Source organism: Neopsephotus bourkii, unplaced genomic scaffold (assembly GCF_033783945.1).
Source record: "Neopsephotus bourkii isolate Nb327-2 ecotype Australia unplaced genomic scaffold, CSIRO-AGI_Nbou_v1 NB_1572, whole genome shotgun sequence".
Classification (NCBI taxonomy): Eukaryota; Metazoa; Chordata; class Aves; order Psittaciformes; family Psittacidae; genus Neopsephotus; species Neopsephotus bourkii.
In genome coordinates this window covers 6,713,892-6,983,388 of record NW_026902048.1, presented here as the reverse complement: position 1 = coordinate 6,983,388, position 269,497 = coordinate 6,713,892, and the positions used below count along the sequence as shown (strand labels likewise).

General features: G+C 48.0%; 1 protein-coding gene across 5 annotated transcripts; it reads left to right on the top strand.

Annotated features, from left to right (window-relative positions):
* Window positions 1-55,100: 55,100 nt before the first annotated feature.
* On the top strand, window positions 55,101-260,823 carry NTRK3 (neurotrophic receptor tyrosine kinase 3). 5 transcript variants are annotated; one of them, XM_061371323.1, is made up of 19 exons: window positions 55,101-55,417; window positions 56,062-56,324; window positions 89,125-89,199; window positions 90,649-90,720; window positions 108,503-108,571; window positions 115,860-116,017; window positions 118,228-118,370; window positions 118,970-119,111; window positions 121,471-121,767; window positions 125,007-125,030; window positions 125,769-125,839; window positions 127,605-127,707; window positions 166,642-166,830; window positions 219,955-220,085; window positions 224,132-224,304; window positions 229,772-230,015; window positions 240,824-240,898; window positions 257,674-257,832; window positions 260,487-260,823. In XM_061371323.1, exons 1-19 carry the CDS (start codon window positions 55,376-55,378, stop codon window positions 260,670-260,672), a joined length of 2,616 nt encoding a protein of 871 aa, XP_061227307.1. In that variant the 5' UTR covers window positions 55,101-55,375; the 3' UTR covers window positions 260,673-260,823. The 5 variants fall into 5 exon arrangements, with proteins under 5 accessions (XP_061227307.1, XP_061227311.1, XP_061227308.1 ...); XM_061371327.1 differs by lacking the exon at window positions 55,101-55,417 and adding an exon at window positions 55,452-55,659; XM_061371324.1 differs by lacking the exon at window positions 55,101-55,417 and adding an exon at window positions 55,750-55,942.
* The last annotated feature ends 8,674 nt before the right edge of the window (window positions 260,824-269,497 follow it).

Genomic DNA, 269,497 nt, shown 5'->3' with positions numbered 1-269,497 from the left:
CTCCCCCCTGCCCCACCATGTGTAGGGTACCCAGCTGATTCCAGGCAGGAAGAAAGGAATTCAGTACGCATCTACTGATAGGGTCTTAATAGAGCTGCACTTATTATTTGGAAAAGGAAGAATCAGGATTACAGGCTTATGAGGGATTAGCAAGCATGAATGCATATTTCTGCATATACTGCTCCTTTTGTAAACCCATTGTGCCATTAGGCTGATACGGAGTTATACCATTACTAGCATGACATCAGTGTATCAGATAGTCTTGATTATAAACCCCAGCAGCTGTACTAAAGAAAACAGTGCTTTCCCACTAGCCTGCTGATCCTCTTCTGTTTGTAGCTTGCTTGGCTGAGAAACCACCTTGATTTTCAGACAGCATCAGTACCACCAGGAGGACAGACACCTTGTGAGCATTAGCCCACCTCCTGGGGTCTGTCAGAGTGACCAAACTGAGGCTTTAAATGCTTCAACTGCCTTCTCCTGTGGGGTTTTAAGCAGCAGAAGGAAAGCAGATGCATGAGGATGCTCAGGTGTGTGTGCACTCAGTTATAATGGTGGAGAGAGATCTTTGCTCAGAGGAGCTTGGGTCGCTCATGGATATATATATATATGAAGGCCTTTCAGTGTGTCTGAAACTTTGCGTTTCTGGGTTTAGCTAGAGTACAAAAAGATCCTCATAATGATGGTGTATCTGTTGGCTTCAAGTACTGCATGTCCTCAAGGGCAGCTGTGAGGTCTCTACTCTTGTAGCTGTGTGAGCTACCTGGAAGTGTTGAATCTATACAAATGTAGGCAGCTTAAAGAGCCTGCTTGTATTTCATAGTCTGCAAGTCTTGACCCCATGTGGCTCTCTCCATGGCCAACATGGGTAACCTCAGCAATCCAAAGCCCATGGCTGTAGGCTAAGTGGGAAACTGGGATGGAGGAGCAAGGAACTGAGTGCTTGTGAACCATCAGAGCCTCTGGGTGTGAGGGCAAGTTCTGATTTTTACTAAATATTTTTCACTTTAATTTAAAGCACTGTTTGTTTTGTTGGGTTTTGTCTCTTTTCTAGGGACATGCAATAAGAGAGCCCATGTGTTTCTAACTAAATGGCAGCCTGTGCTTCGTAAACAACCCAGGTCTAGTTTGGATGGGATCCCTTCATTGATGTTTCTGGAAATCAAATAACAATCAAGCTAAAGCCAACTTGTTCCTGGAGCTGCCCAGAGCTCTTTACTGCCAGAGTCAAGGGAAACAAGAGCCCTTGGAGCATGTGGATCTGCAGGCAGCCTGTGTGACAGTCCCTGTGCCGACTCCTTTCCCTGCTCTCTGTCAGTTGACTGTCACTCTATAGGACAGCATTCCAGGAATGATCCCGGTTCCACCTTTAGCACTGCTGCTCTTCTGCCTCTTCATTTTCCTTTGGGGTGGTACCATCAAGGGTATGTGGCTTTCCCTGCCTCTGTGGTACACAAATGCATTCACCAGGCACATCCCACCTCCACACAGGGATGTAGAGCATTCCTTCTATGGGAGGTAGAATGGGCTAACTGTTGCTGGATCTTCTGCTCTCTTGGGCAGTATCTGTTTTGCCCCCTCTTCTTGCAGCAGGTTCCTTCCCCTCCCATTCTCTGATCTCCTCCAACACCACTTGCATTGCTGACACTGGATGCTTTGGACTTGAACTGGACCAGTTCTCTGTTCTGGGCTGGTGCTTTTAATGCTTAATCCCTTTTGAGCATGAGATTGGAATATTTGAAAATGGTGCCTACTTTTTTTCCCCCTCTCCATCAAAGTGGGTTTTTTCTTTTTCTAGCTGATTTTTTTTTTTTTATCCATGTTTAAGATTTCTGGGCCATAATTTCTTTTTGTGCTGTAAGTGTTCTGACAAACCTGACCCTCTGTTGCAGAGCTGTTCTGCACCAATGAACCAGGCAGGTCAAGCAATCTTCCTCTCTGCTTCCTTCCTCAGAAGTAAAAAATGACCCTACAACCACAAACCTGGTGCGTAAAACCTGATGCACGCAAGAGACCCTACAATAACAAACCCAACGTGCACATATCCCACTGTCAATGAGCACTGACATGGTTTCAAATGTACTGATGCTCCTGCGAATGTGTCCTTTCCGAGGGCATCAGCGTCAGCAGTCCTTGAGCTGTGAAACCAGGAGGATGACTCATGAACCACACAGGTGCAAGCAGTGTCAGTGCCTCGATGGTCCATCAGGTTTCTGACCTGCGTCAGCAAAACTGGGGGTGAAGAAGGAAATGGGAATGACAACCCCACCTGGGTGGAGGGGGAGAGGGCTGTGATATGGAAAATAAAGCTCCCTCTAAGTCTGTGCCTCCACAGTTTACCAGATGTAGAGGGGAGACTCAGCTCCATGCACCTTCAGGTGTGGACTGTTACTGTCATTTATAGGTATTAGAGATGCTGGCTCTTGATGTGCTCTCCAATGCTCTCCAACTTTCTCCTCTGCCGATAGCCTGAGAGCATCTTCCCTGCCTCTCCCTGCAGAGGCTTTTGGGATTCTTGTGGGTTGGCATCTCCGTCCTCCTGAGTTTGCCGTGAATGTTGCTTCTGTTGTTGCAAGAAACCCCCCTTAGGTCAAAGCCAGAAGTGCATAACAGTCCTGAAGCAGAGAAAGCCATTCTCACCATAGGGTGCTGCCCATGTGTGCTGTGACAGCTCTGTGAGCTACCCATAGCTGCAGGGACAGGAGATACTGAGATGCCAAGAGACAACCTCAGCTACCAGCTCTACCGGTGCCCTGCAGGCACCTCTGCTTCCAGTCCAGTCCAGCCCAGCCCACCCTCCTTGGCAAGCGAAGCAGTCAGCATCAGCAGCCTCAGCACCCACCTTGGTACCTGCATCCTTCAAGCCTCCTCCATCCTTTCCTCCATCACCCCCCAAAGCAGTGGGAAGCAGCCTGAAAGCTGGTGGGCTGTATCCCCTCTAAATGCTCAGAGATCAACAGTGCTGCCCCAAGAACAAATCCAGTACCACAAGCAAGACCTCTCCCAGCAGGCAAGCGAGTAATGAACTGGAGCTGGGCTGTAATGATCTTTATAAGGATGGTTTTTAAGGCTGGCTATTGGAAGCCCCAGCTAGATGATAAAAAGGGTTTCATTGTTCCTAGGGCAAGAATACAAGAGAGCACTCTGCATCTGTTTACCATACAGAAGGGTCAGAAATGGCTCTTCTCCCCCCTGGGTCCCTGCAGCTCCTCTGGCAGAATTAAAAGACACACGTGGAGGGTGAAGAAGAGAGGGAACAGAAGAGAAGAGCCCTTCGTTTCATCCCACCTGCTCTGTGATGGTGACTTGCCCTGAAGAGTCTCAGGAAAATCCTGTGTAAATGGAACATAAATGTTTTATGAATTCAGCCCTGGTGGAGTAAATTAAAGGGTCATTAATGGCCTCATTAAAGAGCTTTGCACTTTGTTCTGAATTATGAAAGCTATCATGCAATGTTAAACTAAATGGAGTTTTCGGCGAGGTTTTAAAACTCTCTAACTAGTTCCCTTTCCCCCTTCTGTCTCCCTTATTTTCTCCCCTTATTTTTTCCTCTGGTCTCTGAGAAATTGGCTTTCGAGGGAGCCGCCTGTAGTGCTGCAGACTGGGTTTCAGTTATAAATCTTCTGCTCCACTAATTGCCCAGAGTTTGTCTCGAGAGCTGCCTGAGGTTAATGCTGAGGAAGAAAGAGCCCTTTTGTCTTATCCTGAAATGGTGTCTCCATCCCCCCATCCCTGATGGGACATCAAGCAGGGAATTACCTATAGCAACACCCAAACAGGACAAGGAGAGCTGCGCTATGGGAAGAAGGGTGAGTTTGTTGTGTGTTTGCCTTGGCTTGCTTGGGCAAAGCCTTTGGCTCCTCTGGCATCTCCTGGTGTGGACCTCAGCAGCATTCCCTGGCTCTGGGCCCAGCACTGACCCTTTCCTTGCTGTGAAATCAGTCAATGCTCAATGGGATCAAGGAAGCTTATCTGGGAAGCCCAGCTACCATGGGCTTGGTAAAGCCATGCATTAAACTGATCAGAGCTATGTGATGTGATCCAGAATCCTCAACAGGGCTGCACTGTGGTGCCTGATGAGGAAGAGGGATGGAGAAGGAGGTGATGAGCTGCTGGTGCAGTTTGCATTCAGCTTTTCCCACCAGACCTTTGTGTTCTAACAGGCTGAAACAGCCTGTGCCAAAAGCTAGATCAGGTCCCTGTCTGTCCCCTCCACCCTGCCCATCTCTGAAGAGCTCATCCTTAACAAGGACGAGCAGAAACCAGGGTTCTAAGGACGTTCATGGGAGCTGTTAACCACTACTGAGCATCCTGGCTGCCATCGGCTGTCCTTGTCCCCTGCCCCAGTCTTGGGGATAAGGAGTGCTGAAGCCTCTTCTGCAGCGTGACTCCACATAAAGACCCATTTAATGCCTTTTAAATGTTGCTATGGATAAACACTCATTTCCAGCTTGTTTTGGATCAGGCAGGAACTTGCTGACAGAGCTTTGCTGACCAAAGTGACTGGGTGTTGAGGGACTAGGTCCTGCTTTGACAGCCAGGACAGGGATGCAGAAGATCTGGGTATACAGGCTCAGTGCACTTGGACATAAAGACTTTGAAACCCATAATCAGGAGCAGGATCTTCATACATTAAGTGTATGGGAATAAAAGCTGCCCTGTGGTCACCTCCCTGCCTTATCCCAGTGCTGGGAGGATACTGGGAGGTGCACATCTACAGAAAAGGGGAATTGCTGTATCTGGGGCCAGCAGCGTCTTCCTGCCCTGTTAAAGTGGGCAAAAATTGTTCATCACAACAAAAACCACTGATTTACCCCATTTTTCTGATAGGACACAATCATTTTACCACCAAGAGAAGCTCCTTAGGCCTGACTAGAAATCCTTATTGAGGCTGGAGGCAGGTCTCCCTATGGGACATGGCCACTCATGGTGGGGCACCTTCCCCTCGCCAGCCTACCTCTAAGGCTTATTGCTTTGGCTTATTGACTTAGCTTGCCCTCTGCAAGTTCTTCACAGCTCTACAACAAATTAAACCCCTTATTAACAAATTAAGCCATTTCTCCAACCAGGCAGCCAAAGGAGAAGAGGTTGTTGTTATTTCTATTTTTAAACACCCATGAGAGGCAGACGTGCTTGGACAGAGCCTGAGGCACCAGTGGTGGACAGGGCCAGCCAAGAGCCCCACTGCAGCCTGGCAGCTTTAGCAACAAAACCCCCAAGGGGCTGGAACGTGCTGCTTTTAGCTGTTGAGTTTTCCACATCTGGGACTGATTTTGGGCATGAAGATGCCAGCCTCCGGGTGATGCAGGCAGCGATGGGGCTGTGTGGGTTACCCGAGGGAGGGATGCTGAGCACAGTGTGCAGCTCCAGTGGGGAGGACACAGCAGCCCATGGGATCCCACCACCTCCAACAGCGAGTGCAAACAGAGCAGTGGGGTTTACCCCCCTACGTGTGCATCTCAAGGCTGCTGTCCCACATATCCCCTTTAGGCTGTGACTGGAGCCAGATTTCCCCAGTGCACAGCTCCCCTGAGCCAGCATCATTCTCATTGTCTGCAGGGACAACTCCCACAGTTTTTTTTGGGGGGACACCAAAAGTCACCCCATAGGAGCCATCAATGGGGCTGGTCCAGCCCTGGGGCACCCCACAGTGACTCTACTGGCCATCAGCCTCCCTATAGGAACCACAACCAAGGGTTCTCTGCTGCACAGGGCTCCAGCAGTGGATGCAGGCTGTTGAGGCTTGCCGGATGCTCTTTAGGAGCATCCCAGCCGGCTCCTGGCAGCCTGTGCTGCAGCACTTCACTGCCGAGAGACTCTGTCTGCCTCACGGCTCCTTCCCTGTGAGGTGGGAAGGGAACACTGCGGCTGCTCCTGCTGCGCATCGTGCGGGAAGGGATGGGGATCCTGCAAGAGCTCTGCTCAGAAATGCTGCCGCTGCTGCTTGCTGGCAGGCTCTGGCCTCCTTCCCTGCACCGAGGCATCAGGCACTGGGATGGGGAGGTGCCCAAGGGCTGGGGCCAGATGGTTTCTGCAGGTGAAACCACTGATGTGAGGGCTTTATGGGTCTGGAGAGACCACAGCTGCTTCATATCCAGCTTGATGTGGCTTGTTAAGTGGGGTGTTTGGCCCGGTGGGTGGGAAACTGGGCATGTCCTGGGTATAAAAGGGTCTGGGGTGGGCGGTTTGGGCTGTGTTTGCTCTGTTTCTCTCCTCTTGGTTGAGCTGTGTAGCCTTTTTCTCTTAGGGCTCTGCTTTTTCTTCTGTTTTCCCTCTTTTCCGAAGTGACTCCTTGCAGGATGTGCCCCAGGGCTGACCTGCTCTCTGCCTGCTGTGGAGGCCTCCTTGCTGGAGGCTGCTCTTGGTGCCTTCAGCAAACCCCATCTCTCCCAGGTAGCTCCTTGCAAACTTCCCTATTTGCTGTTGAGGGGCTCTCCCAGCACCTCTAACCTCAGCAGGGGGGCAGGCCAGGGGCTTGGTGCTGAGGCAAGGGATGGAGGCTGCTGCGCAGGGTGATTTAGGAAAGCTGGTGCATAGCAGTGGTGGTGATATGCACTGTGTTCTTGCTGATATGGTTAGTGGAGTCACTGCTATACTGGGGCATTGAGCTGGGAGGGGTGAAGTCCCATGGCAGTGGCCAAACCCTGATGTAGGCAGTGGTTTGCAAACAGAGGATGCAGAGGGGAGGTAAACCTGCAGGGCCAGGTAGGAGGATGATGCTAAGGGGTCTATTTAATGCCTTTGCCTTCCTGCTGGTTTCTGTGGATATGGCCTTTCTGTGGCACCAGATCCCTCCTCTGCATCCCATTGCCTCCATCCCATGGGGTGGCCAGGGCTTGGTGCTGTGCTGCTTGGGATGGGTCGGTGCTGCAGTGTGAGTGCCTGCAGAGTGTGCTGTGGTTTCAGGGATGCTGCGAGGACCTGCAGCCCCTGTCAAGTGCTGGGGACAGGAGGATTTAATGGGTTTTCCATGAGAATTCCCCATATGATGCCATGGAGGAGGGATGCTGGGGAGCCACAGCTGGGCTCTGCTGCCTGCACAGTGCCTGGGGGTTTGGGGGCTCTGCCCCTACTTGGTGGCTATGAGGGAAACTCGGGGTGCTAAACCCTGGATGAAGTGGTAATGCTGGGATGGGAAGCATAGAAATGTCAGGCCTGGTAGGCAGATCCATGTGTTAATGCTGCCATAGTCCCTGTGGGCTGGTGACAGTGCAGCACAGCCCTGCTGTGAATAGGGAAGGATGCAGAGAACACCATGTACCTCTCCTGCTCTGCTCAAAGGGAAGGGCAAAGGGAGTTTGACAGCTCCTTAGGCAGGGAGATGGCTGCAGGAACAGCTGAGGAGCCCCATAAATGCTTTGCACTGATTCCACCACAGTGAGTGATGGGGACTGAGGGAGGGGGAAGGCCATGGGAGCAGATTTAGCAAATGATTTCACCACTGGTTAAGTTTCCTTTGCTCTAAACCAGTGCAGAATTTGGGGGAAGAAGCACGAGGCTGACATGGAGCAAATCCCACACCCAGCTGTGGCTGGGCCCTGCGGGGAAGGAGCTTGCAAAGTCATTGGTGGTGCAAAGTGTGCCAGGAAAACATGGGACAGGGCACGGCAAATCCCACCTCATACACACGCCTGAAAGAGAAATCCCTTTCCCCCCATCTAATCCATTACCACATGCGTATTCCTATAACAAATAACTGAGTCAGCAGGAGAAAACCAAATTCAATTTATATCTCAATCCAAGCAAATATGAAAAGGCTGCCAAATCTGACAATAAAACTGCAATGATCTCAATGTTTCCCTCCTATATATTAAGAGAAAAGGGATCAGAGAAGCTTTTGGCCATGTAGCTGTAGGTGGGGATGCAGGGGGATTACGCTTTGGAGCTGTGTCCTTAGGCGGTGAGCACAGATTTGCTCCAAGTAGTACCAGCCAGATGTGCTGGTACAGATGTGACTTTGGAGCTATAGGCCGTGGGCACAGGGGTTGTTCTCTGAAGTCTGTCAGGTTTCAATGAGAGCAGAGCTGTGCAGCACAGAGCCCTGTGTTGGGGATGCTCTTTCCCAGCCGGGGTGGCGGGCAGCACATTGCTGTGTGCCTTGGGGGGCCCATTTCTGCATCGCCCAATGTGTGATAAATGGGTGCAGCCAGCTCAAAAGTTGTTCTTGCCTCCTGCAGAGACAATTCATTGTCTGTCCCCACGCCAGCACTGCTTAAAGCGGCTGGGATTCCTTTGGAGTGAGGCAAGCCTTTATTCCCATCCGAGCTGTCCCATGGATGTTCGAAGCCCTGTCTGCCCTGCCAGTGGCGTGTTCAGCTCAGCTAACCCAGCTTGGCTGTTCTAGCTCCCTGCTGTGCCCAGCCTGGCTGTAGGCATGTGATGGTACCCAAGGGATGTCCATAAAGCCATGGTGTCAGGGCTCATTGCTAAGCCAAGGTGACATCCCCAAATGGAGCTGTGCACCCCTGCCCACTGGGGCCCCATCACGCTCAGGTGATGCCAGGCTTCCGGCAGCTTCAGTGGGAATGGATGGGTAAGAGAGATTAAACCAAGAGTCAAAATAGACAGTTCGATGAACTGTTTTCCTAGAAGAAGGCATTTAGCAAGCTCAGCTGAGCTATAAATATCCCATAATGTTCCTCTAATATGTGAGGGGAGCTGGGGAATGGGAAGGGGGGGTTTCTGCATGTAAACAAATGCAGAACAAATAGTGGCACGAGGAACAAAAGGTACTAATGAATTCAAGCCAAACACCCCCAATTTGGCTCAAGGATGCGGTGTTTCTTGGGGAACATGTAACCACATCCAGGCAATTCCTTAGTCCCTCTGGAACCTCAACTTGGGGCTTTTTGTTCCCAGATGTTGGGGGTTTGAGGTTTGCCATTGATCTTCCTTTTTTTGAAAGGCTTAAAAGCCCCAAGTTAAGCAATGTGAGAACAAAATGGGATGTTTCATGTTGGGCTGGAATGAGGGTTTTTGGTTTTCAGCTTGAAAAGTTCCCACTTTATGGAGCAGTGTACGTGAATAAGGGCTGGATTCAGCCTGTGGAGGACAGGCAGAGGATGGGTGATGGGGAGTCCATGTGGGGACACAAATGCCTGGGGAAAGCTCTTTGTTAGGCCTGTACTTTGCTCAGGAGAAGCCTGTGCGTTCCCCGCACTGATTTGCTTTTTACCCACTCAAACCACAGAAGAGGAGAAGGGAGGGGAAGGAAACGCTGTTCCTGGGCGATGCTGGGAACAGTTTGCTCTCATTAAAATCTGCTTTCACCTGCTACTAATTTTCCTCTTGTTACAAAGGCCGGGAATGGTTTGTTTGCTTGTTTGCCTGCATGAAGAGGGGGGAAAAGAGCTGTTAGATGCTGTTGACTGCGAGGAGATGACAGCGCGGCTGGCGGGGGCACGCGGGGTGATGAGCCAGCAGAGGGGACGGGGAGAGAACAGCAGAGATGAAATCCTTCCTGTGCTATCACAGCAGCATCAGAGGAGATGGCGAGGTGGGAGCTGCTTTGGTGGTGCAGGCAGCAATGGGGGCAGTGGGGCATCCATCCCCGGCAGTGTTCAAGACCAGGTTGGGCAGAGCCTGTCCATGGCCAGGAGTTGGAACTTGGATGATTTTATGGTCCTTTCAAACCCAAACCATTCTGTGGTTCTATGTAGGAGCTGATGGGGGGCTGAGCCTTTGGGGTTGTGGTTTCCATGGGGAATGATGAGCCACCGAGGGATCCCGAATAGGATCTGCTTGGTCTTGCGGTCCTTCTTCACTGCTGGCTCTCCCACACAGGCATCAGTGGCTCAGGGCTGGGAACATCCCTTTGTGCCGGGGGGGGAATGTTTGTGATCCCGGAGGAGCAGCACGGTGCCAGAACACTGCTCCCATCCCTGCAGCTGGGAAAGGGTCCCACCGGCTGTGCAACCTGGGTAAGAGGGGCTTCTCATGAGGTGTTGGTGCTATTGCTTTGGGGAGCTGTGATGGGGAAATGGGGAACATCGGATGAGTGGGGAAGTGACCTCAAATGCTGGGGCTGAGGGGTGGGAATGCACGATGACAAGTCTCCATCTTCCCTACAGACTTGTGCATCCCACTGTCTCTCTGGCTGGCTGTGCCTCCCCTGGCAAGGCCATGGAGCACGGCACACGAGAGCTGTCTCTTGTTATTGTGACAAGTAATTAGGGTGATGCAAGATGCTAAGAAACTACTTTATTAGGCAAAGGCAGCCTATAAACCCCCTGGAACAAACCTAGGCTTTTAAAACAACTCTGAACTGTGCGTGAATGCTGATGCTCTCGCCCTGCTCATGCAGACCAAAGGAAGAACTGGGACCCAGAGCCACTCATCCCTTCTTTGCCTTTGCATCTTACCAGCTGGTGAGAAACAGGAAACTCAAATCACAGCAGCCACCAGGGATAGGTTCAGCCTCTGTTCCCCCCAATACCCCTTTGTTTGACATCATCCCATCCTTAGACGCTTCCCAGAACTTCCCCTTGGGGCAGATGGAGCATCCCTATGGCATGGCAATGGCCAGCAAAGCACCCGCTTGTTCCTGTGCTAGCTGTGGCCAGCAGCAGTCTGGGGATGGGATGAGTGTTAATAAATCAGCAGTGCTGGTGCTGCTTTAGTGTTCCTCTAATTGGAGCTGTAAAGTTTAATTCAGCCACTTAGGGTTCTGCTGGGAGCTGGGGCTTCCATTTGCAGGTTCCCCTCTTCCTGCTAAAGGGCACCATGCTGGCTAATAGGTGTTAAATTGGAGCATCACTTTTTAATAAGCCTCTTAATGGCATCATGTGGATCCTCGGCAGCTTTGGGATGATGCCTGCATTAGGATGCCCATGCATGGGAAAGGTGGTGCTGGGAAATGGAGGGCAGGGATGAGGAAAGCATGAGGGGGTCCTGGGTCCAGTTGTGCTGCAGAGATCCAGGTCATTGAAGCAAATCAAGAAGGTGGCTTGGTTGGAAAGCTGGGACACAGGGACAGGCCAGGACATGGCACTGCCCGCAGCCAGTGGTACATCACAGTGTGGTGTGACTGGTTCTACAGGGGTGTTTTGGGGTGACTTGGACGAAGTGACAGCCCTCCCATGAGTGATTTGCCCCTTTGGTCAATGGCACAGCCACCAGCTGTGTTTCTCTCATCAGAACCATCTCCTTTGTGTTAATGCGGTGGTGCTGAGGTGTCACCTCCAGGGCGATGCTCTCATCATCCCTTGCCCTGCAGAGATCACGATTGCTGTGACAGCCCCAAAACAGCAATGTCCCTGCAGCATTTCTCATCCACTGAGAGGGTTTAATAACCACCAAAACCCCCAAGCTCCTCCTTCCCCATGCCCAAGTCAAAGGGGTTTCTCTCCTCCCACCTCTCTGTGTGGTCAACCACTTTAAGTGATGACATGGATGCAGCCATGAACTGTCCTGCAAAATACAAGCAGTGAAGCGATCCAGGCTGCTTCCACTTGAGTAATGCTCAGAGAAAGGACTGAGCTCCCAAGAAACAAGCACACTATTTTTATCTAATCCCTTTGCTTTAATAACTGAGAGTTGGAGGGCTTTCATTATTCATAATTCAGATGAGGGTGTGTTGAAAAGTCCCTGGTGGCTTTTGTATTCTGCCTCCAGCTTTGCTCGTGCCTGGGTCTCCTCCTGCCAGGTAGGACCATAAGGAAGCTGTTTGCTGAGCCCATGAGCACATCCTAACAGCTCCACGCTGCCCAAGAGCTCATCTATGACCTCGCACTTGATCTCTGCGTACAGTGAGGCTTAGCTAAGAAACACCCATCAACAGAAAGCACTTTGTCAGACTCCGCTCCCCGCAGCATCATCCACCTGTGGCAGGATGGGATGGGCTCGCTGTGCTCCGGGAAGGGAGATGGGGTGGGATTTATCCCCTCCAGAGCAGGCAAGTTTGAGGCCAAAGCAGTGGAAAGGAGTGAATGTGATTTTTGTCAGCTCCATCCGTGCCGGCAAATGCAGATCATGAATTACACACCCGCCAGATGACAGGCTGACATTTTAGCTCCAAACATTCTCCTATAATTAGAGAATCTAATGCAATACAGGGAATGGCTCCATTTTACACACACATTATCGTAATGCCTTTAAATAAGATAATTGATTATGCCTCTGCATAAGAAAGTAAAATATTCGGTGTAATTAAAACCGACATTCAGATTTTGGCATGCTGACAGGTGAGGCCATGTGTCATTTTATAAACCCTTAAAGTGATATTCCCACCCACATCCAAGTTCCTGAAGTTTGGGAGGAAGAAAAGAAGAAACCCTTCTTGCAGAGTTGCTTTTATATCCTGCGTTCAGATGTGTTTTGAGGAGGGATTTATCTTTTTTTCTGCACTCATTTATCTTCATCTCAGCCTCATATCTTCAGCTGACAAAAAGAACGCGCAGCCATAGTGGTGTGAGCAGGGATATGGGTAGATCCCATCTGATAAGCAGGATTTGACCAGCTTTCTGCTTGCAGCAGGGCCCTGCGAGGTGTTCGTACACAGCACTGCTGAATTGGCAGGCAGCATCTTCCAGCCAGCATCCACCCTGACGCCGAAGCTGCTGCCGGGTGTTTATGGGCTCTCCTGGAATGGAGATGCTCACGTCGAAGCTGGGAAAATGCTTTGTGATGCAGCAGCTGCCAAAAGCCGTCCGGATGAGGTGCTTCCGGATGAAGGCTGACTTGGAAATACATCCTCAGTGTGATGGATGGATGCTGTGGGGCAGCTGAGCATGGGAAATACCAAGGGGACAGGTCCTGGTGAGCCTGGTGGTGTGAGGATCTGCACTGGAGGACTCTAGGGACATAGGGATATGGGGTTGGAACTGATGGTCTTAAGGTCCTTTCCAACCCTACCTATTCTATGACTTGCAGATGCTCTGTCCTTGCCACTTGGGCTGAATAACTTCTTTATATGTGTTTTTATGCTGAAGACTGAGGAGTACTTGTTGCTTCTCCTGCCCATTCTTATGGTTCAAGGTGCCTGTGAGTACTGTGTTTCTGATCCAAACAGTAGGTGCCAAGAGATGCTCAGGACCCAACATGAAACCTCCTGCTGGGGCTCCATCCTGTGCTTATGCACAAGGTTTATGCAACAAATCACTGCCACTGCTAGGTAATGAAACCTGCCTCCGATGGTTGCAGGGTCGGTGATGGGGTTTGATGTCTGGAGGCTTTTGAGGGGATTAGGTCTTGAGAAATCCTCTAGGTCAATACCGATGCTGACCTGCTGCATTGATATTTGCTGACTGTTGTGCCTTGAAACTTTGCAAACAGAGGCTTGAACACCTTCAGCATCCCTAAACATGTCTTTTATGTCCCACAGCACATCTCTTGTGAGGTGTGAGCAGGACCCAGGGGAAGGACATCCATCTCTGTGTTCTGGATCCATCCCCTTCCAAGACAAAGCTCTACCCAGTGCAGAGCTAATGAAAACCCTCAGTTTATTAGGTGGCTCCCAGTATCCATGCTGGAGGCCTTATCCTGCTACCCTCCTTGCTGCTCCAGCGCATTGTGTTCCTTAGCGTGGCTTGGATGGTGCCAGCAGGGCAAGGGCAGGGGGGCAAGCAGCCTCGCTGGAACAACCCCCATGGGATGCAAGGGTGGGAGGAGAGGCTTCCCTGGCCTGATCCTGCCTCCCCATCTGGCCCTATTCGGAGATGGGATCTCCCTGAGGGATGGAGAAAACCAGGAGAAAACCCTGTGAGCAAGGAGGAGCCCATGGGCAGCGCTGTCTGCTCTGCTCACATTACCCGGCTGCTCCAGCTTTCTCCACTGCTCTTTAGCCCATTACCCAGGCTCGCAGGGCTGCGGTTGGCAGCGCAGGCGCCGGAGCCCTCGGGGACACAGGCAGCCGGCAGCTTGCCCCTTCCTCTGCTCTTAAGTGGGCTTGTAAAACACAAACCACATGCCTGGGAAGCACAGGCATGGTTAACGGCCTTGTTTAAGTGCGCTGCGTGGCCTCCCATGGGATACCCAAGGAGGTGCATCCGCGGTGGCAAGAGGCGATGAGGACCAAGGGTCCCACTCCTGGCTGTCCCAGTGGGTAGCAGGCATGTGGTGGGGTGGTCAAAGGTGGGCAGATGTGCCCTGAGCCCCTAATAGCAGTTCATAGCTGTAATGATGTGATGTAGTGGCCTGAGGGGACAGCAGGCTCTGTAGGTGGGGTTTTACTATACCTGGTGGACAGGATGCTGGGACTTATCCTGCAGTCAAAGCCTGAGATCACAGCAGCATCCCAGCCATGAGTACTGTGTGTGTCCTCTTACAAGGCAAAGGCAGCCCTTCCTGGAGTTCTGCAGCCTTTAGGAGCGATATCCAAGGCATCCATGAGTGCACATGTGCCCAGATAAATTGCAGGTGAGCACCCAAGGCTGACCAGGGCACAGCAGGCAAGAAGACCTCAATGCAATGCATTTTCCATGATAGGGTTGAGAATTAGCATGGACCTGGTTCCTTGGGGGTGCTATCCTGCATCCCCCAGGAGCCACCAAGCGGTGCCCTGTGCACTGGGGGCTAAATGGGGGCTGGTGGGATTGCTGGGAGAGGGAAGGGTCTCTTCAGTGTCTGACCCAGAGCAGCTCCTCTTCTTGAGGTTCTGACACCCCATGGGTGGTGAAGCAGCCCATGAAAGGGACACTGGGCAGTGCGGGGCCACTCTGTTGTCTCCCAGTTCCTGCACGATGGCTCGGTGCATCATGAGCTGTGTCGTGTCAAGTCCTGGAGCTGCATCACCAGTGTGAGGATGGTAGCCTGGGCGGCTGCTGAGAAAGAATGGTTGTGACAATAGTTAAGTGTTGCCCAGGGGAAACTGAGGCAGGGGTTTGGGGTCTCAGCCATTCTGCTTGGCCTCCTGCTCTGTTTCTCATGTAAGAGAAACCAGTGTTCCCAGTGCTGCTTCAAGTCCATTCCCTTGCTCTCTCTGGGTGATCAGGACCCTCTGAGCAATGTCCCACCAGCAAGCAATACACGGATGTCCCTTCACATCCCCAGCTCTCGCTGCCCTCCCGGTCCCCAGGCTGTCCCCCTCGCACCATCACACGCAGGCTCCCGCAGCCCGTCTCACACTCTCACCAGCTCCCCCTCCGTGTGCTCGCTCTCACCCTCACACACCCACGTGTGCTGGATGATGCACGACGAGAGGAGCCTGTGCCATCAGCATTAGTCACCGGAGCCCGTAGGAGGAAGGTTGTGAGCAGAGGAGGAGGAGCGGAGCCACAATGTGGAGTAAGACCACAGCCACCGGCTCAGGCACCGTGTTCCTGCTGACTGTCCCTGTGGTTGGAGCCGGGGGGGGCTGTGCTGGGGTCAGGCAGCCTCCTGAGCAGGGCGTTGGGGGGCACCAATGTCAACATGAATCCTATGGAGGAGAAAAACTACCCTGGAAGTATTGCAAATTCCCAGAAGGAAGGGGTGGGCTGATGTGGGGAAATGTGGCTGGGGATGGGTCGAGAGAGGGGCAGAGCCATGGGAGCATTTCCCTGGGATGGAGCCAAAACATTTATGAGCATCCCCTTTTGGGGAGGAGGAGCTGGGTGTGAAGGAATGTGAGGGCATGAGGATAGAGGAGATGGACTGGAGAAGGGAAAGAAAAGCATCCCTGGAGGCTTGTCTTAGTGATGTGGGTGATAAACCAGGGCAGGGGCAGAGAAAGGCAGCTGTGGGGGTGCTGAGATCATTTTGCAGCGCTCCAAGGGGAGCAGAACAAGGTTGAGCAAAGAGACATTCCCTTTCAAGCAGTTTGCAAGGGGGCGCGATGAGAAGACAGCCTGGCTGGCTGTGCCGAAGAGGGGTCCCAACATCATCAGCCTTGGCCACAAAGTGTGGAGCAGCCACCCAGCTGGGAAAGGAGACCTGCAGCTTCCAAGTCCTGTGGAGTAGCAAATCAGAGGACAGAGCAACCACAGTCGCTTACTTGCACTATCTCCTTCCCTAGGATTAACCTCAGCCCTGCTGGTAAGTGGAAGCAGGCTGCCTTTGAACTGCAGAGCAGGCAGCTGCCCTCTTCTGAGGGCAAACCAGCAGGCACGTTGCTCTGGGCATGGGGTGCTGGTGACCTCTGCAATGATGCTGCAGACAAGAGGTGAGAGGAGTCGGAGGTGGCAGTGGCAATAGCATGGTTGTCCTTGGCTGGGCAGGTACAGGCACTCTGGGCTCTGTGGTCCCTCTCTGGTGATGAGGAGGTGACTGTGAATGGGTGCTGCAAGCTGCCCTGGGCTCCTGGCACCTTCCACAGACCCTCCACATGCCTCTATCCAAAGGCCTCCTTGGGCTTGGGTGTTTGACCCAGCCTCTCTTTTGCATCCTGTTTGCCTCTCCTCCCTGCTGTCATACACATACTCCAGCCACTGTCCCCCACCTCTGGCCCCACAGATGTGCTGCTGTGAAATGCCATCCTCCACATCTCCTCCAGCCCCAGGGGGGCTTGAAGAAGGTTGGTACTGCTCAAGTGGGACCTTCTGCTAGCAAGTGAGCTATGGGTGTACAGTGCAGGGATGCACTCTGCCCAGGGCTGGTCCTGGGACCTTCTGAGCATCCCTCCCCTGTGAGCTGCTGCTTTACAGCTGCCCATGGGCCTAGAGTTCCTCTGGAAGCTTATCTCCATATGTGTGTGTCTGCATCTGAGGCACTTCCCTCCTTGGCCAGTATTCACTGGAATGCTGCTTATGTCCCACTGCATGCCTGGATGTATTTTACCTTGTACATGTGCTGCATTCAGACTCCCCCTCTGTTTTGAGGTGTGCTTCTCTTTCATCCTATACATCACCAGGGTGTTGGGATTGCTTTCCCCACAGTGGGGTGGATCATGATGGGATTAAGAAGATCATGTAGAGCTGGGAAAAGCAACTGTGTTTTGAGCATTAACTCTTGCACCAAGGAGATCTCTCCCTTCCTGTGCATCTCTGCCTTGCCAGCAGAAGATGAGCACAGGGAGCACCAGCTGGTGATTTACCTGTGGACCCTGGGACACCAGTGCATCGATAGACAACTAATGAATCACAACATCACTTATGCATCAACTTCTTTGAGATGCAAAGCTCTCCCTTGATATTTCAGTGTTTTCCACCTAGTCCAAAGCACGACCCAAGAGGCAGAGAAAGGACAAGAGGGAAGCTAAGCAAGGTAACGTTTCCACCTTGTGTCTGTTACAACGATTGCACCAGCCTTAATTACAGTGGGACTTTCTGCCCTTTAAAGCAGTTGGGCACATGTCGTGTTCTCAGCTTCCCTGCCTCCGGCAGGCTCTGGCTCTGAAACGGCTTCTTCATGCATTCAGAACAGTTTGTAATTAACAATCACATTGTTTTCCTTTGAATATCGACAGAGATACAGAAAACAGAGAGATTGGGAGCTCGATGCTGATACAACTGAGTATTATTTTTCTTCTGTGAAATTAGTTTTATCACTGTTTTTGCACTGATGAAAGCTTCGGGGCAGTGAAGAGACTTTGCTCACCGCTTGGTCATGAAGCTTGGGAACCTGAAAAATGCTCTCCCATATCTATGGGGAAGAAGGAAATGTTGGCCCTGCTGCCCTGTTATCTTTGGCCCAGGTTTTGACCCCAATGGGTGTTCATGCAGAAAACATCCCTGAAACCACTGCTGCATTCATAAAATAGCCCTCCGAGGGAAACCAGCAGAAAAGACTAAATAAAACCAGGAGGATCTCATCTCTGCCACGGGCTCCTGAGCTACCCAGTGATTCAGACCAGAGGGGGCTTAATTTGAAGCCTGGGCTCTGTAAACAAGAACCAGATTACAAACTTCTTCAGTTCTGGTGCAAAGCTTGGATGGGAGTATTGTTCTCTCCATCTGTTCTTCTCATTGACAATCTGCCTTCGAAAGCCATGGCTGCATAAATCTGGAGGAAGCGTAAATGCAGGAGCACCTGAACGTTGTTCAACAGATGGGGACACACATTTTCAGGCAGAGATTTCCCTTACATTGCGCTATCTATTTTAGAGGGTGTTTTTAAGGACTATCCCTTCAATGCCATGGCTGCCTGGGAATAGGACGGCATCCTGGTCTGAGGTGTGTGGCTAGCCAAGTTGATTTTCAGCAGCGAACTTTACTGCATGAATGCTTTTTGGCATCTCTGGTTTGCTTTCTCCCCTTTCAGTGCTAGTTCCCCTCCAACCAAACCCTCACTTCTCATCCAAGCCTTTCAGGAGGACCATTAGCTGTGGGCACTCCATGTCTCCCTGAAAACAAAGTGGCTCAAGGAGTTCATCCATGCACCTCACTTGAAACTCATTCCATCATAAACAAACAGAAGCATGCAGGAATAAACACAAAGTGGGGGCTTGAACCCTCTGTATCCTTCTCCTCCTTCCCCGACAGGCAGCTGCCTTCCTATTGACAAGAGCGCACTCTTGTTCTTCCACCTTTCATCCTGCGGGATCTTTACTGCATTTAGCACAGTGGCTTTCAGCTTCATCAACTTAAGGGCCACCACAAATTCTCCAGCAGTAGCACAGCCGTGGACTGTTGAATGGCAGGAAGGAAACTGCTTTTCTTGACAACCTTTTCATGACTCCATGCAAGTAGTGGCTGGACCCCAAGGCCTCAAGGACTGCAGATTGAAAGCCAACGACATATCAAGCTGCATATGCAGATCACTTCATGTAGTGTCTATAGGTGGGAATAGGTTAGCCATCAAATTTAATACAGGGATACAGGAGGGATTAAGATGCTACCGAAGCTGCAATGGGAGTGTGGCTATTCCTGATGGAGATGGGGAGTTTTCCCTGCCACAGTGTCCCTGCCTTGTGGTGAGCAGAGCGCTGGCTGTGGAGCCACAGAGATGTGCCTGAGGAGACGAGCCCGGCTCCTTCTCCTCCACTCCAGCACAGAGGCACAGCAGATGCCAGACCGCTGACCCCAGACGCTCAGAGTTCGCCAGTCTGGTCTCCAAATTCAAACAAAGATATTAAATGTTGTTTTCTCTTCCAGTTGCCTTCTGGCTCTGGAACCAGTGGGTTGCACTCAAATGGCACTCACAGCTTTTATTTATTTTGCACCCAGCCACAAGAACAGAACTTTTCCTTTTTTTTTTCCCTCTTTTTTCTTTCTTTTTTTTTCTTTCAGTCCTGCTGAATCATTTCTCTCCAAGAACTGAGGCTTTAAGGGAAATATTGCATGTTAGGAGCAGAGATAGTGACAGGGGGAGGCCAGGATGGGCTGAGCTCGCTGCCTGCCTGTCATCCCCATTTACACAGCATCCCACAGCATTGTCTATCACAAGTCACAGGGCACAGTCCCAGAGTTCTGCCCTTTGACCAAGGTTGCCTTCACCCCTGAACACAATCTTCATGTTATCCTTCAGAGGTGCAGAGGATGGACCCCAGATATCTCCATGTTCCTGTCGCTTACCTTTCCCCCTTCTTCTCCATTCTTCAGTCATCATATTCTTTCTGGGAGAAAGTGGCTGCTGGAAAACTGAGAGAGAAGACAAACACTGCTGTGGAATTATTTAACGAGCCAGAATGAATTGCATTTGAAATCATTTAAATGGGATCTGGGAGTATTTAACTGCAGCACAGGAACTTAACAAGAGTGGGAAAGGATTTTGTGCTAATTGCTGGCAATGATATACCTAAGGAGAGAGAACATGTAGCAATTAGTAAGCAAGGCTGTAATTTCAGCCTAAGGTCCCTGCCTGCCCTAGAATATGGCATGGATTATATGCTGGGAAGGAGTCCGGGGCTCTGATCCATAGGTGACCAGAGAAAGGAGCAGATGAGATTATCATCAAGAAGTCGTTAACCAAGTCTTTCAAACAGCGGGACGCAGGAGGTGGGTCTGGTTGGACCCAACTGTCCCTTTGCAACACAGAATCATAGAATCAATGCATCAGCCCATGTCTGGCTCCTGACTGCCCATTCCTTCACCTGGTATGAGTCAGATTGGTAAAACCCAAATGAAACATAAGGCTCCATCCCAGCCTGCACACTGGGTTGTTTTACTCCATCCTTGCCCAGCCAGACGTGGCAGGGACTGGTCCTGCAGCCAGCCTCTGCTCTATACCTTTGTGGTGGAATACAGCTCCTGGGCTGGAGGGCCTGGGGACCAGTTTGAACATTTCTTGCTGACAACTCAGCAGCTTCAGGGCACCCTCAATGCTGCTGGATTTGGGGAACCAGCAGGATAAAACCAAGGCAGGATATAGCCTGTTCATAGCCTGCATGAGGACAGAGCCTGGGGTAAAGACCTTTGGGATGGGGCCATACAGTGACAATGGGACGCTTCTGCAGGTGCAGTGACAAGCAGACAGGAGTCTGCACCCATCAGCCAGCTTGCAGAGATGGCTCTGAGCTTGAGAACAGGGATCTCCCTTCCTACAGCAGTGCCCACATAGGCCAGACCCTGTGCTCCCACTCTGCTGAGCCTGCAAAGCTGGGTACAAACGATGCTCAGCACCATGTCTCAAGCCCAAACAGAGATGATCACTGATGGCTCTAGATGGGAAAATCCCTGCTAGCAGGAGCCCTGGGAGGGGAAAGCAGAAAGCCACCAGCTCCGGCTGTGCCGCTGATGCTGGGCAGCTGCAGGCAGCCTCTGCTCATTGTTCCCTGGTCCTGCCGCTCCCCATCTCCATTCTCTCCCTGTGATGCCTCTGCCTTTGTTTTTTTGTCTTTCAGTCAGTCTTCATCTCACTAATTCCCATTCAATGGTTAGTCCCTGATCTTTCTAATTGAGATCAGAGCTTCTTATAATGGGGAGAGGGGAAGGAGACTATTTTTAATTTGCTACATTCCCATTAATAACAAGTTCTAATTACAAAACCTCCGTCTTCCATCCTCCCAAGTTCAGAGGAAAACTCTCTGTGACTTCTGTTGGAATCTTCTCCTGATAAATTGGTACCACAGCCTCCTAGAACAGCTGGTCCTCTTTAGCAGGCATAGTAATTAATGGGAATAATAAATGCATTCAAAGCAGGTTCGTAACCCTCCTTTCTGTGCACTCAGACATCTCTTTGCATTGCAAGAGACACACATCAACATTTCTAGTTGCACAACAGATCCAAAAGAGCTGCCTACTTCTAACAAGCCTTTGTTTCACTAGCATTCTCCACCCCGTAATACACTTTGTGATACAAAGGGGGACGGGTAGGTTCCCCCTTGTCTGGGGTTAAGGCGGATGCACAGAGCAGGAAACATGCCCTGGAGCATCTCTGTGGCTGTTGAGGACTCAATCCTGGGTTTCATATCACAGCTCCCTTGCTTTGGTGGGGAAGAAAGCCATGTTCTGCCCTTTCCCCTTCTCTCCAGCTCCTGTTCTTCTCTGCTGTGTCCATCTTTCTGCCTAGCATGTATTAGGGTACACAGGTATTATTGCTGCCTTGCAACATCCACTCAGTGAAACTGAGAGACAGAGGAAGGTGCAATAATGCAAAGCAAGGCTCAGGTCACACCATGAGCTGGGAGTGAGGTCCACCTGTCCTGATTCTCCTTTCTGGGCACACAGGACCAGCACATGAGGACAAACCTGCCCAAACAATGAGATAGCAGGGGCTATATCCAGCCTGGGTCAACAGATACGGCGAAGCAGAAGAGTAAGGTCCCACAGGCTGCACACCCTCTCCTCCCATTGCACAGGTCTCCATTTACAGCTGGTTTAGGCTTCCTTAGATGTGCAGATGAGCTCTGCTGGGGATGAACGACCCATTCTTGTCCTGATCCCTTGCTTTTGTTCACCACCGCTGACTTAATGGGCTCGTCTCAGGAGTGGCCAAACCGGGAGCCATCAGTGCAGATACCCCCGAGCTGAGCAATCTGTCCCGAGCAGTGATTTCAATTAAAGGGTCATTAGCGTGAAATCTCATCCAGCCCAGCTCCCATTTGCCAGCGGGGGGTCCTTCTCCTCCCCATCCCAAGCCCTGCTCTGCGGTTAGAGCACGCTGCTCCTACCGGAGCCCTCCAGTTCTGCTGAAACGCAGCAGCTGCTGCTAATAAACAAACATATTGATCATAGAGATATGGGCTGTCAGGGACTTAATTCACGAATGAAATGTGCTTAAGAGAGCCTGGTAGGCAACGGCTCTGCTTAAAGAGCTCGCAGCCAAGATGGTGCGTGGAGGTCGTAACCAAAGAAACCCGGTGGCTGCTCAGTGCTTGGATCTCAAAGGCTGGGACTGGTGTAAGGATCTGGGGATGATATTTACCTGTGGGGAAGAAAACAAAGCGAATTTCGCCTTTATTAACATAGGCCATTGCTGCTAACAGGGATGAAGCGCAATGAAGGGCTCTGTGCTTCCCTTCTACCATGGCATTTATCAAGGGGATCCCAGTTCTGCTCCATCATGCAGGGACCATTTGGGCAACCCAGTAATTCAGTGCTAATTTAACTAGAATACTACCAAATACCCCAGAACCCAGTCCCCCAATTCTTTCAGGTGTCTGAGGCTTGCAGAGAAGCTGAAGCAGCACCAATGCCTGCTGGCTGGAGTGTGTGGTCACCATTGCAGGGGTCAGGGATGAGCTGGTGTAGCATCGCTCAGAAACTACACCAGCACCACAGATGGGAGAGCATCACAGCTCCAAGTCTGCATCATTTCTATTCTTCTGACAGCAAGCAGGATTTCCTGGTTTTGGATCAAATTCTCCCTCCTGGACAGAGAGTAAAACTCTCCCTGCATGTAAGAGCAAGGCTGCTTATATTGCTGTGATACTAATGCCTGCTATTGTTTCTAAATTGTTGTCATTGTGTGGAGTCATGCCTAAACAAGGTACAATCAGCTCACAAATAGATCCTGCACACTCAGGGACTGTAATTACAACAGAGGTATGTTTGAATATAGCTTTTATAGGTGCAATAAATTACACCGTGATATGCAAGGATATAGGCTGATCTGTAACAGGTTTCCATACTTTTAGTATTGGCCACGCTGAAAGCAGTTGTTAAAATAGGTCTTGGTATTTATGGTCCTGGGAAGTGAAGGCCTTGCTGAGAGTTTGATGAATAAACTTTCAAGGACAGGAATAGTTGTCAGTCTGAAATATTTATTAGTCTGAAACCTCCCTGTGATTCATACCACACTTTTGATACCTCCATTTCTGCTCCCCATCTTCTGGGTTTGAAGATGAGGTTCCCAGGGCAGAAGGAGGGTCTCTGGGTCTCTGCTGTGGGGCTGCAGTGGGGCTGCAGTGGGCAGGGCTTCGTCTCTGCCTCCTCTCCCCCTGCCTTGTCTCATCTAGCAAGGCTGGGATGATCCCAGGGAGATCAGCTCCCTGCAGCTTGGGGAGGTTGAGCAGCCTGAGGAGGGCAGAGAAGGGAGAGTTGCCTGCTTGCAGTGCTTCCAGGGTGGAAAAACACCCCAGGCTTTCTGCTTTTGTGTGAAACACCTCTGTTTTGCACAGAGGAAGATGCTTTGTAGATCCTTCATCTAAAATCACTGATGTTTGCCGAGGAAAAGAAAGCTGGTGCACGTGTTTTGGGGCACTCAGCAGCTGTAGCAGCCCCTTGGCAGGAGGCTGCAGGGGCCATGAGGGCAGCATTTGACCTCAGTGCACTGCCTGGCAGGCAGCGAGCCCTGCCTAAGTGATGTTATCTCTTCTCCCCATGTCAGCAGTGACTGCTGTTTGAACCTCCGCGGTACCCTGCACTAGCCAGCCGGCTGCTTCTGCTGCCCTCTGCCCCAGGGGCCACGTTTTAGGGCTTGCCAAAGAGATTCCTGCCCTGCACACAGCAGGAGATGGAGGCCCATGTCTGGATGGCTTGCATGCCTCCCCCAGTGTGTGTCCGGATGCTGCTCCTGTAATACCTTCGCTGTGGGCCTCTTGCATCCCTCTGGACAAGGAGAGGCTAAAGGAACTCAAGGGCAGACAGGTAAGATGCGTTCTCCATCATTCTGAATCTCATTTCATCCTGATCAACAGCACAACCCCCTTCCCTGCCCTATCTCCAGTCCCTCCCTCAGTTCCTGTCATCAGCAGCATCTGACCAGCCCTTTCCAGTGAGGAAGGCAGCGTGGACACTTGGCTCCTCATTGCTATGGGAGAGGAGGGGCTGTATGGTTTTATGCCAGCACAGATGAACTTTCCTCTTTCGCAAACACAAACCCAAACCCAGTGGAATGTGTTTAATTTCTGGCCCATCTTCCCATGCTGCTTTTATGAGTCTATTGTGTTTTGTGACTGAAGTGTGGTTTGAAGACCACGAGTAGTGCATGAGGCCCCTGCAGAACCACGTCCCACTGTAGCCTTGTTAGCAGGTCCAAGCATGAGGGCAAGAGGGTGGGCTGAGCAGGAGAAATGCTGCGTTTCTTAGGGATCCCCTGCTTGAGAAAAGGCTGAGGGCATCATTTCAGAGCCTGCTGTCACCAGCTGGGAGTTTCTAGACTCCTCAGGTCTCATAGACACCCAGAGCCCCCAAGTTAATAAAAGCCTAGACGTTATCTCCTGAGAGGGGGTGAAAACTCCCAATGATTCACCTGCACCAAATGCAAGCAAAGCACATTTTCTTGAGGGTTCTTGAAGCTACCACAGAAAGGTCAGGTCTCTTAGTGAGACAAAAAGCTCTCTTCTCCCTTCTAGCTGTTCCATCAATACTCGTTTTTCCTCTCCATTTACTTTAACCCTCTGGTTCAGAAAAAACATACATAAAGAGGAGAAAAAAATGCTGCTTACCATGAGAGCAGCTAAGCATCTTCTACTGCCAGAGCTCAGGCCAACGATCCCAGTACACCCTGGGGGCAAGAGCAGAGACCAGGAGTCCCCAGTGATGACCAAGGCTGTGCAAAGCTGTGTGTGATGTTGAGATGCAGGGGGAACGCTTACTCTTCTCCAGCCATAAGCAAGGCACTGTTTGCTCTCCATGTGCTCCCTTCAGCCTGGCTGGCTCCAAGGTCCTTTCCAATACCAAGGACAGGAAGAAGGGCAGATGCTGTGCACAGGGAGAAGGGAAGGTGGGAACAATGGGGAGCCTATGTGCATCTTGCCATCTATAGTTGTATGACAGCCATTGCTTTAGGCCTTGTGGATAGGCAGCAGGTAGGAACAGATATCCAGTTTCACCCTTGCAAAGACTTCCCTGAAAACAGTGACCACTGTTGTAGCCTCTACCACCTCCTTGGATACAGCTTTTGAGGGGATGCTTGTAGCCTTACTGGGAGGAAAGCAAATAGCTCTCCAGTCCTTTGGACATCTGCCATCGGGGTTGGATGGCTGCTTCTTCCAGCTACCAACCCAAAGGGTCTGGGCACAGGCAATCAGTGCTTTTCAAGCCAGGGAAGGGGTCCTCACCATCTGGCATTGGAGCAGAGGACTGGACTCCTTTTTCTTGTTCACCTAGTTAATGGCTCTTCACTGAGTTAATCACGTAATACCATTTGGGGGTAGTATTCATTTACTCACCGCTGGGCCCTTTGGTGGTGATTGCTCCAGCTGCAGCCCAAATCTCCACTTGCCCCTCCTGTCCCTCCCATCTCCTCCTTGTTCTCCCTCTCTTGATCATTATGGCCTTTATCCAACAAAGCACTTAACCAGGTGTTCCACCAAACAAGTAACCTGGCCCTCTCCATGCGGCCAATCTGAAACCCCAATGCAGGAGGCATGTGGCCACCTTTGCCTTCTGGACCCCCGGAGCTTTTGTGGCGTGGAGGAGATCTCAAGTTGTGTGTAGAGGAGGTGGGAAACCCCTGGGATGTCCCTCCTGACCCGCGGGCTGTGATCTGCAGCTCTGACATCTGCCGGTGTGCAAGAAGGAAAATGAACCACCAAGGATTTCCAGCGTGGGCTTGGGGAGCAGGAGCAACAGGCAGAGAAAGGCTGAGCTTTCCAGAGCTATGCATTGGAGGTGAGGTGGTGTGATGGGTGCTGCCCAGCTGGACTGCCCGCAGAAGGAGTCCAGACCTAACAGCATCTTCTCTGCTTTTTTAGCTATTGTATGTGCTTTTTGTAGGTCCCTTTGTTATTCTGCAAGGACTTCCTCACCCAGAATGCACAGCTCCTGCATAACATCCAACTCAGGCCAAGTGTCCAAGCCCATCCTATCTGGAAAGGTAGGATCTTATTTTTGCTGCCACAGGAATAAGCATTGTCTCCATCTGGCTGAGTAGCCTACCAAAGAGGTAAAAATCTTTCCTCTGTGACCACGACCACACTGTCTGCCTTTCACCCCAAAAGAATGGGCTCCAAGGTTAGCTTCTCGCGTTGGTGCGATGTCCCTGCGGCTCAGCACTGTAACAAGCCACGGATAAGACAGTGGGGCTTACATTTCAGGACTTAAATATTCAATTAATCAATGGAATATTCCATTAGTGTAATAATCACTTGGCATCGCCTGATCTATAGGTACATCTCAGCTGGGCCTCGCAAATTGATTTCTGATGAAGTTCTAATTGACTGCGCAGGCAGAAGAGGACCTGCCTGAGCATGTTGAAGCCGGGCCGGTGAAGGCTCTGGCAGCACCACCTGCCCCCAGGGAAGGGGAAGGAGCAGGGGGAGGTGTGATTTATGCCCCATTTATCACGACAGCCTCTACCCTATCCTGTTTTATTGGTCCCAAGCGAGGCATGAGAGCTTACAGCTTTAATGCGGAAATCTGCAGGCAGCCGGAGACCCCCGTAAGCTGCTGACAGCTGCTTGTCGCTTAGGCAGTAGGTGCCAAGGGTACCCTAAACCCTGACCCTCCTGCATCCTGGGATGTGGCCGTGGTGCAAGTCGCATGGGGAGGGCTCTGGTTTCCTATGGCATGTGTGGATTCACTGGTTGGGCTCTGTCACCCCTATCTGTAGAGCCAGACCAGCAAAGCCATGGGTGTTTCTTCTCTGCTGGTGTAGCTCAGAGCATGTGGGGATGGATGCATGTGGAGGGAGGCAATAGGTGACCTCCATGTGTCCTTGCTTGGCCATCCTTCAGCCCTGTATCCTGAGTGTTGTCCCAGCTGGTGGGCCCTGAAGAAGGGTGGAACTGTGCAAAAGGGTTGGGCTTTGATATGCAAGGGGCATCTAAGGCTGCCATGCCAAAGGCCTCCAAAGGCTCTAACATGGCCCTGCCATAAGGATTTAAGGCAAACCTTGCCCATGTTAGGAGCCTGGCTGCAAACTTACCTTGCTGGAGTGGTTGTAGTGGGAGAGTTGGTGCTCTTGGCAAGCCCTAGGAGAAGTGTGTGATGTGTATGACACAGAGATCCCAATCTCCTGTTGGGATGGGTTTGCCTGGCTGGTGGCATATGTTGCACCAGGGGATGGTTTGTCACCCTGAGGCTGACCCTAGCTGCTGCAGTCATGCCCAGAGATGTGCAGAGACTGCACATAAGACACAAGCTGCTATGATGGTGAGGGCCAAGGGCTTGGGGTGTAACACCAGCCCTTCCCCTTCTAACAGCCCCTCATGTGTTGCCCAGACCCTTGCTTGGGATCTGCTGGCTCCTCTGCACTCTCCTGAAGGGGCTGCTAAAAGAGATTGTTTAGGGGTGTCCTGCTCTGAGCATCAGTGGTGGGACGGGGACATGTTGCTGGTCCCCAAAAAGAGGGCTGGTGCTACTTCCCTTCTGCTTGCGTAGGGATTGGGGCGGCTGAGCTGGGCAGGGGGAAGGTGAAGAATAGTGATTCCAGGGAAACGGAAAGCAACAACATCAGTGGAACCAATCAAAGCGTGTGTGGATGGCTGCTGAATTTTAAGGGAAATAGCTGCATTTTTTAAACAGCCAGAAGTGACTAACTTCCTCTTCATCCTCTACCTGCATTAACTTAAGAGACAGCCAGGTGCTTAAAGGTTACTTTGCAGGCAATGACTGTTCTGTAAGGGACTGCTCATCTCTAACAGAGATAGGTTTTCTTTTATTGAACATCAGGCAGAATGGCTGAAACCTGATAAAAAATACACAGTGATAGCTTTTTCCCCCCTTTTCCAATGAGGAATAATAACAGGCAAAATAAAAAGTCAATTGTCTTGCAGTATGCACTGCTTTAAGCAATGGCTTCGTGCATCAGGGAATGCAGCTTAGGTAAATGCCCAATTAAAAAGATTTTGTAGCAAGACCTTTGCATCACCACGTCCGAATCTCTCTCCCCATTACCACCATTTCCATCACAGTTATTTCTTGCCTATTTATGGTATATGAAGGAGATTTAAGCGGGTGAGATCCCCTGTGTAGCGTTTAGGTGGCAAAATTCTCCCTGGGACCAATAGGGCTGGGTGGACAATGGCAGAGTGATTTGGAGGGGTGGCCTTCCTGCAGACCCTGGGAGTCACCTAAGGTTGTGTTTCCTTCCTCACAACAAGGAAAGGTGCTCTGGGGTTTATGCAGCTCTTCCCAGGAGAGGTTGTAATAGCAGCCTCTTCTACATAGGGAAGGTGATTTTCCATCGCAGCAAACCTAGGGTGATGGGCAGGGAATCAAAGCCTTTCTGTGGCTGTAGCTGCTGTGTTCTTCAGTGCAGCCTTGACTGATGAGGTTTGACTGATTTCTAGCTTGTTTGGTTTTGCTCTTGTTTAAATGAGTGTTTTTAATTACTCAGTGAGCAGAGCCAGGAATCCAACCCGTGCTGGAAACGCAGCCAAACGGAGCGAAGCTGTAAATGGGCAAGAACTCAAGAGAAGTGAAGCCCATGTCTCCAACATGAAGGGGTCTTTGCAACAGCTCCCCCCCACATCATTTCCACCTGAAATCTTCTCAGGAGACCCCTTCCTCACTCAGCTTGGGCACATGGCAGAGACATCCCCTCCCAGGAATGCTTTCTTGGGAGACACTGAGGCTTTCCATCCATATAGAAACTCCCTTGGGACTGTCTGTGGGTTCCCTTCCCCTCTGCATGATCCTAAACAGAGGACTTTATCTGGTGGTTGTTCAGCCTGTGCATGGGCTCATTGGACTCACAAGGTCTGTTAAGGCTGTCTCTTCAGGGATGTACTTTGGTTTCCCTCACAATTACACTTGTACACACATGGAGCAAACCACAGGTATGGCTTGGTTTGGGCTAAAACACAGCCCTTGAGAAGTGATCATCCTCAGGTAACCCTGGCCTCTTCCTGATACCCACAGTGGGTGAGAAATGAGGTTGCAATGCACACTAAGAGATGTCCTCTCAGCCCCTGCAGGACAGGATTCAGCCATAGCCATGCATGATGCTTATATCTACAGTAGAATGAGAAGACCCTGCTCTTCAGAGCTGTCAGCCCTGTTTTTATCAGCAACATGAAATTCAATTAAAATCTGCAGTCTTTTTTCCCCAGTGTGCCATTTGTTTGTCCCTCTCCTCTTTTTGCAAGCTGCACAGCATATGGGGCAACCACGCTGCATGTGCTGAGAAAGCATGTCCAGTCCTCCGTGTGCCACAGATTTCCACACAAATATGGTGACTATTAAGGAGAAGATATTAAGTCTCATTATTAATACACTGGAATGTGATGGGTGGGATTTAATTTGATGCCAGAGCCTTGCATGTAATCCCATCACGGTGGGGTGAAAGGGGAAAGGGAAAAAGAGGGGAAGAAAGAAAAGCTGCTTCAGATAAACCTCTAAACATCTGATTCAGAGGGAAATAAGCAATGGAAACAACTGGTTTGTGTAAACGCTGTAGATCATTTAATCCTTTCCCAGGACAGGTTTGTCCCTTTCCTGTTGTCACTTGCTGGCTAAGTTGTGCTGAACTGCTTTCATTCCTCCAGTACCAGAAGTGCTCTGCCCCGAGTCCTGTCCTCACCCTGGCTCCTGCCTCGTTGGGATGCTCTCCCTGCGAGGTCCCAACTCACCTTTGCCCATGGCTGAGGACCAGATCTGGAGATAACGCTTCCAATCAGCCTGATTTTGGCTTTCCTTCCCCTGCGGCTCCCCCAGTCCCTCCAGCAGGCCCAGTTTGCTCCCCAGCCTGGCTGCAGGGCAAGAGCAGGGATGAACTCAGACTGCCCACCTGCAGTGTTCCTCTGCATCCACACAGGGCATCTCTTTCCCTTCCTCCATCCTTCCTTCCTTCCCAGGGGCAGCATTTCAACCTTTCTAAGAAAAACACTCTTCCAATCCATGTTCTTCACTGTTTTCTGTGCAATTTAATACAGTTTCTCTCCTAAATGAAGCTACAGGCAGTTTATTAGCCTAGCTAATTAACCCATAATCAGCATTTCATTCTCCTCTAATCACAGGCTGCTCCCACCCTCAGTTCACAGAGTGCAACCACGCTATAGCACATGTATTTATAAAGAGGGAAAAAAAAAACAAGTGTGCAACATACCATGATCTTTATTTGCAGGGATAATGTCAGTTCATTCAGGCATGTGGTGTGATCTACCCAGGGCTGGGGTCTGGAGGGCTTAAGTGACTCCAAGCAGTGACAGTGAGCTCTGGAGCCTGTCACCTTCTAGGCATGGGTCTGGTGGCAGCTTGGGTCACTGATGGCTGGCTGTCGCTGCTGGTCAACAGTGATTTAGGAAGCAGGGGTGTTGGAGGAGAAGCAGACCCAGTAGGTCTTGTAATCTACATCTCTGCCCAAGCAGAATTATGCCCTAGGGCGTCATTTTTCCCCTAATGTTTCCAGTTGAGTTTTCCTGTCCTTTCCATGAATCCACACCAGACCTGCTGAAAACAAACTCTTGCAGAGAAATCACTGTGCTTCTCCATGTATTAATTTCCCCTGTACTTCTACACCAGGTACCACCTTCCCCAGCGCCCGCCTCTTGCCCTTTCCACATCTTTGTGGGTGGAAGCTCCGTTCCCTGCTCCAGCCAAGCAAAATGGATTCAGCTTTCTTAATGTTTCCTTGTAAATCAGACCTCTGATTATTGCCGCTGCCCTCTGAACTCCCTCCAATCCGTCACTCTATTCCCATTGCTGCGGTACGCCGACCATGGAGAGACAATGTTTGAAAATATCCTCATCCCGGGTGGCGATCTAATGAGACAGCATATAAAAATATCGTTACGTGGCGAGCTGAAGGCATTGTGCAGCTCTGTAATCATTTCCAAGATGGTAAAATCATTCTGCAAGGACAGCCTGTCTCCACTCTGATAAAATCAGGGCCAGGAAGGCAGCCCAGCTGGGAGGAACAAATTGCAGAGGGTTTTTTTCTTCCCTTCTTTTTCCTCCCCCCCCCAAGGATTTCTTTTTAAATAAGGGAGTTTTCATAAAGGGGGACAGATGCTGAGATCAGGTACAAAGTGCTGGTGGAAAGTGGTTTGTCCCCTGCTCTCCAAAGCCCTGTGGCTCGCTGTCCCGATGCGCCATGTCCTATTGTCCCCAGTCATTCCAGGCTGGCAGCGCTCCCTCTGAGCCTTTTCAGACCCACAGCTGAAGCCACCCTCTGCCTCGTCTCCCAGAGCAGCTGGTCTTGGTCCTTCCCACGTCTCTTTTGCTTTGCTGTGAAGCTGCTCTTGTGTTTCAAGTCTGCTCTTGTGTTTCTAGTCTGCTTTCCCTTATCTGTGAGACCTGCTGTGTGTGGAGGGAGAGGAAGCAAATGAATCAGGCCAAGAAGATGGCAAAAGGGCCAGGTGAGAAGGTTACGTTTGTGCTAAAGATGGGTCTGTGTTGATGTTCACCAGTTTGCCCATCTCTGGGGCACCTGGCTGTTAAAGGCTCCCCAAAACAACCCCCAGTATCCTTCCACCTTCCAACCCTATGAGCACCATGGGCTTTCCTTCTCTTTTGCCCCGGTATCTCCCTTCCCTTTTTCATTGCTATCTCGCATGCTGGGGAAAGGTGAATTTAATTGCAGGCTAATGAAATGCATAATGCATTTCTTGAGAACCCGCAATCTGAGTTAAGAGAGGGTACTTCTGTTTACAGAGCCACTTGTTGGGACTGCTTTTTCCTCTCTGTCTTTTCCTTTGTCTGGTAAACATGTATTGCGTAAGTCCTCAGCGTGTTCATGGGATGCTCAGAACATTGTCCTCAATTACCATTGTTCGGGTTAATTTATGCTGGGTTAGACCTCACCCTTTGGAAAAGGTCCAGAGTCCTGGTGGTGTAAATCCTCCTGATTTATGTATCCCCTCTAAAAAACCACCAAAATAATTAAATGTAGGGAGTCCCAAAGAGAGGAGAATTCAGGCCAATGAGCACCTATCGCTTGCTCCTGGCAGGGAAGGCTGGGATGATTTGGGGTTGGTGAGCACAGACCTTTCATCTGTTTGTAGAAAGAAGGAAAATTAAATCTTATAGCCTGTTTGTGAGAGGAAATTGCCCAGAATAGCTCTGACAGAATAAGCTATTCCACAATAGCTCCCCATGCGGACACTCGAGCCACTTTGTTCCAGGCTAATTAGTGTGCTTCCAAGCGGAGTAATTATTCTGGAAGGGAAATCTCTCTTCTCCCACAAAGAATGTCTACATGGAGCTAGCTATTTGGGAATGGCACAAGCGGGCCATCTGAAGCCATTGCTGCTCCACTGACCACTGTCCCCTTGGTGATGCATCCTGGGCTTGGAGAAGTCCCACCATTTGTGGGTGGGATGCTCTGGGGGGCTGTTTGGAGGAAGGATGGGGAACAGGATAGCAGCATGGATGTATCTGGCTGGCTACCCAGGTGACGTGGGCTGGGGTGAACTCCTCCATTACATGCTTACGGTCCCCAGAAGAGGTGGTGATTCAGAAACTAGAGAAGATTGCACCAATCCTGTTATTTCGTATCCTTTTCTCATTGCCCTGCTTTATGACCATGCTATTAGACATCTGCTCAAAGGGCTTGTTCCCTTCTTTCAGAACGTATCACTTTTTTTTCTTTCTTAAAAGCACTTTTTTTTTTCCTCACCCACTTTGCCACTGACTCACTGGGGAGCCCAGATTTAGTCTAAACGTTTCTCAGGAGACGGCTTCATATCTCACGTGGCTCATTCCCCCTAATTCACAGCGAAGTTGTTTTATGAAAGATGATGACTTCTTTGAGGAGGGAGCTATAGACAAAGGGGTGACTAGTTCGATGCCAAAGCATTGGATTGCCTTTATGTTCCTGGACATGGCTCTGCCCTTGCACCAGGCTCATTGGAGGTTGACTCAGCTTATGCCAGGAAGCCAGGGATCAAGTCTCCCAGTAGCAACCAGTGCAAGGACCTGCATACCCTCCACCATGTCTCATGAGACCTCATAGCAGCCTTCCAGTATCTGAAGGGGGCCTATAAGGATGCTGGGGAGGGACTCTTCGTTAGGGACTGTAGTGATAGGACAAGGGGTAATGGGTTAAAACTTAAACAGGGGAAGTTTAGATTGGATATAAGGAAGAAGTTCTTTACTGTTAGGGTGGTGAGGCACTGGAATGGGTTGCCCAGGGAAGTTGTGAATGCTCCATCCCTGGCAGTGTTCAAGGCCAGGTTGGATGAGGCCTTGGGTGCCATGATTTAGTGTGAGGTCTCCCTGCCCATGGAAGGGGGCTTGGAACTGGATGATCTTAAGGTCCTTTCCAACCCTAACTATGATTCTATGATTCTATGAAGCAAACATGTACTTGCACTTCCCTCATTGCTCTTTGTGTTGGTCCTGGCAAAATATGGGTGTTGAGGAGTTAGGATAAATACCAGGAGATCCTACAGTCCATCTCCATCCAATCCATGATCCTGAAGATGTTTTATAATCCTTTTATATTCAGGGCTTGATAGCACAGCCCGGCCCAAAGCAACCTCTCAGCTGCAGTGTTCTCTTAGAGCTGTCAAGAGTCTCAGCCAAATCTCTTGTTCTTTTCACAGTGTTTTGGAGAAAGGAGGCAAAGTTCTGCACTGCTTTTCTGGCATTTATAGCTCTTTCCTGCTTGGTTACTCTTCCCTCAAGGCTTAGCCCTGAGCGTGCCGTGATTTAGTATTTGGAGGGGCAGGAAGAGGGGATAGGAGGGCTGGATGACCCAGGCTGGATCCCTGCCTCCTGGAAGCAGTTCAAAACAACTGTGTCAGTCAGACAGATTCTCCACGGCCATAAACCCTGGCATGGTCTATAATTACACACGATCTGCCCACTCTGGAAAATTGATACTTACATGGTCTGCTGGGCCCTGTGTCCCTGTCAAAATGCAGATCAGCTGCTCTCTGCAGGACACGGCACCGAAAGAGCATGGATGTCATTAATGATGGCTTCTGTCTCCTTAAACTCAGACTCCACGGGTCCTGGAGTGACCCTGGGGGCATGTGGTGGGAAATAAAGTGGGTTCCTTGAGTGTGTGGCTGGGGTGTGCCCCTGTTTGAAAGCCTTTGGGGTGGACTCACAAGCCACTGAGGAGCTCAGACATGCACAGGGGGCTGTAAGCATCTGTGGTGCTGAGTCCTGCAGTTCTGCAGGGTGGAGAAGGCATTGTAAGGATGATGGAGACAATGTGGATAGACAATGGGAATCACCAGCCCTTGAGATACAAGAAATTATTGCTGCAGAGAGCTACTTGCATCCTTACCAAACCTGCTGTTTCCTCTCACCTAGCATGGCTCCTGCAGGCCATAGACCCCCATCCTGCAGTCCCTTCCCCATCTTGTCCCTGCCTCTCTTCAGGCAGAAAAGGAGATAAAACTGGGGAAAGCACTGAAGGTTTTGTGCCTGAATGAATTAAAAGAGGAGGCTGATAAGGATTAGGGGCTGATTCAGTTCATCAACAGCAGAGGTTCATGACCCACAAGTTCCCTTCCAGGGCCGTGTGTCTACAGGAGCTGGGCAGTCAGGGAGCATACAGAAGGAAGCATGTCCCATGGAAAGCAAGGGTAGGGAGCGTGTCCCATGGAAAGCAGCCCAGCTTTGGCAGGACACAGCAAGGGATGCTGGGGAGCACCTCTTGTTCCCATCTGTCACGCTGGCCTCATAGAGGCAGAAGAGGCTGTTAGGGGCAGGGGCTGGCAGCAATGGAGGAGCCTCAGTTTCCCTCCAGTGAAGGGGAGAGGAAAAGCAATTACCGTCACTGAAGAGCAGGCTGACACCTCGTCAGTGCCTGCAGTGGCTGATTATCTCCTTCTTCTGAGAGATTCCCTATCTGAAAATGCACCAGGAACTACGAGATTTTGTCTCTACAGAGGTGTTCTTTCCCCTTCCAGCAACACGTTTGCATGGGGACCTCTCTGCAGGAGACTGGGGGACCCCTTCATGGTGCTCCAACCTCTCCATCATCAGCGTGGTGCTTTCTGTAGGCACCAAACCCAGCCAGACCCTGAAAGCTGTCCCCAGAGGGAACAGTGTGGTCAGGGCAAGGCAGTGGTGACAGCTAAGGGGCAGAAATGCGGGTTAGAGGGGCTTGGCAGCTTTGCAGCTCCTTCAGTGCACCCTCTTATGGTTACATTAGGGTTTATGAGCTCCGTCTGTGTGCCCCACTCCTCTGCGGCAGGATTGGGTCACCCCATAACTGCATCTCCATCTCCCATCAGAGCCTTGCTGAAACACCAGCTTCTCAGGAAGCCCACATCTAGCAATTAATCTCCCAGACATCTTCCATGTCTCCGTACCTTCCTCCTGAGCTGACCCCTCGCTCCAGCTAAGATTTTGCTGCTCCTGAATTACATTTCATCTGTCGGATCTGGAGAGATGGGATGTGTGGAAGTTTTGCAGATCCACTTGATTTCTGCTGCTTTATCCCAGCTTCAAAGGATACAAATGCTAATATTGACAGGTTCAACAGAGACCCATCTAGCAGGTAAATAGCTAAACAGCCTCTTTAATGGGGGGTGCAGGGAAGGTGTTTGAAGAGCAAGTCAGCATTTTTTACCACTTTCTACTATTTGGTCAATAGTGTAGAATCCAATTAATCCTGAAACACAGGCATATGGGATTGTTACCCTCCCTCAGCCCTTCCCAGCAGCAGATCCCATGCCATGCAGGGAAGGTGGCTTTCTCCTTGGTGTTGAAAAGCCAAAAATCCCCTGTGTTTATTGAGTTTGGCACTTTCCATGGAGCCCCAGCAAAGTGATAACATCCCAGGTCACCCAATGTCCCCAGCACCTGGATATGGACCTGCCTGCAGCCCCCCACCCTGCTCCCTGGTACCCGAGATCCCAATTCAGCCCTTCCTTAATAGCATTTGCAAAGATCTCTGCTGTTGGAGCAGGATGCTGGCCACTGTCTTCACTGTGTTCCAAGCCTGTGGATGCGCTCCCCTCATCCCGAATCGATCTCCGTGTTGGAACTGATGCTGTTTGATCTGCTCATTGTGATGCAGTGGAGGGGAGCGAGTCCAGGGAACAGGCCTCCTTGGAATTAAGCCGCCTCTAATGCAATTACAAAAGGCTGTTACCCCTCGTATCAACATGAAGGAATGCTGTCTAGGGGTGGTGGTGGGGAACGAGACATGAAAGTCCCTCTTTACTCTGTGCTAAATGAAAACGAGGGGTGCTCCGGTACTGGGAGTAATTAGGCTTCCCCAGCTCCCTCACAGGGGCTTAGAAGAGTTGTTTTATGTTTGTAAAGTGCTTTTAGAAAGGGAAACATCCTGGAAATGCTGCAGGTTCCAGCACCATTGCTCCCAGTGCTGCTGTCACTCGGGTGAGAGGATCACAGCTATGGAACATCTTCTACCAGAGGATTTCACAGCATGTCACCTCTGTTAACATGTGCCTGAGGTGCAGACATTATTATAATGCTATTTTAGCAAATGAAGAAACAGGGATACAGAACACAGGAGCCTCTGAATACCTCTAACAGAGCTGGGATTAGGAGGGGAAAGTCCAATCCTGCATGCTGTTGTGATCTCCAGCTAGAGGCCATCTGGACTTGAAGACATTGGTGTTTAGGAAGCACATATTGGCTGACAATGTTGCTGTAGAGGCACAATCAAGGGTTTTCAAAACCCTCCATTTGCGGGAGCAGGGTAGTTAAAATATTGTCTGGACCATTCCCTTTTCAGGCTGAAGGATCCAGGAGATATCCAAGTGCTCAGCTCTGGCTGTGTGTCTCTATTCCAAACCAGGCCAAGCCTCAAGTTCATCCACTTCCACCTGCAGCATCCCCCTAATTCATAGGAGGCACTGGAGATATGCTGTTTCACCCTGACTGTGTCCCTGATCTGGACCAGAGGACCCTGGAGGGGCAGCGTTGTTAAAGCCACCATCTCTACTCCATGGAGCTACTTGGTGCGAGGAGGGGTGGCTGCATGGATGCCAAGCTGAAGGTTACACAGCAGACTCTTATGAAAACCTTCCCATTTTGTCTTCACAGCAGAAACGTCAAGCAAGCTTTGCAGAAAAGGAAGCTGTACCAGAGCAAGCTTGGCTTGGTTCCCACCATCAGTTTGGTTCCCTCTGTCAACAATCAACCAGGACAGAAGGGCTTGCAAGCATCATTTGTGCACCCCAACACAGCAGCCATGAGTCTTTCCCCCCTAAACTGTTATCAGTGCGTCACATTAATTCCTTAATCCTTACAAAACCCTGCTGCGTCCTTGGCATGGTCAGAGGCAGAGGCAGCCACTGCCTCATGAGTGGGAATACGTGTGATGCCCAGGGAGGTCTCCAAGGAGGATGAGCATTGGAAGGCCCCTGCCTGAGATGGGCCAGGGAGGGCAGGGACAGCAGAGGCACAGGATGTTCTTGGAGCGCAGACAGTAACAGCCTTGTCCGTGCTTCTCCTTTCTTCCCCCTGACAGCTTGACAACCTAACAGGAAAAATGAAGTCAGTGAAGGGAGAAATGCTATCAGGAGCCCCGTGCTAAGAGGGCAGACAGGCCAGATTGGAGGAAAATGAGAAGCTGTCTGGATTAATGCAATCATTTATCACATAATCTTCCTCAGCAGTTGGGTAGGGAGCCTGGCAGTGCCTGGCACCCAAAGGAAACTCTCTTGGCCCCCAGCACCCTGTTCCAGTTGGTGAGGGCTGTTTCTCCTGGCTTCCCCAGGGCTTGAGGTTTCCTTTTCACCATCATGCTTGTCGTACCTGCCTCGTCTTGCTCTTGCTGTTGTCTCCTGCATGCTTCCATCCTCCCCAGAGCCAGACTGGATCTTACATGGCTTTGCTGTGGACTCTTTGTCAGAAAAGATGGCACATTATCAGTTCATTGCTTGTGCTAAGACATTTCATCACCGGGTCATTTTGGCTGTGTTAGCCACTCGCCTGGAACCTGGATTTACTGCTTCCACATCCCTGGCCATAAAAGGAGTCATTGTAGAAACAGCACTGCAGAAAGGGGTCGGTATGAAAGTGCTACCAAAAGGAAGCAGCGAGGGAATTTCACTCCCTGCTCATGTTGCATCTTAGGGCTTGCTCTGTGTTTGGACCATATGTGACCCGCACCCCAGGGGAATGGCCGGACATCAAAGGGGGACTTGTGGTGAGGATGATCTCATTTGTCCCTCTGCTCGACCCTTCCTGCGAGGCAGGGGGGTGGGAGCTTAGTGACCACCCAACAGCTCTTCCCCAGCCAGGGCTGTGATCATGTGGGGTAGGAACCCCACCGGCTGCATCTGCACTGGCTCCATCAGGATCTGCTCTTCCTCCTCTTAAGCTCTTCCTTCTCTGTAAATTGGAGGAAGACCTATGCTTCTCTTTAGCTCCATGAGCCCCTTGTGCTTCTCGCATGGCACTCAGCACCATTCATGGAAGCATCTCACACTGGGGATGGGTTACCAATGAAGTTCACATGCAGAGTTCCAGTGCCAGGCTGTGGAACCTGGATGCCCACCGAGCCACTGTTCCTGCACCTTCCCTCTGCGTGGGCTTTAGCATTAACGTCATCTTCTGGATCTCCAGGGAAGTGGTGATGTGCCAAACCATGTAGCTAATACTTACAGGCCTGTCACAGATGGGCACTTAGCTGTGTCATTACTAGAGCTGGCCACAGGATGAGAAAGCGACTTTGTCACTGCTCTCAGGCTTTGTTGTTTGTTTCTTTCCCAAGGAAAATCAAACCTTCAAGCACTGGAGATGAGGGCTGGTGTGCAGGACACTGGCTCTAGGATGGGAAGCACAGATTCACATCCTCTGTCTACTTGAATTATTTTCCCTCCTGGACACTTCAGTGTCCCACATCCCTAATGCTCCATCTGCAGACCCATTCCCTGGTGTCCTCTCACCTTTCCTGGCTGTGGAAACCAGGAAACGTTTTGGCTGGGACAAAGCTTTCAGCAGTGTTTCAGCCAGGTCCAGCAGTTATTCCTCCTTCAGACAGGCTCATGGAAGGGCCCCTCTGTGTGTCCAGCTCCATCACCATGCCCTCAACATCCCATTTCAGAGCAGCTTCAGCTTATACATTTGATGGGGAGCTGCTGTTCTCTGAAACAGCTCTGTGTCCTTTCATCCCCTCAGCACAGCCCAAGTCCAGCTGGAATAGGTGCCACAGCCCTCCTGTGCACGATGAGATCCATCTCAGACAGATCATAGCCACCTCCAGCCCTTGCACTTCCCATCCACAGAGTCATTTGTCACTCAAACAGCTCCAGACCTTCCTTCCCTCTGTTCCTCAGGAGGAGGATCGGCAGTTTCAGGAGAAACATGGATATGAGTGGCACCAGTGGAACATCCCAGGGCTTCCCAGTATTAGTTCAGGTCTGAGGCAAGGGGGAGGTCTTGCCAACAAACACCCCTTGCTGAGGACCCACCAGGCACATAACAACATCCACTTGTTTCCTGGCTTAGTAATGGAGAAGCAAATTTCTTGGACCGCTGCTTCCTCCAGGAATATGGAATGTTAATTATTATTAATGACTCCCCGTGACTTTTATTATTAGCCATTCTAATTAATTGGATTATTACTATTTCCTCTCTTGGAGATGCCTTGGGGCAGCATGTAGAAGTAGCAGACATGGCTTTCAATACAGAAAAGGGACAAGAGTGAACTCATGTGTTGTTATTTGGATACTACATAGGTGAGCAGAGATCTGGGAGACTTGTCTTAAAGGGGATTAAGTGTGAGATTGGCAATGCCAGCACCAAGCCCTCCATAGGCTGGATGCTTCAATTCAGTGCAACTTTTCTGCTGTTTTCCAGCTACAAACATATAAGGCTAAAACTAGTCCTTAGTCCCAAGACTCCTTAGCTCCCTGTATCTGAATCAATGGTGAGTCCTTCTAAGTAGCTGACCAAACAGCTCCCCCAAGGCTAAACCCAAGAGAAAACTGGCGGCAAATAGTCTCTGTACATGGCATGAGCGTGCCTTTGTCCCCAAATCTTTGTCCCATCGCTCAATCAGCCATTCCATGGAGCTTCCCAGTCTACCTACCACTCAAACTGGTTCCTCCTTGCCCTGAGCTTGGTGAAACCTGTCATTAAATGCATGTCACAGCACTGATTCACCAAAGATAGCCCTGAAGAAAGAAGAAGAGGAGAGGCGTGCGTGCAGGCACGTGCTCGCCTGTGTGTGTGTGTGTGTGTGTCCACAAACCCATTTGCTGTTTAGGTGTCAGAAATAAATTTTACCACTGGAGTCTGCAGCATCTGATTAGTGAATTATTCAGTTTGGAGATTGCCTTCGCCGTGACCTCATTAGTAACCCCGAGGTGAGCGGGACGCATTAGACTAACCACCAGGCTGTCACTGAGGAGCAGAACTGGGGCATTAAAATGGATTAAAGTGCTTTACCAAGAATTGCGGCACAACTCATAGAGGAAGAAAAAAATAAAAGACAAAAGGGAAAAGAGGGATAGAAGGGGGGAGAGAAGAAAGAAAGAGCAATAAAATAAACAAATAAGCCATCCTGTTAAGCTGGCAGCCTGAGCATAAACAGGCAAGCAGGCAGAGAGGGGCAGGGGCCCCAGTGTGCTGGCAAAGCATGAGCCTTCATTCTGAAGCCAGGGCAGGTCTGCGGTTGGGAAGAGGCATCTGCAGGGTGTTCACTGTCTGCTCTGCCAAGGAAGCTCAGTATCTGCTCAGTTAACCCACCCTTAGGATGCCAGCCAAATCCCCCCTGGCAGCCCAGGACAGCCTCCTCTTTTTGACACCCATTGGGTTGACACCCAGCCTTGGACCTCCTCTTCGATGCTGGGCTGAAGGAAGGTCCTCACATGGATCTGAGCTCTTAGTGGCGGGGCTCATGGGGGTTCCATGCTGCTGGCTGCAAGCAGGAGTCTGGTGAGGGTATGTATACATCTCCCAAACCTTTCCATGTGTGGGACCTACTCAGCTGACATGGGGAGGAAGATGTGACCATTCAAGGACCTTGGTGAACCCCTCAAAGGGGACATGACAGAGAGAGGAACAAGTGAGGTACCCCATTTTGTCTCTTTCTGACGAGCCTACAGAAGGGAAAGGGGGATGGGTTTGTACCATGCTCCCTCAGGGTCAGCTATTCTTTCCTGGGGGGAGGCATCGGCTGTTGTGAGCAGCTTTCATCTGGGGATGGGCCTGGTGACTGATGTGGTCACATTTGTTTGCTCAGCAGCAGTTGCAAATAATGGATGCTAAAAGGCTTTGTGGTTCATTGATGGCCATGCTTATAACCACACACTCTTCACCCAGTTCTGGGGAAGAAATGCAGCGCTTTCCATCTAACTTCTCAGGTCCTAAGCCCTGCCTTCAACATGATGTGGCCTTGGTCCTTTATCTGTGCGCACAAGAGACCCTGTTGGTGTGAGATGCTCCAAAGTGGTAGCTGGACCCTGTGACAAGATTGTCCAAAGGTCTTCCTTCTTCTCACCACTGTGGCTGCCATAAGCCTGGACATGCACCTGTGGCACAGGACCCAGCCCTGTACGGAGTCCCTTTGTGGTAGTGCCTGTTGAGTACATTTGCCTCTCCCACTTCTCTCGTGACAGTACTGGGAGCAGTTTATTGTCAACTCACATCAGGGCCAGTCTTCAAGAGGACACTATGGGATTCCTCTATGTCATCTGGTCCTCAGAGGCATGGTGAGCTCCCAGGTTTCTTCAGTGGAGCCTAATAATTGCTTTCTATGTAGCTTCATCTGTTCAGCTTGGGCCCATCTGTAACTGGGGAGACCCCTGTTTAATCCTTTCCCCATGCTTCCTATTATTAGTCCTCCATCTGTCCCAAACCGTCCATCCCAGGCCACCCATGCACCCGGGCTGATCTCTGGGCCAGTGTAGAATTGGGACCTTGTTTTCTATCTCTTCTTCACAGGGTGTTGGACATCTGGGACTATCCAGAGCAGGGCTGTGTTAGCTGACCCCTCACCCTGCCCATTTTAATCCGTCAGGCATGCCCTGGCCTCTTATGGGAGGGAACAAGGGGAGCAAGGCATAGGCAGGGTAGGACACAACTACCTGAGGTTTATTAGGTTTTATTGTCCTTATTTTATTATACCTTATATGAATGCTTAAAGAATCTGAATTGAATCGATTTCAAACACCTGGGGCAAACGAGTCACTCAATATGAGACAAGCTGAGACAGGAGCAAACCAGGCTGTTGGTTCCCAGGTCTTTCCTGCATCCTCCCACCAGGCAAGTACGGGAAACTCGTTCATTTATTGCTGCTTAATAATATATACTTATGCACTGTGTATCCCAAGCTATTTGCATTGTCAAGTCATGTGCATTGATGTGGAAGCTTTGCTTTCCCTTGTGTTGCTGCCAGTGTCATCTTCAAGCATTTGCCTAACAATGACTTGATGAAGCAAAGGGAGAAAGCAAAAATGGATGGAGGAACCCAACCAGGGCTCCCTGTCACCATCCTGGGAATTGCTGGGTTATGTTAACTGAGCATCTAGCAGGGAAATGCCTTCCCCCTCCAGTTAAAGTAGCCAGATTGGATTTGTTTTAAAGGCCAGCCAAATTCCACTCCACTGATTTCTAGGGCAGTTGCCCTAGTGGCATTCTCATCTCCCATTGCCTCAGCTTATCCCCCTACAAAACTTAATCGACTTAAAACAGAAGAAAGTGCCATACCAAATAAACAGGACACTCCTTGCACTTCATCTCCTTTTCTTCCAGCCAGCTTGGCTGCCATGGACACACAGGGATACGCAGGACCTTTCCCAAGACTGTCACCATTGTCGCAACACCCATCTGTCAGGTTTGTGCCTCTTGACATCTGAATTTGGAGGCTGGGCTTGCAGGGTGAGTTTGAAGAACAGACTTGCTCCCTTCCCTTATGCATGAGTTAGCTTCTTCTATCTTGTGTTTCCTGTGGGAGCTGTTTGCAACCCACGTTTTCAGTGATGAGCAGAGATGCATGTTGTATCTCCTCTTAAGGCTTCTCCCAGCCCTCAATGCTTGCTTAATTACCTGGATAAACCCTTCCAGCTCTCTGGGCAGGGACACCTCTAGTGAATCTCCTCGGCACTAAATTATCCATAAGTAACTTTGCTCATCAGCACAGATGGATTATCCTCTGGGCTAAAGCTGGGCCTTCTTCACCCACTATTAGAGATAAGCACATTGCAAAGGACCAGCCTGAAAACCACTGCAGGACAAGAGCCTGACCCCACATTACCTACACCCCAAGCCAGCGGGCATCAGCACGCTTCCCACAGCTGATGTCCCCTTAGCCTGTGATCTGCACTGCTGGCCCCGGAGCATCCTCTTAGGGTGGCATCAATCCCTGCGTGTTTTGGAGAGCAAGGCTGGAGTTTTCTCTTGGCCATTTGTTAAACAGCTGGAGTGCTCCCTGTATCCAAGGAAACCTGCCTTAACCTGCTGCTTACAGGGAGGCTTCAGCAAGTTTCTCTCAGCTTTTCTTGGTGCTCCCGGGAAGTCCATAAGGGGAGATGTGCCTGCCTTGCTCTTGCACTCCCAGTCTCCCACACTCCCCCAGCTTTGGGAATGGAGCCTGCACAGACCAGAATGGGAAAAGCCCTGATCTCCTCAGTTTTGTTGCACTTGGTTGCAGTTTCACACAGAGGCAGAGCCCAGAGGCTGGTTTTCTGCTTCTATTACTTTTTCCTTTCTTCTTCTTCCCTACTCCCAGCATTTCCAGTAGGTGAAGTGCAGTGTAACCGCCCACCATGGAGATGCTCTATGCTGCATCTTTCACTAGGGTCATGTGTGGGAGCTGAGCACTGCCAGGAGAGATGTGGATGAGGCCCTGGGAGGAGGTGGAAAGGATCAAAATCCAGGAATTCTGGAGAAGCTGGGAGAAACCTGTGGATTACGCAGTGCCTGTGGCTGCAGCTGGGACCTTCCACCTCTCCCCCAAAGCGGGAAAGACTGCAAGCATCAGGGACAGCAGAAAGCAGGCAATGCTCTCAGGTTTCTCTAGGCACTTTCTCTTCCACTGACTCACATTTAGTCTCTGGATGTGCCTGTCAGCAGCTCCTTGCCTTGCCAAGCCGCTGCTGCAGCCCTGACCCTTCCCAGATGCTGTATGTCTTCAGAGGGAGAGCAGCTCTCTATTCTGCCCTGCAGCACCTGAATATATCCCATCCCATCCCACCCCAACCCATCCCATGTGATGCTGCCATCATTCTCCATCCTGCATTCGTCCCCCCTGCTTTGTGCCTGCTGTCCCATCTCAAAGCAGCACTGATCCCAGCTCTCCTCCCGAAAGCTCACAGTCCAGAATCTTCCCTTTTCCTTCCCCAGTTCTTCTGCTGCTTGGGAGCTGGGTGCAAGGCAGGAGGGTAGGAAAAAGCCATAACCCTGTGGGGTGGATTTGAGCACCCTGAGCTCATGCTAGGGATGCAGGGGTGGGAGAAGGGAACAAATCCAGTGAAGCAATTTGGGCAGAGAAGGGCTGGGGGCCAGGGCAAGGTTTGCCCAGGCCCAGGAGCAGCATGCCAAGGTGAGCAAGGAGAAAAGAGCCTCTATCCCCTCCCTGTCCCCATCCAGCTTGGCCACTGCATCCCCATCCCACTTCTGGGCTCATCCCTGCTGCTGGGTAGCATCTGGCATGGCCATGCTGCTCAGTTTGGCTCTGGCGCTGTTTCTTTCTCTGCCAGCGCATCCCCCAGCATCTCCAGGAGGTTAAACAGTGCTCTGGGAGCCAGAGGCTGCTCCTCTCCCTCCAGCAAACCCATCACGCATGGCGCTGTAATGGCTGGGCTCTACTAAAAGCTTCTGCCTGCCCAAGCTGGAGCAGGGCTGGGCGCTTTCCCAGGGCTGGGTTAATGCTGCGGCAGCTGCAGAGGGCAGCTATAAGTGGGGTTAGCCCTCCCCGAGCTCCCTGTGCTGCCGGGGAGCTTAAACTCCTGCCTTGGCCTTGCAGGAGCTGGTTTTCAACTCAAGGCGAGAGTGACATCGCTTCCCGCTCTCAGGTTAAGCATTTCTGTTGCTTTCCCTAAGGTGGCAGTGCGAATCCCATCACTGCAGCATCCTCCGGCAACCCAGTGTTTAAACTCTGCGTCTTCTAAGGTGTCCCTCTCTTCCCAAAGCACCCAGCACTGTGTTTTGTGGCTCCCTCCCCATCCATGCTGTCCAGCCTGGCCACAGTCAGCACTGGGGAACCCAGAGCACCGCAACACCAGCCACCACCAGTGGCAATAGTGGTACCCAAACAAGCCCCGGCAGGATGATGCGCTAGGGGTTGGCAGTGAGAAGCAGCTTGCAGGCAGAGCTGGGAGGGCTGACAAGCGACCAGGGTCTGGTCAATAAGAGAAGAGACGATGGGGAGGTGGAGAAGGCTGGGGGGAAAAAAAGGAAAAATCTCTATTTTCCACCAATAGAGAGAAATAAAAATGTTATTGCTTTGTGTTGGTGTGGGGAAGCTTTAAAGGGTGATAAGAGGGTGTCAGAAAGCCTTGGAGGCAAGGAAAGCACACTTTACATGCCAGCCTAGTGTTTTCACTCCTGGTTTACAGGATCTCTCCCCAGCTTTGCCTGTGTAATGCAGTTTGGCCCGTGGCTATGCAAGGGACTGGTGTCCTGCAAGGGCAGGCCCCTGCACCCAGGGAGCCCCACTGCCACCATGTACCCCTAATGCTTTCGGGTGCCTGTAAAAAGACCCAAACTCTTCTAGAAGAGCTGGGGTGGGTTGCTGACCATGGGTCCTCCAGACTTCCAGGGCACACTGACCAAAGGAGGTTAAAAATGATCCGGTTGGCAAAAATACCTTGTAATTTCCTCTCTCTCTGATCACAAAGTACCCCCTTAGGAATGCCAGACAGCCCTGGGCAGGAGGCACAGATTTGGATTTACTTCTGTTGTTCAGACCAAACAGCTGCTAAGGGCGTCAGTTATACAGACGTGATGATGTTGTCACTTTATGTATCATTTTTATTTCATTGCTCTCCAACGTTTGTAATACCCCGGAGCTCAGAAGCTTAAATAACAGCTCTCCCCATATTGATTTTATCCTTTGCCATTTGGCGCTCATTCTTTCCTTTCCCTTCAAGTTCCTATTTTCCAGGATTTTACCCGAGCAGCATCCCTCTCCGTGCTTGGACATGGATGTGGCCAGTGGGAGATGGCAGGGGAACAGACAGCACCAGGACAGCAGTTCTCTTGTGGTCCTCCAGAGATGGGGCTGGTGCACACACGATATTGCAGTGCCTCTTGGACCCCTCCTTACCAAAGAGAAATGAAATTAGCACTGAGCCTATGGCCCAGTTGCCATAACTCCAAAGGAGTCTGTGTTTAGGATCAGGGTGACCCTCTCTGGCAAGCAGGGGGATGGAGCGAGCGACCAGATGGTGCCGAGGGAATTGTTTCATAACAAAATGTGTCTCTTTCTCGCTAGTGCCTGTGAAGCGACCACGCAGTCTTCACATGGATCCCCTGCAGGAGGTGTGCTGCTGCTCAGCCCAGGGCTCCCTTGTCTGAGCCACAGGACTTGGACGTTGGACTGTACAATCCCTTTTGCTCTGCCTCAGCACTGTACCTGCAGCTCCTGCAGCCCAGCTACTCCAGTTGGTATGTGATGGTGTGTTTCATGTGCTCTCCCTGCAGGATCCTAGTCTACATCTGTGTCCAGAGACCCTGGAGATGCCAGACCCTCAGAATAGCCTGCTCCACCCTCTCCAACAGATCTTACAGAATCACAGAATGGTTAAGGTTGGAAAGGACCTTCAGATCATTCAGTTCCAACCGCCTGCCATGGGCAGGGACACCTTCACTAGACCATGTCACGCAAGGCTCTGTCCAACCTGGCCTTGAACACTGCCAGGGATGGAGCATTTATCACTTCTTTGGGCAATCCATTCCAGTGCCTCACCACCCTCACAGGAAAGAGCTTCTTCCTTATCTCACACACCAAAATGACACCAACACTTTGTGTTGTAGGTGGGGAGTCAAACAGCACCTCTGGGCGGCCTCCAGGAGGACACAGGGAGAAGTGCCCCAAGAGGAATGAACGGGGATGTGATGCTGGAGGCACTGAAATGGTGTGGGCTTGTGTCAGAAGAAGGAGCTCCCCTCCAGCCAGTGTTAATAGGCAGTAGGAGGGAATATTTATCTCAGCTTCATTAGATGGTTCTGGCATCTAACGAGGGAGCAAGGGGAGCCCTGTAGCATGATGAAGCAACTGCTGCTGAATCTGCGTGCTCAGCGCAGCAGTGTCTGTGCACGCAGACAGGTCAGACTGGCACAGCGTGGTCTGGAGGCTCAGCTTATCTGTCTTGGTTGTACAAGTTCCATTTGGATAATCTGTACATAAGCAGCCGATGATGATGGCTGATGGACCCACCTCTGTCTTAGTGAGAAACTGAAGTCTGTGCCCAGACGCTCCTCATTGCAGCACAAGGAAGAGCCTGGTGTCATTTTAGCTGTCCTTGGTCATTTCAGCTGTAGGGGCCATCTCCACACTTCAGCTGTGTGCAGTGTTCTGTGCATTTGCAAAAATAAAGCGGTCCTTTAATATTTAATCACCTATTAGTCACTTTTATTTATTTTACTCAGCTGAACTGCATCACAAGTGTTTCAGTGATCGCTCTTCACACTGGAAGCTCTTTGCTGGAGGAAAACTCCCCAGTGTTTGAGATTCTGGACCAACTCGGGCTCCCCTGGAAGCACTGCAGAGGTCTGTCTCCATCCCTCCCCAGGCTACCCCAGGAGGAGCAGGGCTGGCAGGGCTCTGGTTAGTGCTGCTGCACCGTCAGCGCTTGCTGTGTTTGGCTATCACAAAACCCCAGCCTTGCCTGGCAGGGGGAGCGGGTGCGGAGCCAGAAGAGGGGGGAACGGGAAGATGGGCCCTGGGGACCCCGTCCCGCTGAGAAGGTGGGTTGTGTTTCACATTAGCTGATGCTCCTGTGTGGTTTCCAGCACTAGCCCAAATGCAGAGGCTTGTGGCAAGCCAGCTCGGATATGCAGTAGGCATAAATCACATCATCCAGATCTTTCTCTGTAAGGATGAGGAAAGCTTCTTATCAGACTGGTGTGGGGAGATGGGGGGGGGGATTGCTCAGTGCTGAGAAATGCTAAGCAATGTGCTAAAAATGTGGGGAACTGACCTCATTTAGTAAAACAAAGATTTTTCTGCATTGCAAGATGGATCTTGTGCTTTGGCTTCTCTCTCTCGGTGTTAGAGCAGGGATGATACGAGTGCCAGTGTGGAGGACAAGATGGCACTGCTGCCCAGACATCTTCAGGGCTTGCTGGTGTCCTCCTCTGCCTTCCAACCCTGTCAGTGTGTCCCAGAGCTTGACTTGCTGGTGCCTGTCACAAGCCAAAATGACCGGAGAGATCACTTCCCACTGTAGGATGCTCTGTTGGATCTGGAATTGGCTGGGCAAAAGTTTGGCAAGTTATTTGGCATCTTGAGCTTACACAGGTGAGCATGAGATAGGTAAGGCTGCTTTTGGGAAGGCAACGGACATGGCTGAAGAAGGAGCCAGGCAGGAGTAGGAAAGCAAAACTGCTGCATGTTCAAGGAGACTTTGTGCCCATCACACCGCAGGCATGCTCATGCACGTCACCTCCAGCCCCTGCCTGCATCCCTCTTTTCCTTAGCCCCCAAGAGCCTGCTTCCCACATACATCCCTAATCCTGCAATTTGCTTGCCCATTAAATCACACCCTCCTCCTCCAGATCCTCCATTTTCATCCCTAACCTGCACCTCATCCTCCTGCAGCCCCTCATCCCTTTGCAGCCCCCTCCTTGCTCACCCCACACGCTTTCCCTGGAAGGGCTAAAATAAGCTCTACCTGGAGTGTGTTCAAAGGCTAATGTAACATCCTGCCTTCATTATTGATTTGTTTATTGCAGACACTTTGGCAGGACATTCGCCACAGCTCACACACCAGGCTCCTGCCTTCCCTTCGCCTTGCAGCTCACAGGGGCTGAGGACAGTGTTACAGGGGTGACCTGAGTACCATATGCCCAGATTTAGGACAGCATCCCTCCATCACCACCAGCACACCCAGGGTCTCTCTGATTAACGCCTGTTAAGCCCAGCCCTGTGGGAATGGTGAAAGGGCAAAACCAGAGCACCCCATCCAAGCCTTCTCCTTCCCCAGGAGCAGAGCTCATGGAAGCTGTTTCCCATAGCAAGACCCCCTCCTGTAAGGTGGTATTGACTTCCAGTGTGTGTCTAGGAAGTCTGGCACAAGGGATCAAAACACAATTATGCCATTGAGCCCCAGCTGCTGTCATTCCCGGGTGGGAGCGATTGGATGCTGTGCATTAGTGGGATTGTTAACGGCTCTGCAAAGCCCTTGTTGAGAAACAAGCGTGGCAGCACCCAGAGAGAAGGGCTCAGAGGCACAGTCCTGCTACTGGGGCTGCTGTCACTTGTCACCCTGTGCTCCGGGAGCTCTGGCTTTAGGTGATGCTGGAGAAGCATCAAAGCAAGAAAACACAGCTGCCACCAGAAGCATTCTGCTTTTCTCCAGAGTGGGCTGAGGTGCCTGGGACACAGCATTTTGGGGTCCTGTTTGCTCAGCCCAAGGCTCTGGCTAAGCCAGGCTTTGTGGGTCATGGTCCCTTTGGGTCACTTCTCCCTGCATGGTGGGTTGAGGGTGGGACCAGCTGGCTCGTACCCATCGTGGAATGGGGACATGTCTCGAGTAATTTGGGATTTCGTGATTCCCTTGGTGGAGCAGGAAACTATTTCAAGCAGCTGTTGACTCCACTCATCCTTGGGATTTATTTGGGAGAGCAGTACCCTGCAAAATGGTTTTGGTCAATCAACAAATAATTGGTTGTATCAGTTCTTCCATGCTTAACCCTGATGCAGCACCTATCCCCAAAGTCAATAGAGCCCCCCAGGAATGAAGATCTGTGAAAGATCTGGAGGCATAACAAGCCAGGGAGCTTTCTCTAAAGTGATTCCATATCCTCACAAGAGTTGATGGGGTTTGCAGAGCGAGTGTGTAGAGAAGAGCTGAGGGTGAGGAGGAATTGATTCTCCAGTGAGTTGTGATTCAACCTGGGGGCTTGGTAGGGGCCCAAGATGAGCGTTGTTACCTCTCTGATGAGGTGTGTGTCATGGCCACTCTTCCCTTCACACTGTTTCCTTCCTTCCCAGCATCCCAGCAGCAACTTGAGTTTCTGTGAAGCACAGGGCAGTGCGGAGGAATGCTGCTGTGGGTGCCTGCCCAGAAGGCAGGGACATGGGGATGGTGCGCCGCAATGCAAGAGAACAGGGTTTGGCATGGATGTAGCTCTTCCTTTTGTTCTTAAAAGCATAGAATCATAGGATCATGCTTGACAATAAGCTAGAGGGTTGGAGGTTTTAATTTTTTTATTCATTTTGATTAGTTTTTAAACCTAAAGCAATATTTCTTACACTGAGGTCCTGCGTTACGGGATATTCCAGGCGCTCTCTCACCCCCTGCAGACCCACATGCTCCACTTGCACATTCAAAAACTGAATTAGGAACGTGGGGTTTTTGAAAACACGGGGTTGGTTTGGGGGAAATCACAGGGGAAAACATGAAGGAGACCTCTGCTCCTTTGTCCTGGCAAGGGCTGTGTCTGTGACTGCACAGCCTGACCGCTCACATCATACATTTTCTGACTGGTGCCCGCGCTGAGTGTCTCTGTTGAACACCCCAGGAGATGTGCAGATGGCAGGGCATCAGAGGAACAATGCCGGGACTATAATTCCCCTTATCTGCCTGCAGCATGGCCATCTCGGGTGCCTCCTGGGACCCCTTTGCAGCCCCCTCCCCAGTTCCTTACCCAGCACTGCCCTCAGGCTTTGCAGCCTCAGTCCTCATACAGCTTCCCCACCCCACTATGAGAGCTGATTCTCTCTGCTCTCCGTAAGGATGGACCAGCTCTGCGCAGAGCATCACTGGCAGATCAAAGCCCTGCCTTGATGGTGGCTATAATCTGCTCCCCCTCCTATTCACTGGGCTTTCCAAGACCTTCATTTCAGCCTCTTTGTTTTTCTGACCACTGCAGACCCCCTCCCTGGGCCATCTCTTGAGCATTACAGCCATGACCAGACCTTTTTCCTGGTTAGACACACTAATTCAGGAGCTGCTGAGGTGGGAGATCAGTTCAGGTCCTAGTGATGAATGCAAGCACAGCAATATCTGCTACCTTTATGACAGGGCTGTTCCTAGACCTCACTTCAATGTTTTCTCCTGAGTCTTTTGTTGCTGTTTATCTGAGCTAAGGGCTCCTGGTTAGGTGCTTTTCCCCTTAATGGCCTCAGAGAGTTTACAGACAGGACATCTGCTGGAATGGCTTCAATCCTGACCTTGTTCCCACATTCCCATAGCATGGGCAAGGACAAGCCAAGGTTGGAGTTTCTTTTCACCAGCTGCTCTCTATTCACCTCCCCAGCTGAGACCTTCACCTTTCATCACACAGCTGTTGCTGCCCAAACATGATTGCACCGCATCTCCTGCCTCTTCCCATGCAGATTCCCTGGGGCCAGGCTGTCCCATGTGCAGGATGTGACATTCTGCATCTGAGAAGTGATAAGGACATCAAATCAAAATCTGCTTCCAAGCTCTTCCCAGGGCAGTGGGAATGAGGAGCTTTGCTTGGGGGAGCAACACTTTTGATGCTCATGTGCCTGCGTGGCACAAACAAGAGGTAAATGGCTCTTGGCCCTCCTGTTTTCCTCCTGCAGCCCACACCAGTGATGCCATAGGGGATGCTGTGCCCCAAACCAGCCCTGATGCCCTCAGTGAGAGTTGGCAGCAGCTCCTGGGTATTTACCCTGCAAACTGGACCCTCTCCAAAACTGCACTTCTTGGGGTGTCTCTGCCAAGGGGCACAAGAACCTGCAGCCAAATTGCCAATGCAGGGGATGAAACCCTTCTCCCTGCCTTTCCCATCAGAGCTCACATCCTTTGTGTGATGCCAAGCAGCGGCTCTGCCGGCCCTGGGGCTGGCTGCCTTTCAGAGGTGTGCAAAGTGGTCCTGCTATAGGCAGATCCTTCTGGAGGAGAGGGGGGCTAGAGAAATGTCAGCTCATCACTTTCAGTGCTCGGCGAGTGCTGTTCTGGTAACAGGGAGCGGGCGGTGCGAGCCTCAGTGCGGGCCTGCAGATCGATACAGAGATCAGAGGCAGGAGCGGACGTCGGAGCTTATGATGACTGAGCAGATATTGGACCACGGATCTCTTCCTGGTCATGCCCCAAAGGGCTGTTTTACTGGGCCTGGGGGGGAAAGTGATGTACTAGGGAGCCTTTCCTTGGGAAGTGGGGTGACAGGAATAAAGACTGTCCCCAGGGGATGGCCAGTGCTAGAGTGTGATGCTAAAGGCAGCTGTGTAGGTGGGAAGAGCAGAAATGCAAACAAAGCAGCTGCCTTCACCTCTGTCCATGGCCAGGAGTGCCCATGGCACTTTGCAGCCCTGCTCCTTCTTCTGGGCTGGGGTTTTGGTAGCAACTTGTGTCTCCATGCAAAGTGGAGATGGGGACCTCTAAGCCGAAGAGCTGGTGTTCAGTCTCAGCCAAGTGCATCCCATGGAATTTCTGGAGGGTCTGGAAGGCCAGAGGGAACCCAGCCCCAAGCCCCAGTGGGGCAGAGTTCTCACAGGAGGCACTGATTTCATCCTTCATGAAGATGCTTCTTGAAAGAGCAATTTGCCAGCATCCCTCAGAGCAATAACAGCAAGGCCTCTGCTTGAGATACTATCTCTGCGCTCTGACAGCCCCATCACTCACACCCTGTTCCTGCCTCCCTCTTCCACAGGGACAAGAGTGAGGGATGGAGGCAGGGATGGCGTATTCCTGCCACCAACAGGTCCCAAATACTCCAGTCCCCTTTTGGGTTTGGGTGTGGAAGAGGTAGCACTGCCCTCACTGAGCATCATCTTCTGTCTGTTCATGGACCAGTGAGGATTCAAGCAGGGGAAGCAGGACCTGGGGCACCCATCTCTGGTGCTGGGTGAAGGCTGGTGGCCCCTCTGCTCTCTGTGGCAGGGACTTTGCTGTCGCTGCAGTCTCTTCTGCCACTGAGCTCTCTATCCCCCCTGACAGCCTGCAATGGGGAGCGTTAACAGCCCCCTGGTTTCTCCCTTTCTCTGCCTACCTTCCGCCTGCCCTCCGGGCACCCAGCTGGATGCTCCCGCTCCTCCCATTCCCCTGCTTTGCCCGGCCACGTTTCCTCTGCAAGCAGTGGCTTTATCTATTAGCAGCAGAGGAAGTTGTGGCTTGGCACTAAACCTCCTCATCAGCTGCTGAAGCGGGGCTGCCTGGCACCGGGTGGCAGAGTGGGGTGTGCGTGTCATGGGGATGAGTGGGCTCTTGCATCCCCTCACCCAGGACGGTCCATATGAGACCTCCCCAGCTTGCTGTGGGTTAAACCTCGTCTTTGCAAGGAGAATTCAAACCCCAAAGCCTCTCTGGGTGAGTTTGTTCTTCGTTAGTTGTGCTCTGCTCCATGCCAGGGAAGGACCCCACATCCTGGGGGATGGAGGGACACAGGGTAGGCTGCCACTGGGTTGGCACCAAGCAATGCCACCCTAGCACCAACAGGTTCTAGCACTGATCTGCCGACAGGAGAGCCCTGCTGTACTGTGGGACTGAAGTGGGTCATTGCAGTGGATGTGTGCCCCCAAACGTGTCCCCATGCTGTGGCCCTGGGGTGATATACCAGGGTAGGCTGATGGCCTCACACTGATATCACAGGTGGAGGCTGTGACCTTGCACCAGCTCCAGTATAAAGGAAGCCCTGGTCTTGCCCCAGGTGCTGGTTCTGTGGGTAGTGTGACATCCCTGTCCCCTGCACTACAGAAGGATGAACCCACATGCTGGCTGAGCTTTTTGGGGTGCCCAGCGTTCAGCAGAGACATATGATGTAATGTCTTCATCAGTGTCTTCTCCAGTCTGGTTGCAGTGCTTAGCCACAAGAATGGCATCTGATGTGTGTGGGGAAACTGAGGCACGGCATAAAAAATACACCTGGGAGTTTTCCTTTGGTGCCTTCCCAGCCACAGTCTCCATACAGGTGCCTGATAATGGGAGCTGCTTCTCATGGGATTCGGGACCCATCAACTCCTCTGTGCTCCACTTCAGTGACCTCTTTGGATCCAGGTGTTTTCCTTCAGTCATTTACAAGCAGGTGGTGCTCAGCAAGAAACCAATCCTCCCACCTTGGTATATAACCTTTAATTGAATACACTGACTTCCTTTGGGGATTCCTGGCAGGAGAAACTGTGATGAAGCTACCTGACACCCTGCAAGCTCCTGTGGGAGCAGGACTGATGCCCAGGTATGCAGAGTCTTTTGCGCATTGTGGGCTGGCAGCAGCAGGGGAGGTGTTCCCCAAGCATAAGCCCTTGTTGGGATGGGCCCCCATGAAGTGGGATGGGCACGTAAAGTGTGGTTGCAAATCCTCCCTGTGGCTGCTTTTAAATTTTCCCTCCTTTTATCCCCCCCAAATCCCATTGCCCCTCCTAGATTAGGATGACTTGAGGTGCATTCCAAAGCCTGGAGGTGCTGCTTCACTCTCTGCCTCTCCTCCCTGTGCAAAGCCCAGTGTGCTTGGTAGAAACAGACCCTTGAAATACTTGAAGTCCTACACCTGTAATTCCTCCCTTCACCCATGCTCTGCCTGCAGCACCATCCCTTTATCGCTGTGGCTCTGTGCGGAGGAGCAGAGACATGGAACTATTGGTGTTGGGGGGCTAAGGCATGCAGGAAAGCGCTGGAGAAAAGCAGAGCAAATTAAGCAGAGCTCTGATCTGCTTGGGTTTGTGCTTGCCAAAAATGCACCATGCATCTTAATTCGCTCTGCTGTTCAGCTCGCACTCACTGCTCTCCTGATGCCATTTCGGCGCTCTGAGCTCAGCCTTTTCAACACTTCAGTCTTCCTCTTTCAGGGCTCGCTCTCTCTCTTTTTTTTTTGCATGTCTGATTGCAGAATCTGCTGCAGGAGGGAAGGGGGAAGCCGAGGAGGGGAAGGGAAGGGAGAACAGGAGCGCCGGCCCTGGGTGCTCCTGCTGCGCTTCCCGGCAGCCGGCGGAGCCCCCGTTGCATTTTGGAAGGGGGGGGGATTTGCTTGTGTCTTTTCTAGAAAGTCCCTCCTGGGTGCTCTCCAGCCGCTTTTTTTATTTCCCACCCATCCTCTCGCTGGGATCCGCTAAAGAACAGAATAACCGCTGTAATCCACGCTGGGGTTTATTCTCTTCCAGCTCAGTTTAATCCTTCTTTCTCCTCCACCCTTGTGTCCGGGTTGCGGAGGGGGATGAGTGCGAGTGTGTGTGTGTGAAACCCACCCAACAGCCCCACGAAACGCAGCATCGTCCTTCTCCAAATCGCCGAAAGAGCCTGAGGAAGCCGCAGCCGAGCCAGAGCCCCTCCGCTCAGCCCCCAGCGCAAATTTAACCCCAGATGCAACTTTTCCTGCGCCGGAGGGGCTCCAGCAGCGCTGGGGTGCGTTATTCCCCTTTCTCCCCTCCCTCCCGTCCATTGATTTTAGCGGAGGGGGTGGGGAATCCTTTTTATCGCAGAGCCCGGCTCGCTTTGCAAGCCTTCCTCCTCCTCCTTCTCTTCTTCCTCCTCCTCCTCCCTTGCTTTTTGTGCCCGCCGCAGCAGGGCTGGCCAGCCCGGGGGAGGGAAGCGATGGGAAGGGGAGGTCACCCCCTCCTCTTTCGCTCTGTGTGTTTTTTTTGCAGGTGTGTCAATTTTAATTCTGCCCAGTAGGTGGGACTTGGTGACTTTCGCACCGGTTTTGTTATTTATTTATTTCTTTACCCCCCCCCCCTTCCTTTCCCCCCCCTCCCAGCTTTCCCCATTCGCCTCCCGTTGCAATCCTCCGGAGCGGCTGGCGGGGAGCGGCGGCCGGGCCAGCATGCATCCCCGCCCGCGGCCGCTGCCCTAGCCGGGATTACAGCCGCTCCGAGCCAGCTGCCAGCATGATTTCATCTGCTGGAGGATTTTTGCATCTGATCGCTTGAGGTTTTGTTGTTTTTCTTCTTTTTCTTTTTTTTTTTCCTCCCCCCGTCTTTGTTTCCTTCCCCCTTTTCCCCCCCTTCCCCTCCCTCCATCCCCCCTTTCCTCCTCCTCCTCTTTTTTAGAAGCAGCAATCGGAGATGGATGTCTCTCTTTGCCCTACCAAGTGCACTTTCTGGAGGGTATTTTTGCTCTGGAGCATTTGGGGAGACTATCTGCTTTCGGTGCTGGCTTGCCCTGCTAATTGTCTTTGCAGCAAGACAGACATCAATTGCAAGAAGCCGGATGATGGGAACCTCTTCCCTCTCTTGGAAGGGCAGGATTCAGGCAGCAGCAATGGCAACACGAGCATCAATATCACGGACATCTCAAGGAACATCACTTCCATGTAAGTGGGGGTCCCCCCCGGGCTCTCCCGGGGCTCAGGTACCCGCGGTATCGCTAGCTGCCCCCCGAGCTTCCCGGCTTCCCGGGCGGAGGAATCCGGCTTCCCTCTTTCCCCCCTCCCCCTTTTCCCCCAAAATAAAAAGCCCAGCAACAGTTTGGCCAAAGCTTAAGAGGAATAAAGTAAATGAGATCCGATTCCTTAGCAGGGGAGAGAGCAGCAGGGAAAGATGATAAAGCTGCTGCTGCCTTTAACTGTTTGCTTCTGCAAGGGGAGGGGGGGACGCCACAGCCGCACACAGCCACACATTTACCCAAATTGGGCAAGAAAATCAAGTTCTGAGCTGCTTGTTCTTTTTTGAGACTTTGGATCCGGTTAGAATGTCTTGTCTTTTTATATCCCCACAACAGAAAATGCTCCTTCCCTTCCCTGCCCTGGCTGAGTGGATCTGGGGTTCTGCGGTTTCGCCTTCGGAAGGCGAGGGAGTAGGGTGTGAAAAGGAAAATAGGACAGTGCGATGTCCCTTAAGTAGCTTATTTAACTCGTATTGTTACGATTGTGCAGCTCGCCGGTGGTGCTGCGAGCGGGTTCGTAGCGGAGTGGTGGCGGTGGGGAGAGAAGCATCGGAGCAGGGGGATATTTTTAGTTGAGCACTTTGCGTTTGTTTGCATGCTTGTTTATCTGGAAAATCAACTCCAAGTTGCATTATCCTTGTTTGGAGAGGCAGTTAGCAAAGCCCATGGTAATCTCATCAGCGTGGAGTCGAGAAAGGAATATATTTTTCTCCTGAATCCATCATAGTGTGTCTGTGTGCAGGAGGAGGGGGGGGGGGGGAAGATCCTCATCGCTTCCAATCTCTGCTCTTTATTTTTCCAGTACATTTTTGGGTGTGATGAACTCTGAGCCATTTCATTATTCTAATGCTAATTGAAATGTGAGCATTTAGGGATATGTAGCCCCCAGAGCAAGTTGCCAGTGGGAGTTGAGCTGAGAAGAGGTGGAATCCTTTATATTCTGGCAGTTAAATGCAGCAAGGTTTGAAATGAATAATGGAGGGTTATTTCTTTCCCCCCCATCGGTGGCACAGTTGTATGGAGGGAGAGGGCTGTGCTGGGGCTCTTCCTGAGGCTGTTTCATTTGGTCACAGTGCAGTTGCAGCAGAGCCATGGAGTAATTGCAGTGCCTCTTTCGCAGCTCTGCTTGTCACCTTTGCTGGGTAAAGATGAAGGGAGCCGCTTTCCCCGCTTGCTTACAGATTCATCTGATGCCCAAGCAGGTTTTCAGCAGGTACCTGACCCTAAGCCCCCAGCCCTGCCTTCACCTTGCGACCAAACCTCTGCAAACCTAGCAGGAATGGGCAAAGTAAACGGGAAAACTCATGCAAGGCTCCCCTTCCAATAGCCCCATATTTATCCTGCATCGCGATGCTGGAGTGTGCTCTCTGCGATGCTGGAGGGATGTGGGTGATGCTGGGGAAGTCAGAAACTCGTGTTGTTTTTATCACCCCCCCCCCCCCCGTGTTTGCTGTTTGTTGTGGTTTGGTTTTAACCCTTTGAGGGGTAAGGAGCAGCAGGAAAGGGCTCGGAAGGCACCAGCGTGAGTGTGCATTGTGAGATGCACACGTACATCTGAACTGTTGCGGGAGGTAGCATTACGTGTGTCCTTTGTGCCCAGAAAATGTCTTTACTCCTTTGAAATCGAAATATGCTGATAAGAGGACTGTAAAAAGGAAGGGAGGAGAAACCCAGTGGACAACTCCAGAAAGGGAGGCGCTGGGAAATTTTGGGAGAGGAGCTGCTCTTTAAGTTGGGGAAGGAGGAGAAGGTGCCAGTTTTTGCTGGAATTTGTATGCATCTCTGCTCCACACTGAGCAAAGCACATTCCCTCACCCCCTGCATCGCTGCTGGCCCTAAGCTTCCTTCCTCAGGCACTGGGGAGCTGAGGAACAGGACTGGGGTGAACCCCAAAATGCCACAAGGGGTTGAGACTGAGCATGAGTAGAAACTTTCCCCAGGGGTCTGTGCTTACTGGGAAGACAGCAGTGGTTCCTGGGGGATGTTTATGGGAACAGAGGCATGGTTTGGATAGGGGGGCAGCTTCCTAGTGAAAGAGCCACTGCTGGGAGCTGGGGTTGAACCTATGTTCCTGCTCTTGTGTGGGAGACATCAGGTCCTATACCCTTCCAGGTTGATGTCAGGCCTCTCTCCTTGCCAGCCCCCATATCATGTGTTCTGGGTGAGGGGTGCTTCAAACCCAGCCTGGTCATCGCTGAATCACTCCCAGCATGTGGGTCTGATTCAGCTGGGCACTGAATGGTGCTTCCCCCAATTGCCAGGCTCACTGGGGCTTGCCTTCAGTAGGCAGCTTGCTTCATTTCTGGGCAGCAAGCGGGCAAAAACACCTTCTCCCACTGGGCTGGAGGGCAAACAGGGGTGGCTCAGCCCTGTCCCTGTGGCCAGGGGATGTGGTGCTCCAGACGGGGCCTCCCCTCAGGCCCTGGGGAAGGTGATGTTCCCTGCTCCATCCCGCTGCTGGTGAAGAGGCAGATAGAATGTGGGGTGGTGAAACCACCCTGGGGCCCAGCAGGGCTTTATTCGTGTGTGAAAAGACGAGCTCAGCTTTGCTGTTAGAGCTTGGGTAGAACTGATGAAGGGCTGCCAGGGCCCATTCCAAGGGCTGGAGAAAGAAGGCAGTGTGAGCTGGCTTGGAGGGCTTGTCCATCTTACCCCCTTGGGCCAGAGCAGAGACCCCTCCATGCTAGCCCACCTCACCCAGACACAGCCCTCCAGCACTGGGGCCCAAGCCATCAGGAGCTTTGGGTTATTTCGCATCTTGATGGCTGACGAGACCCCCGAGGCAAGGATGATGGAAGGACAGGAGACACTCAGCCTATAGCAGTACCCATAGCAGGGCAGGTCAGACCCATGTGTGCCTGCAGCACAGTGCCCATCACTGAGCCTTCTGTTGCACCCCTCAAATGAATGGCTATTGCTCCAGTTGCTGCTGCTTATGGTTTCCCATCCTCTGAGTGGAGCAGCCGTGGTCCTGCCCTGGCTGGGCTATGGGAGATGGTGGCACACAACCCTCATGCAAATCCAGGCCGTGCCAGGTTAATGGTGAAGGAGGGGAAGGGCAGGAGGTTCCTGCCCTGAGATAGAGAAGTTTGCCTTGGTTGATGTCTCTCTGCCCTTTCTCAGCCTACACGAAACATGTCCAATTTTGGATCGCATCCCTGGGGATGTGGCTCTGCACACAGAGATCCCTGAGAGCTGCCAAGGGTCCTGTCTTAGCTGTGGGGCCAGCTGGATTTCCCCCATCCTGATTTAGGTCGAGGATGACCATGGGGCTATATATATTCATGCCATTGCTTCTCCTTTTGCAGCTGGGTGGCCTTTGCTGTGTCCCTAGCCAGATGTGACTGGTAGAGATGCTCCAGCTCCCTTTAACCCATTCTCACCCCCATGACATGGGGCTCCATCCATTGCAACTCCCTAAGAAGACTGCATGCACAGGGAGAACTTTGGTCCTGGGTATCCCATGGCACAAACCCCCTTCTGTACATACCCACGTGTACTGAGCAGCACCCAGAGCCCGTTCACCACTGGGTCCCCATCCATGGCACCATGGGTGCTTTCCTTGTGCTGCCATGTGTCGGGGTGCCAGTGGGTGCCACGTGCCGGGGCAGGACGGGAGTTACCCTTCTGGCAGCGTGGGCAGCGCCTGCGTGCGCCGGCACGGCGCGTGGGGAAGGACAGACGGAGGAGTTTGCCATCTGGGCCTCCCTACTTCTCAGCTGTTGCTATGGCACTGCAGAGATGCTGCCAGGCAGGCGGCAGTGGCCTGCGTTTGTCACCCCTGGGCTCCTCCAAGATAGGAAGATGTCCCCGGTGTGAAAAGCCTCGGTTCTTTACCCGGCCTTACTAAGGGAGAATGGGATTTCCTATGGTAAAACACCCTTGACGGGTGAATTTGCAAGGGTTTATCTGTGCAGCTTGTAGCTGCCTTCGTTGAGATGAGATGAACTCAGAGCAACCCAAGAAGAGGTGGGTCATCACGGAGCGCTGTGGGATGCAGGATTTCACGGTCTCGCTTGCACAGCCTTGGGGAAGCATCTTGTTCCCTCCATAGACAAGGAGAGCAGCCCTATCCGCTCCTGCTTTGTCCCACCAGCTGACGGCAGCATCCGCTCCACCGTGGGCCCGGCTGGGGGTGGGAGAGCCACGTCAGAGCCGGGTGCTGTGGGTGAGCACAGCGCAGCCCCCACTCGCTGCGGGAGCTGGGAGCATGTGGTGTGGGGGAGAGCAGGGGGTGGTGCAGCACCCCTTCATTGCTGGTGCGGGGAAACTGAGGCACCGGTGATGCCCATGCCTGGGAAGGAGGGGAGAAAGGGCAGGCGTCCTCCTGGGTGCAGCAGAACTTGGTTTGGCGGCCCATAAACAGCCAGGAAGGGGGCTGCTGTGATGCTCGAGTTGGTGATGGCTTCAGATGACAAGGAACAAACTTTTCCCCTCTCTGTGAGCCAGCCACAGTGTGCCTTGTGTGCTGCTGCTCTCCAGAGATGAAGGGCTTTGTCATCCCAAAGCTTCCCATTCCCGGTCCCAGTGCTTTTGGCTGCTGCAGGGGTCATTCAAAAGGCCCTTAATTCAGCCCAACTCTATTTTGCAGGGCTGTTAAACAGGGTGGCTGTCCTGAAGGACGTTAGGATGAGGAAGGTGGGTGCGGCATGAGGCTGTGGGGGCAGAAGAGGATGCTGAGATGTTTGGGACAAGGAGGTGGGCTGAGACATGGTCTTGATGCTCTAGAGGTGCTATAAGTCAGGAGCACTGATCCTGACTGTCCCATAACATTCCCCTTGCATCAGGAATTGGGTCCATGGTGTGTGCTACCCTGTGCACCAAAGCAGCTAAATTGCACTGGGGTGCCCAAGGCTGGGGGCATTTTCTGGGCTGGCTGATGGCTCCTTGTCCTGTTTTTATGGCATGTTTCAGTGCTGACCAGTTCTGGTAGAGGCACGTCCCTGGTACAGGTGATGTCTTGGACTTCCAGTACTTTAATGACCATCCAGGCTATGTGCAGGGCCAGAGCAGAGGGATCTGGGGTAGATGGGCTCTAAAAGGTGGAGAGAACTGGCTGTTAGGGCCAGGTCTCAGCTTGGCTTCCCAGCAGTGGCCAAGCTAATGGTGAGCAGAGGACATCAGGCACCCATCCAGCCCTGCTTTGGGACACAGGATCCCTGTTGGTTTGAGTCTGCTGGTGTCTGCCCTCCTTGTGCATGATCCCACTTGGTCCTCATGTACTCCCAGCCACGTCTGCATTGTCTGGCTCTGCTGAGGGACCTCACCAGGTATTTTGCCAAGGAGGAGACAATTTTAGTGCCTGCCAGGACTTCCCAGGCTCTTTCTGAGCCCAGCAAGGGGCCTGAGCCGGTGACCTTCAGGGTGCATGGAACATCTCCCCAGCCCTCATCTCCTGCAGGGTCTGGGAGATCTAAGTCAGCTCTGCCCGTTGGCTTGTTTCCCTGGGCTTGGAGAGGTGAGGTGGGGATGCTTTGGGTCTAGGGCATACGTTTCATGGGGGAAGAAGCAGAGATGGAGGGGGATAGACTGAGGAAGGTCTTGCCTTTCTGCCCTTGGGGGCTTGGAGATGTGCTGCCTCTGGCCTAGGAGCTTTTGTAGAGATCTGTTAGGAGAAAGCTTTCTGGTTCAGCTCTACCCCATCAGTTCACCCCTGTGGGGGTGACACCTTCATGGGCTTTAGCATGAGGCTGCTTGTGATATCCCAGAGGCCTGTGACCACCCATTCACCCAGAGATGCTGGGCTCTTTCAGTTAACCCCCAAACAGGCCATGGGATGTCCCATGGGATCAGCTTTGAGGAGCACCCCAGGTAGGTTGTGCTCAGCACTGCTACCCTGGCACACTGGCTTGTCCTGCTTGATGTGGTGCTCTTGATAGGTGTTTTCCATGAGTTTATGGTTGGATTTGGTGCATCCCATTTGAGGTGGGTCTATAGCCAAGGAGGGAGTGAAAAGGAGGCTTCCAAAAGTGAGGGTAGCAATGCTTGTAACTCAGTGTGTTATTTACCAGGTACTGTGCAATAGTAGTAATATTGAGCTGTGGGTTTCCTGCAGTGGGGGTTTCAGCAAGGTGTGCAGGTGCTTTCTAAGCAGGTATGTTTGACAGCAGCCCATGGGCTCTGGTCTCCACTAAATTCTCTTGCTCTCCCTTCCACACCAAGCGGTTCGTGGTAAAACCGTTGTCAAGGTGGTGCTGTGGGATTCCTTGCTCAGGGGCTGCAGTTTGTGTCCGGTGGTCGGATATCTTGGCCCTTTGTGCCCTGTGTGAAGAGACGAGAACCAGCAGCCCCGCTCACCTCATGCGATGCTCCTCGCCTGAGAGCCACGCACACAGCACCAGCACCGCGGTGTTCCGCAGCCCCGTTCCCGTTGTCCATCTCCCAGCGTGGCGAAGCCGCTCCGCACACCGCGGTGGTTGTGCGGGAGCGCTGGCGCACGCAGCTCCGCGGGTGTACCGCAGCCCAGCCTCTGCCCCGTGAGCCCCGGGGGCTGCTGCTGCTGCTCAGCCCCGGCTCATCCTTTCCTCTGCTCTCCTGTCCTCACCCACCGTTTGAAGGCGGCTGTGCCGCTAGAGGGCAAGCGGCAGCGGCAGACAAGCGGGCTCCTGCCTGCGCCGGCACCGGCGGGGGGGACCCGCACGGCGGCATCGGGAGCGGTACCGGGACGGGAGGTCCGGTCGCGCTGTCGCCCTGATGGATGTTGCGTGGGCAAAGAGCCTTTGGGGTGCCCGTGGGGCTGTAATCCTTTGAGCTCCCTTTTGCTTCCTGTCTCAGCATCCCGATTCCCCGGTGTGCATCAGCCGGTCCTATGGGAGCTGGACGGGACGTGGATTTCGCCTACTCGCTGTTGCGGGATGATGTGGTCTGCACACCCCCATGTACTGATAGCTCTTAGACCAGTGCTGCAGGGGATACAGCCCCAGCCCATCTGTGAATAGAGGTGGTTTGCAGGTTTGTGGAAGGTGGTGACCCACAACAGAGTGGGTGCTTGGGGAGGTGTTTCTGGGCTGTTTGAAGTGTTTGGAGGTGGAGCTGCCATCTGTGGCTGGTTTCTGGCTGTGCACGGTCTCTAAAGAAGACCGTAGCAGCTCTGCCCATGTTGCTGATGGGGAAAGTGAGGCACATAGCCGTGGTGCAACTGACCTGCAAGCAGCAGAGTAGGGATGGAGACCCCTTGGTTCGACATCAGTTGGGGTTTGGGGAGAGGTCAAGCATGGATGGGGGATAAACAAAGCTGTTAGATCAGCCCTGTTGTATCCAGCAGACCTGAGATGTCCCCAGAGCAATCCTAGAGGTAGAGGCAAGAGAGCTGTCTCCAGTCCTCCAGAGTAGGTGCAGTGCTCTTTGATCCTCTGACTAAACCTCTGCTACATGGGTTGGATGGAGATTGGAGGGCTTAAGAGGCCACATGGCCTTCATCAAGGTGGGAAGGCTGGGAAAACGCTGGTGTGAGATAGGGCAAGGGTGAGTGGTGATAGGAAGCTGCCCCTGACCCTATAACATCCTCCATGTGCAGCTCCTGGGTGTATCTCATCCTTCCTGGCAGCTGGGACAAAGGTGGGCTGGTTTTCCATGTGTTGCCAGCGTGGTGGAAGGGCTGTGACACCCAGTGGTCCTGCAACGCAACAGCAAATGGGTCCCCAGCATCATGGCAGGGTGAGGTTTTGGTGGATGTGTGTTGAGGTGTGGATGATGGACGTGGGTTAGAGCTCTGACATTGCTCAGCGCCTGGCCTTCATTTGAAGAAAGGGAGTTAAAGTCTCTATGGACCTTCCTTAGACGGCTGCACTGGAGTCATCGAAGCTCTTCCAGGAGCCCTTCTGCACCTCCATCCTCCATGTACCACCTTGTTTCCAGACCCCATGGGGCTGTGGGTCCTGCCCTGTCCTCCTCCATCTGAGACCTGGCCCTTGCTTGCCTTGGAAAGCATCACCAGGAAAACACATGATGTGTTTTTACCTTGTTTTCATGTGACACAGCAGTTGGGGAGCTGGAGGAGAAGCCAGAAACAAATGTGCTGCCAGCTTTCCTCCAGCACTCCTGGTGTAGGACATAATGGAGCTTGTTAGTGACCATCCCCATCCTGGGCCATCATCCCCACCTTCTCCTCCTCCCAGCTTTGGTCTGCCTAAACAGAAAGGAAAACTGCCTTTTTAAGTCCCAGGAGTGGAGCAGAGAGGTCAGGAAGGATTCCCAAGGGAGTGTCAGTGTGTGACAGCACAGATGGGTGGCTTGGGGTGCTTTTCCTTGACCTCAGTGCTTGCAGCAGTGACAACAAAATGGCCTTGGGATCCTGGGGCTCCATGGAAGGAGGCAGGGAGATGCTGGGCCCAGGTGCTATCCCCTATGCCATCCCTTCCCTGCAGCCTTCGTTTGGCTCCATGCTGGGTAGGGCACATGGCACTGGTGCCTTTGCTGGCTGTCCCTTGGGGACTGAGAAGTGAATAGGAGCAGATGGGAGCTTGGTGAAGTCCCATCCTCCCGGGTTCTGCAAGGCTGCCCCTCAACCAGCTCTCCTCAGGCGTTTCCCCTAGGAAATGCTACGGTGGAAATGCTCAAGCAGATGCTGGGAATGCTGCGGGCTCACGGGTTTGCCAGGGTAAATTAGGAGCATGAGTGCTCAGCTGAGCTGCAGCAATGCCAGGCTCTAACTCCTGACCCTGCTGGGACATGAAGCCACACGGGGGAGAGCTGCGGTGCTTCCAGCTGCTGACCTTCCCTCTGCCCCTGGAGCAGCTCTGGCCTCATCCCATGTTCTCTGTGGCAATGCTGTGCAGTGACTTGGGCAGGGAACCAGGAATCCTGGCTCTCCAGTCTGTTCCAGCTGTGCAAATGCTCCCTTGGGCTGCCTGCCCTTGTCCTGGACCACTGCCCTCCTCAAGCCTGCTTCTAACCCAGCTTGGGCATCCCTTGTGTCCATCCCAGTACAGATGGGATTGCCTCTGGGGACCTCTGTGATTTATGTGACTGGAAAGATCTCTCTTGTCCCCCAGCTCTCTTGCCTTCAGGATGTAGCTGGGTGCTCCTGGTGCAATAATGATGTGGGTACTGGTTTGGACTCTAATGCCTTGCCTGTGTTCTCCCCACAAAAATATATCCTGGCAAAACTGTGCTGAAAGCCACTGAGTCACTTGATGGCTGCTTCTACACAGCCTGGAGAGCAAGCAAAGTTTAGTGAGACACAGTGTTGAGGATCCTGTGTATTCCCAGCTTCCCAGCATGCCAAGAGCATCCCTGTCCTCCTGAGGGCTCTCCCTGTGCCAGATCAGAGCGTTACTAAGGGCTGTTTCCTAGTTTGAGCCTCACATGGGCTCTGGACACATCAGTACTGTCATCCATCTCATGGGCTATCTCAGGCTCTGTGTTTGGAGAGCAGAGCAGTAGCCTGATGCTCCCTTGAGTGCTGTGCCCCTTATTTCAGGGGTGGAAAGATGCTGGAGGCTGTCCTTTGGGAGCATCAGAGCAAGGCCTGAGCTCAAGGAGTGCATGCAGCGTGCCAATGCAGTGCAGGGATGCTGGCTGGGCAGGAGGGGGCCTCTACAACAGGAGCTCTGCAGAGCCTGGCACCCTGGGGGTTAATGGCAGGGTGCAGGGCACAGCTGGAGAGTGTTTGGGAGAGGCATCAAGTGGGCAGTGAGGGATGCGGGCACTTGCAGTGCTCCTCACAAGATGCTGCAGTGGTGGTTTTGGGAAGAGGCTCTGGAGTGGGAATGCTCTCAGGTATGAAGATGCATGTGTTGCCTGCCCGAGCTCTGGGCAGTGGGAGGGATGTGGGGTGGCGGTAGCTGGTCACTGGAGCAGAGCTGCCTGCTTGGTGGTGGGCTGTGTGATGTGCATTGCTGCCTGTCTCTGTGTCACTCAGCGCTTTATGTGTTCACCCTCTGGCTCTTGGGAGCACAAGCTCTTGGCTCTGGTTGTAGTCAAGATCCCGCTTTGGGGCTAAAAGATGCTGCTTTGGGTACCCGTGCCTGGAAATCCTCCTCTCTGTGCCTTGCCTGTGCTCTCCTCCAGGTCTTCATGGCTGAAATCCCTGATACCCTCAGCTTGATGTGTGCCTGGTTGTAGATAAACTCTTCCTTCCGGGAGGGATGGTGGTGGCATCCTCAGGCTTTGCCCATGCTTGTCCTCAGCCCTGGGCAGGCTGCCCATCACCCGTTGTGCTCTGGGCTGCCCTGGCCCCAGGGGAGGGATCCCTGCCTTCCAAAACGCACTGGCAACAGAGATTTATTTATTCAGAGACTTAATTAACATCTTTAAATATTTAATAGTAGTAAACAAACCGCATCCAGTGGGATCAACATTTACAATCAGGGCTTTCTTAATTTATTTTCTTCCCTCTCTCTGGGACAGGCACTTGTGCTTTAGGTGTCTGGGGAGGACTTGGCTGTGTGTGGGCTCTGGGTGAGGGATGGACCACAGCACTGCTGGTGAAGGAAAGGAAAAGGATGGGAATAAAGGGGCATGAACAGGCAGAAGGGTTTAAAATGAAGCAGAGGAGCGTGCTTGGAGCATGGGTGTTGGGGAATGGCAGAGCCAAGTGCTGGATTTCAATGGGTGCAGGTAGAAAGGGACAGGCAGGAGATGGAGGTTCCTGCCATGGCACAGTTAATTGCAGTCAAAAGGTGGTGGTCCCTGCAAGGGGAGGTGGTTTGCAGCTGATCTGCATTGTGTTGTCTCTGCAAATGGAGACCTGTCTGGTAGTGGGTTACACTGGGGGTTATTTATTGGCAAAGCACTGTACAGTTTTAATTTTTCCTTTTTGCTTATTCAGGCTTTAGCTCCAGAGGAAAATAGCCTGGGGTGGCTTTGAAATGGATTCTCTCTGCCCCATTAACTTATTCAGTGAGTTTAATGGCCCTTTTTTTTTTTTGTCTCCAAGCCTTGAAGCCATCATTAAAAGGCAGAGATATATAAAGGCAAAGATACTCCTGAGCTTTAGTCAAACTTTGGGGTAGTGGCATGGGGGGGCAATGGTGCGCTGCTGCGTGTGGTTTGGGTGAAGATGCACAGGTTTTTGCTCAATGATGTTCTGAGGTTTGGATGATGCTCAATGCCTCTGGAAGTTTTTGCATGGAGAAGAGATCCATGTTGCTTAGGATGCTGCACTGGTGATGCTTGTGCTCTGCTGGGGAGGTGCCCCTGAGGAGCTACGGGGTCATCTGGGCTGCGGTGGGAATAAGGTCCCCTGCGTGATGGGATGTTATGTGGGCTCTTCCTTGGGATATTGCCTGGTGTGACTCCTAACCTGTCTGCACTGCAAAGCTGCCATCTCTCCAGGCTGAAAGATAGAAACTGCTTCCCTTGCTTTGTGTAAGCTGCTCACAACTTTATTTTCAACCTGTTCATGCCAGGCTGGGCAGTGCTCGGTGCTTTCATGCGTGTCTGTGGTCAGTGCTTGGAGCATGTCTGTTAGTGGCACTTGGTCCTATTGCAGTTCTGTGCTGAGCAACCCAACACTGAGAAACTGGGTGTCCCTGCAGGGTTGCACTTGTTAAACTTGTGATCTCCTGGTGTCTGGTACGAAATAGGGTATTTGGGGAGTGTCTGGAGGATGAGATGGAGACAAAACATCTGAGTCAGTTCCTTTCTCCTTTGTCTCTTTTAGGACGAACCTCTTCACCTTTAGTATTGTAAATCAGACCTATTGTCTTTTTGAGGCAGTAAAAGTAGGAACATGCAAGACATGGGTTGACATCTCATCTTTGGACACCTTTCTGCTGGCATGATCGAGTTTCTGGTCCCCAGGCCCTGACGTGTTTGTTGCAAACATCACTTCTGCATAGGCATCCCTGTACCACTGTTGGGGAGCAGTGGCAGCAAAAGGTTGGGGGTTTCCTAACTTGCTCCTGGGCATTAACTTGAGCCGGCACCACCTGAGGTTGCAGAGGCCAGTGTGGTGCCTGTTGCACTTCCCCTAGTGCCCCATACAGCGTACTCCAGGGGATGGATGCTGCAATGTGATGGAACAACAACAAAAGTCTTGGTGCTGGGACAACTTTTCCCTTGTATTTGTTTTCCTACTCTTTGCGCAACCCTCTGAGTTTAACCCCTGGCAGTGTGAGCAGGCCAAGTGTAACCCGTGTGTCTGTGTGCCCAGACTGGTATTTGCCAGCTCAAGGATGCTGCTAGGACGTACTCAGAATGGGAGGTCTGTGGTAGGGAAGACCCACATGCACTGCCACCCCTTGTGTTTGTACCCCTGTGCCAGTCCTGCTGCAGTGCAGGAGTGGGAAGAAGATGTGTTGGGAGAGGGAAAGGACTTGCTTACCCAACCTCAGGGGTTGCACGTGTGAGGCTGACCCCAGACCCTGGCTCCTGCTGGGTGCCAGAAGCAGTGGGAAACGGGACCGGACCCTGAGTGATGTGACTTGTGCGTCTGTGCTGGTGGCCTGTTGCAGGATGGAGGGATGGCAGACCATGACCCCTGCCTGCGTGCCGCCAGCCTGGCAGCCCCATCCTGGAGACATGGAGGAGCCTTGGCAGTGGGAGAAATGCTGCCTCATTGCCAGCATATGGGCTGGATCAGACCCTGTGAGGGAGGGACCTTGTGGTGTGCCAGGAGGAAGGACCTTCAGCTCCAGCAGATGTCCCAGGCTTTGCTGTTTGTAGCCTCGCTGGAGGCACTGATCACAGAGCTTGGTCTTGAAATGTTGCACTGGGACAATGGCTGGATAGAGACAGGCTGAAATGCCCCTGAGGGTGCCATGGACAAGCAGAGGGAGCTGCAGTGTGCACCTATGCGGGAACAGGGAGGGTACCTGGAGCCGGCCTGTCTGTGACCTCCAGAGCAAAGGGAGGCTGCTCACAAATCCATCTGCTCCTGCTCCCCTCCCCAGGTCACAGAGGTCAGGGGAAAGAGACATTAATTTCCTAATAAACACCCATTAAAAGTACTTCTCCCCTTGTAAATCCTTGCCTGCTCCGTGCTACCTGCTGTGTGAATTGCTGCTGACCCTCTAAATCACCCTCTGCTCGGCTCTGCCTCCCCTGAAACCAGCCCTTCCCTGTAAATCTTCTGTCCCCATCAGTTTTCTGCTGCCAAACCATTGTAAATCCTGAGCCCTGCTGAGGCTGGGGGGATGTAGGAGGGTGCAGTGATGGGGTGATGCAGGACAACTGCCTTGGGATGGGTTAATCCCTCCAGACAGTTACCGAGGGGCTTGCTTTCCAGCAGGAGCTGTTGGAGGATGTTCTGTCTGGCTGCATTGTGGGGAAGGTCATCCTTGTGCTGGAAGAAGGACAGGGCTGGAGTCATGCTGTAGCCTGGCTTGGCTGGGCCCCTGTGATTGCTCCCTTAAGCAAGCACTGAGCAAGCTGTGGGCAACAGAGGTTCCTTGTGGTAATAAAGAAGCATCACCTGCTGGATGCTGGTGTCCCGCTTCTGAGCGCTGAGTTGCCATACTGTGATTTTTCCCTTATGACGATGTTGGGACAGCATGTAGGAGCTGAGGCAAGAGACCTGACCCAAGGGAGGTGTAGGAAGCCAAGCATGGGGGCATCACCTCAGTGTAGTGAGCTGTGCTGTGCGTAACCGCAGGCATGCTGTGCTGGGGTTCACATGAGATGTGTTTGTGTCAGGAAAGGCTGTGGCTAGAGCTGGCGGCTTGGCTGATGTGCGTGGCTCATCCTCGATCCAGGCTGCTATTGACGCTGCTTTGTTGTGGCTGGATGGGGTGTCCTGAGGGTGCACAAGCACCTGGCTCCCAGGCAGGGTGTTATTTGGTGTGCAAAGCATTGAGCCGTTGTGTCCAAAGACTTAGTGAGCAGAGGCTGACTGTGCTCCAACACAGCTGCTTTTCCCTTCTAATGAGCAGAGTTGAGCAGCTCTGCCCAGCTCCATGGAGGTCAGTGGAGCAGGCTGCAGAAGATGCACAGTCAGAGCCAGGATGGGCTCACTGGAGTGCTTTGGGATGGTGCTGTCTGCAAGCACATAAGGTTTAGAGGCTTCTGGTGGCTCCCTATGGAGGGAAATGCTGCTGGGGATCCGAGTGCTTTGTGTTGCAGCTTTCCAGGTGCCCCAGATCCACAAGGTAGGGGTGGGAGGCTGGTGCCATCCTAGGGCATGGAAGCGCATCCCTTTCTGACCCCTTTCAGCAAGCCTCAAGCTTGGAAGAGCTCCTCAACCACCTGAGTGGTTCAGGGTTTGGTTTCTACACATGCTGGCCTTTTGCACCAAGGACTGTGCATGTCCTTTGGGAAGGCACTGACCGGTGTCTTCTATAGCTCAACCCTGTCTGATCCCCCAGAGGGCAGCTGCCAGAAGACTTGTAATAGGAATGAGGTGATGCTCTAGGATGGCTGATTCAGGCATCAATATCATCTGCTCACACTGTGCTCTGTGATGGACCTGGGCTTGACCCAGCTGGGTGTTTCCTTTAGACCTTTCTCCTGCTGCCAAACATCCTTTTTTGGGTTTGGATTAGTTTTTTTCCTGTATCTCGTGTCTGAGGCCAGTTGTGTGTTAATGCTGGGGTTATGCTACTGCTGTGCTCTGGCTTCGGGAGGAGGACATGTGTAGGGTGGCAGTGCAGGGATGCTGACAGCAGTGGGGAAGGCAGGGGGCAGCGGAGGAGAGCAGAGGCAGATCTTCCAAATCCATATAAACAGCAAAAATACATTTCCAGCAAACACTTCCATTCCTGCAGTGTTAAGAAAGTGAAGCACTAGAGGATAAGGAAAGCATGAGCAATAACAGCAGGGATTTAGGAAGAATAAATCTTGCCAGACAAACCTGATTGCTTTTTCTTTTTGATGGAATCGCAAAATTAGTGGCTGAGCAGAACGTGGAAATCCTAATATATTTGGATTTAGCAAAGCATTTGATATAGTGTCTCGCCAAATCTTACTCTTAAAATTAGTTCAGTTTGCCTTGGATATGGTGCAGCCACATGGACTGAAAACTGGCTTAGGGCCCTAAGCATATAGCGGTGGGCTGTGTTTGGGGAGAGGGGGAGCTGTGGGAGCAGAGCTATGGACTGGCTTTTCCTATTAAAACCCCCATAATCAACAGGAAAACCCCCCTCAAATAATCATAAGAAACTCCTCCAGGAATGTGGCCTCAGTTCTAAGGACGTTATTGCAGGAATACTGACAAACTGGAGAGAGTTCAGAAGCAAACAAGGGGAAAAGAAATCCATTGGAGGTGTTAGATTACCCTCAGAGGCTGGGGGCTGAGCATGTCCCAGGGCTTGGAGGCACTTTGGGGAGGAGCAGGTGGTGGTCCATGGGGCCAGGATGGATATTTGGGCTGCTGTTGAGATCTGGCAGCAAGCACCTCAGTGCTTTCACCCCCGCTAAGCTGCCCATTTCACGGCCCTTTCCAGATATTATCCACTAAGCGGGGTAGAATATTCACCGTGACTGTCAGAGAGAACATCCCTGACCAGGCAGCCAGGCACGTTTCCTCAGGGAAAGCACGAGGAAATGGCCTGGAGTGATTTGAGTCAGTAGATGGGGATTTTCTGGGTTGTGGGCTTGGGTGGGAAGCTGAGAAGTGGTTATAGCTGCCTTGAGGTGCTACCTCCTGCGACATCTGCACCCCACAGGCATTTATTTATCATCAGGGAAGCTGCTAGAGTGCAGTTTCCCCAAGGGAGGATGGCTGAGTCCTTGTTTAAAGGCTTATGGAAAGGTGGTCCCTAGTCACCTTGCAGAGGTAGGACACCATAGCTTGATGCCCCTCACAGGATTTTATATGAAGGGTTGAGCCCTGCCCATACAAGTCAGGAAGGATGAGATCTTCCAGCGAGCTCCCCCATGAAGGTTGAACTGTCTGGCATCTGTCACGCTGAGCTCTTGGGGTCCTTCAGTGCTTGTTTGAGGACTGAAAGAGCTGGTGAGTGTGTGGAGGTTCTTGGCATAACTGTAGTGTTCTCACAAGGTGAGAAAACCCATGTCCTTGAGTCATGGCTATTTCCATCACTTGGATGCTACCAGGGCCATTGACCCCCACTGCCATTGGGATGGCTTTGGTGAGTCAGGCTTTTCCATCTGCCTTTTAAAGCAAGTCTGTGCCTTTTGATACAAATGCAAACAAACTTTCAGTATGGAAAAAGCAGCTTGCTCTAGGGGACGTTGCTATCTTTGGGGGTCATAGCTAGATTACCTTGAGGTCCTTTCCAACCCTAACCATTCTATGATTCTATAATACATCTTGTGCTGGCAAGCCAGTGCAGCAGGGCAGGAATTTGGTGGGCTGAACCAGAGTTAAGGAGAAAGCCATGGAGCAGAGCTGGGAAGAGTTCCTCAAAGGTAGGGTAGCCTTGTGCTGGTGTCTCGGTCTTCTTGGGGGAGTACATGGTTTCTTCACCCTATGATGGTCCCCCTCTTTGCACTAATCCCTGCCCAGGGCTGAGCCTGTTGGGTGGTGATGGTGGTGGTGGGAGGGGGCTGAACCAGGCAAGATTTGGGAGGTATTTTTAGCTGTTCTAATTGTGGCAGATAAATGCCATTCTTACTTGTTGGGCTTGAGCTACGGCTAAATCACAACCAGTTCTAATGATGATAATTACCGGATTTCAATATTTATAGAAACGGGTGCTTCCTTCGCATTGGCGGGTGCCGCTGTGCTCTCACCTTCACAGATCGAAACCTTGGCTCATTATCGCTGCAGCTATTTATTTACTTGCACATTTTTAACCCACAGATGGCAACGTATGAGAGATCTGAAATGATAGGGGCCCACTGGAGGTGGTGTAGTCTTTGGGCAGAAGATGCGGGATGAATAAGGAAGCATCTCCTAAGGACCTGCGGGTTGAATTCCTGCTTGTTGAGAACTGTTGAGAGATGTTCTCAGGTCCACAAGCCCTGTATTTGCCAGGGCTTAGCCCCCAAAGGGTGGAGGTGACTGTGCATGTATTTGCATGCGTTAGCACTGTGTATCACTGCTTCTGATTGCTGTGTGCACCAGAACACATGCTGTAGCTAAGGCAGAGCTTAAAGGTTAAGCAACACAAACAGCCTGAGTTCTGTAACGCTGGACTTGGAGGAGCTTGTGGAAAGGGTCTGGGAAGTTCCGGCCTGCAGCAGCAGCCTCTATGTATGTTGATGGGGCAGCATCCTTGTGCTGCAGAAGGGAAGACATGCATGCATGTGGGACATGTGCCCATGCCCAAGCATGGAATGGGGATGCAGAACACCAGGGCTGTATCCAACCAGCTTCCTCAGGTTGATCCCAGCCTGTATCCAGGCCCATGTGCCCATCGGGTCTGAGCCTCCCTTCTCGTGTAAGGTGTAGAAAAGATTCACTTATTCAATTTGCTATCTCTCCAGTGCCACATAAGCTGTATTGATAAATTAATCTTATATTGTTGTGACTAAACAGCCCTGCAATTTTTTACACTGTGCAGTCTAATCTGTCTTGACAGCTGTATCATTAGTTTATATTTGTTGTAATCTTATTCGCTGTGTTGGCTGTGGGGAGTTCTGATTTGAGGCGCTGTGCTGCTATTCAAGCAATGGGTGCAGCCTGCAGCTTTCCACTTGGAATCTTGGGATGCTGTGGATGCACCCAGGCAACCACCTGCTTCTGAGGCTAGGATGGGAACCCCTGGGTTGGGGTAAAGATGGTGAAAGGGTGGATGTTGGGAGATGTGCATCTTTAAGTATCCTAAAAGGTTTGCTGTACGATGAGGGATAAGCTGTTTTCTTGGTCTGTTTCAGTTTTCTGTGGAATGGGATGGTCCCTCCTCTGTTGCTTTTTGGTCACAGGGGATAAAGGGACTGTGGGAGCTTAAACTGCACTGTCTCCAGGCCTTTAGAGATGCTGCATGAGGGATGGTGATGTGCGCTGGCATAGCCTGAAATGGAGGTGGCAATGTCATGCAGTGGCTGGCTGCTCCCCTGTCTCCAGCCTGAGTTTGCTGTCCCTAGTCCAAGCAGGGGTGGTTTGGGCTTCTCCATTTGCTTTTGTAGAGAGTTCTTTTGCTTTGCAGGCATCTTCTTCCAATAACAGCTCCCCAAAACTGTGGAGCAAGATGTTTTGGGCTGGTGCAATGAGATTTCTGCCAGCAGGGAGCAAGAGAGACTGTGTGTTCCCCAGGCATGGGACAGAACAAGGGGGGTGAAGCATTTTGGCTGCTAATTTATGCTTCAGGTCTTGAACTTGTTAAATCTGGATGGGAAAGGATAATCACTGGTGCACAGGCTCCTGTTTGCAGCTTCTCTGACCAAGCCCGGGTGCTTTGGTAACAGCTCAAACCTGTGTTATTCTCTTGAATGCATCCTTTTGGGAAAGCATTCAGGATCTGGCAAGACTGAAGATATGAATGGCTCCCGAGGTAGGTGTGCCCCTTGCAGTTTGATGGTGCAAATTGTTATTTAGAGCTTTAATTAGGGTTGTACACCTGTAAGGACTGTCAGGGACCAGCAATGCCCTGTGCTGCACTCAGATCCACCCTGGCAACAGTAATGTGTCAGCCCAATGGACATGCCACAGCGCCCCATATGCTTGTATGCATCCCCCTTTGCAGGCAGGACTGAGAGCAGAGAGCGGGATGCACTGTGACAACCCCAGTGGCTTCATGTAGGGCTGGTGGGGGAGGATGGTGAGATCTGCATGGTGGTATCAGCACTGAATGTAGGAAAATCCCCCCTCCAGGAGACAAATGCACAAGGAAACATCTGTAGCCTGCTTATTGCCAAGCATGTAATGATGCTGTGAAAGGCATTTCACGTGTGGTGGTCCACAGTGAGTGCTGGCAAGGGTTTAGTGATGTGTCTGTCCACCACGCAGCTCAGAAGGTTGTTGATGTAGCATCAGGTTGCATGAGGGTTGAAGTGCCATTCGTGAAGTGATCTCAGGTTGGGGATGGTGTGTGAGAGCCCTAGGTAGTGGCATAGACCTTGTTTCAAGCTGTAAAGGATGATTCTTCACCTGCAAAGTCCCTGCCAATGTTTTCAACAAGGAATCAGCTCACTGTGTAAGATCTGACTGGTCTGTGGCCATGGCTGTTGGATGGGAGGGGGTGACTCTGAGGGAAGCATTGGGGCATGTAGCAGTTGCCCAACACGCTGATCTCTGCTGGATGGGAAAGATTCTTGCTTTGCTCTCTGACCCTCCTCACAGCACTTGATGGTTGCTGTTCACACCCTGTTTGCTTACCAGCTTCACATCAGAGGTGTGAGTACAGAGAGGGGTGCATTGAACACGGCACAGGGCTCAGCTCTGCTCCTGCTACCCTTGTTTGTGGTCACCTCCTCCCCACGGCCAGGGTACCAATGGGGCAGATGGCAGCTTTTTGCTGTTTATAACCCTCTTATCCCTTAGCCACTGTGAAGATGCCCTGATTTATCTCTCTTCCTGGTTTATCCCTGAGTGAATTTCAGGTCCCTGCTGTTGAGTCCCTGGTGCGTCTTGCTCACCAAGCACTGCTTTAAGCTCAGAGTATCCCCTGTGCAGCTTGGGATAACATCCAGTGCTGCCAATTCCTAAGCACTGGTGTGAACTGGGAACCACAGGGAGTTTTGGCTGGTACTGCTACGCTCCACCCATACTGATGAGACCATTTCCATAGCAACTACAGGATTCTTCAGAGGGGAGATAGGGGAAGGATGTGAAAAACCAAAAACAACCCAGCTGAAAGCAGTCACGGGCTGAAGCCATTGGTCATTGTAAGGGGTGGGCTTCAGGAGGTGGCGTGCTGCCTCTTGCCCAGGAGAAGTTCCCTGGCTCGGTGTATTGGTGTGGGACCCCATGGCCAGGGAGCCCTGATGCTCTCACCGCCTAAAATATGGAAACCAGAGCTGGTGCTTGCATTGTGCTGCTGGGATGCCCCTGTGGGGCTGGGAAAGGGGCAGGAGCCTGCAGGGCTGTGCTGCATGGAGCTGATGTGTGCTGTGGCTCCTGGGGGAACCATGGAAGATGCTGCAGCTGCCAGTGCACAGGGTGATTTCCCAAGCTGGTGGCATTGCTGTGCTATTTGCTGGCAAGGTGATTCCAGCAGTGCTGGGGGCCATGGGAGTCAGGAATGCCTTTCACCTGCCTTCCTGTAGGGCCTGGGGGAGGGAGCTGCAGCTTTTGGTCTTGGAGCATCCCAGTGTCATTTTGGCTTTGCATTCTGTCTTCCATCCACATCCTGCTTTATTCTCCTCTGCTTCCTGCCCTTGCTGAGAGTCACAGCTAGAAGGGCTCTACATGATGCTTTTGGGGCTGAAAACATTGGGTTAGGAACCAGATGATCTTTAAGGTCCCTTCCAACCCAAACCATTCTATGATTCTATGAATGTGGTGAAGCGCACAAGCCTGGCACAGTGTCACTGTGTCCTATCCTAGAGTGTCATGGTTTAAGTCCAGCCGGTAGCTCAGAACCACGCAGAGGTTCTCGCTCTTTCCCTCCTTCCTCCCCCTGCTCCTGGAGGGATGGGGAGGAGAATCGAAAGAATGTAATTCCCATGGGTTGAGATAAGAGCAGTCCAGTAACTAAGGTATAGCACAAACCACTGCTGCTGCCACCAATAATAGTAATGATAAGGGAAATAACAAGGGAAGAGAATACAACTGCTCACCACCCACCGACCGATACCCAGCCCAACCCGAGCAGTGATCTGGGCCTTCCGGGTAACTGCCTCCGGTTTCTATACTGGGCATGATGTGCTGTGGTATGGAATACCTGTTTGGTCAGTTTGGGTCAGGTGTCCTGTCTCTGCTTCCTCCCGGCTTCCCCTCCTCCCTGGCAGAGCATGAGACTCACAAAGTCCTTGGTCAGACTAAACATTAGTGAGCAGCAACTAAAAACATCGGTGTTATCAGCACTGTTCCCAGGCTGAAAGCCAAAGCCACAGCACTGCACAAGCTACCAAGAAGGAGAAAAATAACTGCTGCTGCTGAACCCAGGACATAGAGGTTAAATTTGAGCCTTGGCATTGCAGTAGAAGAGATCAGAATGGCTTGACTCCGTGCTGTTGGGGCTTATCTGTGGTTTGGTGGTGGCTTAGGTTTGGAGACGTCCTTGGGCAGGTCTGCTGGCTTCCTGGTGAGCTCAAAAGTGGCTGAGGGGCTGGGGGGCATCCCACAAGGCTGGGGCAGGGACGCTGTATGTGAGGACATATTGGTGGGTTGCTCCCAGCCACATAGGTTGGTGATGCCTCGTCCTATCCATCCTGCTGCAGAGGATGAGGGAAGCCATTCTCCATCCCACTGCGATGCCCATAGCGGAAGAAGGAGCCGGTGTGCAGGAGGGCTGTCCCCACCAGCTGCCATCCCCAGTAAGCCCCAGCCTGGCACATGGTGCAGGCTCTTGGGCTCCAGCTGCTGTGGGCTGCGAGCGAGCCAGGCTACTCCTTGGAGAGCTGCAGGGCTGGTGGCAGACAATGTCTGTATTCTTTGTGCAGAACCAGCTTCCCTTTGCTGACAGCTCTCTGGGCTCATGCGGGTTGCTCTGAGGTTGGGCTCGGGTTCAGACCCTCCTGGCTCTGCAGCTGCCCAGGAGCAGAAACCAAGTTTGAGGGTAGGAAAATCCAGTAACAACAAAATGTCCCTGGAAGGTCTTCATCCGATGATCTGCTTTCTCTGAAATTGCTCCGTGACCCTAAACAGTGCCAAAAAGCCATGTGTGCAGTTAAATACATCCCAAACCCATGTAGTGAAAGGGCAGGTGCTGTCAGGAGGTGCAGCCTGGCTTCCTCGCTTGCAGCCTCTCCACTAAACTGGGCAGGACCTGTGGATTCCTCCAATGCTCCTGTGAGATCTCATTGCTGTCAGTTTCATGCCAGCCTCCTGGGAATGCTGCAGAAATAGGAGGCTCATTTTCAGGAGCACCAAGCTATTGGGCTTATCATGTCTATACTTGCATCTTGTACAGCGAGATGTGGCCTTGTGCTGTGGAGAGGAGCATGGCCTGTCTAGGACAGTATGTTATTGCTTCTCACTGTTGTGGTCTTAAGCCTCCATGCAAATCCTGGTGATAAACAACATCTTCCAGCCTGCTAGCAAAGCGTGGCAATGTCACCGCTGGGTTAATGAGTTGCCAAGTGTTGGTCAAGCTGCAGTCACTCAGGCTGTGTGCTCCTGCCTTGCTCCTGGTGTAAAGGAAAGCATATTTGCTTAACAGGCAGCGCAACTCAACAGCAGCGTGTTTGGATAGTGTGAACTCAAGGCTTCACCCTTCCTTTGGCCCCGGTGAAGGAGGCACCCACAGGGAGAGAAGGGCAGATGTTTGGTCAAGGAAGCTGGTTTTGGAGTGCTCTGTCAGGGTGCTGGGTGAGCAGAAGTTTCTCCATAATTCAGTTATGCCTTTACCTAGAGGAGGGGCAGACCGAGCTGTGACATGAGATGGAAATGGTCCCCAGATTTGCTGTTTCAAATCAGCTCAAACACAACAACCCGGTTAGCAGTGTCTGTGGCTGTCACAGTGTTGTCTTTAGCATTTCTTCAAGGTGCTTTTATTCATGTTTATATAAACAAAGTAGAGCACTGGGAGAGGAGCTTTTAAAGTGCCTGCTCCCTCCCTGCTCTCCTTTCTTCCCTTCTCCTGCCTGTGTCATGTTTATAGGTTTGCTGCTTAGCTTTTGCTTTTCAGACCCAGCTGATTTCCCACAAAATGTATGTTACCCTGGGAAGTGTAGAGCTCTGAGTCACCAGACTTAATGTGTACATCCCTCTGCTCCTGAGTGATGGTTCTGAACTTATATGTCTGTAAAAAGAAGTAAGCTGGTATGTGTCCCTCTTGTAGGAAAAGCTTGGGGGGGCTGGAAATAGGGGAGGTGTTTTTTTCTGGCTGGGAAGTGAACCAAAGCCTTCATCACTGGGGAGGGATGGGCAGAGCTGGCCGTGATTTATTTGCAATGCAGATACAAGCCTGGGGGGGTGGTGGTGGTGGTATCGTGATAGCTGGCTCAACATAAACTGTATGGAGGGTCTTCCCAGTCCTTTGGCTTTATGGAGAACCACTGGTGCGCTGGGCAGGCAGATCTTCCATGCTATGGGGGTAACATGGACCCCGGAAAGTCTCCTTGCAGGTTGGAGCTGCTCTGCCCATGGCTGTCCTGAGTGGAGCGGCTGGGAGCCTGGCCTGTGGCCAGCCCAGCTGGGCATTGCTGCCTGCTAGCTAGAGCTTCATAAACATCCAAGGAGCCAAAACACTGGAGGATCAAAGTTCAGGCTCCCTGGGGGCCGTTTGGGAAAACAAACGCTTCATGGGAGCAGGATCTGAGCCCAAGGAAGATTGGCTCTCCTCTCCTCCCCTCTCCTCTCTCCTTGCTTGGGCAGCAGCTTTCCTGGTGTTCGGGTGTGTGGGAAAGATGGAAATGGGATGAGCCGTGCCATGGGGGTGGTGGAGCTGCGGGGGAGAGGAGGAGGATAAAGTGGGAGGGGGGACTGAAGGAGAGTGCTGGATTTGGCTGCTAAATAGCCATAATTGTGCAGAAGCAGAGGGACCCTTTGGCTCCAATCTCTCTGTTCCATGATGCTCTTGGGAGCAGTGGGAAGGATCTGCCCAGAAATGCGCAGCTACATCGAAACAGACTTGAGATGAAGCTGATGTGGATGTAAAAGGCTCCCAAATAGAGACGCTGTGGAAAAGGCCAAGGAAGGGTGGTGGGTCTGGATTAAGGACCACAGCCTCCTCTCACTGCAGCGCTTGTGCAGCCCCATCTCTGGCTCTTGTGTCTGCTCTTGCTGGACTCTCCATTCTGCCTCTTCATTCCCAGCACCCTGCATCACTGTAACAGCCAGTTCGTGGCAGAATTCTTCTCTTTTTTCTCCTCCACCCCTTCTCTGTCTTTAGCACACCATGAAGTGCAATGCATGCATGTGGCTGGCAGCGCTCCCCTTTGGGTCCTAGCTAAGCTTATATGTTCTATCAGGACATGGGCTTGACCATCGCAAAGGCCCTGTGCCTTTTTGGGAAGCTTCTTTCCACCACATGCTCTTTGGCACTACTCTGTGCTGAGAGTTATCCCTGCCAAGTTGAACTCCAGTGATCCTGTACCTTTAGTAGCTCTCCTTGTCTTGCTAACGTGCATAAGCACTGTGCACTTCAGGAGAGGACCATCTGCATTTGGAGCAGAGCTTGGCAGCTCTGCCTGTATCAATTTATATGTATATATATATTTCTGAAAAGCCCCAGCCCTGTTTGGAGGTGGAAACGTGGGGGAATCTGACTTCAGTTTGAAGATGTAGGGAGGGTTTCATAAAGCAGAATGTAATTACTGAAGTTGATTTGGACCAGGGTGCTGCTTCCTCTGTCAAATGCTCTTTTGATCTTTAAAGACCACAAAATGCTGCGCACTGCTGGCTCTCACTGTATGTGAAATCCTATGGATGGAATCATCTTTCTTTTGGTGTGGCAGGTGCCTGGGGAGCTGCTTAAAAATGGGAGCTCTTTTGGTCTCCTCTGCCATGTAAAGCAAAGAGTGGTGCCTAACCTTGGTGTAAAACTCCTATGGGAATTGTTTTTCTCTGCCCTTGGATTGCCCTCTCCATCCCAGCTGGCTGCATGGCTATTCTGGAGATGTGGTGTGATCAGACACGTGCAGGTCCTACACAGGAGCCTCTGCTTTATGTACCCCAGATCCATGTGTAACAATGGGAAGCACGTATCTGGGCACAAAGAGGACTGGCTCTGCAGGCTTTCCTGCTGGAGAATAACAAAAGAAATGCCCTTTTGGGGAAATATCATAACTTTTTGTGTCTGGCGCTAAAGAAAAAGGGGAGTGAGCTACAGCTGATGCTGCAGGCAGGGGGTGAGCTCTTGCTGATGCATCACCTCAAGGTGCTTGAATCATGTATTTATGTCCATGTCTGCAAGACAGAAGTGCTCATCCCATCCCCTGCCCTTACTTCAGGTGGTGCCTGAGAGTGTGCATGGGTCAGACGGTGATAGGCAATGAACAAGAGGAGGTGATGAGGTGGTGAGCAGGGAGCTGGGGCTGAGCCAGAAGCCCAGCCTATACACATGGGGATTCCGGGACACTGTCCCCCCGCCCCATTCCCTGTGCAGGAGATGGTGGGAGCTTCCTCCTGAAGCTTTTGCGCTGTTGCTCACCTCTGATAAATGAGGTTGCTTCAACACTTGGATGATTTTGGATGCTTTGGTTCTTGTTCAGGACTCCAGGGGTGTTTTTTCCCAGCACTAGCCGAGTAATAGCAATGGGATATTAAGGAGGGTATTTGTTGTGATGGCAGTTGCACAGCTGCCCACAGCACTTCAGTTCTGCTGTCCCACTTACACCTCTTTGTTCCTTTCTGAAAGAGAGTGACTAGGCATAACTTCATGCACTGAAGAATCTGGACGTAGGATGCAGTAACAGAACATCTTCCTTCCCATGTGCCACAGCAATCTGTCCCTGCTGGGTCCAGGCAGCCTGCTGTCCTCTACTAATACTGGTACATTGTCCCCGGACGGGATGTTCTCTGTTCCATAAGTCACAAGCTGGAGCTAATGCAGGATGTGGAGGCTGTCCTGGGGTGAGCTGAAGGCTTTGGAGGATCTTAGAAGGAAAAAACAGGTGAATGTACAAACATGGGGCATAGAGCACCCTGTGCCTGAGAGGATCTCATGTCCTCGAGGACAAAAGCAAAGGGTGAGGTCCTAGTCATGTTGACACTGCTGTTTGTTTTTAAACACATGTGCTTTCCCTCTCTCCTATAAGTACAGCTCCTATGTGCCTTTACAGGTGCCAGGCAGCATGTCTTAATAGTAGTGCCTGGAAAAAATGTGTTCAGCCAAGCTTAAAGCTGTTTCTCATATCTTCCACAGTAGGGTGCTTTTATATGGCAGTCTTGTTAGATAGTGTGGCTGTAGCAGCTCTTCTGCACATAGGGGTTGCTCCTGCTGGCCTGGAGCCAGGCAAATGCAGTTGGGGTGAGCATGAAGCTTGTCAGGACTCATCTGAATGGAGTCCTGAAAGCAAGCCCTCTCCTTTGAATGCCTTGTGTTCTGTGCATTGCTGGTGAGTAGCAGTTGGGTTTCTCCAGGAAGACTGTTAAGACACCACATTGTGGTGGCTTGTGCGTGGCTTGTGCATGGCTCTATCATTCCCATGCCCTTCCCAGTGGCAGGGATTGAGAGCTTTTTCCTTTGCCCAGCCTTTCTGGAAGGGCAAGGCCTGATTTAGATTGTAGGGTTCCATGGGGAATGGATGCATCCCCCTGGCATCCTCTGAAGCACCAGGGTACCCTACATGGCCTCAGCAAGAGGAGCAGATCTGTTGGTGCAGAGGGAGCTGTGTCACAGTAGTGTGTTTTATGACTGCTACCTTGACAAATCACAATTACACTGGGGTTATGCTCCTAATTGTTTTTACAAAGCTGGATTTGCTTTCTCCCCCTTCTTCCACCCCCCTTCCACTGACCTCAAGTTATCCTTAATGATGCAGACTTATCCATTGCTAGGTGACCTTTCCATGTGGTTTTGGGAATAGGAAGCCCACCCTTTAAATGGGGAAGATATTGCCCTCGTAAGTCTTTATTCAGCAGCACTTGCCTTTAATGCTCAGTTGCCAATTCACTTTTATAACTTCCATATTGAGGGAATCAAGTCTTCATGCCTCTGGTTATTAAACGTATGCTGTAAGTGCCTTATAATGCTGTGGAAGATTGCTGATTCCTTTAGCTTCCTTAGCCCTGCATGGGAGATGTGAGGGATGGGTAAAAGCAGCTGGCAATCCCCACTGTGGCTGTGCTTTGCCCCCGGTGTGTGGGACCTGCACCAGTGCCATGGGTTTCTCAGCTTCCAGGTCTTCCCATCAACATCTCCCACACCTCTGCTTGGAGGAGGCAAGTCTTGCTTGTCAAGGGTTTTAAGAGATGTCTTCCCTCTGTTCCCCCTCTGCAATCCGTATTTGCATGATACGGAGCTAGCGTGCCAGGAGCTTTGTTTATGATGCTAAACATACTGGGTAATTGAAAGCCAATGCTTCTGTCTGGATTGTGAGGTATCATGTGCCTGGATGATGAATCAATTTTCCAGTTGCTCTACAAGAGACAGGACTCAAAACTCTGCTTACCTTTTCTATATATACCTATAATGTATATATATCTATAATTTATAGAAATATGTATATAAAACCTGTATGTTGGGATGCTGCCTGCTTGCTGGTGTCCAACTTATTCACTGCCCGGTATCCAAACACAAGCAGTGGCACTAGCACAGCGTGGCTCTAACAAGGATGTGTCATATCCTCTGGCAGTCATTGGAGTTGATGGCATCCTGAGGAAAAGTTGCTCCCTCTGGTCTGGGTTAGATATAGATTTGGTAGCACATGTGTACACGGGCTATATAATACTTGGTGCTTATCAAGAGCAGTTTTTAGCTATTGACTGCAGAGCTTGAGAAGCTGATAGAGATTAGATAAATAGTATCCTTGTTGTATGAGGAGGGTGAAGGGAGGCCAGACACATTAAGTAGCCTCAAGCTAGTCACTTGGTAAACTGGCAGAAGCTGTTTTCCATCTCTGTCTCATGCACAGGAACATGTAATCCTGGCTGTATTTAAATCCCAGTGGATATTCTACTCTCCCTTGCTGCATGGGCACGTAGAAGGGGGGCATGTAGAGCTGTGCAGGTCTGCTGTGTAGTCTCAAGGTGACACCAGCCTGTGTTGTCAAACACCTCATGGCACAGTGTCCTGGGAACAAAAGGAACCACTGCTCCCTTGGGGTTGGTAGTAAGTGGGGCAAGGTACAGGCATTTCTGGAGACTGTCTGAAACCTAAACTGTGTGGCTTGGTGACCATATGGTCACCAGGGCTGCTAATCTCTCTCTGTGTCTGAGTGATGGGGGGCAAAGAAACCTGCAACCTTACTGGCTTCACACGGTGCCTTGTGATCTGTAAGGGAGACGTGATCCTCATGAGATGTGGAGCTGGCAAGCAGGGCTTCATGCTTCACAAGCTTGCTGTTGACTGGGATGCAGCACACAAGCTGTGAATTGACCATTGTTCTGACTGCAGTGGTCTGCAAGGCTTTAAACAGGTTGTAAAGTCATGGCAGGCAGGTACCTTGAGGATGAGATACGATGCTGTGTTGGCCTCCTAAAGTTCGCTTTTGTCAGGCTATCCAATGTCTTTGGAAAGCTAACTGATTTCCTCAGCAAAGTGATGGCTTCATGGTGAGAGGTTAATATGATGTTGCATTACGTAAGTGGTTTGTTTTTCTGGAGAAGGCAGAGCACAGCCCAGCTGTTGTAGGTGCAGAGCTGGATAACAGAGAAGTGATAGTGGGAGGTGTTGAAAGAGGAGAAAACCACTGAGGCTCCTTGGAGATGATGTTGGATCCCTCTTTTATTGGGGACAGTGGCATAAAAGGCAGGAGTGTGCTCATGGGCTTCTCTGCTGGCACATTGCTGGAGCTGTGGGAGCACAATGTGGGGTGAAGATGGCAAGCGGAAGAGCTCCAGTAGCAAAGCCAACAGAGAATCTGATGCAAATTGGGATGGATACAAATGTGGGTGCAATAGGGCTTTTGTTGCCAGCCAGGAAATCATGTCAGTCGGAAAGAAATGGTGGATAGGAATGCTTGGTGGAATGCTCAATTACGGGATGAAAACAAGCCCTCCAGGCTGATGGGGCTGTGGTAAAGGCCAGTGTGATCTCAGGCTGCATGTCATGGTGTTTCCAGTGTAACTGCAGGGTTGTTGTTACACAAGTGAGACATCCTGGAGATTGCTCTGTGTTTTCAGTTGCTCCTGTTCAAGAAAAGGAACTTAAATAGGCTGATGAATAAAACAGCCATTTTCTAACACAGTGTTTATCACAGTGGTCCTTCTTGTATAGGTCACCAAGTGTGAGTGTCAGTTGTGCTGGATCTGAAGCCAGAAGAAAAATAACCTTGCTATCAGGAATCTGCCTGAGCAATATATCTGCATCACTTCTGGGACTTGGGTTAGTATCTCTTCAAGGCACTTGAGACAATTTGCCTTGCACTTCACTGCTTGGTACAGACACGCTGTCTTAGAAGAGCTGGGCTCATGTAACTTATAAATTATAGCTGGGCAGGTCTGGCTCTTGCTTTTAAAGGAGGAAGGAAGAAATGCCAGGAAGGGAAGGGAGCTGCTTAAGCAAAACCAGTTTTGACACAAGAGAAGATGGATGTAAGATGCTCATGAGTACATTTGGGTAAGAAAAAGAAAGAGCAGAGGAGTTCTGGTGCAGCATTTCAGTATGAGTTGGAAGGGTAGAGCCCTAGCTACCCCTAAGGTGGACTTTGATCTGTCTGTAGAAGACACGGTATAATGACAGCTCCGTTGTGCAAGGAGACCTGGCCCAGCAGGACCTTCCGAATAGATGTGAAGTAAGCAAGTATTTAAAGAAACAACCCCTAGCCTCCATCCCCACCAAGTAAAATGAGCAATCGCATCTGTGTTAGTGATGCATCTCATATGGTCTCCATTAGAAGTTGGAAACAAGTTTAGGTGGATATGTACGCGGTGAGCAGTTTGGGATTTGTCAAGTATGGTATTGAAGCTATTGCGTCTTGCAGAAGAGCAGCTTACCTCAGTAATAACTGAGGAATGCCATGGGAATATCTATTTAGAGATGTTTTCAGGGAGGAGGGAGTAACCCACTGACTGCAATTCATACCTCAGTTCTCTGCCTGATTGCAGAGATCAGCGTAGGGCTGGGAGTTGTCACATCTTTACTTGGCATGAACCCAGCACCCGTGTTCCTGCCAGGTTAATGAACCGAGGCAGAGGACAAGGGAAGGTCACAGTCGTCAGCAGCAATTGGGAGGATGTAAGATTTCTAGGGCAAGCACAACCCTGGAAAGAAAAGAGGGGGGAGCTAGCTGAGAGAATGAAGGACATGAAGAGGGACTTGCTTTAGGGGTGGAGTTTCTTAGCTGGTTTGCTTTCCTTTGCAGCCACTGCCAATTCTGCAATCACAGCTTGAATCCTTGAGCTTTCGGAATAAGACGTGTTCCTGTTTTGTCTTTAAAGTGGATTCAGGTGAACCCAGCCAGTGCAAAGTGATGCTGTTCTTTCGAAAGCAATAGGGAGCCAAAGAAAATGTTTTTTCTGGTGTACCTTTGAGGTGCCTGTGAACCAAGACTAATTTGCCACTTCTAGGAGCAAGGGTGCAATTCCTGCCAAGTTTAAAAATCAGATAAAAAAGGGGAAGAGCCATTTCTGAAAGTCCCTGCAAAGGGAAGTGTCTGTGTAGTATAAAGGACTCAGTCCCTTGCTGACCTGTGTACCTAATCCAAGGTGATGCTATTTCCCTGTATTGCACTTTCATGTAGGGCAGCTGCTATTATTCTATATATGTGTGTGTGTATGTATTTATTTCCACTGTTGCTTCTCTCGTCTCTCACTTTCTGGGTGTTGTGTATCTGTCAAACTGACAGAGTGTAGATTTAGATTAGATATTAGGAAGAAATTCTATATTATGAGAGTGGTGAGGTGCTGGTACAGGTTGCCCAGAGAAGCTGTGGGTGCCTCATCCTTGGCAATGTTCAAGGCCAGGTTGGATGGGGCTTGGAACAACCTTGTCTAGTGGAAGGTGTCTCTGCCCATGGAAGGGGGATTGGAGCTGGATGAGCTTTAAGGTCTCTTCCAACCCAAACCATTCTGTGATTCTATGTTTAATAACATACCAAAGCTCGGGAAACTCATGGGTTTTGTTTGGAGGCTGTAACAGAGGCTCTGGAGTTGTATTTACAGAGTAGTGTGGTCACTTCTGGAGGGTTTGGCCATGGGGGGGCCCCCTAAGACCCTCATACCCCGGTGCTGAGTCGTCAGAAAGTCACACCTCTGCGTGTCACTGGGAACAAGCTCAGTTCTCTTTCTGCCACTTCTAGGTTGCTGCCCACATGGTTTGAGTGTCAGGTCAAAAATAACCTTGACTTTTTTAGCAATCACAATCAATAAAACAAGAGCCAATCTGGCCGCCGCCTCCTCCCCAGCTGTGCTTGTTCCATAGCTACTGGCTCAGGGCTGCTCCATCCCTCCCCGAAGGTCACTGCTTGGATGCTGTAGATTCAGCATGACTGAGTGGTAAACCCACAGCATCCCATGCCTGCTTCTTCCCATGTTCTTTCTCTCGGAGGACCCTCTCTTTTGGTATTTAGGTGTTGGAATGAGAAATGCCTTCAACTTGTGTTTCTAGCCTTGCTCAGTCCTGTGGCCCAACCTGAACTTGCAGTCCTGCCCTGTCTCAGAAGGGTTTCAGTAAGCCTTTGGATCTCTTGACTGGCTCCTTCCAGTGTGTGTTTTGTTCTGCAAGTGTTTGCAGGGGCCTTAGCCCTTGGCAGGGAATGCACAATGGCTGTAATAATGTCCTGGTTCTCATTCTGACTGCGACACAGACGATCCAAGCCAATGAGCAGGTCATTGAGGATGAACCGTAACTTCAGCTGTCACGCAGCAGACAGTTGGGAGCTTACTCTGCGTCCTTAAAGTAACCCCTCTGGGTATGCAGGCAATTATGGAACATGTGGAAAGCAGAGGTGGCTCTTGTGGGTCTCTGCTTTTCTTGGATCTGCATTGTGAGAGCAGAGAAACATGTTTAGATTTAGTTCAGGCTAATTTTAGCTGAAGTTTTCTCTCTTGGGCTGGATGGTGTTTGGGATATGGCTCAAACAGGTCCATGTACTTCTGTCACGCTAATTCACCTGGCCTTGTGCAAGCACAAGGCACAGCAAGTGCTGGAGGAAGAATGTGTGGCCCCTGTGACTGCTCTGGAAGTGCTCAAGAAGTCCCTCTTCTGCTTACTCTTGACCACTATGTGAGGTTCTGCAACCTTACTCAATCACAGAATCATGGGATGATTCTCAGTTTTGGCTTATCACTCCAGCCCTACATCACTTGGACATATTTCCTCTTGCCAAGGCCAAAGCTAACTATTGCATCAAGGCAGATGTGAACGTGGATGAACGTGTTCATGTTCAAAGTTGGGCTTGCTCACATACTGTCTAAGGGGACCAGCCAGATGTTTTCCCGTCTTTGAGAGAGGTCCACCTCCACCTGCTCCCCAGCTAAGACCCTCTTGAAAATGTTTGTGCTTTCTGGTGGGAGGGTGCTCAATTTTAACCTGGGAGAAAGCCTGAACTGGCCAAGCACTGCCTGGGGCAGGAGGACTGAGCTCCTTCCCCATCATACAGCAAGGCAGCTTGTTAGTGGCCGCAGCCAGCCAGCCACGGTGCTGGCAGCATCGCTCCTGTGCAGCCGATAACAGGGGACCCTGTTCTCAAGGGCTATTGGTCTGTCAACTTCCCCTGCCTCCAGTATTTCCTGAGTAAGCAATCCCATGGTGACAGGTCTATTTCTGGTTTTGTTCTCTATTGCATACCTGCCAGAGTGCCCTGGGCAACTGAGCAGTTCATAATAAAGGCACAGTTTCCAAGTAAGTTGGGTGCTCTCCTGCCAGCAGCACTTCCAGATATCAAAAACAAGGACCCTGTTTGTCCACACCTAGACAGACTGGTTAACATATATATATATATATATATACACATGATTTTTTTTTCCATTTAGGCATTGAGTTGTTGTTGAGAGGTTTTAGCTGCTTTTACTCCTTTTGTGTGAGCTCTCAGTTGTTTGTTTGTTTCACTGATGTGCACAGTGAGGTGCAAAGATGCCACTGACTTGTACAGTGATGTTCAAAGGCTTGATTGCATATTCCAACACTTTAAACTGTGGGCAAATCCATTTAATGTGGCTTTTCCAAAACACTGGGAAAGCAGAATGGGGCTGGGTTGTAGGGTACAGCATGGTCCCTGTTTGTGTCATCCCCTGCATGTGTAGAACAAGCATATGGCTGTGCCACAGCTGAGCCTTTCCTTCTTCCCCACAGACACATAGAGAACTGGAAGAACTTGCAGACGCTGAACGCTGTTGACATGGAGCTGTACACGGGACTCCAGAGGCTGTGAGTATGTCCTGTGTATGTTGGGGGGAACAGCACTGGGCAGCCTCTTCCTTCCAGCAAAGAGCTGTGGCTTCCCTCCATCAGCTGTGGTGCTCAGAGCATGTTTAAGCTACTGGCTGTGATGTATTTTGCTATGAGACTGTGGATGGAGATGAAGTGATTTTTAGTCCTTACTGGGTCTGTTAGAAGGGAGATTGCTAGCTCCTGACAGCTCTGTCAGCACACATCAGCCCTGACCTCTCTCCTCCCCTGCTGTTCTGGTTCTGGGCTCCTGCGTTGTTCTGACTCATTTTGGCCCCACAATGCAAAATTCCAGCTGTCTCCACCGATCCTTCACTGCTGGGCTGTTGGTTCTCATTTAGTGCAGTTGCCATCACAGTGCTGCTGCGTGATAGGGGAATCGCATCTCCCTCTACAGCGCTCTGAGCACCAGGACAGGTCAACTGTGTGCGTCATGGAGGGGAAGCTCAGGTCTGTGAGGCTGAAGGGACTTGCCAGGTGCTTGGGAAGCCTGGCCAAGTGAGGATACTGCCCAATCTCTTAATTCCTTCTCCTGCATCCTCCTGGAGCTGGGAGTGACCTGGGTGCTGCTTGTGTTACCCAGGGTTAATCAGAGAATCATAGAATAGTTAGGGTTGGAAAGGACCTTAAGATCATCCAGTTCCAACCCCCCTGCCATGGGCAGGGACACCTCACACTAAACCATCTCACCCGAGGCCTCATCCAACTCTGCTAGTGTTTTTAACTGGGAGCTTTCCAACAGATACAGCTTGTGTGTGGGCTCGAGGAGAGGTGCATGTTGCTGAGCACTCAGTAACCCAACCCCAGCAAGCTGAACTTTTAACACACACATACCTTGTAAGCAGGCTGGCTGCTGTTCTCATCTCGCCTAAGAAAGCAGTGATGGAGTTGAGCATACATTTGTTTGTAGCAGATACTGATAAATCCTGGTCATAGTGCTGAGAGAGCTTCTCCAAAACAGGATGGGAAGAAGATTCCGCCTTCAGCATCCATAGTTCCCTACACAAAATACTTTACCCTCTATATCAGCGCTGCAAGCAGGGGGGGTTTCTCTTAGGTTTGAGGGAGGGGAGATGGTGTTGTTGGGGTTAGGCTTGTTGCAGGAGCAGGCATTGCTGCTTGTGGATATGGAGGGAGAGGAGGGGAGCAGGAGATGCTCTGTGCCACCCCAGCAAGATTCTGTGGATGTGGGGGGAGAGTCTCACCCAGCAGCCGCTGTGCTGAGCCTCTGCTGTTGTCATATATCAGATGAAGCTGAAAAGCCCAATTTCCTCTTTGCTTGTAACTCAGAGAGGCTGTCTGGGAAGAGATGTGCCTCCCCAGGGGGGTGGAATCAATGGCTCCCAGTGCAGCTTGGGTGCCGAGCATAGGGTTTTAGAGCACTTGTCCACCCTGACTCCACTGCTGCCCTTCTGCATCTCTTTGCAGGACAATCAGGAACTCAGGACTACGAAACATCCAGCCACGCGCCTTTGCCAAGAACCCTCACCTGCACTATATGTGAGTGCCAGCAGCTTCTGCCTTCTTTTCCTTCTGCTCCCTGTGGGAAGGCAATCCCCAAAGTGCTTGTCGAGGACATCAATGGGAGGGAAGGGGTTGTTAGTGGGGAGAGGGAAAAGCAAATGTCCAGGAAAAGGCAATGGGCTATGATGCAGGGTGAGATGAGGTCCTGCTGGGCAGTTGATGGGTTTAGGTTTCTAATAACTGCCCTGGCTTTGATGGCTGCTTTAACGAGCTCAACCTCACAGTGACCAAGTGCACATTTCCCTTTCTGCATGGTTTGGGAGGGGGGGCACATGCCCCAGCAGGCAGCCGCATCCTGCCCTGCTCATCAGCTTTTGTGCTTTCCTTGGGCACAGGGCTGCCAGCTGTGCTCCTAATTACTGACTGCTTAAACTGGTCTGCAGTGGGGATATTTTATGCCAGAGAGGCTGGAGTCCTGTTATCATGGGACAAGGCACAGGTGTCCAGCTGCTGGCTCATTATTAGCCAACAACTACAGTGACCCTGGGAATTCCTACATCTGTGAGGCCAAGGGCACTGATTTCTTTTCTTAGATGGGTATTTACTTTTTTCAAGGTGATAAAGGGAAGCCTGAATTTCAGGCCGGTGTGCGAGCTGCTCCATGGTATACTGTGTCCAAGATCAAACCCCTCTCAGCTCTGGTATAGATAGAAAAGGTGAAAAGTGTGAGAGGCTCCAGCCTGAGGCATGGGGTGGATGGAGAGTATGTGAATTCCTGCTTCTTGGAAATCAATGTTTGTGGCTTCTTTGAAATCAGTGCTAGTGGTTTCTTCCATGAAAAATGGCCATAGTGTGCATCCGTTTGAGCCCATGGATGCATGTGGTCATCAATATGGGCATGTTCCCCAGGGAGGGAGATGGATGTGACCTGCAGAGCAGGATAGATTTGTCTTTTGATGTTTGCTCAGAGATGATGTGAACTGAAAAACCCCAAAAGCTTCGTTTTTGGAAAACCTGCTACAGTTGCTAAGTGACAGTAAAGTACTTGCTAAACAGGAGATCTGCAGTACCAAGGGGCAGGAATAGTTAAGGGCTTTGTGAACAAGCTCGGGGTCTTTCAGAGTTTAAAGAAGTGTGTATTTTGTCATAATAAACCTTCATTAATGCTGACTGCTGGGACTTTCCTGATTTCTGTGCTCTGTTATTTTGATTTGTAGCATTTGTTTTGTGTTTTCTGTGGTTGGTTGTGATTGGGAACCTTCTCTCTGAATTCCTTTTCTTCTAATGCTTTTTTTTGGGGGGGGATTGTTTGTCAATTGTACAGTTGCTGTTTCTGTATCTAGCAGATAAAATAGATACTATTTGATTACTGACAAAATTACTTCGAATGTTGTAGTTTAAAAGCCCATGTACGCTCATTTTGAGGCTGAATGTGGTGTTAATGTGCACATATGCAAGTGTTGCTGCTTTTTCCAAAAGTGTTTCTTTTTGTCTTTTGATATTACTTTTGAGGCTTGGGGGGAAAAAACCCCTTACATCCATCTTGTGTCAAGAGTTAAGGTTGATATGTGGTGATGAAATATGTGTTTGTTTACTGCTTGGGCTATATAAGATTGATCATGTTCTTAACGTCTTTCTTTGCCTTGTGAAGCTTGAGGCAAGTAAGTGTATTATTTGGTTAGTGTTTGCCAGTGCGTTTTGATGCTCTTCCTGGGACCTGGCAGCATGGATGTTTGCAAGGTGGATACCACCCATGGTGGACGCCGGGCACCTAGGGACTGAGACCTGGTGTTCGTAAGGATGGTGGCTCCTTCCTGCTCACTAGAGGCTTTTGGGCCACTGTGCTATTGCTGCTCCTGGGGGTGGCTCCCAAGACTTTGAACATCTTGGCAGGAAGCCGGTGCCACCCAGGCTTCTCTTCATGGCCATGGCGCCATGCAAACACATCGGGTGCCTCCTTGACTGCTCTGCAGCCGCTGCCTCCTGGGGAGCTCAGCTCACCAAAGGCTTGACATTTTCTGCAGCTGCTGCACGTAGGAGCCAGGGATAAAGGGATTAATGAAATGTCACTCTGCTGTAGGTTTTGGGCTGCTGTAACCAGGTACAGTAGCCGACAGGAGCATGGGATCCTGTCCCAACCCACTGTGGCGGGGCTGGCTGCACCGGGATGGGTGTGAGGTGGGGACGGTGGGATGGTGTACTTAAAGCTTGTTGAGTTATGGCTATGTATTACTGCTGCTGCTCTGGTTTTCCTTTGCTCACTGTTTGCATGGTCACAGGTGGGGCTGAGTCAGTAAGATAGCAAATGAGCCTAATAAATGACAGGGAGATCTCACTGCCAGGGAGTGTTACCACAGGGTGGCGGAACCTTGGGCTATGCCTTTACAGGGTGCTACAGCAGGGTCTGAGAAGCAGCAGGCATTTTTCCACGTGAAGCTTATGTATGAATTGTGAGGATTCAAAAGCTGTGTTCTTTCCTCTCTCCCTCCCCATAGTATCCATTAGGTTGGAAAAAACTTATCCTGGGTTAAATCCCAGCTTCCTGCTTGTGTGAGCTTTTTTCCCAGTGCCTTCCATCAAGGTTTTCTCCTCTCAGATGGGACAGATAACACTGCCTTCTCCCAGCAGCTTCTATTTCTGTACTTTCCTCTGCGCATGCATTTGTCTTTAGCCCCCAGCTGTGCAATCACAAGCAGATCTTGTAGCCAAGATTTGTGGAAGTTCGTGTTAGCAGGTGATGCAGGTGAACGTCGGAAATGTTTGGTGTTGACAGAAAACCTCAGTCTTTGGCTTGGGGCTGTACAAGACGACTTTAGGATGATATGGTTCCTAAGTTTCAGACACATAAACAATCTGAATACATATTTATTGTGTTGCTGTGTTTAGCACAGCTTACTGAGGAGTCTTGCATGCTTTCACTCTGTCCTTCTTCTAATACTGAAATGCCTGAGCCAATCTATTTGAACCTGGTAAAGGATTACAAGTTATGACAATATCAAGTTCCTGCATGAATCATTACAATAAAGAGACGAATAGTAAAGAGAAGTTGTAGTGCCTTGTGGGGAAGAATGCAACATTACCGCATTCCTCTTAAGCACTGGGAAGTCCACAGCAGAGTTCAGGTTCACAGCGCACCAGGAATCAGTGCACAGGAGAGGACAGGACCTGTTTGCTGTTGGCCAAAGCGTCCACCCTTTGCTGGCTGTGGGACAGTAGAGCTGTGTATGTAAGAGAGTAGGCTCCCAGCTGCAAGCATGCAGGTGATACTTAGAACCAGACAAGTTGACATTTGCCATGCCTGAGTCTCCCTTTGCTGGGAAGCAGGTACTTAAGAGACTGTGATTCCCTCTAAATGCTTTCCTGGGCAGCTGCCTACTCAGTCAGGAGGCACTGCCTTGTGTTTGCAGAGGGTAATTGTGCACACCTTATTTATTGTGTAGTTAAAGGAAACAAATGAAGGTTGTGTAATTATAGAGACAGGCACACTTTTAAATAAGGCTTAAGTAGTCAGATTTCTATTTAGAAAATTAATAATCGCCATTTCTGTCTGCGTGCAGAGGCTCTTCTTAAAGTGTCTTCTGGAGGTTTATACATGCTCTGAATTGGTTTGTGGGCTCGCCAAGACACAGCTCCCATCAAAGAGCGCTCTCAGGGCTGCTTCTCAGAGTAATGATGGGGTTGAGGATCAAGCTTCCTCTTCCAGTCTTCACTCAAGGGTCTTGAAGATGGAGATCCTGGAGTGCTTTGTGCTGAGTGTGACTTTGAGTATGGCATGGTCACATCGCCTGCTCCACAGGAGTTTTTATCTATGTGATCCTGTCAGTCTTTTTCTACCAAAAATGAGGATGGAGGAGGACCTAGAAGGTTCTGGCAGGGATGGACAGGAACCTGCTTTGCCTGGTGGAAGACTGAGCTGGCTGATCTGTGGACTTGTTTAGAGAGGTAAACCTGAGTTGTGACTAAGCTGGAGCCTCCCAGAACCTCTCCTGTAGGTTGTGTTGTCTTCTGAGGATAGGGTTAACTTTGTGTCCTGATTGGGTTCAGGGCAGTTGTGCTGTATTGTATGAACCCAGTGCCCTGGTACTGAAGGTAATTTGTAGCTTTGAGATGGGAATTCCCATAGATGTGTTATGGTGTAGGCTGTGGTAGGAAAGAAACTGGGCTGCATCCCCTGAATATTGAGTTGGCTGGGGCAGCACAAGGTTGGCGAGCTTCTCTCTGCCCTATTCAGTGTTGTTTTAGAACAGTACTTGATGCCCCCCAACACCTGAGGCCTATGAGCTTTTGAAGGGCTGCAGACAACTGTCCTGCAAGGCTGGCAAGGTTCACCTTTGGTCTGTGTGTTTGGGAGCTTGAGATCTTACACAAAATAAAAAAATAAAGAAAATATCAGAAGCTGAATTATTGAAGGTAAAGCAGTGTTCCCTCTTGGTCACATCTTGAGGGTCATTTTTCCCTGCTTGGTGGTTAATGATGTATTGCCTTGTTCTGAAAGAGCCATTGTTACATATGAAGCAGGGTTAAACTGTTTTGCTCTCTTCTGTAACCAGCTCCAGGCCCTATGACTGCCTGCAACTCTGTGCTTGATTCCAGATATCCTATTACCCTTCCTCCCCCTTCCTGGTGTTTTCTCCCTGCTTTGTCCTTTCATCACTGCACTGCTGTCATCCCCATCCTGGCAGTCTCCTAACCCAAAATGGCATGTGTTAATTGCTGTTGATTTCCCATCCACACTCTGGAGTCACTGCAGCCTAACAAGTCTGTGTATATCAGCCAGGGCACAGTATATGACTATATGTAAGCTCTTAGCTCACTGAAGGATGAAGTAAATGCATTACCCAAACCACATCCTTAATAGCTTAATGCATTTTATTTTGCGTTTGTGAAGGACTAAATAAGAACTGGATTTCTCCATGAATATAGGCAAAACAAGAAGTATGAGATTTAAAGAGCCTTTAATTTCCATTAGGTGAAAGTTCCTTTAATATCCCTAATGAGGCAGGCAGCTTGGGCACCCTTTGAATTCCATTTGTACTCTAAGGATATTCCTCCTCTAGCCCCTTCTAGAAACAAACCTCTGTGCTACAATTTACATAGGGAGTCATTTTCCCCCTCATGTCTTCAGTTGTTCTATCAAATGCTGGACATGCTTGTAGTGCAGTCACTAAAATAAACAGCGGGAACATCTCCTTTGCTTCCATAGCTTTCCTGTTGTACCCCCATCTGCATTGTCCCCTGGATGCCAGTGTCTTTGATGATATGCTAATCAGCAGCACTGGTTTGGTGTCATGTTTATTCCTAATTGTTACCACAGGTAACAGTTAACTGTAATAAGCAGTTAACTGCAGTGATTCTTTTTCTGCAGCAGCAGAGGTAGGTCCCGTGTTTTACCTGCCATTGTACACAAGGCCAGAGGGGAGACCAGTTCCCTGCAGGACTATGGTTTTCCTTCAGGCTGGGTTGAAATCGCTTGACCTGCATTCAGAGGGCTGGTAACTAATTCCTGGCTGCAGGCTGCTTCACTCAGCCATGGAGAAGGGTTTATTGTATTGTAATAGGAGGTGGAATGGTGAGTTTGTGACCAATGTACTCTAGTGGGACCCAAGAAAGAAAGTTTCCAACACAAGCACTGTGCCCTTTGAGGCAAGGCTTGTCCTGTCTCGGTTCCTCATCTGAAAACCTGGAATAATAACCTCTGTTTTCTATTGTTTTATTTGATATATTTGCACTGTAACACCTTTTATGGTTTCTAGTTGAATTGTGGGATGCTGCTGCAATGTAAGATGAGTTATAATAACACTATCACAAATACCTTCCTTCCTTTGAAATGTCAGTATGTTCTTTCCAGCTGCATATGTGCCTATGAGACTTATTTCCCTTTCTGAAGTTTGATCAACTGTCTCTCAACAGACATGTGAAATGGGCAGCTGTGGTTATGCTAAGGTCCTGGGTTTTTCTATCTTCTCTTAAAAAAAGTCTGCAGATGGGTTGTTTTGAATGATGCTGTCATGCATGGGTGTGTGTCTTTTTACAAGCCTTGCTTCAGGATTGGGGTAAAATGTGTACTTTAGACTAGTTGAGGTGTTTTGGTGGGTTCATTCTCTATGACAGAGTCTTTGCTGTACAACAACAGCCTGATGGATGTCTGATGGTGAGCTTCCCTTCAAAGACAGACCAGACATTCCTTTTGAATGTGATCTTGAAGATGAGGGGTACTTGTGTCTTGGTTAACCCTCACCACTTCTGTGACCTCCAGCAGCAGAGAATGAGCTTATTTCTGGAGATTTGGGCATGATAAGGACCAGATCTGGTTCCTAAGCTTCTGTGGTCACTTGCAGCATCCTCTGGCTGTCCCTTTTGCTTGCTCCCCAAACCCTGTGGCTCATTTGATTAGATGTTGGTACAAGAGACATGTTTTAACTGCCTGTGCCAGTGTAAAAGGTGATGTACAGTGAGGAAGATCCTCTCCAAGAGGGACATGAAAACCGCTTTGAAAGCTTCTGGGGAATAAAGTGAACAATAGCGGCAGGACGAGTGAAAGTTCAGTGACCACACAAGTTATCTCACTTGGGATTTTAATTTCCATGATACTGTTTTACTAACAGTGTGATTGCATGGCTGATTCTCCCTTTTTGATATACAGGCAATAAGCACCAGAGCAGAAAAATAGAAACATTAACATCATATGTTATTTGAGCAATAAGATAGGGCGTGAATGATGGGACATTAATTCACGATGGTATGTGACTAGGCAGGAATTTAAATGTCATGAGTTAGGCAGTGGTGTGTTTTATTGGAATTATAAAATCTCACTAGAAAACTGGCAGAGGGGGGTGGAGTTCCCCACCACCCTGCACCCTCATTTGTGAAGGGATGAGCTGCGAATTACATTGGATGCAAGAGCCTGTGGGATGTTTACAACGCTGCCAGTCAGAGACAGAGGTCTCTCGGCCCCCGGAGCGGTGGGTAGCTGTGTCTGAGGTCGTGGTGACCAGCAGCTCTGCAGGAGCCCACGGGTGTCCTGTGGGGTGCGACCCTGCAGGCACCGTGCGTCCTGCGGGGCCGCGCTTCAGCACCACGGACAGGGGCGGCAGCCTCCGGTCCTCCTGCCCGCACCACCAGCCTCCTGCCTTCCAACAGAGATGCTGGGCTTCCCTGCTTGGAATCATAGAATCCACTAGGCTGGAAACGACCTTTAAGATCATCAAGTCCATCCATTACCACGGCACTGCCAAGTCTGCCCCTAAACCATGTCACTAATGGCCTTATCAACAGGATTTTTGAACACTTCCAGAGATAGTGACTCCACCGCTGCCCTTGGGAAGCCTGTTTTTGCTTTCCAGCCTTCAACCCAGGCCTGGCCTTCCTGTTTGTGACCGGGTCTCTCTGCCTTCCACTCTGCAGATTTACAGCCTCCATGCCTCTAACCCTGTTGTCCACCCTCCTGTCTTCTTTGCCTAAAGCTGGTCTTCCCTGCTGCCAGATCAACTCTGACCTCTTGGTCTGCAGCTTAGAAGAAGCCCCAGCCACCCTGCCTGCAGCATGGGCCCTGGCCTCTAGCCTCATCCAGGCCACTTGGCCCTCCCTGCCTCTTTGCTTGCAGTCTGGCCTCTGAGCCAGCCTCCCTTCCATACCCCTTGTGCAACCCCAGCCTGCAACTTGGCCTCCCTTCATGCAGCACTTTTGCCCCTCTCTTGGAACAAACTCATTTCCCTTCCAGCCCCAGCCAAGCACCTCAGGGCAGTGAGTGGAGCAGTAGCTGTGCACAGCTGGCTGCAGCTGTAAGCTGGATCAAGACATTAGATGTGAGCCCACCAGAGGGGTGGCCAGCTTGATTTCACTGCCAGTAGTGCCTTTATTCTTCCATTTCTCCTCCTATGTATCCAGTCTGCCAAGGTGCCTGTTTGACAGATGCAGCACAAACTTTCTGAACTGCAGTGGCTCCTGGCACTGGCTTTGTTCTGCAGCATGAATGGAGTCGTCCTGCAGCAGTGCTACCTGGCTGTTGGCTGTGGGTGTTTCACATGAGTAGTTCTGTAGGAGATCTGCCATCCAGTCTCCCTGCAACTTCAACCCGTGGGCTTTGGTTAAATGGTTGTTGTATCCCGTTTTGTGTGTTGATAATTGTGAGTAATTTGCTGTCTCAGAATAAGAAAAGAATGCCTGCTGCAATCTGAAGTACTCAGTGCTTCATGATGATTAGTCTTTTCAGTTGAAAATATTCCTCACAGTGGCCAATGTTTGAAGATAAATTGTGGGTGAAAGATACTTCTCCTTTTTAAGTACATCATGTGTTGAGAAGAAGAGAAAAAATGTAACTACTGTGTCCAGACATTCTTGTGTTTTCTTCGACAGAGCTAATTGTCAAAACCAAAACATGCTTCTGCTTTTGAGGTGGTAATAAGCAAGGAGTGCAGCACGCAGGCTCTGCTGGACTCTGCCTGTATTAAGCCACCAACAGTTCTCTGTCCCCCTAAGCCAAGTGTATCTGGGCTGTCATGAGGCACATGGTACCACTGCTCAGGTACAGGTGCAGGCAGGTCTCTCTTCAGAGCATTCCATGTGTGCTCAGTTGCAATCAGGAGCATTTTTGCCCGAAATGCCATGCACACGCTCAGGTGTGCTCCAGATGCCTGCTGCCTTCCTGCTCTGCATCCCCACCAGCCCCTGGAGGGAAGCAGCAGCCTGGTGTAAGGCAGAGCCCTGCTTGATGCTGTCTGTCTCCTACGCTGAGTGTTTCTCTTGCCGTTTGATGAGGCATAGCTGGAGCACATCAGTCTCACTTCCCACTGTGGCCAGGAGCCTCCACACAGCATGGGACATGGCAGCTGCCATCTCTGCTGGCTGACAGCATGGTCCCTTTGGTCCCCACATGTGCACATCCCCATTCCAGCACACTGTCTCTGTGTGCTCCCTGGCTCTGGTCCCTTGTGGTGTCCATCTGCTTCTCCCATGCTGTGGGTACAGGTAGCTCTGCTCCCTGCTGAGGTGGGGCAAGTGCTGTGGGCTGATGGCAGGCTTTCTTTTCATTAGCTTGGTGTAAACACAGCTCTTTGGCAGCAGCCTGCTTTTCTGAGCCCAGGAAGAGCATTTTTCCTTTTATCTATAATTTAATGAAGTGTCAAGCCACTGAAGTTTTAACGGTAATAAGCAGCAGAGGAAATTTATTTATTCACTGCAAAGGTGGGTTTCATTCCAGGGCTGTGGGGGTTTTTTATGCTTCTCTCACAAGAAGTGTTGGCTGCTCATGCAATCTCCCTTCCAGTGTGCTCAAGCGACCTTCCCTGTGAAGCTCACCACTGCAGTTCCTGCCTGGCTCGGTGGCTTTCCAGCCCCTCTCCCACACAGCACCTGTAGGCCAAGTGAACTGGGAAAGGAGAAGCAAGGAAAATAGAGTGAGGTGGGAGTATTCATGTGCTCGGTGAGGTGTAATGGGAGAAAAGGAAGTCACGAGTTCCCTGTTTTTCACTTTCTTCTGTTGGTGTGCATCGCTTACATCTGCTTCCCAGACCAGCCTCTGTGATGGATTTGAATGCTGAGGAAAACCAGGGAAGGGCTTTTTTGGGATTGCATGTAGCGCTTGCCTTCTGTCAGCCTATGAAGCTGCCAGTGGTGAGTGGGGGCAAAAAGTAGATCCATGTCATACGGAAGGACCAGGACTCCCTCCTAAGGTGCAGGAAAGCAGAGAGAGGAGCCTGGGGATGGTCAAAGATGAGCAGGCACAATGATGTGGCTGTGGAGGAACAGAGACCAGTTTGGAGACAGAGGGCTGCAAAAAAGGATTAGAACAAGGAGTCATTGGGAAAGGAGGTTGAGATGGAGCAGAAGGGGAATGGGGCATAGAAAACCTGATGGGGAAAATGGAACTGGAGAGGAGACAGGGAGGTTAACTGGGATAGGGAAGAAGCATGTGTGTGGGGAAGCTCTGCAGGAGGAATCAAATATAAGGGAGAAATGGGTTTACTAGCAAATACTTGGGAATCATGCCTCTGAATTAACCAGAACCTTCCTCTCCTCCTTTGATGTGGCTTTGGAGGCAATATTAGAACCTCCTAATTATTTTTCTTGGACGAGTTTTTCTATCCTGATGATATTAATTATTCTTAAAGGTCAACAGCACTCACTTGATTCCCCTTCTGTTCTATCATGTAATCAGTTAATTAATTGGAAACCATTTAGCAGTGTCTGCCGAGAGCTTAGCCTGCCTTATGCCCTGTTGTTTTGCTATTGCTGGGAGATAGATATATATATATGTATGTATGTATGTGTGTGTGTATGTGTGTATTCATATTTGTACTCTTTCTTCAGAGGCTCTGCAGAGCGCTTAGCACCATCCCAGCCATCGCAGCCTGTGGCACCCCTCAGGCAAATTCGGGCTCAGGCCTAGCTGTTACTTTTCCCTAATCTCCAGCAAGAGCAGTGAGTTGAGATTATTCAGGGCTTATTGATTTCTGGGCATCTAAGTAGGGGAGTTTATTTCAGTTTAAATTTGATGCAGGAGCCCTCTAACAGCTGAGAGCACAGCCAAAGTTCATGAGGCAGAAGAAGGACCAGACCCTATCCCAAACCATCTGTGCTCCATGTGTTGAAGTTGAGGCTCTGTTGTGGATCTTGTCCAGCTCTCCCAGTGCTTGCCTGTGCGTTGGGGGGAGCCCTCTTGGGTACCTGTCCTTGCTGCTTCAGTCTATTCAAAGAGGGGAGGTGGTGGGAAACACTCAGAGCCTGGGAGGGCACGTGTTTGGGGTCTAGTTTCAGCACGTACTTGGAGATGCGGGGTAATGTCTCTGACATACAGCTCTCCTTCCCACAGAAGCACAGAGCTCTCACACAGAGTGATTGGGTTTGCTCTGGGTCCATAGGAAACCTGTGAGTAGGAGGCATTCCCCTGTCATCCTCTGTTCCTAGCTTGAAGAAACATGCAATTTGAAGCAAACAGGCAGGATAAACGCAACCCTGGAGCTTGCTGGAGCTGGCAGCTGGCAACCCTTGCTCTCAATCAGCACATATCTCCAGTGCTATTTCTGTGTGCTGAAGCAGGAGAAAAGCCGAGTGCACAGTTACATTTCAGGACTAATGGATCTAAAATTACTACATTTTGGGAGAGAAGAGATGGGGTGGGGGCTGAGCAGCCCTGAGGACATCTCAGCTGCAGGAGGGCAGCAGTTGGGAAGGGCTCTTGCCTGTTGCAGGTTGATGTTTCTTTTCCTTGAGAGGAAGACTGCATGTTCCATGGATGTGGCTGGACTCTGCCCTGCAGGGGAGCTGGCAGGCAAAGGAAAAGCAACTGCAGGGCTGACCCAGCTTTTAACCTTTCATTGAGTCCTCTGAGAGCCCAGATGTCTTTGGGAAGAGCAGTGGAAACTGCACACAACAAGGGAGAGATGAGTGCAGTCCAGAGGGCCAGATCCCTGTGTCTGATCTGCCTCAAAGCATAGGGGACAACATTACCCACACCTGGTGACTGCCTCCCATCTGTAGTGTGTGCTGAACCAAAACTGTGAGCAACAATAAGCTCTGAGGCATGATTTGTCTCCAGACAAAGCTTTGTGCAGCTGGGAGGTGTTTCTGAAGAGATGACTTGGAGGGTGTGGAAGCATCATGGGGTTGGAGATGGCCTTTAAAGTGTTTTGGGATGGGCTGGGATGAAGGCAGCAGCAGGACTGGCTCTTTTGCATTGGCAAAGGCAGTGGGAGGAGAGGCGTGGGGTGGATGTGTCACTGGCACCACCCGTGGGAGCCCTGTGATGGAGGCGTGGTGCCTTTCGTCTTCCTGCTTGCTCTGCAACTTCTGTTTTGTAACGCTGTTGTTTAAAGGACAATGCAGGAGACCAGCCCCTTCCACCTCCTTCAGCCCTGCTTCAGTGACAGTTGGGATATTACGCATTGAGGTTGTGCAGCTGGGAAATAGAGGGGTTGGTGGTTCTTCCTCCAGTATTGCACCTTCAGGGCTAGCTGGTCTAGGTGTTGTGGGTCGCTGATGACGGTCTGTTGTTGTCCTGTGATGTGGGATGCTTGGAATTTGGGTAGTTATTGAAAATTCTTGCTCTAGCATTAAAACAAGGAAAAAATTGAGGGTAATGAGATGATAATGTGATGGGATACACTGTGTGACAACACACAGGGCAGTACCTGTGGGTATGAGAAAAGAGTTACTTACACTATCTAAACTCACAAAGGAAGATTGAGCCTTGGAGGCTTTTTGATTCTGCTGTGTTTGGGATCTGTAAAGACCTGGGTGCTGCTAAGGGGTTGCTTGAAGAGCAGAACTGGACTGTAGGTAATGCCAGAACACAGCTGGAGAACCCGTAAGGTGGTATAAACTATCTTACTCATCCATAGCACCAATACAAATGTCCTGGTGTTGGGTCCAGACAGGAAGCACAAATGGGAGAGCTGCTGGTGGCTGTGAAATCTCAGGCTGATCAATTTAGCACCATGTCCCATTCTGTCGCTGCTTTCTGGGCACATGAGGCTTTGTCTGTGCTTGGCATCACCCAGGGCTTTTGCAGGCTCCATCTCAAGCGCGTTGTGCTGGGTCTTTATGCTGAGCTATCGGAGGTTTCAATTGAGTCTAATATTCGCAGAGCCTGATTTGGGGAGGGGGGGCCTGTAATGCCACAGCTTGTGGGACCAGCTGGGGTAATTTTAGCACATTCATTAAGGGAGGACAGTGCATTTTTCCCCTTAATGAGCAAAGCTGCTTACTAAACAAGAAAAGCAGGGAGGGGGAAGGAAAGGGCAGGGCAGGCAATGGGGAGTGTAATATTGCTTTTAGAGGTCACTGGAGTTATCTGGCAGGGATGAGCAAAGCTCCAGAATGACTTTCCACTGTATCTCTGGTTCAAACCCAAAGCTTTAGCAGCTTGGCTGCAGAAATGAAACCAGGATGGAGATACCCCTACAGCAGCATGTGAAGCTGTTGGTATTTTCGTCTACCATGGCCATGAGCACCCAGCCAAGGTTACAGTGAACTGTGAGGTAATGGGAACCACCCATTGTGTCCAGAGCACAGGGAATATCAACGGAGTCCCACACGATACTAGTGGCATATCAAGCACTGGGGACTGAAGTTGAGGTTATGCATCTCTCCTTTCTGCCAGGCAGTCTCTTGTGCTCCATCAGCCCCAGCTGCTCTGTGCAGTTAATCCCCCCCAGTCAGGGTTTTCAGTGGCACCATGTTATTAAAACGTGTGAAAAACTTCTCCCATGCAGAAGTAGATGTGTCAGAGTGGAAACATCTACTGGAGTGGAGGATGGAGATAGGTGGAGGAGGGACAGGCACAGAGGAATCCTCCCCAGCAGCAGCATTTCTGCCATTGCATTGAGCTGAGCTGCGTAATATAGCTTACAGTTTAATTACAGGGGCTCCTTGTTGGTGTCATTAATGAGGCAACTGGCTTAATTTAGCAGAATAAAAATGGCTTTTGTAGTGGAAACACTTTTGGCTGCTGGGTAATTGAGGGAAAAGAAAATGTGCCGTCTTCTCTTGCACTGAAGTCCACTTGTTCTGGGCTGCACTCAAACTCCTCTTTGTCTCCCACACCTACCCGTCCCTTTTTAAACACAGGAGCTTGTTCAGCAGATGAGCCTCCATGGCCCCATCTATTGCTCATGAACTGGGACAAAATGGCAATGGTCACTTCACCAGCAAGGTCTCCCCAGTGGCTGCAGGAGCAGGGGGAGAGTGTGCAGGATGCAGCGTGTCCCCTCCTGAAATGGAGAAGGATGGGTAGAGGGAAAGAGGAAGAACTGAGACTTTGCTGTCAGTGATAATGTCCTGCCTCTGAGGCATGTGTGGGGCTGCTGGTGAACAAGGCTGGTGGGGTATGTTGTGATGATGAGGAGCATGGCTGCTGCTACAGGCAGAGAGTGGAGTAGTGTTGAGTCTGAGTCATGAGTGGGTTGAGTCAGCTGCCCGAGACCTGGTTCAGATGAGCTCCATACAGCACCCTCCCCCTAACCAACTCCTTTGAAACCTGTTCCAGAATGGCTTTTCCCATGTGGGTCCCTGGCAACTATTTCTAAAGACTGTCTCCATACAAAATAGCACCTTGTGAGTGATGGACAAAATATCCCAGGGCAAGAAGCAATATGGATATGTTCAAGGAGCACTGATGGCAGGTCTGTCCTGAGAGAGACAGGCTCCTGTTTGTTTGCTGATAAGAAATACACAGGGAAGACATTTTGCTTCTCTCCCCCCTGTGTTTCTTCCATGTGTGATGTGCTAGATTTATTACAGGTGGAGCTGATGCATAGGCTGCTATAAAGGTTCTCTGGCATGCTTCACTACAGGGCTGCTTCCAGTTTCCTATAACTCTGCCAGGTTTTCATTGCTCAGGCTGAAGTTTTCTGTGTTGGGTGTCTGCTCCTGGCTGAATTATTTTTCTTTTTATTATTTCTTATTTCTTTCTAGTTTCAAATAAGAACCTGCTCAAATTGTTGAGGTGGTGGCAAAATTGGGGGCACTAATCTGTTATGTTCAAGCTAGAAAATACTAGTGATGCTCCTGTCATAGAGCCACCTGCACCTCCTTTTGTAGAGGGTAAGAAATTTTGTCAAAGGACAGATTTGCTTGGAAGACTTGATTTTTGTTCTGGAATGTCTCCTTATGTAGGCAGAATGGCTCTGGATCCAGTTTGGCAGAGGACATTTGGAAGCGAATAAGGTTGATGAGGAGCAGCAGCTCTTGCTGGGAAGCTGGGGATGGGATGTAAAAGTGGGGAAGATCATAGGAATTTTGGCATGGGTAAGGCAACTGGGGATGAGAAGTATTTGGGAGTGGCTGGAGAGGAATTGGTAGTGTGGTTCAGCCTGCTGGAGAGAAGTGGATGGGTGGGAGAAAGTAAAGGAGTCAGAAACTGCAGGGGGCAGAGGTTTGGAGGTGACAACAGGTTTTCAGCCTTCGAAATAGGGATGGGATGGCAGAACAGGCAGTTGGAGCTGAGGGGGGGTGTGTTGATTTTCCCCAGTCCCCCCCTCTTCATGCTCTATAGTGGGAAACTCAGTGCATGGAGTAGAGGTTTGAGCACAGGGGGAAGCTCACAAGTACCATCAAGAGTTACAAAGCGCTCGAGCCCAGAGCTTCACCCATGGAGCTATAATTTAATCTCCTCGTGTGCATGTACTGTGATACCGTCTCTAATTACACAATCACACGCTATCTTCCCCAGGAAACCTGCCCCATCTAGTGTGTAGGATGGATCTGTTCTGGAGAGAAATCAGTGCTGTGCCCTGAGGTTTCTCCATAGCAGCTCTTTATCTTTTGTGACAGAAAAGATAGACTTTGTATGTGGAAGCCCAACCCTGGCACCTCTGACCTTTGGGGTTTCTGTGACTGAAATGGTGTATTTTCAATGTGTGTTTTCATGAACAGTTTCTTTCCGTCTCTGTGCTGAGATCAGGGACCTTTGCAATGGTCTGTTGCAAGGGCCTTTCTCATTTTAAAGCATTTGAGGTGTCTAATGACAAACACGTTCCTCCCAGTGTGTATGTCCTGGCTGATCAGAAACAGAGCTATTGGTAAGTGTCCCCTGAGCAGAAGCTGATGTTCAGGTCAGATTGGACACTGGCTTTCCCCTTTGGGAGCAGAGTCTCGTGCCAGTTGTGTGCAAGGGAAGACCCATCTCCTTTTTGCCTAATATTTGCTGTGGTTTGTTGTCTGAGGGAGGGTGAAGGTGGTAGGAGTTAGTTTCCAGGGATTTCAGACGCTGAGCACATCTGCCTGGCAAAGCTCCTTGCATTAGTGAGGCAGTTTCTTTCCTCCACCTCTCTGTGTCCTAAATTGTAATAACACGATCATGCTATTTTTGATTCCCTTATTTGTGTGGAAAGCCTGTTGTTTTTTTTTTTCTCTTCTCTTTTAGAATCCAATTTTCTCTTGACATTTCTGCCTAATGTAGCAAAACATGACCTTTGAGAAAGGACATTCCAGCAAGATTCGCTCCCTCCTCTGCATCTCTGCCTCTCTCCCACATCTTGCTGTCTCTCATGCATCCCCCTTTACGCTTCCTTCTTCTCTCTGGGTTGGGGGAGGGAATTTACTGCCTTGCTTTTCAGTAGCAGTGAGCTGCTCCTTCCCCTCCTACTTTTCATCTGTCTTTTTGCAGAGTTTCCAGGTGCTCAGTGCTCCGGGGTGGATAAAGGGAGTTTTGCAGTACCCCCCCCAAACACACTCAATTTCACCTGCTATTTTTACCACCTTTCTAAACTTTATTGGAGGCTCGAAGCAGTTTGTCTACAGCCGTAGGAATGGTGGTGGGATCTCAGTCATGTGAAATGAGGTACCTGTGGTTTGCCATGGTTTCCACAGCAGGGTAGTCTGGTGTGAAGCAGAGCCAGAATTTAACAATGCAGCACTGTGTCATCATGGTGTTTGGGCTCATTCTTCTGCCAGGCTTGTGGAGAGCCTTTGGGATGATGGTTTGCTGTGTGAATACAGACCTAACTGCAGAGTTTTGGCCTTTGCAGCATCACTTGGTGGCCAGTGGGACAGGACCAGAGTGTTTTTTCCCGTGTGGGTGCCTGGGCTCTTACATTTGCCCAATGCATGTCTGCCCTTGCTGCAGCCTGGTCTATAGTAACAAATGAAACTCCTAGCACAAATCCTTGTGTGTTAGACCTGCATCAGCAGGAGCTGTTCCAGGATTTGTTTTCCTGGTTTAACATGTTTCTGCAAATCAAACAGGGATTGTGTGCTGAGCCTGGCATGGCTGGAGTGCCACTGTCACCTCTGTGCCACCTTGTTCCATACCTCCTCTCTGGCCAGCTGAGAGTGTAATGAACCTGCAGGTAGTTCATGCCTCTGGTCCTTCATCTCTCTTTCCATCTGCAGTCCCACATCAAGCCGCCCTGGCTGCCTGCAGCCCATCCAGGCAGCTTGTGATGGGGAAGGAGATGGCAGGGACATGGGTGGATTCAGCAAAGGATGGGAGGCAGCACCTCCTGTTTCTTCTGGAGGCCAGCATGGATATGGAAGGAGTTAGGTTTCTTCCAGAGCTTGTGACCACCCATCCCTCTGCTCACCCCATGGGCTGGTCCCTCAGTTGGTGGCTCTCAGGCTGGCCAGGAGTCCCCAGGAAGGTTGCCAACTACAACACTACAAAAGTGTTTCATTACCTTCTTACACCGTTAGAAATGCAGGGCTTTTCTCTTCACTCACTCTGCCCCAAACACATTCCTTCCTCTAGTTTAGTACTTTGGTTGGCTTTACACTCTTGCATCCTCTGTGGCTTTCAGCTGAAGAGGTAATGTGTGCTGGGTTGCAGATCTCTCCCAGGTAGATGAGATTGATGTTTCTGCAAGTTTGGGCAGATGGAGAGAGGGATGGGGAGCTGTTAGCTGCTGTAGCAGCAGTACCCCTGGGTGCAAACAGCACACAACCATGTACCGGGATGCTTTGAGAAGACGGCTACTGCAGATCATACGGTAACACCTTGGGTAATCATTGTGCTGTCATTTGAACCTGGCTGCTACTATTTTTAACATGAGGCTTGTTCATAATTTTTTTGTTCAGGTTGAGATTAGACTTGCTCTTTCTGCTTATGGTTGGTTGAGCTCCAGACTCAGGGGCAAGAATCAGATATCTCTTAGTCTGTTTGGGTTGGTTTTTAACATTTCTGCTATTTCCCCCTTGGAAAAGTAAATAAGAAACTTCCATTTAGGTTCATCCTCATTAAAATCTCTCATTATGAAAGCTAAGCTTGGGTCCTAAGCTGCTTGACAAGCTCCTCGTTGAGGGGGACGATGAGCTCTGTGGAGGCGGTAGGGCCACGTGCAGGAGGAATTACTTACCATGACTTTGTTTTCTTGTTAATTTTCAGAGACCTCTCTGGGAACCGGCTCACCACTCTGTCATGGCAACTCTTCCAGACCCTGCGACTCTTTGAACTGTAAGTCCCACCCTGGAATCATCTCCTGGGAGAAGAGGGGAGGCTGAGAGGAGGAACAGTTTCCAAATAGAGCTATTCTGAAGCCTGTGAATAATCACTTAGAACTCCAGTGGGCAGCACCATCCTTGGGAGGGTTATCTGGCTACAGGAGCACCAGAGCAGAACTGCTTCTCTTTCAACTTCACAGCAGCTGGCTAATTAACGTTGGGATGGTGAGCAAGTCATGCTTGGGGTAGTAAATGGTTGACTAACTCTGGGAACACACTGGAAATACTAGGCCAGGTTTTGAGTGAATCTTCTCAAATACCTGATCCTCATCTGTTGCAGGGTATGGCTAACTGGTTTCCTCCTGCTGATGGACGTGCTTTATCTGACACCCCTGTTTTTTAGGCAAATGTCTCCCTTGCTCTGTAGTAATTGAAGCTCCTGTGTGGGAGATGAGATAGTATCTCTCCTGGGGCGCTGGTGGCCTTCAGCTGGCTGAATTATTGATAGAGCATTCAGCGCTGTGCTTGAAGAATAAGTGGACATGAAATCAATGGAGCGTTGCCCTGATGACCTATTTTGTTGAATTTTAGAAATAGTTGTTTGTTAGGTATAAAAATATATATATATGTAGGATTTGTCCCAGAGGATCCTGGGAAGCTCCATTCATCCTCACTGATGATCAATAGAGCTGTAAGCTAGAAGTGACTTATGAAAGAATAAAGACAGTCTTTCAAGTGGGAGTAAGTGTGTTATCACCGGTGTTACTGCAGTGTATTTTATTTCTGTCAGATTGCTAAATGAAAAATACTAATGGTGATATTAGAAAATAGAGAAACGCCCTTCTGATGGGGGGATCTGGCTTGCAGAGCTGAAATGCTGAATTTGGAATTTATCGCCTTACTCATTACAGTTCTAAATATTTTTCTAGCCTGGCTCAGGTTTCAAGTTTAATAGCATGAGTCATTTGTATTCTTAGACCTTTACTTATTGTCATTGCACTGTCTGGCAAAACTCAGATGGATGATTGTTACCCAAGAGACACCCAAGAGTGGAAGAGCAAATGGGGCTGCAGTCCTGAGCTAGAGGCACTGGCAGGGTCCGGAGTAATGGTGAGCCTGCAGATTAATGGCAATACTTCCAACAGGGCTTGGTTTTATGTGGCTTTGTTTCATTTGGTCATATTGTGTTTCTTCAGGCATGTCTCAGGTCTGCCAGCCCAAGTCAGGCTCAAAAGACCAATACCGAGCATAAAAGGAATTGAGATGCTGCTGTTTGGGCAGTAAAGTGTGCTAGTCCTCACATGATGAAGTATAGATCTGTGCTGTCCTGCCATAGTGATCCTGACAGGGAAGCTGCCGTACTTGGAGTGGCTTTGATTGGTGTCAGCAGAGTCACTTGGGGTGAGTGCTCTGCAGCCTGGCAAATGGAGGGAACTGTGCTCAAGGGCTGTTTTCTCAGAGATAACAAGCTTTGACTGATGAAAGAAATAATGCAGATAGAAACATGAGAGATCACATGGCTGGTTGGTAGAAATAGGTGATGGGGTGGGAAAGTGGCGCTGATGTGGTTTGTGGTGTCCATGGTGTCCCGAGGGGAGGTTTGGCATCACACAGAGCTGGAGCCTTGGCCCAACCTCTCCTGCCACCAGGCTGTGAAAGGGACCTTGGCAAACTACCCCCTGGTACCAGCTCCAGTGACCAACTTAGACCTACAAATGTGAGTGCCTGCAGGGCCTGGCTTGCTGTTGGCTGTGCTGGAGTAAGAGCATGGTCAGTGGTGCTCCTTGTCATTAAGGACCCTCCATACATGTGAGTGCAAGGAGGGTGATCTGTACCAGAATAAGGTGATGGTGCTGTTCCCTAAAGTGTGCTGAGAGAGATATTTTAGCTGATGGACACTGGGACATAGATGTTAATGGGGCAGGGGATGCGCCTGCCGTGTTCTCCCTGGGGATGTGAAACTGTCGTGCTGAACTTTGGATTTATTTGGGATAAGACAGCATGGATGTGTAACTTAAGATCTGAGTAATCATTCACGTAAAGATTCTGGGAATCAAGCTAAAGGCATATGTTATCTACCGTGGGCTAGAAGGATGGGACCTGCTGATGAGGCAAATCAAATACATAAGATGGGGAGAAATTAGTTGTAGATATGCAAAAGTGGGAAATACTGTATTTATTTTTTTTTTAGAAATGCAGAGGATGGGTGAGTAAAAGACAGTTTTTTTGGCACACTGAGCTCTCCAAGGAGGCTTCCAGAACCTGGGAGGGAGACAGAATACATGGCCCACATAAAGTGAGTGTGAAGCACTGGTGAAAGCTAGAAAGGGAGTTGCAGACTGACATCAGCCAAGGACTTGAATTCGAGCCAAAACACTCTGGAAAGGAAGAAGGTGGTGAGCAGTAGAGACTGATGCAGAGGCAGCAGACCATAGGGACGCAGGCTGAGCAGCAGCACTTGTGCACGGCTATGCAGAGAAAAGAAGAGCCCAGAGACACATAGATGCTGGAAAGAGTTTGCTCTTCTTGAGTGGGTTAGGTCTACAGGGAGGGTTGGTGGGACAAGTGGATGCAGGTCTGCAGTGGTTCACCAGAGGCACTTTACGTTAAGTACCAGTGCTACCAGGTAACTGTGGATGCAGAGGGGGGGATAGTCACTGAAGGCAAAACTGACTTGCAGTGAGGCAGCTTGGAGCAGCAGGGAACACAGGAAGGGAAGCAATGGGAGGATCATCCTCCAGGAGAGTGCTGGGAGAAGATTAGCTACAAATGATGCAATGAGGAGATTGCCATGGAGCACAGGACCTGACAAAGCCGCTCACGGTGAACATGGAGGAGGAAAGAGCAGAAGACTAATGGGAAGATCATGCCACGCTATGAGAGCAGGCAGGTGGATGGGAATTTGGGACTTGAAACAGCTGCCTGGCTGCATTCGAGGCATACCAAGCTCAGGAAAATGGTACTGCTTTAAAGCACAGTTTCTTTTATTGTTCAACAGAGCTGAGATTTTTTTCCCCTGCTGATTCAGTGATGAAAGGATGGCAAAACTGAGGCACACTTCCAAAGAATATTATCTCTTCTTCCTCCTGGCCAGAAGCAAGGCTTGGAATGGTTTCCAGTGACTCCAGCCCTAATTCCCACAGCACGGGCTGACCTTGACTGCAGGGGTTTGGGCTAATGTGTGCACAACCCTCCAAAGTCTGAAGCTGAGTGTGCACAGGGAAACATCTGACACATGCAACAGCTCATAAACATTGACTTAGAGCCTTTCTTATCCAGAAGTCACAGCTGGTTTCCTCTGTCATGTCCTTGGCTTCCTTTGTCATGTCCTCAGAGAGCTTAGGGCTGACATTTCAAGAAATTCCATCCCGGAAAGACCTAAAACTCTGGATCCAATTACATCTTTGGTTGTATAAGACCTTGTAGTCCTGAACATCTCACTGCTCTGCCTGGCCCATGAGCATTTCTAATACCAGCCGTCTCTACTAGCTTGCTCTGCAGTATGTTTCTGTGATGCTACAGCAAGAGGCTTTAGTAGGGATGGGGCACAGCAGTGTCTCTCTTAATGTTCTGAGTCCAACTTATCATCTGTGCCTTCAGCTTCTAAACTTGTTGCCGCCAACAGTCACACTAACAGAGTTGTAGGTAGACAGTGGGTACTTGCCTGCTCTCTGCATTAGCTAATCCAGCCATCCTGCGTCACTCCCTGAGTTCTTCCTTTTCTATCCCATTCCTTTTTGGCAGGGGTTTGGAAATAACAGTTCTGGCTGGACTGCCAAGAGAAGTCCTGGTTTTGGGAAATAAATAGAAATGAAAAACAAAAATAGATTTTGTTCTCTCTCTGCCGGGTGCTCTTTGGTTCTCAAGCTTAGGGAAGCGATCTCAGTCCCGAGGTAGGAGAGCGTTATAATTGCAAGTGTATGAAACCTTGGCAGCAATTTTATGTGAATCGAAACAGACAGGAAAAGTGTGGCAAGGATCTCCACTGCCCTCTGAGAGGTTTTAGCTGCAGACAGCTTTGCTTTAGCTGCTGAGTGGGGAGGTGTGGAACAGGGCATGTGAATCATTTAGCTGCCTAGCCTGAAAAAAACCTGCTCGACGTGTGTGTGAAGTTCTGTCTGTCCCGGTACATATTGGGATGCTGATGGCATCCCTTCCCGCCCTGGTCTGCCCTGATGTAGGCTGCCCAGGCAGTTTTGGGAGGTAGCAGTTACAGCTTTCTGTGGGGAGCAAAGCTGGGATCAGCAGCATCACTGTCTCTGAAGTGCTGACTTGGTTGCCCACGTGCCTTTAGGGTTTCTGCTCTGTCATTGTCCCCTCAACTGACACGATAGGACATGGTTGTCACAGTTTTGCTCTGTCCCAAACACAAGCCCTGCAGTGTGCTTACTTCCCTGCTGCCTTTACCAGGGGCTGGCGCATGGCTCTGGCCCATGTGCAAGTCTGGTCTTTTTTGGGCCAGCTCCTTGGTGCAGAACCAGCTTTGCTTGTGCAGAGGGACCCCAGCTCACTCCTAGCTGTGATACTTGCTATTTCTCACAGTAATTTTCAGTTTTAACGGGGCCTCCAGAAGGGAGTGTGCGCAGCTCCTGAGCGCCTGTAACCAAATGATGCTTTGGCAGCGTTTCCAGGCTAAGGCTACGTGCAAAAATGCCCTTTGGGTTTACTTGTCCTCTCTGGGAGTTAGCTGTGCCGGATACAGCTGATGAGAAGGAGCCCCTTGTCTTAATTATCACTGTGGTGCTCCTGCACTCATTAAGCATACAACAACAATGAAGACCTTTGTCCTTCACACTGTGATGGGAGACATCTCCACAGCACGTGGTGATGTCTTCTGGCCTGACGGTGGGTTTTGGCCAAAGGGAGCCTTGTGATGCCTAAGGCACTGCTTCTTGCAGAGAAGGGAAGGTGCATTCATCTTGGCAAGCAGAGGGTTGTTAGTAGTGGAGTCTTAGAGAAGTTCTGGGAGGAAGAGTTGGAAGGAGCTTCAGCTCCTAATGATCCCTGCAAGGGATGAGGAGAGAATTGTAAATAGCTTGGGTTGGAAGTGACCTTCAAATGTCATCTAGGCCAACACCCTGCAATAAATAGGGACATCTTCAGCTGGATCAGGTTGAAACGGAGGTCTAGGTTTCTAGACAATGTGAGTGTGGAAATCCCTATGCACTTCTCTGGAGAGTTGGCTGGCATAGCAGGCAGGCTCCAGACAAGGAGAGATGACATCTCCCGTATGTCAAGAGTTCTTTTGCAATGCATGTTAGTGAAAATGGGTGCACACATCTGTGCCCTTTCTACCCATGGTGCCATGCCAGCTGCTGGTGGCACATCCAGCTGGTGATGGGAGTTAATTTGTGCAAAAGCTCCCATGGGGGTCTCAATTAGAGCTAGTTACATCACTGATGGTGGAGCAGGTCGTGGGTAGGTTCTGTCTTGAAGCCCATTGCTCCTGTATTATTCATGGACCTTCATGAATTAGCAATGGGCTGGGAAGGCTGCTGTCTATTACTTACAGAGTTGCCTTTAAGTGCTAGGACAGCAGATCTCCCCTGCAGCCTCATTTTGTGAGGATATTTGCAGCAGAACAGAATTTCTCCCCTGTTGTCTGTGAGCTCCCCCAGCATCCTGTTGGGTCCCAGGGTACAACTCATGATACCTGATCTGCTGTTAGCTGCATCCATGGCTCTTAGCAAGTGCCATCCCATGTCCTGCTTGTAGCACTGACCTTGGGAGAATCCTTATGAGAAGATGGGATTCATGGCCATGCTGAAGAGGATGCAAAGCCTGCGTGAAACACTGTCAGTACCTGTCATAGCGTGAAGCTAATGCCTTGTCATTTGAATCCCACCAAATCACTGCACTAATCTGCTCTGGTCTGTTAAATTTAGTGCTTTGGCCTTTGAGTTGCTTGTCTGAGCTTTGTATCTGCATTGAAAAGGTTTACGTGCTTTTGACAGGAAAGGAATGAACTAATGAAAAGCCACAGAGTGAAGATTAACTGAGTGTTTGTTCTTGCGGAAAAAAAAAGCCCAAAGTCAGATGGCATCTTGTTCTATGAGAAGATTTAAAGTGGCATCGTTAAGGTTCAGGTTGAACACCCATGGGTGCTACCAGAAAATCCTTTCTCCTCTTCCTCCTCTTGCAGTACTGTATTGACGTAACAGGAGCTGCACATTTTTGGAAGGTTGTTTCCAAATCCTGTTAGTTGGTGGAATTAATTTTGTAAAAGCAAGCATGAATTTTGCAGTAGCACATGGAACAGACCAGAAAAACAACTTCCTCCTATAGGACAGGGGAATCTAGATCCTGCTTGAAGCAACGTTTTGACCTTTGGAGATACCTGTCTGCTTAAGGTGACTGAACTCATCTTTTACAGTGCTGGCTCCTGTTCTCCCTGTTTTCTTTTGCCCCACAGTTATGTGGTCAGGCTGTATCTCCTGTTTTGCTCAAGTTTGCAACCTGTGTTGGTAACTCAAGTCTATCCTGGCTGAGCACTGGGCTCTCCTCCCTGCTGTGACTTGCCCTCCTTGCATCTCCACAGAGAGCTGCAGGGCTTTAAAAATGTAAATGAAATGGTTAATAGGTTGGAAAATCAATTATAATAAACATTCCCGGTATATAAACTATGTGTAAGTGTGGTTTAAATGAAGTACATTAAAGACAGTGCTTTTCTTCATTTCTCCTGGCCAGGTCAGCAGGGTCTCAGTGCAGTGCTGTTTGATTTGATTAAAATGCATGATATCCTGTGCATTAGCTCGTGTCCTGGGTCACCAGGAGGCTGTGTTCGTACAAGGTACTCGGGAGGATTGCTGCCAGCTTCACTGAGTGCTTGTGGAGACTGGAGGGGTGTTTTGCCCAGCAGGGTTTTGGACCCTATTGAAGTGGGATTTGAAGATGTCAATCTATATTATAGAGTAGTGAGGAGCTGCCTGCTCCTTTGCTGAGGGATGAATGCTTTGGGTGTCTGGATGGCTGTGGGATCAAGATGCAGATGTGCAGATCTTGCAGTGAAAGATGTGTTTATCTATGTGCTGCCCTGGGAGATGTAAAACCTTGTGTGTATGTGTGAAGGAGACTGTAAACACATGGATGTATAACCTCTGTCACTGTGGAGATGGAAAAGAGGTGAATAACGAATGCCACAAGACCCTAGGCAAATAACACAGAGGAGATTCTCCCTTAGCCCTAAAGGGACCCTTGCACCTGCATGGTGGCTGTTCTGCTGGGGCAGCCTGGAGCCAGCCGATGGCCCTACTCATCCTTTCCCATCCCACCATCCTTTCTCACACTCTTTCTGCCCATAGGAGACTAGAGAGGAACCTTTTTAACTGCAGTTGTGACATCCGCTGGATCCAGCTCTGGCAGGAGAAGGGTGAGGCGAACCTGCAGTACCAGGACCTCTCCTGCATGAACATGGATGCAGCCATCATCCCTTTGCATGAGATGAACATCACCCAGTGTGGTAAGCATTCCTAGGGCCAGGCACAAGGGAAGCCAAGACGGTGCTGGGGGGGAACCCCTGTCCTGTCTGGCACCTCTGGTTCGACCATTTGCTTGGGTAACCTGGTGCAGGAGAATCCCACCATGTGGTCACGAACAAGACAATTGAAGCTGATGGGGGGTAGTTTGTGTATTAAAAATAGAGTGTCTGGTTAAATGTGGGACTGCTGTTTATTTGTGTGTGGAGGTATTGGGTGATCTGGGGCATTTCCTTCACTGTAATGCTGTTACTTGACAGAGTGTCTGTGATGAGTCTGTGATGTCTTGAAAAGGTGGTGTGTGTTTCATGTTGCTCTTCAGCTGTCTAACAAATCCTAGAAGCGGGATATCATTAAAAGACACTGCTACTGTATCTTTCATAATTACTCTTAGGAAATGCACTTCTCTGTTCATTTTCTTTTGTTTTGTTTTATTTTTTTCAATTGAAAGCCCATATCTGCAGGGAAGAGGCAGGAGTGACTTTTATATATCTTTTTGTTGCCTGCTGATGTTTAAAAGACTCCAGTGGCCCCGGGAGCATCACGAGACATGTTCAATAGTTACCCCTTTCTCCTTCACCTTGTTCACACATCAGCTGCCTGTTTGGTGTCAGGTTTTGCTCTGCTGTTGCCATTACTGGAAAGCATCCCTTGCAGAGTGAGGAGAAGGAGGTGTACCTTCAACACAACAATTAAACTGTCTATAGACAAGCAGCTGTCAAACTCAAGGGCTAAATAAAAGGAGGAAACCCAGAGGTTTCTTTCCTTTTCTAGGAATTTGGGTTGGTTTCTTGCAGCAGTAGAGGACAGACAACATGCACGTTCAGATTTGCATGACTTTTAAATTATTTTCAAGTTCATGATGTCCCTTTATTAAGCTCTGGAAATTGGCCAAAGTGTGCTCGCATGTGGATGAACTAATAAGATTTAAGAGAGTGCTGTAATTTCCTCCCTGCATGGAAAGAATAATCTGCAAGGATTAGAGGGGAAAAAAAATCCTTAGGGATCAGGGGCAGGAGGAGAGGTAGCTCCACCAATGGTGGTGTTAGACTCTAGGGGACAGCAGGGTGTTGATTTGGGAACATGAATGTGCTGGTGCGCAGGGTGAGAACATTCTGACCTTGTAGTCTTGGAAAGGACAGGGAGCCACACTGGTCTGCTTTCCTCTAAAGAGAGTCTGTCTGTTCAAGCACGAGGACAACTCAAGGGTTGTTGTCTTTGTCCTTCAGTGCTGAGGGTGGCATGTCTTTGTGTGGCCATGTTTGACACCGGCTCAACCTGGAGAGAACATACGTCATACGTTGTCCTTCCCATCTCACTCTTCACTGATTCCTGCCACCTGCAGCTTTGCTAGGCCACTGCCTCCTTTCTTCTGGCATCCCCCCAAATCAGTACAATATTTCCTTCTTGGTGTCACTGTTTGTTGGCAACGAAAGGATGTGTATCTCTATCCATGGCTTTGGGATGGTGTAATGGCTGCTGCTGCCCTATAATGGGAGGGCACCCTTGGTCAATAACCCAATTTGCTTCTACGACAGCAAGAAAGCTGTCTGCCTTTCTTGAAACCAGTGCTGTTTTGTTTCATGTTGCAAAGATATTTGGTGCCTGTGGAAGCAAGAATGGAAGTGGTGTAAATCAGAGCTACCATAAATCAGTGAATGCCTCTGCCACCACTAGGGAAGAACAAGGGCACCTTTTATTAGGAGAGTTGCAGTTAATATGAGGATACATCCTTGGTCATCTCTTGATTGTTATAAATTAGAGGGACACTTTACTGTGATGGATGCTCTGTGCCTTGTTCCTGGAGGTGGGAACACTTTGGATCCTGTCCCAGCACACGCAGCTTCCCCATATGCCCTTGAGAGCAGCTCTTGTGGGAGTTTGAGATTGGAATGGGTGCTGAGTAAAGGGAAGGGCAGCTGGAACTGGACACCAGTTTTTGGATTCAAATTTAATGGAAGTTTGTTCATCTGCACATCTCCTCATTTCCAGTGTCTACATTTTCCCTTTGTCCAAGACCCCCAACTTCTCTCAGTAGGGCAAGGCCATACTGTTGCTTCCCTACTGTTTATCTCATGATGCTGGAGGCTGGTCTGGGGAATAGCTTGGTGAGATATGGATCCACATGTGTCCTGTGGTTGGCGGTAGCAAACACTGCTCCAGACTTGAGCACTTTGTTTTCTGGCTCTTCTAGACCTCCCTGAGATCAGTGTGAGTCATGTGAACCTGACGGTGAGGGAAGGGGAGAATGCTGTCATCACCTGCAATGGCTCAGGCTCACCACTGCCCGATGTTGACTGGACAGTGGCTGATCTCCACTCCATCAACACACACCAGGTAGGGGCTGCAGGATGTCAGTGCTGCCTGTGCTTGATGTGGCAAAGGCAAGGTGGCTGCTATGGACTCCCCAGGTCTGCGCATGCAGGGCAGAGGGTCACGTAGGTGGTGGAGGCTGCTATGAGAAACATGAAATGGTCATATCCAAATGAAAACTGAGGTTGTACCCTATTCACATGAGAACCTGGGAGCTACCTGAAAGCAGCAAAACCTTCCCTCTGTATGGCTGGAAAGTGAAGATGAGATAGTTTCATATTTCAGTGCTCCCTAATTGAATCAACTCATGTCTCCTCTAATGAAATTGTTTATGGGGGTGTCTGCTGCAGCTGAAATAAGCTTTTCTAGAGGCAAGCTGTGTTTATCAGTGCTACAGCCCTATGACTCTCCCCCTCCTAGTAGTTCCTCTTATGAGATGTAGTGTATTTAATTAGGTGAGGAAATATCTCACTTCAACCAGTTCCCAGTTGTCCTTGGATTTTGGAGACCTTCTCTTATCTTATGTGGAAATTGATCCTCATTTTCCAGTGGCAGTGGCAGTAGCAGGAAGGAGAGCAACAACCAAACACTGTTTTCTGTCTGTATTTCTCCTGGATTTTTAGACCAACCTCAACTGGACCAATGTTCATGCCATCAATTTGACCTTGGTGAATGTCACCAGTGAGGACAACGGATTCCTGCTTACTTGCATCGCTGAGAACGTGGTGGGGATGAGCAATGCCAGTGTACTGCTCACCGTCTACTGTAAGTAGCAGTGGAGAGACCTTGATCTTGTAGAGGCTGGAGGGTTTCTCTGGGAACCATTTGAATGTATGGATGCTTTCTACCTGTGACTTACTGGTTTTGTGGATGTTTAGGAGCTGAGCACAGTGAGGAGGAGGTGGATCCTCACACAGCTCTTTAAGTGTCAGTATGTTTGCTTTCCTGCTGCCTCTATTAATGCAGAAATGAGCACTACAGCAGGGGAGGAACAGCAGTACCGCACTGGTGGTAGACATCTCTCCACCCATCTGTTGAAATATCCAGCAGGGTAAGAAAAAGCTGTAGAGGGACTAACACTGTTCACAAACACAGAGTTGCTTGCCCTGATGCTATATGAGAGGTTAAAGGTCACCCTTACTAAAGCCAGTGTAAATCTTGCCTCTTATTTCAGGGATGCTAGTGCTTCCTCTCAGATCTGTTCCTACAAAGTTAAACTGCAAATGCTGTGTAAACATGCACATGTCAAATTTCAACTGTTCACTTTTCAGCTGCAAGTAGCTAAACTTTCTATGTGCTTTCTAATCTAACTTAACACAAACCTGACCTTAAGAGGAAGTTTACACAGCTTTGTGTTCTCAAGCAGCTGAGATTTACTATATGTTGCTGCGTCTGTAATATTGGCCTTTACTCTGTAGTTTGAAAAATCCCCCAACCTTGGCAGGTAGAGCACAGACCCATTTGGGATTGTGGCTATTCTGGATGAACCCACAGGTATTGTGTGTCCAGTGCAGTGTAGGAGACATGGGGCCCTGTAGACAAGGCAGTCACAAAGGATAGGAAGAAGAGGAGATGCTTTACTGCTTTCATCTTCCTCCCAGTAAGTACTATTGATGAATTGAAGAATGGAGATGATTAAAGTTCACATCAGCTCAGAGGTGATTGGTCAGCAGGTGTGTGTGTTTTGCACTGTGCTTTAGCATCTTTTCCTCCACACCTTAAACTGCACCATGTCAATGCCTATAGTCACCCGTTTAATCCTCTAAGCCGTAACGGTTTCTGCTAGCCCTGCTCTTGCTACCCAGACCCATCACTCAAGCTGCAATTTTATGATGAAAAGATCTGGGATTGTGCATGTAGGTGGCTGCCTGTTTTGAATCCTCCTTGCCAGGAAGATGTGAACAAGCCACATGCAGTTCTAGGCTTGCAAGTGAAAAAGAGGTGGCTGGGATGCAGCTCTGTGGTTCGGGGTAGTTGGGTGCTGGTGGGATAATTTTGCCCAGCTCCAGTCATCTCTTCACCTTCTTCTGACGCTTTTGCTGCCTAAAAATGTCTCTGCTTTTTTTCCAAAAGATGGCTGAAGTTGGTACATTGTTTTTATTCCTTGTGGATGCCCCATGGATTGTCTTTGTTGTTTATTCCTTGTGGATGCCCCATGGATTGTCTTTGTTGTTTGTTCCTTGTGGATGCCCCATGGATTGTCTTTGCAACTGGATGGTACTGGGAAAAGGAGAGGTTTAGGGAAGACCTACATTTTAGTGACATGGTTTATTGGTGGACTTGACAGTCTTGGGCTAATGTTTGGACCTGATGATCTTAAAGGTCTTTTCCAACCTAGTTAATTCTATGGTTCTATCTTGTGTCTTCTGTCTTTGCTCAATACCCTGTTGTTATAGTTCAGACCTTGTCAGCCTTGTGGTTTGGGGACTTACATGTAGGTGTTGTAAACGGGGTTTCAGAAGCAATGGCAGAATAACATTTGAATTCTTGGGGTGTCCCAGGGGGGAGCCAATGCATATGCAATAAACTGCAGGTGGAGTCTCTGTTTTGCTTTTCCCTCTCCCACTCTAGTCCCTTTAATTAAAATACCCCTGGAGGGTTTTCAGCGGGTGAGAACTCCTTTGGGATATTCAGGCAGTCAAAACCCCCAAGGACAGGCAGTCGCTGAGGGATGTTTGCTTCCACAGCTGTGCAATCCAAAACTGCTTAGTGTGACTGGAGGGCTCCCATGGGCACCTTGAACACGTGTACTGTAACAGTGCTGCGTCGCTGCGTTCTCCATAATGGGGACATGTGACCTCCCCATCATCCCTTGAGGGAAGGAGAGCAGCAGTAGGGCAACTCCAACCTTAAATTCTTTTGGGCTAGTGAAAGGACCATCCCTGTTGTTAATGGGTACTCCTGTTCAGAAGCCAGAGAGATCTGTCTGTAGTTCAGATCCTACTTTTGGGGAGCATGGAGTGGTTCTTGTTATTTAGTGCTGCTTCTTTGCAGACATCCATAGGAGGAGTAGAAGGAACAAGGGATTTCAGAGGCATTTTCAATAATCTTAATCTCCGTGGTGCACAGAGGCGTGATGTGAGTTGGAGATGTGCTGTGAGCCTGCCCTGTTTCTCTCTGCTAGATCCCCCTCGCATCCTAACTCTGGAGGAGCCTGTGCTACACTTGGAGCACTGCATTGCATTTGCAGTGCATGGGAACCCAGCTCCCACCCTTCACTGGCTGCACAACGGCCAGGTCCTGCGGGAGACAGAGATCATCCACATGGAGTTTTACCAACAAGGGGAAGTGTCTGAGGGTTGCCTGCTCTTCAACAAACCCACTCACTACAACAATGGCAACTACACGATTGTGGCTACCAACCAGCTGGGCTCAGCCAACCAAACCATCAAAGGACACTTCCTTGAAAAGCCCTTTCCAGGTAGGATATTCAGTTTATCTCATCAGGGTTGCTTGCAAACCAGCAGTTTTACTATGGTCCCACCAGTAATCCTTGCACCTAGGTAAGGCCTTGACAACCCAACTTGGTCTTTGAGCAGCAGGTTATAAGAGGTGACTCCTGGAGGCCTGGTCACCTCCAGTATGTTTCTCCTACTCATGCATACTTTGGTGTCATAACTCTTAAGTGCAGAGAGAGACATACACTTGTTTAGATATTTTTGTTGTGTAACATATTCTGCAGTGTATTGTTGGGCTTTTTTAAAGATCTTTCGGGATTTCAGCAGACATAAGATATAAGCTTGGTCAATTATTTTGGATCTCTTCTGGGGTACCCCAAAGAGGATGCCCAGGTTTTTGGAGAGAAAGTATTCTTCAATGTGGTTGCTAGTTGTAAGCTAAAGAAATCCCTTTGAAGTGATGCAGCTTTTCCCTTTTTTCTCCTTCTAGCTTGCAGTTGTGAAATGATTAAAGCTGGATGCAGCAGTGTCAGGATTGTTTTCTTTCTGAATATGACATGTGCAATGCCAGAATGACAGGTCTACAAAAGATGTGATGGCTCAATTAGCTTTGCATCAGTTTGCTGGGATTTCTCAACTGATTGCTTGGAATTCCCTGTTGTACTCCCTAGTGATTCAGAACTTAACTGCAAAATAACCCCACAACATTTGAGGGTATGAAGAACCAGCTCTGGGGAGAGCAATAGAGACTTTTGTGGTGACATGTTCACTCTGTAGGAGCATAGAGGGTCTTGGCCTGCCCTCTGGCATTGCAACACCGGCATTTTGCTGGCCATTATGGAGTTAATCTGTGCATGCTGCTGCCTTTAGGAATGATGCCATGAGAAAGTGGCAGCTCTAAATTGGCCCCTGCAGCCCAAGAAAACCCAGCAAAATAGGGCATTTGCTAAATATAGAAAAATACCGACAGTACTCTCATTTATTATTTATATCACACCATATATGTACATAGAGTTTTCCCACAGGTCAAATATCATAAATGCAAACCCAAATCTCTGCCTTGAAGATCTGACAATTGAACAAATGAGCCAATATGGATGGGAGTGGAAAATTTGTATTCTGGCTTCCAGGATGATGCCCTGTTTGGCTATCTGACTTATTTATGTTTCCTCCTGTCAGGGCAGAAAAGCAGCTTATCAAATGTAAGTGGGTGAGGAGAAGTGCGCAGGTTTGCAGTCTCGGCTCTGGCAGGCCCCACCTTTATGATTCCATTTCCCTATCTGTCAGATGGGGGCAGCTCTTAAGTAGGTGCTGGACCTCCAGAAGAGGCAGCAAATCTCCTGTTCCAGATCCTGGAAATGGATCTGAGCTGTGCTGTGAAGTGGGAAGGGACATTGATGCTTGAAGAACCTTTTGTGTTGGAGGCTCTGGGAGAATGGATTGTGTGAACCATATGTGAAACACTGCCCTTGTGAGTGTACCTTGACCCCTACCTTGTGTACAGTGTTGGTGTGGAGAACTGACTGACCCTGAACCATCTCTCAGTAGGAACTGACCCATTTATTTGTTCTGATCCAAAGTCCTAACCCGTTCTTCTCCCTGGCAGACCCTGTCAGCCCAATCCAGGATGTAATCTACTTTTCCTTGAAGTTGGTTGCTGCTTCCACTGTCACAGCTGACATTAGCACTCAGTGCAGCCAACGTTCATAAATTCCCATTTGAAGGTAGATTACTCCAGAAAATGCCACAGATTGAATGAACCACACTGGGGAACTTTAAAGAAGCTTATTGCCTATAGCTATTCACATGTGCTAGGGTTTTGCTGTCACTACCCAGGATAAGATTATAGACTTAATTGATGTAAGTGGCATGCCTGGAAGACCTCCTGACCACATTAAAAAGGACCTGTGACCATGTTTTTTTAGAAACCCCTGGTCTGCAATCTCTTGGTACTGTACAAGCTTGTACTTCCCAAGTTGAGAGAAGAAACATGCTGTCAGAAGCTGGGTGGGAGGTGGGAGATACGTCCCATGCTATATCCTGATTCTTTGTGATGATATGGCTCTAGGAGCCAGGGCAGTGGCTCCCAGGACACATTTGTGTCATACCCTGGGTAAAAATCTCATTGCATGTTGTCACTGGCATCTCTACCACAGGCTACCATCTCCTTGTTTAATACACGAAGGTTAATGTACCTGCTACCTCCTGTGTGCTAAGTGTTCAGTTATTTGGGAACTCAAGTTGTTGGAGATTTCTTGGCTAAGTTTTGTACTTCAAAAAAACAGGACTTATTGGGAAAAACTTTTTGTGGGTTTCTGTTGAATTTATTTACTCCAGCAGAGAAGAATGGAAAGGGGAAAATATGGAAGCAGTGAGAATTTTACAACTAGAGTTTGTCTGCCTTAATAAGGAAAAAAAAAGTCCCCAAATGCAATATTTCTTTCTCTTTTTTTCTTTTTTCCGTTTTTTTTCCCCTTGCTAGAAAAGCCAAGGAAAGTTCTTCTGCGTGACTTGAAACAAAAATATTTTTCCAGATTCCCCCCCCATTTGGAAAGCTGTGGTTGTCACCGGGGGGTTGTTTTACATTTCCTTTCCAAACCTCACCCATACCTTAGTGTGAGCATTGCAGCGTCCTTCCAGGAGCTCTCTGCCAGCAAAGCTGTGTAAACTCCAGTTAATATCGTGCTCAATTTCTTACACGGGCGAGTGAATTGAAAGCTGACGTTATCCTCATGCTATGTAAACTGAGTGTCACTGAGAGCTTTAGACCTCATTGTCTGGGGCCTCGGCCACCTTCAGAGCTGAAGGAGCTTTACTGAATAGGCTCAAGCAGTCAAGATGCTGACAGCAGGGACTGGCATGGCTGTCTCTGGCAAGAGGCCACAGCTTCCATAGCCAGTTCAGATGCTAGTAGCTTTTCTGAATGGCTCATGATAAGAGACCTCCCCTAATCCCCTGTCCCAGGTTGGGCTTTCCTCCCTGGGGGTTGGTCCTTATCCTTGTAGGACTTCGTCCTTGGGTGAACACTTCCATGCAAGGCAAAATCTTCTCTCACTTGCAGTTTCCCCTGTGCTTTCCAGCATATCCTGCTGGCATATGCAGTGTAATTTCCAGTTACAGTTGCACAAAGGACAAAACATGAGAAGTTAGTTTCCTGGGCTCTTTGGGGTGATGGAGTATGTCTGAAGTGCGTTGCGAGCGTGACCACTCTCCCTTTGCTGTGCTGCTAACTGTGTTACTTCTCTCTTTGTCCTTTCCACAGAGAGTACGGACAACTTTGTTTCAAGTAAGTGTCTCCTTGCCCTTCACATACTGTGGGTGTTTTGGTTTTGTGACTTAAATGCTCCTGGAGGAAAAATAAGGAAGCGGAAAGCAAGTTGGTGGAGGTTGCACAAAGCTCTGGCTTCTCCATGCGTGAGCCAAGATAGCTGGGGAGCTTTTGGTCAGTTGGGTAATCTCTAGAGCTCTGAAGATGTCAACTTCCCTCTAGTGATGTCCTGAAGAAGGTCCTGTAGTGGAAATGGCATTTGGTTGAGGTATAATGGAAGTGGTCTTGACTAGATGCAGGCTGGCCAGTCTCTGAAGCAGTTCTGTGTCATGGCCCATTTACAACATGCTTCCTCTACAGGCTCTTCTTCCATCTCACTATACCAGTTAAGCAGCTGTTTTTTTCAGATCAGATTCTGCTGGAGTCAGTCTTGGGCTTAACCCTACTTAGCCCACTTCTGAGAGCTCTGAGAGATGGCTCAGGGGTGGAGATCACCCACTCAAGGACATCAGGCACCCAAATATTTGTTTGTAAGGTTGGAGTGACATCAATGTTGTCCTGGTCTGTGTTTTCTCTGCTGCTATTCATAGGGAACTATCTGATGGTTGATTTTGGTGCCTTCTGAAATAGTTGCAGCCCCCGTTAGGGGTGAACTGGATCTTGTTAGGTCAGGCACTGCCACTGGGGTTGTGCTGGTGCCTTGGTTGTTCCATGAGCATCATGTTAAATCTTCTGCCTATGGTGTTTTGGTTTCAGTTGGTGACTATGAAGTGAGTCCCACCCCACCGATCACTGTGACCCACAAACCGGAGGAGGACACTTTTGGGGTGAGTCCTGTCCTCCTCTGCCGAACTGTTTTGTATGCATTTCTTGTTGTCTATGACTCAGTATTTAGATTCCTGTGTTGTTTTGAGATATTTGCAAGGAAAATCTCTTCCTTTATGACTCAAGACAACAATCAGAAGGATTTTATGGCTTGTGTCAGGCAAGAAAATACTGGCACAAACCATCTGATCCTCTTGGTCTGCAGTGTGGAACCAGGGAGCTCTTTGAAAATCAGGCATCCTGTGAAGTTGCTGCTGGCAGGGTCAGAAATTCTCACTCAAAAAAAATAGCACCCAGAGAACAAACAAACAGGCAATTGTGTGTTTCAGCCTATTATTGATCTGTTAAGTTTAGCCCTGTGAGGAACTCAGATTTAGCTTGGTTCAATTCTGTCAGTGCCAGTTTGCCCTCTCTCCTGCTCTGCAGGGCATGCCAGGAATGAAAAAGGAAAGAAAGCCTATGGCTTGTCAGATCTCAACATTGTCTTTCTTCTGTCAAATCCAGGTAGATAAAGACAAAACCAGTGCATGCAAGTGTTATACGGGGGGAATTAGCACATTACACAATTGCTCTAATTATGTGTGAGTGTTCAGATCTTGAAACCCACCACGTGTTAACAGAATGAACAAAACTCAATCCACCTTTGTTTTGGTTCTCACCCAACTGAAAATCTCCTATAACTGAAGTGAAAGCTTTGAAGAGTGGGACTGGAGTAATAATGTGCACTGATTATTAAATATAAAGCGCAGCAAACAAGCTGGGGGATCAAAATAGAGCGTGGTAAAATAAAACACTTTAAAATATTGTAACTAATGTACCAAGGGCAGGGAAAGGGGCTGCAAAATGAAATTACTTTTTCTTGGTTAAATGATGTATTTTCTATTAAAGCAGAATACAGCTTTATAAAAGGAAGTGAAGCCTAAATGCATCACAAGACCCAGTACAGGAGAACAATTGGACAGATGCCAAAGAAATTGTTGTTTACATCAATGCAATAAAAGTATCTCGAGCAAAGATTTGAAGGAATAAATATTCATAAATATTAAAATAAGCCTGGGATTGTAAGCCCTTTAGGGCAAAGAGATTTTCTTTCCTCTGCTTGTACACTGCCGTAGTGGAACCACGGTTCCAGTGAAAGACCTTGGACATTGTTGCATTATAAATATTTACTACTAAAATGATAATAAATAAGGAACTATTATGTGGTTTTTTTTAAACCAAACGTTTTAAGGGGTGAAAAAAGAAAGTTCTGCCTAATTTCTTCTAATCTCTTTTTGTGTGTGGTATTTTCACTCATTCTTTGTCCTGAGGGATGTTTGGATGAAGACTGAATTGCTCTTTATAATGAATTTTCTGCTGCTCCTGTTTGTTCCCAGCTTAGGTTAATATAGCTTTAGTGTTGTGACATCGTGGCACAGTGAGGATGTTGGGAATAGATACTTATGATGTGTTCAATAAAGGGAGAGCCCCAGGCATTGAAACAGAGGTCCTCCTTCCCTGCAGGTATATGGAATTGAGGGAATGGTGCCAGAACAGCATCACAGATAGAGACACCCCAGAGCTCCCTGTCCTGCAAACAGCTTGTGATGCTTCCAAGCTATGCCAGAGCCATTTGCTTTAGCTTGTGTTTTCTTCCACAGCTGATATCCACAGGACTGCAGCAGATGGTATGAGCCTACAGAAAGGTTAACTTGGCAAGGAGGTGCTGTGTTTGCAATCTAGACTCCAAAATTCCTCTGTCTTGACTCTAAGGCTTTTTTCTTTCAGGTTTCCATAGCGGTTGGGCTGGCAGCTTTTGCTTGTGTCCTCTTGGTCGTCCTCTTTATTATGATCAACAAGTATGGCCGGCGGTCCAAGTTCGGGATGAAAGGTAGGTGCAGTTGCTTTACTTTAGCAGGAGGCACCTTCCAGGATTGCCCGGCTCTTATAGCACGCGTGGAAAGGTGTTGTGGTTTTATTCCTACATTGTCAGTATTGGTGCAAAGCCTTCTAAACAGAATGTTGTCCAGCACTCTTCTGTTTGTTGAGAAAGTAATGGAGATATATAGGCTGGTGGTTCTCACATGTATGTGCTTCTGCTGGGCAAAAATATGCATGTGTTTTACTTATCAGTACATAACTGCATCTACAGGTTGCCCAGAAGAGCTCTGAGTCTGCTCCTTCTAGCCATTTCTAGAGGGGGTTGTACTCAGGAGAGCGTGTTCTTGAATGAAATACTTTTTGTGGACTTGATGTTGCATCCTTTCCCAGAAGGATGTGAAATTGGTCTAGGTTCTGTTGGAAAGGCAGGTGGACCCATCCCGTGCCTGTCTGTGAGTTGGGACTGAGATGCTGCTGTAAGTTTCTAAGGTCCATGCTGGGAAAGCAATTGCTGACTTGTCTTTCAGTGATGTGGAAAGTCTGTTTTGCTGCCTCTTTGCCGGAAGATTTTCTCTTCTGTGTGATGAATAACCACCTTAGATGCTATTTCAGGGATCCTTGGTGTAGCAATTGGAAAATGAGAAGGCATCTGATGTTTTCCAGGCAGAACTGGGGTCTTTGTCCTGCCAACACCAGTGCTGTGATGTGATGTGATAGAGCTAATGCCAGAAGAAAGTAAATGCCTGCGTACTGTCTGCTTTTTGCGACTGCTGGTATCTATAGTTGGGCAGCATTGGTGGTGCCCAGTGAAGGCTGGAGGAATAGCCTTCACATGACAAAGCAGTTACCACTGACATCTCATGCGTACAATGTTTGAAGCCAGGCTTTGACAAACATGAGCTTTTCCCAAGGCTTCTGAGTTGCAGCCTATTCCTTGGGCTTGCGGGGGTCTGTGTTGCAGGGCAGGTAGACAGATTTGGGAATGTGTGTGCTTGCCTAGGGCTTTGTTTGCTTTAGGGAGACGTTTCCTGAGTGGGTCCAGATGGGGTTCTGGCTGGAGTTTCCCCTATGCATCCTATGGAGATGGAAGACAGGACACTTAATTAAATAGTGAATCTTCTACACCATCTTAGCAATATTTAGTCCATATGTCCAATGATAAGAACCATCTGGTAGGGTGTGTTGACTGGTGGGTGGAGTAGAGGAATGGAAGACACAGTTCCTGGGATCAATTCCCAGCTCTTCTACTGACTCACTTAATGTCCACAGGCAATTAGCTGTCTTAACCTCTGTCTCTGCTTTAATTTCCCCATCTGTACAATTGTGATGATGTTATGTGCCTTCTGGAGGGACTTGTCAGAACGCTATGGAAGTGCTTGGGCATTTGCCACTGATGGCGCTTAGAGATACAAATGTAAAAAGGAAAAGTAACTTCTGACCCTAGTGGAGGAATCAAAGAGGAATGAGCCTTACGTGAGTAACCAGCCTTGGGGAACAGATGTGTGTATGTGTTTAGAGGTGTTTGGATAAGTGTGTTAGTGAGTATTTTTCATTCCCAGAAACCAGAGAAGTGCTGTGATGGGCCTTTGTGTGTGCAGTTTTTGGGAGGCAAAAGTGCTTAGGCAGAAAAGGCTGCTTTCCTCCTCACCATGCTGTATTTCTTCCAATTCTGATATGAAACGACAATCCTGCAAAGTTTCTGGAAGTTTTAATGATGACATTGCTTGGAGAGGTGGAGTTGACGGAAGTGAAGCACATCTTTAAAACCAGGGAGATTGATGGCTTGGCTTCATGAGCGAAGATTTGGGAAGGGCTTTAACCACACTTACTACAAGCATGATGACCAAGGACATGTGGGACATGCAAATCTGGTTGGAAAAAAGGGTGCTTAGGCAATCAGGAAGTATCTGACCAGGACTGTCATCTCCTGAGCAATCTTGAGCGACCCATGCGCTGGTCCGCCCACATGCAAGGTTGGATCTGCAGCTTCCCATGCACCTTGTCACCTACCATTTCGACCCTCTCCTGTCCATACAGACTGAACGGCTCTAAGTCAGAATCCCTTCTAGATGCTTGATGTTGTGCTGTTGCATCTTCGATTACTTGAGATTGACCCAGGAGATGACAGTGTTGTTCAGAATGTGTGGGTTAAAGCCCTTCCTGAATCGTCGGTAGCGAAGACAGGCCTTCCTCATAGGAGAAGGAAAACTATCTTCAAACCTGGGCAGATGGAGCTCGTCTAGCCTTGTAAACCAGGGAGATAGCTCTTTAATGAGTTACAAGTGTCACAGGCATGACCAGGAGCAGCCTACTCGTAGTGCCTAAGCTCTGCTCCCTGTTGGAGGCTGCAGATCCTTCTGCCCTGTGGACAGGATGGTCCCAATCTGTCAATGGTACTTTGAAGCCTGAGTTTCTCCTGTGTGTGCTGGATGTCTTTTCCTCCTCTTTCACTCCACCAATGGGATGCTGTTCCTTTCCTTCTCCCTGAAGGCTTCCTATTCATGGGATGATGTCCTTGTCCAAATCATTAAATCACTTCAGGGAGTGGTCCTGAGCTGCTTTTGCAGGGCCTTACATATAGGTTCTGCCTTATTCTGACACCCTGTCTGGGATCGTGTAGCTGGCAACCACCTCCATATCGCCTTTAGCCAGCACTTCCCTCTGGATCCCCCATTATCAGCTAATTCTTGGGCAGGAGCTATCCTGTATGGCACCAGTATGTTATCATTTACTAAGAAAAAAAACCCAAGCCCCCGTGTCTTTTGGGGTAGTGTGTGATTCCCTGAATCAGGAGCTGTTTGTCGCCAGTTGATATGTTGCCACTTGTTGTTGAAATCCCATCTTGGCAGGCCTGCAGGAGCAGGTTTTTCCTGTTGTTTTTGTCACGGACACAGAACATTATGTGCTCGTGTTGGACACGTTACCCACAGCACCTCATGAGTCTCTGAACACATCTTTTTCCTTTTGTATTTTCTAGCTTTAAGCAGATGGTTCATCTCAGAGAGAGGTGTGAACTTGGACTGAGAAGGTTGGATATCACATTGGGCTGAAAAGTCCCCCTTGGCCAGCCTGCTGGGTTGCCCACCAGACTTAAAAGTGGACTAATGAGCTACCAAGTGTTCAACATCCCAGCTGCCTTTGCTGGAAAGAAAGTCACTGTGCCTTGGGACACATGTATGCTGGGGGATATGAAACTATAAGAGATATGAGACTATGAGATATGAGAGGATGATGTGTCCACATTTGTCCTCTGCTGGCTGGTAGCACACACACCCTTGGAGCATTGCACAAGTCCTGGCAGAACCACTGCTCTGGTTATGACCCAGCTACTGATACAGCCAACAGCCAAGTGGTGGAAAAACTTGTGCTGCCAAGTGTGCTGCCAATGGGCTGGAGCAGTGGCATCAACAAAAGCTCCTTGTGAAGGGGGTTGTGACACGCTGTGCTCCCGGCTCCTTGATGTCCTGTGGCTGAGCTCACTGAGGCTGGCTCTGTGCCATACCTCTTGCCTTTTCCTGCTCCTTCCGAAGAGGAAATTCATTAGCATGGGATGGCAGAGGTCAGATCCCTTTTCTGGCTGCCTGGTGATTTTGATTCCAGTAGCTGAGGGGAATAGAGATGGACTGAAGCATCTGGGGGGTCACTGGAGCTGGTGTGGTGGCTGCAGTCAGGAAATGGCAAACAAAGCACCTTTTTATGGTGTTACATGGGCGACATGAAGACAGTGGAGGGAAACCACAGAGAAAAGTGAATGTAAAAACTGAGACACGTTGAAGCTGCAAATGTAGTCTGCAGTCACTTGCGGAAGGTTGATGTATCCAGAGGGGAGGCTGAGATGCTTTTTGAAAGCCTTGTATTCGTGTGAGAAGAAGAATAGGATCTTACAGTACAAAAAACTGGGAGTCAGGGCCCTTGGGTTTACTGCCATGTCCCAGGGGAGTGGGTTTTGTAGGTGGGATAAACCACATGGGAGTAAGGAGGCTGGCAGCCTGTGCTCAGTCATTGCTTGCTCTGCGTTCCCTGACCGTGTGCCAGAGGTGGAGGATTTTATACCTCACATTCTGGGTTGTCTTCTGATAAATGTTTAATCCCAGCAGATGACAGGAAATCAAATTTCATAATATGATAATAAAAAAAAAAAAGCCACACACAAGTCCCAGGATTAACAAAATGAAATTTCATAGAAGAATAACAGCACAGAAAAGTCCTGGGACTTCCAAACCTTTCAGAAGGCGCAGCAATGGATGCCATGTAAATGCTTAAGTTGATGGACTGAAATAGGTGCTCCTTTTGGTTGTTTTCTCTTACACCTGCAAGTGCCTAGGGATAAGGAACGTGCACTCATGCATATTTGTGTGGTGTATTCCTGGTGCTGCACAATTTAAAAACAAAATACAAACAAATTGAGTTTGCTGGGATATTAGGAGAAAGGTGCTAGAGAAAATGCAGAGACAAGAGCACTTCTTGTTTTGCTGAGATGAACTATTTTCCAGGCTCTGAGATTAAAAACTACTTGAGTTCTCCAAATGAGGTTTTCTTCCGTGGATGGAGGCAGTGCCAGCTAATGGTTCAGACCTGGTTACAGCTGGCGAAGAGTCGATTGCTTTTTAATCTGATTTCCTAAAGAAATAAGGTGTGATATCGCGCTGCCTCTCTGTAAACACGTGTGTGTGCAAGCTCTACCTGCCTGGTTCTTCTCTTTCTCTGCTGCAGCTTTTGGACCTGCTAGCCCATTCCACCCAGAGGAGATGGGGAAAAGGCTTAGAGATTCCCTTATAAGCATCATGGAAGTAGTGGGGTTAAATAGAGGATGACAACTCAGGTGATGTCCCAGTGATGGAAATGCCTCTCTAGGCATCAGAAAATCCATATGTAAACTCAGCCTAGGACAGAAACACAAAACACAGGGGCCAGGCTTTTGGGGGTCTGCTGTGGTGGGTGGTGTGTACATCTGTGCACATGCACGTTCACGCTTTCTCTCTGAATAGGCAGAAACAACAAGGAGGTGGGGGAGAAATGAAAAAACAGTAAATAAATACTGCCCACGCTTTGTGCAATGTGTGAGGAATCGCATCACTCTCAGTGCACTTGCTATTTGTTCTAATAGCCCTGATCAAAGTGCTGGCACTGATGATGCGCATGTGGATGTCAGAAGTACTTGCAGAGCTCTTCCATTGTAATTTAGCATTAGTTAATAGGTACTTAAAGTGGTTGCCTATTTGATTATGATTGGGAGTTATTAACATTCTTTTCCATAAACAGATGGTAACTGTCCGCTGAGTCAGTTGCAGAACAGTTCCAGGGTTCTGATTCAAGAGGACCAGCTCCTGCAAGGATATCTTGGGTGCCTGGCTCTTTACTTTTGTTGATTGGGTTTTTGTTCTTTTTTGTTTCTCTTTTATTTTTTCTTTCCTTCTTCAATATGCAATTATTGCTGCAGCTTTAAAGGGGGGATAAAAATACTATACAAGATCCATGACCTACCTTTCAGATGAGGCTTAATTCTGACATGTGTTTGGCCTTGGCTAAGCCTGACTATAATCATGGACTGGTTGTTTTTCCGTGATTATTTGTTTGTAGTTGTATAGGCATGAACAAACACTCTGCAGCTTGGAGAGCCTGCACCTTAAGGGTTAGTTGCTGAGGAGAAATCTGTGATCAGGGCCCTTTCATTTCATCCTCCTGGGAGCCTGCCATGTAACAGGAGCAGGAAGAAAGAGAGAGTGAAGTGATATCAGCCAGCCTGGCATGGCTACGGGAGAGAAGCAGCCATACATTAAAAGCCACAGCTAACCACGGGGTCTGAGGGATGCATAGTGAGCCATACTAATGAACTGGAAGTAGGAACAGATTGCTGTTGCTTTCATTGAGCCTGGGTGTGTGATGCGCAGAGCCCAGAGGTGCTGAGGGGTTGAGCCCCGGAAACGGCTGTGGGGCTGTTGGAAGGTGGGGCTTTTCCTTGTTGGTATCCTTGTGTTTGCCTGAAAAGCCCCTCGATGTACTGCTTGAGCTCAGTATTACTTGATTATTTTTTGCCTGGGAAGTGCATTGAAAGGGCATGCAGTTTCACTGGGGCTTCTTTCTATAAATGCCTGCTTATACTCTGCTCAAGTGAGAGCTGTGCTATATATTTATTTATTTAGTGCCTTCAAGGTGACAAAGCATAAAGCTCTTAGAAATGCACTAAGTGCCTTACCCTCTGCTAAGCCATCAGTCCATAACTGTAATGGTGGCCACAAGGTAAAGCTGCTACACAGCCCTTGGGCTCTTTGGCAAACCTTTGAGAGATCCCACCTCCCCACTGGGTAATTGACATATATAAGTATATAGAGAGGTGCTGTGACAAGGCACTTGCTTCTGTCTCCTCTCTCTGTGAAGGCAGATCAGTGCTCACTGCAGTAGTTAATGCTCACCCCCCGGTCTTTGGTCCCAGATAGTCCAGTGAAGGCTTTGAAAGATGGGGTGCTGCTGTGTCTTGTTGCTGCCTGAAGGAGCAAGGAACTGCCCTTGGCTGGAGACATGCATCGAATGACCCTGCAGGAGAAACGGTTAGCACAGAAGGTCAGGATTTATTTAGACTTGGAAATAAAGCATTTTCCCTCACTGAGATGTATGAAGGGATTATTTATAAAGGAAATGTAAAGTGCACTGACCAGCCATTAGCTATTCCAGCTGCTTTTACAAAACCAAGGTGTCTATTTTAGGCAGCTACTAAAAGCATTTAAAAAAAGTCAGATCAGTAGCTTTCAGGTGACCAGGAAGCCCCAAGGCTCCTTCACACCACATTCTGCAGGGTCTTCCATCCCATGGTGACCTCCCTTGCTCACAAGGGCACAAAGCCGCTCTGGTCATCAATGGGTGCTGGACCCCAGATGCAGCACTCACCCCAAAGGAGCCCCATGGCATGACTGGCATTTGCCCAGAGCAGTTCTGCACTAGCAGGAGTCTCACCACTGACTTTCCCAACTGTCACATTGCAGTGTCTGAAGCTGTGCGAGCGACCCTTGTCTTACCTGTGATTCAGCACAATGTGAGCTCCAAGTGAGGTGGAGGAAAGTTGTTGAAATTTGTTTTTTAAGTGACCTTATTGAAGCCATCCTTGTTTCAGGCTCATCTTGCTTCTGTCTTTGTGTATGTGGTGGGCACAACTTTGAGGAGGGAGAAGGTGAGAATGAGCCATGGCTGCTTCCCTTGCACAGCAGGGTCAGGAAGATGCCCTTCATCCACTCTCCATTCAGGAGAAACTGAGTTGCCCCAGTTCCCCATCCAAGTGCTTGCACACATCTTTTCCACAGCTATGAAATCACCCAGGCTCAGTCACCCCAAGGACCATGCAGAAGGTGCTAATCTTCAGGGGACTCCTTTCTGTGGCAGTGATGCTCCTGGCTGCCTGCTCCTTGTCTCCCGTGTTTGCTGCTTGGCCTGATGTTGTCTGTTCTTCTGTCTTCATGTGGCTTTGCTTTAGTGAAAGACGCAGGAATGACAGCACAGAGGCAGAGTAATTCTGTTTATCTCCAGAACAGGTATCTACAGCAGCAGGATAAGCTGTTTTTTTCAACCACTATAACTAGCCTGATGAAGAGACATTATCTCCACAGTGTGTCCTCTGCTCTGTCTTGTGTCTCTGAAGGCAGTTAACAACCAGACAACTATGTGTCAACTTTGATGTGGCTTTACTAAGGTGCAGGGCAGTGTGGGAAGTAGAAAAGGGCTTTAATTAGTAACTTAATTGTAGTTTGTCTGTACTGCAGTTGTCCAATTATTCTCTGAAAAAGGTTTTTGCTATTGTTAATGCTGATAAATGGTCCTTTGGGACGATGTCCCTGGTGAGTTTATCACCTCTTCCTCTTGGCTTGCTGTAGAATTGTTACTCATTTATGCTGTGTTTAGCCAGGGATGCTGAGATCTGGCACACTGTCTAAGTCCTAGAGCAGCAGAGCTTTGCTCTTGGTCAGGGGACAGGTGACTGTGCTGTGAATGGCAGTATTGGCTAGGGAAGGGTTTGGGAGCTGTGAAGGCAAACGTAAAGAAGAAAGAGAACTGTGCTGCTTTGTTTTGGGCTGAATGTGCTTGAAGGAGTGCCTAGAAATTTGGAGGCAGCAGAATAACCTCTCAAGGGAATTGATAGGAGCTGTCACTTGGGCTGTTCAAGCCTCGACTGGCAAAAGCACTGAGGAAGTAAATTGTAGAGAGCACTGGAGCATCTGATGATCCGATGGGCTTGTTCCATCTCCAGCTTCTATTTCTTATAGTGCTATAACGAACCTGCCTGTGTCCTGGGCAGCCCTGAGAAACTGTCATCAGCACCAGTGTATGGCATGTGTTGATGAAGGTGGGAGCAGTGCAGAGCCCTGTTTGACGCTCAGGCATCTCATTTCAGTCTACAACTGTGCTATTAAAAATCAATGGACCAGAAGATATGCCTGTACACAAAGGCGGCTGGGTAGTATTTTGTGCACAGGAGGAGTAAATCACATTTGGATTTTCTTATTTTGTGTCTGACGGGCAGGGTTATCATCCAGTTTCTGTTTGGGACAGTGGTCTTCAGTTGATTTAATTCCTCAGCCCAGCATCTGCAGGAGTTACCAGCCTCTTCTGGAAGGGGCTGTTTCATTAGGACTCTTACGCTGCAGCCCAGCATCATGCACACCATGGTGTTGGATTGGGGTGGTTTTGTGGCTCCACTGGCTGCGCTCTGATGTTGCTGAAAGGCCCCGTTCTGTGACCAGAGAGGGGTTTTCCCTGCAGAAAAGGAGAAAGCCATTTTTGATCTGAGCCCCATTTAGAAGCACAGCCTCTGGTGAGGTGGTTTTGCCACATCTGCCTTTGATGCCACTTGAGCCAGAGCAGCACAGCAGCTTCAAATACTGCAGAGGATGAAAACCCATACAGTTTTAGCAATGAAAAGGGATGGATCTGCTTAGATTTCAGATAAAAAAACTTCTTTGGCTTGCTTCTCATTCCATCTGAACCAGCTATAGGAGGAGCTGGTGCCAGTGAACCCGTATTTCTGTCTTCTCTCTGTCCCAGGGTGTGCTTCATCCTCCCCAGCAAATAGCAGCCTCCAGCTTAATGCAGTAAAGAGTCAGACAAAAGGCTGTGAATTGGTGTTAGAGGAAAAACTTTGTTTTCCTTCATAGAGAGCTTCCCACAGCATGGGCTGAGATGCTTGATGCTGCTCTGGGATGGGCAGTGTGATGGCATTGGTGTCCTGATGCAATGGTGGCTGCAGAAGGCTGTGGTGCAGGCACAGCTCCTGGGCTGGGGCAAGGGAGAGCTGGCCCTTTTTTTTGCTGACAAAACGATTCCGTCTTGATGCTCTAAAAGCTCTTGTAACATCTGCAATTTTCCAGATGGATAATGAAAGCCGGTGAGCAGAGGCGTCTCGGCGGCTTTCGAAGCACTTGCCTGTGGAGCTGCATCCATTGGTTTCATATCTGCTGACAGGGCTTAATAATCATTACGCTAAGTGGAGCCGGCACTCGGGGAGGCAGGTAAAGCCGCTGCTGCCCTTGGGCTGAGATGTGTTGCTCACTGTGCAGTGCAGAGCTGCAGATCCCCATCCTGGAGGCTGATTTCTGCCTCTTCTCCTCCCAGGCTGCAGAGCTCTGTGGGAGCTGCTGCCTGGGTCTGCTTTCTTGGCACAAACGGATGCTCTTGGGTCAGGCCAGGGGGGGCTGCGGTGCTTCCATTGGGTTCCAGCTTCAGTCCTGCTTTGGGAAGAGGGACAGAGAGCTGGGGTTTCCCACAGTCAGCAGGTGCATGGCCTGTGTGAATAAGCAAAGCATGTCCTTATCCAAAGTGCTTGTAGCAATGTGTGCTCTTTTTCTGATTGATGCTGGGGTAATAATTAGCATTGTCCTACTTACTAAGCTATGATATAATCCTTACAAAGGAGGCATGTCTGATATTATAAAAAGTAAAGAAAAGCTCCATAATTTTGAGGTAACAATGGAGCAGGATCTATTTTGTGCCTTTGGTGCCACTTAACAGGGTGACTGGTCTTTTCCTAAGTAAGAAGTGATGGGACAAGAAGAGAAAATGGCCTCAGATTGCACCAGGGGAGGTTTATACTGGATATTAGGGAAAAAATCTTCACTGAAAGGATTGTCAGGTGTTGGGACAGGCTGCCCAGGGCAGTGCTGGAATCCCTGGAAGTGTTCAGGAACAGTGTAGGTGATGCCCTTAGTGATATGGTTTAGTGATGGACTTGACAGTGCTGTGGTAAAGGTTGGACTTGTTCTTAAAGCTTTTTTCCAACCTGTGATTCTGAGAAGGTAGGATGTTAGATAAACCCAGCCTTAACATGGTGAGCCGGGTTAAAGCTTTGCCAGGCTTGTGCCACCCAGACCAGCACTAGCAGGGAAGAGCCACATAAATCAAAGTTACTGTTATTATTAATACTGTGGTATGGCAGTGCTCGTATCCAAGCCAGCTTGAATTAATTCTTCAAGGGAGTTTTTTCTGAGGCACTATCAAATATTTTACTAAGCCCAAATATATTACAGTTGTCATTTACTAATTTTGTAATTCAATCAGGGGAAAATATGGCATTGAAGGTAGTTCAGTGTGATTTGGTTTCACAGACCAACTGCTTCATCCTCTCATTTAGGCTCTTAAATATTTTTTCTTAGTATTTCTTTGATTTTTCTACTATAAATTTAAAGTTAGGCTTATTAATTTCTTCTGCACATCAGCCAGGATAACAAATACAAGATGTGTGCATATATGTGTGTATAATGGGAAATATCTTGACAGACTTACAGAACATTTACCCCCTTGACAAGTTTCTCAGCCTGGAATTAAATTGGTAGCAACATCTGGTAATGAGACTTCATGCCTTTTGGGCTGCTGAGTGCTGCTATAGACTGGTGCCGGTCTGTCCCCTTGGTGCATGAGACCAAGAGAGGAAATACTGCTGAATTTTCCAGTAAGACTTAGTTTAGCTGTTTTGCCATTATTCCATTTTCTTTCTCTCTTTTTATTATGATTATTTTCTTTAATTTAAAGAGTATTATTTCTTCTATCTCCTGTTTGCTCTCAATCTCCCTTGATGCAAAGTGTTGTGATAGAAATTGAAATTAGATACAGCCTGGTTTCACCTCTTGGTGTCTGCAGAAAACCCATTCCACTTTGATGCTGCAGGGCAGCTGGATTTTAGGTTTTTCTCACTTTTTTTTTTGTCATTTAGTTCTTAATAACAAAACATATGATCTTCACTACATTTCTCTTCTAAGTTTATTTTTCTACTTGTGTATTTAGAACTGATTTGGGCTTATTCTCTCTGCTTAAAGATTTCAAGTGATGCTTCTTGGCTGTGACTGTCTATTAACATCATACCGGAGTTAATGGGATGTCAGCATGTGCCAAACCCCCTCATCAGCAAAGCACATGTATTCCACCCTGGCATATTAAAACTGAAGTTGCAAGGGTAAAGCAGGGCACCTTCTTACCTCCTGATCTGTATAGGTAAAGGCATTGATTTAAGTGCTGCTGAGCGTGCTGTGATCAGGTCACACCAAAAAGAGTTGCTTCCTCTTGAGTGCATCCCAACAGAGGAGCTAAAATCTGCACTGGGTTTAGGGACGCTTCTGCAAAGGGCATAGCACTTGGTTTGTTTTTGTTCCTGCTAGAGCTTTGGCAGGGTTTGAGGCAGGGGTTTTGAGACCACCTGTATGGGCAGGCTTTTTATTAATCTGCCAAAAAAGAATGAGGTTTTGCTTTTTTTGTTAAAAGAGGGGAGGTGAAATTCAGTTGGTTGAGTCTTTTACTAAATTGAAATCTTTTGCTAAAAATCTACACATTTCCCTCCATCAGGCTTTGCCCTTAGACTGTATTTTTTCACCCATATGTGGTTCTCGAAGCCATCAAGCTTTTCTGCAAATTCCAGGTCCTTTAGCATCCTCCATTCTTAGCTGAGGACCTTCAATCCTGAACCCAGCACTTGAGAGCTTTTCCCAGGAGACATTTCCAAGTGTTTTACTTTCAGATGTCAGTGCTAAGCTGCCAAGTACATACAAAGCTCCACTTGCTTCAGGACCTCTGAGCTATCTTCCATGGCACATGAGCCTTCTGAAAATGTGATGGCCCTTGCACTATCACTGTCTGCAGCCTGCTTTGGATAACATGGTGCTTTATGGCATGCAAAGGCGTTGTGCAGTTTGCTGTTGGAAGATAAGGAATGAGGATGAGGAAGGATGATGGAGAGGCGATGCTGCAGCCAGGTGCTTATTTGACAGCCTAATGCTTCATGTCACCATTACCAAAGCAGGCAGGGAAGGAGGAAACTCCACTCAGTGTTTTGTGCACACAGGAGCATGGGTGTATGTGGAGGTATCTCAGGGAGATAAAGGTAGGGAGATGCTTTATGAAGTTGTTAGTAGCTGGTGGTCTGTGCCTGTTTATCTGCACTGAGCTGCAGAGCCTAGGAGGGAGATTTGTTCATTGGGCAGACTTTATGGGTAAATTATCTTGGCTGGAATTTGCACTGATGATTTCCTAAGTGCTGGTATGCCTTGAGCAGTGGCGAAGGAGGGGAGGCAGTTCTTGTGTCTTTTCTAAGGTGTGAATGGGGAAGGCAGGAGGATGCTGGCGGGATGAGGGAGCAGCAAGTGTTTTCCCATTTTGGTTAGCGGTGTGGGAGATGGAAAGTTGGTGGTTGAATTGTGATTTCTTTTATTGGCCTAGTGAGCACAGTAGCCATGGGAGATGCATTACCCATGGATGTGGCTCTGCTGTACGTGTTGCAGTCCTTGAGACTGTCTACAGAAGGATGTTGTCACAATAAAAGAGGTTTGGTTGCTACTGAATCCAGCATAGCTCTGTTAGTTTTAATTGTTGAGAAAGTACATACAAGTGTCTTGATCAAGAAATAAAACTAAAGCAGAATGCACAGGCCCATCTCTTTGGAGCCAAAGGCTGTCCTATGCTAGTACAGAGCAGGGAAAACTGTGTGGCAGCCTGCCATTATTGACCTCATGTCTCCATCACGCTCAGATCAGGTTCAACAAAATCATCTCAGTACTTTCCTGATTTACTTACTACAAGACTGAAGATTTGAGTTTAAAATCATCAGTCCAGAGCCTGGAAATAGATGTATACGCTCCTGCATGTGTTTTGGGTGAGGAGGAGCACTGTGGGCAGCATTGCATGGGTTGCTGCAGCTGCTGAGGCATAGAGGGTCAAACGCTTTGTGGTACCAAAGAAAGACTTCAGGATATCAAGATGTAATCTCCTAGAAGTTGTAGGCTGAGGGAAATGTTCCTAGTAAAGTTTGGCTCCTAGAGGATAAATAAATGAGCTTGCTTGAGGTAGTTTATCCCTGTTTCTGGGGTGTATCACAAATACACAGATCAGGCTTTTGCTGTGGTTGTGCCTTTTCTTCTGCTGCAGATGCAGGAAAGGTGGGCTGGGAGGCAGGGAGGCACTGTGTGTGCACTTCAGAAGGAGTGAGGACCTGGTGATGTGCCTCTGCTCCAGCCTTTATCAGTTGTGACAGGAGCTCCAAGGCCTACCAGTGGTACTTTCTTTAGGGGAAGGTCTTCCCTTACTAGATCAGCTGAGCTTTGCTGGAAAAGCAGCTGGTAGATAACTCTGTTAGTGGCTACCAGTTGAGGACAACTATGCCAGGGTTTTTCTAAGCATAGCAGTTTAAAAAGTAGCAAGGGGAATTAATACACAAATCCTGGTGAAATTCTTCTCTCATGCTTCACCAATCCTGGGTTTAAAGTCTAATGAGTGCTGAGGTATGTATGATGGGAGCAGAGGATGGTACTTAATAAAATGTTTCATTAGAGAGCTTTGTTCATAGTGACTGAGAGTGGGTAAGTTTGTACGGTCCTGATGAGCAGACTTGGACAGAGATGGGCTTGGGCATTGAGGAGAGTTGCTCCCTGCTGTGACCAGCAGCCATATGAGGCATCCAGAGCATGCAAGGGTTAAGGGCCATCCAAGCAGAAATGACACCTTGCAGACTGTTAAAATACCAAGCCTGGATTTCATTTATCCTCTGCTAACAAGTCTGCCTTGGATAGTTCATCAGTTTGATGTTGGAGTAGCTTTCTCAGAGGCTTAATGAGACTAATCACTGCAGACTCCCTCCACAGCTGTCCAGGAGGGGTAGGCTCCTCATTAGGCAGATGCAAGAAGCATTTGGAGCTGTATCTCTCACCACTGACTGCAGAGTGAGCATCAGGGGCATCCATCAGACTTGGTTAAAGGCTGTGAGACCCAAAGATGAAACACGCTGAGGAGAAAACCATCTTTAAATGCTGTCCTGAGCATCATCTTGAATAGTGGGAGTGCTTGTTGACCACCCCTGTGGCCTTCTTACAGCATGGGCTTGCCACAAAGTGGTTTTGGGAAAAGTCTAAGTGTATGTTCAGAGTCTTTTGAGATGCATATTCCTGGCAGATCTCTCTGGCATCTGCCAATGAGAAGTGCTTCCCACGCTCTTTCACTGTGCTTTTTGTTGGAGATTGTTACTAAACTTTTTTGTTATAGTGTCAGCTAGAGAAGAGATGAGGTGTGAAGGAGGTTACATTATCGCTGCCTTCTGCAGGCAGTGAAAGGGAAAAAAGGGAGTTTGGAGATGTTTCAGGAGGTGAATAGACAAGTAGCAAAGGCCTGAACTGCAGGAAGATTTGTGGAGGGGGTAGAAGACCTTTGGGAAAACAGAGAAAGCTGATGTACAGCATGGGGGTGGATTTAGGGCTTGGACAGGAGAAGCGGAGCCAGGTTTCTAGGACATATTACATGCTCCAACACTGAGGGCCCAACTGTCACAAGATTTCTCTGCTCCAAAGGACAAACAACCAGAAGAAGCTGGTAAAAGACTTGTGTGGACCAGGACTGCTGGCCATAGGGCAGAGTGGCCATGGTGATCCCTACCTGTGCTATTCTCCATCCTCCCTCTCGGGAGCTTTCCTTGCTGGCTGCTTCACCCTCCCTCCCTGCTCCCTCCCCAGTATTAACAACTCTGTCCAGCTTTCCTCCTAATGACCCCATCCCTCACCTGGAGCATGAGCAAATACCCTTTAGCACAAAGCATTAAGCTGCATCCCCAGTTCCGGTGAGGCTTGTGCAGGGTGTTGTCGGCAGCTGAATTAGGTGCTGCCAATGTGGATGCTTTTCTCCCAACAAGAGCAGCATGTCCGGATTTTCCGCTTCCCACCCCGCGCTCTCCGGTTGCTCCCTGAGCACGAGTTAGTTCCGGCAGCTTTCAGCACACCCTGCGTCGATCATCGTGCTGGTGGACGTGTGTATTTCATGCAGGGAAAGCTGCTTTTCCCTTTCCTGGAGGAGTGAATTAAGCCATGTGTTTACTACCACTTGAGCAAAGCAGTCCCAGGCTGGGCCACGAGATACGCGGCTCGTGTTTGAAATTAAGAGTGCAAACATCAACATAGAAACTAAGAGAGGGAAAGGGAGCCTGTGTAATGGGATTACATTACTTCCACGCTAATATGACCTTGGAGATGGTCTACTGCTCTGCAGGGATTTGGGTAGTAATGCATTTGATAGCATCATTTGAGGGGGTGTGCGTTTATCTGCTCATATTTATATCCACGCTTATGTATTTTTGCATATGTGCACAGTGTTTATTCTTTCAGTTTATCCTGGAGTGTTTTACCAGTACATCTCCCACTCTGTGTGACCTGGGGACGCTGTGGGGGTCCTCCTGCAGTGGTTTCAGATGCTGTGCAAGGGGTTAATTCCTTTTCCTTTGAACTGCCACCTGAAAAGCAACAGTAGAATGCACTGCACCCCTGAAAGTCAGTACACAGCGGCAACCGCCCCAGGGACTAGATCTTCATGCCTTAGTCTCTGTTGGAGGCTGGAGGGGAAGGGGATATCAAAAGAAGGAGCTGCTGCCTGTTAAAGTGCCCTCTTTGTGGCATTATTAGTGTGGAGAAGAGCAGCAGCACCTCTTTTATCTCTGCTCTTGGGGTACCACACCAAGACCCATCGATTGCTGAGGTATCCGAGTCCCTGGCTCTGAATGGAGAGATTTCCAGATCAGAACCAGCACTTTGGGTACCTGTTGGTGGTCAGAGCACTGTGGTGCTGGGCAGGCTGTAAATTATTGAAATCAATTTTTTATAATCGCCAGTCACAGGAGAAGGAGTTCTAATGAAATGGATCCTGCAGTTTGCACACAGGCAGCATAGGGGGCTAGGAGAAGAGCATGGTTTTCGTGTACAAAAACATCTATGAGGAGCTGCTTCTCTGGGTCAGGATATCCATAAATATGTATTTTCCTGGAAGAGCTCACCGTTCCCTCTGGATTCTGCAGAGCTTAGCTTTTGCTTAGGCTATAACAGCAGTTTTTTGCCTTTTCCCCCCTTTGTTTCAAGGTTACTTTTCTTTCTAGATGATGTGTGCAAATAACCCTTATGTATCAAAAGGAAAAAGAGACAAGGTAATGGTGATGTGGGGGCTGTGGGTGATCTGGGATCTTTCTGTGCTGCTCCCCTAATTGCCATGGCAGGTACCTGAGGATGCTGGGGGACGGCACTGCTGTTTCCTGGGATAACATAATCTGCCTGAGCTGCGCTGTCTCGGGTTTGAGCTGTGCTGTGAGGTTTGAGCTCACCTCACAGAAGGCAGCAACCCCTATAAGCACCTTGGTGATCACTGGGTGACCATGAGAAGGGATGGGTACAGTTGGCTTCTGAGGAAGGGGCTTTGAAGGCACTGATTTGCGGCTGCTGGATAGCCCCTTGCACCCTGGGCTTGGCTTCCACCTGGCTGCACCTCTCTGGAGGCAGGTTGTAGGCAGCACATAGAGATGAGCCTTTGCTTACGGTCTATAAAACACACAATAGAAGCTGCTCTCTGCATCGAGGCAATTAAAATGTCTACTCTGTGCATAAAAAGCCTCTAATAATAATAATAATGGTGAACTTAATGAGATTTCGGATGTCTTTGCAAACTGGACCAGGTTTGTATGTTCAAAGATGCATTGTGTTGCAGTCCCTGTGAACTGGGGAGTTGTCTCCCTCTGAGTGCTTCACGATGTGATGAAGGCTGAGCATCCCCAATCAGGTACCCTGCACAAGGTATGTCTCATCCCAAGGGAAATGGGCATTAGTCAAAATGCAATCTGGAAGGGACAAGAGCAAAACATTTTGCCTGATGCCTTTTGGAAGAAATTCAGAGAAGAGCCACTAAAATGATTAAGGTTCTGCAGGGAATGTGTTATAAGAGAAGATTAAGAAAAAGAAAAGCTAAATATATAAAATGCAGCTAGGCCAGAGTGAAGGGGAAGTGATCCCCAGTGGTGCATATTCAGAACAGTTGAACAATGGAGAAGTAAAAAGACTATTTAGGATGCTGGAAGGAGAATGTGGGGTGCATAGAAACGATTAAGCAATCAAAAAACTGTGGGTTGCCTATCTAGATCCCATTTCCAAAGGAAAGACGTGAGAGGACCATGGAAGAGTCTCTGAAATGGATGCCCGAACCTCTGGAAGCTTTTGAGCTGGGCTGAGGGGCACACATGACAAGTGCTCATCCCATAGGGTGGAGATATCCTCAGTGAAGTCCCTGCATGGTGGGATGGGGTCTGGAAACCTCCTGGCCTTATTGGGCTTCCTCTGTTTCCTTAGAAAGTGTGGAGGGGTGGCTGGGCATCCCTGGACTGCCTTCTCATCCCTGGGCTGCCTTTTCCCTTCCCTGCTGCCGCGCCAGTGCATGAAATAGCAAGCTGGAAGGTGTGATAGGGACAACTGGCTGCAGTCTCCCTGCCTCGGCTGGTTAATTAACTCTTCAGATTAATTTCCTTTCTGATTACCGCTTGATTAATTCCTCCTAACTCTGTGAGACCTCCTCACCACTTAATCCTCTTTATAAGCCCTCAGAGTGTGATGCTTGAAGTAAACATCAGGCAAAAAAATACAAGGCAAACACTCTGAAATGCAAACACAACATCACCACCTGTGGGACCCCCTCCTGTGCCAGGACCTGGCACTTGTGGGGCTGCCCCACAGCACCCTGCCCCAAAGGCTCCTCCACTCTCCCCCAAGCCTCCTTGCACCAAGCGCTGCTTTCCGCATTGGTTCTCCAGTGTGTCTGTAGCAAATTGCACCATTTCACTTGTTGAACCTGATAATTAGTGACAATATCCCAGTAATTTGCCAAGGGGGCAGGAGGAGGGAGCTGTGTTCAGCTGCGTTCAGCAGCATGAGAGGATTTTCCTCACTGCTTCATCCTAAGTCATAGGATAATTTTTGGTCTTGTGCAAGGGCACAGGATACTGCCAGGCATCGTGGCTTATCCTATCTCACTGCTCAGGCTGATGCCATGGGTCAGGTCTGAGCGGTATGGGGATAACAGAACTTCCCCATCTCAAAGGCGAGTGGCGTTGGATGAGTTGGGTACACCAATTTTGGGATGGAAATGGTGTCAGAGTGAGTGGGGTTTATCGGGCTGAGTTGTCTTGATTTTAGACAAAACGCACACGCAGAAGGCAGCAATCCTGATTGTGCTGCTGGTGGTTTTTAATTTCATTTTAATACCATTTTCTTCTTTTATTCCTGGGCATCCATGCCCAAAGGCCTCTGGATGCTTTAATAAAATATAAGTGAAAACATAACTTATGATGAGAAAAGAAATGCAGCCAAATTAATCCCCCAAACAGGAACAAAATCTTTCCCCTTTTTTCCCTACACTCAATAACCCAATGCGTGCCCGTGAGAAACGTAAAATTTAAAGAACAACAGCACTTCCTTGGCCCTTGTTTTTGAGGAATGTTTTGTGGTTGGAAACAAAGCTGTAGTATCCACCAGCTAAGTCCTAGTGAATTTGTTTTTCTTGTGACCTCAGCTGCAATGGAAACAGCAAGAATATTTTGTGCCCAAAGTATTATTTTGTGTCTGTACAGCATGTGTCATCCATAAATGTGACCTAAACTAATGAATTTGGCTGAGTTTGAACTAACAAGTGGAAGAAAGTAAGAAAGATGGTGTGAGGAAAGAGGCACAGGCAGTGATTTATTTCGGTGGTGACAGGCAACACAAGCAGTTCTTGGAGGTTTTTGGAGCTGATGCTGTTCCCTGGCTGCAGCCTTTGCTGTGATAGCCTTGTGCAGCCCTGCCCTGTGTTCCCCTCGTGTATGCTATGGGTGTGATGTTTGAATTGGTCTTCAGATCTGTTGGAACCAAATGACTCTGCTAAAGGAGATTGAGCTGCACGCAGAGAATATGCTGTTCCCCTATACACGGCATTAAGCACAGTCCTCCAAGATTACCGAGGTGCTGCGCACAGGCTGGGGCAGGCTGCAGCCAGTAATCATTGCCCATGAAGTCACTTGGGCCTGAGCTTGTTTTCTGCTATCTCACTCCCTCTAAACAGCATTCATTTTGGCTGTGCGTGCTGTGTTCTTGGTGGCATATGACAAATTGCAGCTGTGCTCTGCTGCGTTAGCTTGGACACGCAATCAAGTCTGCAAACCAGCCACGAGTTCCCTTTGGTCCAGTATCCCAGCTCCTGAATTGCAGGAACAGATTAACAGTCCATTTTGGCTATTTCTTGAACTTGTGTGATGATATTCCTGCCCTGATGGGGTGGGGTGAGGAAGGGATGGAGTCTTCCTGGTAGCCCACATCCATGGGAGTCCATGGCTGAGGTTTCTGTCCAAGCAAATGCAAGCAGTGGGGGATTAGGGGGAAAAAAGGGAAAAGAAATCAGATACTCTGACTATATCCTCAAAATTTAGCCAGAAACAGCCGGAATAGGGCTTGGTAGAGCAGTGCTGGCACACTTTGTAGTTTCCTACGCAGCTTGGAAACCGGAGTAAGAGAGAGAATTGAAAGGCAGATTTGCAAGGAAGGTGGTAAGTCTGGGGGAGAGAGGGGAAATAACAGAGTGAAAAGGATGGCTGGATTTCCAACTCCTGCAGAGGATCCAGATATGCACATAAATTATCTCGGAGGGATGAAACTATAGTTTTAAAAAGACATTGCTGCCAAAATCCCCAGAAAAGGTGTTTCGGTGCCCAAGGAAATTTCTCATTTTGTAAGGTGGCCAGGGGGTAAATGCACAGTCCTTTCTGTACTATGTTGTATCAGAGCCTTCTGCACACCTCCTCCCTCCATCCCTCACCCTCAGGCGACTTCAGCTCTGTAAAGATGACTTAGCACATGAAGGATGTGATAGGATTGGATCTTAATCAGATCATTACTGCGGCGGTGAAGGAATATGATTTCCCATCCATGAATCGCCACCTCTTTCAGCATCTTATTTATTTCTAAATAATTTTTTTTTTCTGCTGTGTGGTCAAAAATGAAATCACTCTGTGTAAAAGGCAGAGGGACAAGTAAGCCAGGTTTAGACAGCATGGAAAATGCTCTTTTCTTCACAATTAAACCCAAGCAATAACCCAGATGGCTTGAAATCCAGTGCTGATAGACACGTGCACAAATGCCTTCACTGCCAACCAAATAATATTCCCCTATTCCTAATATATATATATATATATATATATATATGAAAAATATATATACCTAATCCAGGTACTGGGCTTGTTTGTCTGTTTAGCACAGTGGGCTCTTCTGGCCAAAGGTTACAGAACAGAAGGGATGGGAACAAATGAATGTATCTAAAAAACTCCAAAGCATATTAAAACCCACTGCTGTTGCTGCTGTAACCGATGTCTGGTGCTGGCTGAAGACTCAAGTAATAGCTTTGTGCATTGCTCGTTTAGCATCTAGTCTACTGCTGGGTTTCAGCCAGTGGTCTGCTGTGCTCTGAAGTCAGCAAGATACTTAAGAGGGACTTGAGAAAGGTGATTGTTTATGAGCAGAAGGTGCAACAGGATCCTCAAGCTCTTGTGGGCTCCTCTAGTTATGTCAGAGAGTAAAGCATTTGGTAGGTGTGTTGGCCTCCTGTTCTTCATCTCCTTTAAATCATTGCTTCCAGACAAGGGTAACTTTCTGAAGTCTGCCACGATAGAGAGATGCTGGCACTGGAGAGCCTCAGTGCCCAGATATCAGCTCCTTAAGGGATTTGGGGTGGTTTGTTTTGCTCTCTCCTGCCACTGACCTAGCAGGTTATCACTGGATGGTTTCATTACCTACCCTGGAAGGCATTTTAGCTATAATATTGTACTAATTCCATAAGCAGAAGTTAAAAGCTGTGTGTATGGCTAAAGAACACTGTATGGTGTCATTTGTAGTCTTGATGGAATGGTTGAACCATGACATGTGCAGCCTTTTAGTAGACGGCGGGGTGCTGTTATCACTCTTTTTTGGGGAAAGACTATAATTTCCCACATAGAAAACAGAGTTTGCATGTATTGCTGAAGAAACTCCAGAGCTGTGAACACTTGGCAGAACATTTTCTTAAGGAGTCTACAGGTGGAAAAGATCTTCAAACTATCTGCTAGTACGCAGCTAAGCATGAAGGGGAAGACCGCAGTTGCGTGAACCATCATCAGCAAGTTGTTGATGCAGACTGATTCAACAGACCTGTTCTTGACAGCCTGTCTTAGCTTGTGCTGCAGCTTTTGGGATGGAACTTGTAGCCTTTTATGCAGAAGTCTCGCTCTGCTGCAGGTAAGCTCCCAGGTTGTGAGTCAGCCCTGGACTATCACACCACAGGATCTTCTCTGCGGAATCCTGTGTGCATGGAGCTGCATTGATGTGTGTGTACTATCAGATAACTTTGTTGGAAGGGGACTGTCTTGCTAATGGAAATACAGGTTTCTGTGTTTTAAGGCAGCTGCTAGAAAGGGGTATGGTTTTGCTTGTGTCTTCAAAGGGCAAGAGGAAGAGGCTGGAGTGGGGAGATCTTACTGGTGGCTCAGGGGTGCTCTGCCTACATAGAGCTGTCTTAGCAGCATCACCGCTCCCTGCTTGAAATGCTATATTAGTCTCCTCCTCTGTTGTGTGATTGTTTTATGTGCTTTTCTCAGGAAAATCAGTCAAGAATCGATAATTTATAAATTCTTGTTTGCATTTTCACTCTTCAAGGGGAAAAAAAAGGAAGGATAAAGCAGAAGGCAATGCCACAAGTAAAGCAGCATGGGGAGTGTGGAGCTGAGCATGACCTGTGTTGTCTGTGAGGTCTCATTGCTTGTGCTGGTGAAAGGGTCAGTCTCTGCTGCTGCTGAAGGGTTTGACCATTATGCCCACTTAAGGAATGATGATATGTGGTGCTTTAATGCCCATAATTAAAACAGGGGCTCAACCTTGAGAGGTACCAGGCATGGCCATCCCCAGCAAAGTTATCTGAGAGTGAGTAAAAGCAGAGCATTGTCAGGTTTGCACATTCCTGCGTGCAAAGTGCCATGGAAAGAACGAGATTCGACTAGGCAGGTAGAAGGAGAAAGCTGGGTCAGCTGCCACCCTGGCTTACACTGGAAAAGAAATACCCTGTGGCAGCATATTCTATACTTCTAAGCTTGAACCCTGCCTGCATGCCTGCTGTCACATGCATCCCTATGCATGCAGGGATGCATCCTTCTGCCTGCCTGCTCACCTTCCCCCAGCCATTGTGGACACACATTCTGTCTCCATCATATTTCACTGCCTCCATGCCATCCTCCCTGAATTGCAATGAAGAAATGGTAGGAAGGAGCCATATCCCCTGGGAACTGCCTTACTTCAGGAATTTTGAGGAAAACAGAAGGGCCATTGTCTTAAAATAGAGACAAATGTCGTTAACTTTATAAATAAAATGAGGCACTGCTTAGATACATAAATGGATAAATATTTGGATACTGCAAATACTTATGTTGGCACATGGGTGCATAAATAGTACATAGACATGGATGATGTCAGGATGCTTTTGTAGAATAGGAGAGATGCACACTACTTATCCCTACCCTGATCCTGCTCTGACCTCTTTGTCCCTTTCACTGATGCTCCTGTTAGTGCAGTGATTTGCATGGTGAGCTTCTGCTTTTTCTCCGGGAGGCTTGATTTCTACTCTTCATACTCTGCAGCTTTTTAAGTGTTGCATCTCTGATTTGGAAGGCAGCCCTGGAAGAGAGAGCTAAATAAAGTCAGGCAAATCCACTGTTGAAAACAGCCTGACTCGGACCTACCTTCAGTTTTGCTCCTGTGGGTTCCTGATCCAGCAGGATGAGGAGGGCAGAGATGTGGGGAAACCAGTCTCAATGGCCACTTGCACCACTCCAGTGCTCAGGTACCCGTGGGTAGTGATGGCATCTGTTGTGCTCCCTCCTCTGCATAGTGGGGTTTAATCCTTCAGCAGATGGTCTAGAAGCACAAAACAATATCTCAGAGTGGACTGTTGACATCCTTCCTTTGTAGGCTTGATTCGAGTAGTCTATATTTGTCCTGGGTGTTTCAAACCCTGCTTTGGAGGATTTGGCTGGGAAGGTTTGGAGAACTGGCTGCCTCCCAAAGCTTTCCCATTACAGATACTCCTGCCTCAGGTTTCAGCTCTTACGCTTCTGCTCATGACCTGAATCAGAAGCACAGTAGTTGCTTAAGGGGAGGAATGTGAGATTCTTGTGGTTTCCTAGAAAGATTTGGGTGTTCAGCTTGGCTCTAGAAATGGCAAAAGTTGCTGTGGGTTATGCTTCTTCAGAACAGTTCTGTCTTCTCCTTTCTAGTGGATGACTTTTTACTTTATCTGCCCTGGCTTCCTGCTATAACCAACATCGGTCTATCCCACTTGACTCAATCTCTTGGAAAACAGGTGTTACTAGGTGGGTCAATAGCTGATATATGGTCCAAAGTGTAGCCCACAGTGGCTTGAGTGATTCTGAAAGCTTCTCTTTATTTCTCTGGTTGCAGTTTAGCCACGGATACAGCTCAGCAAATGAATTCATTATGTACCAATTTCCTTGCAAGAAACTTTCAATTCTCACCCACTGATGCCCACTTTAAAGGAAAGCCAGCAAGATTTCATTACCGCTTTACCAACCACCTGCTTGTCAGAGAAGGGCCAAGATTTGACCATGCTACTGAGAACAGGCTCTACTCCCACCTTAAGTTGTGACCGATTGAGAATAAAGGGTAAAAAAATACCCCAGATTCCCCTTTTCCAAGCCTTCCTATCACAGGCTACTGGCAAAGACACGTTGGTTCATAGCACTGCCAGAGACTGTATTGAGAGCTCTGTTAAATATAGCAGAACTGTGCAACACCCCCATGCGCCGGACGTTCAGTCTGTTCCTCACTGAATGCCGAGTGATGTGTGTGGTGAAACATCCTGTTCTTGCCGCTGTTTGGTGGAAGATGCTCTCTATCTTTGTCATCATGAGAAGTACATTGGGGCTGGATGGCATGCGTGCATCCCCTGGTGAAGATTCCTCTCGGGTACAGAACAAAACAGTGGGCTGGCTCATTGGGGAATTATCAGAAGATGGTTTATCTCTGTAACACTCTCAGAAGTCCCTCTGGATCCACCTCTTGGTTTATGTTGTTTTATTAGCCATTCTCATTAGAAAATATGCTTTTGAAGAACTCACTGTTTCCAGCAATATGTCCTAGGGATCTTCTGGTCCCATCTTGCCATGGCTTCTCCCTCACATCCCACCTTTCCACAGCTGCAAACAGAACAAGCAGCTCCCTGCACTGTGCCGCTAATGGGGCTGCAGATTGATAGCTCCTGGTTGCAGAAACACTTGTCAGGGGCTTGATAGGCTGCTCAAGGTTGGCCAGTGTTGGAGTGGAGGTGGAGGGAGGGAGCCACCGAGCTGTGTGCTTGCGTTTTATGGCCCTCCTGGTGGGACTGGTAGGCAGCCTGGCATAGCAACCGCTCAGGGCATTTACCAAGAGATTTATGAATTTGTAATTTTCAGAGGCCCTGAAGCAAAAGTGTCTTTAATTAAATTTTTATTCTCTCCCCCCCCTTCCCCTCCTTCCTCCTCCCCATTCTCCTCCCTGCCTGTGGTTTGTTTACTGAGACCCAGCAAAGATTTTGGAGAACAGGTAGGAGTCTTTGAGCGTAGCCAGGAGGAGCAGAGGATGGCAAAGCAAACAAGCAGATGGCAGATATGATAAAGCAGCCCCCGGCTGGCTCTGCCAAGCTCAGAAAAGGCTCTGCGAGGCAGTTCAAGGGTCCCACAGTAAGAGCTTCCTGCATCCCTCTGCTCCGGACACAGATTTGGCACAGTGTCCAAGAGGCTGATGGCCAAGCCATGTTCTTGTGCTCTCATTTGTTCAGTGCTCAGATCCTAGCACTGCTTAGGAATTGTTTAGGGCTACCTGGAGAGTGGGGGTGTTGGGGATGAGATGCCTTATGTCACTCTGCATTGCCCTGCTGTGGCTGACATGCACATGCAGCCATCCTTCTCTGAGTGGTGGTCCCCTCTAGAGAGCGAGCACAAAACCAAAGGAAAGCAGGCAGCCCCCATCTATTATTTTGTTTAAAAGGATGTTTAGAAAAATGAGATGAAAAATTGGCCTGACCTTTGTTTTATACTGTCAAGGGAGTAGAAGAGTGTCCTTCAGGAGAGGGCATTGTCTAAGATGTCCCCCATCACCAGCCTTAGACTCAGTGGCAGTGTCCCTACCCAGCCAAGCAATGTCAGCTCTGTGAATAGATTTCTATCAACCCACTCAGCCCTAAAGAGCTGCAGCTAAAAGGCTCTGAAGACATAATTGTGTCTGCAGAACAGCAGCGATGATTTCCTTGAGAGGTAGGATGAAAAGTGGCTCCATTCCACTACTTCTGCAAAGACTTGATAGCTACTTCTGGAAAGGGGCTTGGTTGTGGTCCAACTGCCTCCACCACTGCAGCTCTCCCTGCTGCGTGCCGCTTTCCTCTTGCATGCTTGTGCTGCCTGCACACTTGATCTGTGAGCTGTAGGGTGCTACCTGCCTGATGGGTGTCTCCAGGTGAATTTGGGAGCGGGTTTGGCAGGGTCTGCTGCAGGATGCTCTGGCAGCCTGAAGTGGGCTTTGTGCATGGGGCGCTTGGTGTGATGCTCAGCAGACACGTGCTACACCCAGCCAGAAAGCCACCAGCCTTGTGTAAGCTCACTTTTCCTTTTTTTCCTTTCCCTCTCATCACCATGGGGGTGAGGATGCTGCTTATGCCACTCACTCCCTCCTGCTCCCTCCATGCTGCAGATGGAGAAGTTGCTTGAGCTCCACGTGTCTTCAGGTCTGGCTTCCCAGCATGGATGTGTTATGGTGTCACTTATCATGAGCTACAAAGCCACCAAGCAGGGAATGTGTTTTGGGGGCATGGGGTGTGGAGCAGCGGATAGCACTTAGTCATGGAGGTAAATGCCAAACACCTCATGTTTCTCTGCCCTCGTGGATCACAGGCTAGCATGAGGCAGCTTTCCTCCCACCTGCCTTCAGGATGCTGGATGCTGAAGAAGTAGCTTAGGGGTAGGAAGTGGAATATGTGTAGAGAAACAGTGATTAGGCTGGTGATGGCGCTTACACTTTCATGCTTTAAAAGCTGGTGTCTGAAGCTGCAAGAATCAGCAGAAATCAAAAAGAGATTCTGAAGGTCTACCTTAATGTCCCTTCATATTATGAAGTAATCAGGGGATTATTTGTGTCATCCAAGTGTGGAGTGACTGTTTTGATGCCCAGTTCTCTTGCATCCTTTCAGGAGTCCTTTTTAGTAGAGTTTTCACTTTCTTCGTACCTCTCTCCTGGCTGTAGGAAGACGTTTGCTTTGATCCTGCTGCCTCCAGGGCTGGCATCATGTTCAGGTACCTCTGGTCTCACGTGGAGCTTCACATGCCTTGTCCCTATTCCCCAACCGCCCACTGCAGCTTGTCCATCTGGTTATCTGCCACCTTTCATTTCTTTTCTGAAGCTTCTCTGTTTCACTGATGCCTTCCAGGCAGAGGCCAGTGTCCTGGTTAACTCCTGACGTTGTAAAGGGCAGAGGTGGATCTGGAGTAGTTCCCCTTGGGACAGCCGGCAGATGAGATATGCTCTGCCCCAGCCTCCACACTCGTGTTGGGCACCAGCTGCTTGTTTCTCAACAGGAATTGGTAGATGCTGCATCTCTGCAGACCAGCCTGTTTGCTTTAATTGACGATTTACCCTCTTGCTGCATAAAACCTCTTGTTTTGAATAGCATTTGTGTTGCGAGGTGTGAAACAAGCTCCTTGCAAGGGCTGTGGCACAGTCCTCACCCTGGGGCTGCCAATCCACCGATGCAGTGACAAGCAATGCATTTACTAGCACCTGCATTGAAATGCAGGCAGTGTTCCTCACTGACCTCTGATGGGAGCCACGTCCATGCCTGCAGCTCATGGGTGAGGAGGGTAGTGCGCTTTGCTGTTTAGAAAAGGAAATTTCCCCAGGCCTTGGAGGAATTAATCATTTTATATGCTGGACTCCTGCCTTCTGACTGATCTATCTGAATTACAGATTAACTGGCAGCGTGGGGACAGAGGAAGCCATTTCAATGAATAGCTCTTTAATTTATTAATAGAGTTGTTTGGGCTGGCGGATCAGCAATGCAGCAAGTTCTCCAAGTGGGGAGTTGGTTTCTGACCCCCTCTGCATCTCCCAGCCTCTTAATCTCCTGCTGGTTTTATCTCTGCTCACAGGACCCCTCTCAAAGTCGGTGAGGGTTCCAGCAAGGCGGGTGGAAACCCCAGACCATCGATTCTCTTTGCAAATGAGCTGTACGCTCTGAGAAAACTGTCATTCTGGAGCCTTTCTCTGGGGGCCACTTCTATAACTTTTAAGCAAAACCATCACCTTTATGACAAGGACTATAAATTTTGGAGTAAGGCATGACATCCTGGAAAACACCAGTGTATTGGTGCTGCAATTGGTATTAGTCGAGCCAGAAAGCATTAATCCCTTTCCAATTAGTTCTGCCTGGAAACTGTCGAGAGCTTCCCCCTACCCTGTAAGTGTACAAAGGTTTCTTGGAAACCTGCAAAACCTCATTTCTTTGTGACTTTCACTTCAGCAAATTTTGATCCTGGGACTTGCAGCAAAGCTCAACACCCTCAGTGCTGTTATTGATGTGGGCATCATGGGATGGGGAGCACCAAGGCTGCCCAAGCCCCGGCCTTGCATCCTCTCCCAGTTGCTCAGCATAAAGGAAAAAAGATTTGTTTGTTTGTTTGTGGATCTTTCTAACATCGACTTCATATTCCAGAAGAGTCTCATAATACTGCAGGAGCCGATTCGGGATTTAAACCATTATACAAGTTAAATACATTTTGATTCTGCAAGCAACACACTATTTATCTTGGGATAGAATAAATCTGAGAGACTGATACCGCTGCTGGAGATCATCTGAAGGAGGGCTGTGGAGGGGAAAAAGAAGTTTTATATTTTCATTGCCCTCATGCATGAACCCAGCCAAACTATGGCTGCAAGGACTGATTATTTTTTGACCATGTAAGGCTTTATCTTTTGGCCTGAAAGTAAACATCACTGATTCTAAGTTTAAGTCTACAGCTTTGCACCCTGAGTGAACGCAGTTAATTCCTTGCTGGCAGGGACTAGGCACAAGGGTATCTGCTGGAAGTGAACCCAGCCCATTGACATCTGCAGCCTCAATGGTTGTGCTTGATGGTTTTATAAAAATTCCATTTAAAAACAGAAAGGTCAAAAGTTGGCCCCAAAAAAGCAACAACTGGAAACTGTTTTTCTTGAAAAATTACAAGCACTATTAATTACTGCCTAAGAACCAGATTGTGGTACTGACTAGTTCAGTGTCATGATCCAAGCAGGATCTTGAAAGAAAACCAAGAAGAAAAACACAGAGCAAAGGCAAACCTTGTGCTGTGCCAGGTACTTTACATTTTGAGTGCTCCTTCAGTTTGAAACCTCTGAGCAATGCAGGCATTTATTTTTTTTGCATGTGATTATTTTTTATCTTGACAGAATATTCAATGAAAATAAGGAGGCCTGAAAATTAATGTCCTGTAATGACAGCAAAATCCCTCCTTGTCTTGGGAGTCTCCTAAACTGGATATTTGGAGAGGGGATGCACAGCCGGGGCTCTGGTTACTGCTGAGGAAAATAAACCTTTGCACAGGGGCAGCTGAGCCCTGGGGAGAAGGCGCTGGTGTCAGCATGAAGTGATGTGGCTGGAAGATAGCCTCGTCAGGCTAATTGATCCGGAGCCTTTGCCTTTCCTGCCAGGGCTGCCTGTCTCCTTACCCATAATCCCCACTCCTTTGATGGCTCGTCAGGAATATGGGACTTGGCCCAGTTTTACGTCTATCCAATAACATTATGAAATTGATAGTGACACTTCCATTGGCACTAGTTTCAATAAGAGATTGGAGCCAGAGGACAAGCGATTTGATTTCATGGTGGCTAAGCTTTCCAAGTAGATCAGGACGACCCAAGACTGATTTTGTGGTGGTCAAAGCATGGGAAGGAGAGCGGTGGAAGGGGGACGGAAGTGGCTGGGCAATGAGCTAATGAGAAACATGCCCAGCGCTTGCCCTCAGCATATGCTGGTCCTGGCTGGTGGGAAGTATGTGCTGCTGCTCCGGTTTGTGCTGCAGAGTTGCTGCTGGCAGGGATTTCTCCCCATCGATGATGTTTATTAAGCAGTGTTGGGCACCAGTCTCGGTAAAGGTCAGGAAAACTCTTGGGCAGAAAGGCAGCAGTGGTCCTACCTGTTGCCTCTGAGGCCTTCAGTGGTTCTTGCTGCTTTCCTTTGTCACAGTCTCACTCTGCAGTGGCTGGGGGCCAGGAGAGAGGGCAAAAGCCATGGGCTATGATAAATTGGAAAAGCAGGAAGGAAATGCATGAGGAGCAGGCAGCTCTGCTCCAGGCTTGAGCTTTGTGCAAGGTTACTTAGCCTCTGGGTGCTGCATGCTCAGGAGAAGGTGAAATGCCATCAGAGCTGTGGGTGAGCCCATAGGTGAAAGGCAGCCATGGGGTCCTAAGGGTGTGCAGGAAGCAGATGCTGCTGCTGTGCTGCCCATATATCTATATTAGTGTGACTGTTCCCTCGGCATGCTTGGCAGCAGATCTGAGCATGCCTGGATGTCCATCAGCCTGAGCAAGCTGTCATCCACTTGGGAAGGAGTTGAGAGATTGAGGGAACAAGTGCATCCCTTCTAGCAAGGGCTAACGTAACGCAGGGCTCAACAAGCGTATGTTAGTGCTGTTCTCACATGATGAGGTATGTTGCTTTGGGAGACCTCTTGGCATCTCCCACATGGAACAGGGAAGAGCTGTGGTTTGGATCTGCAGATCCTGAAGGATCACTGGAGGGAGAGCAAAGGTGTGGCTCTGCATGGACAACTGGGGGGTGTTGAGGTGCAGGGGCCTCCTGCAGACAAGCTGTAGGATACACTGCAGTATATAAAGTGCGTCTTGCGAACAGAAGAGATTAGAAGGCTGATATGATGTTATTCCGATTGATTTTGCTGTTGTATTTATACCTGCAGGTAAAGAGCAGACATACTGGAAATCAATTGGCCCCATGCTCTTCCCCACTCCCTCTACAGTGCTGTTTGAATGAAATGCTTATATCATTTTTACGGTGTGTAAGATGAGTAAGACAAGAGATTAATAGGTGCTGCTGAGGTCTTTACCCAGCTCTTGCCTCATAAAACTTGTGCCACTCTGGAGTTCAAGGTGCCCCTGAGGTGACTTTATTTGGAAAACAACAAGAGGTAAACCTCTAGTGAAGAGGAATAATGGGGGGGAAATGTAAATGGCATCAAGCAAAGGATTTGGGGCAGGCAGGATGATGCGCAGCTCTGGAGCTGAGGGCTGCATGCAGTGGGATGATGGAGACCTCATGGAAGAAGGTTTTGGCTTTTTGGAGCCAGTCCTGTAAAGAGTGGTGGAAATCATCACCCTGTGCATAGGAGATAAAGCAGCAGGGACCTCATTTTGGTGCCCTCTTGTGATCTGGTACCCAACAGCCACCTATGTTGCCCCATAATCCCTTTCTGAGTCTCAAACTTGTGGCAGGAAGGCTGCAGTGGGGCCATGCAGGGAGTTGGGCTGTGCACAGATGCCACATCCCTTGGGTGCTTCTGCCCACTCCTGCCTCATCCTGGTATGTGTTTCTTTGCTCTGGGAGCTGCTGGTGCTGGCCCTGCCATGCCAAGGTGCTGTCTCAGGAGGTTTCTCTGCAAAGATGGATGTGTTGGACCCCAGCTGGTTTCTCACTTCCCACAGGGAGCATGCATGCCCAGCAACAGGAAAAATTAGCTTGTGACCAGCAAGTGGCGGAAGGTGACTGGGGATGATCTGAATGCCAGCACCAGCATCACTAGACAAAATACTGTATTACTCCCTGCAGTTATAATCGAATGAAACACACTTTTCTTCCCCTCCTGTTGCCTGCACCATTAGCTAGTTTCACCTGACCTCAGCAGTGAAAACCTTTTCCTGTTGGCAAATGAAGCAGCTTCAGTGTCTATTTGCTAGTACATGGAGGAAGGTTTTGGCTTGTTAATACTGAAAGTCAGCAGCTCCTTGCATTGCAGGACCTGAGGTATTCTCCTGGTTACCCCCATGCCCTGTTTGCAGCCCCTTTCCTGGTTATATGCTTTCTGAGTTGGTTTGGTACCCGCTGGACCTGGTGCTTTAAGCCTAGATGTGAAAATTCCTCCTTTGTCTTCCTGCAGGTGCTGGCTTTGCTGTCAGACATGGCCCTGGCTTGTCAAATCCCTCCCTTTTTAATTATCAGATTGTCTAATCTAGAAGTGTTTTCTGTGGCTTGTTCTGCTGGGTTTATGCATTTCTGCTGTCACATGCGTTGACTTTATTTTTTATATGATTTGATCTTAATGCTTCCATTCCTGAGCGTGAATGCTTATTGGATTTGTGTCTAAGAAAGGTGGAGAAAGGACGTGAGAGAAGTGAATGAGGTTTGGGGATCCTTTACCCTTGATGGATTTTGAGTGATGCTTCATATTGTCAGGGTGAGTGGAGGCTAGAATGGGCAAAGGGAAGATGCTCAGGATGCCACAGCCCCTCTGCCCTAATGCATTCCCTTTTGCAGCAAAAGCTGCCTTTCACCTTGCAAACACCTGAAACAATAAGAGAGAGGCGGAAATGTCAATATGTAAAGAGGGAAAGGGGCTTCTGTAAACAGCAGTATTTTTGCAGGCTGTTTCATCAGGGAAAAAAACGTGCTTTTAGGGTCACTTTTTAGGGATCTCCCACTGACAACAGATCCAGTAGCCTTTTTCTATGCAATAGTGCACCTGTGATTTATAAGAGGGTGGAAAGTGGCAGCAGGGTAGGGGAAGAGCCACGTGTCCAACCAAGCAGTGGAGGGGTGCAGGTCCCATTCGTCTGTCCTTTGCTCCCTTTCCCCTTCAACATCCAGTGGGATCTTCACCTCCTAGAGATTGTGGAGATAATTTCATTCAGGAGAGGGGGAAATGGATTGCTGCTTGGTCACTTGCCTTTGCTGCTAGAAGCTAAGCATTTCGAGTAGCCCCTTTGAGATCTCAAATTGATGTTCTTGGAGTCTTCATCTGCAAAGCTCAATGACTTTGTGTACATGCTGTTTCCTTAGAGAGCTGATGGGAGAGTCTGTGCCCCATGGGCTATGGCAGAGGACGGGTTGGCACCTTTGTAGGCACTGCAGCTGGCCACAATATAGTTCAAGCAAGAGCCATGCTATATGGGCCAGTCTCTGCAGTGATGCCTTCAGCTCCTGTGATGTGCTGCAAGGGTTGTGCAGGGATAACCCAGGGAGAATCTGGGGCAGGAGACAGAACTGAGCTGCATGATCGGGAGAAAAGCTACTTGGAGCTGGTAGACATGATGGCAAGCACACAGAGCTGGAATTAGGGGGGTCTCTGGTTAAAGCCCAGTGTTTTATACAAGCAAGGGGGTCTGCTGCAGCTCAGGGGAAGAGGCACCACATGATGAACCATCCTGTGGTTGGGATCAGAGACCCCAAGGGTGAAGAGAAGAGGCTGCTTCCCGTTGCAGGAGGGCAGGGGACAGGCTGGAGCCCACGGCAGTCTGGCTCCAGGCATGTCCTGCATAGGCACCAAGCACTGACTTGGCCCTGAGCCCACATCTGCCAATAAAAATTAAGAAATTGATTTCCTTTTGTTTGCCTGACAGCACGAGGCTCTCTTTATGAGACACTAAATGTAATCTTGCTCTGAGCACGGCTGGGGTTTTAATTGTATTTGTTGTGCGTTCGCTCATTGTTTTATGAGTTTCAGTTCCCTCCGTCACTGGTGCAGAGATCAGCCTTGGGGGGTGGTTTGTTTCCCACTCCAGCAAAATGTTGGAATATTTTTAAACCTGTTTTTGTTTTCAATTTGTTTGTTTTCCTGGTAGTTTGGGGCTTAGTTTTCTACCTGCTCTAAAAATAAACGTGTATGGGCATATGTAGAGCTCTGAGTTGTAAAGCTGAGAGATCCAGCCTTGGAATTATCTGCTTGCCAGTCGGTGGTACAGCCTTTTGAAGAACAGCATTTAAGATTAAGATCAGGGAAATATGGAAGTGCCAACAGAGATTTGAAGTCAGAGGAGGAGGGGATTTGATATATACTATATATTGGAGTTTAATGAGGTCTGTTTCAGTGCTTGCTATACAATTCGTGGTGACCCACTTTACTAGGAAAGCTTTTTTTTCTGGTTATGGGTCATATACAGTTCCTAATTAAGTAGGTTAATTATATGTCTCTTTTATATTACACAGGCAGATGTGGATGGCACAATTAGCTTTTGCAGTGACCATTGTGATCAAAAAATGATGTTCTGAGCAGCAGCTCCTGGAGGCATGGGGAGTGAATGGGGGATTGCCCTGCAACCCTGAGCACTCATTGCTGTCTGCTTCAGCAAACTCAGTTTCTATCCTGAGCATGTGGCCTGGGATGTGGCTGGAGTTGTCCTTTCTGAAACCGTATTGGAGACACTATTTCCCCATCCCGATCCAGTCCTGCACTCCTGGTGCCTCAGATGCTGCCCAAACCCAGTCTGCAGCACTGGCGAGCTCCCTCCTTGGGGTTTCTCTGGAAGCATCAAAAAGGGATGAGTATTCCTTGCAGAGGAGAGAAGTGCTGCAGCCTGGGAGCACTAAACTCTCCTTGAAGAAAGTTTCTTTAACCTTTCCCCTCCCAGTGGCTGAGCCCCTGCAGCATTCCTGGGTTATCTGTTCCAGTGCTCAGCCATCTGTACTGCTGGGCATTGGGGAAAACGTTCAAACCCTAATCTCCCTCAGTGCAATTTAAACCTATTATTTCTTCTTTTATCCCCAGTGGACATGGAGAACAGCTATTATATTCCTCTTTGCTGCAACCTTTTACATATTTGAAGGCTGTTATCATGTGTCCCTGCAGTCTTCTCCTCTCAACACAAAGCATAATTGTTTCAGTTTTCGTTCGGAGGTCATGGTTTCTACACCTTCAGTCACTTTTGTTGCTCTGGAGAGGTTACTGTGATAGCAAGCTGGAGTTTTTGTTGTTTCTTCACCTGTCTGCCTTGGAGCATTCGTTATGTTATGGATGTCTGTGAAGTGACCGTTATCCTCTCCAATCTGTGGTTATTTATAAAGTACCCTATATTCCTGAGCCTATGTTTTATCAGAAAGTACAGCTCTTAGCCTTGATAAATAATTTACCATTATGATATGATCATGCAAACAGGGGCTCCCTAAGCTATTTATTACTATTTGTTTTATTTTTCTTAAGTAACAAGTTGTCCACGTAACACTGTGAACAAACCAGTCAATTCACAGACATGGACTAAAATGTCTATCCTAATTCTTAGAGCTTCCAGAGGAACAAGGAGTTGAGGACAAACATCAAGCCAAACTCCAGTTTAGTTACAGGGAAGAGTGCTGAATAGAGAGGGGTAGGAGATATTTATGAATAGCAGAGATTTTGGGGTAATCTGGAGAAGTATTTGCAAAGTATATGGTGATAATATCAAGGTGGATGCAAAGAAAGAACTGGAACACTGCTGGGATGGATGGATGGATGGATGGATGGATGGATGGTTGGGCAGGCTGACCAGGAGCCTGGGGAGAAAAGAGGGTGGAGGTGAAGTTGGGAATGGTGGTATTTGCATGAGGTGTCTTTCTTGGGAAAGAGGAGCTGGCTATAGAGGAGATATAGGAGGGAGAACATCATTGCACCTTGTGATGTTTTCAAAAGCAACGTTTTCAAGTTGCTTCACTGCTTTTTGGTTAACATTGGATTTATTTTGATCCTCATTTTCTGGTCCTTGTGGTTGACTCTCCCACTGGTGTTCCAAAGGTGCAGGTTGGCAGTGGCTCTAGTGGAGCTGGGGCTGACCATTTCTTCACCCAGGCATAGTCGTAGGCAGCCCTAATGTCTTCTCCCCAGCCTTTCTCTGTGGCTCCATTGCTGACACTGTTTCCCTGGCAGGAAAACTGCATGGGGTTAGCATGGAGAAGAGTTAAACTCTGTCCTGGCAGACAGTGTGGCTGCTGCTGGCTGGTGAGGCCCCTGCTTGGGTAGAAGGAGAGCCATCAAAAGCCTGTCAGAGTATAAATGTTCAATGCTCAGCACATACAATGGCTTCTTAAGGTGTTACCATACAGACTTTTATGATTAGTACCCACAGTATGTTTGTCCATAACAAAGGCCGAGTTATTCACAAAAACAGCTACTGCATCTCTGTTTAGATTTTCAATTTCAGAGGAGTTCCAAAATACAAAATACTGTGTTTTAAGATCATAGGATGTCAATTGGAGTTACCCCAGGCTACCTTGAAGACTATTCTGCATTTTTACAGTACAAAACTCTGCCCATTTCTCTGTCTAGTGGGAGGTAAACCTAAGTCTTAAAATCTGCACTTCTTTTCTTTTTAATCCATTTTTCATTTAACCTCACCTGGAAAATACGTTGCTGAAGCCGGTGAGAATTCTTCCAAATAAAGTCATTCATCAGCATTATGAGTCAGAAAACTCAACCTCTTTACCTACTTAACAGCAAAGAATACATGCTATTCCCAAGATAGATTAAAAAAAGTTGAAGTTTAGATAGCTGCTTTATATCCAGGAGTTACTCATGGCAGTATATGTTTTGAGTGTCAGAGCGATAATCAAACCTATAAAAGTGATTGATGACTGCTTGATATCAGTGATGTTTCAGGAGTCTGTCTCAGGCTTGCACAGTGAGCCCAACACTTGCCTAAGAGGAGCAACAAAGTGGCCATAGGCTTAGATGGAACTGAAACTCAGCTGTGACCAGCCAGAATAGATAGGAAGGAAAGAATAAAGTGATAAAGAGACATGACTGTGTTGCCGGAGTTAATGTTGTCCAGATTTCTACTCCTTCCCCCTTCCCAAAAGTTAATAGGAGAAACTTGGAGAAGCCCTCAACTGTAAATTATGCCTTCAACACAGTTATATACTGTAAAGGATATTGGGGTTAATAGGCTGAATGTTATGTTACAGTTCATGCCAGATCAGTGCCTCTGTCATCAGAAACGTTTCTGAAAACTGGAAAGCTAGTGTTTTGTGTCCATCTGGTGTGTTCCATAGGACACTTGAGAATGGGATTGATTTTGGGTGTTTCTGGAGACCTGGAAATGCAGTCAGAGACGGTAAACTGTTGTTTGATTTTTGCAAGGGTAGGATATACTTTATGTGATGTTCTATCCCTGTGGTGTCAGAACTGCAACTGCCTTGGCCATTCTTGGCATTTCCTACTTTTGCAGAAGTGTAAAGGCTTTGAGATGGTGATGGAGCATCCAAGTTCAGCTCTGATGCTTTCGAGAATTGGTAGATGTAAATGGCCAAGTTGGCAGCATGAACTTGAGCTGGATGACTAAGAAGCTGAGTCCATCCACAGGACTCAGCTTCTTGTCCATCCACAACTCCAGTGTTTGCTGGTCAGCTTAGACAAGGTTCCCTTCTACTCCATAGATTTTAGAAAGATTTGGGGCATGAAACTAGGGATGACACATGTAGAAAGCCCTCAAAGAAGTGAGCTGCAGGAAAAAATCTATGGAGTGTAGTTAAAGTCAGACTCCAGATCTGCTTATTGGCAAGGAAAGTGCCATCAGAACATCGGACAAGCTGGCTGTGCTTAGTTTCACAAGTACCCAACCTCCTTGATCATGCCCTACTCTTTTAGATATAGCCATGTCCTTCTAACCTTCTTGTGCCAGAGGGATACTGCCATGATCTATGCTCCTTAAAAATGAGAATGAGCTGTGCAAGGGTTAAGTGTTGGCAGGGCATTTTAACCCCAAACATTCCCAGCTGACTCTGTGCCAACATGGCTTGAATCCCATGGTTGGTGCTGAAACCAACCATCCCCCTCCAGTACTGATGCTGTAGGAAGTGTCCTCTACTCCTTGCCACTAAGGTGTGATTTCTGCTCTCAAAGCACAGGACAATGAAGACTTGCTTCACTTCATTCACTAGACAGGCCTTTCACATCCCACTGCCTCATATTAGGCACCTTCCTTTGAAGCAACATCTTGGCTGCTTAGGCAGAGTAATAAGCCCTCAATAGCCTCTCCCACTGCTCCACTGCAATTTATTTACAATTCCTCAAATTATTTACACCAGTCTATACCAGTTCTGATTTGGTTTGTGAACTGCACTTTGGAATCCAGAGGTCTCCCCTTCCCACCACAGCCAGCCAAAGAAGCACGTGCGCCATGGAAAACCCAGTCCTCCTGGTTTGCATGCACAGAATTGACTTGCAAAAGAACAGAAGTCATTCAAACTGAAATTGCCTGTTTGCTTTCCGTATTTGGAGACATACAGTGTGTGAAGTCCCAACAGAGGCATCTTGCGGCAGGAGCTGAGTCTTGCCTTTGCCTCTCAAAAGCTGGAAGGCACATGGGCTCAGGGAGCAGCATCAAAAAAAGCCAGAACCTGCCAGAAGGAATTCACAATAAAAGGAGAGGCTTTTTTCCGTGTGACTAAAGCACCTGTTATGGCTGCCAGGACTCTGCTGATTACACAATAACTTTATTATATCCCACTTGGAAGAACAAACAATACTTGAAGCTCCAAAAATGAGCAGCCTTTAGACTAGATTAATGCAGCAGAATGACCGCATGGAGCCAGTGTCCGCCCCATCGAGCCAGAAGCTCCAGAGAACAAAATGCCTTAAAGATTCCTCTCTTTGTTGCTACTGATATATAATAAAGTAATTGTGTAATTAGAAGTAGATTACTGATGGGAGAGAGGCATTTTGTATGCAGTGTCGGTAAAAGACTGGCCTCTCTGAAAAGGTTTGAAGGGCTTGTTTGGCTTAGTATCTGGTAGCCTCCAGACAGAAGAAAATGAGCATCTCTACCTGAGTGTGTTTTTTCTCCCTCTGTGAATATACAAGGGAGGTCCTCGGGAAGGATTGCAGTACAGTCCCCAGGTTCCCGTGCTTATGCAGCATGAATGGCTGCAGCATGGCTTAGAAGGTTTCACCTCATGTTGGAGGCATGTGTGATGTTGGCGTGCACCTCGGATCACAGGGCAGGTGAGAATAGATGAAAGGGGGAAATATTGTATTAAGGCCTGAAGTCCCCTGAGGTTTCCAACCTTGGCAGCTCATAGTAAAGGCTGATGTTAGGTCTAAAAATAAAATAGAGTATAAGCCAAAAATGAGGGTATTGTGAAATAGCTCTGTGTCTGGATGAAACTGGAGGAGGGAAAACAAGATGGGCAACACATTGTTCAAGAGAAATGGTGTCAATATGGATTTGGGTTGAAATAGATCTTCTTTTGGGGGTGATGTTTCTTCCGTTTAAGCTCAGTTACATCTTCTGCCAAGCTTATGATGGCTAGGTAAACAGGCATCACAGTGACTGGTGTATCTTGTGACAGCTAGGAGAGGACTGTGCAGGACTCACCTCTAATGTGGTGTCACCTGCAGCTACTTTATCTCCTGAAGGATTGTTAGCCTGGTACCCTAAAACCAGGAAAGGAAACTTGAGATGTCTTCCCTGTCCTGAGAGCTGCCTGGAGAAATTATCACTGGGGGGTGTCAGGCATGCTAGGACCTGCATCCTGTCCAGGGGCTGGTGGTGATGTGGTCATCAGGTCTTGTGGGTCCCCCCTTTCCCCTGTTGTGCCTGACAAATGTGCATGGTCTTTGCAGGTCCTGTGGCAGTGATCAGCGGAGAGGAGGATTCAGCCAGTCCCCTCCACCACATCAACCACGGCATCACGACGCCCTCGTCCCTGGATGCTGGCCCGGACACAGTGGTGATCGGCATGACCCGCATTCCCGTCATCGAGAACCCCCAGTACTTCCGACAAGGTCACAACTGCCACAAGCCAGACACGTGTGAGTGCCCGATCCGGTCAGAGCCCCCTGCGAGGATCAGGGGTTGGGTTGGGGGAGCAGGGGAAGGAAGGCAAGGAGGAAGAGGTTAAGGGGATGAGGAAAGAAGAGAAGGAGGTTTTTGAGGAGAGCGGGTCTTGGTATGGTCCAGAAACCAAAGTGAATCTCAGGTCTCAGAAATCACAACATACATGTAGGGGCTTCCAGAGAAGATTTTCCACTCTCACCTTCACCTCCCTTCACCTTCCCTCCGCCACCCACCAGTCACCTTCCCCCTTGCCTTAAAGTGCCATTCAAAGCCAGGCTTTGCCTCACTGGGTCCAAGAGTGAGGTCCCAGGCATGAGCAAGAGCTGCCTGGGAGCGCAGGGATGGACATGATTCCTACCTGCTGGTTAAAGGACCTGCCTCCCCTTTCTCCTCCAGCAAAAGTTTCCCAGCTATGGGGCTGCCTCCTTGGCTCTCCACTGAGCCAGGGAGAAGCTCAGGACACGTGGCAATAGATGGGGCAGATGTATGGAGATAAAAGCCAGGAGGCTTAGATGCTGGATGTCTTGTTATCACGGTCTTCTATAAAGCTTTTGCATCTTTCCTGTATAAATCTGGGTTGTGAACTGGGTTCATTAGACTAGCAGGTCCTCTCTGTTTTGTATTCTTAAATTTGGACATAAAAGTGCTGGATAAAAGGATGTTTTTGTGGGAGTCCCACACCGCTTGCTATGAAAGCGGTGAGATGCAGCAATCCCCAACATGCAGTTCGCAGCCAATATTTAAGTTCTCCCAGGCCTCTTACCAGGTCTGAGATGCAAGCTGAGTAATGGAGGAGGTTTGGTGATGTTCCTCTCCTGTTATTGCTCATCCTTTTGGTGTGTCTTGGTTCCAGGTAGAACTGGAAAAGTAAAAGTCTGGCAAAAAATGTGGAAAAACCCTAACCTGTGCTGTCACTGTGTCCCAGCCAGAGGCAGGGAGTACTGCATCACCTCTGCTCTCCTCTTGGCTGCTAGTTCATGAGTGAAGGAGATGTAACAGCTCCTGGAGACAGGGAGGAGGCCAATCTCTGCTCCTGTGGACCCTGCTGTGTACCCTCCTAGGTCCTGTGAGCTGGTGCCCAAGCTGTTATCACTGCTCTTCACTTGGCAGAGCAATGGGGAGTACCCAGTGAATGTGCCCATATCTCCCTTTGAATTTCATATTAACATGCTAAATCTGGTCTGTTTGTAGAGAGGGGAGGAGGGCAGCAGTGATTAGACAGGAGCAGAGAAGCTGGATATAGAGTGTTTTTTCTGTGCTGTTAATTATGTATTTTACATTTCTTATAGCACCTCATCTCAGACTGATTTACAAACTCTGATGGCTTGGGAGGGAGCTTCTCCCTCTTTATTTTTTGCCTTTCCCTCCTGTGCTTTCTTGAATCTCTTTAATCTATGCGCCGACCAATGCAAGAGGAGGTGCTGCTGCAATAGCAGAGCTTAAATCTCAAAGGATTAAGTTTTGCTCTGTGTGTTTGCCCTGTGGGTTTGTCAATGGTGGGTGGGTTGGAGAAGTTACTTGCAGCAGGATTTGGCCTCAGAGTTTCATGCTATTTGATTAGGATCTGAAGAGTTCACAGGGATGCTTGGGGGTGGCATCTGGAACCGCTTCTCCCATGGAAGGCGCCAGAGTGGGGGGAAATGTTGCACTTGTGACAACTGTGCACACTTGGAAATCCACAGCAAATCACCACCTCCGAGCTCCAGGTTTCCTGGACCTGAAACCAAACCCCACATATAGGCATTCCCTCTGGGTGCTTAACTAAAGGAAAACCACAGCTGGATGCTGGCAGGCTAAAAGCCCTTGTATTTTTTAGACTTGTCATGCATGGGGTGCAAAACCCAGGCTTTGACACCTCAGGCAGGGCTGGATTCGGTGTGTGTTTTGTAGTTTAGTCCCCAAGACTCCACTTGAAGAAAACTTCTGACTTCAATGGTGGCTTTGCTTGAGGCTGGAAAGTTTTAAAGTTCACCTTTTAAATTAAGCATGCTTTGGGGAGCTTTTGCTCTAAGGGGTTTGTTTGATCTGATGTGCCCTGCTCAACTTAAACCTGAGCTGGACAATATTTGTGGCTCCCATTCTCCCCATGGTTTTTATGCCAGAGGGTTTTTCTTTCCCTCTGTGCAGAGCCTGGGCACAAACACTTCTTCATTTGCTGTCAGTTGTGGAGAGAACTCCTCTGGGCTGGGGAGTGCTTTGATTCCCAGCTAAGCTTGTACTGATGCAAGCTATCATCTCTTCTGCTACCCACCTCCTTTTGCTGTCCAGCTGTGAGCAAAGGTGCTCCAAAGCACCCAGCATCTCCCTTATGCACTGGGGTGTTGCTAAAGCAACATCTTCAGCAAGCAATTTCTCTCCATCATGAAGCTTTCCTCCTTCCTTCCTCCTACAAGCATGCCTGTGCTCTCAGATGTTGTCTGGATTGAGGACATGCCGATACCGATTGCTGCACTGCAATGAGGAGAGCAAACTCTATATGCTTAATGCAGTATTAATAGTACATTGATGTGATATAGATTTCTGTCACCCTCTATACTAGCAAACATCGCTTATCACGCAGGGATGACAGGTGTTTATTCCCAGCCACTTAGCTCTGCATAATGGAATTGCAGCTGAAATATGGAGAGCAGCTCCCTGCCCATGGAGCTGAAGCCCCTCTCACTCCTGCTGTGCAATGCTGTCCTATGGGCAATTCTTGTTAATGTGTCCTCAAGGAGATAAAGACGTGTTCCTCACTGGAGATGTGCTGTCCTCACATCGATGGGATGAAGGGCACAGGAGCCAGCTCTCACCTCTCAGTTTCTGGGATTCTTGCAGTTGTCTCTTACCTCTTTGCTGCTGCTGCCCAATACAGAGGAGCAGGAGGGACCCTGGCTCAGGGTTCTTTCCCTTCCTGGCTGAGGGCTTCTCAAAAAGCAATGGTAGAAACGGCACCACTGTGTTTTCTTGTGATGAAGTCTTAGAGAAGATGCTCCCACCATCTTTTCACTGTAACTCAATGGCACGCTGGGCAGTGCTAGGGTTTGCAACCAGTCTTTCAGGCGTCCTCAGCCCTACCTGGAGGGTTAAGCAGAGAGCTTAGCAATGGGGACAGTCCAACCACAAATCAATTTCAGAAGAATAAGCGAAAACAATCTTTTTCTCCTGATCTTTGCACGTGGAAGAGAAACCAAGTGGCATATCTGCATGGCAGATGTCACCAGGAGGAGTGGTAGGTTGTGATGAGTTTGCACCTCTCTATATTTGGAAGTAAAACAGATGAGAGAAGAAAAACAGGGCTTGTTGTGGTAAGCACCGTGGACAGAATATGTGATGAGAACATAGGGTGCAGAAGCACATGGCTTCAACCTATGGTCATAAGTTTTGCTAGTGTAAAACATGATCCAGCTTACCCTCATCCGTGTCCGGAAGATGGCTATTAAGCCTTCTGGACAGGATTGGCAGTAACTGCAACTTCTTACCTTAGCTCCATCTCCTGATGTTAAGGATTTGAATTTGGAAAATCCAAGCTTTGTACTTATCAGTAGCTGGACATTTCTGCAGTGAAAGATTGGTAATGTTTCAGAAGAAACCTTTTGGAAGATATTTTTACTTTAATAACAGTAATTAAGTAGTAATTAACTATAAGCAAATGCTTCAGTTGCAGATTAGTTCTTGGATGTGATCTCTCCAGCTTTACTCAAATGCCACAACATGGTTTTGGAATTGTTCTGTCCCCTCATATATTTCATCCCACAAAATAAAAAAGAAGCCCCAAACCCTAATGCAGAAAATGAATCCTTTGCAGATCCCTGTCTGCTTCCCATCAGCAGATGCTCAGATCTCATGAGCACTGTGAAGCTGGATTTTTGGGAGCAAGTGGTTTGATTTTGGTGGAGGGTTTTGCCAGACATGGTCGGAGCTGGCTGTGTTTTCCTCTTCCAGGACTGGCACATCCTGGGGACTGGGATGCATTCTCCACACGGGTGGAGCAGCCGTCCTTCCATACAGTCCTAATGAGAGCTTTTTTTCAACCTCATTTATTACAGGCTGCCCTGACATAATTGCATATTCAAAGTTAGTAATTACATGTATTCATGCTAATTAAGTAATTAGATATAATTACACTAACTGTAAATACATGGTAATTGGCTAAAAAGAAGTACTTCAGAAAAAAAACAAGGCAAATCACACAATAAAAGCTCCATCAGCACTCTTTCACTCCGTACTCTGTCTTTATCTTGTATTTCAGTGCAGTTTAAAGGGAACATTGTGGTCATTTCAAAACTCATATTTTTAAACAAATAGATTCCCTCACCTCTGCTTCTGACAGGTCTTGAAAACAAAAATGAGAAGGATGTTTACCTTTACCACTGTAAATTCTTTTTGTTTGCCTAGTGTGTTTTGTTCATCATGGGCATGAGAAGCTAAAAAGTATGCAGCGTGACTATTTCTGGTCAGTTCATGTTCCCGTTTTGCCAAAACCAACAAGAACATAAGAATAAAGCCATAAATGCTTGCAGTTTTATTTGGCTCAAAAAGAAAACTGAAACTGTTGGTAATGGAATAGAGAGAAACTTCCCCCCCCCTCCCTTTTCCCCAGGAGTATAAGAGGATTTGTCAAAAGTTATTTTCATGCAACATAATCATGGATCCCCGAGTTCAGTGACAGCAGCACTCTGTTGCCCAGTGCCCAGCCTGGGGTCAGGTTGTGCAGGTCTCAATGCCTCCCACAGGTCTTTGTTTCTCCAAACTTCTCCTTTCCTCTAACATGAAAGCCCCAGGCTCTTCTCCATCAGGACCCAATGCCCATTAGTCCTCTGAACTAGGCAGTTGTGGGTTGACTCATCTGCACTGGTGTTCCTCGCTGTCATATGGTCTTATCCTTCTCCATCAGTCCTTCTCAATGAGAAACTTTGAGGGGATTTAGCGAGAACCTATGAGTAGCTGTGTACTCATTTATGTACTTTTTGCTACACTATTCTTCCTCTCCTCATTTGTCCTAGCAAAGCCTGGGTTCATGACTTGGGCCTATGGAAAAGCTCTAACCTCAACACTCAGCTGTGAGCAGCCAGAAGGCATTGGAGGTCCCTGCAGTGATCTTCTGCCTCCAAATTCCCCTTCCTTCTGGTTGGTGGCTGCTTCTCACAGAAAGTGCTCTGTGTTCCAAATGCTGATGTGAACGTCCTGCAAAGATCTGGATGTGGAAGAAACCCCACAGGCTCCAGCTGGCTGCTTCCAGAGCTGATGCTGCAGCTACCTGAGGAAAGGCATGAGAAGCCAAAATTACTGCTTCTGTCCCCTGATGGAGCAGAACTAAACTTCCTTTGTTCCCAGCATTGCCTTCTAGTCCCCTTGCAAAGGCTGCAGCATCTGACTAGCGGAGATCCTATGGCCAGTGGGATTTGGTGCAAACTGCTCAGCTCTTACCAGCCCTCTCAGATGGTTTTCCTTACCTGTGGCTATTTTATGCTCTGCATCATTTCATCCAGCTCTGAAAGAGCAAGTAGAAGAAATATCCACGTTTTCCAGAACCCAGAAGTTCAATCTACGTTTGCAGAGGGCAGAGTGCTCTACCCACCTATTGCACTTGGAGCTGCAAACTCATGCTCAGTGAGTCAAACTTCCTGCCAAGATGGTGCTGCAGAAATAACAGCTTTTCTTGGAAAAGCTGGCAAAATCCATTGTGTGCAGCTTGCCCTCACCCAGTTCTGTAAATGGTGTCTGTGTGGTTGTACCAAGAGAAGGAAAAGCAGCATGAGAGGGTGGGAAACGTGGCTCTGCCTGGCCCATCTGCTATAGCCGCTGTAGCCAGCAGTGCAGCCCTGCCTTGCTCCAGATGTGATGTGCACTCGACTTGGTTTGCACACAAGCCGATTACCTCCTGTTTGGTTTTTAAATCCTATCTCTATTACTTTAATGTGTATTTACTGAAGATATCTGTAGCAGCACCCGAGATCAAAGGCGGATGAGCAGGCTCCAGCCCCGCATGGGGAAGTGACGCTGGCAGCATAGCTGTGGTGCGTGATGGATGACACATTGATGTTCCTGGTGACGATGATCCAATAGGAAGCAGAACATGGCTTTGGGGAGATAATGTTGATCTGCCTCCAGAGAGGCTGCCTTGGTGATGGAAATACTCCTGGATGCAGATGTTAAGGAGCAGACAGGGAAGTATTTTCTCATACAAAACTCTGCCTGCCCCTTTGGCCTAAAAGCATCTCCTCTGGACCATTTAATCCCAGTGTCTGTGGGGCCAGCAAACAGCGTTGGTTTGCCTGGGGTGATTTTGGAAAGGAAGCCCATGATGTGTGAACTGTCGAGCACTTAACAAGCCAGATGAGAGGAGTCCCTGACCTGGTTTCCTCATGGATTTAGAGTGGCTCCAGCAGAGCAGCTGCTCTCACTGCCTGACAGCCTTGTCTTTATATCAAATGGGTTGGAATGGATTGCCCAAGACATGCACCATCTCATGGAGGATTTGCACATGCACTCCTGATACTCTGTCTTCCATCCAGCCCCCAGCTTATCTCTTACAGGGGCTCACACACCCTCCCACTGCTCTTGCAACATCCCAAGGCCACCATGAACACACCATGGACCCTGTGTACATGGACATGTGCTCCTCACAATGGGATGGGCATGGTATAAACATTGATAAATCACCTCCTCTTTATTCCCCATGGCTCAGTGACACCTGTGCACGGATAACCTGCACCTCACAACTGATGCTGCTGAAGCACACATGGATTTCTGCTAAGTTCCTCATGGCTCTGCCTTTCCTTGCCAAAGCCAACGACATCACGATGCTCCTGACGAGGCAGTTCCCCTGCCAGGGATTGCTTGAAGCCACCAAAGATGGTTGCATCTTCATTTTCTAGTGGGTATTCAGAGCTTGGCAACACAGGAATGCTTTTCACCTGTGGTCTGGCATGAGTCAAGACTCATCGTAGCAGGGTGAGAGGAGTGGCACGAAATGGGGATAAAGCAGGCTTACATTCCCTACGTTACTGACTGCGTGCTCAGGTATTGGTTCTTCTCCCTATACAGTTGCACTTAACAGCGCTCTTGACCCCATGGTATCCATGTAAAGGAGGGCTCTGTTCATCAGCCAGCACTCCTCATGCCCATGACTTTGTCTCTGGAAGACAAGAGGTAGTGACACAGCATATGACCAAAGGCTATTGCAAACTCAGGCAGCTCTGCTGTCAGGGATAATGAAGGGGTTTCAAGAGCATTCTCCTAATGGCTCACTGACTGTGTGGATTCTGCTGTGGATGGCTTTAAAAATAGCTGGTGTGTGTATGTGTGTGTGGGTAGAGCTGTGGTACCGGTATCTTTCGGCCGTCAGTTAAACATTTGTCTTGCTCTTTAATGAGTTAACTGTGGCTTATAATGCTTGGCTGTTCAGGAAGTATCTGGAGGCTGGGATATGTCTACATGCTGGGACAGGGGATATGCCAGTGGTACCTGCTGTGGGGTAGTCCTGAAGTCTGGAGGAGCTCCCATGGTTTGCAAGGATATTGTATTGTGACTTCTTATTTAAGCAGGCTGGTTTTCAGGTTTAAAATCTAGCTCTTTGAAGTGTGTGGGGGCGCACCATGGTCATACAGGAGCTGTCTTTCTGGTTAGAAGATTGCAGGCTCTCATTGTTTGTTCATTGTTTGGTTAAATTACAATTCCTAATTAAAAATAGTTTCTATTGTGTAGGAGTTGGAGCAGTTTTGCATGACCGCATACACAGCAGGAGCATTATTAGTAGTGCTGCCCTGTGGGACAAGTACAGTCCAGGATCTGGCAGAGAAGCTGTATGTCAGTAGAGGTTACAAAAACAAAAAACAATCTCGTGGGCTGCTTTTGGGCTAGACAGCTCAAAAGACTCCATTCGATCCTGAAAGCTGGGGAAAGACCCATGTGAAAGATATTCTGCCTAAAGAATGTCTGTTTCCCAACCTGGTGTGGTGCCTGGCTCTGGGGTACGGTGTTGACAGGCAGTGATGGCTTTTGCCTCCTAGCATCATGGGGCAGAATGAACAGCACTGCTCTCTGTAGAGCAGAACTTGATTGCTTCATGTATATATTTATGTATAATGTTATATATTATAATATACCAAAAATGCAGAAATTGTCACTATTGGTTGCTGAACATTTCCAGTCTGCCTCAGCATCCTCTTATCAGTCATGGGTGAGGACAGGGAATGGGTTCCCTGCCAGTGGGGTCGATGGGATGGAGGAAGATGGTGCTGCTAATGGAAGCACCACTTTTGCTCGTGTGCTGCTGAAGCAGCTTTCTTGCACTGTGGTTCAGTGTAAAGCACTTGTTGAACTCAGAGTGATTTATTGCAGTGAACAGACCTGGCTGAGAACTCGGCAAACCCATTTCCACATGTAGCTGATGCAGGATTTGTATGCAGGTGTCTTGAGGCGGAAAGTATGTCGAATTCACAGCATGTAAGGATTGCTCTTGATGCTTGGGCTTGTCTCCTGTTAAGGCAGGGTATATTGCATAATCCATTTTTAGATTCCTGCATGCTCATTCCTAACAGACTGCAAGTTATCTAATGCTGGATCCTGCTGGAATATAGTGTTTGGGCCCCCTCTCCCTGACCCGACCTGGATAAATCCAGGAACAACCTGAGACTTAGTGAAAGCATGAAAATTTCTGCATCTATGATACCAGTGATCAGGCTGTCCTGATGTTTGCATGGTCAATAATAGGATGCAGTACTCCAAGAGCTGATTTACAGCTGTAGATACAGCTTTTCCTGATGTTAATTCCAAGTTCCTATTTGTTGCTGATACTGCAACAGTTTCTTGTGGTTCTGTCAGATTTGTGGGCCTGCAAATATGTCACACCTTTCTTTTAGCCCTACTAACCTATTTTTCCTCAATGAATTGGAACACTGAGTCTGAAGATTACTATATCTAACTATTCACATGTATATAGATCTCATATATATATATTTGATCCATTTGAAATGTACTGTTCTATAATGTTTGGGTACTTCTTCTTATCTTGCCAATACATTTTAACAAGTTTTACATTATCCTTCCCTGTCCCAACACTATACCTCTGGTTTTTCTCTTTGTGAGGGAAAAGGGATCTCTTTCCTTTTATTTTCTTTTCCCTATAAGCATTTCTTAAACTCAGGACAAACATTTTCTCTGGATCCCATAAATGTGGTTATGGGACAAGTCTCCTAAACATATATAGCAAATTTGCAATTAAAGTGAAACACTGGAACAAAATGACATCAGCCTTTGTCTCCTTTCCCCTAGCCCTTCCCACCCCTCCACCTCCCTCTTGCAGGATTAATCTAAGCTAATCCTCAGATGAGCAAGATCTTTAGGAAAGCAAACAAGCAAAGTAAAACCAAGGGAGGAGAAAGAAAAATCCTTCACACTCAACACTAATAAGGAAATTACAGGCGTCCTACATTATAAATTGGATGAATTTTTAATGGTTAGAAATGCAGTTGATTTATAATGCATCCATCCTGGACTGCAGGGTCTGTCACTAGCTAATAAATAAATGACAGGCCCTTTGTATTAAAACTATCAGTCATTTTGCATCTCTGCAATGTAATTGATGTGAAGCATTGAGCAAGAGGAGATGATAGCCACCAGGTGTATACCAAAGCAAAGGACCTCATGCTTCAAGACATACCTGCGGTCTTGATACACTATGAAGTCACAACCCAATCTTCAAGTCTTGTCTTATACAGGCTGCAGTTCTTGCTCTATCCCATTGCTCACAATCCAAAACCAAAAGGAAATAGAGCTTGGCAAAAGGCTCTGTGATTTTGAAAGATCATTTTAAGCCTAACTTAGTGCCCTGTTTGTTGTGTCCTACTCTCTAACTCAAGTTAGAGATTCTCCTGCTCTCCAGGGGTAACTATCTGAGGTGGCTGCCCAAAGCTTCCTTCCTACATGTGGAAGGAGATAAGATGGTTTTGGTCTGCCCTTTGTTAGACACCTTGTTCAGGTAGGGAAGATTGTGTCGTCTGTTCTCTTGGTGGTCCTGTCTCTTGGCACAGCCCAGGAACTAGCATGAATTCATATGAATCCCACCACGAATGTTTGCCTTGAGGGCTGTGTTAAAAATGTATTTTGAGCAAATTCTAGAGATGGGATGGAACTGCCCTGTTCTCATGCCAGATCCCAGCAGAGTCCAAACGTCAGCGGAACCTTACTGCAAGCACAGCAGGCAGCTGAGTATTTGAGGGGTTGGAGTATATTTTATCCTAATCTTAATGAGGAGATTACACCTCTGCTATTTCCTGGAAAGAGGCATTTTTCCTTCCAGCCCATCTTCATTTCCATTTTATGGATGAGGAGAGGGAGCTAGAAAGACATCAGTTTCCTCAGGGTCACACCAGGTTCCTGACAGCTACCCGACCAGCCCATGTTCAGCCCGCTGGACCGTGGTGCATTGTTTATGAGTTGTCACCTGAAATCCTTTCACAGCCAGTCCTTTGGAGTCAGGAATTTAGGTGGACAAACAAGTTCTTGGAGCTGTCAGGTGTACATTATGATCCCACAAAACAACAATTCTGAGCTCTTCCTGCTCTTTTCCACATAGGTTAGGTCAAATTCTCTCCCTTTCCACTTTCATGGGGCCATTCTACTGTCTGACATGTTTCTGCTTTGTGCTCCCAAGAGACCTTTCCTTGCTGACCTCCTACAAGCTTTGCTGATCCCATTCCACCTAGGATTGCCTCCTGGTCTGCTCAGTTGAAGTTGGTTGGAGCCTGAGTGCTGGGCTTGGAGGAAGGGCAGTTATATTTTACCTTGGCTTTAGTTCCTGGCTGAAGGAATTGAGTGGGAAGCCTGGCATATGGGCCTTGCCACCCAAGCAAAGCACTGCTCTCCAAGATGCAGACTTTCATCTTGACCTGCAGGAAAGAAGCACTTATTGCTCTATTTATTAAATTTCCCCACAGCAGTGCAAATGGTATATCCATGATAGATACGGATTTTATGAATAATATAGAGATTTGAATTAAGTAATTGCGGTGCTTTTTTAATACAAGAGATCCTCAGTGTCAAGGAGTATTAATGATGTATCTTGACATCGTCTCTGCAGAGGGCAATTGCAAACCCCAGTTCCGTGAGAATTTGAGAGACTGGGGGGAGAAATCCTAATGTGCTCTTCCTTCCCCCTGTTCCCTTTGGGACACTCCAGAAAGACTATCCTGTCTGCTGATTTTTTCCCAGCTTTCCCCAGACCCTCCGAGAATGGGAAGGCTAAGTGAGTTTTGGGAAAACAAATCCCCTTTGTAGGCAGGCTGGGCCGGGTTGTTGGAGGAGGCAACTTTGGGAGGAAATGGAATACAAAAATCCTAGCAGCTCCCTGCGGTCACTAACAGTTCTCCAGACATTTCTGAAAGAGCAAGATGATTAGTTACAGTGGAAAAGCTAAATTCAGGTTTAGGTAATGACATTTAAGGTCTCTGCCTATCTGAGCCTTGGCTTTAATATGAAGCTCTCCTTTCCACTTGCTCTCCGAAACCCTTGTGCAGCCTTGCTATTAAACAGGTGGTACATTATTATGAGAAATTCTCTATAAAGCCCACTCTTAAATGCCTTAGAATCTTTGGGGATAAATTTAAGATATTAGTATTAAAATTTAACACCAAATGCAGTGACATCACTGTGTGCGGGGGAAGAGATAAGGGGACGGTAATTGCAGGATGCGCTGTGGGTCATTTTGTGCCTTGCATCACTAGTTGCAGAGAGATGGTATCCCGGCTGTCTGGTCCTTCTTGCTCGCTGCTTTACGTGTGCTAGGTGCCGGTGTTACAGCTACAGAGCCCTAAGGCCTCTTTAAATGAATGGAGCTGTCTGAGAAGGTTATGAATGCCTTTTCAATTTATTTTTTTCCACCAAACACAGCATCTCAAGCCTTGAATCAGGCTGTTAATGTTTTTCATTCCTCTCTTTCTAGCCATGTTTCTCTTTAAGGTTATTTCTTTGGCTTCTGTCACTATCGCCCTTTTAAAAGGAAGAGGACAGGGGAGACCTGTGGACTCCATAGCCCATGTTCTCATTTTGTCAGTCCTGGAGGAGCAGGTCTTGCCAAAATGTGTGAGCTGTGTGGAGTGGGGAATGTGGGCTCAGGTGCTCCTTTGCTACAGGAATGGTAGCTCATTAACACATTATGCCCTGCAGATAACTTCTATTGATCATCAGCTGCTTAATCAAAAACACTGTCACAGTTTCCTTCGATTATTCTTTTCCATCTCTTCATCTCTGGAGAATCAGCTCGGCTAAAGTTAATGTACTCATTATGCAGTTGGGAAGCCACTGCCACAGACTGCTATGTAAATCATAGGTTTTAGGGAGGTTTGTGTCCTCCTTCCTGCATATAGCAGGATGAGCATATTGGATGCATATTCCTGTGCTTGACGGAGTGAAACAGGCACTGTGGGAATTGTGCTGAGCTGGTTTGGACCTGCCTGGGGTGGCAGTATTCACCTCCCAGGTCACACAGAGCCCAGCTCCACATCTGCATCCTCACAGTCCCAGTAGAGTGATGAACATCAATCACTGCTGCTGCGCCTAGTGCTAACCCACCCTCACCTTTCCAGAGGCTCATGGTGGCCTCCACATTGGCATAAATACCTACCACCATGTGCACCAGCACTGCTCCAGACCTCCCTCCCATCTTGAAGAAGGATGGTTGGGTTGAAGCATCTTTGTGGAGCTGTCTCTGCTGTTGATTGCTTGACAGTTGGTCGATGATGGGTTTCCTATGGGAGACCAAGTGTTCTGTGTATGAGAACTGGCATATATGGTGGGAGGTGACCCGTGTAGGACATGGAGGGGGCACGTTTGAAAGATGTGAGCTGGGGGGGAGCTGGGAGAGCTGAGTGCCAAACTATGATGGAGAAAGTGCACAGTTGGACCATGTGCTTGGTTTTTGTTTTCTGATGACCTGTGTACAATGTATAAATAGACACAGAAGTGGTGACTGAGGGAAAAAGTAGGATGTTGAGTCCCCTGTTTAAGCAGATCTCAGCAATCCTGAAATCAACACCTTGACCGTGTTGCTGTTGGGCATTTTGCTGATGCAGTGAGGGTCACAGCTGGAAACCTGCTCTGCAAATAGTGGCTTTACTCTTCTGGTAACCATCAGAGCTCTGAGGAGGGGAAACACAGAAGCTATGCAGAAAGTGGCAAAGATATTTTCCAGCACTTGCCATGTTTTTAACGGCCAGCACTGAGAAGTGGCAGGCCAGTTTGAATTGGGGACACAGGAAGGGCTTGGGGGGAAGGCCTGTGACAGGAGTGCTGCTTGTTCCTCACACTCTGGTTACGCTTGATGTCCTGATATGATTAATTTTCTTTTTTGTCTTTTAATGTTTGCTGCATAAAATCGTTCTCCTTGATCCTATACGCTATCAGGGTTACATATTCCATGCTGGTTATGCTGTTGCAATGCCCTAATTTGATTGCAGAGGGTCATGTCCTGTATAATGTTGTCTCATTTTCTCAGTAGTCGATGCAAACTCAATTTTGTTTCCTTTGAAATAAAAGAAGTGGAGGCAGGAACCCAGCACCCATGGCCAAGCTTATACCTGCAGCTCTTACCTTGTTGCCTGGCTGTGAGGCTGTTATGGCACACGTAGTTCAGCCTGAATGGGACCCGCAGGCTCCTTTTGTTACCTTTTTCCTGCCACTACTGGAGGGGAGAAAGGATGGAAGCTACAGCAGAGAAAGGCCCTCATTTGTAGCTGCTGGCACCTCTCATTTGCCTCAAGGAGTCATTATTCCAACAGGCTGGATGCCCTCTTGATAGAGCATGTCTCCGGAGGGGAGGGTTAGCTGTGTCTCCCCATGGGACCCGGGTGAGTGTTTAGCTTTCTGCTTTTGTCTCCAATTAGGCGCTCGGTTCTTCGTACCCCTGTGTTTCACCTGCCTCAAAGACCCTTCACCTTACGCCTCTGTTATTTATGAGTAGCTCAGAGGGGAAAAGGAGGGTCTGGTCTCAGTTTGTGTGGCTGTTTTGCATGTGAAATAAACGTGTTGTGTCAGAAGCAGTGCCAGCAGCCCGGCTCTCCTGGCCCCCACTGGTCTCATTCAGAGCAGCTTCAGCAACTCCAAGGCTGTGCCCTGGTGAGTGGTGGCAGGGCTTGCTTGTAACTGGAAGTGTCGCTGTGTTTGTGCAGAGCTGGTTCAGAAGATGGTGGTTTATTTCAGCAGCTCATAAAGGAGGTGTCAGCCCAGCTTTTGGTCTGTGGGAAAAAGAGCCTACTGTTGCAAACTGGAGATTACAGCAAGCGTTTAGCTCTGGCTCCTGGGCCATCTCTGTCACTGGGGATTGCTGCTCTGGCAAATTATTCAGCTGATGGTTTCATTGCTATGGGTCTTTCTGCTTTTGTTCTCAGGGTATTCCTTATTCTCAGCCTTCTCCTGTCCCATTGGGCATTCAGTGGGCTTTTGATTAAAAATGGATTTGTCATGGTGACAGAGCAGGAGTCAGAGAGGCTTTGTCAGGCAGACAGAATGGACCATGATTTTGCAGCTTTAGCTGCAGGTAGGAGTTGGAAAAATGAGTCAACAGATTAGTGTTCCTGGTGTGCTACCAAGCAGGCTCCCTTGGCTTGGGTCAAGGATTTAGTGATGGGAGGGCAAGGCAGCAAATCAGCAGTGATTTGCGTGGCCAGGCAAGGACCAAGGGAATGGGATCATGAGCCCGGAGGGCAGGAAGAAAAGCAGGTTGGATGCTGCAACTCATGTGATCCTCCTTGGCAGGGTACCAGGTCTTCATGGGCCATGTGCCTGGTCCAGCCAATGTCCCCGATTTGTTCTCGGTCTCGAAACATTTAATCAGAGAATCAAATATGAAGTCTCTTTAAGAAGAGACTGGCACACAGCAGCTGGCTGAGTGTCACAATCAATGTATCCTCTCTGGAATATTTCCTGCAGAAATATTACATCCTCTCTCATTTACTTGATGATCTTTAGGGTGAATCAATCAAAAGATGCTGCACACAAATAGTCCAGCCCATGATCCTGTGGGTGTCCATTAGAGAGGCGTTTGCTCCATGTTAATGGACCTGTTGATTAACAAACAAACCATTGCTTTTTAAATAGAAAGCTGTTACTTGATGGCAATTGTTAGCATTTGCTTTCCTGCTGCCCCACCTCCCCTATGTACAGCTCTCACTGCGCCAACACAGGCAACTGTTGCAACAAAACCCAGGTCTGCACTGCTGAAGAGAGAGCATTCAAATCTTATTCAAGCAGTTATCCGAGGTGAACCTTCTCCTGGAGGCTGGAAAGGACAGAGAGAGACTTCTTTGTACTGAGCGTGCCGTTTCCCCATTGTGTGTCTTGCTCTCTTAATCATGTTTTCTGCACCCATCTGCCTTGGCATGTGATGCCCTGTTGGATTCCAGCAATGTCTGAGGAAGATCTTCCTCTGACATCCCCAACAGGTCAAGGCTCAGCAGCTCCTTGAGGAGTCTGTTTTGGGTTTTACAGCTGGCTGAGTGCATGGGAGCTTTTATTTGGGTCTGTAAAGCTTCTAGTCTGTTGGAGCAATATTGTGTTCATTTCCTTTCCCTACAATGTGGACATTTTCCTAGTCTCCGCTTCTGAGTTAAAATCTCCCCATGTTGCAATGTTAGTTCTTCTTTTTTAATGCTGTCATGATATGATCCCCTGCTGGCTCTTTAAACAGAAGAAGATGGTGTCCATTGCATAGAAGATGTCCTTACCTTTAAAAGCCACTGTACCAACCTCAGTGGATCCAACCCAGCGATGACCAAAGCTATGTAGACAAGGATAGCAGCATGTTCAGTGCTGCCAGAGCTTTGGTATGAAATGGGAAACATGCTCCCTGGACATAGGCCACTGTGCTGAGCCATGTAACACAGCTAATTACAGAAACAGCAGCTGACCAGCCAAAAAGCACCAGGGTTGTGGCTGTGGTTTGTGTTTAGCTTCATACTGTAGCTGCCAGTAGCTGTTCTCCTTTCTGGTAAGCGTGTTTGGACCCTTGCTGCTCAGCCAGAGGCTATGGGGGGCATTTGGTCTCCAACCTCCCCGGCTGCTGGTGCCAAGCAGCCACTGTTCAGCATCACTTTAGCCCACCGCAGAGGGTACCAACCCCCATGTCACTTGTTTAGCTCCATCCTTTATTGCTACAAACCAGCTCACCCGGAGCTGTCCTTCCCACAGCTGGTGGGAGTCAGTGACAAGGCAGTTAGTGGATTAGGGCAGCAGAGTGAAAACCATTTGGCGTTTCCCTCCTGATTCTTCTGGGTGCCTTTAATTAGCATGATTGCTCAGCACGCGATTTTGCCATGTTCTTTAGCTCCCCTGGTTAGAATAATTATTCCCCCAGCTCCCTTTGTTCCAATTCCTGATCGCTTACAAAGTCTCTTGTTAAAAGCCATTAAATCTGTAATGTAAAGTGAGAGTAAATGCTCAGCAGTGTTATGCTCCCAGCCCCACACGTGAGTGCTCACGCTCCCCGGCCCCTCTCCGCACTCCTCTGCTCCCTGCCACGTGCTCTGTTGCCGCAGCATCGCTCTCACACGCTTGCCCACTGGCCATCCCACGTGTCCCACATGCAGCAGGTTGAGTGCATGCTCTCCCTGCTTTGTGCTGGCACTTTTGGCTTTGTTCAGCTCTGTTTCCTCTCTGCATAGGCTGGTTTTGACACTGAGATTGAATTTAGGGCTGTGGACTGTGATCTCTTACATTTAGTTGCATCTGCACATATGAAAGTGTCATTAGAAGTGTATGGTTTTTGCTCTGGCATGGGCAGCTCTTGCTTTGAGGACTAACATACATAAAGGACATGTCCTGCCTGTGGTGGGAGGCAAGACTTCTAATGATAGATGATGGAGAAGAGGAAAGAACTTATTAAGTAAAACTGCTTCCCCTTTTCTCAAGTATGAAAGCCTTTGGCAGAAGAAAAATGGATTTTGGATAGTCATGTTCCCAGGAGTTCCCATGTTCAAGTGCCTCCCCATTCAGAGGGCTGGGACCTCAGCCCTTTCCCTATCCCTCATCTCTGCTGATATGTGATCAACACATGCCAATGGCACATGTGGGCCTGACACAACAGGCTTGCACAGAATTACGTGGTGTGAAATAAGATTGAGCTGCGGTGTTTTAAGCGCCTTGTGTGTTTAGATGGCGGGGAGAAGGGAAAGAGGGAGACTTACTTTCAGACCATAATGAAACTGGGTCAGAGAATGGTCTGGCAGTCATGTAGTTCATTAAGCTTGGAGCTGACTGCTGGAGCAACAATTCACAGCTAGACCACCTGCTGGGGAAAGCTTGCAGGAAAGGAGCTCTGGTCATTCCTCCTGCATTTGAATGAAGGCTCCTAATTGACAGGAGGCATGTGTTTTGGGCTTAGGTCTCTATTTGCTGCCCTGCTGTTATTTGCCAGACCTTCTGTGCTCTGCAAAGCTCACCCTCTGCTGTGGGATGGAGCGAGGCTCTCCTTGCACAGCAGCAGCCCCTCAGGGCACTGCCTGGGGGGTTCCTCACTCACTCATCTCTGCTTTGTTGGCTGCAAAGCTCTTTCCAGGCATTCCTGTTGCAAAAACATGCCGTATATCGTGTGAGTTTTGTGGGAGCAAATCCCTTTCTTCCCTCCTGCAGAATGAAGGCCACCACAAATCCCTGCCACTCATTTGGCTGGCACTACCCAAACTGTTCCTTAGGAGCAGCATGATCTCGGTGCAAATCTATGTTCCCCTGCTTGCTGTCCCCTCTTCCCCTGGGGAAAGCACAGCCCTCCCTGTGTCCTGGGGTGTGTGTTTTAGAGCTTGCCACATACTGGCAGGTACCAAGCCATGGCCTTGAAACTGATTCTGGAATGGGGAGCTCTCCCCTGGGAAGAATAATGTCACTTTTCTGGTATATCTTGGTGCAGAAGGCAACTTAATTTGAGAACCACCTAGTGGGGCAAGTATCAAAAGAAGCAGAGCTGCACTGGCAGCCTTCATTTCCAAAGCGATCAGCAGAGTAGGAACATTGGAGAGACACGGACAAAGGACAAGAATTCCAGACAACACAGCATCCAAACAGCCTCCAAAATCAACAGAATCTTGTTCCTGGAGGCTCCCTACTGCTCTCATTGTGGTTTTGTCCTCAGTCTCTTCCTGTTCTCATTTACAGCTTCTCTGTAGAGCTCGGTGCCTCCTTTCCTGCCAACATCTCCTGCGCTCCTCAGTTCCCATCCTCACCTTGTAAACTCCACAAAATCATGTTTCCCCACAGGATGCTCCACTCAACACTTCAGGCTCTCAGGCTTGTACCGCTCCTGGGCTTCCTGGAGGGCAGTTCTGGCCTTTCCAGATGACATGAGGTATTGCTGGAGCAGATGGCAGAGTAAAGAGACTGGAGCAAGCAAGGATATATGTTGGGCCTTGATCAGTTCCTCCACAATGCCCTGAAGAGCAAGAGAACATCATTGGCACTGCCTGGGCAGGGAAGGTCCCAGCTGCAGACCACAGCGGTTGTGTGCTTCCACATCCACTGTATGTGTCTCCTTTTGATGTCTGCTCTCATATCCCAGCCATCTGGCTTTACCGAGCCCTTCATGTCCCCTTCTAGACCCCAGAGCTCCTGGAGAGCACAGGAGTCTGGGAGCTGGGGCTATTCCTTGTTAAGTGCCTTGTGACAGAGAGCGGTTCCTTCAGGAACTTTGAAGAAACCATGGTCCTGCTCCATGCCACTGTTTTGCCATCTGTATCATACATATAACAGCTCCTGCCTCCCCAGGGAATGAGCGAGGCGTAACAAATTAATGTTTATGAAGCTCTCTCTGCCTGAAAAGAAGTTTGCAACAGGGCTGTTGCTGTTCTAACACAGGGGCTTCTTTTGCTGGTTGGCTCTTTGATGTGGCGATCTGTGGTACTGGTGGATCAGCTGTAGCATAATTGGAATTAATCAGCAATTAGGGAACATGAGCCCAACTAGATTCTTCCCCAGTGGATAGTCATTTCTGGGCGGATCAGTCAGTGGTTTCAGCAACTGTGCAATGCTCAGGGTAACTATTGCTATCTGAAGCAGCTGGGGAACAGAGGAGGTGTGTGCACGGATACCTGTCAGGCAAAGGGGAAATGAGAAGCTGTTGTCACATTAAGCACAGTGCTTAAATTGGCTGCACTCTGAGGGCTGACTTAAAAACATGATTGACAAAAGAGTTTATTTGAAAACCAAAGTGATGAAAATGGTGTATTACTTGTTGGGATGGGATCTCTCATGCTGGGTCCCATGGGCTTTGTGGAGTGCAGAGAGAATGCACAGTGGTGAGAAATGGGGACTTGTGGAGGCAGGGAGCTGTGGTGGTTCCTCCAACGGTGGGAATCGCAGAGGAGAAGGTCCTGAACACAGTAGTGTGAGCACGCAGAGGGACAGAGGTAGCTCGATGATGCTTAGGATGTCAGCTACCACTGAACCTTAAGGTGTTCTGCAAGCCCCTTCCTGCAGCTTGTTCTCCCAGCTGACCTATAAACCTCAAGAGTTTTGCCACACACTTCTGCATGTTGATGGATATTGCAAGGGACAAACCAGCCATCCTTTTTGCCCAGGTACCCCCTTTGTGACCCAGTATGATTTAAACAAGGCAGAGACTAAGCTCTGCGTGTTGTGGGTGAAACTGCTGAGTGCCCAGTCCTTCCCCCTTCCCTAGTCCTCTTTACAAGTCATTTCACATACTCTGGCTTCAATCTAACAAAAACAAACCGATGAGGCCCAACTGATCTGGCTGCTTTCCATCATGCAGTGGGCCTCCGAGTGGCTTCAAATAGCTGCACCTCAGTGCAGGCTGGAGAAAAGCATTGGCTGTGCCTCTAGACATGGAGTGTAGCTTTGTCTCAAATCACAGGGTATCTCAGACCTGAAAATAGCCTTTTTATTTTGCCCTTGGTCTTAAATATATATTTCTTTTTCCTTGTTATATTTTTTATTTTATACCCTGGTAAGTGCTTTCCCACTTTAGGGCTTTTCCTAAGGGGGATCAGTGGGGAATCTTGGAGCTCTGCCTCCTGAGCTATCAGGCTACATCATTTAGTACTTTGGAACTACTCCATCCATGCAAGAGTTCCAGAGAAAACAAACTTGGACTAACATGGACATGGCCCACATTAACGGTGGCAACAGTAGAAATGCAACGGATACTGGAATTCCTCTGACCGAAGGTTTAATGGATCTTACATAGTCTTAAAGAGTTCACTGCATGGAAAGCTGCGAACACTGCCCTTTTCTCATGGAGCATTGTTTGGCTGTTGAGTGCCTGTGGTAATCTCCTACCCATTCCTCTGCTCTAAGCCTGAGAGAAGCTTGTGTGGAAATGGGATCTTCTGGACCCATTTGCTTCTGCTGCTTCTCTTGCTTTCAGCCCATCTCTTCCCTTTCCTGCCCTCAAAGGCATATGCAGTGCTGCTACCCCCTGCTTGTGATTTTGAGTTGTGGAGAAGATGAAGATGCCACAAACTAGCTAGAGCTCTATCTAACGCATTCCCAAGAGGTTTCCAGTGATGACAAGTCTCATTGTGTAAAGTGGGAGACTCTTATGCCTGAGGTTAAACCCTGGAAAATGAACGAAGATACAAGGTGAGCTCCTGTGCTGTGGAAGAGAACAATAAGGACCCTGTTTCCATGAAAATGAATAATCATAAACATTTCTTTAGGTCTCAGAGCCTTTCTTTGAATCTTGAGAGAGCCGTTACCTACTTGAAGGTCTGCTTGAAGTCTGTGTGTCAGTGTGAAATTCATCTGTGGACTGAATTTTCTTGCAGTTCTCCCTTGTGGTCAACAGGGTCAGACTGGTGTACATGAGAGGAGGTCTAGGCTCTTTGACTTTCCTTTGGATGGTGGAGGAGATGACGTGGTTATATGCAGCTGAGACCATCAGGGAGAACCTCATGGTGTGCTTTTGCTGACATTCTGTGACCTGTTTTGTTGTGGCAAGCAAGGCCTCGGGCTGGGTTGCATCTCACCCTGTTATATTACATGTTGGGGGAGGAATGAGGGGAAAAAAAGAGAGTTTTGTATCGTAGCCCTGCAGATGAACCCATCCATGACAGAGAACCTGGACCGCTGTGTTGCTTTCTCCTCTGATATAGACATATCAGTCCTGGCTTTGACTAGACGGATGGCTGTTTCTTTTGCTCTGGATGCAGGCCAGGCTTGATGGTTTTCATGCCTTCTTTGATGCTATTCATACTTCATATCTGTGCATAGAGAAAGATAAAATGTACTCTGTTGTTGGAGTCCCCTATTGCTTTTCCTTTATATCATAAATTCTACTGTAACACAGAAGAGAGATCAAAGCTCTATTGCCTAATGTGGGCTGTGTGGATAGCAGTGTTATGTTTGGCCAGCTTGTTGCCCCTAATTCGCTATTTTTGTTTAACCCATTTTTGCCAGGCATCGCATGGCATCCCCTTGCTTTTCTCATCTGTTCCCACAGCAATTTTTGCTCCTGTTTTAGAAGCAGTTTCCATCCTTGGGTTTCAAAACTGGGCTGCACCACTCCTGCTGTGGTGAATGGGGCTGCCATGAGGAGTTCTGCATCGTTTTCTGTGTGGTTCCCTCTCTTCCCCATGTCATGTTTCCTGCTGCTCTTCTCCAGTGACCTGGAGCAGCCTCGGATCTTAAAAGCCCTAGATGCATGGTATATTTTAGTGGTTGCAATTTTACCAGAAGGCAAACAGCGAAGACGAGTTGAAATGACCCAGTTTGTCACCTTAGTCTTGCTCTCAGTCAGTGGAGGAAGGTGTTCCTTGCAGGAACTGTCTGTAGGTTGCACTGGATATGTACATGGGAAACAGTGGCTGAGACCCCGCTAGTGAGGGCGGTGGGAAGTGCAGGACAGCTCTGGAGGACTAAGTGGATGGCCAGGGTTGAGGACACAAACTGATTGCATGGTTTGGTTGCCTTCAATTTTCTTGTCCTTCCATTGCCACATCCTTCCAGCCTGCTAAGAGAAAATACCCCATCTTCCCCCTCCATCTCAAGCTGTTAGAGCTGCACAGCAAATCTGAGCTCATTCCTCCTTCCCTGTTCTCCAACACTTTCCATACATTTATTCCACCACCATACCATGGCTATTAGTAGAGACAGTATCATGTTTTTAATTTAAAAAGTGGTCTGACTAGAAGGAGAAGCACGAAGTTCAGCCTGTCAGACCCTTCCTGATTTTGTAGCTCTTGAGATGCTTTTGATTTGAATCTACAAGGTGGGATTTTTACCTCCTTATTATTTTTAGGCTTGTATATTGGAGTTTCCCTCCAAATCTACAGTCAAGGTGTCAAATAGAGTATTTTTCCTCTCATTTTCCAGCTAGCACTGACAAATGTCAAACAAAAGCGATTGTTTTTAAAATTTCCCCAAGTCGTTCTAAGAAAATTAACACTTTGTTTCTTTTTTCTTCTTTTTTTTTGGGGGGGGAAGGGTGAAAGAAGTAAAATAAACACCCCAGATTCTCTAAGACATTTCCAAACTAGTTTTTCAGGAGCTAATATCTTTGATGGGAGAAAGGTGACATTTGTCATAGTAGCATCCAAATTCTGAACCTGTTGAGATTCACCCATTTAACTCTGGATGTCTCAGTGAACATCATCCTTCTCACATCTGACAGTGAAGACATAAAACTAGCAAGAGCCTTGTTGGTTTCTGCTCCATACAAGAGAATGGGGTTGAAGGTAGCAGTGCAATATGGGAGACAGCAGTGAGGAAAGAGAGAAAACCAGTCTGGAGATAAGCATGGGGTTTTTCAGATTCCTTGGGTCTTTGATAAACCAGGAGAGGATGCCAAAATGACTGTTGCTGCATTGCTTTCCCAAGCCAGTGGTGTGTGTATTCAGCCCCTGAGCTTCAGAAGCATAGGCTGTCTGCCACTTTCACAATCATCTTCAATAGCAACTGCATGTTGGTTATGGAGTATCCCTTGCTGCAGTCCCATCCCACAAAGATCCTGCTGTCATTGGAGATCCCTGCAGCTGGGATTCACAGCATAGCACTGATGACAAAGAGCAGAGCCCTCAGCATCCCAAGCCTTAAGCCTTGCTGATCTTTCACATGTCCCTTTGCTGAGGCTGTGTGTCCCCAGTGGGTTTTTAGGTCTGTTGGATGTGGTCCGGCAGAAGTGGAATTGCCTTAATTTAGCAGAGCTAAGAAATGCAAAGAAAATAAAAGCAGACAGGAGTGCTCCTTGGAGATACTTGGTATTGTTGAGCATAGACTTTCCCAGCTATCCTTTGGTAGCCATAAAACATATTTATATTACAAAAAACAAAACACGATAAATAGTGATGTTCAGGGATGCCATGTTTATTTGTCTCCCAGTAACTCTGATAAGAAATGGACTTAGTTTGCATGCACATTTCCAAGCATCAGCACTTTAAACTCTGAGAGTTGAGCTAGTCTCTTTCTCACCACTAATGATATTTCAACGCTTGGAATTTGCCTATGAATTTTGTTTATGACACATTGAACTGAAGCCGAGCCTGGCTTACTCTCCCCATGTGGATCAGCCCTTCAGAGCCACTGAGAATAACAGATAGTTTTCCCCAGACAAGTTTAAACAGCTCCAAACCAAACAAACAGCTTTTGTCTTCATCCTCAGGTTCATCAAAAGAGGCATGCATTTGACGAGCAGATGGAATAAGATAGTGCAGGGAAGAAATATAAATAGATATAAAAGAAAAAAGCAGAAGGAAGAAATGGGATGGGGGAGGAATATTCTGGCTGGTGTAGATTTGGTGTGAGAAACTTTCTGTTCCTAGCCTAGTGGAAAACACTTTTCCTATTGAGATCAATTCACAAGGATATCCAAACTGCTCCATTCTGCTCTAGTGATGCCAGACTTGGGCTAAATTATCTGCTTTGTTGAGGATCCTGTTACTGTATGAGGAGCAGGAGCACTTTGCAGGTGTTAGAGCCATTGTGTAGCCAAAACATCCCAGTAATTTCCATAGAAAAACCCTTTGGGCCCTTGAGAGTTGGGACAGAATAGAGCAATCCCCAGAATCTTGCTATTCATGTCTTGGTCCTGGCAATTCAGTGGATCTGTACTGGGGATTTTGCTAAACTGGCACAGAAGCCTCTTATGTCCACATGCTTGATCTGAGCTAAGAGCAACTTCACTGCAGTCTTAGCAGCTACCTTCAATGACCTATGCCTATGTCTCTTTCCAGCTCATTAGCCTCATTTAGGAGAAGTATCATTACAAATGGGTGTCTGGGAAAGTAATGTAAAAAATGATTATGCTGACACCTGAAGACAAATGAATGAGTCTTTAATGCAAGAATGTGCAGGACTCAGCACAAAAAATGATAGAAAACAGGGAAATGTAGGTTAAACATCAGGATATGTCCTAACAGTGAACCGGATTGTGCCCTCCTTCAGTCAGACGTTGAGGAAAGGGTTGTGGATGTCTCAGGAGAAGGATTCCTTCCTGGAGCTTGCATCCAAAGCTGCATAACAGGCTTGCTTCTTCCAATCTAGAGAACCATTCTCTGACAAGTCCTGAATATTTGCATTTATTTGGCTTTGGAGAAAAATGTTCATCTTTACTATAGAAATTATTAGATGTTAATTATTATTAAAAACACGCTTTTAATGGGTTTCCCTGTCTGGGGCATCCCAAGGCAGGAACATTATGAACAGATGGTTAATACAACCCTTGGAAATGTATTTGCCCAGTAAGTTTGTAAGGAAGGAGCATGCCTGTGTTCTCTGCTCCTCTTATTTTTCCTTTTCATCTGGCCAGTATTTCTGGCAATTCCTAAACCTTCAAATTACTTTTAAAGAGATGGGGTCATGTAAAGAGAAGATGCCTTCAGCATACAAGTTTCGGTGTAGATGGGACAGCCAGGGCTAAGGAAACCAGTGGGTCTCCCCGGCCTTGCAATGGTACTCTTCAGCCTCAGAAATGTTAAGCCAGACTAAATAAATCATGAGAGACATAGGAAGAATTCTCCATTTTCCCTACTCCCTGCTGGGGTGGGGGGTGGGAGTGCGGGAAAGATGGACTAGGCAGGAATTAGGACTTTTTCACTCCCAATGAGTGGGAACCTTTAAAAAAGAGGTTCCCAGTTCTCTGTCCAGACTGGTTGCATGCCCCTTGTCCTCAGAGCACTTGTGTCTGCACGTACCACATGCAATAATTGCCTGTTCCTCATGGAAAGACGGAGTGAGATAGCCCTACCCAGAGAGGGCATTTTGGCTTTAATTTAATGGCAGCCGTTTGCTGGTTATTCATTTGGTTCTTTTTAATAATTACATGTGTGTCGATATCTCTCTCTTTTTTTCTAGTTTTGCTCTTTTTTGTTTTTTCGTTTACTTTATTTTGCTTTTTTCTTTTTTCTGTTTTTTTTTCCCCTTTAGGTTTCAGAGAAATTATGTTGAATCCAATAAGCCTCCCTGGACATTCCAAACCTCTTAACCAAGGCATTTATGTTGAGGATGTCAGTGTTTATTTCAGCAAAGGACGTCATGGCTTTTAAAAACTCCTTAAAAGTCCCTGTTCTGATGTCAAGTTTATAGGCTGTGCCCTCAAAATGGTGGGAAGCAGTAAGCGTGGTCTGTATGGATTGAGGTCTCCTCCTAATAGGACTCTACAGCCCTGCCTGTACACACGTTAAAGCCAACCGAAACTGGTTTTCTGTCACCAGATAACAGGGTTGTTCTTTTCCTCCAATGGTCGCTGTGTTCGTTAAATATTCCTGCAAGGCACAACAGCAGCAATGAGAGCAAATAAAGAGAATTTAAAACCCAGTTGAAAGGAGTCATCCTAATAACACAGTAAATAATTGTACTTTTGCTTTAAAATAAAAACACAAAACAAAACCAACCAAGCCAACCAAACTGACATCTTTAGTCATGTCCTCCCTGCTTGGAGTTTTCCTTGTAAGCTTGTGTCTTCGCAACACCCAGTGAATGCTGCCATCACCTCTTATGTGGCACTGCCATGGGAGGTCTCCCAAGAGCGAGCCGAGGCGGGGAGCCTGGAAGAACCTAAGCAGAATGAAGACTTTTGGTAAGAACACAGGCAGCCCCGCTCCCAGTTCTTGCACAGAAAATAATGTTGGAAGGAATAATAATGGAAAGAGAGAAAGAAACAAAGAAAGAAAGAAAGAAGTCTTCTCTGACAGGAAGAGAATGTTGTTATCTTTGAAGTGCACATATTCTAGGAGGCTTTTTTTGTCTGTCCGTCTGTCTGTGTGTGTTAGAGCGGCTCATTGGATCTGACTATATCGTTGTCGTACTCTGGTCTCTCCCTGCTGCTTGAATGATGAGCTTTATCTGAGGAGTTGCCTGGACTTCCTGCATGGATGGAGAATTCATAGTGCAGGAGGGTTTGTGTTCTTGCCAGGACTAGGGCAGTAAGCAAAGTGGAAGAGTGTATCAGACGCACGTAGGTCCTGGTTGCTGGGTCTTTTCCAGCCCCCTTTAGCTCTCCCCTGTATTCCCACCCAACTAGAGATTGATTGTAAGCCAGTCACGTACCCAGGACCATCAGCTCGAGGCTGGCTGGCTGAAGGAGAGGAAAAATAAGTATTTTGTTGGTTCTTCTCTGGCATAAACAGGAATATCGATCCTGTTCTCTGGCCAATATTTGTATGCTCTCCCCCTCTCCCATCCCACTTTTGTCTTACTTCATCCAAAGTCTCTCAGATGGAAAAGTAAACCCTTTGATCCTGTCCTCAAGAGAAGCCAGCTGCCCTTGTGGCAACTTGTAGGGCTTTCCTTGGACTCTCTGGATGTCACGTGTACGGGAAATACAGATTTGCTCACACGTATCAGTGATAACCTATAAGCAAGGCAGATTTTCTCTAGAGCTAAAAAAAACCTTCCAGAAGCTTCAGGTGTGGCCAGATCCTTTTCTGAGAGGAGTATTGAGCCAGGAGCTTGCTCACCAGCTGCTCAGCTTTGCTTGCCTTCTTGGTGGCCCAAGATGACCTTATCACATCTGGGGTATCTCAGATCCTCAGCCCTGAAGGGTCACAGCCACTGGAAAGAGTCACGGTCCCCCTCTGCCAGAACTGGGCAGAAGCCTCAGAATGGGATGTTCTGCTTCATCCTGCCTTTATAGGTGACCCGCATGAACCACCTTGGAGATTGCCAGGAGTTTTTACTATCAGCTTTCCCAAAGGGGTGTCCCTGGGAATATTCCATTCTCTTGGCTCTTCTCGTGGTTCATTCGCATAAAGAGGTAAAGTGCAATAGAAGAGTACAGGAGAAATGGTAGCAGATGGCTTTAAGTTAATGGACATGCCTTAGGGGGCATCTGCATTAGGATGAGGAGGCCTGGCTCAGGTTGGATGGCTTCAGAAACCATGACCAAAACTCCCAGCAATGTTTCCTGCCCGCATCGGAGCTGGAAATGCAAGAGGTGCACTGCCAGAGAGGACCTGCGGCCGTGTGCTATTGACACCTCAACCTGCAGATTCACAGAGAGAGGAGGAGCTTCACCAAGCGTGTGAATCACTGGGTGCTTGTCTGAACTGAATTTCCCCATCTCCTGGAAGTCTCCCACCTGACCTGGGGATGTCTTGTCCATCCAAACTGTCTCCTCTCCCTAGCACTGTTCAGGGGACTCTGCTCTCAACTGTCTGTATCAGTCGTAGAGATACATCCGTGAGCCTGGACCAGAAGCCTATATCCAAACACCTTAGCAGAGGAAGGGTTGAATTTTGCAGCTCAGGTCCATCTCTGCTTAGAAGAAATTCTCCGGACCGAACAGCATAATTTAAAGCAGTTCTCCCCACTGTGATCAATGTCTCAATTTGTTTAACACCAGTTAAAGTCTCTGGTTCCTCACTGCTGAAAAACAAAAGCCAGTCATGGCCGTTTGCGATTGGTGGCTTTAAGTAGCAAGCCTAAGGATGTTTTCTTTCTTTTGTTAAATTTTATTTTATTTTTAATTATTGTAAATCATTACCTCATTTTCTGTCAATGAGACTCCTCCATCTTTGAGCATTCTTATCTTGCCATAACTATCATCCTGTGCTAATGGGAAATGGACGGTCCCTTTTCACAGAGACTATAGGGGTGTTCAATGTCTAGTTTCTTAATAAACACTTTATTTTCTAACGAAACAGCTGCATCAGGCCTCTTCTTTGAAGACAAAATAAATAAAACATTCAGAATGACACATCCCATAGTCTACTTCTTCATGAGATGGTCCATATGTGGGGAGTCCAGTTTGTTCTCTTCTGTGGGGGGTGTGGAGGGTGGGATTTGCACTTGTGATATGAACATTGTTCATATGTAGCTCTTGCTTCTGTCAGTATCATCAGGTACAAAGATGTTTTCTTGCCTGAGAGCTTAGCTGCTGGTCATCTCAGTTGACAACCTGCTGTTTTTGTAGCTCAAAATGGTCATATTCTCAGGGACAAGGCAGTACTGCTGGGAAGTTGTGTGAGGATTTGCCAAGACAAGTTTCTACACCTAGTGCAAGGAGTTTTATTAGGAGACTTATCTCTCAGGGAGCTTGTCACTAAATGATTGTTCTGGCTGCAGTGGTTTTTTGTTTCAGCACATGCTGTTGCTGCAGGTCTCCGTGCTTGGCTGTGCAAGTTGCTTTCCTGTTGGATGCTAGCTGTTGTCTCTTAATCAGGGACAATTAGCTTACTAAGCCTGCAAGGAGGTGACTGATGTAGTGGGGTCAAGGTGCGTGCTGCTCTTGGGTTCCTTATCAGGAGTTCATGTAAGGATGGTTGCTCCAGAAGGAAAGAGGAGCAACTCTGCAACATGCAGGGTCTGGCATGAGGATGTGTCTTAGTGGCTGTGTCTTGGTATCATTAGTATCATTGATGATCATTTATATGATGATATTTACATGTCATTTACATGACTTCAAGTTGCTGTGCCAACCTGCAGGTGATTGCGGCATGAGGCTGGAGTGTGTTTGAGCTGATGTCGGTGGATGTTGCTGGAACCCTCTTAGATAACCTGGTGAGAGTTTTGATGAGCAAAGTAGAAATATGTTTTCCAGCATCCTTCTGTTCCTTTAACTTCCTGACATGACTTTCAAGCAATGTCTCAAAATGATGGCATGAGTGAATTTCTGCATGCTATTCCCTTCTAATGAGTGTGCCTCTAGAAGCAACTGTGTGCTATGGTTCACAGGATTAGGTGATGGCTGAGATCTGTACCTTTCCAGGAATGCCTGTAATGCCTGAGGCAAATGGTTGTCTCCTCATGTATAACCTTACACATAGGATGGGTGTCTGATCTGCACTGGATTTTATCCCTACTTCTCTTTCATTTCTGAGGTGTGGGGAACAAATACTGGTGTTGGTAGCTCTGTCTTTTCCTTCCCTTTACTCCAGGGTCTGCTCATGTTTCACAACCCAGAAACATCGCAAACAGAGGGTTGATTAGCCAGTTACTCCGGCTGCTGGTACAGTCAGCCTTAGTTCACTTTGCTTTGTATTTCAGGCCAACTGATCCTTGCTTACGAGTTCCCACAATGTTTTTGATGCCCCCAGTTCCCACGGAGCTAGCCTAACATGCCCACTCACTCTGACATGCACTGCAGAGGGGTTGGGTACTCGTTTATCCTTGTGTTTGCTTCTCGATCACCTCTGTTACCTGATGTACCCATGGGAAGGCTCCGTGCCTGCAGTGAGTGTGTTGGGTGCAGTGTGATGATGGCACAATACCTCTCTGCATGATGGAAGCAGTGTGTGGCCCAGTGGGACCTTGGGCTTTGACTTGCTTGGACAAATATTTGATGTGTGTGATGCTGTAGGTGTATTGAGTCTCCATAGCTGCTTATGCAAGTTGCACTGGTTGAGTCCTGATGTCCTTTGCTGCTCTTTTGTTTATTTAGATGTGCTTTTAAGAGCCAGCTCTACTTTTGAAGGTGATGGTTTTCTCTACCACCAGGTTTTTAGCCTTTCCAGCATGTGTCTGTGCCCTGCTGTCCAGGGAGGCAGAGGCAGAAGTCCCAGGAGCTGTGGGCAGTCAGAGGAAGGTGCTTCTGCTGTTTCAGCACATTGCAGCAGCGCATCACCACTCTGTTCTGATTAGTACCCAGAAGATGCTGCAGATCCTCGAGGTTAAGCCTTGGCATTAGCCGAGGATAAAGAGGCCTAGATACAGTAGTAAAGATAAAAAACACAGGTCTGGAGGAGCAGGAAGAAGAGAGCATGCAAGAAATCAATGCCGGGTGACTTCATTTTTGCTTAACGTTTTGAAGGGTTTCTGGTGCGGTTTAAGCAATAAGTCAAAGAATCTTTATTAACTGTGTATTTACCAGGCCCTGCAGCCCCTGATCAGCTGGCAGAGAACTTTAACAAGCAGCAGGAAAGTCCATACAGCCCTTTGAAGGGGGAAAGAGTATAACAGGAGAGTGGCACACACTCAGCTAGAAAAGGTGCTTTACCTGGTGAAGCAATGGCATATCTTTTCTGATTTCTCCAATGTTCCCCCCTTTCCCCTCTCCTCATGACAGGTAGGCTCCTTGGTGGTGCCAGCATGTGGTCTGATGCCACAGAGCATCAACTACCAGCTTGTTGTGCCACAGGGGTGCACTGAAGGCTGTAGGACATCCTACACTGGGTCTCCACCATGGGAGATCACACACGTACTGTTTTGCCTTGAGTCCTAAAAGCTTATGTAGGAAACTCAATGGTAAAAATAAGTTAATTTACCCAGTGTGGCTTCCTTTGCACTTCTTGTAAAGTGATGTGAGGAAGACAGAAAGAGCAGAGGGCAGATATGACAGCTTTCTGCTTCTGATGGGAGCTCATTTTGGTTGTGCCACTTCCTGATGTTCTTCAGCTCTGAATTTCACCTCCTTGGATGCACCGTTGCAGTTTTGGGGGTTGTTTGTTTGTCTTCCTTACTGGGATTTGGTAACTAGTTTCCAGAGAAATGGTAAGTGCCTGTTCTTACTGAAATCAGCGCAGGAATTCAAGAGTGTTAACTGAGCTTTTGTCAGACAGCGCTTTGAGGTGAAGTTCAGGCTTTGACTGTGTCAAGTTAAGAGGTGGAATAAACCCCAACCCATGCTCCCAGTCCCAGTAAATAAACACAGTGTGATTCCTCCTCCAAGGGAAGGTGATGGTCTCTCCAGCAGTAAAGCAGAGTGTGAGTACAAGAGAACTACATGTGAAACTTGATATTCATTTTGAACTTGTGAATGTAACTGCTGACAAATCAGCAGGAATAAATTTTGGCTGTTCTCTGCAAAGTGGAGGGACTTGTTCCAAGCGCTGGTTAAATGATTTGCTCTGCTGTTAGTGAGTCATTTGTGACCTGTGCCCAGTTCCTGCAGATGAGTTGACTTTTTGCAAGGATTTGCCTATGATTTCAGATTATTTGGGCTTCTTTCTCCAAGGGTTTGTCTCAAATATTCCTGTTGTGTGGCTGGCTGACTGGTGCTGCTTTTGTTCTTAGGTTGGGTGAGTGAATGTTTCAGACAGGCAGGTGGAAATGTCATACACAGAGATGCTCCTCAGTAATCCGGTATATGGGATTATCCATAAGCCCATGTTTCTGTTTTATATCTTGGTGCTGGTACCACCCCACCAGGTCTGTGTCTGTAGGCTGCTGCTGTTCCCCAAGCCTATGGAGTAGGCAAAAGCTTGTTTTCACAGCAAGTAACCTCCAATGCTCCAGCCTGGATTTTGGGAGCAGCCTCTGTCTGACCTGTGTGTGGATCTCTATCTGTTAATGGCAGCTCAGCTGCTGCTGAAGATCAGTCTCTTTCATGAGAAGTCAGAAAGAGCCAGACTGGAGTCACATGAGGATCAGTAAACTGCCAGGATGTCTGAATAAGCTAATCATGGCCAGGTCATCATTATCTTAAGTGAGGCAGAGCTGTGTCCAGGCTGTTTATTAAGATGATTGGGAGAGGGAGGGATGTTTGCAGTCCGTGAACTAGACCGGTGAGGTGATGGAGTGTATTGCAACATAGAATATAAGGGAGAAGGAGGTCTTGCACGTTGATGCTCTGCATGTGTTCAGGGCCCGGTCCTGCCAGGATACAGTCCCTGGTACAAATAACAGGGATGTAAGGTGACATCACGATAATGCAGTATGTGTATTTCAAATACCACCAATGTGAACTTGCCTTCCCAGTCTAGAGAGTTGTACATCTGCCCAGATTTCCTTATGAAGCCTTGCTGCCTGGTACTTTTAGAGATATACTGGATCAACAGAGCATTTTGGTTTTGCTGCATCAGTGCCAAGCAATATTTGGGGACTGTAGGAGCAGCTGTGCATGGTCACTTCTTCCTTGGTGGTACCTCGTCCAGTCTCCCATAGACTGCTGAAGGTGGCTGCAGGTTTGCTTTCTGTTTCCTGAGACATATTTGTTCATCAAATGGTGCCAGAGGGGGTTACACGTTTAAGAGTGTTTAAGCTCCAGTCATGCACTCAGCACTGCTAGAACAACTCCAGAAGCACACGTTCCCCAAAGCTATCACATGTGACAGTGCACAGACATTGCAGGTGACTGAGAAGGGACTCGCTTAAAGACAGGTAAGTGCCATTTTTCTCCTTTTAGGGAGCTATGGTGTGTAATATGCTGTATTCAGACCTGTAGCAGGACTTCTTTTGATGGATCTGCTCTAAGGGATAAGTTATTGCATTAGATGTGTCAGTAAGGAGCTGCCAGTCCCTGCTCAGGAACTAGAGGCGGCTCTTCTGGCTAGAAACGCTGCAGATGTGCCACTGTGTGAGAGCAGAAGACCAGAAGAGCCAAGTGCTATTGGAGTCTGGGGTTAACCTCCTGTTTGGGGTTGCTCCTCTTTGCCCATCCAGGGCTGGCGGCTGGAAGATGCAAGGATGTGGGAGGTGTTTGCTGGCTGCTCTCTCCTTTAGAAAGCTCAGGAGCACAGAACTGCAAGGGTGGCTACTTGATGATGGTGCCAGTCTCTTGTTTTCATCAACAGTAAGCAAAAAAGGCTCTGATGTTCTTTAACCCTTCTGCCTAGTGCCAACAAAGCATTACAGATGAATCGCCTCTTTTTCTGCCATATGAAACGCTTGCCACTCAATCCCAGCAGAAGATCTGTATAGCCATGGCTTCAGAAGAAAGCAGCAAACTCCCTGACAGTGCATCTTGGATGAAAATACTGTCCTGTGACTAAAATGAAAGTTCCATTTAATCCTGTTAACTGCAGAGGGACTCCTGGGAGTTGGGCACTGTTCTGTGTAGGTCCTTAAGCTCCTCTGCATGACTGTGATGCGTGAAGCATCTAATCTTGTGCCAAATTTCCTTCCTTGGATTCAGTGGTGCTGGCCAGAGCCTCAGAGAAAATGGGCAGATCGATATCAATAGCAGTCTTACAAGGGAAGAATATCTCTTGCCAAAAAAACCCAGAATCATCCTTAGGAAACGAAAAAGACTCCAGAGCATAAAAGATATTGTCAAGTACACCCAAGCGGGTAAGGTTTGACTGTCCCCGTTTTAAGGAGAAGAGCTCCAAGACTCTAAAGAGAAAGGAAATGTGGTGATCATGAGCTGTAGATACAGCATAGACTGAAACCTGGCTCTCTGATCCTGAAAGGACTGCTGAAAACAAATGGGCTGCACGGGAATATATTGGGTAATCCTTTGAAGGGATGGTTCAACCTTTTGGGGCATGTCTGTGCCATTAGTTTATAGCACTGTGAAGCTCAGGTTTGACAGCTACCTGGGCTGTTTGCCTGCCAGCACAGGGAAAGAAGCATCCATAGCTTGCTGGACACAACCCACAGAAGACTGCTGCCAAGCCTGCCCAGTCTGAGACCTCTCCATCTCTCGCCTGTGCTCCCTTCAGTGTAAGGACAGATCCTCATGGGCTTTCACCAGATCTTACCCAGGCCCATGCTTAGGTTACCCAACAAATCAGAGGATGGCCATCTCTTCTGTTACTTTGACATAACACCCTTGGAATTGCCTGAAGTGATGTTCTTCTTTGGAAAAGTAAGTAGATATTCTCTGATCATGGTTCAGGGACGTGTGTATGTTTGTGTTTGTATGCACAATAGGAATCAAATATCAATGGGGAAAAGGTGATGTTGGATTTCCAAGGAAAGAGACACAATCACTAAATGTGATCTGCTGCCCAAGGCAGAGAACTGGATGTCGGGATGGTAAAGTCTTCAGTTGATTAGGCTGTGACATGGAGGTAAATTTTTATTGCAGCTTCCTCATCTGTAGTCCTGCATAAATGATTTAAGTCCCTCACAGTGCGCTGATGGTATCTGTACACTCTGTCTGCCAGGGATGGATGAGAAGAGCCTGGCTTTGAGCTGGTCCTGGGCATGATTCAAGAAAGCAATTCTTGAGACTCTCAGCAGCCAGAACATCCCTGTGCTGTAGAGACTGAGCTGGAGTCTCCCACAGAGCTCAGCTTCAAGCTCAGAACAGCCTCTGGATTTGGAAAGAAGTGGGGAGCCACAAGGGTCCTTTCCCAAGGGACATTCCAGCTCAAGTACAGGCATTGCACATGCTGCTCCCTGCTTCCTCACAACCCCCTGAATAAAGACTCTTTGTTCTAGGAGATATAGATTATATATATTTTAAGGCTCCATGAATAATTTATGGCCAAAGATAAAACGGAGAATCAGAGCTAAGAGAAGGCTGAGGATGTGAGGCGAGGAACCTTCCATTATTTACAGGCGAGGAACCTTCCATTATTTATTGTACTAAATCTTGACCTGGTAGCACCTTCTCCTTGCAATCCTGCCTTTACTTTGGGAAGCTCTCTTTTTTCCTAAAAATATGAAGCATTCTCCTACTTTTGGTAGATAATTGTAGCAAGGTCCTAATCAGCCTTGTGCAGCTTGATGGCTGATCTTTGAAGGAGTAAAGGCTATGTCTTAGTGACCATGTGAGAGCCGAGTGGGGCTGCTGGGAGAAGCATGGATACATTGGCTTGGATGGAGAATGAAGGAGTCCCAGGTATACTCTGGGATCAAACAAGGTTGAAGGGTGGTCATTTGGTGGTCAGCATGAAATGAGTTTATGGATATCAGTCTTGTTCTTGGCAGCCAGATGTCCATAGCACAGAAAATATCTATGGTTTCTTGGACTGAAGCAAATGCCGATGACTAAATCAAGAGTGTGGTTATACAGTGCTGGTTTGTGGTGTCCTGACCTGTTGGCAAAAATAAGTAGTCAACACAACCTGACTGAATAGCACCAGAACCCTTAGCCAAAAAAAGTGAAAAAGGTGGTTGGTTGCTTGCTTTTTCTTTGTGATGTTTTCTTCTTTTGTTTGATTCTGTAATCTAAGAGAAGGGCTGGGAGTTGAGCTTTCATTTTTTACGATCACAGTCTCATAGTTTTCTTTCTTATTTCAGTTGTATTGCACTAAAACTTCAGGTTCTGCTTGTCCTGTTTAAATGGCAAAATGTCATACCACAACAGCAGGAAGCTGTCAAGTTGGTTTGTTACTGCCTTTTTAATTACTGTGACCAATTCATTGGCAAGAGTAATCTTATTATTGCTAAGGGCTGGAGACACCTTCCTTTTCCGTTGCTATACAGCCCCAGGGCTTGTAAAATGCAGCTTTGGCAGCGAGGTGAGATAAAGAGAACTTCATTTATTTGCTGCTTTTCATTTGTGCCAGCACAAGAGCTTATGAGGCCACAGTCTAACCTGGATGTCTGGCATGATCCAAGTTAAAAATAACCCCACTGCCATCCCTTCTTCCTCAAAGGTTTTTCACCCAGAACAGTTCAGGGCTCTGCTTTGCCACACAGCAGTGACGGCACAAAGGAGGGGGAGGCCAGCTGTAGGATGGGGATGGCAGGCATCCACAGGGATGGGAGGAGGCCAAGCACCCAAGCAGGTTTCACTATCAGAGCTGGCAGCTGATAGCTTACAGCAAGCAAGCGCTGTGACACCCAGTGAGGCTGCTGTAAAAACTGGGCGAAAAATGATGTGGAAATGTATTGGGTTTTTTTCTGAAGATTTTTATTTTTTAATAGAGAAACCTTTCAGGCCCCTTTTTAATTCATAATAAAGAGCAGCTTGAAAAGAAGCAGAGGGCAAATGAAGACTGTGAGGCTTGCTAACTTCTTTTAAAGTTGGAAGGTCACCTTTAAAAATGGATGAATGCAGCAGTTTGGAGGAAGCTCCAAGGCAGCAGGCCTGAGGTTCTGTACTAGAATAGGAGGCAGAACAAAGATGAAAAGAAGAATCCAGTTGGGATCTAGGAATAGCTGCAGAGCTGCACGTGCCCTAGGTGGGCTTACATGGAGGCGGTGTTTAACGGTGATGCTTTGCCCACTCTCTGAAAGCTGCCGCTGTGCGTGGTGATGTGCTGGATAGCCAGCTGGATGGCGCAGGAGCATGTGGAGCAGTGATTTCAGTGTGGGTGTAAGCTGGAATCTGGGATAAAATTAAAGAACTGCCTGCCCGTTTCACATTCAGGGGTGCTGAGTAACTCTAGAGAAGTCTTGCTTGCTCTGGTTGTATTTGTGATGACTTTCCTCCTTTCCTGGGACCTCTCAGGGAGTGGGAAAAGGGTGATCACAGCACGACTCCTAGTAAGGACTCGCTGGACAGAAACATTTGGGCTGTGTTTTAGATGGTATCCTGACTCTCACTACTTTGGTCCACTTTGTGAGCTGGTGGAAGTAGTGGTAGCACCATTGTCATATGGAGCTACGTGAATAAATTCTCTTCTTCTTAGCCTATCCAGATCAACATACTGGATGCTAAGATACAGCTATATGCTTCACACTCCTTAGGTGCCTGGTTTAGAAATCAGATATTTCCTTCCCAGAATACCCAAAAGATGAAATGTCACAAGGAAAGAAGCTCAGCATTTGAAAAGGTAACCCACTTCGTGTCCAACACGGTGCTTTCACCCCCATCCTCCCAGTGCCAGCTCTTCCCACCTTTCCTTGGAAACCACCCAAAACAGCCCGGGAGCTGCCTGGTTGTGGAGCAAGCGCATGACAGCTCTTTAACAGAATCAGGCATATTCTCAGGGAGCTTCAAACAGCCTCTAGTCCAATGGGTTCCAGGTTTGGTCCCCAAATAAAGGGCCTGGGAAAGCACAGGGGAAATACATTTCTCCCCACTTCCTTTCAGTCAAGGCTGAAGGGTGAGATCGCTCCTGTGAAATCATTGTGTAAGTGGCTTGATAGGACAGGCAAAGGAGAAAGAATTCCTATGAATCATAGAATGGTTTAGGTTGGAAGTGCCTTAAAACTCATCCATTTCCAACCCCCTGCCATGGGCAGGGGCACCTTCCACTAGATAGGTTGCTCAAAGCCTGTCTGACCTGGCCTTGAACACAATCAGTTTGTAAAGTTTTGGTATCTACTAAGAAATGCTGTCTACATGGTGTTTTGTCCTGCTGCGTTTCTCCTCTTTTTCTGTCTGTCCTATCTGAAGGTTTTTAGAGCACTTTTCCAATCAATAGTCAATAAGACTTGCGGAAGGTATAGCTTGGAGGCCATTTACAGGAAGGGAAACTGAAGCAAGTGGGTTGCTTTCTGCAGGCTATTACAGTCCATATGGAAGCGTGTGGGAACAGGACACACAGGGAATAATGTGACCCTGACACTGGTCTCAGCTGTGTGTGCCCCAGGCAGAAGTTCCCTATGACAGAGAATGAAATGATATTTCTTAAGGGTTCACCTAGGAACTGAACTAATTTCCTATGTAAGCACTTGCCTGTCTTTCCCACTGAGCCAAGGCGCAGGGGCATCAGACACATGCTATCTATTGCTTATTAAGTGGTTTAACAAGCCCAGCTAATTACAATGTACTCAAGGATTTTGTAGCTTATGAAAGCATTCCCTGTTTGTTTGTGTCAGTGCTTTAATACATTAATACACCAATTAAACCTCGGGGTGTGTGCGTGCTCACACAACTTAACATACAGGAATGCACGTTGATGTTTTGCATGTCAGCTGGGGCTTCTCTGGCTGTTTCAGATCCAGCTCTGAAGGGATGCTTGTGGTTTTATGCTCAACCTTGTCACCAAAGGGGCATGCATCCTCTACATAAAAACATAGTTCTACCTCCCAGGCATATATTGTTTTACAAGACTCTGGCAGACATGGGCACTCTGTTGTTAAGGTTTCCTTCTCTTAGACAGGCCTGGGAGAGTTTCTGGGTCTTTATTTCTGTCTCGGTGGTGATGATACAGGCAATTTGTATATGAAAGTGTTTTTTTCTCTCTCCCAATTAGTCCCAAGGGGTTACCAGTGGGAGCGCGCTGTCTGCAACATTTGCACTTGCTCGCAAAGGGCCCTCACATTCGTTAAGCCACACGGGTAATGAGCTCTGATCAGTGCACAGGGCACCCAGTGTGAGTCAGTGCAGGGGTGGGGCTTGGAGCAGGCAGCGAGGGTCAGAGGTAAAAGCCTCCTTCAGTGCACTTACAGTTCAGTGAATAGGCAGCAATCGTAGACGGAGGAGGAGAAATGGCAGATTAAAGGAAATTGAGCAGCTGTAATAAATACACTTGAAGTAGAAGAGCATCTAGGATGCAGTGATTATATTCCCTGCAGAGCTGAAGTGCTGAGGAGGGTCTGCAGAAAGGGCTGCCATACAAAACCACTGGCCTTTCGATGAGCAGGCTTACAGGGAATGCAAAATGAGTTGGAGAAAGCTGGCTGAGCTTTAATGCAGGTCTTTATGATACAGTTGGGAAGGCTGCCTTAAACATTCAGTCTAGTGAAAATGAAGACAAAGGCAGAATGAGAGGACTGACGTATGCCAGGCTGGCTAAGGAAGAGAAAGACCATGATGGGGCACTGTTGAAGTATTACAGTGAAAGGAGAGGGGAGAAAGAAGAAAGCAAAAGAAGACAAAGGGATGGAAAGCAGCAGCCATACTGGATGCTAAGGATGTGCTTCACACAGCAAGGTCCTTTTTCACATAAGTATCTCTGAGAAACAGCAAAAGTGGCTTCAGAGCAAGGAGGGGTTTGGATTTTCGAGGAGAACAGTGAGCTAGTACAGAGGATATGGAGAAGAAAGTACTTATCTTGAGAGCAATATATGGAGAACTTTGATGACAGAGAACGAAAGGCAGCTTATATCAGTGATAAGTGAAGGATTATTAAATATTTTTCATCTGCCAAAATTGCATCCAACTTTATAGAGGATGAAGAGGAAGCTGTCCCCATATCAGTGGCTTGCTGTTCAAGGGCATAGGACAAGGTGAGCATCAACTACAGATGGAGATCCTGTAACGTACGCACATGACTCGCCAAGCTTGTCACAGACAATTTAAATTGCCTGTCTAAAATGGGGCAGACGGATGAGAGTTGGAAGGTGGTAAAAGCAATGGGGACAAGAGTCAGATCAGTAAGTTTAATGTTTGCTCTGGGAAGTTCTTGGAAATCTCCTTAAACTTGAAGGGATGCTGTGGGAAAACACCTGGAAAAGCAATGCTCTGTGAAGGCCAAACTTATGTGGCTTGAAGTGTTGGGAGGTCACACTCAACTAATGTGCTGGCATTCCCTGAGGAGCCAGCTGCCACTATATATAAGGGAAATTCGGTGGATACAGTGCGCTGAGATTTTCAGCAAGTATTTGACAAGGACCAGCATCAGAGATTAATGACTGGGGGTAGGAGCATTGGTGTAAGATTTAAAATGAGAGCCTGCATAGAAATCTGCCTTAGAGCAAAAGACAGGAAGGACCTATTGCTGAAAGTGTTTCCAATTGGAAAGTGGGTGAAAGTGATGGGTCCTGAAGATCAGTCTTAATCACCCGTTTTTTTCATAATGTCTGCTAATGATCTACAAGGAAACCTTGAAAGCAGGACTCGTGCTTGCTGTACCAACATGGATGGGAGGGATTCTATACCAGCACTGCCTGTGCCTGAGGTCCCAATCATGCCCAGTGCCTTTCTGGATTGGGATGTGTGTGAGAGGAATGCTGAGCAAAAGAGAAGCATGTATTGAGACAGAATCTCTTTGACCCTCCTGCAATACTGTGAGCAGCACTGGGAATATATCTACATTGGAGATGTGGCATGAGGAGACTGCAATTTATGCAATGGAGACACAGCGCTATCCAGGAAGAAAGGATAAATGAAGCAAGCTGGACAGCATAGGAATCTTTTCCTTTATCTAACACCTCCCAGAAATGAAGATGTGATTTTGAACAGCTTGGTAATTATGTTTTTCCTTCATTATTTTTGTCATTATTTTTTCTTCATTATGTTTTCACTGCTTTCTCTACAATTCCAGTTTCTGGAGACCTCAGATGACTTGGTGTGAGCTCTGTTTGCAGGTGAATTGCAGCCCAGCTGTGTAAATGCAGAAGTCCGAGTGAAGTTTTGAACTTTGAGTGCTCACCTGCACCCATATATAGATCTGGGTAGGTTTGCCCATTGCCTGCTGGAAAAATCCCTGCCCTGGGAAAAGGTTAAGGGACTTGATTTAAACTCTGATTGATAAAGAAAAGACATCAAGGTGACCTTTATAATACAAGCTGAATTTAGGGTCACTTCCCAAACTCAGATTGCAGTAATGAAACAGGATTTGCAGGCAGACTGATGGATTAGAGTAGTGGCAATTGGCCTCTGTTTTTTCCATCCCAGTACCTGATGCTGGCCTTCCAATTAAGACAGTTCAGGAAAGCAACATATGTACTCTTGTTCAAGACATTTTCTGATGAAATGAGACTTGTCCTAGACTACTGAGGAGAAACAGCTAATGACGTAGAGAACTTTCCACTGTTGTACTCCACTCTGTGTTCTGCTGCACCACCCACATATACTCATCTACACATTGCTACCGCCAGCTTTGGGAGGTCCTTTTTTATGCCTCTGCAGTCTCAGCTCACTGCAAAACATTAGCTCCCTTTCCTTCCTTTCTCAGCAATCTTGCTCATTTTGGTCCTTTCCACTAGCAGCATGTTCTTGCTGTAAAACTTCAGTCTACACATTTAGATTTAAGCTGTTAAGCCATGTATAATATATATATAAAAGTATATATATAATCTTGGTTTTGTAGCTGAAGATACTAGTAGGTTGCCTTCCCCATGTGTCTTGAATACCAACTTAGCAATCATCTAGTCTTCACACATAGTTCAGTTAAAGCTGAACATGCACCTTTCACCATCTGCAATCAATCATTGTCTTCTGAGGCTACCAGCACTGCAGAATGTTTTCTCGAGTCTCACCACGACCCTTAAGAAGAAATAACTGGGTATTTTTCCCCTGGTGCAGACACTGATGTTTTGCCACAGGAGAGAACCATAGGATTTTTATTTTCTCTCCTTTCTTATACATAGTGAAGTTTGTGATATTTCTCTGAAAATTCACCCCAACCATCTGGACCCTAATGGTGTAAGACATCACTGAAAGGTGACAGACAAGTGGACTAACATACAGTGTCCATGTTCTCCCCATGGGAGAGAGCCAGAAACAATAAACCAAGGTGGATTCTCATTTATGATCATAATAAAGGCAGGACACAGCCGGGATACGATAAAACCAGTACCACCAGGGAAGGAAAGGCAGTGTCCTAACAAGACCATGTGGTTCCTTAAATAGTCCTGAGCTCCTGGTGATGAGAGATTTCCAAAGTCTTTTCCAAGGAAAACTTTTTCTGGTTCAGTTCTTGCTCCCCAAAGAGCTCTGTTTCTGCCAAGGAGAGGAAGGTAGTGTTGGCATGACAGTGCCTCTGCTCAGCCAGTGCCTGTGAAACTAGTTGGATCCCACCATGGAACAGCTCTGGAGTCAATGAATGGCTAAGCTACTGCCTTTCAGAGGTCTTCTGCAGGATGGATCTGGGGTTACTGGTGGGCTCCTTTCTCCTGTTTAGATCCACCTTGTTGTTATCCTGCTCAGGGAAAGGTGGATTTCTCCTTGTGTGAAGCATCAGGACCACGAGTCCGATATTCATTGCATCCTACCTGTGACTCAGACGTAGACCAAAGGAGTACAGGAAGCCCCAACTACGCACAGACCTGGAGAGCTAAATGAGACCAGCTGCTATCCCCATCAGATTAGTTAATCCCTTTGTACAATTCGTCCTTCTCTTTACTTCTTTCTACGTAATTTGCTGCCTCATAACAATTGCTACAATTGCCCAAACCACAGTAATTTTAGAGCCCAGCAGGCAGAGCTGTCTCACATTACTTCTCCTTCAGGGGTTTCCTTCTGCAGGAGAATTTGGCAAGATGAAAAAAGGGATGGGGCTGTGCAGACAGAACAAGTAGGGAGAAAGCCAAGGAAACATCAGGCATAAAGAAAGATGGAACAAAGTCCACTCCGGGTGTTAGGAAAACATGAGTCTGAGGGAACACCTCATCAAGCCATAGACATAAATGCACCTCCTGTTTTGGTCCTGAGAGAAAGGGAGTCAGAGGAGGTGGGAAGGAAGGGGAAAGATGGAAATTGGGCAAATCTGAGAGAAGCTTTCTAATGAAATCATAACTTGAACCTGAGATCTGTCTTTCAACACCTCATGTTTTTACTCCATATGGCCTTATTTCTGGAATGTTCTTGTTCCATGAGTTTGGCTGCATTAGCCACTTGTTTAATGACCACAAAGCAGGAGAACGTTGTTGGCAGAAGGATGACTGGGCGTGGGGCAAGAAAGAGCATAGGTACCAAGTGGTCACAGAAGGAAAAAAGAAGACAAAAACAAAGAAGCAGAAGATGCTGCTTTGTCCAAGATTGTCCTTTTCCTTTGGGATGATGACGAGGGTGGCAACAACCAGAAGTATTTCCAACCTGCCTGGAGCGCTAGCTGGAAAATGCAGAAGACCAGGCCCTCTCACCAAATTTCCTACTTTGAGATGGTCCAGAAATTCTACCACAACAAATTTTTCTGAAGCTCTTTCCATAATTCTGCATCTGGAGGGAACTGTGCTTCTTCTAAAAATACTTCTTCATTTTGCACCCAGCTTTAGGGCCAGTTCTTACTCTGTTCAGCATGGGTTCTGCACTGAGGACCGCAGCTGTAGTTCAGCATTTGAACCATTTCCAAACCATGCCTCCTTCTTTAATGCCACCCTCCTAATAGTTTCCATAACATATCTAATACATCTGGATTTTTTTATCATTTATGGTGGGTGTATATTATGTATTGTAGGGAGTACTAGGTGCTAGCAGCAGTGATGCGCTGCACACTTTGATGTCTGCCTGTCACTCCAGGTGGGAACTGCAGTCTAATCAAGGCTATTGCAAAGATGAAAGAGTTTTCCGGTGCTGCTCCCAGATTGAGGAGTGTGAGGAATACCTAGTTCAGGGATGAGGGTTGGGAGAAAAGCTCATGTCATGGCATGAGCCAGTTAACCCAGCCCTGACTGACAATGTCCTGCTGGCATGTTGCAGTGGTGCCAAAACCCAGAGGACAGCAAAGACAAAAGCTCAGGCTGAGTTTACTGACAGTAAACACCTTCTTCCAATGGATCCAGCAGCTCTTTTCTGGCCTTGCAGCAGCTCAACATGATTCACACACAACGGAGGAGGAGCTGCTGCCTGTGACAGGTACTAAAGTTGGTCCCCAGCTCTCTGCAGTGGAGCTTTGCCTGGGGAATAGGAGGCTGGATGCTGTCTGAAAGCAGGCACTGCCAGGCTTGTGGCCCTGCTGGAGCTGATAGAGCCATGGCAATGAACTCGCAGGCTGGGGTGGCCGATAGCCAAGAGCCCCTGAGACTTCAGGGGCAGAAGGTAAGCCTCTGTGTTCCTGCTGGGAGATGCTCTCAAAGCTGCGATGCTGTTGCTGAGCCCTGGTCGTTTCCAGCTTTCTTGCGATTATCCATCTTGGCAATTGGATGCTGTTAAGTGTCTGATTACTGTGCTGTTAAAGCCTTAAGCCTTGAAATCTGACTATTGTGTGGTCCCTCCAGGGACAACCAATCCTCCTCTGTCCCTTCACCAGTAATCCCTCCCTTTCCTCAGAAAAATAATAAAAAAGGAAGACAAGTGATATCTGTCTGCAGCAGTGCTTTCCAATCAAGTGAAAAGTACCTGGAAAATCAAATCAGCCGGTAAGTTCCTGCAAAACACAACTCTATCTCTTTAAAATCTTCCCTTTTGAAGGGGTGAACTGAACAGCAATAGCTGCTGATGTAAAACAAACCATTATTCCTCCTATCTCCTCTCCAAGCCCCCTCCCGGCAGACGCATGAGTCTGAGGGAGGCAGATGCTCTCTGAAGATTATTTTCCTCTCTTAAATAAATTCACTTTCAAATAATGTGTAATTAAATGTGTGGTATTGAATTAATGTTTTATTCTGAGTGCTTTGGCAACAGGGGACCTAGGGGCCTGGCTGGTGGAAAGAAAACACATTCACCAGAAAGACTTCTTTCTCCTCTCTTTTTCCCTTTTCCTCCTACCCTGCCAAGAATCCCAATCCTTGTTTCCAAGAGCTGCTCCTGCGTACCAGTGATGGTGCTTTGTGTTAGGTTCTTTTTATGATACACTGAGGCTCTTGGGTGTTTCATCCAAGGCAAAGACCTCTGCAGCCCACTCTGGTCCCTCCTCTATCTGTCTCCTGATGGGCTTACTCTTCCTCCTCAGAAGAACCCAGTTGTGTAGTTAACTCTTGTAGACAAAAGGCAGAGCCTCAGGATGTGAAGCTGGTGCTGGATGTCTAACAAGACAGACTGCTAAAGCTGGAAAGGCAGTTTTGCTTTGTAGCTTAGTGTCAGACAGAAATCACTTGAGAAGGTGTAGGAGATGATGGGAATACTGGTCAGTTTTTAAGTCTTTTGTTTGGAAAGTCACTAAGGTTTTGGTTCCACCAGCAGTGTTTTGTGTTACCCTGGGAGCCAGCTGAGGTTGGTACATAGAGGCATGAATGGGCATGGGGTGAACCTGCACCCAGGCTCTGTAGATGTGACAGCAGCAAGGGGGACCAGGGTGTTTCTCCTGACCTGGGGGAATCTTGACATGTGCCTTGAGCAGAGGCAGGGACTGGTTTGGGCCACAGCTGGGAGCTACTTACAGCTGTGTGCCTTCTCCCTTCCCCTGACCCCACTGGCTGCAAAGAGTCTTGCTTGCATTAGATTCCTTCAGGGAAGTCTTCCAGGTCTCCATAATGTTAAAATGGCTGTTTTAACCATTGACAACAGCGTCCCATAAGTGAAGGGATTTACTTTGTCAGATTAAGGAGAAGTCCTGCTACTATGAGGTCTTGCTTGCATAGTTCCAGTAACTTGCAAATCTGCAGGACGAGAAGGTGGATGCTGTCTTAAAGGCAAAAGCCCACTGCTGGGCAAGGTCCAGTGTGCTGGGGGCTACCTTTCTTTGTTGCTGTAGTCATTGTCAAACATTTGCTGGGGGTGATGCACAGGAGCCTTTCTCTTGCTGTAGCTCCTTTGTTTTGGGATCTCTCCAGTATGGCTATTCATTGTGCAGGATTATGTGGTATTGTGCATCCCGATCGGCACCCAGTTCCATGGGACGCTTTATATTGCTCTCTTCATAAGATAATTACTAAGATGTTAGTACCCGGATTTAGGGACTGAAATGGATGAGAAGAGCTCGAAATTGTGTTTTGTTTCTGTAGGAATGTCAGATGGTTTAAACTGGAACAGAAGTTTTTGCTTGTAGTGTTTGTGGGGTGGTGCCAGGCACATTCTAACATGATTGTTTTTCAGATTGTTTTTCCTGAAAAAGAGGAGAGTTTGCTTTGGTTTGTGTTTAAAACTTCGCAGGTATGTTACACCAGATGTCACCTGCTTCCAAATGGTTTTCAGTGTGATGTGATGAGGGAGCCTGGCAGGCTCTGGGCTTGCATCTGATGGGTTGTTGGTTTAAGGGGTGATTGTGCTTTGCCTTTTTGCCAGCTCCTTTACACAAACACGCTCCCTTTACATTCACCTTCAGCTCTGAGGGCATTGCGCATGTCAGCTGTCATTGCCAATGGTTGCTGTGTGGCTGATATTGGAGCTGGTGCTACAGCAGAGATGCAGCAGCTCAAGTTGTGTCAGCGCAGTGGGTGCTAATCCAGTCGCCCCATGCTGCTAATCAAATCACTCTGTGGAGCTTGAGGTCTGTTTGCAGCCTTGAATCGAGGCTGACTGGGGTTAGCTGAGAACTGAAAGGCAGCCTTTTGTGTCAGGGCTTCCTCTCTACCTGCTATTGCAGCAGCAAAAGCCAGAGGAGCTGACGGTGTCCTCATTGCTAGAGATATGCTTGGAAGTGGTGGATGTTAGGTATTTTCAAAGCATCAGAAGTCTGGCTTGCAGAGCCTGCTCTTCTGTTCTCTTTTCTAGGGCTTTATTACACTGAACGTCAGCTCCTGGCACAGACTGGTATTACTGGATAATTTTTTGTAGCCCAGATTGTCCAGCCAAATGCGTCATGGCCTGCTATTTTTTACCAAGGTCCATTTAGCAGCATGTAGTGCGTTAGCTCCAGGTCTGCAGGGTCAGCTGGGCAATAATGACTCCTTCACTTCTGGGATCTGCACTCGTGACTTGTGGCTGCTCCCAGGGAAAGAAAAGGATGGTAAGAAAATGCAAAGAACTGTAGAAAAATGAAGTAGCTGTCTTTTAAGGTCTTTATGAAGGTCTTCAGGTATGATCATGACTAATAACATAATATATAGTCAGGCACCAGAGGCTTCCTGGAAGCAAGTTGCCAGCATCTTGGCAAGGTACAAGCAATGAGAAACAGTGTGAAGAGAGTCTGTGAAGTCAATGACTTATATCGGTTTTGCTGAGGAAGCCTGAGAAGGGATGCAAAGAGAGGGATAACACAGTAAAAGGGAGAGCACCCTTTTCACTTCAGGTTGGTTCCATCAAGGCCAAAGGCGCCATGGAAGATCTCTCATGGAAGTCTCTCCCTCTGTTTTTGCTGTGTGGACACACACAAATGGCTATCAGAACTGTCATACAGAATTAGTAATGTTGAAATAATGCTCCCAAAGTGAAAAGTCTGAGTGAGGTGGTCTTGTCCACAGGAGTACAAAGAAGAGGGTGGGAAGGACCTTGGTGCACCCACATGTTGGAGCCCAACATGTGGCTCAGCCAAGGACTGTGTCCACTCCACAAGTCCCCAGAGATTCAGATAAGCTTTACATAAACCTCCATGATTTGGGGTCTTTTTGAAAGGCTGTCAGAACTGCTTGGTGCTTCTAATCACAACTGTTTTGAATCTGAGTCCTTGAAGGGTGCCTTAACAGAGGAACTTGGCAAAGAACCACCATCTGGGCACAGAGCTGAGCTGCTGAAGCGTGTATCCAGGCCTTTTCCCAGTGGTGGCTCATGTCAGAGTTGGGAGAAAAGTCACCAGAAGTGGAGGGCTACCTTGGAGCCCATCTAGAGAAACAGCCTGTATATGTCTCCATTTTTTGAAACAATCTGGGACTGATTCTCCCGTTGTTTCCGTGTTCTTCACAGCAGTCTGCTATTGAAATCAATATCCTTCATTGACTTTGATGGATTTGAACCAGGCCAGGAGGGAGACTCAGACTCTGTGCAGCTGGCCTATGCATTATCTTCTCTCACTGTGAGAGAATGACTTATCACTTCTCCACTGGCAAGGCTTTTTGATCTGGTCCTATTCAATCTGCACACTTTGCTCTGATCAGGTACATTGAGTAACTCATCAACACGTCTGGTTGACATCTAGGTTGCAATTGACTTCTTGACAGGGAAGGCACTTTGGTAGTTACCTGTCTTAATGGCAAGATTTCCAGCGTAAATTGTAAGCTTTATTTATTTGATTTTAATTGTCACAGAGCAGGGAGGCTATGCAGGGTTTATTCATAAGAATTATTTTAGCAGTGAGTCAAGAGAGAAGTGAATGAATCATATTGACTAACTGAGAACTTTGCTACCTTTCTATGGACACTTTATGTATAAAGAAAAAACAATTCTTTGGCATAAATTAGCTATTACAGCCAATGACTCAGCCACTAGTGAAAAATGTCATTGTCGTTATCATTTATAAAGTGCTGTTGATGCAAATGAGGCTTTAGAAGCTTACAAAAATCAAGGCTGTTACCCCAAAGAGTCCAGACCAGACTCACATCAGGATACCCTTGAAAAACATCTAAAAGAAGTCAGGTTTAAAACAGGGATTGAACAACAAGAGGGTAAGAAACAGGGAAGAAATAACATGACATGACAAAGCTAAGGGAGGGCGGGAGGAGCCAGTGATGGAGAGGTGCAGGAAAGGACCTGCCTCTTGGGAAAACAGGGCCACATGTGGAGGAAAAGAAACTTATAGAAAATTGATTGTGGCCTTTTCTAGGCTAGAAGAGAAAGCTGCTGGTAAAGAAGGTGGCAAAAGTAAAAGGAAAAATGTCTATTATTTTTCTCTGTTTCCCCAAGTGAGCTACATGTTGTCTGTGAATTACCATAGCAAAGGCAGGAAACCCACTAGAAATGCAGCAACCAGACAGGCTGCTGTTCAGGAGTCTGAAAGAAAGTGGTGTGAGGAATTAATTTCAGACCTGGTGTAAATTATTCAGCTTAAGTAGGTTTGCATTTTGCTGTAACTTAGGCACTGGCACTGCTCGTGGTTTAATCTGTTTGGAGTTTGATTTGTCCATTTACCTCCCACTGTAGTCCTCTGTGTCCAAACACAGTCACGTGTATCCAAGAGCATTATCAAACCATGGTTTCAAGGATGCTGGCTGTGATGGGAATCTGAAATGCAGAATTTGTAGTGTCACCGAACCCATCTCCTCTTATTCTGACCCCAGGATTGATTCAGAAATAAGACAGTAATTGGAAAATTAAATTCATGAAATGCACCCGTGCAACTTCCCAATTTCTGCTCATGTGATTGAAATGTGGTGGTTATTAGAAAAAAGGTGTTTTCATTGCACACAATCTGTATGCTTTTATTGGGATTTGCAGGTTGAGTAGGGGTCTTTTTGCAAGAGATTCTGCAATATGAGTGTAAAAGTTGGGTGAAGAGTCATTGAATCAGCAATATAAGCAAAAATGTTCTGGCTTTTCTAGGCTCTGTCCCAGGGGCCAGTGCAGAAATGACCCATCGGGACATGGTAGATTGATGTATAAGAAAAGCAGAATTAATCTTGTTCCCTCTTCTTTCGTTGTATCCCATGGCTGTGCTGGGTTCAGAAGGCTAGCAAACTAGAATATGTTTGTGTCAAGGAGAGGAGCAGACATGATTAATGGTCACATGGAGTGAATATGAGGAGGAAGAAGTTGCTGTTTTTAGAGAACCACTTTTCTGACTAAGTGCACTTTAAGCACAGCTCAAGTCAGCTGTCCTGCAAAAGGTTCAGAGGAGGTTAGGTAAGATCCCATTGCAGATCCAAAGCTGCAACCCTTCTTCTATGGCTCTTCCAGAGACAAGGAAAGCTTTCTGCACTGGAGGCAATTTGTAAAGGTGAGTGCAGTGCCCCAGAGTTACCCCCTTGTTAATGCTCTAGCTCACCATCACTGAACTGAAGTCATGAAGCATTCCCAGCCAGCTGCAGGTCAGGTGTTTTCTGGTGTGGTTCATGTGTTATTCAGCACATCAGTGAAGACAAGAGCTTGAAACACATTCTTGTGTGCTAAGACTTGATGTACAAGACGGAAGGTGGAGGACCTGCACAACTCTCCTTCTGTGTCATGCAGCAACATAGTAATCTCAAAACAAGGACTACAAGATGTTTCATTTAAAACTGGAATTACATCAGTGTAGTGCGCTCACATCCTTTCCTGTAGGTACAGCATGGCCTTGAATGAGTTCCCATCCTGCTGTCAAGTCTGGTTATTTTCCTGTCAGGTCTCACTGTGGCTCCTGCATAGGTTGTTCTTTTGAATTGTCTTGTTGGCTTGTTTTTATAAGTTAATGGTACGGGGAAGAAGGGACAAAACAAGAGCAGTACTTATGGGAAGCCAGTTTGCATACACCTTGTCAGCAGGGCTGACTGCAACGCAGCCGAGACAGATTAGCACACCGCTGCCTGCCTAAAACAAATAAACACCAGCTGTTTATCAGACAGGGCTCAGCTTCCTCCAGGAGGATGTAAACAGATTTATGCAGATGAACCTCCCAGGTGCCCTTGCAGCACAGCATCTTTCATGGCTACTCGGCCTTCCTTGTGAGTTACAGGCAGGATGGACAAGCCGAGATGCAAGGTTAACGCAATAACACAGCCACTCACATAGTGCCAGGGCAGTTTGTCATTGCTTTAAGTTTAAAGTCCATATTTAATAGTAATGTAGAATTAATCATAGTGTTGATCTCACTGTGAATGGAAGAATTTGATGTAAACTTCAGTACTTTAGGCCTGTTGCCTGAGAAAAAGCAATTTATTGTAACTCAGTTATTATTCCATTTCTGCCTAAAATACTATGAAGCAAAACTTATGGCCATTCAAGGTTGAGAAAAAAATTGGAATCCGCGAAAGTACGTTTCTGACTCTATGTTAAGATTGTCCAGTTGCTGTCAAACTGCTTAACTTCATGAACCTTTTGTTTTTATAGTCATCCAAGTTTACTTTAAACCCCTCAGTGCTATGAGTCTGCTACCTCAAAAGGATCGCTCCTTCCTCAGTTTAACTCTGTCTGCCGCAACATCTCCTTTAATACCTCATATAAATTTTCGCTGAATCTTTTCAGATGACCCCAACAACTTGCTGTGAAATTTGGTCTTGAAAGCAGATGGGATATTGTTTTAATAATGGAGACATAATTACACAGTCTGGATGCTGGCTCCCAGAAACATCTGATCAGGTTATTAAGATGTTACTGGGAGGAAGAGTTTGGAGCTGCAAATATTGGGGAACACCCTAGGGAGTGCAGAAAGAGAGGTTTGCTTCAGTTCTCATGGTGTTACACTTACTCAAATAGTAAATCATCTCAAATAGTATTGCTGGTTATTTTGAGGGAGTTTCCTTTTTAACTTTATCTCACATCAAATGGGGCAATTGGATTGCAATTGCTAAATTTCTGTTGGGATCCTGAGTTTGTTAAAGTGTTCTTAGGCTTCTTTTAATATAAGACCATTTCCCTGCAGCTTTCTTGACTGCTGCTATGCAGGAGACCAAGAATGCAAATACATGGTTTGTCAATACAGTAAATCCTAGCTACTGTAGTGATGAGTGCTATAGTAATGCTTGCCAAGAGTTAAAAAAACCTTTTCCTCTACTCTGTGAAGTAAATTGGTGCCATTTGAGCTTTTCTTAGATTAGGACTTTCCTCACCCAAGTGCGTCACTCAACATTTCAGCACGTAATATTTCAGATTTCTCAAGGTACTCCTTAAACACTTAAATAAACCAGGTGGGGAAGGCAAACTCCACATGTGATTTGTTCTCCCTGGCTGTCACTGCAGATTTAAAACCAAAGTCATTTTGGATGTGTCTACCATCCTGTGCCTTAATGTTACTAATATTATTAATATTGGTAACAGTTTTCAGTCTATTGAACAATTAATGAAAAGGTCAACAGGAATTCCCCATGGAAACATCATTCATTACAAGGCCTGTTGGTTACCAAATCTCACAGCATCTATCTTCCTAAGCAAGCAAAAGGGCCAGAAATGGCAGCTTTGTAAACCTGCCTGTGAGCTCCTAATTAAAAAGCTTAATTGTACGAAAGCCATTAGGATGTTAATCTTCCAATCCATTTGCTTTTTAATACATTAAGTGGTACCTGTGTTGTTGTGGGGCATATGGTCCCTTGGGTTGATATGGATGCCTATGTGGGAGGTTGGGTGGTAGGAGCTGGTGGCGGATTGTGATCACTGTTAGTGATGCTTCCCTGCAGCCAGTTTGAAACACAGTGTTCATCACCTCCACCTCCTGCATCTGCAGTATCCCAAGGGAAATGCATCTGTGTGAAAGGATGCATACCTGTATGTGCACATGGAAGAAGTGGTGGAAAAGACTCAAAAGCAGTCCAGTTTGTGGGCAAACAGAGGGAGGGCCAAGTTATGAATGCCCCAAGGTAGGAGTGGAAAGAGAGCACTGTCCCATCTAATACCTCTGCTTGAGGAGAGCTTTTGCTCACCAAGCACTGGAGAAGAGTGTGTGGTTCTCTCTGCGCTGCCATGACCATCAGGCTGAAGCTAGGGGTAGTCTTTGCTACCATAGTTATCAAGGGAGGCAGTAAGCTCCAGCGAAGGACAGTTTAGAGAGAAGTTTTGGGTATTGTGCCTCCAGAAATTGCTATGGTGGCTGTGCACATCTACTTGCTTCCACAGTTCATTCCAAGCATTAAAAAGAAGCCTCTTTGTATTGCCAGAGGATTGGTGTGAGTGTTCTGGTGCCAGAAGGGTATGTAGAGATTTGGCAACAAGCAGCTGTGCCTTAGTGTTGTCCTCATAAAAGAGAGTATGGAGACCTCCAGGTTCTCCCAGCAACCAGTGGCATTTAATCATGATGCAGCATTTATGGATATCCTGATAGATGCTTATGTACTAGGTGCCTAGCAGCTGCGTGGATCTAACCCTTATGAATGACCCTGTTAGCTGAGCAAACCAATCTTCATAGGCCTCTGTACCTTTGTTAAATTAGTAGCTATTGCTCTTTTGATTCTTCCTGAAACCTTGGTTGCTATTCTCTGTCAGTCCTCGCTGTCCTAAATATCAGTAGAAAGGATCATTGAAACTAATTGGTTCACTTTGTCTGTTGTGCCAGTGACTTTATCCTGGGATGACCTTGTTTCTGGGAGAACAGTCGCATAGGAGGTGGCTGCATGGTCAGGGTCTTGCTGTGGGGCAACACTTGGCATTCCCAACTGGTTCCTGCTCATGCCTTAAGGTTCATGTGGGTCAGTGGTTCTCCTCCCCTTGGGAATGCTTTGAGTCGCTGAGGTTCAGCCTCAGAAATCTGCTCGAGTTTGGGGTTAAACTGATTGCAACCGAAGTGCAAGATTCAACAGGACCTTCGAATCTCGCCTGGCCTGGCATCGGAAGTATGTGACCTTTGCTACACCTCAAAGGAGATGAATTATTTCCAGGTTAATTCCAAAGAGATTCGGGTCTTTGTAGCAGATTTTTGCCCAGGGGTTCCTCTCTCTGAGGACAAGCTTGTTGTGAGCTTGCAGAGAGAACACGATAAACCTCAAGTACTTTCCTTGCAGATGTTTCGCATGAGGCGAGCTCCATCCTAGAGATGGCTGTGTTCTGTGGGTGGGTAAGAAGATCCCTCTGGATACTCTTGCAAAGCAATTTCAGTTCCTTTGCGACTTGCTAGAAAATTGAATTAGTTGTTTTCCGTTCCCTGAATTAATCCTGATTCATTCTTCCCTCAACCCTCTTCCTCCCCTCCCTCCAACAGATGTCCAGCATATTAAGAGGAGAGACATCGTTTTGAAGAGGGAGCTGGGAGAAGGTGCCTTTGGGAAGGTGTTCTTGGCCGAGTGTTACAACCTCAGCCCCACCAACGACAAAATGCTGGTGGCAGTGAAGGTAAATCCCAAGGATGAATGGCAGAGAATAGGGCAGGGGCTGGCCTGTGAAGAGAGGCTGGATGAGCCTGCGTGGGAAAGGGAAGCAGGGGAGGGCTGGGGGCCAGGGGCAGAGATTTATCTGATGCCGGAGGCTGTGGTAAATCCACTTAGTCACACACAGTTTCAGTGTTTCGCTTCAAGGTTGTCTGTTCTCAGCAATGCCAAAGCCTCTCTTCCTGCTGATGCAGCCAGGAGACACACAAGGAGGAGAAGTTGGTCTGGAAGCTGTAAGCTCCCATGCAGCTGCAGCAGCACAGTGTGGAGTCCGCATCCCCTCCGCAAGGGTCTGGGGCCCTTCTCTGTCTGGATTTCATCTCTTTGTGGAACACGCAGAAACTGAAACAAAAAAAGGGCCTTAGCAAAAATGAGCACTGAAGAGCTAAGCACAGCTAACAGATTTGCTGCAACGTGGGCAAAGCCACCCCGCTCGGCTTCACTCAGTTCCTGCTTGCCCAAGCCACATATTGCTCCTGTTTTGGTGACTTTGAGCCAACACAAGTTCAGCTTGGCTTGTGTGGTGCTCTTTGCATCCTTGTGAAGGTCCTTATGTGAGCTGTGCCCCATCATGTGGCTCTGAGTAGAGGGCATCACTCGGTGCAGAAATGTGGTATCCTTTCAAGTGGCACCAGTTAGCAGATGCACGTAGTTTAATCCTCGGGAGTTAATTGATGTCTCCTAACTCCTTGGAAGAAGATCTGCATTTGAACTGATGCTCTACGGGGAGAAAGGTTCCAGCACTCTCTCCAGGAAGCTGGAGGCATCCAGTTACTTGAGAGTTGTTTTAATCATTGGCAGTTTAAGCTTTTTGGGGTTTTTTAGTTCATTTGTTCCCTTATGCTCTGGCTGTAAACTGCAAGATAGCACCTTTCACCTCTGAGACTGGCTAAAGCTGAGCTAGCACAGCTACCCGTGTGATTAATTGCTTGAGTATATATCTGGTACCTGCCTTTCAGTGTCAGCCATCCCTTATGCAATCCTATCTTTCAAATGTATTCTGAGTTTCATTTGCATGTAGGCAGAAACAGCATCTGAACTTGTTTCTGTTAATTGCTACTATGAGCTTACATCTCCAGAGTGCCTTTCATCCTGCAGGATCATACAGATCCCACTTTGGAGCAGAGCCTTCAAATCTTGATTCCTGCCAGCTCTGGAGAGGCAGGCAGGGAAAGGATCCTTTTACTTTAGGCCACATTCTAAGTCTATGGGGAAGGTGGGGAAAGAAGGAAAGAAAAAAAGGAGAAAGTAAAAAAATGGGAAAGAATAAAGGCTTTACATATTGAGATGTGGCTGCATTTTCTGAAGATCTCATGTTCCTTACAAAGGCTGAGAACTACCTCCCCGGTTCCTGTAGCTTAGGGCAGCAGCCGGACATGCTGGTTAGTGCAGCTGAGTCCACAGCCCAGAGTCTGCCCCTGCTCTGCTCTCAGGGGCTCCCTCCAGGGCCAAAGAAAGTGGTTGTGTTACTCGCTTGGTTAAATGGACTTAGATTTTCAGTGGATCTAAAGGTTGCAGCCCCGCAGACAAGCTGAGTTTTGATGTGATGGCATAGACAAGCTTCGTGTTTTATTCAGCTTGCTTCTAAAAACATCCTAAGAAATGCACAAAGCCTATATATAGCAAAAAGCATTGAGGTTATAAAGTCAAGTACTAGAAATGCTGGAGGGGCTGGTATACAGGGCATGTCCTCCGAACACATGTTTTTCATTTCTCTATGGGATGCTCGACTCTGATGATCACTCCTGTATCTGAGAGGTCTCTAGATGTGAGTACACTCATTTTTATAGCCTCCCAGGCCAGTGCTGGGGTTATATCATCCCCATTTTGCTGAGGACAGATGGAGAAGCCAGGAAACTGAGATGAAAGATCCATTTGGGTGGAGGATGGAGTTACTGACCTGCCTTTCAAGCCCATGAACAGCAGGTACCAGGCTCTTGCTGAGCCCTGCTGCAGCAATAAACATACGGCACTTGTTCAGACCTGACCCTGATACCCCGTGACAGGAGATTTCCCAGGTACATTGGAGCAACTGACACTTCATGACAAGGGCTGCAACATGAAGATGCTGAGTGAGTTGCTGGATGTCACAAACGAATCATGTGATGATGACACAAATACAATTCACCCCAAACCTTTCTAGGAGAGACATCCCAGTGATTTTGTTGAGATATCCCTTCTCTTCCTTTGGTCCTGGTTTTCTTTCCCTGTTCTACCACTTCCAGCTCCTCTTTCCTTCATTTCTAAATGCTTGGCTGTGCAACCTTAGTAATATGGGGCTTTTAACATCTCTTTTTTTTTTTTGTTGTGTTATTTACAAACTTATAGTCCTAACACCTTGTAGAAATGACTGTGTGTAAAGGAGAGGAAAACTAAACTCACTGCAGCTTGAAATATTATATTCAACTACAGGAAAAGGGGGAAGAAAAGAGTGATGGGGGAGGAAACTGTTTTCTTGGGGGAAAATTAAGGTAGCATCAACATTATGAAGATAGGAAATGACTAAAAGTAATTGGGTGCCTGAGATAAGAATGGATGCTTTGCCATCTGCACGGTGTAACTAAAATCCATCTAAATATTTCTAGTCAAGCTATCCCAGAAGACATAAAATTAATATAAAACCATGCCATGTAACTAGAAGTTTAGGTTCTGAAGAGGGAGATGAGGCCATGTCCTAAGCCTCACAGCAGATCTGTTCCAAGGGGAAAACCACCTACTCTGGAGGACTCACTACTTCTGTGCAGGCATTGCACCCATCAGTGCCACGGACCAGCCAGAGGTGCATTAGCAGTGTGCTGCCCCTTCCTCTGTGCACAGCTTTCTGATGGTTAGCATCCCTTTTTTGCATGTGAGCCAAAGCCTGCACCTCCTGGTGCCACCTCTCCCGTTGACATGGGGAGAAGGGGGCAGGTATGTTTGTGTGCAGGTAAGGGGAGAGCTACCCAGTGCTCCCACCATTGAGGGGGAACCAGTGCACAACAGATTGAATCTGGGGATGAATGGAACAAGTTATCTTGAGTCCTTTTTGATACCTATTAGGCTGCATAAAGCCAGAGATGGTACTAAATAGTGCTGTTATGTGAAGGATAAGCAGGATATAACTGAGACCCAGCAACTCAAAACCAGGATTTCCTCTTCATTTCTTTTAATGTTTGCAAAGACTGTACCAATTCTCATGGCCCTCCCATCTTGTCAGATGTTCTGGACTTCAAGTTTTTCACTAAGTGCCCTCCCTTGCTACACTGGAATGACAACACACTGCTTTCAAACTAGCTCTTCGATGCAACTGGCCAGTAATGCATGGACAAGCCAGACAACACTGGGAAACCCTTCCACAACAACATCTTCATAGCGACATCGGTCTCGTCCACACAGCCTGGAGCCTCTGAGATACCTGGCAATAGCAAAGTGGTGTGCTCAGGTGTAGAAGACGAGCTATTCTCAATAAGGGCACTGATTTCAGCATCACTCTGCCAGGGGAGCTGTTATAAACAGCAGGGAATAAAACCATGATTTTAAAAATTATGAGAAAAGACTTGGCAGTGTCCTTCTTCAGAGGCAGTTTGAAAAATCCACACAATAACTGCACAGCCAGGCAAATCCATCTTCTGAATAAAGGCAGTGAAGTCAGCTCTTTCAAAATAAAAGACAGATAGCAAGGACCGGGTGGTTCAGGAATTTAATAATAATGAGATATGAAGCCATTCACCCCTAGGTCACCAGTACAAATCCTGCCCAAGCTGGGAATAATTGGAAGCTATTACCCTCTGAGGCATGTTTGCTCCTGCCTGGGAAATGAGTTGGGGAACCTGATGGGTCTGTAACTACATGAACGAAACACTGAGATAGTGCCACCAGCACCTACCAGCAACCAACCAATGCAACTGGGCTGGTGGCAGCTGTTCCTCTCCCTGCCCTTCCTCATCAGCTCCTCTGTGATGCTGCCTCCCATTTGATCTGGTTTTACCCCTACCTGAGCCCACCCTGTGTGTATCCGTGTCCCTTTTCCAGGCGCTGAAAGATCCCACCTTGGCAGCCCGCAAGGATTTCCAGAGGGAGGCAGAGCTGCTCACCAACCTGCAGCACGAGCACATCGTCAAGTTTTATGGGGTGTGTGGTGATGGCGACCCGCTCATCATGGTCTTTGAGTACATGAAGCATGGTGACCTGAACAAGTTCCTGAGGTATGTGTGAAGTTGGGCTCAGGAGATGCTGTACAGCCTCTCCACAGTCTCACTGTGGCTTATTATAGATCTGTAGTGCACCAGTGACACATTACCTATTGCATGCTGGTGGGAATTGTTATGAGAGCCAGTTGTTCCAAGGACAGCTTGTAGGAGATGATGGTGCTCACCAGATTTGGTGCTTTATTTGCCCTACCCCAAAATTTCCTCTTAGTTTTTCTCTTAGGTAGTCTCAGGGATGATCCCTGTGAGCTATGGAAACCAGACTTCTGCCATCCCAGCAGGTTTGAAGCTGCATGAAGTGCGGCTGCAATCCCTATAGAGGTAGAAGGACATAAAGCCATGGCTGTTAGCAGCTTGGAGTCCCATACATGCAGCAAAACCATACCCTGCTGAATCAGGAAGGCCACTAGCCATCACCCGCCATATCACCCACCTCATGGTTCAATAGCACAAAACCAAAATATTCCTTTGAGAAATTAGCTGGAGTTCTTGGTCTGATTAAATGAGAACTGATCCCTAGTTCTTGTTCCTATATTCATAAAAGAACTGGGAAATGTTGGAGGTGGTGCTGTGCTGTGGAGCCCACCTCTGGTCCTTGTTCCCTAAGCCTCATCAACAGAGATGCTGACTGAGATGCAGAATACCCTAACCTGTGGCACCACACTACTCCAGAAGCTAGACAAGGCCTGATAAAGTGCTCTAATTGCCTTCCTTGCCTCTGGAGAGATGCAGATTGCTGGAGCTCCCTTCCCCAAGTCATCATTCAACCATTTCATCAGCATGAGGCAGAGCATGTGTGTGCCCTGAATCTGCCAGCACTGGGGGACAGGGAGCAACTGTGGGAGGATGTTTGTGGTGCTGTTCTCCTATGATACAGAAATTACACCGTGAAACCTGTGCGCAAGTGGAGTGGTACTCACCTCTTGAAATAATTAGTAGGTTTATTTCCCAGTATTTAGAAAATTGGACCCTTGATATTTTCCTGTTTTGACTGCTACGCGTGAGCGTGATTGCAGCAGGAACAAGAAGCTCTAGCACAGCAGGTTGAGATGTGGGTTGGGATACGCTTGGTGCTTATTTTTCCACCATCACAGTCAGTTTCTGACCAGGAGACACAGGTCCTTCCCTGAGGTTTTCATTGCTGAACAATCACCTCCACCAGAATTGTGATGGGGAAGGACCTCAAAGGTTTATTCTTTCCTCTGCCAAGCGGTGCCAGCCTGTCTGCAGCTCCCATGGAGCTTTTGCAGGGCAGTGGCTGAGCTGGCAATATCCTTGCATTGATTTCCCTTCTCATTTTGGCATAGTTGTGGGTAGATTGAATAGGATGTTTATAGCTCTGTCCCTGTCTCGGCCTCTGGATAGATGACATCCTTGGCAAGGTAGGAGGAGTGAAGGCTGATGCTATACTAGCTTTGCAGAGCTCCTCAGAGCCATGTTCAAGGGGGAGCAGGCTTGGTTACTCTAGGACCCTCTCTTGTGGTATCCTGTCTTGCAGGGGGTCAGCAACCTCCCAGCAGCAGCAGCAGGCTGAACTGTGCCTACCCACATGAAACCATGAGTTGGGCTGAAATGCTGTTTTAGTGCAGATTGGAGCTGCAATGTTAAGGACAGTGCCTCAGCCTCATGGCTGGAGGAAGGCAGTCTAAAAAACAGCACAAGAACCCATGTTCTTGAAGTACTTCCCAGGGAAGAGAAGGAAATTGACCCATCTTTTTTCCTGGCAGAACAATCAACCTTATTCTCCTTAGAGAAAGAAGACATTACAGCTGAGGCATAGCCTCCTGCACTGCTCTAGATGACCTCCCAAACAGTATAGTCCATAACAGTCTCTCTTGCTGTCTCAGAGAGATGTCTTGTGCCCACTGCCAATGCCTCATGGAATTACTTCACACTACATTACACTCCTAAGGCTGAAACCATGCTGGAGCTACAGACCCACTCGCCTCCATGTCCCAGCCCTGCTCTGGGACATGTCTGGGAAACACTCCTGCCCTGGGAGGCCAGGGCTTGCCCCGGTGTTACTGGAGAAGAAAGCTTGTTGTATTATCTTTGGCCTTTATGAAGGAAAATAGACTTTCCAGATGTGTGGTCCCTGACACTGCAGTCCCTCATCTTCCATCTGCATGTAGCTGCCAGCTTCTCCTTCTCATGCAGCTACAGAGCAAGCGGCTACAAGCTCCCTTCCCTGCATGTAAGTGTGTGATAAGCAGTGAAATCACTTTGTGTCCCAAAGGAAGCTGGCTTTTGGGACAGCGGAGCTTATACCCAGCAATGTGGGAACTCAGAAAGCCTAAGGGGGCATATGGAAAGAGAGTCTTGGCCTTTGTTTGTCAGGTGAGCTATCTGCTGGTGGGAAGCTCTGGAGGATGGGGGCTATAAGGGGGTCAGAGACAGTTGGTGCTGCAGGAGTGCCTGGCATTATGACATGATTCACTCAGCCCACAGCAGGAGATGGTTGCTCCCAGGCACTGGAGGCCAAGGATGCTGGGAGTCTGTATGAAACACTCAGATGGACTCTTCCCAGTTTAACTGCAGAAATTGGAAAAGCAGTAAAATGGAAAAAGCTCACTTTAGACCCAGTTTCCTAGAGAAAAGCACAATAAATTCCCCTAAGTGTTGTTAGACTTTTGTGTGCTTCCGAGAGAAAAGGGAATTTTACTGGTCAGTAAAATCAACTGATGTGGCAAGGGGAAGCACTAGGATCAACCCCTACCATTGCTGGTGGTGCAACAACTGATCCTGCTGTTTGCACAGGGGGAGAATGCAGTATCCTGGCTAACAGAAAAGGGACAGTGAAAGTATCCTGACATGGAGAAAAGGAGGCATTGCTCTCCAGGGAACATGGCATTCCAAGGGCTGGTGCATGCAGGGGCTGGAAACCGCTCCCCGGCACACACACCTGCTGCTGGGGGTCTGCAGCAACCACCTTCCCCCTGGACTCACTGGATATGCCCATCACTTCCTCCCTGTCCTTCTGTCACTGGTTTTCTGGCTTTCATTTTCTGCCCATGACAGCGGCAAATCTGAAGCAGAGATATTTGCATTTTGCCTTTACAGACCCTACATGCAGTTATAGTAAGTCATGTCCTTTTGCTGTTAACTCAGACAGGCAACAGATTTTGTTAGGAAAGTTCCAAATTCTGATGGTTTTATGTCCACCCTCCCAGTGCAGCAGCCCCACAGTTGGATTGTCTTGGGACAAAACAAGGAATTTCAGCAGAGGAAGCTAGAAGGGTGATTTTCCTCCCTATGCTGACAAAACCCTCCATCATTCCATAACGTAAATAAACCCAAGAGTTCTTAGCAGGGGATCCACCCAATTTTATGGCTTCTCTGTAGAGCTGAATTAAACCCTTTTCCCCTGGAAAAGATGGGCAGATGCTTCCCATATGCCCTGTAGGTTTCTTGACACAACTAAATGTATTAATGTCTCACAAATGTTTTGATACTTCTTCCTTCTGGACTAGAACCATGTGGGATGGAGAAAGGGAGGGAGAAAAGTGTATTATACAGGACATACGGAGATGTGTCCTATATAGTAGCATGTACAAAAAGCCAGTTAAATACAAATGTTGGCTGACCATTTTTAAACATTACCTGTTCCTTTCAGATGTTTTTTTGGGGGGGCCATTATTGTGTCTGAAAAGGGTGGCAGTAATGACACAGTAATATATCCTTCACTTCTCACCTAGGAACGTTTACCTTTGATGACAACAGGTATCAGCTGCAGCTAAATATGGTGTAACTGCAAGGCAGACTGGTACAAACCTGTCCAGCACACTTTTAGAAGCTATTGTCTGCTCTGCTTTGCTGTTTGTAGCTAACCTTCTCAGTCCTGGCTCAGCCTCACCTACTGTTGACATCTGTTGTCACCATCAAGTAATGTCCTGGGGTAAACCCATATATAGGCTGTTTAAGTAAGACATCAAGCAGTCATTTCATGCACTCTTCTGCAGCTCCTCCTTGCCCTCAGCAGTACTTCCAGTGTGCTGCTGCTCCCACCATCCCTACAAGCCTTTGAGATGCCTCCAGCAGCCCCAGCCTTGCTGCCTGCATTACTTCTCCCAGCCAGCTCATCCCACATTCACTGCAGCATCTCCCACTCGTGGCTCCCAAAACCCACTCCTGGCTCTTCAGCACTTGTTTCTGGAGTTTGTCTTCTCTTACAGTAGTCCTTCCTAACAGGAGGGGACCTTCAGAGCCATGTTCTGAGTGGTAGGGCAGCCGGATATAGCTGCAGAAGGGGGCTTTGAAACACCATCTGTTGAATCCCAAACGCTAAAGGGATGCTAATCCCTTTGGTGCACCCTCAAGGCCAACAGAGTAATTAGGGAACAGAGACAAAGGAGAGAACAATTTGGATCTTGTTGTGTGTTGTTCAGTCCCATGTCAAGGAGGGAAAGCTCTGTGTGTGTAGTTTCAATTTGTTATCTCTCTGGGGGGTTACTGCTAATGACGGGTGAAATGCCAAGAATCCTTTCAAAGAGAACAGTGTGAAAGCCTCAGAGGAAATGCTGTACTGTATCTTAGTCACAGCAAAATCCCTAAATATGAGGGCTTTTGTCATTCCACCTTCACACAGGCTACCACAGGGTGAGCTCTACCAGGGCAAGAGCATCACAGAGGGAGCACGGCAAAGACAGGCTTGGCACACAGTGAGGAAGGGGACTGAAAATGGGACAGGACAGGAATGAGACTGACCTTAAGTCCTGCATTTACAATGCATTTGGTTCGGCAGAATATTTCCTTTTGTTGCCCAGGATATTCTCTGCATCTGCTGACATCCAGGTCTAACCTTTGGACTCGTGCTCATGCATTCATAGTTTGCAGTACCTGTGTTACCTATGGGATAGCTTAGGGTATAAAAGGGGCTTTTCTAGGGATGAAGCTGCTGGTGTTCCTCTGAAACCTTTCCCATGATCTCTGGCTGTACTGATATGGATCAGGGGGTGGTTGTTTGGTGCTGTGGTGTTTGGAGGAAATCGAGGAGGCTGTTTGGGATTAACAAAGAGATGAGGTAGCAAGAATATGATGGATGTGAAAAAAAAAAAGGGGGTGATACCTCTACTTCTGGGAAGGTTTCCAAAGTGTAAGAATTAACTGGAGCAAACATGTAAATACTCATTAGTTTTGCACAGATCTTGCCAGAGAAGAATGTCCATGTTGCATCAAGCCAAAAGTCCCTCTGTCCTGGCAGCCTGTCTCTATCTGTGGCCATAAGAGGTTGCTTGCAGTAGAGTAAGGATAGAATAAAGATGTATGGCACCCAGCAAACATTCCTACAGCCTCCTGTTCTCTTAAGCTTTTCTTTTTCCTCTCCACTGGATCTGTGTGCGCATCTTCACAGTGCAGAGTTAGGGGTGAGCCCCTACCCCAGCAGGAACAGTGACCATGTGGGGTTCCCATCTCCTGGTCACTTTTGAGACCCAACTCAATGCTTTTTGCTTCTTCCTCCCTATAGGGCACATGGCCCAGATGCTATGATCCTCGTCGATGGGCAGCCTCGACAAGCCAAAGGGGAGCTAGGGTTATCCCAGATGCTCCACATCGCTAGCCAGATCGCCTCTGGAATGGTGTACCTTGCCTCCCAGCACTTTGTCCATAGAGACCTGGCCACGAGGAACTGCTTGGTCGGAGCCAACCTGCTGGTGAAGATTGGAGACTTTGGGATGTCAAGAGATGTCTACAGCACTGATTACTACAGGGTAAGACAGATCCAGCAGCATTCTGAATCTCAGAGCAAAGGGAGACTAGGAAATGTTATAGTAAATCAGGTTTTGGAGCTCTTAAACTCACTTGCTTGTTACTCCCTCATTAAAACATGTGCACAGATATCAATCAGGCATGCCTGAACCACTGTCCTTACTCCTTTTCAGGCCTGAGCATGCTTGTAGTTCAGACATCCATGCAGATGCCTACACACGGAGCTCTCTGTGATATCCCAGCACACATTCACATGCTTTGGTATGCCTCTAAAGTCATCCCATACTTCCTTCCTATTTTTCTCCCTCTTTTTTAAAGGCATTGATAAATTAAAAGTAATCCAAAGAGATTACAAAGACTACAGGCTATGACCTCAAGTGTTAGATTAAAGAAACTTAATACAGGGACATAGAGAGAAGGCAACTGAAAGACTGACTGATAAGCGCATAAAATATGGAAGAGGGAAAAACAGGCAATTTAGGTTCAACCTCAAAACACTTTTTTCCATCAGGGTCATCCTTTAGACAATGGAATAATTTGCCAGAGGTAGGTTGCCGAATGCCTGCCATTAAAGAAGTTCAGGAAGCAACTAGATAAAAATGCCTGTGTTTAGTGCAGAAGCTAATCCTGCACTTGTCTCTGGGGATGGAGTCAGGAATGCCTTTACAGCCTTTTCTTCTGTGATTCGTGCTCGTAATGTCCCCCTGTCTTGCACACTCCCTTTGTACCTGTCTGCACTGCCCTGTCTGTCTGGATGGCAGCCTCCCTGGGGTGACAGCTTGTTTCTCACTATTCCTAAGCTACAGAAGAGGCTGTGATGTGCAAACCGTTTGAAGCACACTGGAGTAGACACTTGTTGCTGGGCCGTCCACCAGCAGGGAAGGGCTTTTCAGGCTAAAGGAGCAGTGGTTTCTATCCTAATGTTTGGACTGAAGTTGGTTTATTTCTGGTTACAACGTGGATGTTTGGCTTTGAGGACGATTTCCGTCATCTGCCTGCTGAGACATCTGCCTGCGGAGACACCTCTCCCAGCCCAGGATGTTAGCTTATCACTAAGTTTAACTACGAGTGAGGGAACCAGTGTTCCCTGTGCAGCACCGAAGTCCATGTTGGGAAGAGGTCTCGGTGCAGTTACTGGGCAGTGATGAAGGAAGAGATGTGGTTATGGTCCCATCACTGCTGAAATTCAGGAAAGAGTGAATAGGGAAGAAAAAGCCCAAGGGAGGATGAGAAGCAGCCCATGCGATTACCCATGGTTTTGCCTACTTTCACTCAGCCATGTTAGACCTACCCCTACCACAATCACTGTGACACTGGTTGAGATGATCCCAGCTGAGCTTGTGTGCCTGCAGCACCAAGCACTCTCTGTGCAATGGGAGAATTTGCTGCTATTGATAAATGAAGGTTGGGAGGGTCCACAAAAAGCTAGAATTGAGATGGTCTCTGCAGGCCAGTTTGTTGTTGTGGGCTTTTTTTGTCTTCTCTGTGGTGGTGGTGTCCTGTAGACCTCATCCTGTCTGTGCAAATGCTTTGCTGAGGACTGCTCCGTGCTACCTTGTGCAGTGTCTTAAGATGTTTTGGTGGACTTTTCCCTGTTAACACAAATTGCAGTGTGTGACCAAAGTAGTATCCAGTTATCACCTGTTTACAGGAGCTGAGCTTCAGACTAACAGAACCTTTTGTTCTTAGTTGATTTTCTCTGTTTTCACTGACTTTTGGTACTTTAAAACTCATGATCAGTAAGTCCATGCTCTGCATGCATGGAGACCTTTTCTCTGTTACAGTTTGAAGAAGGGTCCTAGCATGATACGACCTGTGCATTGCACATATTTAAATTGGTGGCATGAGGGGCAAAGGGTTTATGTGATTTGCCCATCCAGGTCAAAGCAGGATTCAGTGGCAGAGCTGGGAAGCCCATCCATATTCCCCCCCCCCAGCAGAAGTCCAGGGACCATGAAGTCCTGGACCTTCATCCCTCCTCCAGCCACAGCCCAACCACGCTCCTCCCAGCATATGTAAAGAACCAAGATAGGTTCATTTCTCAGTCTCCATCTCTAATCACTGCCCTGTGGGATGTGTTTACCAGGAGCTGATCTCACTATTTACCCTTTGCTTGCACTCACAGTTATGTGGCAGACTGTCCTTCCCCATCCACCACTGTCTCGTACCTCTCTTCTACCTTGCCTTTGCACAGCACCAGGCGTTAATTCTTGCAAGAACTGGCAAGAACCTTGCTGTCTCTGGATTGGGAAATCTGTTTGGTTCTATATGATAACCTGCACTTACACATTCCCTGCAAACAAGAGTAGTCAACGTTTTGAACAGAAACATACTTGTGACTATAATGAAGCCACATGGAGCCCATGTGAATTGGTTGCGTTAGAATTGACTTTAACTTTGGTACAAAGCAGCAGTCACTTTCTTCTACAAACATAGGTGAGGAAAGCAGTACGGCTTCACAACAGTTGTGCATTTGTGCTCTGTTTCTGTACTGTAATTTGTCATTTTCTGGGAACACAGGGAAGCATTCTACCTCAAAGCTGACACAAAGTGACAGGTCCAGAGCAGGCTCGCATCAGTCTGCCCGGTCCCCATGTTTGCTCGTGCCTAGGTCCCATGAGCACAGATAACTGGGCATGTGGATATGTGAGTGTGTTCCAGGCTGAGGATTAGTTCCCAGCCATTTCCTTTCTTTCCCATTTTTAATCTTCTAAAACAAAGAAAGAACACCATCTGGCTCCTGCATTCGTGGGATGCAAAAGTGCTTTAATAAAGGTGAACTGCTTAATTTCCTGTTATGCATTTGGATACAGAAAGCAAACATTAGTGTAACAAAAGCAGCAGAGAGGCTTCTTTCTCCTCTCCACAAGGCTTTCCATGTTCTACCTGAAGACAGATGCGTCCTTTTCCTTGTGCATCACAGAAGGATCCCATCAGCTATTGCCTTTAAACCTTCTTTTAACAAGACAGGATGGGGAGATGGTTGTGGAGGTGTAGGTGGTGGGGAGAGGTGAAACAGCATCTGATTACAAAGTGGAGAAATGTGGAAGGACTGGGGAGATGGGGAGAAGCAACCCATCTTCTGTGTGAAGAGTAAAGGCAGGGATGCTGAAGAAGCTTTTCTGTGATGTGTTGTGTAACGTGCTGTGCAATCTTTGGTGTGGGTCTCTGTGGGAAGGCGGGATGGAATATATCCATATCGGAGAGAAAAGATTTGGGCGGACTTCATTTTCCTTGTTGTTTTCTTTAAAAAGAACCTGTGTGAGTAGGGGATTTTTTTAGGTCTGACTCAGTGACAGCAGGTGGTGGGATGCTGCAGGTCAGGGTCACTGTGCCTCAGCCACGTGTGGCATGGAGACTGCAGCAAGTCAGGCTCATGGTACCTGCACAGTGCTGTCCATTGAGCTGGAGGCTGTCACAGTGGCTGGAGGGCTTGTCCAGTGCTGGAGGTATCACCAACGCTGGACTTAGCACCTCCAACTGCTCTTCCACCCAGCAGAATGCAGTTTGGTTGCTACAGAGCCCTTCTGTGGCTCTGGATTCACCTGAGCTCCAGTAAAATCCAGATCATTTTCCTTTTGTTAGCCAGAATGTGTATTTCAACTCCAAAACAAAATCATGTGGCAGCTGCCCAAGGAAAGGATGTTATTTCTTCATCTTTAGAATAGAACACTGTATTAAATCATAGTCAACAGCCCTTAATAACTTCCAAGATAATGTCCTGACATGGGAGGGACATCAGCAGTGAAAACACATGTTGAGTAGAGGAAGGATTTATGTAGGCATTAAACCTAATTAAGACATCCTTCTGTCCAGATCTCCTATGTCCTACCCTTCTGGCATCCTGCCCCAGTCCTGGGCTGGGCTCGAAACCTCTTGGGGATTTAGCTCCATCCTTTCGAGAGTTCTGACCTGCGTGTTCTCCTGGTCACAGTTCATCAAGCAGAGGACATCTGCTTGGCAAAAAAGAAGAGACACAAAGGGTCTGCAAAGGGTTCTAAAAATATCTATTTCCATCAGCACAGAGCTAAACATAATAACAAAAATGTTCCCTGTTTCTCTGTCCTCACTATTATGGAGCGTTGTTTGGATTTGGGAGAGACAAGGTTTTCAGGAGGAAGTAATATCTTTTAATAGAACATATGACATTGTTTGGGGGGGGGGGAAGAATGAATTTTAGGCTCACAAGCCCTCTCTCAGCTCTTCTTTTGTTGTTTTTCCCAGTAGTATCAGTTGGTTTAATAAAAGATAAATATCTCTTCCTATGAACCTTGGCTCTCACATCCTTAGACCATCAGAACCAAAACAACATTTCTGCTATGACTCTGGCCTCAGGTCAGTTTTCTTTAACAAGCCTATGACCCTTCTTCCTCTGAAGCATGAGGGCTCACTGTGTAAACATTTTCTTTCTTCTCTTTCTATAAAATGGCCAGCAAAAACCCCAGATTGTTTATAATTTTTGGTACTCGTTGTCAGGTTGCTTTCTGATGCTCATCTTTCCTCTAGTCCATCTCTTACTTTAGTTCTTCTCCAGAGTTCAAGATTGTTTTCTTTCTCCTGGCTTCAGTCAGTTATTTATCCGTTGAAGTTTCCATGCAAGTAATAGATTACTGTGGTTTAGCAGCTGCCTGGGTCGTGCTCCTTTGGAGGCTCATTCAGCATGGTAGATAAGACTAATAGACAAGCCTTACGTTGAAAGCAGATTTAGTCTGACCCACAGTCTCCTAGAAAAAAGGTCCCTAAATGATCACACCATCATTGAATGGTGCTCTGTTCCCACCAGCTTTGATCTCTCTGCAGAGATTTAGCTCTTCTCTCCCACCAGCATTGTTTGTGCACCCTTGCCAAGGCCCTTTAATGCCCATGCGTATCCTCCAACTGTACAACACTCACTTCAGTATCTTGATGCTCTCTTTGTTACTGTGCTGTCCATCTCATGCAGCAAGTTTACAGTATGGGAGATGGATCCTAGCATAGGGAAGCTGCTGCCCAGCCCTGTTAACACCAGGAAGGAGCACCACGATTAGAGTGCTAGGGCTCTGCACCATCCCCTATGAAGGGGAATGCCAACAGGAATGTCTGTCTGGGATATGGTACCAACTCACTTTGCAGGGAGAAAACCACGCTGGTTTTACAATAGAGCTGATGTATGCTGGCAGAAGTAGCCAGCTCCACACAGAGAACCAGGCTCCATGCACCCAGACAGTGTGTTCAGGCTCTGCTTTAGTGCTGATGGGTGGAGGAAGGCAAACTCATTCCCTGCCCATGCTGACTGTTGTGTGGGATGTTGTGTACATGGTACAATGTGTGTGCTACATTCAGCTTCCAACATCAGTACTGTTCCCACCACCTAAAAGCCATGCAGATGCTAAGCAGCTGAGCATAACCTTTTGTCTCTTCTTCTCTGACGTGAAATGTGTGATGTGCTACTCTCTTTTCAGCTTGGTGCTGGGAAGGTTTCATATCTGTAAATGTATGTGCAACCAAGGAAAGGACTTAGAAGTAAGAAGTTCATTCATTTTCTCCTGTACTAAGTAGGAACCTGGATAACAAGTCTTGCTTTGTCATACCTGCATAAGTAGGGGCAAAAAAAGTGTCATAGTGACCTGGAGATGTAACCTGGAGACCCCTATTACTGATAGAGATGGGGCAGCCAGGCAGAGCTGTAGTCTTGCTATGTGCAGGAGCTCACGTCTGTGGTTGAAAGCATCAGTTCACTCGATGTCTCCTATCACCTCAACCCCTGATTTGTTGTTTCTTTCCTTGCTTTCATTGCCATCATTCCTCTGAGATGACATCTCTATGCGCCATGAGGTGTAGAAGGCTCATACCATGGTGCCTCTCAACTTTCCTGACTGGTGTCTGGGGCAAAAGAACCCATTTCTCCTAATTTGCAGTAGGGCTGTAACAGGGGAGGTGATGGAATCGCTCAATGTGGGTGCGTGGGTTAAGTGTCTCTGTGCCTGTCCTGGTGTGTTCTGTGTGCAGGAAAAGTCAGTGTGATATTGAACGTGTTGGTCTTTGATATCTCTGTGGCTTCTATAAAAACCTCTGCAAATTGAATTCATGGCACAGTTCCTTATCTTCTGAAAGGAAGATGTAACAGCATCATCTTGTGTTTTAGTCAGACATGTTTGCCTCAACACTTCCCCGTTTCTACACTGAGGGAAAAACAAATGTTGAGGGTTTGTTTTTTTCTCTTCCTTCCTCTTGTTTGAAGCATTGAGAGCCCTTCACATGAAGCAGCTCAAGCGCAGAAGAATTAATTGGGCCAATTAGGTTGTGTTGTATTTCTGGCATTTTCTCAGAAATGGTAATTGCCCTAATTCTCCACCCTGCCAAGACCTCCACTCACACCCTGTTTCTCCCCTCCCCTTTTCCTCACTGTCTACCTGTCTTTCTCCTGCTTGAGTTGCTGTTTTCATGCTGTTGCCATTTATTTCATTCCATTAATGAGAGGGATGTGGCAGGTGAAGAGCTCTCACAATCTGGTGACATCTTCTTTGAAACACAGACACAAAAGAGACGTTTGTTCGGGGGAAATGAAACCTGCCTGCTATGGTACTTCACCTCCAGCCTCATCCCTTCTCCAGCTCAGGTTATGTTACTGCTGCATTGCAAGTCATTTGGCTCTGATATTTTGCTTAATGTAGTCTAAATATTCACCCAAACACTAACCTCCATGCTTAACCTTATGTTCCCCCCAAACCCTCACACACTTACTGAGAGCTAATCAAACTTATGATCTTTCAATCAAAGCTTAGTCCCATTCCCAGTCATTTTAATTGAGGCTTTTGCTTTCTCCTCAACAATCAGGCTGAGCTTCAGAGAGCTGTGACCTCAAAGCCTTTCAGTTTAGCTTCCTGGTGGTTTTTAGCTCCTGACCTTCCATTAGCGGAGGTCATAGATGTAGCCAAATAGGGAGGAATCGTTTGTTGTTCAGTGTTTCCTGACCTAAAGCACCTGGTGATGTATATGACAGGTTTGGATCTGATGGGGATGCTACAGTGAGTAGTGAAGCGGTGGGACTCAGGAGAGGGTAGGTGCTAACAGCTGAAATGATAGGTTGAAAAAGTGACTGAACAGAACTGTAAAAGCAAAGTAATCTATCAGGGGCTATAAGACACTAGATGCCCTCTTTGTTTTAGGAAATCTCTATGCCACTGATTTTTTAGGTGGGGAGAGTGCTATGAGTAGACAGTCAAATGCTGGAGCCAAGTGAGGGGTAGTGATGCTATCCCTGGGAGGTCAGAGATTCAGTTCAGAAATCTGGGATTGTCTCCCAGTGTAGCCAAACTACCCAAGCCTGTGCTGTGAAAACTAGAGACAGCAAGTTTCTTGCAGGGATTTCAGGAGCCCTTTCCTTCAAAGCAATTCCCTTCCCATAAAACTTAACTAGGAAGAGCAGGACTCTCCCATTTTCAGTGTTCCCTGGCTCCAGCCAGCACATCCAGAAAGCCAAGAGAAGCTACTTGTGATCCCCATCCACCCTTGAGTAGTGTCCGTTGTTCCCTCTTCACTGTGAAACTGTTTTTTCCCCCTGTTTTGTCCAAGCGTGGTTCCCAGGCATCTGCTAGAGACTGGCTGGATGCAATGTACTCCCTTCCTCCTGCTGTTCCCAGTCTGAACATCCCATTAGCCTGAAAGCTGTGAGATACATGGGAAAGAGCACAGTGCCTAGTTCTGAGCCAGAAAGACTCTCCCGTGGTGGAGATCCATCCAACACATGTTCCTCCTAGTGTCACCAAAACCAAGGAAGGATTTTGTACAGGGCAGGCCAGAGGAGCTGATGGTTCCTGGGTTTGACTAAGGTGGCCTGATTTAAACTGGAGCTAGGGCAGAAGAGGATGAAGAGCCATATGCCAGCGAGCTTAATTTTATCAGCCCCAGGTGGACTAGAAACTGTGTGTATGCTCCTGAGCATATGGAAATGAATGTTTCATGCTTTGGAAGGAGCACTGCCACTTACAATCAAAGGAGATTTGGATGTGTAAACCCCTCCTCTCTCACCTTATCTAGGTTGTTGGACCCATTTCCCCACTGCATCCCAGCTTCCAGTGGCCTCCTCCTGCCTTTCCCCTTGCAGAACCATGATCTCAGCTCTGCTTTACCATGGGGATAAACATGAGATCACACATCAGTCAGGAAAGGTGGGGAGCATCCCCAAACCTCAGTGTAATCGTCAAAAGAATAGGAGGCAGAGAAGGTATAATCCAGTTTAGTGGGAGCATGGATGAATTTTGCCTTGCTTCAAGACAAATTCAAGACCTCTCTAGAAAAATTAAGATGCAAATATATTTGTCATCCTTATTAAAGAAGATATTTGCATGGAAAGAAACCATTGCCTTTCTTTTTCCTCTTGATTCCTTCATGGTTGGAGTTTCTGCAGGTTTTCCCTTCCTGATCCCCCCCTGTTTCATAGTCCTGCCTCCCTCACAGCCACAGTGAGCTCCTTCTCCATGCCAGCTGGATGGAGAAAGCCCCTATTTCCAAGCAGCTGTCTTTAATACACAGGCTGTTTAGGGCTAGGCTGTCAAAGAGAGCATGTTCAATGTACAATCAAGGGGCAACGATGCACAAAATTGCACACGCACACAAAATAGGAATCTATTCTCAGTGTGTGTTGAGCTTTGAACGCTTAAGTGATTCCAGCTCTCTCTTCCCCATCCAATTATGGGGGCAACACACGGTAAGATTGCTAAAGGAATTAGTGAGGGAAATCTTTACACTGCCTAATCAATATTATTCTGCTCATTACAAGGCATCTCCCCCTGTCTGGCCTCAGTCATGTTCTCATCTGCCCTCTGAAAACACAAGTTTGCCTTCTCACTATTTGGGCTGTGGTGACCAAGAGCAAAACCAGCAGCAGGTCTGCTGAAAATAGTTAACTTTCAGAGTTTGTTTCTTGTATTAAAAACCGAAAAAGAGATATAATACAACCCTGCCAAAAACACTTTAGGTTTTTAAAGAGACTTGCTGGAAAGACCTTTCATCTCTTTCAGCTCTGTGGCCTTACAGACATGGCCAGCAACCTTACAAGCAAAGACACTGGATGATAATTTCTCTGAGCATCACTGAGGCAAGACGCCAGATTTTATGGGCCACTAGACTGATCCAATATAGCAAATCCTGTGTTCCACTGTGGATTCTGAGACCAAATTATCAATTAATGTGAAGCATTAAAAAAATCCAAATCCCTTTTAGTTCCCTGCAGTCATTAGTGACAAGATACAATATCTATAGCTCAAATGCTTTGCCAGCATCCCCTGGCAGGAAGGCAGAAACTCCACTCCCGTTTTTTTCCAATACATACAAGGAAAACATATGAGATCAGTGGGTTTTACAGTCAGATTCGGCTGCCTCTTCATATTTACTTAGATGGAGGAATAAATCAGGTTTGGGTTACTCTCTGGGTTAGTTGTTTGTTATTGGAATAAATGCATGGTAATAGATCTGACAGGAAGATATTTCTCTTTCAGCTCTGTGTTTGAGGTAGAATTTGCTTTGTTCTGCACTATATTATATTGATGTGTTTTTTCCCCACTGCTGGATGACTTCATTTGCTCTACTCTTTCCAACGTCCATACCTCTGCCACAGCTGGCTTTGTGCGAGAGGTCTCTCTTTTCATTTCCCCTAACATTACAATGCAGACGCAATTTAAACAACCATCATGAAACAATTTTCTGAGCCTTTCCCGCACCCATTTCCTACCTCAACTTTTGGGGAAGGGAGGTGAGTCAGTCATTCACGGGACAATTCCCCAAGCAGAATGAGCTGTCAGCTACATTTAGCAGCTCAATCTTCACCCCTGGTGCAGGGTGATGACTAGCTGGACACACCCTGAGGTTGTATTTTTGGTGTTCCCCTGGTAGCTGTCAGCCTGAGCTGCTCAGTAGCACAGCCAGAAGTCTCCCCCTGGACCAGCATTGCTTACCAACTGCCCTTTCATTCTGGGACTCTGCCTCCTTTTTATGTCCCAGTGGGGACACGAACACCTTACTAGAAAGTCAGCAGACCTGACTCTGTTGTCATTCCCTCTTTATTTGCACACTGAGATCCCTATTCCTTCTCCTCCCTTCCATTCCTCAGATCTTTCCTGCTTTGATGCATGGGAAAACGTAGCGCTGTATTTTCTGCTCCATCGTTTTGCTTCCCTTGTCCCCTCCTAAGGTTCAGTTTTGTGAGTACTGGCAGGTTTATGGGTAACCAGAAACTGTGGGAGGAGGGTTTTTCTTCCTCCCCCAACCTGCGGCAGTACTGATGGCGCAAAGACTTCAGGGTGATGTTCAAGGTGACATTTGGCCAACGATGCACTTAACTCTGTCTACTCCAAGTAAAGACATCAGGCCTGGGTCTTGTTCTGCTGGCAGAGGCAGACTGGTCCCTGCACCATGCCTGGGAGGATGCTCAAGTACCAGACACAGAGGAACTGCCTGAGCCTCCTAAAACTTCTTCTGTCTAGAGAGAATATCTGAGTCCAAGCGATGTGGCTTCACAGTCCAAGGAGAAGTTTCAGGAGGCTGAACCCCCACTGGCTCTCAACCTCCCTCTGCACTGGTGCAGGTGATGGTGTGGGGTGCACAGTGCTGGTGACCTGGGCCAAAGGGTCTTGCCTGCCCTGTGGCCTTACAGCAAAGGGTTGCGCAGTGTTGGGATGTTGCAGCCAGTGAAAGACATACGGTTTGGTTAAAGACATACCCTTTCCCTTCTTGTCCCCTTGCTTCATCTCCCCCATCCCTCCCTCCCTCTCTTACCCTTCCCTTCTCTTTTGTTTGTCTCCTTCCCTTGTTTTCACCCATTCACTGTCAGGAAGGGCCGCGTCCGAAGGGCCAGTTCAGCACAGCGTGGCAGCGACAGAGACTGGCACCGCCGGCAGCTGCAACAGTGAGTGGATCTTGACCCCTGGGGCAGCTGGAAGCGGGGGACTGGTGCTGCTTGAGCATGAATTGACATGTGGGGTTGAGCGGCTTCGGGACTAGGTCGGGTCTAGTGTGTTTGGCAGCAAAGGGGCTCTTGTGTGTGATGGGAACTGCACATGTTTCTACTGTAGCAACTCTCTGGGGCTTGTCTGTATGGTGAGATTAATATGGGATGAATGCAAAAGTCCTCAGTGCAATCTTCCTCCATGGGTGTTCAGGCTGTGTCCGCACTAGTGGACAGTATGGGCCGTTCTCTGGCTCGGGTGGCAGTGAGTACAGCACAGTTTGTGCAGTTAAACCACTCCGTGCATCCAAGCAGGGTGGCATTTGCACTGCTCACCAGGGACCATCCCTGAGTTGTGCTGTCCTTTCAACAGTTGTTTGGATGCTGTCAAATTAGCATGGACTAAAACCAGACCATTTGAACAGTTGGACTGTCACATGCCAAACCTGACGCCTTTTGTCTGCTAGTCTACACACAGCTTTGATGTCTGACTCGTTGGGTGCTTGGGGCTGTGATTGAGATGTCAACCATCACTGCACCACTGCTGCTCCCATCCCTTGCCTGCAGGTTCAGTGGTGAGGGACTGGTGTGAGTTTGATGCTCTGACAGTGCAGAGGAGTTTGGGTTTGCCAAGGCGGTGGCTGATGTAATGCCATGTGAGCCAGATGAGGGCTGGGAATGCCTCTGTTCACCCATCGTTCTGTTGTGCTTGCTGCATGGAGCGTCTGTGCAGGGATGCTCACCTTGGTGGGTCCCCAGCTATCACAGCGTTGCAGCAGCCACCACTATCAAGCCACAAGGCTGCTGGAGGTGAGCTGCAGAAGCTTGTGAAAGGGGCAGGCATTGAAGTTGATTGTCCTCTGGGGTTTTGCTGCTGGCCTACAAAGAAGTGCTCTCATGATCCAGAAAGTTGTGAGCCTTTGTTTGAGTCCATTTTGGAAGTGGATTGAGCTAATCCCCCCGAAACACACTGTCCGTGCAGAGCAGTTATGAGCCCTCATAAACCAAGGCAGGAAAGTGATGACTTCCACATTTTATTTCTCTGTATTCCCTGTGCCAGCAAGCCCAGAGAGATGGGCATAAATATTTGCAAAGGAGCTGTGACTGGGTAAGATTAGCAGGGTCCGACCACCCAAACACCCGTGTTATACTGCTAGGGGAGGTGTGTGTTCCTGGCCAAGTGATACAGGATTGCTGTCCCAGCACCCAGCCTCCTTCCAGTGCCACCACTGCTCCTCCTGCCCCAGCAGCAATGGGGATTAAGCAAACGCCTACTTGTGTTAAGCAGTGGATCTCACAAAGCCCTCCTGGGATCCTGGATGGAGCGGGACTCTGGCAGTTCCTGGCTGTTACCAGAGTCACACTGGAGTGTGAGCTTAGCTACTGCTGATTTACAGGGGCTATGTCAGCGGATAAGATGATGTGCCATGGAAAGGTGATTTTGTTACTCTGATGCCTTTCTGAGCCAAAATTGAATTGCAGGGTGTGGATGGGAATTCAGTTCTAAGCTCTGATGTAATTTTGTATCCTCAGCCCTAAAGGCAGTTCTTGAAAAATTATTTCCCCCTGTGCCCTGACATTATTTTTTTGCCTTTCAATCATGTCCTTATGACAGAACAAATACTGGGGTTGACCTTTGCAATGTGACATAATAATATGTGACTTCTTTATAGCTTTTTTCATCCGAAATGCTTGCCACGCTATGAATCTGATCCTGCAACCACTTACCACTGGGCTTAGCACTCCCTGCTCTGAGCAATCCCTGGGGAAGCTAGAGGAGCACTCGTACACAGTGCTATACCAGGTATTACTTGCAGGATCAGGCCCTGGATAAATGTAGCACATGTCTGTAAATAGCCAGAAGAAGGGGAAAGCCTTGCTTTCTGATTCATGGGGTTTATTTGCTATCAGAGTGCCATGCCCAGCACTAACATGGCAGGTTCCCCTTGGCTAACATGTCATGGCAGGTAATGATTGGGTCATGTTTATAGCTATCATCTGCAACCCTGTTGTTACTTACTATTTTCTCCCCAGCCCTGAAAGCATGCTAATTAATAAACTCCCTCAGCTTATCCTGCACCATTTGATCCTGCAGAAATCACGGCATTTTGTCTTAATAGCAAGCAGGAATTAGAGAATGAAAACTACTTAAGGTGGAAAAGGAGCATAACCACTTTCCCTGTGCATCCCCTTCTGAAGCAACCTCCGAAACCTCCAGCTCAGCCTCCTTGGCTTGACAGAGGATGGGAATCCCAGACCAGTGAATGGTTGGGCTGGAAAATACTTTGGGCTCTGCTATTGTTGTTGTGAAAGGGAGACCCCTGTTAGGTGCAGGGAGAAGAGGAGCCAGCAGTGAGATCCCAGCCTTGGGCTGGGCTGCAGGACCCTTCCATGTTACCAATGTCCTTTGCCACCACAGGAAATTCAGTTAGTCCTTCTGTGCCTCAGTTTCCCCGTGTTAAGGGTGATCCCTGCTCATCTTCAGTAAGGAAGTTCACATGCAAAAAAGATTGCAAGGGAGACAGTCATGATCGTGTTGGGAGACAGGTAAGTACTTTTAAAAATCCATAGGGAACCTGCGAGCTGACACATTTGTGGTACTGTTTCAAGGAGAATGAATTTTGGAAGTCCTCAGTAGTTGGAAAATGCAAAGAGGGAAGCGGGTAGGATCCTTGTGCCCACCTCTACTTGGTATGTTCAGATGGGCAGAACCAGGAGAGACACCTGCTGCACCTTCTTGGTGATGGGAAGTGGTTAAATGGAGGGATGGAGACCCACTAACCACCAGCAACCTTGCCGTCGTTTGCCATCAATAGGGCACTACATCTTCCTCCCTCCCCCTACCCTTAAAAATAAATTCATTAGGAGTAGAGAGGCCTGGAAGGGATTCCCTGGATCATCAAATCCAATCCCCTCTTGCATCAATCACATCAGATTTATCCTTTTCATAATCAAGCACCACTATTAAACGTTCTCCTAAGGGAAGACAGTCCCCGAATCTCATTGCTTTAACTCATAGATGCTTCTAATTTCCAGTCTATGCTTAGTCATGGCCCATTTGTTAAACAGCAGGTACTTGGCACAGAAGCAAGAAATTTAACACAGTTTTCTTAAAATAACCATCCAGAAATCCTATCCACAAAAAAGTGCTGAGGCTGCAAAAGGGAACGTGCAAGGTCAGGTAATGATAATGAGGAGGCCCGAGCTCACGCTTGCCTCTGCCTTGTAGGACAGACTTTACATAATCACTGGCCGTTAATCTGTATGATCCGGTTGAGGTACATGGCAAAAGCACTCACAGAACAAAGGAACTTCTTTGCTAGTCTGCTCCATAGTATTAATTGTATAACCCTCTGCCTCTTTTGCCAGGTATAACCAACAGTGAGCTAAACTTCTGTCTGGGCTTCTCTTTCTTGGCAGGCTTTTCCATGCCATGTATTGCTTTACTGTATAAGCCATTGTACATACATTCACTGTACAAGCAGTCTTATTCACCCCAAACCACGGCAGAGGAGAGGGGCTGGTGCAGCACATACATTGAAATGATGGGATACTCTAGACCATGACTTGCTTTACAGTGTTGTCCAGTTATTGAATCAGAGTGCACAAGGAGTGGGCAGGGGTGAGAAATAGATGAGTATAGGCTGAGGTGCAAAAACTCTGTTACCCATCAGTTGTGACCCAGCCCACAGAGTGCTAAAGCACAGGGGGGTGGTACATACTTGATCAGGTCAGAGTGACCAGACTAAGGAGGAAACCCTCGTTTGCCACAAACAGACAACTAGGATGCTGCATTCCCATATTTGCTTATTTAGTTTGGCAGATATTCAACTGAAGCAGGCACAGGGGGAGGTGTCAGAGCTGATCTCGGTACCAGCGTGTGGGATTTTGACTTTCTATTTCAGTGCTTCTGTTTGGAAAAGAAATGCACTTAGAAACCCCCCTCTTTTTTTTTTTTCTTTTTTTAAGCACTATTTAAATGTCACCAGAATTGTACAGTGCCCACCTTAATGTTCCCAACAAATTGGGATATTTTATTAGTCTATAATCTGAAAATCATTACCGTAGTTCCTATAAAAACCTGAAGCTCTCCAGAGAGAACTATGTCAGCGGGTACGCAAATGTATTTCATTGCCATAAAGGTACCGGGGGTCAGACAGGCAGCCCCCAGCCCCAGGGAGACAGGCTGTTAGTGTGGGAGGGAACCAAGTGCATCTCGCAGTGGGGTGGGAGAAAGCAGATCTCTGGGCTGGTTTTCATGGGGTTCTGCAGGGTGGATGCCTGCCTGGGGCTGTGCATGGCTGGTTTGGATGGTTTCAGAGGGAAGCGTTAGTGCTGTTCCCACACTCCTCCCTTGGGGCGAGGGTAAGGAAGAGCTCCAGACTGCTCACTCTCATCATGGATGAGCTGCTCTGAACCTCCATCCCCATCCTGCTAATACAGAGTGGGTGCCTGTTCCCCTCAGGCATCCACATTCCCCCTGCATCCTTCTGGGTATGTTCCTTCCAGTGCACAATGCCTATTGCAGGGCAAGCAGGAGGCAGTTGCACCTAGGAATCAGCCCATACCTGCTGTCCCCAGCACCTGGAGAGGCTGGTTGACAAAACACCCCATGCTTTAGCAGGGTGGCACCAGACATCTCAAAGCACTGGCTTCTGAGCCTGTCCCTTGCTCTGCACAAAGCCAGTGGGCTTCTGCTAGTTACTTCTCACTGGCTTGGGCAAGTGTCAAATGGTTCAAAGATTAATTGCTGTTTAACCAGCTGTTTTTCCAGCCCTGCAGAAGGCTGCAGTGGAAAAGGCAGAAGTACTGGGATAATTTACCCTGGTATTACACAGCAGATTACCCTGTACTTATAAGGTCACCAGTAACCATGTAATTAGACCTCCAACGCAGCGAAGTCCTCAATAGGTTTCCAAACCACTCTTCTTCCCAGTGTCAGAGAAGCAGAGGGATGGCAGCAAAGTGCAGGCTGAAACCTCATTAGATGCATTTAAAGCTGTTAAACAGTTTAAAGTTCAAGCTGGGGGAGGTGCAATGAGAGGGCAGCAAGGGCACCAGTACCTGTCAGTGAGAGGAGGGAGAAAACCTGGAGCAGTTTGTCTAGGAAATGCGGGAAAGCCAAAACAGAAAGGAGGGATTCAAGGGAGCTAAGTGTGCAGGCAGCTGGGAGCTGAATGGCAGCAAAGGCTGCTGCCCTTTAAGCTTCCTCAGGGAGAGCTTTGCTACTGATGAGGGACTCTGCTGAGCCACAACGCTGCGTGCCGCTGGGTCCTGACCCGTTGGATGTTGTCCATGGGGCCATGTGGGATGCCAAAGCAGGGATGCCCCATGGATCAAGATGAGGGTTGGGCAGCAGGACCACCTCTCCTGTGCCTGCTGCCTCCCTGCCTCTTCCTCCGGGTTGCTGCCCTCCATTTTTCACACATACCCAAATAAAATACGTACTTGTGGGACATTTTGAAGGATTCTGTGATAAATGCCTTTGAATATCAAGCACAAATACCAGTAGCAGCTCATTGCATCTCTCAAGTGGCTAATAAAGCACTAAGATGTTCTGATGAATATACAGCAAAGTGTAAAGTGAGATTGTGCCCCCCCCCCCCCCCAGCCAGGTTGCATTTTCCAACCAAGCACAGTCTCATGCAGGATGGCAGCTCCCCAGCAAGCAGTGTGCCAGTGAAACAAGTGCTCTTCTGAAGCCCTTCATGTAGAGAATCCAAGTCAAAGAGTAAAGTGTGTGCCTCTACAGCAATCATTGTTTTAAATACTCTGTTATTACACAGGCACATGTCTCTGACTCAGCCCCACAAAGAGTATCCATTAAGGTCGACAGCTTCTGGAGAGATGCAGCAGAAACAAAGACAGTGTGAAGCAATTGATTGCTGAGGATAGAAAGAGCTGTATGCAAATAGTTTGTCTAAAGAATGATCAGTGTGGGGAGATGTGCCACCTGATTGCAAATATTTGCAAAGTTGTGAGCTTGAAGGTTAGAAAACATTGCGAGAAGCATATGGAATTTAGCACAGGGATAAAGCGGTAAGGATGAGGCTGGGGAAAATCAGTGTGGCAAGCAGGAAATTTCCACCATGTAAGCAAGATTTGCTTGTGATTTCCTGAGGGAGGCTGTGGGTTGCCCACTGGGATGTATGGATTGGCACCCATCAATACCTTAGCAAATCCTTTAGGTCCATCTCTCACAAAGGAAAAAGGGCAGAATGAAATTTAATCAGGTTTTTGTTCAGCTCCACTCTTTGGGCTGTAGAGCTGTTTCATATGCAGACATGCGTGTCATTGCCTGTGCATGCTGCATACACACACCTAGAGAGGCTCATCCAGAGGCAGTGAAACCAGCCAAGGCTTTAACCCCGGTATTTGTAGTCACGTTTCTCCTTGAAGTAAATGCTCCAGCAATGGCATAATTGAGGACTGTCCTGTCTGCTCAGCATATGTCTGCAGGGGTCATTCATCCTATCAGACACTGCAGAACATTAGCGGTTTCTTTAGACTCACTTTCTCCTTCCGTCCTTCCTCTTGTGGCTAACCTTAATGGAGAGCTGGTGGCTAGAGACTGCTAGGAAAACTCACACTATTTATTTGAAGAGCTGAGTATCTGATCTAAAGCAGTCCTATCTTGCAAGCAAAAACAGTCAGATGTGTCCTACCGGGTGCTGGGTTTGTGAAATGGTCCCAGTGGGGCTCACCGGGGTAGAGCGTCTGGCTGCAGGAAGGGCAGCAGAAGGCATCTAGTGATATCTGTGATGGCCACTTAGTGCTCGAGGGCTCTAATGGCATCTGGGAACCAACCAGGTTCCTGTGTTTGTGGGTTTGCTTGTTTATTTATGCTCCTGGCTGGATGAAGTAGAGAGGAAGAATTTTAATACAGCGGTTGGAATGCATGGGACTCCAGACACTCTGTCCTTCTCAAGGGCATTTGGGAGTCTTGATAAAGAATAGAGGAAACTTCAATGCACAGAGAGTCTCAGGTAGAAAAATAGAGTAGAAGAGGATGTAACGCTTGATTCCTTCAAATTTTGCTTGCTCTGCAGCAAAACCCCACCTTCTGCTTTGTGTGCCACACCCCTGTTAGACAGAGATGCTTCAGGTAGGCATGGGAAGGGCATGTCCCGTTCAACCTGCCCTATTTATGTCTTAGGAAGTTTAGCCATCAGCATCATATATTCAACATGTTTCTACAGTGGCCTAACTCATGGAAGCACAGGGGCAGGTTGGGGTTTGCCTCTGTTGTGAAATATAGCTCTCCACTCAGCAGTACCAGAGCTGGCACAGCTTTCCCACCAGCATTGATGAGTTTAATCACATCATTAGTAGGTGCGACACTGCAGCCTCTGATGATGAGCTCTTTATTTCAACTCGGCTTGCAATGTGTCTGTGTGAGATGCCATCTGTGCCTGCACTGCCTTCATTAGGAGAGAAAGTGTATGCATCTTCTGAAGTCATTCTATATTTTTGTGGTGTTTCCCTGCTGAGAAACCTCTGTTCAACTAGAGGGTGAGAACTTGTACCTGAAGGAAAGCATCATCACCCAAAATGCTTAAACAGGCCAAATAAGCCATTAGGAAGAGCACCACTGGGAACCGTCCTCAATTGGCCTGCAGTAAACTGGCTGGAAGGAACGATCCAGTTACTTTACTGCTGAAAGTCTTTTACCTTGCTAAAGCACTAAGGCCCCATCATCCAATCCAAAATACTGCAAGTTTCCAGGAAAGCAAGGAATTTCTATTTTAAACAGACTTTTGATTTTTGTACTTCCATACCATGATTGCACATAAAAGTCTCTGGGTTAACTGCCCAGTTTTCAGACACAAAAGGTGTTATTATGATTTGTGGGTGCAGATATGAGCAACTAACCTTCCCCTGTAAAAACTCCATACTCAGCTACGTATTCCTTTAGATGCCCCTTGATCAACCAACAGGTAGCATGCTCACAGTGTTGATCTGCTACTTAACAACATTCACAAATGACAAACCAGGAACGATTCTCTATCACACATAAAGAAAAGGATTGCTGTGCTAGGAGGGATTTAGACTGGCTATTAAGAAAAGACATTGGAACGGGCTTCCTGGGGAAGTGGTGGAATCACCATCCCTGGAAGTGTTCAAAAACCATGTAGATGATGCCCTTAGTGACATGGTTTATTGGTGGCCATGGCAGTGCTGGGGTAAAGGTTGAGCTTGATGATCTGAAAGGTCTTTTCCAACTTAGTTGATTCTATGATTCTATATGGAGTTCCCATAGGCTGCACTGTTTTAAATTTCTGTCTGTATGCTGCCAGGCCTATGCTCAGTGAATCTGACATTAACAAGAAATAGATTTCCAAACAATTTAGCCTAATGAATTTTGAATATTATTATGATTAATGCTAAGGCAATTGAACTGATTATCCAGCATCCAGAAGCTAAGTAATGGAGCCTTATCTAAATCATGTATAGCCGTCAGTCAGAGATGGCTCTGGCTGCAGACAAAGACGGAATGTTAGTGGTTACCCAGAGGGGAGTCACTGTCAGGACATAGAGAGAGGGAAGACGGAAAGGGAGATTATGAGATACCAGTCTGAAAGCATTTAGCATAGAGTGATCACACATGCAAGTGCTTTATTGGTCCTATTTCCTAAGCTGCATTTCTCAGACCATTTTGAGATTTTGCTTGTACATCACTAGGTTAAGATTTATTAGGCAAAGCTCCTTCTGACTTTCTGAAGCCAGCAACTGAGCTGATTTTCATTCTCTGTGTCGCCAAAAGAGCAGAATCCTGATGGACACATTTCTTGCATCATGATGGTTTAACTTTGCCTCTATCTGATTAGCTTTTGAGCTATTAAACACTTCTTGTAGTATTACCAGCTCACTGCAAAATGATAATGCAGATCAGTCATGGGCAATTTCTGCTGACACATGCAGTCTTTGCAGACTACAGATCCCCTTTGAAGTTGGAACCAGCTGACAGCCGTGCTGTTTCATGGATATTGCAGGTTTCTGAGCAGGCCTGTCCTAAAAACCTGTGTTGCAAGGATCTCCAGCCTAGAGACAACATGGTAAATCCATACTGTCACTGACAAACCATCTGATGGCTGCAGTTTGAATATGTTTAAGGGTCTTCCCAGCCTCTGCTGTAACCTGGGCAGTGACTAGGAGAAAGGTGGCTTAGTTTTTGCTTTTGAACAGCCCAGATGTGGTGCCCATGTTGTGGCTGTGGCACGAAAGACCACAGAAGCCACCATCTGCATGCACAGTTTCCCAGTGCCAACACACAGCCTAGCAGTGGGACTTCTAGGAAGGCACTGGGTCTCCCACCACTGAATCCATCCCCAGTGACACCACTTTACTCTGTTGTCTGAGATCCTAGTTCTATGTCCTGTTGTTCTGGACCACAAGAAGCTTTCAGTAGGTGGCCCATGGGACCAGGAAGCTGGTCACCTCTCTATCTGTGAAGGCTCTATCAGCAACTGTTAACACAGGGCTTTAGGACCTGCTAAGACCTAGTAAAGCACTTTCTTTACTAGATGCTTTGCAAACTACAGCTGCTCCCCTCCTGAATGGCTGGGCTCTCTCACAGTTTCTGTCCTGCTGTTGGAGGTCATGGATTTTGGAGCATCTTCTATTTAAAAAAGGGATAATGGTCGTCGTTCCTCTGCAGGCCGGTTGTGCAGCCCCTTCCTAACAGTGGGTGCTGCTGCTTTGAGTTCTGGGAAGAAGAGAGGTGATCTGTGGTAAGCAGCACACCAAATACGTTATTGGCAAACATAATTAAAAATATATGTGCGATTACTCCTCTGTTTCCCTTTTCTTAAGCATCCTCTGCATTACCTCTGGCATTTCTAGATGGCAGATAATATAACTGAGAGGACTCTTGGGTACAGGCAGCTCTTAGAGCAGCAGTAATTTATCAGGCTGGTTTGAGGTAGCACAATTTACCTCTAGCTGCAGCCACCCCTCCGTGTCTGCCCCCCCCTATTTGCATAAGTAATTGACAGCTTGTTAATGGCTCATTAGGAATGCTGAAAACCGTGGGATTAAAACACAGTCAGTGGAGCAGGGAAGAGGGAAAAGGGGAGAAGGGCTCCTGTCCCTGCTTGCGAATTACACGGCCATTCAGGATTATAGGTCATAAAGCAAGTAGGCTGTTAAATGAAGTAAGGAAAAACAATGTCAATGGCAGGCTTTATTTTTAGACTCATGTTTAAACACGGTGTGTGCATCTGGGGGGAACAAACAGTCCCTTGCCAAACAGCAGGAAGGGTTCACCCCTCTCTCAGTTTCACATTAACCCTGCCTGGTCAGTCTTTCCTGCTCCTGAGCAAGTCCATCTGGCTCCTTACATCACCTCATGACAAGGACATTTGGTTCCTTTCTCCATTATCTGTCTGGGTAAATCCAACCCATTCCCCTCTGGCAGCTGGTGACTGGCACCTGCCCACCTTTGGGCAAGGCTGGATGCCCAGCACAGCTACATGCAAGTAGTAGAAACAGCTACAGGTTGCTCTGTGCATTTTGTGTGCCTGTAAAACCCCTCTATGCTCCCTTGCAGATTGCTGTGAGATGCCTTCAGTCATAGCATGCAGGGGAGCAGGCATCAAGCCCCATGTTGTAGCACTGCCAGAGCCTGAAATGGAAGAAGTGGTTGGAGTAGAGAGTGAAGGTTAGGAGAGGATCGTATCTGCCATTCCCAGAAAGCAGAGCTTATACACGCGGAACGCTGCATAGTGAGGGCACAGTAACTCAAGTAAACTGAAATGTTTGGCAGAAGCTTTTTGTGGTTTGCTGACTCTTTTTATGCTTATGTTCAGCCCTGGCTTTGACAGCAGCAACAGCAGAGGCAGAAGACCTGAAGGCAAGGACAGGGCTATGCCAAGAGTTTGTGGTGATGGCTTTTGAATCACTTAGAAGAGGATCAGCCTGGGGCTGGTACAGCCATAATGCATGATACCTTTCAGTTAGAACACCTTGGGGATTTTTTGATGCCAGGGTAATCCCAGCAGTGGTGCAATCTCTGATACAGGTAGCACTTTTCTTTCTGGATAAACTATAAAGAAGTTAAAGTACTTGGGAATAGCATCCAGTCACAACTTGCAGTTAAATTCAGCTACCTCTGAGGCAAACAACTTGGGTACTTAAGAGCCTATTGAAGTGACAGCTAAAACTATGAAGTGTGGGACAGCTGAGGCTCAGCAAAGCTCAGCCCTGTCTGGCACGTCCAACCTAATCCCTCTGCTCCGCAAAAGGTGCCCAGGAGTCTGTCAGGACTCACACGGGTGAAATACATGCACATCTGATAGGGAAAGGTCTCAGTGCTGCTGGACCCAGGACTGCAGGTGGGGAAGGGGTGTCTCCTCCTGGATTCCCAGCCATGAGCACGTACTGCCCTTTGCTTTGCCCCTGAGCAGCCACCCCAACCTGATCTGTCAAACTCCACCTCACACAGGCTTGATCTGCAGCAGTTTTGTTGTTTGTTTTTTCTCCAAGAGCTCATCTTAGCCAAACAGAAAAGCTTTTCCAGCTTTCTTGCTTGCATTGCTTTTATTCTTGCCCTTGGGTTCCCTAGGACCAGAATGCTGCCCAGAACTGCTGCGTAACACATCCTGTCCGCATCAGGAATCAGTGTGTCCTGATGGGGACATACATCTGGCTGCTGGGGAAGGTTCAGAGCTAAGTATCTTCCAGGGATCAGCCAGCTCTTAGAGCCGAGGACTAAAGGACATATGTTCTGGTGCAGCACAGTCTGGGATGACAGCCAGGTCTGCAATTAGAGAAGATCCCAAGTTATCCCTACCTACAGCAGCAGGAACAGAGACAGCAATCATACAGTGTGTGTCTTATCACTAGGTTGAGTGGACTGGGTGTTAGGTGGATTTTCCTGGAGAGAAGCTGGCAAGGTCTCTAATACGGGTACATTATTCCTTACAAACTCAAATGTCTCAGCTTCCTGCACCTAGAAGGAAAGTTCAAATAATGATGTATCATATGAAGACACCTACATTGGTTCTTGTGGTTTTCCTAGGGCAGGAGCAGAGCCTCCCTGAAGTATGCCAGGAACTGGGAGAAAGCTGTCAAATGACCTTGGAAAGCGAATGTCAAATGACCAAGGAAAACAAAAGCACTGATTTGGTTTTTATTTTACTTTGAGATGAGGAAGGAAACTGCACAAAAAGGAAAATAAAACAGTGTAAGAGTATGACCAAGACCAAATTCTGTTGTTAGCTGAGATCCATAAAGCAACATTCATCTATGAGCATGGAATGGATGGTTTAGTAGCTCCCCTCTGAATACTGCTTTGGGCTGAAGCCCTGGTGCTTGGGTATAAGCTGGGAGAGGGAAAACAGGGCTGCCCACCAAGAGCTGCCTTTAATGGGTTAACATCTGAATTCCCACCAGTCCAAAGTTCTCAGAAGGGTTTTTCAGCCCTTCATTTTTTATTTCCATAGTACCTTTGTTAGCGGCCCAAACCTCAGATATATTGCACAGTCTTCACTGAATGCTGCTGCTCCACTGCCTGCTGCTGTACTGTCAAACTCATTGGGGATAACATGTCACATTTCCCTTCCTAATCAGCTGGGTATCATCCAGAAAGCTGGGACAAGGAGAACTTTTTCCCCAGGCACCAGCTTTCCTTGGTAGCAGGCAAACCTCAAGCCTTATAATACTACTTATACATAGCACTTATATAGCTTTACATCTTCAAAGTGCTGTACTAGCATTAAGTAATTATGTCCCTCCCTAATGGCCATTAATGCTGGCCTTTCACAAACCTCCCCCAGCTCCCCAAGGGTCATAGCTAATACAGCAATAAGCTGCTCAAAGGGGGTGGCTGGTTATCTTGCAGGTCTACAGGCTTGGATGTGTAATGAGGCTGCAGAGCAGGGGCCAGGTACCCTAGAGTAGCAGAAGCATGCGGTTGTAGACCAGGTTGTGCATTTGGGAGTATCCATTAGAAAAGAATAGAAATGAGTAGGTGATACTATAGGTGACACTTGAAACAGAGACAGCAGAAACTTTGGCTGCTAAGGGAAATGCACTAATTCCTCTACCTGTTACCAGGATAGTACTGCAAACTGAAAGAGCAAAGCAGTGGAAATAACATGTCAATGTGGGCACAGGGGTTTGATCTAGGAAGAGAACTAAAAATGTCAAGCAAAGATAGACAGCCATGGCAATGGGATAAAGAGGCCAGCCTGCAGGTCTATGAAGCATTAAAATAACAAGGAGAAAAGGTTAGCTTGGTAGCATCATAGGATTTATAGAGAAAAACAAAAGAGGATTTACTTGCCTTGTTTGCTTGAAAGCAAATCCCTCTTCCAGGTGGTGGATGTTGCAATGCCACTGTTTGAGGACATATTACCCTTAGGGGCCTTCAGAAGATGAAGCTGCATGATGGCTAGGCTCCCCCATCCCTGGCTCCCAAGAGAAAGGGAGGAAGATGGGGTAGGAAGATGACTTGTCTGGTTTAGAAAAGACTCAGAAGTAGCATGCTTGTGATGAGCATCAGTCTTGCATGGTCACTTCTTTGTGAACCCTGACAGGCCCAGCTCTGAACAAACAGGTCTGACTGAAAGAAAAACAATGCTTCTCTCTAAAGACGTGGTAATGATTGCTTCCAAAGCCAAAGATGTGCCATGTAAAGTGGCTTTGAAAAAATAAAACACAGAATCCTTTTTTTCAGCCTGATTTAATAGCATCATTTTGCTTTTATGCTTCTGGGAAATAGCTGGTCCTGTAAAAGAACTATGTATCTGTGGGAATCATGTGCAAGTCTACAGTGGCATAACACAGCTCATAGCCACTACATGTTGTGCAAAGGATTTCCATCACCCTGGACACACTCTGCTTCCTATGGCATCAGTAGCACAATCCCTCTGTGCTCAGCTCTAAATCATTTTGTTACATCAGCAAATAACAGTGAATGGCTCACTACAGGCCAGGAAGACTTGACTTAGTGTTCACTCACTGTACAGCTTCAGAGCAGGGCCTTTCCTTGCCTTCCTGCATCTGTTTCCTCATCTGTGAAATGGGAATTTTAATCCTAATCAGTTTGAGAGGGAAGCAGTAAGGGATAGTCAAAGGCAATGCTTTAAAATGTAATAGTCAGCCTTATGTGCTAGGCTAGACACTGGAGTGGTTTTATGGTACAGTTTAATTGATGCCTGTTTTGCTTACAGCTAGTTGGTAAGTGCAAGACTTGACTTAATTAACATTTGCGCTCAAAAATGTGGTGCCCTATTTGAGATGCAAAAAATACCTCTGCAAAGAATAACTATGAGCACAGCTGAGACATATTTTGGGATCCAGACATTTCGGGGAAGCGCTTGGGTTTATTTTTGTGTTTGTACTTTTTTTTCCCAAATTAATTTGATTATTAGTTATTACCAGATTACTTTTTAGTAAAAGAAATATCCCACATGGCATACAGGCTTGGGAGAAATGCTTTGGTAATCCTTGGACTCCACCATATGAGCTAAGCCATGACTATCATGTCCCTGGGACAACTGTTGACTCTGTATGTCACTTTACTGGCAGTTACTCACTGATGTGTCTAGGGGAGACCAAATACCTCAACTTTAACTTATTAGAACTGAGATGGGACTGGTTTATCAGCTTTGCTTTCAGGGCCACATCCTCAAGTGGTGTAAATCAGGGCTCTCTTTAAAGAACGCTGCTGTCACACTGTTTGTATGAGCTGAGGAGACCTGGTTCATAGGGTCCGAACTGCTGTAAGACCTGTTCAAAAGGGAGTTAGCTGTGCTCAGTACATTGCACTGCCTGTAATTTCAAATGATCCTGCAAGATACAGGATATTGCAAACGTAGAAAGCTTTGCTAGTAATTATTTTGAGATTGCAGGAAAACTTAAAGGAGAATAAAATAAGCATTAGAACAAAACAGTTTTTACAACAATCAGGTTTGATGGATGTCCTGGTCTGTTGAAAACATTTCCTCAGAGCCCTTCACAAAAAGGGAAAACAACTTGTAAAGCTGGGAATGCAGGGAAGAGCTGAAATAACAGCCGGGATTTCAAAGGAACAAACAGAGAAAAGTGTATTTCCATTTTCATTATGGGAGAACATTCTTGGGAGTTCAGAGCAGCAAGCTGAGAACACACCACCAAGCCATCTTTAAACAGGAGGTGTAGAGCTGCAATGAGCTTTTTATCTTCTTGCATCGAAGTTCTGAGCACTCGGGAAACAAAGATGTTCCTGAGACTTTTAAAACTCCTTCTCTTTTTTGAGGGAGGGTGTGTTTCAGAGATAGAAAGAAGGGCTGTTCTGCAGACCTCCAAGGACAACATTGCAAACCTGGGTCCAAATTCTGTCAAACCCCAGCACAGTCTGACTCCCACCCACTGTGCAGAAAGCCTGCAAAGCATCATACCCATTTCACACCCTATTCCCTCTTGCTTCCAAGCCCTGCCCTGTGTCTCTGTACTGACCCTTCCCTACACTAATTCTGTTTCAATCAGGCAAAGAAACCTGTGGCAGCTTGGGAAAACTGGCAGCTCAGAGAAGAGCTTCTGTTTGTACAAGAAACACTCTTGTTATTTTCAATAGCTACACATGGTGGAAACCTAAATATCAGATACCTTCTCCCCTCATCCCTCATAGGACCGGAGGGATTTCAGCCTGTTTGATGCAGTTGTGGTGCTACTGATTTACTAGCACTTGCTGTTTTGGTGTCCATAATGAGACAAGCCGCCTTCTAAGCACTGCCACAAAAGTGCTTTTTCTCATCACCACTAAACCCTCAGACACTTTGCCCCCAGCAGAAGCGAGTGCTGGAGACTTGCAGCCATCCTGCTTCCAGCACCGGCTGGTCTTATCAATTAGCTATTTCCCCACAGATGGTGCTTCTTATGTAGAAGGACAGAACAGAGAAAAACTTGTCCTGCTCAGAGACACTTGTTTAGACACCTCTAGTGAACCCAAAGGTAAATCCATCTGCTTTGAAACTGTCTGCATGTGTCCTGCAAACCTGCTGTATACCGGCTGGATTCATATGCCCTAGGGAAAGGTAGATCTTGTCTAAGAAAGTGGCTTTCCCTAGCTTGGCATATCCAAAGGGGACTTTGCCCTCAGGCTTTTCCACTTCCAAACTCTCCAAAGGGGCTGGCTTTCCTTCCTCTATTATATGCTTGGCATATACCTGCCTATAAGAGCCTATTCTTTTCAAACAGACCGCCTTTTTGCAGTGTGGTCCTGCAGTCACTTACATATTCAAAGCACTCTTCGAAAGGGCCTGTAGCACAGTTTTATGAGCACAAAATCTTTTACGCCATTAGGTGAGGTGCAGATGCCTGTGCATGGCTTGTAGAAAACCTTACTAAAGAGGAACAAGCCTCAATCTGTGTTTCTGGTGGGTGTTTCAGAGGCCCTGCAATACTCAGTGCAATACTTGTTTCTTGTCTTGCCTCCTGGTTCCTCAGACTTTGGGGTTGGAGCAGGCTGTTGGCGTTTTGTCGTATGATTTCTTTACAAGCCTGTTTTGGGAGGAGAGGACGTCATTTATCTTGATACACTTCCCTCCCTATCCATCATGTTAACCAGGTGGGACTGGTGGGTGAGCCCATGGGCGGTCGGGGAGGCAGTATCCAGCCCAGCATCTTTGAACAGCTCTTTGTTTATGGAGCTCACAGGGAGGCCCTGAGTTTGTCACCACATCATGTCAGGGCTGACCCCTTCCTCAGGGCTCTCATCACTCAGATTTCCTCGTGCCTTTGCCCTCACCCAGGTTGGAGGACACACCATGCTGCCTATCCGCTGGATGCCTCCGGAGAGCATCATGTACAGGAAGTTCACAACAGAGAGTGACGTCTGGAGCTTCGGGGTGATCCTCTGGGAGATCTTCACGTATGGGAAGCAGCCCTGGTTTCAGCTCTCAAACACAGAGGTACAACAGTGCTGAGACACCTCAGCTGAAAACTACTTTTTATCATCTCTCCTTTCTAGACTGCTTGTAAAGCAGTTTGTGGTGGTCCCCTCCATGGTGAAGCCATGGCAGAAATGTTGTTATCTCCATTTAAGAGATGGGTAAACTGAGGTATGAATGAAAAAGCCCTGCCAAAGCCATATACTGGCTCATCCTCAGTCTCTCCCTTCTAAGTTCCTGACATACCTCCACAACAACCACATCTGATAAACTCTTTGGATGATGCCAGAACTGGGGCTACCCAAATTACTGCTGGGATCTACATTATTGTAATGCCCTGAATTTCCTTCACAGCTGATGCTTTCACTACAGCCTCCAGTTTGTGAGAAAGTGTTCAAAACCTCTTATATGTGGCACGTTTCTGTGGGGCTTTTTACCATGGGGATATCTATTGCATTATCTATTGTATGTATCTATTCCAGCTCACTAAAGGTGGAACCCAAGGATCTGTTTTCTCCCTGTTATTTCTTTGAATAGCAAAAGTTGCAGCCCATCAGTATAGGGCTGCACTGTAAAAATGTGGAGGGAAGGCTGGCTGGGATTAGCAGGGTGTCAGAGCAGAGGTTTGAGGCACATCAGCAGAAATGCATTGGAAGATTTTTGCTTGGAATAGCAGGGGGTATTATAGAGAGGAATAAGCTGCATTACATAGCAGTGTGTGGGAACCTTGCACATTTTTATCCTACTGTGTATCTAATGGATTTCAGAAATTTCACCTTTTGTAATGAGAAATGTGCATTTTCTGCTTTCTGGCTATAGATCCCTTAATTAAGTGAGTTGCAGAGATGGCAAATCCAAGGTGTTGCTTTACAGCTCTAATACTTGCCCATTCATGTGCTCAATGGGGCCTGACTGTATATCCCAAAGTAGCACACGCAAACATTTTAGAGACACAAACAATGGAATCGACAGCGACAGAAGTTATTTGTCACGCTATTTAATGAACCACTCTTGCATTTCCCTGGGAGGGTAAATACAAACACACACAAACAAGCACATGTAGCTTGTACATGGGTGATAGATATGCTGGAATATGACAGCTCAGCTACCCCAATGCTTTCTGCCTCAGTTTCCTTTGCAGGGCAATAGGACTGAGAACAGTCACCCTTAACCTTGAGGGATATAGGCTGGTTAAGATCTGCACAGATCCCTGGGGAAAAGTCTTGTTCTTCCTTTTCCTTTTGCTGTTTTCACTTCTTTCTGAGAACTAAGGGCTCAGGTTAACTGAGTCTGTGCCAAGCTCCAGGCTGCCAGGACAGGACTGTGAGCAATGACCAGGCTGGTCAAGCATCACTGCTGCTGTGGACATTAGCGAGGCTGGGTTGCTGCTCACATGGCCTTATAGCCCCAAGAACAGGTTTTTTCAAGGCTGGAAGAGACTCTGCCTGAACAGAGGAATGAGGAAGGGCATCACCTTGTCTGAAAGCCTCAGCCAGTCCCTCAGCTTCTGTCTATGTCCTTTCTTTGCCATGGAGAGAAAGGGCTCACTGGGCTCCTGTGCATGTTAAGGATGACCTGTCAGAAACCATAACTCACCTTCTTCTCCAAGTCACTGCTGCCACCAGCTTCATGGCAATGCAGGCTTCTCTGCGTGCTGTGCCTTTCTCACCCGCTTTCAGCAGGTCCTAATCTCTCCCCTCTGTATTTATATTCAAACAGCAGTGTGATAAGTATCTGTTGAGCTGTGTGGCAGGCCCATTACTATTCATAAATGATAAATTCCAAACACCTCTTGCTGGGCGGCTTCCCTCAACACACTGCTTGGGACCTGTGTTTATCTGCAGAGCATGGCAGGTCACTTTGCACATTGCAATGCTGGGACTCATCAACTCCAACCAAGGAGGCCAGAATGGTAATAGCAGCTCTCTGACAAATCATAGCTCCCTCTCCTTTATGCCCATTCCTCCAGTGAACAAAGCATAAACAAACACCTAGGGGAGTCCATTTCAGTGGCATCCCTCCTTAGAGAATTTAGTGCTATCCACTCATGTTTCTCTCGTTAGCAGCACCAACCTGACCCAGAGCACGGTTTTAACACTGCAGACTTATTTTCCTCCATCACAGATGAGACTTGAGATGAAATTTCATTCTTTTAGCTGATTTTCTATGTTAAAATGAAGCAAAGAGATGAAGGTAGAAAAAGATGCTCTGAACTCTCCACTGTAGAACTCTCCTGGGTTTTGCAATGGAAAGGTCTCTTGATTTTCAGGGAAGAAAAATACTACTTCAGCTGTGCAAAATGTTACTTTATTTGGGGGCTTTTAAAGCTCTTTTTTTTTTCTTCTTCACTTAGCAGGAAAACCTGATATAATAAATTAAAACTTCATTTCATTTGCCTGTGACCTCCTGTTTGGAGAGTGCATTCAGGTGGGTAGGTGCCAAATAGGGAAGGTTTTGGGGAACTGCAAAACTGCAGCTGGAGACAAACTCACTGTAAAATTAACATGAACAAGTCACAAAGAGGTGAGCACTGAGGATCTGCAGACCTCTTGGCTTCTCAGGGGCCCTATTCACTACATGATACCACATCAGCCAAGAAGTAGCTGGGACAGGATATCGCCCAAAAGCCACCCAAATGGTGTTCAGCTTCTCTTTTCTGTCTTTCTTTCTTATAGGTCATTGAGTGCATTACCCAAGGTCGAGTTTTGGAAAGGCCTCGAGTCTGCCCCAAGGAGGTTTACGACATCATGTTGGGCTGCTGGCAGAGAGAACCTCAGCAACGGCTCAACATCAAGGAGATCTACAAGATCCTTCATGCTCTGGGCAAGGCCACACCAATCTACCTGGACATCCTTGGCTAGCAGTGGCCACTTGTCAGAAGTCCCTTCTCCTTCCTTCCGTCCTTCCTTCCCTTTCCCCCTCCCCAAATCCTTTGCCCCTCAGCTCCCAAGCAAACATCTTCATATAAACTCAAGTGCCTGCTACACATACAACACTGAAAACAAAACAAAACAGAAAGCAAACCAACAAAAATCCCACAAAACAACAACCTGTAAGGCAGTTTGGCTTATATATATTTATAGATATCTCTCTATATATAACTTCCACACCAATACAGAAAGAAGCTGCTGTTACAGAAAAATGTAAGACTTAAGAAAAAAAAAAAGGAAAAAAAAGGAGAAAAAATACTTAAAAAAGGTATATAATTAAAAAAACAGGAAAAAAAAAAAAAAAAAGGAGAGAAAGAAAGGAGAGGGTATCTTTCCCCCAAGCAATGAAGCAGTGGGTTGTAACCCTGCTGTGAGTATGGTTCGGGCTGCTGGGCAGGGCTTTAGACTGGCTACGGCAGCGATGCCACCCGGGGTAGGAGCCCTGGGAGGAAAGCCTTGCCCTGGTTGTATGATATGCACTGAATGTGTGAAATCAGTCCTCCCTTTTCGTCCTTGCCTCCCTCTCTCCCTCCTTCCCAGCCCGCAGGTGATGGGCACAAAGCCAGGGCAGTGACCCTGGATGAACTCTCTTTTACCAAGCCCCTCCCTCCTTTCCCCATGCCTCTCTGCCTTCCTGCCTTTTTTTCCTCCCTCCCAACATTTCAGGACAATTTTTCTAATTTGCTGATTCTTAAATGTATAGACTCGAGGCTTTTGAACACACAGTCAAAGGATTGTGGCACCTACGGGTAAAACACGCACCGGGAGCCAGATGCCCTCCAACAGACCGCGAGCCGGACGGACCCCGACCCTCCCACCCCATGCCGACTGCTGCCAGGGCTTGGGAGAGCAGCGGGACCAAAGCGGCTGCACCAGGGAGTCGAGAGGGAGGTCCTGGAGACCCGGTCCTGAATCATCCCCAACCCATTTCAGTGTGCGAGACAGGGTGCTCAGTGCAGGAGGGACAACCGCTGTTCCCACCCCTCCTTTTTCTCCTCATTCTTCTGTTAGTGGCCATGAGGTTGTGCCCCCTTCCTCAGCCCTCTACACCAGTCCCTGGTGTAAATCTTCAGCAGACAGGATTAAATCCCTGCTCCCCTCGTGGAGGGGAGGCTGGGAGAGTGCCTGCATCCCGGCTGAGCATGCCTACGGGGTCAGCATACCCCAGCCGCGCTTTTCCTCCCCATCCTCTTCCCTTTCCTATCCCTGCCCCAATGCCTCAGTCTAAGCCTCAGGCACGAGCCAGTGGGGGACAGGGGTGGGGGACAAGGCTTGTGAGATGGCTGGGAACCTACCAACACCTGCCTGCAGGCTCCTTGCCATTCTCCTCACGTCCCCATCCCCTGAAAGGATTGATGCATCTGCCTTTGAGCTGTTGTGAAATGCAGAGGCTGAAGAATGGCTCCACAGGCAGCCCCGGGAGGGGGGGGAAGGAGGGGAAGGTGCCGTCAGGAGCAGACGGCTCAGCGGATGGCCGCAGCGGCCAGCCTTGCATCTCAATGAGGAGAAAGGCCTGACAGGCAGCAACAGGGGGTGGTGGGGACAGGGAGGGAGAGACAGAAGCATCCTCCCTGCAGCCCATCTCCCTAGAGCAGGAAACAATCCCAACCTGGGGAAAGGCTGAGTCAGAGGCTGAATCCGGTCTGGGCTGAGAATATAAAACCTTTCTGGGTCTTTTTTCTTTTCCTGTGGCTAATGGAGGATGAGCATGAACCTCAGCTTAGCAGCTGCTCTCAGGAGGACAGGAATGGGTGGCATAGGCATTGTCAAGGCAATTTTGAGAAGGGAACAACTGCTGGCACAAAAATAGCCTGCTCGGATCTGGCTCTTGACTGGAAGGGAATGCAAATGGGGGAAAAAAGAGACAGGATCTTGGCTCCTTCCCCATGGCCAGTGTAATGCTCATGGCCAGGATGCAAGGGGAGATAGGTGACTCTGGTTATGGCTGGCTACTGAAAGGGAAGATTTTGCATCCTCTCCTTATCCCCTTGTCTTTTGCCAACCTATACTTCCCACCCATGGCTCTGGCATGACCTGGCTTACGGTTCTAGACAGAGCCAGGAGACACTGCTGCAAGGAGCTCTGTGGTGGCGGCAATGACCACAGGGTTATTCTGTGCTTGTGTAAAGATCAGTGGCAAGCCTGGGGTGGGAGGTGATGGATGGCAATAACCCACAGCATGAGAGTAAGGGTACAACCTTCCTCTGCATGTTAGAGAGATTTGGGCTATTGGGACAGACTTGTGCCAGTGGAGGCTGGGCAGAGTGCCACTCAGCAGGCACCAGCAGCTCACAGCATGGACACCTGAGATGGCGTGGCCAGGGACAAGGGTGAAGACCAGCACTGGGAGTCTGCACACCAGAATAGTGTACCATGCCATCCCTCAATAGCAGGATCCCTCTTTGGGAGATGACATCCAGTTTTCCTTGTCTGCCTACTTAGGTCCTCTTCTTAAAGTGAAAAAGATTAGCTGAAGGGTTGCTAGCCCTGGCCTGCATGAAGGCTGCTTTGGCTAAAAGTACTGGAGATTCTCTGCAAAGGGAGAACCAATGATGTTTGTTAATTGCCCAGTGTCTCCAAGAGAAACCCCTTTCCTCGTGGGGCTGCCTGTCTCTTACCCCAAATGGCTTCTGCTCTTGTGCACTGTGCCAGATTGTGCAAGGCCCCATTCTGTCCATCCCTCTCTCGCTCTCATCCTCTCATTTCCTTTTTGGCCAATGTCATGGGCCTTTACAGTATCAAATCACTTTCAGACACTGCTGATGAGATTTCCTTGTCACCATTCTGCACAGCAACTACATCCTCCTTTCCATCCTTCTTTCTTCCTTCCCAGCACCATCACCCTGTCCCTTTTGCCACCTCTTTCTACAGTCACAACAGTGAGACGAGCTCAGGAGCCAAGCATGACACCTAGCCTTGGTGCTACATGCTTAGGAATAAGTAGTCCATGAAAGGCAAGGAGATGGGTCCCCGGAAGATGTGAAGTGGATAGATCATGGTTTAGGCTGTCTGACTGCTTTACTGTTAACCCCACAAAGTGCAGTGACTGTGTCAGGAAAAGGTCCTTCTATCAAGGTTAATTGTGAACAATTGCTCAGAAGAGCAGGATAAGCTGCAGTTCTGCAGTGTGACATCTCCCCAGCTGCTGCTGCTCCTTCATGACCCTTGGCTTGCTGGTGCTGGATGGAGGTTTGTTGGGGAGACAGAGGAGGTTGGTTTTGATTGGAAGACATGACAGAAACTGCTGCATCCCTTTTTGGCGTGATAGTTTTGGAGGGGAAGAAGGAAAGCAGCTGTGCTGCGTTCCTGATGAGCACACTGAGACCTCATTTCGAGAAGCATCTTCCCTGGACCACAAGTGGAACTGATCATCAACACGGGTGATAGTGCTCTTCCTTGTAGGAAGATGGGCTCTGGGGTGGCCCTGATGACTGTGAGGGGAGGAAGAAAAGCAGATTTGGGGGGAAACTGTAACTAAGTGTCACACTTCTGAGTATGGGGACTGTTTGGAGGCAAGGAGAAATGAGTTCATGCTCCTTCTTCATTTCCAGGAGAGATACATCCCATTGCCATGTTTCTGCTGAGAGCAGAGATCTATCCCTGCTGCCTGGGAACACCAACAGGTCTCCCCTCGATGTGAGGCAAGCCAGGCCTAATTTCCAGCATGCCCAGGTAGATGGTCCCACCACCCAGGCTCTTCCATCTGTAATGGAGCTCCAAGGACCACTGGTTTGAGCGCTGCTGAGAAGGGGCTGTGGAGTCTTCCCCATCCCAGCTTCATCCTGCTCCCTAAAATTAAAAACTCTTAGCACCACCAACTCAGTCACCCAAGGGTGTCACTGAAATGAAGCCTTCTTAGAGGTGAAGGTGCTATTTTGGTGCACAGTACAGATGGCAATCATATGCCAGGGATGCAAACTGTGGGCAGCAAATGTGGCTCCAGCTTTAGGGTTTCATCAGTGACCCATCTTGTCTTCTCCATCCGTTACTTTTCCTTCAACCCAAGTCTGTCAGGTTGCAAGATGAAAGCTGAAATGTGGCAAAGGGAAGACATGTAATGATCTGACAGACTGAAAGTCCGTCCTGTCTCCCACAAAGCTTGCCCATCTGGTCTTTAATGTCCCTCAATGCGTGTATTTTGAGGGTGACAAAGAGCCTGCCTCATTGCAGGCCTATCCTCAGGTCCACAGAGTGCTTAATTGCAGACGGGTGATGGAGAACATGTGCTGCACAGACAAACGTGAAAAATCTGGAATGCCTTTAGATATGCTGCTTGCTTGAGAGACATGGTTAGCTTGGAGCTGTCTGCTTGTCCCCAGGAGTGGGTGGAATAAGGTGAGAAAATATGTGGGAAAATAAAAAAGCCAAGGAAAGGGAAATGCTGGGTTTAGAAGGCAAGTGAGTATCTTGGGTTGGGCAACAGAGACTGGTTTCAGGAGTATGGCATTGAATTTTAAGTAGCACAGTGCATACAATCAAAATCAGAAGAAAAGAGCAACATACTGGATCTCCAGGAAAAGTTAGCTATAATGCTGGGTGCATACTGGTTTAAAAAGGAGACAGAAACTGGTAAAAACAAGGGATCATTTCTTCAGGTAGAAAACAAACGCTAGGGTTTGCAGTTATTTTTTGTGATATTAATAAGAAAATACAACTAAGAAGAAGAGCTGAGAAAGTTATGCTTTTTTTTCTTTTTTTTTAGGGTCACAGGCAGAAGTATAATACTAAATGAGCTGCTTCCTTTCATGTGAAAGGCTTTTATTTCCCAGAACTCAAATACATGAGTTTCCTTTAGTTCAGAATATGGGTTGAAGAATAGGTCACTGCAAGCCCACAAAACCAGAAGCAGTTCTGAACACTTGACGGCAGGTATTCATGTGCCACTCTGCTCAGCGCGTCATCTTAAAGAAGGTACCAAAAATAGAAAAAAGGGAAAGTTCCCCACTCAGCACTGCTTTCCAGGAGTGGATAAACCTGCTTGACTCTAAGGTGCCTTCACCACCCCATCTCTTACAACAGTGCACATGTAATGTTTCTTAACTGCTAAGTCCTAAAAATTCTTTTCCGTTTGTCTTGCAAGCAGGGATATTGATTTTCAAGTCTGGAGAAACATCCATTCTAGCTGTCAGTGTCATAAATGACACAGGCAGAGACCTCAATGGCTGCTCCAAGAGGAATGCAGGAACCTCCTGAATCTCTTGAACTGGAAATTGCAATCTTCTGAACCTATCTTTCCTTCTCAGTACACTACTGAGTCATGAAACAGCTCCCTAAGAGAAGTGATAGGAGTCCCATTGCTTGCAACTTTGAAAGACTGTACTAAGGAAAGACAAAAGAGACCAAAGAGAAAGAAGGACACAATCTTACGGCTCTCTTCAGGGCCTAATATAAGTGGACTGATAAGTTGGTTTCATCTCAATGGCTTCAGTTTCTCACAGACCAAATTTGGCAGATGTTTTCAGACTAAAGGAGTGACCATTGGTTCCTCCTCCCTTCTGTTAGTCCCACAATTGTAGCATCTCTCCAAGAGGAAAGGAGGAACAACAAATCTAGCCATTGCTTCCTCACAACATCAAGAGTCCTCTATAGGAACTGATCTCCCGCCCAGCACAAGCAACTGATCCTACAACTGGGAACTTGAGCAGTTGTTCTGAGGGGTGTTTAACTGCTGAACTACTGGCTCCTTAGGACAAGGTCCCAGCAGGGAAGGACTGAAGTACCTCTAAAGAAAATCATAGCTCTGGGAGGCCCAGAAGTCTTCTTGCACGCTTTTTGTTGCTTTCTGCTGGCTCCCAACCTCCCCAGTCTTTGCTGCTTGATAGATTCTGCATTCACTCCCTTTCAGAGCACAGAACTGGTGAAGCTGTTTGATTCTGATGCTGTAGGTGAGATAAAATTTCTCCCCCCTTGCCCTCTTCTTTTTCTCCCTACGCAGTTCCTGTCCTTGCAGTCTCAGGACTTCACTAGCAGAGTTTCTAAATGAAGCAAAAGTCTTAATGTGAGGTGAATCCCAAGACCACAAACAGTTTGGACTTCAAACAGTGAGAAAATTGGCGCCGAATGATTCCACACACAAAGCAGAAAACTTTCATTTCCTGCAGGCAGGATGGAATTGACTGTTATATTAAGACTTCAGAAGGAGCACTGCCCCGGAGTAATTTTCCTGCTGTCAGGCAGTGTTGACATCTAGATTAACCTCTGTGCAGTGAATTTTACAGCAAAGCTCATTGTGATGCACACAGTGTATCTCCTGTAAATCCCAGCTGAAGCCCATAGTGTCCCACCCTTCTGCACAGGAGAAGGGGTCGGGGAGCAGCTGCTATCATTTTTGACCTCAGCAGAGCATGACTCTAACCTCATCCAGGCCAGTTCTTCTGCAACAGATTTTCTACCATGCTCAAGTGTCAGTAGCTCCAGCTTATTTATTTTTTTTCCTAATTTCCCCAAAGAGTTTTACATTACAAAGCTGACATTTTTTGCCAGTGACAAACAGTTCCCGTCACATATCCACCCAGCATCACAGCCCTAATTAAAAGCCACTAGTTAACCAGTGGCAATTAGCTGCTTGCACTGATTAACTCCAACATATACAATCCCCACACACAATGCTTTGCTCAAACATGATTCAGGACTAAATGGCAAACAAACTCCCAGCTGATGTGAGATGACGGCATCCAATCCTACCCACCAACCCACAACCACACTCTTAACTCTGTCTACCAAACCAAACCTGTGTGAATTAGAGAAGTTCACGCAGTTCAGTCAGTGCAAGTCAGAGGACATTTCTTGACTCCCGAACTGAATGCTTCTGCTGTTAAGTTGGAAGCATAGGCCAAAACCTAAGCCATTCTGTCTTTTGCTGTATGAGTAGGTTGAGCAGCAAGTTTTCCCAGGCAGAAGCACAACAGCTTCCTCACCCTTGTGTGGGCAGAGACAATCCTGTCTGTGGTTCTCAAGATGCATCTTTGAGATGCACTTTGTAAAAAAAACCCGAAACCCTAGCATCTAAAAATATGGAAGAGGAAGGGAAGGGTGGTTTTGTGTGTGTTTTTGCCACACTGTCTTATTCATACACTTATTTTCATACTCAGACATTGCTCTGTAGTCATCTGCAGAAGGTTCTAGGCAAGAGACAAGCAAGTGCACAAAAGATCAGCCACTAACCCTAAGTGTAAACTCTCAACAGTACTTCTAGAAATCTCTTTCAGAACCCACCCATCATCTCATCCACAGGTCTTCATAGTAGGCTTACTGTTACATTTCATGAAGGACTGTTACATGTCATGATAGCCTATGAAGAGGGGACATACCCATAGTTTCCCCTCATCTTCAGATGAAGTTGTGTGCCCCTCATATTTCTGTAATCAGGCCTATCAAGAAGATTGCTTCAAACTAACATTTACTAACCCCCAATCAGAATACAGCTGAAAAGGCTACACAAGGTTATAGAGAAGGTCAAGCTGTTGCTTTGGACTGGAATTTGCTTTGGAAGAAGTTTGATGGACCAATTTAACCACCACAGCACATCAAAACCTGGTGGCTTCATTTAAAAAGTAATCAGTATTGTATTTCGCTTTAGACATCCGTGCATTAGTGTTCTGCAAATATGATTTCCTCTTTGTTTGCATTATTGATGCCATAAAATGTCAGACACATTAAAGGAAAAAAAAAAGAGGCCAACCTTTGGGGTTTGGAATGATTCTGGCTGAATTGCACTTGGGTTACTCTTCTTTTTATTTCCCATGGTAGTGATGAGCTGTTACTCATTCTGCTATTGCTTTATAAAGAGTTCTCTGTAAGTGTATTTATTCAGCCAAGCATATTTCAGGAAACACATAACCTTGATATTTTTTTTGCTGTATGTGGCAGTGTGTGTGCAAGTGTGTTGGGGGGAGAACAGAGGTGAAGGTTTTTACAAGGCCCCTCCCAATGTCTTGTAGTGTGTTGGCTTTATGCAATGCTGTGTAAGCCCCCTGTGCTAAGGTAGCTGGTTTGATTTAATCTCAAGTACTGACTTTTGTGATAAGGATTTGAGGTCTTATGGTTTTGCACTGCCCAGAATCTGTCACCTCCTTTCACCATTCAGAGCCATCTGCTATCTACAATGGTTCCTAGATGTCTATGTCACAGAGATTAGTTGAGTCTCAGGCATTTTATAGACAAGTTTTATCTCATTCTGGTCCTGGATCAATGTAAGTTTGTGGTGTAGCTTGGTTCCTAAACCCCTTCCCACCTGAGACTCACTGACTACAGTTCCCAAGGAAAATACTATTAGCTGCTCAGTGAGTTTTCTCCCAGACCATTAAAGAGTAGTGGCCTTGGCAGCCGTATGCTTTCTGCCTCACCTCTCTATAATGAATGCTGTTCCATTGTCCAATTTTACTGCAAACTGTCTGGAATAATATTCTCCCTCTTAAAATCCCCAAATCTAAAACCAATTCTTCCTAAGTGTTCTGTCTTCTTGAAAATAAAAGTGAAAAAATAAGGTGGAATTATCCCCCTTATATAGGGATTTTCATCACCAGTAAGATTTCTCTTCAGCTTTTTCTTCCAGTGACAGCAAGACTTGGGAGCAGCTGGAGAAGGAACAAGGACCCTGTTAGACCCTTGCCAGCTTCATATAGCAAACCCCCTGCCCCCAGCTTTTCATGATCAGCTTTCTGCCCAGCTCTCTTGTTCCTGCTTCACTTCTGAGGAGTGATTTTCAGATGGCCTTTAGATCTCTTCATCTTCACAGATCCATCTTGGGGGTATCC

Coding starts and splice junctions, on each gene's coding strand:
- NTRK3 (XM_061371323.1), top strand. CDS start 55,376: ATGCAACTTTTCCTGCGCCGGAGGGGCTCCAGCAGCGCTGGG. Junction 55,418..56,061: donor GGGGCTCCAGCAGCGCTGGG/GTGCGTTATTCC, acceptor CCTCTTTTTTAG/AAGCAGCAATCGGAGATGGA. Junction 257,833..260,486: donor TTCAGCTCTCAAACACAGAG/GTACAACAGTGC, acceptor TCTTTCTTATAG/GTCATTGAGTGCATTACCCA.